This window comes from Tetrao urogallus, assembly GCF_951394365.1.
Source record: "Tetrao urogallus genome assembly, chromosome: 4".
Taxonomy (NCBI): Eukaryota; Metazoa; Chordata; class Aves; order Galliformes; family Phasianidae; genus Tetrao; species Tetrao urogallus.
The window spans coordinates 29,500,045-29,782,334 of NC_136817.1; the positions used below are offsets into that span (position 1 = coordinate 29,500,045).

Genomic DNA, 282,290 nt, shown 5'->3' on the forward strand with positions numbered 1-282,290 from the left:
GTTGCATTGTTTTACAAAAATCAACCTCTAATCCCTTTACACAGCTTAGAAGAACTTTGTCACAGGAGTGAGAAGTGCTCTCACTCAGCACAGAGCAAATGATAATCCTCCCCTGAGAGCAACTGTTTGGCCTCTGTGTTGCCTGAAGTCGGAGTCCTTGTTGAAGAGATGCATTCTGACTTACCTGAAACCAGTCAGCAAACCAGACATCTGTTCTCAATCAAGCCAGGGCTTCTCATTTTAACCAGCTGTGGTCATTTATATTGGTGACTGAGCCAAAGCAACACAGGTGGTAGCGATAACCCAGCTGTAACCAGTGAAGCCAGTTTAATTGAATTACTAGAGAAACTTCAAAGAAAACTTAAGTGGAAAGTAAAGCATTGGTTAAGTGAGTGTTTTCTATTTGTCTAAAGAATGCTAAATTAGCCATTTCTTCTTCTCCTGTCTTCATTGGCAGGTCAACGTAGCTTGTCACTTGAGTAAGCTTTCCAGCCTGGGTCTTACTCACATAATTCTGACTGCATTGTAGTGGTGCATAACTGCGAGGTGCTAAAGGTCACCTTCCAGCAAAGCTGCTCTGCTCCCAGAAATTGCTCCAGCCCAAGTCCTCTTTGAAACATCAAGTTGCAGTAGTTCCATAGATGCTTAGAAAATCTAGACCTGATCTTGCTAAATGTCTCACATCAGATGAGTAATGCCAAAAATTCAGTGTCTCAAAGAAGGACAACTGAGCTCCTGCTGTGGCTGACGCAGAGGAGAAGATATCTCCATCAGATGGGATGATGGTGATTCATCTGAACTGTCTTAGAAAGGAGGAATTGCTGTCTGGCAGTGATGACTTATTTCTGAGTACTGCCTTGAAGAGATCTCTGCCAGCGCTGAATTTTCCATCTTAGGATATAGAAAGATAGCATGTGCCCAGGTTTGAAGTGGAAGCAGGATAAAATGAGAGATAAAGTGATCCCCGCACTTCATGATTTGGAGTGGGTTCTCTGTCTTGCAGAAACTGCAAGAGCTTGAACATCTCTAGACAGTGCTGGCTGATTCTCCATCACATGCCAGTGACTCTTCTGGCCCTATTGAGAAAAGAAGGAGTCCCAAGTGCTTGGAGTGAAGGATATACTTCTCAAAGTCCTCGTTATTTGTCAGCAGTGGGTACTGTCTAGCAACAGTTAGTATTTCATACTGAGGCTGAGCCACTGCCTGCTTAGGAAGAAAGGAGTTGAGATCCTGTGAGGTTATAGTGGTCCTTTCAATTTTATTTTCTTTAATTAAGTGGGCGACACATTTCCAATGCTTTTTTCCCAGATGTCTGAATTAATTATCTGCATGTGTGTAAAAAGTGTCCTGCCTGAGTTTGATGAGTGGCTGGATGCAAGGGATTATTGGAAGAAGTTCTATCTCAGGATCACATAATTGTATGGGCTGGAAGGGCCCTCCAGATATGATCAAATCCACCCTCCCAGCTAGAGAAGATCCCTGCAGCAGGTTGCACAGGAAGACATACAGACAGGTCTCAAATATCTCCAGAGAAGGAGACTCTACAACCTTTCTGGGCAGCCTGGTATACTGTTCCAGTATTCTGTCATCCTCAAAGTAAAGTTCTTCAGCATGTTTTTTGGGAACTTCCTGTGTTTGTGCCCACTGTCCACTGTTCTGTTGCTGGTCACCACCAAAAAAAGGGCCTGGCCCCATCCACTTGACAGCTGCTATTTAGATATTTATAAGCATTAATGAGATTCCTTCTCAGTCTTCATTTCTGCCAGCTGAAAAGTTCCAGGTCTCTCAGCCTTTCCTCGTGCAGGAGAAGCTCCAGGCCCCATTATCTTTGTGGTCTTCTTCTGGACCTTCTTCTCTCTAGGAAATCCCTATCTTTCTTGAACTGGGGAGCCCAAAACAAGACACAGTGTTCCAGATCTGGCCTCACAGGAACAGAATAGAGAAGGATCACCTCCCTCCATCTGCTGGCCATGCTCTTTTTAATATACCCCAAGATATCACTGCCCTTCTTGACTACAAGGGCACACTGCTGGCTCACGGCCAACCTGTCATCCACCAGGACACCCAGGTCCTTCTCTGCAGATCTCAATTCCAGCAGGTCATCCCCTAGCCTGTACTGTGGTTATTCATACCCAGGTGTGGAACTCTACACTTGCCCTCTGTTGAACCTCATCAGGTTCCTCTCTACCCAACTCTCAGCCTGTCCAGGTCTTGCTGAATGGTAGCACAGCCTTCTGGTATGTCAGCCACTCCTCCCACCTTTGTATCATCACCAAACTTGCTGAGGGTGCACTCTTTCCATTCATTCAGGCCACCAATGAAGATCAACAAGACTGGACTCATTGCCAGTCCCTGGAGAACACCACTAGCTACAGGCTTCCAACTAGATTCTGCACCACTAATCACACCCCTCTGAGCACTGCCAGTCAGCTCTTCATTCATCCAGCTTTGAGGCAACACCGTGCCAGGCTGTGAGTGGCCCTAGTTTGAATCAGCTCGTTTTGTTTTTCTTCATCACTTCTTTCTTTTCTCCTCTTTCATCTTCCTAGCATCACAGCTCCTCTGTGAAGGGCCATTCATTGTGTGGCTCTGTGCTACATAAGGAGCTGGCAGATGCAATCCTGTTTAACTTGCCCTGTTATTTTATCATGGGATTCTTTTATGGTTTTTTGTCAGCTATTTTACAGAGAAGCAGTCCCATCATCTTGATTCCAACAACTGGCATATCAAATGTATCTGTCACTACCATTCAGTTATTTTCCATGGAGCAGGAAGAGATCTGGCAGCAAAGATCTCTGAAAGTTTTGTTTCCTCTCTGTGCACACATCTCTGTGCTTACAGGCAAAACAGAACCCAGTTTTCTGCATGTAGGTCTGGTGCTGGCATACTCAAGAGAGCTGTGAATACATCCCAGCAGGCATGTATGCTGCAGTATCTCAGGATGGCTGAAGTCTTTGGTGCTTGTTGAAAGCCATGAGGACTCCAAGCCAAAGCAAAATTAAGCTTTGATATCATATAGAGGATCAGCAGTATAAGGAGAAGGAACACATGGAAAAAGTGAGTGTCATGTTGCACTTTGGACTGCAGTCCAGACTGCTGCTAGAAGAGAAAACAAGCTACGTGCTATGGCACTCAGAAAGAAGTACTTATTTCACATCTTAAGTGATTTTTGAATAATAGTACCAGCAAATCAGTACAAAGAAAACTAGAAGCCACATCCAAGGACTGGCAATGTGTTTGTATAATCTCTTGACGGTAAGTGTAGAATAGAGTGCTTGCAACGTTTTGCAAACCCAGGTTCCCTTCAACTGTCTCTCAATTCACCTTTGACTTGAGGTGGATCCTTTGGAAAAATAATCTAATTTGCATTGTTTTTCTGCATGCAAAAGACATATCTATCTCCTTGGGTCAGAATGGATCCTTGCATATTGAGGGGTCAAGACACCTTGCGCATCAAGATTTGAAAAGAGCAGGATGGCTCTGCCTGACATCAAAGAGGGGTTTACCTTTAAAGATGTTATGTGGTACGGTTCCTTGGAAGAGTCCAGTGCACAAAGACACAGCATTATGCAGGAGTATGAGTGCCATTTAGGTCTTCTCAATTCTCCCCTCTTCCCTGAACCTTTAAGTTGTTTGCACATATCAGTTAAGTACGCCTCACACACCCTATGAGACAACTAAGTGCTATTTTACTTATTTTATTATGGATGGGGAAACAAACGTGTAGAAAGACCTAATGACACGTGGCTTCAAAGCCTCTTGCAGAACGCAGGGCTCATCGGTCTTTTATATGTTCCCTCAATCACATTCTGTCTCCAGGTGAAATAGGCTCACTGCAGGACCTGCCTGCTGCAGAACTGTCTATCTCTGGAGAATGCTCCAGGTATTTATTACATGGCTTTGGCTGAGCTAAGAAAGAGCCCTGCAGGGCCTCAGTCACCCCACACAGCCTGCTTTTCTCTCTCAAACTGCAAGTACTGGCTAAGCAGTCTGTTTGGAGTGCTGTACCTGACCACAGAGGGCTGGATGAACACCAGTGTTATAAGTAAGGGCAGAATCATCAGTTACACTGATTAATTTTGGGTCTAGTGGGGGTTACATATTAGCAATAAACAGAAAATGCCAATTAGGCTGTGTTCTAACTTGGTTGATGTGGCATGATTTAATTAACCCAGGCTTACATTTCTGCATTGCCCATTAGCATCTAGTATTAAAAATTCTCTGAACTGTATGAGCCCTAGCAGCCACCTTAAGGAAGTCATTCAGTGTCTATTCAGGAGATTTAATTGTGCCATTATGTGCCTATGTACGGCACTGAGCGCCACTTAACAATTGGCCTTACTAACTGATTAATTATGAGGTCCCAGCGAATAAATCTTGGAGCTCACTGCCTTGCTCTCCATGGCTGAAGCAGAGCCAATCCCACATCCAACACAAGGGCAAACCTCGTTATGGCATGCAGAGGATAAGTTGGGATCTGCAGGCAAAACCTGTTTGTTTTACCAGAGAGGTAGAAAGCATTAGGAATTGGCGTAAGACAGACAGGAGCAGCACATGAGGTAACCCAAGAAGCTTTCCAGCCCAAGGGCTTTTTGCAGAAAGAGGCTGGCACTTAAAATAACTAACACTAATTTCAACACCAACAGACTATCCGCAAAGAGGGGGAACATTTCAAGCAATGTGTTTGAGACATCCATGAACCTAGACTGCCAGAATATTCTTCTCCCTTTGCTCTCTAATGCTGGGCTCCTATCCGCCCAAAAGCTGGGTTTGTTCAGAGGGCAGTGCTCAGGCTGGAGATTCTCTCTGCAGGGGCACTGATGGACATCCGTTTGGGAAGTCAGGCAGACACTCAGTGTGCACAGGCTTGGCAGAGGGGTCACCTGGCCTGCCAGCTGAAGCTGTTATTCCTGCAGGCAGTCCTGCTCGCTGTATTTCACCATGAGGTCATGCATCTGTAGGAGTCTTTTGAGGCGGTGGCCTCAGCAGTCTCCCAGCACTGCCAACTCATACCGAGGCTAGGCCCATTGACACCCAGCTGAGCGGGAGCAGACCCAGACCCTGCCCCAGGCACTCAGGGCAGCTAAGGCTGTGGGTGATGGAGGAAGCCATGGGTGGCCATTAGTGCCTGGGGCTGCTGGAGGGGCTGGTGTGGTGACTGACAGCCTCCTTCTGGCAGCTTCAACCCAAGTTTTGTTCTGTCACTTTTCGGTCTCCTTTTGGCTTATCGCTCCATTCCTACTGCAGTCCAGAACATGCTGAGATGGGGGTTTCGGCCTGAGCTACTGATGTACAAAATGAGAAGTAGAGAAGCACGGAAATGGGCAAAGAGAAGAATTATGATCGTATTTTCAGATGAACCCTATTCTCTCCTGGCAGGTCCATATATCACTGAGTACCACTGACTTCCTCTCATTGCAGTTCCAGCAGTGATATTTAGCAGTGAAGCTAAAAGTCATCTGCAAAAGGAGATTTAAGGGCTTGATGGGCTTCCTAAATTGAATACCAGGGAAAACCATACTCCTTGCTCACTTAATTGACTGTCAGTAGAAATTTTTGTTCCTCACCAGCAAAAATGATCACCTTTCTTTGACACCCAGTACATCTATTACATCTTGACTTCTTCTTCTTCTTCTTCTTTTTTTTTTTTTTTTTTCAAATCAAAGCAAATTAATCAAACAGAAAAAAATTAATCAAAGAAAATTTTCTTCTCTTTTATTCTAGCGCAAATTCCAGCTCTATTACTGCTCTCAGACTTGGCTGGACAAAGCACCTTGTATCAGTGTATCAGTCACATCAGTGACTCTGGATGTGTCTAAACCCTCCTGCAAATACTTCGCTATGTACTTTCAGGGTCTGAAATGAGGAATGGGTTTTCTCTTTGCAAGTAGCCCAAAGAGCAGACTTGTTTTCCAGGTGTAAATATCAGCAAAGGGGCACAGTTGGCCTGCAGCTGGCAGAGAGACCAATAGGATGAATGTGGCCAGAGTGCCCCAGATTGCTCTCAGGTCAGAGAAAAGGACCTGAAAAGACCCATCACTCTCTGTTTTACGAGGTTACTAGCAGCTGCAGTTTGTTAGAAGTATTATGGCTACAGATTCATATGAGCAAATTAAGGTATATATGAGAAAAACCAAGTTAGAAGCTATAGTTCCTATTAAAACAAAAATCAAAAAGTGAAAAAAAAAAGCTTTGCTAATTTGTCAGAGAATATCATGGGAAGAGTTGAGTAAACAAGCCCTCAATTTCTAAATGATTGTGGTGTCCCGCTTTCTGTGGTGGAAATAATGATTTTCATACCCAAAATCTTGATCTGGAGCAGAAGGGACCTAGAGAATGCCAAATATTGCAAGCATTTGTGGAGGAGTGCACCTTGTCCAGGGGATCCACCTCTTTGAATGGGAGCCAGGGTGCGGCTGACTCTGGCACAGTGGCAGCTGGGAGTGTTCATCCACAGCATGTGTCCATCCCAGGTAAAGCCCCTGCACCCTAACACATCCCAAATCCAGGAGATGGGGGTGGGCGTGATCCTTGTGGGGTAGGACTGCTCCGGTGAATGTCACACGTGGGACATGGGCACCTTGACATCCAGCCAGACCCTGCCAGCACTGGGCAGAGCAGCTGTGCCCAGCCTCACCCCCCATCTTGCTTGCAGAGCATGGATTAGTGCACAGGCTCCGGTAATTAGGGACATGTGCACTGAGAACATAAACAAGCCATTTCATCAGCACCCAGGCTGAGCCCTGCCATGATCAGATGCCCTGGGAGACGTTTGTTAAGACATGTGTCCTCCTTCTGCCATGTTTTGCAGATCATGGGCAGGAACCACATTGCTCGTATGAGGGTGCAGACTGCTCTCAGTGTCTGCCTGAGTGCCTATAGAAAGCTGAAGGGCAGTGTGGCTGCCCTGCTGTGGGGGGCTGGGAGCACATTCGGGGCACATGGCCAGTTGTGTACATGACATTCTGCAGCTGCCAGCACCCAGCTAGGGAAGGTTTTTAAGGATAACATCAAATTGTTTCCATTCAGCAAAAGTGAAGCTGGAAGTTGGGCTTGGGATGACCAGAACATTGCCCTGTGTGGGACAGTCCTAAACTCTATTTTAGGGCTTGAACCTTTTGCAGCCAAATAAGCTGCACTTACTGTTCCCAGAGAAAAATGCCCTGGCAGATGGCTGCAGAGCAAAGATGGGGGCTGCCATAGCTGAGCCCAACCCAGAGTACAGCAGGTCCCTGGGCTTACCTTGTGCCACAGACAGCCTGGGAAGGAGCTGAAGAGCAGACAAGAAGTCCTGTGGGCCTGATGATAGCTGGAGACATAGGAACAGCCCCTATCTTATTGGCTAGCAAAGAGAGGTGATGGAAAGGTGAGATTTGGCGGCAAGACAAGTCCCTCGTGACATCTTCTGAGATGCAGTGGCTGGGAAAATAGGAAGTGCATGCCTTGAACGTGGAAAATTGAATTTGGATGGGCAGTTAACCGCTGGGAATTTTCCTTAGGCGATGGAAAAAAACTCATGCCACCACCACGCAGAAGCAGAAAAAGCATGAGTCTATTTATACTGCTGCCCAGGGCTGTTCCTGTGCCTAGGATGCCATTTATTCTTTCTGCCACTAATCTGTGCTCCCATTTTAAAACAGTTCAAAGCAGTGCTGCTCCTGGATTTGAAAAATGAGAGGCTCGCACCGGACATGGCATTGAGGAGGTGAACAGCCAGCTGGTGGGCACAGCCATCTGAGCATCTCTGAGCGATGTTTCTCCTCCAGGCTGCACGAATGCCCTGACTCGTGATGGTACCTTTCCAAAGACAGGAGCAGTGCAAATTAGGAGCAGCCTGCTGAAACCCATTAGCAGGAGTGCAGAATGAGTGGTCCCATCTGCTGTTTATTCCTTTCAATCTCCCCAGGGGGAAACCTAACTGTGGGGTAGCAGCTTTATAGCCCTGGACGCAGGGCTCATCTCGGGGCTGCCGACTGCAAACCTCATCTTCACAGCTGCACGGAGCTCAGGCAGCCCCTGGGACCTTCCCAGTGCAACCTGGGATGGTGTGGATGTGTCTTGGGGATGGATGGTCATTGCTTTCTGCCTTCAAGGGAAGCCCAGGGCTGAAAAGCTGCTCCCCTCTTTCTGGTTTATTTCACACAGGAGAAGCCCAAAGTGTTGTAGCTCCATGGCTGTGCGCTTGTGCATCCTAGAAACAAAAGCTCTGCAGCCAGCCCCGATGAACCAAAAGTGGGTCAGGTGGAAATGCAGGAGACCAGTGACTCATCGTTTGGTTGACTGGGCAATGTTGGGGGGAAGAATATTTTTCCGCCTATAGGAAATGTGTCCGCCTTTAGGAAATGGAGAACATTTCCAGCCCTTTCTTTCCTCTGACCCTTGTCCTAACATCTCATCCACCAACTAAATTATAATGCTAGAGACTCATCTTTAATGCTAAAGAGCTGCAGTAACCAGATGGAGCACTGAAGGTCCCAAATATACCAGCCAAGCTCAAAACATTGTTGGAGGATGGGTGGGTGGCTGCGCTCCAGCACATACACCTTTACATCGTCACTGTGCTGGGGATGCAACAGTGGTTTGGCCTGGAGGCTGTGGGACTGAGGAGAGGGCACTCCATCTGCCTTTGTGAATGGAAGGGGGGAGGGCACAGAGCCAGGAGATTGCAGCAGCTCGTTAATGATATTTTCTAATTGCACGGAGCAAGCAGCAGTATTCATGAAACTGGTCAGCCTTCCCTGCTGGGGCTTTGTTTCTTCCAGCCACAGCGACTGCCTCCTTTCCTCTGGCACCTGAGAACACAGCAGAAAGCTCCTGCTGAGCAATGGGTGATGCAAGCAAAAAAGGACAAGGAGAGGTTTGCCTGCCAGAGATATCAAACTGAGGCAGTGATGCTGTGGGAAGCAGCACTGCTGGACAGTGAGAAAGCAGGAGGATGGATGCCTGAGGTTGTGAGATGAGGCTGAGCTGCATGCAGCGCTGACCCTGGGCGTTGGGATGGCAGGTTAAGGGCCGAGCCTGACGCGCTTCAAACGGATGCTGTGGTGAAGTGGCCTCCTCCTCTTCCCCCGCGTTGGCCCCAGGGCCCCTTCACTTATGGGGCAGCTTTCAGAGAAGGGGATGTGGCCACCACCCACTTCTTCCTTTCCAAGCGGGTAGGAAACAGCACAAATGCAAGACAAATTTCTCCTGAGTCGGAGAAGAGGAAATGGGCTAATACAAAGGCAAGCCGTGTGCCTTTGCCCACCATGCAGCAGCCACCAGTGGCACTGAAACACGTGTGTGCCCAAAAATACCCTGAGCGTGAATCAGTGGGACTGTCTCAAAAATTGATGTATACCACAAGTTCATGTGTATAACTATCAGCCACAGTCCCTAATCCCACAAGACCCCGCCATGGGCACATGCACATCAGTGTTTGCTGTGTGTCCTGTTTGCAATTCCCTGGAGAGGAAGGATGCTCTGCCCTGGCTGTTTCAGTATTTCCAGACTCCTCACCGTCCCTTGTGATTTGTTTTATTCTAACAGGCTCACTCTAGGAAGTGCAGAAAAAAAGAGAGTGGTGCAAGTGGACTCTTCCCTTATTACACATTTATGATGGATGGGACAGAATAGGATGAAGTAGGACATCTCTGTTCCTAATGGGCAGGACGGGATAGGAAGAGGTAGGATATTTCTGTGGTGCAGAGTGGAGTTCCCTCAGCCAACCATCAGCAAAGCAGGCTGGGGAGCACTTATGACACAGGGGGGGAAAGGTGAGAAATGATCACAGCAGGTTTGACACGAATTGGAAAGCTCTGCTTCTTGCTGAGACCTTTGTGGATTTTTGCAAGTGCACAGAGGCAGGGAAGCCTGCACCCATGTAAGGAAGCAAAAGCCCATCCTTGTCAACTATTTGCTCTGCAAATATAGGAAGGGAAAGGCAGGCACATTTTCCCTTAGCCTCAGAAGTTCTTCAGGAATTAACAGCGTGACCCTCAAATTTTGCAAGGCCAAACAAACACAACAAACATCTCTGTTGGAAATATCCTTTCCCTCTTCAGTCTTTAATCCCAGGAAAAATTTTGAGTGGAATTGAAACCAGTGTACCATGCAGGGACTGCTGTGGGTTGTAGTTCTCTCTCTGGCTTTGACGTCTGTGGGGATTGCAGGCACTCGTCCCAATTAACGGGGCTCCCTTAGTGTGCTGGTAACTTAGCTGAGTCCCTTGCTGCTGGGTAAATCATCTCCAAGTTTCTCTTCTTTGAGAAAAAAACAAAACCCTGGGGACATCATGGTGCTGGTAGATGGACTTCTGTGACCCCTATTTCTGCTGGGATAGTCTCAAAGTCACCTCTGAGAAAGTGTTGGGCCATGGTTTTCAGGCACCATTCCAAAGCAGTGCGCTTGGGGGATGTGCACTTGCACACCTTGCCCAGAAGACCCCCAGCGGAGGGCTGGTTGTTCCTCATTTTTTCCTTCTACTTCCTCTTCCCTGCACTTTGTCACTGTTGCCCTGCCCTTTGGGGCCTCGCTGTCTGCATCCTTCCCCCTCCATTTTGCATTTTCCAATGTCATGGTGTTTCCTTGTACTCAGCATCACTGCTCACCACACCCTCCTTCAGCCACTGAGTAATGGTCACACCAAAGATGCTGAAAGAGGTAGAAGAAATCCTTCATTTTTCAAAGAGAAATGAGAACAAAATCCAACTGGGGAGAACAGCTCTAAGTAGTTTCTCCCTCCTTAGAGATGTGGGTGGAAGGGGATGTCTGGGGGTTTTTCCCGCCCTACACCTTGTTGCCTTGCATGGAAAGGTTTGGTGCAAGGCTGGGGGAGCCTGGTGCCGTGCAGCATCTGACTGAGGCTGCATGTGAATTTCATCTAGTATGGTTCAAATCACCATTCTGGGTGAGTCTGGCAGTACACTGGGTCCAAAGCAGGCAGAGTCTTCATGCTGGCCTCTATCTGCCAGCTGTCGTGGCAAAACAGATGGCTGGAGCTGTGCACTGGGGACATATGGCAGTGATGCTGAAAATAGGTGAGAACCCCCTCCTGGACTGATATTTGCAGCGCGTATGTGTCTGTGTGCGTACATAACTTGTCCCACACATATATATTGCCTTATATAGCTAGAAAGCTTGAAATTAGATGGAAATGTTGCTAGAGTCTGTCTGTTCCTTCCTCTTTCCATCTGGAGGTGATCATTTTCCCTCTTCTCTCTTTACTACCAGCCACTGGTGGGCAAACAGCAGCCTATGAATGCTGAATACAAACCTGCATCCTTTGTGGGATAAAACCAACAGGCTTCAAGAAAATGCAGTATTTCCCTAGATCAGTTGGACAGCATTAAACTTTGCTCTTGTTACTTAGTCTAGATCAATACCAAATAGAGCAGCAAGGTTTCTCTCCTCTCCTCTCCTCTCCTCTCCTCTCCTCTCCTCTCCTCTCCTCTCCTCTCCTCTCCTCTCCTCTCCTCTCCTCTCCTCTCCTCTCCTCTCCTCTCCTCTCCTCTCCTCTCCTCTCCTCTCCTCTCCTCTCCTCTCCTCTCCTCTCCTCTCCTCTCCTCTCCTCTCCTCTCCTCTCCTCTCCTCTCCTCTCCTCTCCTCTCCTCTCCTCTCCTCTCCTCTCCTCTCCTCTCCTCTCCTCTCCTCTCCTCTCCTCTCCAATTGCTGGAGGGACAGGAGTTTGAAGTGATTTGTCACTTCCAGGACAGAAACAAGGAGGAGCAGAAAGGCAAGGAAGTGGCAAGTTCAAAGTGAACCCAAGGAAGTGGCTCTTGCCCAACGAAGCATTGGAACTCCTTGCTGCAGGATGCTGGGGAAGCTGAACATTTGCATGAGTTTAAAAAGCAGCTGGGTCTATTCATGGAGGAAAAATCTCTTACAGGCTATTAGGGGTGAAGATCCTAGGATTGGCTCAGGAAGCCCTCAGGCACAAATGGCACAAGGCCGGAAGATTCACCCATGATGCCTGCTGCTGGCTGCATTCACAGGCAGGTAATAAGTTTGGGTGGGCTTTTTGCAGCCCTATAACATGGCTGGATTTCAAGTGCCCTTTAGGGCTCCCAGTGCTGTTCAACTGGCTAGGACACCTACTAAAGGCATAATTTAGCAGAACATCTTGCTGGAACAGTGAAGTGTGACAGACCAGAGCTGTGAATCCCCCCTGGATTTGCAGGAGCTGAGAGCACTCATGATGTGGGGAAGGAGTGAGGCACAGAGGACCACCAGAACCCCAGGGCTTCTCCTCTTGCATCTTATTTAATAATTCTGTTAGCCTTGTGCCTGCCATCTTGGCCAAAGAACCAGGGCGGGTTCACCCCATGTATCTGTGTGACACTGCCAGACACCAAACCCACTGCCCCTCTGGACAGTACAGAGGGCAGTCCCAGTTCTCAATGGCACGGAATGACATGCATGGTCACTGCTGTTCCACAGCTCAGATACAGACTGCTGTTATATTCATAGAAATTAGGGGAGGATTTGTCATTCATAGTCTGCCTGTGCGCCTGACACGATGTATAAATAGGTTATAGTCACACTTATATAACACTGTCTTATTCATAATCTTAAGCCCACGGGAAAAATGTCTCTCCCCTAACGCTTTCTTCTCAGCAAAAAGCATCATTCAAAGCCCAGCTTCAATCCTATCACAGAGGCACGATGCTTAACGAAACACTGAGAGGTTCCAGTAAGGCATTTCTCTTTCAGTTTACAAACAGCACTGTCCCCAAAGGAGGGATCTGCAGGGATCTGCATGCCTGTGATGAAACACTGCACTGGAGCCAGGGAGCTTTCTGCAGCAGCCCCTGGGTTCTCCACCACGTGGGTTGAATGTGTGTTAAAGGCAAAATACCACAGGTTGGGTTGAAGCACCACGTGCCTTCCTGACTTCCACCTGAATAACTCCCAAAGCTGATCCGCTGCACTGAGGAGGAGGGCATCAAACTGCTTCCAGGCATTCACTCCCCTAGCTCTGCTGTGCTGCCGAATTCAGCAGCCAAAAATACGAGTTTAATCCCCACAGCAAGCACTTGGAATTTTGGGATTAAGATCCCTTGTGCTTGTTCTCTCCACCTCGCTTATACATCTGTTTTATAACCCATGCTAACCTCTCAGCGCTGCAGTTGGATCCCCCAGTACCTCTTCACCAAAGAAAAAGCACAGGGGCTTGTGGAGGCAGACCCTCTCCCGCCCAGCTCTAATTAAGAGCCCGATCTAATCACCCAGAAGAAGCTATATCTTCTTCACACCCTGCTCACATTCACAGACCCTCCTGGCTTTCAGCTTGCATTTTCTCACTGCTTTGAGCTGCATGGACTTTGGCAGGAAGGGAGGAGGCAGCAGCAAAAGGCAGCAAGGGAGAGAGGAAACCAAACATGAAGCAGAAAATGGCCTGGGCCACTTTGCATCCAGCTCATTTGAGTGTGTCCTGCCCTGATCAGATTTGCATGGGCACAAACCAGCTGCAAACCCCACTGCTGAAGGGTTTCTTTGCTCTCAGCCATGAATGCTGCTTTGTCGATCTCCTCATCTATATCAGATCAGGAACACAGCAATTCATCTCCTCCCTGCTTGATTTACAGCTGATTTCTCTGTGAATATAAACCCTCTATCAGCTATCGCAGGGCAAACTTGAGGGTGCTTGTTCTTCCTGAGGTATTGTTTGTAGGGCGGTTTGCTGGAGTGGGGATTATAAACATCAGCATTGACAGAGAGCAGAGAAAGCAGACCTGATGTTTTCCAAGTGCTGTCAGAGGTTTTAGGGCTGTTACTTGGGGGCTGAGGCAACAAAGGTCATGGTACTTCAAGCAGCTCTTTGCAGCTCAGTGTGGAGGAGAAGGGATAGGAGGAGGGGGGATGATTTGTGACATCTGCAGATCTGCGTTTCAATAACAGCAGGGCCATGCAGCAGGCACAACCTGGGCTGGGCAGGTCCACCCAGTGCCAGCACAGAGGGGTGCAAGTGGGGCCACATGGTGACCTGTGCTCAGATGCTCCCTCAGACCCAGGTTATCCCGCTGGCAGCAAGGCTCAGGCAGCTTGGTTCTTTCGCAGCTGAGAGAGAGGAAAGCACTGGAACTGAGAATTATCCCCTCCTCCACCTCCTTGTCCAACCTTGCATCATTTTCCCTTTAGTCTCCCTAGACAGGTTCATTACAATTCCCCTCCATTAATATGCAAATATGCCCTAAAGAAAAAGAATGCATGGATTTATGAACATGACTCCATTAACCCTTCCACTGCTGCACTGCCCTTTGCTGATGGGAGGAAGATTTCCACACCTGGAAAAGTTGCAGGAAAGAGAGATGGCCTGAAATGAGCACAGCACAGTGCTGCATGAGGACCAAAGGGAGTTGAGACATGGGGCATGAAGTAGCAGGCTCCAGGACCCCACAGGCTCAGGAGCCTGGGGAGAACCATGGAGCCTGGGGCCACCTGGGGAATCACATCTCTGCATCTCTCTGAGCAGGAAAAGCACTGAGAAAGCCAAACAAATCGGTATCAATTGGCTGGCAAATTTACAGCCTGCCTCTAATTTGTTTTCTGCTGGCATGGTGAGACAAGGTGTAAATTCCTCATCCTTAATTCGAGGTACATATTGACATTTAATCATCCAAATATATGCCTCTTTGACAACTCATTTCCCTTGAGCCTCCTTCCACAATCCCTTCTGGCTGGGGCCCTGTAAAAGGTGATTCTTTGAATCTGCTGGGAAGGAAATGAAGGAATCCCTCCCCTTTTCCCTCTCTCCTCTCCCTTCTCTTTTCTCCCTCCTCCCTCCTCCTTTTCTCTCTCCCCTCTTTCCCCATCTCTCATTGTTTTCCAGCAGGGTATGTTTCAGTTTGCACCATATGGATGTCCTTCGCTAGGAATATGAGCTTTCACACTCCTCCAAGGTTGCAAAGTCAGGAAATGAAGCTGTGCGGACATTTCCCCTCCCTCCCTCCCTCCCCCTTTCCCCAAGCCCTCCCTTCCCCTTTCCTCAGGTAATTGCATTCCTTCTCTTTTACCGTGGTTTCTGCCTCGCAAGCTTTTCTGATGGTTCTTGCTCGTCTCACTGCAGTGCCTCCACAGACAAAATTAATTAACTAGATTTCCTCTCAAGCTAATTGCGCCAAGGGAGATCCCTGCGACGGTGGATCTCCATCAGACACCCACGCACATGCACACATATCATTGCTCTGTTCTGAAACAGTACCTTCCACTGATGCTCACCTGAACATCCAGAGATGGACAGTCCCAATTCCCCCCTCCTGTACCAACGCTCCCTTTCTCTCTCAGAGTTGGGCTCAGCTGCATGGGATGTCAGGCTCTGGCTCTGAGGACATCTGCTCTGTGCCCTTACTTAGGCAATGTTAGTATAAAGAAGAATGCCTGCTGAAGTGTTGGTAGGAAGAGGTTTCTTCTTTCCATGTGTCTGATGCAGGTTGGAACAGGAACAAACTGAGCTCCCATCCCTGCTCTATTAGATAGCAGGCTCCAATGGGTTGGGGCAGCTTACTGGAGAAGGGCTGACACAGCACCTGAGAGCCAGGGGAGGACACACACAGAGGGGGAAACCTGGCAGAGGACACACTGTAAGTAAGAGGCAGCACCAGGCCATGGGGTTGGTACCAGTTTGAAGCTTCCAACACGTGCAGTAGGCTAGGTTCACCCCAGGTAGGGATGCACAGCATGGTGTCATCTGCCCTGCCCTAATAAACAGTCACTGGCACGCTGAGGAGGAGCAGGCTGCCTCTGTCTGGGTGCTGCCCTCTATGGACCGGGGCAGATGGGCTTGGAGAAACTGCAGGCCCTTCATCTGGCTCACCCTATTTCTAAGGCTGTATATCAGCACATGGAGCAGACTCTGGAACAAACTGCCGTGGCCTGGTAGTGTGTCCTTTCAGGAAGTGCCCCAACTACGGCTTGAAATTGGGTTTTGCAGCATTGCTTTGTGGGGTGAGCAGCCTCAAAGGGGTACTGAGAGCAAAATGGCTGCGCGGTGCTTGGGAGATCCCCTTAGGGTCACCTCAGCGCTGGAAATCTGCTTCTTTTTCCCTACAATAGGGCTCCCCCATAAGGGAAATGGAACCTGAGAGTCCTCACAGCTGCGCTTCCTGGACGACTGCTCTTTCACCGGCACTTTCTGAAGGGGGTGGAGGGAAGCACGCTGGCGGCAGCGGTGCGCTCAGGGGGAGCCTTCAGCGGGAATCGTGCCTGAGAGCAACACGCGCCAACGGACAAAGGGAGAAGGCGCACGAGCGTGAGCGCGTGCCCTGAGGAGGTTGGTTGGTGCGTGTGTGTGCGCGCGCCACGTGAGAGTGACCCACCGAGGTGGGGGGACCCATGGGGTGACCCCCTTGCAAACCGGGGCCGCCTCCCGCTCCCAGCGCGGCTCCCCGCAACGCCCGCCCTCCCGCCGCCTTTCCCCATTCACAAAAACGCAGCGAAGATGGCGGGCCAGCGGCGAGCCCTTTTTTTGTGAATGGAGGCGGTGACGTCGGCCGCACCCGCGCGCCGCCTTCCCTCCATTCATACCCGCGGCGCGAGCCGGAGGGGCGGGGCGGCGCGGCGGGGTAGTAAAGGTTGGGCGGCGCGGGGCTGCGAGCGGCGGCCGGAGCGCGGAGCGGGGAAAGGCGGCCCCGCCATGGTGGCCCCGGAGGGGCTGCGGGAGATGGAGGGCAGCGCGCTGCGGCGTCTGGTAGGACGGGAGGAGGCGAGCGGTGGACGCTGCCTGCTGCTGGACTGCCGGCCCTTCCTGGCGCACAGCGCCGGCCACATCCGCGGGGCTCTCAACGTGCGCTGCAACACCATCGTGAGGCGGCGGGCCAAGGGGGCGGTCAGCCTGGAGCAGATCCTGCCGGCCGAGGGCGAGGTGCGGGCGCGGCTGCGCGCCGGGCTCTACACCGCCGTGGTGCTGTACGACGAGCGCAGCCCACGCGCGGAGGCCCTGCGGGACGACAGCACCGTGGCCCTCGTGCTGCGCGCGCTCCGGCGCGACATGGCGCGCGCCGACATCCGGCTGCTGGCAGGTAAACGGGGAGGGGAGCGAACGAGGGGATCGGCGCGGAGGGGGAGGCCGCCCCCACCTCGTGCGGCTCTGTCCCCGGGACCAAACGGACGCTTTGCCGCGTCCACTCGCCGTGGGGAAGGCCTCGGGGGGCCCGGTGCTTCTGCGGCGAGAGTCGGTGCTGAGGGTCAGGGTGGGTGTTAGGAGAAATTCCTTCTTCCGAGGAGTGGTGACGCGTTAGCACTGGCTGCCCAGGGAGGTGGTGCGGTCACCGTCCCCGGAGGTGTTCAAGAAACGTGGAGATGTGGCACTGAGGAACGCGGTCAATGAGCATGGTGGGAATGGGCTGGGGGTTGGACTGGACGATCTTAGATATCTTTCTAACCTTAATGATTCTATTCTTCCGTGCTCTTTGCGTGGGAGGCTGTGAGCAACCAGGGCTGCTGGGCTGGAGGATCCTTGTGAGGCTCTGTAGAAGAAAGGGTGCTCAGTGGTTTGATTCTGACTCCCTAAGAGTGAGTCTGTTTCATGGTTTACCCACAGCAGTGGTGAGAACGCATGTGCGCAGAGCAGCAAACCATTAGGAGGTTTTGATGGATGGAGCAGGAGCACAGTGAGGGCTCATTGAGAACCTGCTTTGGGTGTTCAGCCGTGAGTTATCGCTTTGCTGGGAGCTGAAAGCGCTTGGGAGGGTCCTGGGCAGCCTGACCCAGAGAGTGGCAACCAGCCCATGGCAGGGTGTTAGAACTGGATGGGCTCTGAGGTCCCTTGCAACCTAAGCCATTCTGTGGTTCTATGATGCCCCTGTGGTTCTCAAGCAGGGTTGTTTGGGGTTAGTAATTCCTTATTTCTAAGAGTGAGATCTCAGTTATTTTGAGGTATGGGCCCTTAGAGTTTCAGCCCTAACACTAGAAGCCTCCTGCTTGCTTACCACAGAAATGCTAAAAAGATCCTGCTTGCTCCAGTTTTCTAAGAGTTGCACAAATCTGGCACTGTGTGTGTCCAAAGGCAAATTTATTGGGTAGCACTTTGCTAAACGGCCCTTCAGTCTGATGAGGAGCACTGAAGAGAAATCTTCCCTGTTGGAAGGGTCCCTTTGCTTTTCCCAGGAGGAAGCTCATTTTTCTACACGACCCTGGGCAGCTTTTCCATCTTATAGAATCACAGAACAGCTTGGGTTGGAGGGGATCCTAGAGTTTCCAATCTGCTGCTGTAGGCTGGTTGCAGGACTGCAAAGGGCTTTCAGGTTCTGGAAATGCAGCCTCTGCAAACTGACCTTCTTATGTGAGAGAGGTGATGCACATTTACTGGTGTGTACATTTTCCTGCAGAAGGGGCTGGAATCTTTCCTTGTGGAAGGGAAGAAAACCATAAAGGACATTGCTGAGGGGCTCCTGAGGTGCTTTGTCAGATAAGCTTGCATCCACTTGAGAGCCAGAGTTCTCATTTCCATTGCTCTTGGGAACATCCAACCTTGTTCTGTGTCAACTTAGAGCTACAGCTGGTATAAGGAATGTGTCCTGCAGCGTGTGCTCTGCCAGGTTCAGGTTGGTGAGCAGCAGTCCTGCACTTGGGATGAATCTTCAGCAGCTCTCCTGGGAGACAGTGCTCCATCTGGCTAGATTCATGGCAACATTGAAATCCCTGACTTCTGTTGGCTGTAAGGTTCTACATCAGCCAACAAGGATTTCAGCCTTGTTGATTTGATTTGCGTGAGTACAGGAAATTTGCCCAGAGGTGTTTATCTGCTGTCCTGAGAAGTCAACAGGTGGCAGCTCTGTTGGATCTTCCTCGTGGGGAGGCACAAGGTCACCTCCAATATCTCCTTGGCAGCTGCTCAAAGCAGCAAGCAGCTCTTCCACAGGCACTCACCTCTCTGTTCAGCCCACCCTGAGTCCTTGGGAGGCAGGAAAGGCTCTCTGCAGACTGGCTTTACTGTGGGTTAACTTCTACGGCCTCCTGCCTTTTGGGCTGTAGGCGCTGGGATTGAGAGAACCTCTCTGCATTTTGTATCTGAGAAAGTAGAGAATTGAACAATATGTGGTGCAGGAGGGCATTGGAGTTGCAGGTCTCTGGCAACATACCCTCTCTCCATTGTCTTGGACTACAACCTTGGCATCAACCCTTAGGTTTTGGCTGGCTGTGTCCTAAAGCAGAGGCTTGGGGCAGTTAGAAGCATTGGAGAGCTGAGGCCCATGGGAATGGCCCAGCCCAGGGGCTCCCTACTTGCTGCCAGGAGCCTGGTTGCTCTCCTCAGGGCAGCAGGCTGCTCTCCATCCCTGTAGCATCATCTAGTGGCCAAGGGCACTCAGAATACATTGGCTCCTGCTGTCCCGCAGCACTGTGAGCATGGCTGTAACACTCCTCTGGGCCTCTCTTTTTACAGGAGGTTACGAGCGTTTTGCCTCAGAGTATCCTGAATTCTGTGCTAAAACCAAGACCCCGACCAGCGTTTCGCCCCCCAGCAGCGCCGAGTCCCTGGATTTGGGCTTCAGTTCATGTGGGACCCCCCTTCATGACCAGGTACGTCCACATTGCAACACGGCCTTCCTGCTGCCCCTTGGGCCTGTAAAGTTATCCAGTTCTGTGCTCATAATCTGTTTTTTCTCCATCACAGGGTGGCCCTGTGGAAATCCTTCCCTTCCTCTACCTTGGCAGCGCCTACCATGCGGCGCGACGGGACATGCTGGATGCACTGGGCATCACAGCCCTGCTGAACGTCTCATCTGACTGCCCCAACCACTTCGAGGGGCACTACCAGTATAAGTGCATCCCTGTGGAAGACAACCACAAAGCTGACATAAGCTCCTGGTTCATGGAGGCGATTGAGTACATCGGTAAGTGCCCATTTAGAGAAGCCAGGCTGTGGTTTGCACACAGCAAAAGGAGGCCATGAGGTAGGTCCCAAGGACTGGAGCTTTAGGCTCCATCCCTGGAGGTGCTCAAGGCCAGGTCAGATGAGCCCTGGGCTGCCTGATGTGGTGGGTGGCAACCAGCCCACGGCAGGGGGTTGGGCGCAGGCAGACTCTGAGGTCCCTTCCAAGCCACGTGTGGGTGTGATGTCAGCCATCATGTGGCGGGTTGGCCAGGGGCTGGGCCTCGTTGGAAGGGTGCAGGTCTCACGTGTCACTCTCTGTTGCCCTCCAGACTCGGTGAAAGAGTGCTGTGGCCGAGTCCTTGTCCACTGCCAGGCCGGCATCTCCCGCTCAGCCACCATCTGCCTGGCCTACCTGATGATGAAGAAGCGCGTCAAGCTGGAAGAGGCCTTTGAGTTTGTCAAGCAGCGCCGGAGCATCATCTCTCCTAACTTCAGTTTCATGGGGCAGCTGCTGCAGTTCGAATCGCAGGTCTTGGCCACCTCATGCGCAGTGGAAGCTGCCAGCCCCTCAGGGACACTGCGGGAGCGGGGCAAGACCACTTCTACCCCTACCTCCCAGTTTGTCTTCAGCTTCCCCGTCTCCGTTGGTGTCCATGCCACCCCCAGCAGCCTCCCATACCTGCACAGCCCCATTACCACGTCACCCAGCTGTTAGCTTGGGGCTAAGGCCAGCCAGGCAGGTAGCACAGAGGGGCACAGAGCCCCAGGATGTTAAGCAATAGTGCCGGACACTGCCATTGACCCTGGACTCAATGTCTTTTTCGTAGAGCAATTTCTTACCTCATCTCGTACTCTTTTTTTTTTTTTTTTTTTTTTGCTTTTTATGTTGTGAAAACCACAAACCTTGATGTTGTCCAGGCTCTGTTTTGGGGGAGGAAAAAATAGTGTACCGGGTTTCCTGAAGTGCCTGGTCTGCATCTCTTCCCATCTCTACTTTATTACCTTGTTTTTCAGGAAGACAAAAAAAAAACAACAAAAAAAACCCCTCCCTTTCCATCCTGTTTCTGCTCCCAGTTCATTTGGGTGTTGACTTGGGTTGAAAAGGGAGCATAAGCTATTTCTGTTGCACAGCACTTTCCCCCCCCTTTGCACAGAGGGACACTGGTGAGTGCAGTATGTGCTGCGTACCTGAGCCAGGCACAGTGACCAGCAGTGCTGCAATAGGGCCTCAGGGTGATTGCAGGGAGCTTCAGGTCACCTGCTGTGCTGGCTTCTGGGAGACAGCAGCCTCTGGCTGGGAGGCAGCATGGATGGAGAGATGCAATCCTAAGTGACGCTTGTGTGTGTGTGTGTGTGTGTGTATGTACCTGTCTTTAAGTCTCCCCAGTTCCCATAAAACTTGTGTCAAACCTGTAGTTTAAAGAAGAGAAAGAAGGGGTAAGGACAGCAATAGAGGCTGCTGATTACTCTTGGCCTGTTCCCTCCCTACCATCCTATGGCTGCTCTTCCCAAAGAAGGAGTGTAGGACAGGGCTGGACTGTGATGTGGAGAGAAGCAGAGGGGGAAGAAGAGGTGCAGAGGTGTCCTCCATCTCACTTTCTGCACTCCAGGACCAGCATCTGCCACAGCCTGAGCTCTGCCAAGCATTCAGCCACCTGCACTGGGCTGCAAGGTCCCACACACCCAGGTACCTGCACTGTAGCCTTAGGCTCAAGCCCAGAAAATGCTTCATCCCCAATCCCTGTGTAGCTTTACCACTCTCCATCTTCCCAGCCCACACCAATACAAAATGCCTGTGTGGCTGATGTACATATGTATGGTTTTGTTCCTTTTATTATTATTATTATTATTTTTTTTTTTAGAAATCAACTTTTTATTTATTGCCCAAGGGAGAAAAATTGTTTGGAGAAAATAATAATAAAACACTTTTCAACAGCTGTGGCTGAGATCAGGTTTGTCTGGGGGCCCAGAGAATCACAGGATGGCTTGGGTTGGAAGGAAACTGAAAGCCCACCTAATTTCAACCCTCTGCTGTGGGCTGGTTGTCCCCTTATCACATCAGGCTGCCCAGTGCTTCATCCAACCTAATCTTGAGCACCACCAGGGATGGGGGCATCCACAGCCTTTCCTCCCAGCAACAGGTGGAGCAAACATTCAGCTTTTACAGAGCAACTGTTAAAAATGTATTTATTGAGTTTTAAACTATTACAAGTATTGCAGATCAGACATTTAGCCAAGCACATTTATAGATCAAACTTGGTTGTTACAACAATGTTACCTAAAGTCCACCATGTAGACAGGCTGAGAACCTGCCCATCATCTTTTACAGAGAGGGTAAAGGAAGAAATAAATAAATGCTATCCCAGCTCCAGGTGGTCAGCCACCAAGAGAGGAACAAAGGGCTAGCTGTGAAGACAAAGTTATATAAAAGTCTAAAAACTCAACCCCAGATACATTGCTGTTTGGGGTGGCAGAGCAAGCGATCAGAAATGGAGGTGCACAAGCTCACGGGACCGTGGCACAGAAATCCCCACTTCGATTTCCAAAGCTGAAGCAAGTTCCACAGATGTTAAGAAGAAACAGTGCCAAAATTACCTTGTAATACAGTTACTCTAATCAAACTACATTAGTCATCAGCACAATGGAACCAACACTAAGAATTGCCACCAATAGGCTCGGTATGACAGAACTAGATAGATCAAAACCAGTCTGCTAATACAGCCTGATGGGCGCATGCGTTCATTTCACCGCAACGCATGGGCTCCTCTTGCTCCCTGCTGACTCACTCACTTTCCTTCAGCAGTGCTCACAAGCACTGCCCCAACCCCCACAGGTTGCAGGCAATGAGCTCTCCCCTGTTTCCAAAGCACCTCTGACCACCAGCAGGTTCCAGTCCATAGATTCCCACATCAGTTGGAACCCAGGGCTAAAATGAATCTGCACTCCCCCCTGTCCTACCCAGAAGTGTGTCAGCTTAGCCTGAAATGACTGAAACACACACCAGGCACACATCATTTTTGATATCAGTTAGATTTTCTAGGGTCAGGAAGTATGGGAATGGTGAAATTCTATTAAGAATAAATTCACACGCTCCCTGACTTTCTGCTTCTGAGAACAATCACAATATTCAAAACTCATCTGCCTACTTTGAGCTTGGGACCATTTCTTTTTCCCCATCTTCGGAAAAAAAAATTGGTAGAAGAGTTTGCAGGTAAGGAAATTCCTGCTACGCAACACAGTGGGATTTGATCATATCACTTGCAAACACTCAAAACAGAGGCTAGAAAAAACGATCCTGATTCCTTGACTACAGAACAGTAGTGGCTGGAAAACTACCAAACCAGTACAACAGTCTACAGCAGTTTTCACGGAGCTGGGATCAAAGATTGGTGGAGAGAAGTAAGGAAGAGAAAGAAAGATGTACCACGCTGAGACGCTGTACTCTGGTTTTAATTCTGACAAGTTTTGCTGACAGCGTTCAGACTGCTATGCCACCCTGTGTCATGGATACAACCTCAACCCTGGAGAGCCAGAACCTCCCGCTTCAGACTTGGTGAAGCGCCGCTCTGTCTGCTCACTGAGGCCCTATCACAGCTGTTTCAAAGCACTGGTCTAAGGGTAAAAGGCACCAGCTCAGGACAAGCACCATCCCCTCTGCAAGGCACCACATTAATCCCACAGGGAATGGCTCTGCCTGGAGCCACTGAGAGGTGCCAGGCTCCCAAACCTGGCTTAGCCCAGCACCTTCCTGCATCCTCGCTTCTATCATGCCTCTGTTGGTGATGCGGTGCTGCAAGCAAGCATCCCATCACCAGGGGACAGCCCTGCTCAGGACGAGGCACCCTGCCAAATCCTATTTCTGGAACTAGGAGCTCTTACATCAACTCCCTCAGCTAAAGCAGCAGCAACCCTACTGCAAGCCAAACAGTGTCAGCAGCAGCTCAACCACTGCCAGCTTTTCCATAGGTAACAGACACTGATGGGAAGATCCTCACCATGTTCTGAGCCACAAGAGGAGACACACACACACACACGCAGACGCACACACACAACTTTGGCCAGCAGAGGCACACGCTAGTCTGCACAGCCCACCAGACTGTAATGTCCCTCTGTGCTGGCTATGGATGGGCATGGGACTGTTATGAGACAAAAGCCACTGCAAAATCATTTCTTCACACAGCGCCTTTTACTCTGCACAGAACATCAGATACGTAACATGGGCAGTTTCAAGATACCAAACAGTGTATTTTTGTACTCCAGAACTTCACAGCTCTTGAAGAAACCCAGATTTTGTTCAATTAGCACACAGGAAACAACAAGCAAGAACAAAATCTGGTGTGGGCCTGGTGGGGTTTTGTTTTTAGGTTTGTTCTTGTTTTTCAAAGATGTAAAGCTTTCAACTTCCACACACACATTAACTATTTTGCTCATCTACGCAGCACAATTCATTTTTTTAATCACTATGTCTAATGGGGATGGCGAGCCACACTCACCCTCATCGCTATCTTGAAACCCTAGTGTAGATAGGCACATCTCCTACTCCATTCTTAACTAAATTAAAAACAAACCCCAAACTTAAATGATGAATACAAAGCTTCAAAGCCTAGTGGTGATCTCTGCAATTCTAACACTACTAAACAAGTAGCCAAAATACAACCATCCGACTGTGTCAATGATGTCTGATTAAAAGGACAACTAGGCCAGAGCCTGGCTTGGACTGCGAAGCTGATTACTTCATCAGGTCACAAAATGAAGTGAAAACCATAGATCCAGTGCCAGCTCGAGAGAAATAAAACCCAAAGCTCGAGATCTGCTGCAGTATTGCTATTTCTAAGGTTTTCTTTATAGATATTACAGAGTGGATGTGCAGGCAGCCAGACTGCATCAGATGACTGATTTTACAGTGGGTGCAATTCCTCCAGGAGGATAACTTGCTTCAACACTACAGTTTTAATGCTAAAAATGAAAATTCTGTGTCTTAAAGCTGAAAGTGAAAACTCTGTTTTGTCCAAACACCCCGAGCAAACCCCATTGGCAGGGAGTACACCTTTTTACAAACTGAAAGCATGGTATTCTGTCATTCCCTCACTTAAAGAGTGATGAAGCTGGAATGCATGAACTGGATCATCAGCTTTTCAGCAGTGCCGGTCGATAGGGAAATGGACAGCCTGTTCAAGGGAACATGTTACCTTCAGCCATGATGTGCTTGATGCTGGAAAACATCTCATATTGATGGTTTAAAAACAAAACCAAAACTACTAATAACAGCTTGACTTTCAACCTTCTCTGAAGTTGTAAAAACAACTCAAAAAAAAAACAAAAGAAATTGATTTATACTTTTGTTAAATCCGTATTGTTCATGAGGGAGACTTCCAAGTTGTCTGATGCTGTGCTATGCAACGCTGAAATATAACTTTCTCCTACCCAGCAAAATAAACCCAGGAACTTGCATGGAAGGGGGTTAGGGTGAGTACATCCCAGCTCTGTCCTCTGGTATACCTGCGAGCAAATTGACTTCCCAACTGATCTTTTTAAAAAAGTTTTCCAAATAAAGATGTAATACACGTATTTTAAAAAATTATTTTTGTAAACCACTTAAGCTGTTCAACAACCACAATGTCAAACAGGTGTAACACGAAACTGCTGTAACACATTCTCCCTTACCAGTCTGAGAATCATCTTCTGTGTCTCATATAGAGGGATGTGACCCAGATACATCCTTGCAGGTGTGGTCTTCTGACCTGTCAACTATATCCCAACAAAACCCTATGCCACTGTAAGGGGAGAGTGTTTCACAAACTGCACACACTTGATAGCAGCCTTATAAAATGTTCTTTTAGAGATATCAGCAGAGGACATTGACCTGCTGTATCAAGTCCTTTCAAGCACAAGAGTTGGTTTGACACTTCTGTTGGGTTTCCCCAGAAAATTCATGCAGACAACTCAGCAAACCAAAACGTGATTTGTCTCCACTCTAAAGTAACACTCACATATCAGTATCATTTGCTCAGAGGTGTGCAAAAAAACCCTTATCTTGAAGAACTGGACCTAGCCCCTTCTCAGATGAATTTGATATTGCATTGTTAATGGTTTTAGTCAACTTGACTTTGTGCAAAATACCTTTAAGTAGGTTCTGGCTCAACTCCAGAATACAAAAGGAAAATAAATAGCTGACTGAGACTTTCTGAAAACATAAAATGAATGCTGCATGCTGAAAGGAAAATTATGGACTTAATGCAGTTTATCTGCAAATAAAGTAAGTAGAACAGTAGTGTCTGAGATTTTAACATGTGAGATGGCCTTGATAAAGATTTCTGCTTGCACAATGTTCTCAAAGTCTAGATCAAAACAACATTATTTTGCACATGGTAATGGTAGAGACTAAGAGCCTGAGATGCATTATTAAAAGGCAGTCTCTTGTAAACCTTCCTCAAAAGGAACAATATAGCAGTTGAGTATGCAAGAGTTACTCTTATCATATTCATCAAGACAGCAATGCTTTATAAAAGACATACAGCTTATTTCCAGATTAAGAATTTTATATGATACTGATATCCTGAACACATATCCACCCAGTCCAAGATTGAAGTCGCATCCTTCTTCACTGTTCTGCAGCTACTAGGTCTTTTGCTCTGCTGCTGTTCCTGTCTGTGAAGGAGCTTCTGGTTTCACAATCTGGTATGTAATAAGATATTCTGGATATGCCTAAAAGTCAAGAAAAAAGACTGTTTTACAGAAGGGTACACTCAGTAACTTTGCATTTTGGATTTCAAATGATGACTAGGAAGGGCAATGCAAGAATCAGCTCTGTGTTAAAGAATGCAAAAGAAAATGCAGATTTCAGGCAGCTGAATGAAATTAACAAATCCAGGGAAGGTTCCTTAGGATACAAAGCACGTATTTTCTGCTCTGAGGATAATTAAGCAGAGGAACAAGCTACGCAGAGAAACTCTGAAGCATCATTCTCTTTCATGTCCTACCTGGTCAAAGCCTTCAGCAATCTGCTGTGCAAGAAAGGGTGAACAAGAGGTTGCTTTAGATGACTACCCAAGGTTTTTTCCAACTTGAATTTATTTTATAATCTTTGAATCATCCAAGGCAGTGAGCAAAACATTCTTCTAGGCTAAGAGCCTCTGCTGAGTTACTCAGAATAAAAATCAGCTCCTGAAGACTGCTGTGCTATTTCTGTTGCCATAAGGGGAGACAGGGATATTGCCACAGCTGGGAATCCACAGGTAAAAAGCTCAGAATACTCACTATCTATAAAACCACAGAAATGCAAATGTTCTTGTTACTGCAGTAATGTCACTTAAATGCAGTGGGAGAAACAGTATATACTCACGAAAACTACATCTCTTAATAGGCTCTGCTCAGTGCCACAGAGGAGGAATGAGGCCATTTTCCACAATGTGGATCAGAGAAGCTCAGTGGAAAGGAGCAGCACTTCCTGCCTCAATATAGTTTACTGTTTATTTTTACAATTAAGTGAAAAAATCCAAGAGAGCCCACCTGAAGTGGAAAATCATTTATATCCCTTCTGAAACTCCAAGCTCTGTTAGTCGTCACTAGCCACCTACCTGTTCTCCTCTATAGATAACGTATTCAGCGTATGCAAGTCCATTCACACTTGGCCTGCCAATAACTGAATGGTGTCCTGGAGGGGCGTGTGCCATCTTCATGGTACTGAACTGAAGAAAGGATTTTCCAAGGGTCACTCTGCAGAAAAGCATTTGTCTAAAACGAAAAGAGAAACACCGTGTTAACATTTCCGAGAGACGTAAGCTTCCAGAATGATTTCAGACTTCCATTTGCTATAATTTCTCAAAGGTTTTTGGAGAAGCAGTTTTAGAAACCAGTTCTAAAGCTGTGTCTAAAAATTCCCTCTTGACATTCAGAAGGGAAAACACATGCTTTGTATAGCTGTTGCATGGAGGCCTGCTCTAGTTCATTTTCTATAAAGCTGTTGTACAAAACTGAAACTCTTCTAGTTCCAACCAGCAGGGTGAGTGTCAAAGCATGAAAAGCACATCGATCTACTTCAGTACAAAACAAAGCTGTGATTAAGTCCTGCTCACTACCTCCAAAATTATCTGATCTGTAGGACCAAACCATACTGCTGATCACCACTTAGCAGTGCAGTTTTGTTCTAAGATTGCCTGCAGTTTAATTGTTTTTTTTGTCTGACTCTTCATTTTCAAACTTGCTATTTCAAGTCTCATTCCTGAGTCACCACTCACTTTGATTTATACCCACTCTGACCTTTCTGTGGGACTCACATTTATGTCTGCTTCTGTTCAGCCCCAACCAACGGAAAAAGTGCATTTTCCCCACCATGACAGAACTCAACTGGCTATTCTTTCCCCACAATTCATCCTATGCCAGGGTCATAAAAACCAGGACAGCTGGAGTTATACCTACAAGGAACTCTGCTGGAGACATACCTGTGGCAGATGTAACAGGACCTGTCTTTGTGTGTGGGACAGCCTGTTCCTCCTCCTATCCCATACACATATTGGTTGCTCTTTGAAGAGTTCTCTGCAAAATAAATTCCAGCTCCAAACATTCCTCCAATGTATGCATGCCTTTCATCAAATCCTTTGTGAATGATAGCATTAATAAAAGGAGACCCTAAAAAAAAAACACAAAAAGAAGTGTTATCACACAGCTGTTAAGACCTGTAGTAATTTTGGGCTTTATGTCAAGAGGAGCTTTTTCTGCCTCAGATAGATCATTAAATACCACAAAGTGTGCTCAGTCAGCTGTAAGGGGGCGATACCCAGCAGGATGCAGTGATGTGTGGGATTTATCATTCTATACCAACAAAATCCCACGTGTGAGTCACATCTTACTCAGTTACAGATCTCATTAAGTGGCCTTCCCACTCCCTCCTCACATTTCAACACAATTTATCTTGTCAGTGCACACTTTCTTCAGCAGTCAGTACTCTCTAATAAAGGGCATATTTATCAGGACAATCACACCCTAAACCAATTTCCTACACAGAATCATAGAAGGTGCTATGGCAGGAGTCATTTGCACTAGACAGTTGTCATTTGCAGGCACTTCTGGATGCTTCTGGAGAACATCCTGCTTAAGCTCATGGTTAGTTTTGATTCCTTTCCCTCATGGTTACCTGAAGTGCCAGGGAAAAATGCTTTTTAGTATGTGCTGCTCCCCTTTTTCAGAAGATAACTTGCATTTCTCACAGCAGTGTACAGTCCCCCCAGCAGTTACCATCAGTTTTAATGGCAATGGCTGAGATACAGCATTTTATAAATGTATTTTGTACCTAGTGGAGCGTTACGGATTGCATAGAATACCTTCACCACCCCCACACCTATGCATTTTTAGCATAGAAAAACAACTATTGTACAGGATGGCAAAAACAGCCACACTAACAATGTCTATGGGTTCCTGTGTGCTTCTGGTTTCCTTTTTTTTTTTAATACCAGTACATACAAACCGTTATCACTTCATTACCATGAAACAACATGCGCTCATTGTGATGATTATGATTCTCTTCTGAGACCTCCTTCTGCCTGTGACAGAATCTCTCCCGCAACTTTTTATTCACAACCTTTTGAATCTGCAGTGGAACAACAAGCATTAAGTATGCAACTCAAAATAAGTGAAATATGGTTTCAAAAAAGTTTGCAGAAATTCTACAGAGAAGCACAGCAAGATGCACAAATGGTACAAAAAAACCCCACAAACCAAAGAAAACATGCCCGTTCTGAACATGCCCTTACAACCAAGTCAGGAACATACGCTTCAAGACGTTCACATTTATTGTGAATTACAGCTTAAGTTCTCGGGTTTAAGGCAAGCTTTCAGGCTTCTCCCCTCAGACTAGGTAATACCATCATGAACTACAGACTGTCTGAAACTCGTTCCCTCCCTGCTTTGGCCTCTCTTGAACAGGCCTAGCTTTCTGAAGGCTTAGGTTTAATGTTCACTATCTGGTTGGTGGCAACCCTGCCCATGGCAGGGGATTGGAAGTGGATGGCCATTGAAGTCCCTCCCAACTCAAACCATTCCATGACTTCTTTAGACTTCTTTAAAAGCACAAGTGGACACTTCTTCCTCACTCCATATGCCAAGCACACAATCAGTATAAGTTTAGTACTCGGTGCTTGCTTTAACTCTGTAATTGGTTATCATACCAACAAAGAGCTCTACGCTTAAAAGGTTGATCTGTTAAATCAATTCTGTGTGCTTGCATAAGTACCAACTTATTTTGCTACATTGAACTACAAGGCTTTGAAACTTACCCTGATGACATTGTACCTGTTGAAAATCCCACCAGCATTTCCACCATCCCTGTGCTCCCGGATTGTACTTTGCATCTACATCAATGAACACAACAGAATGTTCAGCACATAGAACTTGTTATTAAGGAAAAGTAATCATGCAGCATCTGTCTTACTACATCACAGACAGCAACAGAATCTGGGTTGAAAATTAACTAAGAGGTGCCAAAAAAGACAATTTTAAACAGAGATATACTTTTCTTCAGGCACCCAACACACTATTCAAGCTTTATGGTACTGTTTGAGAAACTGAATGTTGCAATTATTCAATATTATAATAAAACCTACATAGGGAAGAGGATTGGCACTTGCTATCAACATTACACTACTGGAAGACTTCAGATTAAAAAAAAAACTCAAACCAAAAGATCATTTTGAAGTAATAACAAATGTATTTCTAACAACTATAGCTTGTATTTCTTAGTGACATGAACACTAAGTTTTCCTATGGCATTAGAAGGTTCTCAGAATTTCAACAATTTTACCATTTTTTTTCCCAGTGGTATTTATACCCACAGCACCAACGTTTAGTAACAACTCATCCCAATTTACTGTAGTAAACAAGTGACTCTTTCTGTCAGACATTATACAAAAAATCCGCACAAACTCCAGTTTGCAGAGTTACTGATAAAAAAAATATTCCAGGGTACTGGCAGCAATCCTTCTGTGCTACAAAGTAACATCATTACACAAGCAGCTGAAAGAACAATGAAGTGTTTATTTCAAACATAACTCTTAAGAAAGTCTCTTTCCTCTTAAGCTTTTCCTTTCAAAATGGTAACTGCTTGTAGTTGACTCAAATAAAACAGCCTGTGTGTGGGAGGAAAAATTACAGTCATCCCTGCTTATCCAAGAGCAGCTTATCTAGGTTACAGATTAACTAAACCACTGAGACAAGAGAAAACAAGCTGGTTCACACGCAGAAACGGCCTGAGCAAAAAGAATGCCTCCAGACTTGCACGGCCTTAATCTCCCAGTCTCCACACACAGCCTTTGCCTTTCACAGGTGTGCCTTTCTCTGATAAGCTATGTAAGCCCTAGCTCTGAGACGACATCCAGAACAATGCCAGCAAGGCAAAATTAGGTTAGCAGGAAATGAGAAACAAAATCACGTATTTAAAGAAAAAAACTGGCAGGAAACAGTAAAAGAAATCATCATCAGTATAAACTGAAACAAACTAAAGCTCTAAACTCCGCATCAGATCTGTGCAGTTCACCAAAGCACTTTTATCACTTTCAGCGTGTTGCAAGATTCAGCTCTAAGGATTAGGTGACGAAGGAAATGCACCACCACCAAAAAAGATAACTGCAATACCTCCTCTTCAACGGACTGATACTCCTTATCATCAGGTGCAAGGTCAAGGAGAATAGTCCCCTGACTCACGCAGTGGAAAGTTAAATACGGATTGGTACCTACAAAGGGAAGGAATTAGAGAAGTTAAAAAAAAAAAAAAAATCATTGGGGAAAATAAAGCCAGACTTATTTTTACAAAACATTGCAATTTTTCTGCTTATACAACCCCGGGAGGCAGGAAGCACAAAATAAACACAAGGACTAAAAATAACCTTAATAAATCACCTAAATAACCTTCAAAAGATGAAGTACTTTCATTGGCAGCAGGGTCTTCAGAGAGAGAAGGAAAATGCAGGTGTGACCACTACAGTTTGTGATTTGTGCTTTAAGAGAAGCACTCAAGTAGCATAGCATCAAGCCTAGGCATTAGGATACAGCTGGCCTATATGAAGGGCAAATCAACCCAAAAGCTCCCCCTCCTTGGTCAAACGGAACCCCTGCAAATGGGCACAGCTTCCACAGCTGTCTCAGGGTTGTCCATTCTCTGGAATGATGGGCAGCCACTCAGTCCTGTTTCAACCCAAATCAGTGAGCATGTTTTCCAAACAACCATGCTCTTTCAATTCCTGGTATCAATGTGTACATTTACAGCAGGGGACTTCTGGGAGCCTGTTCTGTGCTACTCAGACTAACCAGTAAAAACCATCATATTTACCTTGCTGGCCTCCTAGAAGCCTCTCCACACCTTTTATCAATTTGTGTCGGTGGCCATAGGCGTTAATCCCTATTTCTTTAAGCTCCTCATGTCCCATGTCTGCCAACACATCTAGGGTTATCTGGAAAGGTGGAAAATCACAAAAATCACCAGCCAAACCTGGCTCGACTCCCAAAGCCAAATATACATTAGTTCAGAAAATGGATTGTATTTGTGCTACAACCAAAAGAACACATTTTTACCATATCCTTAACTGCTGCCACCTTGTGGCACACCCCTCCCTCAAACAGGACCATGTCCAGCTGCTACAGCCCAAGCTGCTGTAGCTTCTCTTACAGCAATTGACAAGAGCTCATTCTCGCAGGAGGCTGTAAAAACCATTTCTTCTTATGTAGGAGGAGGATGCATGGAAAAGTTGGGACAAGTCAAAGCATGGAACATTTCTGAAGCATTCAAGGTCTCACCTTCTAGTTAATTCAGAATTTTCACTGTGCAACCAAAAAGGTATTTCACATTGGTATATTATGGTGTGTGCATATCCACACATGTGCCTGCACAGAGATGAAGCCAGTGAGTTGGCTAGGTTAAGTCAACTATCCCAACTATTTTTCACGCTCCATTTTGGGCAATAATTAGCATTGTGAGGACAGGCATAACTAGTTATGTTATTGTAATATACAAATACATCCACAATCACCTGACATGATTTTAGACATCAAGGTCAAAGAGATTATTGGTGGAAATAGACAAATAATAAAACAAGCTGTCAAACTATTTTTGAAATTGAAAAAGAGAAGGATATAGGTGCTAAAGGAAATACACATTTTTCATTGCTGTAAGGCAATTCTGTGCTAAGGTGGTTATGTGAAACAAAGATTTAATGTAATGGAGGTAACTGTATAAAGCCTACTTCCAATTTTACATTAAATCAGAATTGGAAGCACAGCAAATAATAGGAACCCATACAACTTGCTTAAAAACCAGGTAGATCAATAGCAAAACTGGACTTGCAGATATCAACACTGTCAACTACAGAGTACCACAAATCCAAGAGAAAGCAATTCCAGCAAGGAATTATAGAAAATTTGAACAACTGTGCAACTGAGCCCTAATGAGATTGCTGTGGAAAAGCCACTGAAGACATTCATCATGTGCACAGAAACGTTAAAAAAAAAACAGAGAAAAGACATAACAGACAGCACCAGCACCGACCCAATATCATTATGAGATTAGCCGAGTAGAAAAAATGAACATGAAGGTAGTAGGATGATGAGCTTATTTTTAGACAAACCTACAAGAGCAGCTTAGTGATTTCAGAAATGATGGACCTGATTTAAATTGTTAAATCTTATTAGCAGGGAAAGATCTTAAAAACAGGTTAGAAGTTAAGGAAGCAAAAACCGGACAAAAGCAGCACAGCGAGTGGAAGGTGGGAAAAATAATAAAATAAGAACAAAAACTGAGTAGAATACAAACTCATTTGGGGTCGGTTTGCTTCTTACTAGAAGCAGTTCCAAGTTAAAGACTAGAGCCTATGCTTATGTGTAAGAAGGGAAAAGATATTATATAGCATGGCAACTTTGGGGAGGGAGATACCTCTGTAACGTTTCGTGGAAGAATTTGGAGGCTTTTCTGTAAGTAACAAATTACATTTAAAATATTTATTTCCTGATCCATCACAAAAGATTAACAGCAAAAATGTGAGGAAAGAACACCATCAAATCCATCCTCCTTGTACTTTTTACATCCACCACTGTCCATCTTATTCACACAAATAATTTTTTTTAACTCGTAAAATGTTAAATCTAAGAAAACAGTACATAAAAATAGGCCATAAATACCTTACAGAAATGTAAGCTTCTGGAATTGTAATGAGTTGTATTCTTTTCATACACTGCAAATTGTTGATAACTTCGCAGCTTTCCCCATCTCTCAACTGTATTTAAAACTTTTTAGCTCTGCAAATTCAATTAATGCTGCAGTCCTAACCCACTAGGAAACCACACTTCTGCATTCTCTAGACTGATCACACTACTCAACTAGATTTCTAGTTCAGTTTAGGGGTCAAACTGGAGGAATTCCTACATCTAATTTAAGCGTCACATGTAGCAGTATAGATGGTGAAAAGTTTCTTCAGATATCAAGATTGCTACAGGATAAGTGAAGGTGATGTTCCAACCTAAATTTTCTAATTGCCCCTTATGTTCAAAAGTTAATTAAACGTTCATATGCAGTTCTCAGAATACAAACCAAATTAGCAATCACCATTTTTTAAGAAAGTGAAAACCACTGATAATTAAATCAAACAGGCAGATATTTTTGTCTCTACCTCACTGTAAAGCATTTGCCAATGCATTCATTACTGCACCTGTTTTTTTTTTTTTTCCTGCAGATGTAAAGTCATCTTTTTGCTCTCTTTTAAAATCAGGGAATTGAAGTCTCTCTTCAAAACACTCAGAAAACACTTGACACTTACCTGTTCTGTCTCAAAGATGTCCCGAAGGTGCTCAAGACCAAGGCTTTTCAGGAACTGAGTAATGTTCATGTCAAGACCAGAAACTGTAACAAGAAAAAAATCATTTAATCTCACACACTCAATTCAAATAAGTAAATAAACCAACAAATACCACTTATCTTAAAATCCCAGTCACTTATTTTTCATACAACCAATTTGCCTTATAAAAAACAATCCACTTCCACTGTGTGAAACATCAGTGCAAATATCATCACTATTCCCCTCCTCAGTATCAAATAATGAAAAGCACAATCAGTCTGTGCCAGAGGCTCATATTGCAAGGGGAAGGAAATGAAGACTGGGTGTATTTTTGGTATGTAATCACCCAGATGCTGATATACAGCATGTATTCCAAATAAGAATCAAAAGATCTAAAAAGTCTTCACTATCATAACATTGTCAAATTAATTCTCATTGGATCTTCTGGATAAAATCAACAACAAACATCTGGGCACATAATCAGATATGCTTTTGTAATCAGAACTAACTGTGAAAAGCAAAGATAAGTGAACAGCCAACAACATTCCTGCAGAGCACATCAGAACAGAGAAACATCAGACACTTCACAATGTGGACAACAGTTCAAACTGTGCAGTAATTTCTGCCTGGTCAGAAATGCTTTTCAGATAAAAACAAGAGCTGCTGTGAATCTAAACTACTGTACTTCTAGCAATGCAAACTTGTCCAGCAGCAAATGCACCTTCTCCCTCCTTCCTTTCAGTTCCCGCTGCTCCATCACCAGTATTTGATGCCCCTCCGACCGCTAGTTCTGCCAGCGGCCCGGTGAGGTTGTCTATACTGCTGGCAGCAGAGAGGCAGGATGGCGTAGATGCTGGCGAGATCAAGGAGGCACTAACAACAGTTGCTTGAGGCTTAAAGCATGTAGGTAAAGCTTCTGGAGGCATTGCATCTATCAGCAGAGCTCTGATATCATCAGCCTGAAAAACACAGAAACATTGAACTTGAGGCTCAGTTGTATCACAAGCCACTGATCTCTGTAAAGAGTTTTTTCTTGGAACCCTTTTTTTAATTAACCACCCTATTCTCCCAGTTAAAAGGAAAATCTCCTGTTTTTCTAACATGGGAATTTATGGCTGCTAGAGCATTCCAAGACATTGCACAGAGACGTCACAGGTGTTTAAGGCAGGTACAGCAATATAAAAACATTATCCTCAGCAACTTAGGCCGCACAACACCATCTCAATTTGTGTCAGTTAATTCTGGTCAAGCATTTTGCACTGGATCAAAGTTTCAATGGAAAACTCTACCCTTCCCTTTGCCATGATAATCTCTTAATATTTAAAACAAAAAACCAACAGGAACTTCAGGAAGACTATGAACTTGGCTAGCAACTGGACTGCAAAATGCCTTTATAGACTAAATTAAAAAGAATCCTCATCTTCAAGAATTTCCTCTTGACACGTCCTTCTGTGATTCTTGCACCAGAAATGGATATGGCATCCAATTTGAGTGTAGTTATCTACTTTAGCAAGAATGGTTAAGCTGACACATGCATGTTCACACAACCTTCTTAGGTTCCTTCACCATCTGCCACCATCACCACTAACAAGAAAGTGTACAGTGCCAGTTTCAAAATAGATTAGACAGTCACTCACAAATTCTAGGATGTTGTTTTGGAGCTCGTCAAAAAAGAGCTGAGGTAATACTCAGGCACCAACCATAATCAACTACTAAGTGATTCCCTTCCAATAAAACCTCATCTCATTTCTCTTCCAGGTTCAGTGAAATCATTACTGACAGCCCACACAGGCTGACTACCACTGGGGGCATTTTCAGATAGATTAGCTTCTGGCAATGAAAAGACTCATTCCAGGAGTGAATCCTTTAGCAGAAGGGATCGTTTTATCACAAACCACGTTAAGATCTCAGCCAGAGGATATCCATGGGTAAAAGAAATTGCAAATGCACCCTAGAGACATTCATTTCCCTCTACTTTGACACAGAGAAAGCTGAAGGTCCAGAAAGTCATTTATATGCAGAGCAAACCTTCCAGAGCACTCAGTGGCTGGCACTCCAGCAAAAACTTACTGTTGCCAGGTCTAGTGGTGTCTGACCCTCTTGATTCTTCATGGTTGGATCTGCTCCATGAGCTAAGAGCAAAGCACACAGCTGCGTCCTTCCTTTTTGTGCTGCTTCATGCAATGGTGTGAATGCCCACTTATCTGTTGCATTTACACACGTATTGTATTTGATCAGCAACGCTGCAATGTCCACATGCTAGAAAACAAAAACATTTTAATGAACACAACACTGATAATAAAACATATTTCCCACTTTATGGTGAGAATAATGATGCTTAGAGAACTTCATAATTTCTCTTTCCTTTTTTTTTTTAACCCACTTACTTCCTCTTTATGCAGTAGTGCACTCATCAGGTGTGGCTCTACCCTGCAGCTCCACAGTCACTAAATCTGGATCAACCTTACCAGTCCATTTTTGATTGAGCACAGAATTACATTTCTGTCAAATCACCTGAACTACATGGTAAGTAGTCTGTGCTAGCTACAGGATCAGGCCTGATATATCTTCCAGCATAAAACACATAGGCTTAGCTGTCAAAACATTTGCAGAACTGGAAACACAAATGTATGGTGCTGTGACATTTGTGAGACGCAACTAGGAGATGTGAACTCCAATGCTACACTACTTAGACGTCACTTAGACGTCTGCATACAGAGCTTTGTCATGGAACCCAAGCCAACACAAATTTATTCTTCCTCCAATCATATTTTGAGACATGTAATTGATAAATCTCATTAAGAGTGTCATAAGAAGGCTACAAAAGTACTTAAACCTCCATGCTTCCATCAACTATGGAACTTCTATCTTGGAAGTCTCCCAGATTAAAATAACAGAAAATTGGTGAATGAAAACTCACTCTCTTTGACCAATAAAATTACTTCTGGAATACAGCTTAGAAATAAAAAAAAAAGAAGTAGGCAAGAGAATGAAATACAGAAAATAGTAAGCAGAAGAACAAAGACTTCTGCTAATGGATTTCATTTTTTTCTTTCAACAGCAATTAAGTGACTCTTAACAGCTCTAGAAGCTTGCTCTGAATGGTTTGAAATTACTGCTGACCTTATTTTTCCTCTTCCAAACTTTTAAATCAATTGCATTTCCTGCAGCTTCTCTGCCATGACACAAAACCCTACTGAGAGGCACACATAATGAAGCACTAGCTGAGAGAACTGAAAACACTTCACGAGGAAAAGGTTGCATCTGTGGAACTTGCCAGCATCTGAACATCTGAAAGCAGTACTCATCTGCCTGCTCCCATTACAGAGATCTGACTGGGCTGATGACAGCTCAGAAGTACGGGCAATTACAGGAAAAGCACTGAAACACAGCCTCATTAACTTTTCCTAGAGAGAGCAAGATAACCAAATTAAACTGGCACTATGATTTTGAAGTGATTATCAGCTTGAACCAATCTCTTATGTTGCCATGTGACAATAAAGAATGCCTTATTGACATACAGAATGTGTGCTTTGGTTTGCTATGCTTTGAATGAGTGAGCACAATCTTTGTATCAGAATATATCTCTAGATCTAAGCAACGTGCCGAGCACTTAGTATTTATGATTGAAGCTGATGAATGGTATTGCTTGATATTAGGACCAGCAGTGAAAAACCAAAGTGTTGCACTTCAATATCTTGAGCAGTATTCAGAGCTTCTTGCTCTCTAGGACATCAAATACCCAGAATGACAGAGAACCAGTGCAAATGACGCAGGCTATATTTCAGTGATACACTCACTAGAAAGAAGGTGAACACTGCACTTTTCCCCACGCCTTTCTCATTCAGATCTCAATAGAAAGCAAAACATGTGGATTCATTAAGAATGCCTCCCCTAGATTTTGCTCTTCTCATGCTATGGCCCTGCAGTAACACAGCATTTAATTAGATTGTCAAATCCACCCGTTTTTGAGCTTATGTCCTCTGCCTAGCCTTAAGCATGCTGCTAGGATCTCCTCAAGCACCATCTCTGTACAATCACTTTTTCTCAACTCATCTGCAATTAGCAGCTGCTTTTGAGGCATCTGTGCAAGTAGTATGCACAGACACAGAGGAAAGAGGACCAGCCTCATCCAAAATAGCTTCAATCAACCATAGCAGCCCCACTGCAACAGACATGATCCCTTCTTACTTCCACACAAATCTTTCAGTACCAACCTGAGTTCCTTCCTCTTTCAGCAGTCACACACAATTTAAACATTCAATGCTTTGCATCTGCTTGCTTGCAGAAAGGCAAAGTGATCTTTCCAAACTGCTACACCCAAATATGCCTCACCAAGCTACATCTGTGGGACTAGAAACAGGATGCACATCAGCAACTTGCTCAACAAATATTTCATGCCATCAGAGGCTAAGGTTGTTCACTGCGAGACAACTGCAAAATAACCAGCTTTGGAGATGACTTCTAGGAGCTCCCTGTTGATGCGTCCACAAGCAAAAGAGCCTGTACCTACCCCATAAGATGCTGCATTATGTAGAGGTATTAATCCACCTTTGTCCTGGGCATTAACATCAGCACCATGCTCAAGAAGGTATTCAGCTACTTCCAAATTGTTGTAACCAGCTGTAGAAAATAAACAGGAAAAATAAATTGAGTATTAGGAGGGGTTCAGCAAACAGAAATTGTCAGGCAATGTAGCTAAAACATTTTTTTCAACTGCAAAAGCTCTTTTTTTTTCCTAGTAACCATATTAACTCCTGAAATACAGGTGCCAGTTAACAATACTCTGTATGGTAAAGTTGTCCTTGAAGCTCTGCAACCCCTTCTTATTATATTATGGGAAGCAGACAAAACATGCAGGCTCTTGACAGTGGTGTCCAGTGCCAATACAAGAAAGAATGGGCACAGACTGGGACACAAGGTTCCTGGTGAACATCAGGGAGCACTTTACTTAGCAAGTGATGAAGCAGTGGTACAGGTTGCCTAGAGAAGCTATGGAGTCTCCCTCCTTGGAGATATTCAAAACTCACTTGGATGTGGCTACAGACAACCAGGCCTAGGTTCCTTCTTGAGCTGAGGGGTTTAGCAGATCACTTCCAAAGGTCCCTTTCAACTTCAATCATTCTGTGAAACACATTAAGTCGCTCACCTGCAAGATGTAGTGGTGTTGAATTTCTTCCCTGGGTGTCTCTGCAATTGATATTTTCTTGAGTACACAGCTTCTGCACTCGAGCCAGGCACCCTTTCTTGGCAGCATCTAGCAAAGCAGCATCTCCGCGCAGTAAGTCCTGGATATCTGTGTCTCCTTCTTTCACCAAATCTAGAGGAGTGTTCCCATCTCGATTCTTCTTTGTTGGATCAGCCCCATGCTGCAAAGACCAAAGTGCAATGCTGATGTCAAAACCATAGAGAGTGCACACAAATGTCACTATTTTGAAGCACAGGTGAAGCAAGGGATTTTGCCAGTGCAGTTGTATACAGTAAATAAATCCAGAAGGACAGTACGCCAATCTTGGCTAATGAAGCCAAGATCTCAGGTTCACTGAATACAGCCCTGCTGTTGAAAGACATTTCTTGGAGATATGATCTATAAAAATATTCATTTCTACACTTTCTATTACATAACAGCACAATCTGAAGTTGTTTACAAGTCCTGCCAAGCAGTAAAGAAAACATTCGGTGAGACAGCAGAAAAGTGGATTTAAAATGTTGCTGGAATATACCTGTGCTCATAAAACATGCAAATCAATCACAGAAAAGAACAAACTGCTGGAGTATGGGATAAACAGGGGAACAAACATCTACAGCATAAAGCATGAGTTGTGTCCATAAACAATGCTGTGGGACGACAGCTCTTTCTCTGTACACTGCCAGCAGTCACGGAAAGATCAAACAGATAGGGCACAGGCAGCTGTAGGCATTTTAGTTCTTTGGTTGGCTCCTTCAGAACGATCAGCAATCGAATCCCTGCCAGCAAGTCTACCTTTGCATTTCTCACCAGTCATGCTGGCTACATGCTGTGCCAATGTGAGCCAGAGAGAATGAGATGGGGATGGGAAGAGCAGAAGGAATGAACCATCTTGTACTCAGGAGCATTACAGAAAACGTTCAAGGTGAAAAGAGTAAGCAGAAAGGGACAGAAAGAGACAGAGCACTAATTACACAGAACCAGATCAGCATTTGTAGTACTCTTGAGAAAAGAGTTTTTGGGGTTTTTTTGTTTGTTTGTTTTGGCAAAAAGCTTTTCAAAACCAGGAATGACTTTCCCAGATACAACCTTAGATTCCTTAAGTTTAAACTCACAAAAATCAAACTATTCAAGCATTGTCAAGAATAAATATCTAAGTGAAGAGGTAGCTACTTCTCAGACTCCTTCAAAATCACAGAAACAAACAAAGGAGCCATTTTAAAGAAAGGCTTTGAAAGTTACTCTAAAAGGTCTGCGTGTTTTTGTTTCATTCTTTACACAAAACAGGGTAGAAAGAGCACAAGTCAGAAGAAATGAATCTCAACATTTACAGCTCAGCAGAACTGACAGCACTGCCATTTGGCATGAGGCACACAGCAGGAGAAGCTCTGAGTAAACTGCAGTATGAGCATGTATCCATGGACACTCAAAATCTTTACAAAACCACGTCATCTTAAGGGTGCATTCAATTCTTGTGCAAGAGTGAGTTCTAAAAAAGATTTCACCATTTCTGTATTTCCTGTGGCAAGACCCTCTGAAGTTGAACATGAAAGATGGCTATATTCCCACTTAAATGGTCAGAAAATTCCAGAGATCTCCAGTGCCTGTAAAGTAATGCTTTGCTTGAGCAATTATGAGTGCTTTTAAAGCTTGAACTCCTGTATTCAGGTGGTACTAACATGGTCATCACTGTGTCTACTCCACAGCCATGTCTGCACACCTTGTAGTTTTTGCTGCTGCTGAGGTTTTAAAAGATGTGCTCTCTCTCTGAATCTGAATACTAATTTGGTAATCAAGTGAAATAGTTGATGAGATAGGTGAGAAATATCACAGAACCACAGAATTGCAGAGGTTATAACGGACCTCAAGATATCATCAAGACCAACCCTCTGCTAAAGCAGGTTCCCTACAATAGGTTGCACATGTAGGCATCCAGATGGGCCTTAAAATATCTCCATGGAAGGAGACTCCAGAATCTCTCTGGGCAACCTGTTCCTGTGCTCTGTCACCCTTATTGTAAAATTCTTCCACGTGCTTGTACGGAGCTTCCTATGTGCAAGTTTTAGGCCACTGATCCTTGTCCTGTCACTGTGCACCACTGAGAAGAGCCTAACCTCATCCATTTGCTTCCCAGCTCTCTTTAGATATGTATAAACATTAGTCAGATCCCTCCTCAGTCTTCTTTGTCACAGGTTGAACAGAGCCACATTACTCAGCCTCTCCTCATAAAGGATATGCTGCAGTACTTTTATCATCTTTGTGGCCCTCTGCCGGACACCTTCAAGGAGATCCCTGTGTTTTTTGAGCTGGGGAGCCCAGAAATGGACATAGTATTCTAAATGTGGCTTCATGTGGCAGAGAGCATGGCGTGCTGGCCATACTCCTTTTAATACACTCCAGGATACCAAAGATGATCTTGGCCACAAGGGCACACAGCTGGCTCATGGCCAACCTGTTGTCCATGAGAACACTCAGGTCCTTCTCTGCAGATTCTCTCCAGCAGTCATCCCCTAACCTGTAGCGATTCATGTGCTTATTTCTCCCCATAGGCAAGACTCTACACTTATTCTGTTATACTGGGGCTTTGCAGCTGCAAGAGGAAAAGAAGTGCGTGGGGAAGAACAATTTAATTTTAAGAAATCCACATTGTTACTTATTCATATTTTAAACACCGTGTTTCAAGAAATCACAAGGCTATAATACGAAATAGTATTGGTAAGAAATCCACTAGAACCCATTTCTAACATCCCAAGATGACCTTATGTTAAGAAGTCTCTCAAACTCATGGAAACATGTTGGCATTACCTCACATCTTTTACAGCTTCTTCTGATCAGGAATATTTATTCCACAGGATACTAATACACATTCCCTCCAGGATCTTGATAGATTATACATTGATCTAACAATTCATTACTTTTTTTTTTCACTTGTCAGACACAATAAGTCCCCACCTGCAATTATTGAACTGTAACACACTCTTGCATGTTTTTACAAAGATTTACTAAACCACATAAACTGTTCCAGAAGGGGATGAACAGGCAAGGACTTCTGGTGTTTTCTGTTCATTTGGTTGCTGTGGGCTTTCTTTTTTTCCCTCCTTTCCCAAACATATTCTTTCTCCCCCTCTTCCCCCCCCCAAGTATTGAGAGTTTTGTCCTACTTGGTTAATAGCATTAACTGGTCGTGCTGGACCAATCTAATAAACCTACTGGAAAAAGCAACCATTCTAACAATTCTCTGTAAGTGAACAGACTTTACACAATACACTGACAACTGTAAGATGAAAATAGACTGAACGGCACCATTAAGAATTCACAATGCAAATACGTTTGAACGCGATCTTACACAAAAACAAAGCATATATTCAAAAACACATTCAAAAATTCTAGATCACATACTTTTAATAGCAGTTTGCAGATTTCATATTTCCCTTTTGCTGCTGCTTCATGAAGAGGAGTGAATTTCCACAGGTCTGCTACATTGACAGAAGCACCATGCCTCACTAAGAGTTCAGCTACTTCGTAGTGTCCATAAGAACAGGCGTTGTGCAAGGGAACTAAGCCGCTAATCAAAGATAAAGTTTTAACAGCTACAGAAAATGCAATCCAATATGCAATCACACAAAATTCCAACAGATAAAGCATTCACTGGACAGTAGTCCACATTTTTCAGACTTCTATGGCTTTATTTCCTTCCTATTATTAAATGAAACAAACATCATCCTTGTCCTTCAGATCTCATAGAGGAGGCTTCTAAATGCTTAACAAACATCAATGTTGCTTTTGCTAGAAGTGGCTTTAATGCTGTTAGCAGCAGCAAAAAACAGTTGCAAGAATCGCTACAATCTGACTATGCATAGTTGAATGAAAATTTCAGAAAAGGTACAAAACTAAGCAATGAATTTGAAGTACAGTTCTTAACAACTGCACACCCACAGATAGATGTCCAAATATTTCTTTTGAGGAGAAAATTGGTAATTCAGAGCTGGAAACGAATTACCCCTCACCCTGAATCCAATATATTAGAATGAAAGATCAAAAAAATCATACTATTCCACTCAGTCACTTTGCAAGAAATCAGATAATAAGATTTGTAAAGGATTTATCTTATCTAACTGAATAAATAAGTTAATAATAAAATCTAACCAAACCAGAGCAATGGTTAGAGACAACCCTGGTATTTTACCTCATATAACTCCAAACTAATTTTAGATCACCTGAAATAACTGTGAGGCTGTTTTTAAACACTGTAAAATCTCTGAAATAGACAAAAGGGGAAAGAGAAGGATCATGGATTACATTGCCAGATGTGTGTCAGACTGTGGCTTTGCCAGAAAGTTATATTTAACTTAATCAATATTAAATATTAATAAACTTAATATTTAACACAACTTAATTATTGTCTCCACACAATTAATGACAAAAACAATGCGGAAGAATCATAAGATTATTTAAGATTGGAAAAGACCTCTAAGATCATCCAATCCAACCATTAACCATTACTGTCCACTGAACCATGTCCCTAAACACTAACCTCTACCTTCCTTCCAAGAAGAAACAAAAAATTTTAACAAGAAAAAAATATCACAATTGTGTTGAAATTCAAATCAAAACGAAGAGAGGAGGTTGAAATCTCACAGTAATAAAACCCAATACGAGTATATCACAGGATGAAAATATACCCTTTATCTTTGGCATGCACGTCTGCCCCATGGTGCAACAGATACTCCACCACTGACACGCGGTTATATCCTGCAGCAAAGTGCAGCGGTGTTGAATGGCGGCCTTCCAAATCTCTACAATTCACATTCTGAGGGCTGCAAAGTTGCTGTGAAAGGAAATCAAGACCTATTAAAAGACTGGAAAAAAACAAACCCACCCCAAGCAAGAAAATCAGCAAAGCAAACAAAAACCCTACCCCTCATCAATCATCACAATACAAAATTTGGTTAATTTATTATTATATACCAATTTTTTGAAGTTAGATTTTAGGAAATTTTCCACAGAAGCAAAATCAAAAATATAACTTATCTAAATTTATGTCTGAAAGCACTTTCTTAACAAATAGGACTTAAATGACAGAAGCAGTATGAAGATGATCCTAACACATCAAAAGGGCAAGCCTCTAAGTCATCGAGCACCAGGTTCAAGTTCATGTAAGTTTCTCCAGACAAGCTACCATTTCCAGCTCATGCTGTCTTCACAAATCTAGAAATATTGAGCTTAGCAGTCAAAGGAGTTGTTGGTACACAAAACTGCTGCTGAGTGTTAATATATATTAATGTTAATATATTGAAGCTCAAGCTGTGACCATGCAGGATGGTCTATCTGCAGCCTATTTTACCTCAAATGTCGTATGGTTGCACGAAAGCTAAGACCAAGCCTTCCTGCGATGCCAGCATTTCATGGCATAACTGTTCATTTCAGAAAAGGACAGCTTAAAATGCTACATCTCACCTTCTAACACTTATCTGCTTGCCTTCTGATTGAATCATGCCTTGTTAAAGAATATGGCTGTATATGAAACAACACATCTGATTCCAACAAAGATATGGCTGTGTGAAGGACTCAGAGAATGAACAACCACAAACTCAGAGAAACACCGCAGCACATCCCAATGTCCAGCTTTCTAGAAAAAATATTAAGAAATTGTCCTTCACATTTTTTATGACTTACCATGCACCGGACACTACTTCCACAAACCTTACGTGTAGTGGCTTCCATAAGGATTGCACAGCAATAAAGTGAAAAATTAATATGAAAAGCTCAAATTTACCTTCACAGTTTCCAAGTCTCCAGCTTTGGATGCTTCTAACAACCGGTAATCCACATCAGATGTACGCACAGGTGTACTTTCTACATACAGAAAAATATGCTTTAGGATTATTAATTACATTATCTCGTGCTCAACATTTTCCAAACTGGGAAAATACATCTGCTAGCATTTGTAAAAATGCCATGGAATTGTGATGTTCAAATACAAAGAGCCTAAACAGCTGAGTAAAGAATCAGTCAGACTGGGCTCTACAGCTGACATCACTCTGCCATTTCTGCCATTTCAAGGCTTCGCTAATTCCGCATATGGTAAGAATGACATTTCTATATTCAAGAAATCTGTGTGTTCTCTGAACTGGATTCTAACTCTCACTGAAGTTCCAAAGCAAACTGAATGAGGCCCCAGTGTACACTTAAGAGTTAAATATGCTCATTTCAACATGAGTTACAACCTAAGGCTGTGTGAGGTTTCAGCTCACCTTCAAGTTTTTTACTTTCCCCACAACAGTACTGCCACCTCAGCATCCTGAGGATGAGATGAGACTTAGTACTACACTGGATTCAAAGCTTCATTCCTTAGCTTTACTTTAATCTCCTTTCTGGACTCCTATCCTTGTCTTCACAAGACAGTCAAGATCAGAAACAATCTAATTACTAGAAGAAAGAGAAATATGAATTCCACAAGTATACCAAAGGACTGCGTGAAGCAAAGAAACAAATCTCATTCATTAAAAGAAGCAGAACTAGCAGAATTTTCTAATAATTTTTTTGAAAAATAAAAAGATCTCTTGATGAGCTTTCTTACAGCTCTAACTCAATCTTACAAGAATGAATACATTGTAATTTTGTAAATAATTTCAGCGTTTGCTTGTTAGCTTTGAATAACACAGAAAATGTCAACACTATGCTATTGACGCCAAAAACTTTTAATATGCTTTTTTAAGCTTTTGAATATTTCAGTCTTGAACAGCTTTACAGTTGTAAGAGAAAAGCTGCAGTCTTCCCAATGAAAAGATGTACAGTATAACACCTGAAGCGAGGTTTCATAGAGTAGACATTGTGAAAGTGAGTTTATAATTCAAACTGAAGTGAATATTTCCTGAATACTTCTAACTTTACAATTTAAAAATCATCACAGGATGTGTTTACTTTTTTAAATTTATCTCTATCATTCTTCCCCTTCCGTACATATACACAGTCACGTGCACAATTTAATCAGGTAACACTATCCAAACAGCAAACTACATCTCAAGAGTGGGTGGGTACACTTTAAAGTGCTGAAGGAAGTGAAGCTCCCAGGTACATCAATCTGCCTTCTTAAGACTAAATGCAAATCCCACTGAAAGGTAATTGCTCTTTAGTAGCTACTGTTACAATTATTCTTCCTACTCCAACACATTAAAAAATGACATGGATAAAATGATGCATATGCTCAAAACATTGTTATCTAAGCAGAATCCAAAGCACTTTTACAGTAAAATCCTTCCCTGTTGGACAAGCAATAGATTGAAATGGTTATTAACTATCAATATTTTTCCGTTTGTGCACTCCAATCTCAGGTGAGTAACAGCAGTGCTTTCTTCAATTCTTGTTTTGCATGCAATCTCTGAATTGAGCAGCTATGGGTTTCTGTTTCCTAAATACCATACAGAACATACTGCAGATGTGTGTGCAGATGGCAGAAGGGAGGAATGAGCAAACTACACTAAGTCTCTTGCACTGAAAAAGAAATAAGATCCACAATGGTAAAAGATAGGGAGAAGCCAAAGTTCAAATACACAAGTTTTTATTTTTACCTACCACTTAGAATCTGTTGCACTGCTTCATTTCCTATCTGTGCAGCTGTGAATCCTTGTAAAGAGATGATGGAGGGATCAGAGCCATAATTCAGCAGGAGTCGGCAGGTTTGCAAGTGCCCTGCTAACGCAGCCCTGTGTAATGCTGTTTGACCAAGTGTGTCCAGTGCGTTCATCTGAAAAATCAGCAGCAATGTAAAACAACATTTTTAGAATTAAAAGCCTGCACCTGTCCCTGCCCTTAACAGGAAGAGCAATATCAAGAAACTCCTGGCATACAAGTTTATCAATCCATCCTTCTATGAGGCAACTAAACAAAACCAAACGATAAAATATACATTCCAGTGTAAAAATCATTTACTACAGATGCTTTCTTGTCTTTAAAAAAAGGTAGATTACTTGCATGCATGGTTATCATAAAATACAGATCCCCAAAACCATACCTGAAATAACAATCAAGTTTTTGAAAATTTAACAAAGCGAATTTGCAAAAAGAAAAAACAACAACAAACAAAATTATCATATAGAAAGAGGTAAATAATTAACAAATCAACTAAACTACCATACTTCATCTTCTGAAGAAGAATTAACATGACTCACAGTCAATAATTACAGTAAAGATGTCATATTAAGAACACTATGGGAGAAGGAGGAAGGGAAGAAGCCAGATACAAAGATACAAAATCCTCATTTTTTGTAATTTTACAGAAATATTAACTTAAAGTAGATGTAAATCTATTCAACACAAGACTGCATAAGAAGGCAAAATCAAGCAAAATGATGAAAAGGTATTGCTTTCAAAGAGTGTGATATAATGGAAACCTATCTGTCTGTGAAGATCTAACAGAAAATCTGAACCACTGGAAGCATTGCCATGGGCTCACTATCAGAGAAAGGAAGAGAATAATAAAGAGCTCTAAAAAGAGGAGAAAAAAAACTATAGAAAATAAGCTTTCAAGAAGATACTTCGTACCTAGCAACCATTCATGACAAACTTTGAATGCAGATGTCCAACAGCTTTTTTTTTTTAAATCACTATGAAATATATAACTACTAAGTGTTCTCTACAACTAACTCAGAATCTGCTATCTATTTCAAAGCCTATGGACAGTAGGCTGTGAACTGCATGTTACTGTAAAAACCAGCCTTTTTACATTACTAAAATCTTTGTGGTGGCAGCAAAGGTTTTGCTAGGTTGTATCACCAAAAACACAGCCTTCAAGCCCTACCACTTTTCTTTCCATGAAAACCAGTGAAAAATATTTTGGTTAAGACTAAAATTTGATTCGGAGTGAAGTAACTACCCAGCAAGTATCTATTACTTGAGAGGGTTAAAAAATATACAAGTATCTGCAGTACAACAACATCAACACACCAGAAAGAACAGAAGATAGACAGTTTTGACATTGTTTAAAAGCCTTTTACATCTCTAACAATTCTACAGGCTGGTAAAGCAGGTATTTCTCACATCACAAACCTCTCTCCTAGGAAGATGTACAGAAGAACAGCTCTGCTTTCTTCTAACCATGCTCAGCTGATGACTCTCTCATGGGATTATCCTAAAAGTTTTGTTTTAAATAAAATCTTACTGCCTTCATAAATATTAACTAGATGCTGAATGTCCCAAATCCATAACTTTGTTCTGGTGATGACCCTCATCTGTTTCAGGACATCAGATACGTTTTACTACAGATAAGGACACAGACAGGAGCACAAGTCTCAAGATACGTACAGTTAGTAGCAAAGACAGAACTAAGAGGCTTGTGGATTCTAGAAGTAGATGGTAGTACTGTACTAGCCAGGAAAGACAATCATATTTAGCATTTTCTGTAACACTGGATTCCCATATTCAATACTCCTGTACGGAACAACCTGTGGAAGAACAGCAGCAAGGCATCCACACTGCACAAATTGATAGCAACTGTGACCTGGAAAAAATGCTAACATTCACTTGAAAGGAACACTGGCAAAGTCATCATATCCACCATATCACATGTCTTATGCAGGTCTCCTTTCACCTCCAAATAACTATCTTTGTCAACAATCAACTCTTGTGGTAGAACTGCAGCCTCCTGAAGACACGCATGCCCACTTCTGGGACAGAAAGGGCTGCAGCTGACCAAGAGGAATGCACGCACCAAATGAAACTATTCTTCCACGAATTGAGAATTATTTTACAGGGCAATTTTAAAGGGAATGTGTTCACTGTGAAACAGTTGCTCTCACCAATCACCCAGCATTTGTCTAAAACAAACCCAAAAGAAACTCAAGAATGTATTCCACTAAGGTTGAAGGCAACAGAATTTATTTCAAGATGAAGAATCTGACAATCAAGAGATGCCACTGTAAATTTGTAATTCCTGAAATAAATACAAATAGAGGTTAATCTCTCAAAAATCAAACCTAGTAAAATACATATCTGGGTTAGCCACTCTTCAATATCAGGTCTAAAAACCTAACATATTCTGTGAAATTCAAAGCTGAAATTTAAGCTCTATTCGACAAAATGTAAAATATTCAAGCTGTACTGTCTTATTTGTTTGCCAAGAAGATAAATAGTTCTAGTTGCCCTAAACAAATTAAAAGCATTCAACTGATCCTCCTTTTAAGTATTTCGGAATGAGTAGGTAGTAGTTCTTAATTACTATATCTCCTTGCAGATTTGTCAGTGAAAGTGACTGATTGGACAGCTTTTATTTCACATCATACTGTCTCTGAACCTGCCTTCTTCACCATTTAATATGCATACGGTCACTCCATCGCTCAAATTGCAACATGAAAGTGGAATGGTGTTATCAAATGAAAAGCAATTTCAAGTAAGACTTCTCATGGAAAGATATCATTGTGCACAGAATATCCCATATACAACTCCTTCTGTTATTTCATTTCTCTCATTCTACCTATATATTTGTTCAATAAATCAGTGTCTGATGATAGGAAACCATTTTCAAGAGACTTTTCCTCCCTGAACTATGGTGACTCAGAGCATCATCCAGAGAGCTACTCAATATTCCTTTTGCTGTCAAGCAGTTGTTGCAGCTCAGCAGCAGTTCAGGAGCCTTTTCTGCAAGACATCATAAGCGTATCAGCTTTCCTTTGCTATCAAATGCTCTAGAACCTTTCATACTCCTTGACACTACAAGCAGCACAAAACACAACAGCTTCCAAGCTGCAGTTTTCTATGAGGTCTTTCTAAAAGATACAAATTCTAAGAATCTGGGATGGAACCCATGCTCAGACAGCACAGCACCCTTCCCTGCAATGGAAGAGTTCTAACTGCTCTTCTTCTGCATTTAATTTGAAGACAATTTGTAATCTATTCCTTTTTATTTTTTCTCCCCTTTGTGTAGCATTATAAATTGGTGTGAATCTATGTCAAGGGGAGAAAAGGAAAAAGGTCCAGTTTCACACTGAAAGCTCGTGAACAACCTAGACATCTGTTATACAGATGTCCATTTTGCATAAAAGCTTAATATTAGTGTTATTATGCTAGGTTACCTAATGAGTAAGAAAAGATGAACTACACAAAAGACTACACAGTTAGTTTTTTGTGTTGTTAGCTATCATGATCCAAAACGTACTCCATTTCTGAAAGCAAATTTATTTTTCCAGTGCTTACTATTCCCCGTAATAAGCACGTGTCTACCTAAAATCTGGAAAGCTAATCATGGAATTGTTTATGTTGGAAAAGACCCTTAAGATCAAGTGCACTTGAAGTAACACTACCAAGTCCATCACTAAACCACATCCCTAAGCATCACGTCCACAAATGTATTCTGCATCCGAGTTACTCAAAAGCGTTTTGAGTTTGTCGCGTGCAACTTCTGCAAGCTCAACAAGCTAATGAAAGCATAGGCACTGAACTCAGAATGGACACTGTGTGGGGTATACCAGACTAATGTGCAAGTGATGTGAGAGACTTGTGTCCTCAGTAAGGGCCAGCAAGGCATCAACATGATTTTGTGGGTGTAAGTTGACTCCTGCAATAGTAGTGTTCTCAAATATTTCCACAAAATAAATCTAGATCAAGTGCATGTTATTCAAATGGTCCTTCACTTTTTATCGGTCTGACAAACTTCAAAAATCAAGTTAACACAATGAAAAAAAAAAAAAAAAAAATCAGGATAATTAAATTCAGTTCTAGTTCATCAACATTTTCTTGTTCATTCCAAACAAACTCCCTAAAACAGTCTTTATTATGTTCTGTCTCACTTCCCAGAACAAAAGAGCATATTCAAACACACATATTTCACATTACCTCACTTCTGCTGTCTGACACAGCAACTCTTCAGCAAAATATAACAGGATTTTCTCTACATTCCTGAAGCAACCTCAAATGATTCTCAAACCACAAAGCTTTACATGATTTTGCCTCCTAAGTCCACTGCTGGATGCTTTTCTGTGAATCAGTTCTATTTGCCTTTTGGTACCATATTTCAAGAGAAAAGTTCTGCTCTAATTATTCACCTTTTTCAAATTGTTAGTTTCTAAGTACTGTTTTCCAAAAGTATTTTTAAGGCAGCTCATCTAGTATCCTCCTTTGACAGTATAAATGATTTCAAATTAAAGCAAATATGATAAGCCTCAACCATCTACAGTTCAGTGAGCACTTGTTACAGGATCAAACAAGAAACTCCTATGAAAATATGAGAAAATAAACATTGGTTGAAGAACTGTAAGTACTGAAAGGGGAAAGCCTTTTCAGTGACTGGCTGCACAATAATTTTATTTAATATTTTCATTAATGATCTTGGCACAGAAGAACTGTGCTGCAGAGCATGAGTACAAACACATAATAAAAAAAAAAAAATCAAGATTCTCTGTGTATTTTAAGACCACAGGCAGGATCTGCGCACTGCTGTGTCAAATACATTAAAAAGGCAAACAATCCCAGTTTGTGCTGGGTATTTACACAGGAGATACGGAAGTGTCATCACACATGGTAGCAGGAAAGCAAATTCCATTTTTGCTGCCTGAGCTACAAGATTCACTCTGGTGCTAGTGATGAGAAGAGTTATAAGGATGATAATGACCATTCTCTTATGAAGGGAAGACCAAGAGTTGAGAGCATAACCCATCTGGGAACTTCACAGAGCTTCATAAACGTTAATGATCTATCTTCTGTTAAGAACCGTGACTGCATTTTACAGCTAAGCAACTTAGGACACAGAAAGAGAGACCTGATCCAGTGCAGTATGGAAGCATACATGTAACTTTAATTAGGAGTAGGCACCTGTCAAGTGTTTAAGTGCTTTGCTGATCACAAATGTGAATGGATTTACTGAGAATAACATAGGAAACACATCACACAATAGTAGGAAAGAATTAGTTTCAAGGCTAATAACTACACTTGTATTTGCATACTGTCAATTGAAAAAAACCAACACAGAAGAACAAAAAAAAACACAGGAAAATACCACTCAGAGCAATTCTTTAAATAACTGTAAATCCTTCATCAAGATCACTCAGTCCTCTACTGAATCAACTGAAACTCAAATAAAGATTAATTCTGAAATACTTCTGAAAGATGCAAGAAAACAAACTAAACAAAGAACTCTGTACTTTCCTCTGCCTTTATCTAATAACTTGCTGCACATACTCTTCAACATAGGCTCACAAATTACATTGTTAAGCATCAGTCAAGGCTAAATGGGATGCCAGAACAATCAAGAAAGGCAGAAGGAAGCAAGTGCTAAACAATGACTTGCATTAGACTACCACATCCAGCATTAGCAAACTCCTGTATTTGATATTTTCAAGTTGTCAAGAGAAGGCAACAAAAGTCAACTACATGAGCACATTTATTACAACTGAACAATAAGATTCATTAAAAATGAGTTAGATGAACTCCTAAATCCTGTATTAAGTTATTTGGAGAAAAGACTTAGTTTCCATATGGGATTCCTGAACATGCTGTACTGATTTAAGATAAACATCGTTCAAGACTGACATGAAAAGCATAAGACATACAGAATAAAAGGCAACAGCTATAATGAAAACTAACACTGTATTTAACTGATACAATCTCCCCTCTTGCCTTCTCCCATAAAATTTATTTGGACATATTTACCTTTGCTCCATGCTTATGCAGAACTTCCATGACATCATTATGAGCTTTCTCGGCCGCTACATGCAAAGGTGTCATGAAACTAGACCAAGAAAGAGATATTATTTTTACCCTCCTATGACAGAGTCCTTTGAAAAAGTAAAAATTTCAGAAACGTACTCTTTGTTTTTCTCATTAACGTTGGCTCCTTTCCTGAGCAACAGTTCTGTAACTTGCTTCCGCTTGGGATGCACAGCGGCCACAGCACAGTGCTGCAAAGAATTAAATATAAAGCACTATTTCAACAACACAGATGGCAGAAAACTTTGAGATCCATCATTTCATGTCCTAATTATTCTGCTAAACATCAGACTACACAATTTACGAACAAAATTTGTGGTATCTCTGCCTGAACAAGTAACATACTGAGCCTTTTCTCCTGCTATGAGAAAGACGCAGGTTTCATGTAGTACCTATCAAGTCCAGCAAAACAACTGACCAACAACAGAACATTTTTATGGAGAAAAATGCAGAAGAAAGTGAAAACAGGTGAGCCCTGGCCAGAAGGTTTCTATGATCAAATAGGAAAAAAGAAAAACGTGGTAAAAATCATATAGTATTATTTCTATAATTGAGATTTATTTTTAAAATACAAAGGATTTGATGGCAAATCCTCAATCTCAGATGATGAATAAATGTTCATAATGTAGAAATAATATCTCAACTAGCACCACCACCACATTTATCACAAAATAAATGGATTGTCCTTGTAATCTTACCAGAGCAGTCTCATGTGACTGTGGCTGCTTAAAATTGATGATCTCCAAAGCAAGCGTTTTTTTTACTTTGGCTAAATCCGCCTCTCTAGCTGCTTGCAGTAAAGAATGTCCTTTGAATTCATCTGTTGGAGAAAGTGATGCATTTAACATTCAGCACATCACCTTTACAGGTATTACTCAAAAAAGGCAGCCAGAACATATTAGGAAGCAGCAGGAGTATTTCTGCGCATCTTCGTATGGTGGCTGTCCTGGGATACAGAACGGAAAGAGAACGTGGCTTACTGAAACCACAGTGAATTCTAAAGAAGGACAGATTCCCTGAATAAAACGCTTATCATTTTTCTCCCTCTTTTTCTTCAACCATTAGATATTAAGGGCATATATAGATCAGTTCAGTTGTCACATGTGCAAATGAGCATACAGCTCCTACATGGCTCTGCAGAGAGAAAGCATTATAGCTGCTTTTTCAAAACTTCACTGTATTTATAGCTATAAATAATTCATCAGAAAGCCTTAAAGTATCAGTTAAATAAAACTGTTCAACTACTCGTCTTAAAGAAAGCTACACCAGCTAAGTATTTGAAGCCAATCTGCCCCAAAGATTTTGAGTGCAGTCATATCCTCGTAAGTGCACGTAGGTAACTACTTTTTTTTTTTTTTTTTTTTTTAACTTATTTTTTAGGTCACAACTTTTTCTGTTCAGCAACTAGCTTGTTTAAGTTGAAAATTATTTTTAAGAAGGATGAAAAGCATTTCTCTTCAAATATACAAATAAGAGGCAGGCTAACAACAATGAGGTCTGAACCTGGGAATGAGAAACAAAAAGCTTAGTCATCTCAGTGTAAATATTAGTTTTGCTTATATATTTCTTTTCATAAGCAGGCTTGAAATGCCTAACTTGCTAAGCAGGGCTTTCTTCTCCCAGTCGTCTTGACATCCAGTGCATGTGCAGTTATAGAAAAGTTTTCATTTCAAATAGAATTCAAATTTCTTTCTAGAGACAGCATTACACAAAGTACAGCTAAAAAGAAACCCTGAAATAATGAATGTATTATATATATTCTTTGGTATGAAACCAAAGAATTCCAGAATATACTAAACGTGTTATTTCGGGTATGCAAAATAGCTTGTTCCATCAGAAAGATAGAAAATTTGCCATAAAGTTCAGATTTTTGTACACATTTCAGTGGTTACTGACAGACACGAATCTTTCCCTAGCCCCCTCTAATATCTATAAATACAGAAGTACAGAGTTTAAGTAGATGTAAATTTCTGCTTGTTAGTTTAAGCGATTGGTAAATCAACCTGCTTCAAAGTCAGAAGCATCATCTCCCAAGCCAGTCCAGAACGGAGAGATCAGAAGTAGCTGAAGGACATTAACCCCAACATCTTTTCCCCTTTAGGAAAGCACATTATGTCATTTTTTGCATTAACAGGCAAAGAACAGTGACAGACAGCAACCTGACAAGCTGTGACTTTGAGTCATGCAGGATCACATTCTTAGCGTATCTGGGGTCTCCTGCTATACTCAAAAGGTGACAGAAAATCAAAAGCTTACAAGTGAAACAATATAAAACTGAGTTCATAATGTACTTCTCAAGGTCTTTTTTGTAACTCCATAATGTCTTGTTTCACTTGTCTCACTTTCACCGCATATAATGACGAGAAAACAAATTGCCAAAAGAGGGCAAATGAAGGTACACAAATTCAGATGAAAGGTGAAGCATATTATACAAACAGCATGAGGATTGCAAAGACTACAAAAGAAGCTGCTGGAATGTCTCCCTATTCAAGCCTGCATAGCAAAGCTATATACCTTCTGGAAGTTACTCTGAGTGTTCATAGATCCAACATAGAGGTTCCTATGTGGCTTGATGAGACTTTAAGTATAAAAATCACCAGTGGACACTTATTCAGCAGTATCTTCTGGCCTTAAACGTTAAGTGTGGAAAAAAACCCACCAGACATTAAAAAAGCATGGCATATTAGAGGTATCTACCTCAAAACAATAAACGCATCTACCATTTATTTGCTGCTTTGCATCTACCTGTGATTTATGAAGCAGTTGCTTTGAAAGAAAAGCACCCCTTTACACCCGCCAAGAACTGCTTCAAATCTGAACATACTTACAGGTCAGCCTCTCCCTGAGCTCAGGTGTCGGAGCCATATCCACCGCGCTCTTTCCGTGGCAGTTGACTAATGTGGGATCTGCACCGTGACTCAGCAAGAGGGAGCAGACTTCTACGCGGTTCTTGGAAGCAGCCTCGTGCAAGGGAGTAAATTGCCAGAGGTCCATTGCATTAACGCATGCGCCATGCTAGTGCAGGAAAGACAGCCTTTTGTTAGTAGGTAGTCATCTTCAACTACTAAAAGTGCACACGTTTTCATTATAGAAACTAGTTCCATGCTTTCACATATGAACACACAAAAATGAATTATAGAAATCTGTGCGTATAAAAGCATGATGAATCCTGAAAAAAAAGGAATTTTTGTATTTTTTTTTCTAGAATAGCAGATTTTTATTTTTTTTTTTAATTCATATTACTTAAACTCTACAATCTCTCTAAATAAATCAGGTAGAGAAAAACCACAGCTGTGAAGTCGCATGCTTTCAAAATTACAGGATGCTTGGAACCCAATAAGGAAGAGATCTTCCTTTTCAACTGTGGCATGAACAATTCAAACACATCTAAATTTGCAATAATCACTTTCTGTCCTCCTGCTTACCTTAAGTAGTAGCTCTGTAACTTCATAGTGTCCGTATGAACATGCATTATGAAGAGGCACAAGACCACTGTATGAAAGAAGGCAAATGACAAATTTATTCAAGTGGCATTTTTGAAGAAAGTACTATTTAATCCTTAGTGAGAGATCAACTGAAATCAAATTAAACCTAAACATTAAGATATTTAAAAATTAAGATTGACAAATAACTGAAAATACCTGAAGTTCTCAAAAAATACATTATTTACAAGTTGCATATTTTTTTTTAATTTTTTTTTAATTTGCAAGCCACGGATATTTAATCTACCAGGAAGATTAGTATAAATTGTCTTCAAAATTATCTTTCACGAAGCTAAGCGGAGGGGGGAAACCCATTCCACATTAAATTTGCTTAGGAGAAGTCAACATTCTGTTCTAGCCTAAACATGCATTCCTGCTTATACAAAATGCCGTATGAAAGGCAGAACTCATCAGATAATGCTAGTGTAACTCCTGGGAATACTCTGACAATGTACAGATATCCATACTCAGCAGACTGAAATGCTGCTCCCGACTGTGGAATTACTTCATTTTACTGCATTTTTCACAGTCTTACCTATTTATCCCTGCAAGAGACTTATAAGAAGGTCCATGTGTTTTCTGTACAGCTATACTATTGGAGCCATACTTAAAAATAACACCAGTGAAATAAATGAAAGTGATCTAGCTACAAGCACAAGATATGTAATAAAAAAAAAGCCATGCAGTGGAAGGGAGATGCAGAGAGGACAGTTATTACAGAAAAACAGAAGAGTTTAATTCAAGCCAAGCAAGCTAAGCTAGTTATGGCTCAACAAATCAGAATGCATAATACACTGAAAACAACAATTAAACCTTCACCATTTATGAAAAATAGCGAGCGTTTCCCAGAATTGCAGTTAGCAAAAAGAGCACTGGAAAAGCAAGCACTAGACTAGCTTGCTTACTTACAAATTATTTATTAATATGAAACAGTGGAAACCAACCTAACGACAAACAAAACCACCACCCCTCCCCAAACATTGCAATCACATGGTGTCACCAAAACAAAAAAAGAGAGGGAGCTCACAGGGCTGTTAAACATATCTTAGCATATTTGAATTGTTTAAAGGTATGTGCAACTGTTTTCTTTCCCTTTCTTATCCTCTTCTCAAGCTCAAGTTAATTACTTTTCACATGGCAATACTTTACAAGTAGATCATTCCAGCCTCATTAAATCATCTACGTGGCAACGCTGTACAAAGTTGCACTCAAATTTCTGAATGGTGGGAAATACCTAAACTTGCTTAAAAATGTCTGGATCTACCAATAGGTATTACATGCATCTTTAGTGTGTTTTTGTGGCATACATAATGTGTCATGACGCATTCCAAGACAATTTTAATCAAAGCCATTAAGGGTAAATGCATAGATAAAGTGCTACAATAATTAACCTTCAAGAGCTTAAGTATGCTTAGGACTACTTTGGGGAGTTAATTTAAAGTCTTCTTTAATAGTAGGCTGGCTCAAGCCTGCTGATAGCTGGAGAGAACACTCATTAACACAGCCCTACAAACCCCAAATATGAAACATACGCCTGAAGTCTGTTTTCTGCTGTTAGGACTAAGCTTTCTCAGTCCTATCTGACCATTGTGAAAATTCACCTCATATTTTAGAATCAAATAGCTAACAATGTACCAGATGTAGCTCCAGATTTCTGACTGCTGCATAATTTTTCTTGTAATTTACTTCATTAGAGTCCTCACTGCAAAAAGGGAAGTTTAGGTTCTAGTACATCTTGCTTTTTGCTTGCAGTGTTAATCAAGGTAGATCTCTAAGAACCTGTTGTTCTGAGTCCATGGGTATCACTGATGTGATTTGGAATTAGATCCACATGTATATATGCAACAAGACATAAAGAAGTCTAAATTATGGAGAAATTTTTCAATGCACTTTTTTTTTTTTTCCACTGATCTCATGCATCCTCTCCCTGCTACTGTTGCCAAAATTAGGATACCAGTCCATGACACCACAGCAAAGTCTTTGCAGGGATGCAAGGAAAAATGTCTTGAAAAAATTAAAGGTGTAATAGGAAACTTTAAAAGAAAGGCAGGCAAACCTATTCTATTATTTGAGAGTAAAAAAATATTATTTATCATGAAACACACACTTTTAAAGCAAACATCACATTCTCAGCCAAGTATCTGAGATTACGTTTCAACATTAAGCAGAGAAATAACTTGTCATCTTGGTTAACAGCAAACCACTGCTGCAAATGGATTATAAATTAAGTCACTTTACATACCCTTTGTCCTTTGCATGAACATCTGCACCATGCTGAAGCAGAAGTTGGACTATTCGTACTCTGTTATAGCCTGCTGCTAGATGTAAAGGAGTGGACTGTAAAATAAGACAGAACAAGGTGAAGAACGGGAGCCACAGAGTTCTGTGCCTCATTTCCTAATATTTAAGCACTCTGTTTCCCTTACATATTGGATCAGGCTAAGTTGCACTTTTCTTCTGTCATCGGCCAAGTCAACAAATACATAACACATACACGCCCTGCCTGTTGTCAGACCAAATCCATGTTCCTGGAGGTGGGAAGAATCTACATCTCTCTAATTTTAAATAATGGTCCAATGTCTTCTTTGTTGTACTTTTATTTTGTTATTAATGCTAGAATTCTGTTTTATTTTTAAATGCCATAATTAAGTTGGTGTTTTTTAAAGGTTCATGAGCAAATTTATTCAGTTCAAGCTGCAGATTGTGAAACTGCTTATATGTGGTCTTCCTGCAGTAAGTGCTCAAGAATCGGATTGCAGAACAAAATTATCCCATTGCAGGAGTGTTTATATTCAGCTCTGCACCAAACAAGTTGCAGCACCTTGCCACTGTACTATGCTAAGACAGAGAGCAAACTGTATGCAGTTCGCAGTTTTCTGCAGAATACACATCTTCAGTATTAATGCAACTTAGAGCATAATAACAGAGTAACAGTAACATCCTTCTCCACAGTTAATTACTAACAATTGATAATGAAAGCTTTTTAAGTCGACAATAATAATTTCCAATGTTCTATTATTTAAAGTTTTCATTATGAAACAAGTTTTGTGTGCAGACTTAGTCTTAAGGAACTAATCACTTGCATGACCGGGTGATGCTTTTGCTGTTTGCTCCTTCCCAAGGTAGAGAAGCAGACGAGTTTAAAGGGATTTTTCTTACTATTTATTTTGCAGTACATAATAAAACAATGCACTCCTATTTGATTAAAACCCTGTGCTTAAATCAGCCCGAACACACAAAGACATATCTCACATTATTAAGCCAAGTACAGATTTACTGTAGGCACTAAAACATCGTTATATAGTCTTACAGGTGAGATATCACATTCTCACTGTTATAGAGATGAAAACAAATCCAGACAAATGGTCTCATCTGTGGGAAGCAGCAGCAAGCACTATATATTCATAAATGAAAGGGATTTCCAGGAATTAACATGCATTTCACATGACCATGCTTTGGAGCAGTCTGAATGTTTTAACCTTGCTACTTTGCTTCAGAAAGAGCATCTAGTTGGACATATACCAAGTGTCCTGTATGCCAGAGTGATGATACAGCTTCTACTGTCAGCAATGACAGAACAGGGTGTCTCTAAGAAACACTCTGAGATAACTCAGTCTAGAAAGCAGTTATGCAAACTTCTATAATACTTAACTTCAGAATCATCTGTGCTGTTTTCTACACACACTCAAAATGACTATCTCTAACATTTCTGACCTGAAGATCCTGAAAGTGTCTCCACAGTACAAAAAGCCACCACCAAAACTAATCAAGTCTGTAGCTGTTTGGCTTTTCAAGTTGTTAGGATCGTTTACTCTAGAAAGGTTCTAGAAAGGTTTCTACTACTGAACTAACAGTCTGGAATGATCTAGAAGGTATTAAATTCTTTCACATCTGCTGCCATTATAAAATAGCTGGTTCCTGCATATCATAAACACTAATGAAAGTGTGAGTAAAACTTATGCCATTGTTAACGTTACAAAAATATCCCATGCACTGTTTAGTCTGACAATGGCTTTGGTTGTCACACGAAGCAAAGCAATGACATCCCACATCCCCGCCTTTCAGGAATGTGTGCTACTTCCTTTTCTTCCTTAGCAAGATCCTACAGACACCAGAGATCCATGAACAAACCACGCCTTCCCCAACACACCAGGAGTTACTGAGCTGCAGCCAACCACCTTGGCTTGCTTGCTATCTGGCAAGAGGCTTAATAATAAGAATCCCCAGAGGGCATTTACCTTTAAGACTCACATTCACAATTACCAAACCAATCACATTCTCTTACATTCTAGTGTAATTAAAAAGAGTACAACTCCACTTTTATTAAGTAAAGTAGACTCTCATGTAATACGCTCACATTATTTTAAAGTTTTATGGCGTCTGTAATTGAGTCAAAACAGGTACTATGCATTTCAAGTAAGATCCCTGTACACAAGATAGCAATCACTGTCAGCTTGCATTGCTGCAATTTATACTCAAGCCATTTCTTGCCTGCGGTCTTTTTGAAAATGTATTGCCTGGGAATATGAGAAAAGCAATTTTAGATTTAAACAATGTATGTGCAACAACCTGATATAATTCCCATTGAGCCTTAAATGCTTTTCACACTGCTTTCTTACCAACAGCTGGCTTGATGAGCTGCTCAAAGTCAGCTGCCTTTTGTCTTGCTGTCCCCTGCCCACCTGCATCAAATCAAAGGAGGCACCAAGGAATTGCCAAATCTGCAGGCTGCTGAGCAACTACCTTCACTAAAATCAGAAAATCAGTTTCAACAAATAAGCCACAGGCAACATGGTAATGCTGGCTCCAAGCACCACCAGCTTCCCTACCTATCTTGCAAAAGAGTTTTCAGTAGCTTTCAGATGGTAACATGTCCCCCAGCCTCAGAGCAAAGCTGCATTTTCAGGTTCAGAGTGATTTTGGATATCCCACTTCATGGGTAACTTTAAACTGAAGGACCTTAGGAAATGATGTTACACCACACATGATCAGTAACAGCTACAGAACTGTTTTAAGAACTAGTCATGTTTGTTCTTGCCTGCTCCATCTCTCTGCCAGCAGAATCTCCATATTACACTATCCAATAATAATCTTAACTAGTGTGATTCCCTCATTCACACGTTGTCATCCCAAACGCTACAAAAATCAACAATTTAGAATTCACTCTTTCTGAAATAACAGGAAACAACCTCTGAAAAAAAGTGTTCTACTGCATTGAGTTCACAAAAAAAAAAAGTATATCTCCATTGTAAAGAAATTCTCCCTGAAACTGAATACCTTCAGAAATGTATTCAGATGCTGTACCATCTGGGTCGTGGTACAAAACATGTATCATGAATGGCATACCTTCCCAAAGCATTCTGAAGTATTAGAATGTGTATGAGAAAAGAATTGATAAGTAAGAGGCAGAAGATTTATTAGCAGAGCTTTTTCAATTACACAGATTCCAGAGATAGTGGAAAGGAGAAAAGATGACAAGCATCGCCTTGCACAGGGGAAAACATAAGAAAGAATAACAATTCCTCTTCCTCTTAGAGGTTAACAGAAGGAGGAGTGAGAAATGGCTGCTTTCACTTTTCTGCTCAAAAACTCTACCTGCTAGCACAGAAACAGAGGCAGGTAAGGGGAAGATGTGCCCAGAAGCACAAGAGGGTAAAGGGCAAGGGCATCTTTCCTGAGAGGAGAGAAAGCATGTCAGCACTGCAGCACTACACAGCAGAAGAAATTTTCATCTGCAGAGAGCTTTACTAAATGTCACAAGTGAAGCACAGTCAACTTGCCCAGCAAGTTTCTCCATTGACATTTGACTTTCAAAATTATGGAGATTATTATCCTTGACAGCAGGATGACAAATCCTTACTCCAAGTAGCTTGGAAGCTACTCTCTTAACAGTAGCTATACAAAAGAGAAAACTCTTGTTTTTGATTACTTCAGAAAAAAGGAAAAAGTCAAACCTCAAGGATCATCACAACCTACAAGAAAGGTAGCAGGACCAAATGAGCCAATGTGAGGCAGAAGGCAGTAATCATGTTCCAAATGAACTTTAAAAGCTAAACTCAATCTGACCCATGAGAAAAAGCAGATAAGGCAAAGAGATAAAAGACAGCTTTCTGAAGGTTAATTAGGAACCTCAGTTCTCTAACACCTCCATACTAAGTTGCTGCCATTACTTTCAGAGTGCATATTCAAAGATCTGACCTGGAAGCAGAGACCAAAGGGGTAATGCTAAATATCTGGGAGAAATTCTGAATGGGAACCACCACTCTGACTTCTGATCCTAGTGCACCACAAAAGGTGCACTAGTGACCCTTGATGCCATTATTAATTAATTAAAAAGCAAAAGCCCTCAATTCTTGAAACTGTCCTGTATTGCACATATGTGAATCCACTAAACATTTGCTAGACCAGTTCAACAGAAAAGCTAAGCAACATTCTTCAGAAATACTTCAGCAATATTCTCAGAAAACTGGTTTCTTAGGAGAATCTGTTCCATTTTCATGTGCAAATGAAGGTTTAAATTGGGAACAAAAATGTATTACGAAAAACAAATTTGGAAGCTTTTACAGTGAATCAGCATTTGCAGTTTTTTCCAGATTCAGAAGCTCAGAATATATCTCTGCAGCAGTCAGGGACATAAACACAGCAAAACATGGAGAGAGGAAATGGATTAGCAGAGAAGCAGACACTTCTGCAGCAGACGCTGGCAGCTGAGGAAGCAGCAGCTTGCTGAGCTACAGAAGGATGAAACAACCACTCTCTTACTCTCTTCTGAAGGAAATGTTAATGTTATCACTGCTGACAACAATGAAAAGAATGTTATTTAACACTGAAATGACACATACTCTGAGATAAGGTAGAACTCTATATGGGAATTACTTGCAGCATCACTGCATCCAGGAGGGCCACTTTTGTTCCTTCATTATTTGGAATCTGTTAAAAAGTTAAATGAAAAATGGATAAGTCTGAGGTGACACATTGCCTCTTGTGAAGGCAGAGACTAAAAGAAACTGCCTCTGCAAGGTCATTTACCCAAGTCATCAGAGGGTATTCAAACATCTAGTACTTGAAGGAGCAGCTAGAGAACAAATATCTGGGCTTGTGGACCAGACACACAGACACCAGGCATGAAAGGTTCTCACCTCAACAGCTGGATCTGTTATTTATTATAAATAATCACACGGTGGAAGATGTGATTTAAGTTTAGTGCCCAAGGGAGAACAACTGCTACTTTTGCTGGTCTGAGCTACTGAGCGAAGACGGCCAAACTCCTGCAGTTTTTTAAAGCATCTTAGTGACAGCCAGTATAGCCCACAGCCTTAGCCTTCTGCCTGTAAAACTGCAAGAGCTTACCACTCCAAGAGAGTACAATAAGACAACTTTCTTCCTTCTTTCAGAACAAATGCATACATTTTTACCTGCCTTGTCAGCCAATCAGAAGCTATATAATCTTGTTCTTTAGCTACTTGCTCACACTGTTGTTCTCTCTTTTTCAAGGAACACCTTGATGGCAGCACAACTGTTAATGAGAGCATCCTCTTCAAAAAGCCATACCACATGACTGCGATAATCTTCATGCAGCATTGACAAAATGTGAAAGGGATGCACCCTGGAACATCCCAGAACTAACACTCTGCATTTTTTGCTGTTTCAATCTCTTCTATTTCCACTTGCTATCAAAATCTTCCTACTGCAGTCAATTATTTATTCCATTTTCTTTCTACCTCTCATTGTTTTTACCACTTCTCCCACTCCATCTTTATGTATTTACTTTGCTTCTCTCTACCTCCAACTATAAACATTTCAGCTTCAAGTTCAGAAATAAGAAAGAAGAAATACCTCTAAGAAAATGTTGCCTTGATGGGACATCCTGCTGACAGGACATTCAAGCCAACACTTTTTATTCATTTTATTGAATGTGGGGTGAGAATGAACTCTGTTAAGAACAATATTTGCAAGTTGATTGCATTCCAGCTCTACTTCTGAGAGTGAAAAAAAAATTATAATTCATATTTTGGAATCAAATTAAAACGAAGTCTAAAATAATTCACAAAATTAGATACAAAAAGAAGTTCTTTTCTCATTACTGTGATAATTAACAAGTTTTAGAGTTTAATGCATTTATAATCTAGTCAAGTAGACTTCATTGTTCCCTTTCAGAACTCATATAGCCTTGCAAAATAGAGAATCTGCCTTGTGCTTCATTTTAATATGCTTTGAAATTAAAAAGTTATGGTTATTAGAAAAAGAATATTCTAAAGAATTCCATCTGTAAGAATTTAGTATCTTTTATAAGTAGAAGTGTATTATACTACTCAGAAAAGACTAATCAAATTGCCTCAATTTTCTTGTCCATCAGTGACATTCATCATTAAGTACAATGCCATATTTTGGCACTTTCCTCACCTTTTGCTGCTCGTCTCCTCCCTGTTCCACCAACTTATTCCGCAGTTTTAGAAATGGTTATGTAAATACAATTCTCCTTGCACTTAAGTATTTGCAGTTCTTTTCATTTAGCATTGAACTGATGGCTAAACTCTCTACCTAAACTATGAAGTCAACGATGGGGTTATGCTAGCAACTGACAACTGATGAGCTGGGAGAAAACAGAGAGGCAAGGAAGACATAAAACAAAAGGGCTTTGGGAAAGATTGGTAAAATAATTGAGCGTGGCCACACAAATCTACAGAAAGGAGAGCTATGAAATAATTAGGAAGCTTGGAAAAAATAACTAAAAGAGGTAGCTAAGAATGTTTTTGGTTTTGTTTTTTTTAAACAGACAGCATGAAGACTAACAGAGATCATGACATAAACACAGTGCTAATGCACTTTTTACTAGGAAATACTTCAGAAAGAAGTCAGTGTGATTGAACAGCAAACTGAAAGAGATTACTACACTTAAGCAGGAATTATTCAAATAGCTGAATTTACAAGCTAAAGGGAAATCACAAGGATCACAAAATCTTGTGGACTAAAATACAATTAGGCAGGCAAAAATAGTTTGTGCATTGAGTAGCTGAAGGAATTTAAGCAAGCAGCAAATCCTTCTTCAAATCTATCAGAATCACAAAATCCAGCGGATAACCTGGTGGGACAAGGCAATGGTAGGCTGAAAATTCAGACAGCAGAGAGACCACAATGAATTCTAATATCACATTCAAAAGAGAAAAACAGCAAGAAAATGGAATGACTGGCTTCTCAGCAACTCTCATGTGCAAGAATTTTGAGAGGGAAGCGACACAGAAGATAGAAATGGCATCTACAGCACTCCCTGGAGTCAACCATATGCATAAATGAAATGAATAAAGTCCACAGACTGAGCCCCACATACAACATAAGTATAACCTCAGCAAGCACTTTGGAGGGAAGGAGTCAAAATTGTAATAGGAGAAACATCACTGCTCAAATCTCTGGATGCTCTGTGAACAGACAGCCAAATCCAGATCACAGCATTTAATTAATGTGCATAAAATATTAAATGGCTCTGCTCAAATCTACCAATCTGACTCGTTTTCTCAACAGAAGATGAACAGCATAAAGCAAGAAGCTGTCCCCTGTGGGAATCTAGTCATCAAGGGAATACAGATCAGGTATGGAAGGAAAAAAAGTTTATTTCCAATAAACTTGGAGGTATTCTGAAAAACACACTAAGACATAACAAATGAGACTTCCTGATTTTTAGAGATCAATACAGAGAGAATGACTACAGAGTCAATCTCCTCCCAATCTTCAAAAACACATTCTCTTCCTAGACACTTTGAATAGTATCTGAAAACAATATGAGAAGAGATTCTTACTGAAATATACAAAATATTTGAGAAAAAGAATTTAAGAGCTCATAACAGAATCTGAGCAGGTAGATCAGTTTTACATCTTATGCAGAATATACCACCTTGGGCTATATGCAGGCTATTAGGTGACACCAGAGATAGAAATGAAGCCAAGTCATTCATACATATACAAATTCAAGGGACAATCATACTGTCCACTTTGCCGTATTTGACTGATGAAATAAGATAGGATCACAAGGCATAAGAAAGAGTACATAAGGATCACAGATTAACTGAGGCTGGAACAGATCTCTGAATAACGACTTGTAGCCCAACCCCAAGCTGCCCCCTTTTTTTGACTTGCTTTACCAAGGTACTGCAAATGACTTTATATCTGAGAAGGAATAAAAGCATACAGAGTTGATTGGCTTGGGGCCCTTACTGAGTACAGCAATACAATTTAAGATAACCTATACCTCTTAAATCTCCAAAGTAAGAAAAAAAATGCTATAGGGAATTTTGACAATGACACATTTTTAAAACAATTAGCTTTCAGAATAGTATTTTTGTTTTCAACAGAAACAGATGTTCATTCTACCCTCTCTCATTCCCCAGAAAATTATCTTGGAAAAACAGATGTGCTCTGGCTCATATTTATCCCTAGGCAATAACATACTACCTAGCCATACCTCTGAGATACACACACACATTTAAATGCACACAACGTACACACAGCTAAGTATATAAAAAGGGGTATAAAGATATACAATTATATAATTTAAAAATATATATGGAGATAAATGTGTATGTATTTATATACACTATACGGCCCTCCCACATACCTTTCACATCCACAAACGTGTTTTGTGGTACTTCATCAAAATCAGACTGAAGTTTAACGTAGCAAATAAGCAGATGCAGCAAAGCCTGCAGAGTTATTCTGAAATACCTGTTTTAAATGCATTGTGTGAAACTGCCTTTTTCAAGAAATATTTTCTAGTTAGTGATTTTTTAAAACCTGTTATTATTAAACTAAGAGAGCATCTGTCTGAATCACGCAAATACATACACTGTCAGGATGCCTGCTTTCAACAAAAATCCTATTATTTTTGCTCTCTGATTTCTATGTATAGATTCCTTTGCTCCAATCCTCCAACACAAGTATTTGGTGTTGCAGAAAAGCCCTAGGACTGGAAACTTCCGATATATCTACAAACACAACATACAATTCATTTCAGCTGGAAAAAAATTCATAAAAGTTTAGGGAATAATATGCATGAATTGTGACTCCAAATATTTTATTATACATGATATATGTACGTGTAGAGTTCACATATATTCATAATTACTATTGTTTATGACAGAACTGCCTTGCGTCAGGTATCTGCTCCTAATTCTTTTGCTCAAATATACACCCTTTATCTTTATAAAAGTGTCATTTTCACAATATTTAAACAATACTCTTGGTATTACATGTGAAATTTCAATAAATTATTCCAGAAGATATTCAACATTCATACGAATAAAGCCCTATAGTACAAACAGACCAATGCATTTAAGTGGTATTAATTTTCATTTTTGCTGCCGTAGCAAAAGAAAAACACACTCAATTGTAAAGGCTTACAGTGTCACAACACAGTTTGACCACAAATCTTTCAATAGGTGGATTTTAATTCATCTCCCCAGATCCTAGAGACAAGTTGATTACCAGAGAACCTCAACCTCTGTCAAAGTTTCTAGGCTTAACAACTGCAAAGAAAAAGCTTGTGAAAACGTGGATTGATTGCTCCATACAGATTCAGAAACTGGAAAGCAAGCCAATTTTCTTTTGAACTGCAAAATTTTTCTTGAAAATAGTTGAGAACAGTCAGAATATGAAACAGGGCTTGGCAAATCCATTTACCAGCAAGAGACTGGAAGACTCCGTGGTTAAGGAAGAGGTAATTTGCCTGGTTCTGGTAGGATTAATTTTCTGTTTCTCAGCTCCTGTTTCACAGGCTGATTAAGCTGGCTATGCATACAGAGGAAGTAGTAGAGGAGAGGCAAGAGAAGAAATACAGTGAGAGCGTGATATCCAGCACTGCATTGCAGACCTTCTCAGAGATGGATTTCTTATATCTGCGACCCTGCATCCATGAACTCCACACACTGCACACAAAAATGAGTGACTGTATGGCAAGAAGGAAAGAGCTAAAGACATGGTCTCTTATAATATATGCAAAAGTCAAGTTTTTGATTTATCAAAAGGGTTCATGCAAAGGTCTGCTACTGGCATTCTGGAGTCAGGGCTGTCTAAGGACATAGGAAAAAACACTGGATAGGCACCATAATAAGTCATGAGAGCCTGGTGCTGGGAGCCAGAAGACTACAGTGAAATCAAATGAAGTAGGACACATGCACTCTCTAGCAATGACCTCCTATTAAATATATATATATATATATATTTTTTTTTTTTTTCTTTTTCTTTTTCTTTGTGGGATCATTGCCACATATACAGGATAGACCTTCACTGGCTAAGGATGGCAGTGTGTTGTTCACAGTCTCCTTACCACTAATAGCAGAAATTCCTAAGTTTCTGGTTTCAAAGAGGTGAGGCAAGAAGCAAAGCTATAGGAAGGTAAATGATGGAGCTGTGGAGGGATGGCTTTCTATACCACTTTTTGGTAAAAACCCCTGCCTTGTGCCAGACAATTTTATGTGAGACAAGCTGATGTTCACAGGTAAGACATTATGGCTGTCTCCTTTTTTCCCCACACATGGTTCATACAAAATATAAACACAAAGAGTAGAAAAAACACACTGCCAAATTGCAGACATGCTTGTAAAACAACCAAGGCTTATATACTTGAATACTTCAGCGCCAGCATGATTTGAACATGTGGAATAGAGATCAGGAGATGGATATCATATCCAGCAAAAATCCAACTGAAAAAAAAAGATCCTTCCACTGCTAATAGCTACCATGTCAGCTGGATGTAAGCTCACTTTGGAAAGCTGTCAAGAAACGATGTGGGAAGGAAGTCTGCCTTGTAAATAACATTTTTTATCTGAATTACTAAAACCAGAATGTCTTTACTAGTTCAGACAGTTCTGTATTTTAAGAAAATAACAGATGCAACATCAATTTCTTCCTCAGACACCTTTCAAGCTTCCACAACAGCTTCTCGAAGGAAATGAGCAGGCTGAGAGATTGCTGTAACTCAACCTGCAACCCTGATAGATTTTAAGCCTCTCTTTTGACACTAACTACCTGCTTAGGTAAGCTGTGACAGTTGTAACATCAGAAATATAGCTCTCACAGAAAAAAAAAAATATATATATATACACACACACACACACACACACACAGTTTTAGCTTCCAGCAGAACACAGGATCTTGCTGTTTTAGAATATTAGATAGTCAACATTCTTGGAAAATTCACCAAAGTTGGTCTTTAAAAGGTACTTCTGGACAAAAGAAAAAGAAAAATTTGACAAACAGTAACAAAGACTTTAAAGCAAATGTCCAAAGCCTACTTACCATACACAGTAGACACTTAAATACGTGGCTTGACTTTTTAACAGTGTGAAATTTCAGTACCACCCATTAACTTCAATTGTAGCCTATCTTGTAGAAACCATTATAACTATACATTATATAAAGAGTTTGGCAGAGCTCAGAATCTAGAGACAGTGAAATTTCAGACACACCAGGAGTACGCATGTACCCAGGAGAATCCTGTCTAAATAAGTTCCAATTTGATTCACCAAATACTTTGCAAAGCATACTAAGTAGAAGTGATGTAAAATGGCAGTCACATGTTAAATATTAACACCACATCATAGAATCATAGAATTGCTCAGGTTTAAAAAGACCTTACAGATCATCAAGTCCAACCACAACCTAACCATACTACCCTAACTCTAACAATCCTCTGCTAAGTCATGTCCCTGAGCACCACATCCAAATGGATTTTAAACACATTCAGGGATGGTGACTCAAGCACCTCCCTGGGGAACCTATTCCAGTAACATTCCTAACATCTGTTATTTTTCAAGTGTTCTCCTGAAAAAAGAAAATCAAACCAAAACTAAATGGCATTGAAATGACTATTTTAACTCAAGCCTAGCTTTTAGAAAACAAATTAGATTGTTTAGAAAAGAAAACACCAACAACAAAACAGCAGTTCTTTTGACACCTTTCCTTTGTATAATACTTTAATTTACATACATTGCATTGTATAGTTTGATACTTGTGCAGTACTGTTTGTGCTCTTGTTCAACAGACACACAGGCCAATACTTTATCAAGCTATGTAATGGGCGATTTTGACTAAATAGTTGTTTATCTAGGATATTACTGTTGATTTTTCTTGGTTGTCAACCATTATTGGTATGCAATAACACTTTAGTGTATTTTTCATACGCTAGTGTATGAAAACAGTTTTCTTCTTTACTTTTTTACTTTCCCCTCTAGAAAATAATGGCAAGACTAGCAACAGAGAGTGAATCTTCTCTTCAAACAGTTCAAGAGCTTCAGTAATGCAAACATCTCCACTGTGCCAAAGTAATCTCACCTTACTCTTGGCAGAGAAGAAATTTTAGTTTCCACTTCTCTTTCAATCTCGATCTCTATGCTAAGCAAACGGAGTGATGGTTATCAACACCATCTATACCTGTTCTAGCAGTACGTCCACTAACAATCAGACTTTAGCTATCAATCTATCAATGTATTTCCAAAAGGCTGCAAGAAGCACACAGCATGCAGGAAATCTTAGTTATTTCCAACACAAGTTGGTTTCAGACCAAGAAGCTACTGTCTTGATGTTCTATCCTTTTTATCTGGTTGTGATGCACACATTCTCAGCAGATTGGTGTGTAGGAAACTCAGGAACACCAGCTCTCAGCACACACGGGTAATTTAAAGACTCCACAGAAAAGATCTCCAGAAAAGAAAACAAACTGCACACACCAGTAAACAAAGCAGCACCAACCGTACAGTGACTGTTCTGCTATTTTGTCAGCAGTTCTAGTGCAATGGCTGTTAGATGACACCTTCTGGAAATTCACAGCCTTGAGTACGAAACATCAATACTGTGACTCACCTTAATTTCCTCACCCACAAAACCCTAATTGTTCCCTTTGCAAAATAGTGCTGGATATTTCCAAAGTGTGCAAAGCAGATTAACACACAAAGCAGAGAAATGTGCAGGAGTTTCTACAGGTGTCTATGTTGCCCTCACACCCTACCGAGTCTGGTGCCTTACACTGTGCTAAGTTTGAGACTTGAAAATCTTCAAGGATTGAAATCCACCAAGGAATGAAAAATGTATCTTCAGAAATGGAGAAATTTGCAGCTAGGGGAAATCACCATAGATCACCTGGAGGCAGCAACCCCATGAGAGACTTGGATTTACATGAAAGCTATGCTGTAGACTGACAAGCTCCCTTCACTTGCAGTAGAACTTTTGGAGATAAAATGCCCAGAACCTGAAAGTCATGTCTTAAAACATTTAACAGTTACATAGCACACTTGCTGTGGAGATTTACTTTACCTTAAAACAGTGTGCACATATATGATGAAAAGAATATCTGGTAGGCATCATTTTAAAAGCTTATTAATACAGATGGTAAGCCTTAATTCTCAAGGAGTTTTAATAACCAATACATTTGCTAACAACCAAACACACAAATCATTGAAGTGTCCAAATTGAATAATCTTAACTGCAGTAGGCTTGCTGAGTTTTGAGCATAAATTTCCAAACTAATTCAAAGGATGCAATAATACATAAATTTCTACTAAATTAATGAGAGCTTTTTCCCTTCATTTTAGAGTGAATTATTGCAGAAGACATATCTGCAGGGCCTGATACCTCTCCTCATCGAGAGAAATCACAACTCTACCTTTGGCCTTAAATCAATAGTTAAGGTAACTCAATTATTCAGTAATGCACTGCTGCATATCACAGCACTTTATTATAGTGCAGTCCACTATTCATATCCAAATGCAGCCTCATTTGAACAGAAAAGTCTTTAAAGAAATGAAAAAGAGAAGCTAAGAACAAAGGGCAGTATGTTTAATCTTAAAATATGTGGAGTATTCCACCCACTCCAATACAGATAAACTAAATAAAGCCCCTCTTTGACTGTTCCTAGGTCATAAAGTTAACTGATTTAAGCATCTAAAAGATTTGAAATTTTGATCAGTCCTAAATGTAAACAATCTGAAAACTGACTGGGTTTTCTTCCACATACTAGGCATTACAGGTGTCACAACTGAGAAAACAGTTTAAAATTGTATTAAAAATTGGAGTTATTTTCACAAACATATCCTTAAAATCAGCAATATCTTTTAATGAAAAGACACTGTAAACTGGTGCATCTCCACTGATTTCAGTGGGACCATGCAGTTTCATAAATGCTCTAAAAAGGGCAGAGGTCTACACTACACACCAACACACTACACAGGAAAAAACATTCCCATGCTTTCCTCTCCAAGGGTGAAATGCATGGTCGCATGAGAGACCTGATTAATAGATGCAGATTAGGAATGTTCTGGTACACTTAAAAATAAATAAATAAAAACCTCAATGTCTGAAAATCCAACAGTCTAGACAGACCAGTATCTCCATGTCTCAACCATCATAAACGGTACTATCTACTTCTCACTGTGTTCTTCCCTCCTCCAGTTTCAGTCTAATCCTTAATTTAACTTGTTCAAATATCTCTGACAGAGGAAGTCAAAACAATAAGGCAAATTTTAAGAAAATGTAGAAGGTGTTAATCACATCAATACACTGCCAGTCTATGTGGCAGCACATTAGAGGCTAAGCTGAATACAAATCGCCTCACTCAGACAATGTTCACACACAATAACAGCTTCCCTCCCTCAGTTATTCAAGCGCAACAGTAGATTTTGGTTTTGTCCTAGGGTCTCACTTTACACATATGCCAGGGTCTGGCATTTAAAAGAAAAAAGACAAAACCCACATCTACTGACTGCTGGTCTGTCACAACTGCCAGTGTCAGGTGCAACAGCATTTAATTTGATGGTTAAAAAAATGCATCATTTAGGTTTCACCCAAATACATGGTCTGGATTTATACATCTAAGCTTCTCACTATGGTTAAATTGGACTTTCTCAAAAAATGGAAGTATAAAACAGGTATTTAACTTACCTTGCGCCCATCGCTTGCATGGCAGTTCACATTTAAAGGAGTCAATAAAGCCATCAGTTTTTCTTCATTACCACTCCTGTAAGCCGAGAGGAGGGAATTAGGAAAAGGGGAAAAAAACACAGCTCTCTGCAAAAGATTTGTTAAGGAGCTGGACATCAAAGTATCATACATTGAAATCTGTACTCTGCCAGGGAGAATGTCAAATGGCCAAAGGATTTTTTGAACATTTCAAAACCAAGGGTAATTACAGGAAATAACATTATAATAGATGATGCAAAAACACACTTCATTTATTTCCTTAACCTCATCCTATATTTTCTTTTATCTAATTTTACAGATCCTCTGAAAGCCATTTGCTGAACTGCTTGTCCTGAATTAAATACCTTTATCTCGCATACGGACCACAACATTTGGAATAATTACATACCAATATCCTGACATTTTTCAGAAGGATAAACAGACTATAAATATGGTCTTGTGCTATGAAAAGGAAGGATGAAAGCATCCTTGGAATATAAGACTGAACTTTACACCTTTTCTATAGGCTTCCATATGTTCTCTCTGGTAAAGCCTATTTTCAAAATAAATCCCAAGATAGTAGTAAAAAAAAAAACACAACAAAAAACAACAACAAAAAAAAACCCTAAAGGATTATTTATAATATTTAATTTGTCCCTGAAAAGAACAGTTACAAAATGATAAAGAGGATTTTAGCAGCTTAAAGCAAAAATCTCAATATTAACCTTATAATCACCACGATGGGGGATTTCAATTACATAAACAGGCTTTCCTGTTTGTACCATACTGGAAAGTCCAAAGAGATTTATGCTAATTAAGTGGTTTGTTTGCATCATTTCATGGAAAAGCGATGATAAAACATCACTGTTCTGAAAATCTCTTTTCCTCTCCTCCTTCCACCCCCAAAATATGCTTTATATTCTAAACAGCACTCACCTAGCAGCTTCCAGGAGTTCGTCCTTCTTGTATTCACCTAAATGATTGCAAAATATCATGCTGTTAGCATTTGGCAGAAGACAGATTAAGAAATGCAGGAGGAAGCAAATACAGAATTAAAACAGAGGAGAGGAGAAAAAAGCCCACACCCCGCTGGGTGATGGAGCTGTGACGTTAGCCAGCTTGTGGAGGCAGCATCAGCAGTACCTTGGAGACGGGCAGCAAACTGACGCATCGTCTTGTCCAATCCTCAGATGGAAAGGCTTTCTTTGGACGACCAATGACTGTGAAATCTCACGGCCAGAAACACAGTCCCGCTGATAGCGGTGTATCAGCTGAAGACGATGTCCCCACCCCCTGCCCTATTCACTGTGTCACATTATACTTGGGAAGCATAATAAATTCTGAGACAAAAGCAAGGCAGTGCGGCTTTCTAAAAGGTACAAATTGCTGTGTTCCAAAGCCCTCGGTCTATCTCAATGGGAATATTCAACTTCACCTAGCTCTTGAGAAGAGCAACGATTAGAAAATCCCAAGCAGCCCATCATCTGCCAATTTCCAAGAAAATATGCATTTAAAATAGAAGGCACAGATGAAACTCTGTAGGAGATTTTGTTACATGACTTTGAGATAACGATATTAGAGGCAACCATTAGTAACGTTAAAACAGCATTCACATCTGAAATTCTGAATTAAAACAGACAGTCGGGAATGTTGTTGTAACACGCAGTAAAAATTATACAAATACTTTAAGGACAGCACAGTACCTGTGGAAGTGAGAGGATATTCTACTGAAACATGATGCGTAATAAAAGTTAAAAAGAACTGAAGTTCAGAATTTAGAAAAAGCAGCTTCATGAAGTCACAGAGCAAAGGGTATCGTTAGAGCCAAGAGACAGAGGGCTCAAAAAAAAATATACCATATAACACCCGTCAGAGAATTAAAGCTTTGGATCACAATGTCGTAAGGAAAGCAGGAAGGTGAGGCCATCCTGCAAAAAGACAGAAAACCTTTGTGCTGTCTGATACGTATATTTGCAACGTGACCCCATTGAAACACACATTGCAGAGAAGGGAGGCAGCCAGGCCAAGGGAAACCCCACGCCAGAGTCCAGCTACATTGCGAAGTATCCCAGGAGCAGGACTCCTCACAGTAAAAGCCCCTATGACAGCTTTGCTCGTCTGTCAACATACCATGAAAATCATATGTTAGCTTTCGGAAGATTTTTTTATGCATTTCATATTGAAAACAGGCACACAAAGAGGTGAAACGCCACCAAGATGCGTGTGAGGCCAGCTGCTCACTGCCGTTCCCCAGCACCCTCTGGGGATCCTGCAGCCCAACCCAGACATCAGCCCTATTTCTCCTTTTTATTTTTATGAAGATGCAATACTGGGCACAGTGAAGTGTTTCAAATCAGTGGTGAATGAAAAGCTCTGGCCAGCATGCGAATAGAAAAAAAAAAAGAAAAGACAGTATTACTTGTGCAACAATCTGAAGCAGCTGGATTTCCTGCAGGAGTTATTGGTCTGTATTGTATCAACACTTCAGAGACCTAATAGGATTAAAAGACCTGTTTACAGTGGTTTTGGCAGCGCATTTAGCAGCCCTAACCAGCCTTTGGAATACTACTACATTAGACATGTGTAATACCGTTCTTCCTTCCTTACCGCTCAGTAAGTTGTTACACAAAAGCCTGTTCTGCAAATACCATTATTATCGAAAGCATTACTGTCCAAAAGGAATCACAGAATCATAGAATGGCCTGGGTTGAAAAGGACCACAATGATCATCTTGTTTCAACCCCCCTGCTATGCGCACAGTTGCCAACCACCAAACCAGGCTGCCCAGAGCCTGGCCTTGAATGCCTCCAAGGCTGGAGCATCCACAGCCTCCTTGGGCAACCTGTTCCATTGCATCACCACCTTCTGAGTAAAAGACTTCTTCCTAATATCTAACCTAAACCTCCCCTGTCTTAGTTTAAAACCATTCCCCCTTGTTCTGTCACTATTAATTCATGTAAACAGTCATTCCACCTCCTGGCCATGGCTCTGGATTTCAAAATGTCCCACTGTACACTCAAGTAAATAAATCACTTTTACTAAGAAGTACTTCAAAAATAAAGTATCACAGGTAGTTGTTGAAGTTCATGGAAACTATTGTTGAAATTTGTCACAGCTCTCCCACATTGTGATATGCGTTAAAAAAACAATATATTTTAATTGGCTGTTACTCTCCAAGAGCTGTCCCATTCTGCAAAGTAATATGTAACACTGCACAGATACCACACTGGCACATTTAATAAAAAAAAAAAAGCCAAATGTATCACACAGGGTTCTCTGTTCTTCTGGAGCTCCTGGTACGTAACTGGATGTAGGAGCCCTTTGGCAACTTTCACAGACAGTAGGTGCAGAAGGAGATGATGGTGGCATCTGAGAGAAGCTAACAAATGCAATATTTATTTGCAAAGCATTTAGAAATAAACCATGTGTGCTCATGGCAAAGACAAATTTCAAATTCTGAGCTGAAGTACAAGAATGCTACCTACCAACCTCAAGCAATGCTTCTGTTCAAGAAACGCTTGACTTGAACCAAACTAATAACATCTCTTAAAGAGCTCTGTTGGGCAGGTCAGGATTTATAGATTTGCAGAAGGGCATCTTCAGAACAAAGCGTAGGTAGCAGCCTGAGCTACTTTTTCAAATCTCTTAGTAATTGCTAGCTTTGAGAGAAAAACATCCTTGCAATCACAATATCAATACAGAGGACTTTTAGCAGCAATATTTTGTACGGCACAAAGTCTCTCTGCCAAAGATGTGAAAGTTAACATTGGTTTGCCCTTGTCACTAAAAAGATGGCCAAAACCATGATCCAACAAATACAATGAGGCAAGCAATTTTCAACTGCTTGCTCTCTGACAACCCTGGGCTGGGGATGTATACACAGATAAGAGCACTGGATACAGCAGAATGGAAGACAAGCATGCACCAACAGAAAGCTTTATGAGCTCCCAAGGTATTCCTTTTGTTTGTGCTTTCTGGCTTCATGATAGCAACTGCAAGTAAAGGAGCACCTCTAGTCTTTTGCAGCTAGACTGCATGAGCTTTTCTCTGCCAGACTGCTCCTCTTGCTTCTTTAATCTTAAAGATACCATTATTCTATTTTTATGCCAATTGGTGATACATAATCATATGGTATTCCTACAGCTGGGTCCCACAGAAAATTTCAGTGCAGCAGAAACCAACTCCACTGTTAGTTACAAGTAATAATCTATTTCCAGTTTTAATTCACTAGAACCCTTTAAATTTACCATATGAGACTGAAATATCAGTCATATATGCATGCCTTGGAGACAGAAATTTTCTAGTTTCAGGAAAAACAGAATGAATCAGTCCTGAAGCATAATTTTGAAACAAGTAATCCTATTTCACTCTCTCTCCAAAGTGCTGAAATTTCATCTAACTACTGCAAGCTGAAAAAGCTGTCTGAATGGCACAGACAGTGCTTTTTACAAGGCAATTACACTAAGAAATAAGTTGAGGCTCTCTCTTTTTCTCCCTCTCCCACAACATTTCAGCTAACATAGAAACATGGTACAGAGCAGAAATGGGAGATTCCCTACTTGGGTTGCTACAAAGAACACAGAGACTGGAATGCAAACAGAGTTTAGTAAAGAAATAAATATCAGGGAAATGAACTAAAGCATACATTTCGTCTGATTCTCCAGGGCTTCTCAGATCCAGAACTGAAGAGTAAATGCACATCCACACAAGCTATGCTTTTCATTCTAAGTATTTAAACAAATAGTCAAGTCATAATTGGTATAAGAAGCTTTCAGTGCTTGTGATAGACCACTAGTTTTCTGTTTTGTTTGGTTTCTTCAACATGATTTTTCTAGGAAATTACAATGTTATTTTCAATGTCACTGCTTTTCGAAGGATCTGATCACTCCATTAAAATACTCATCAATACTGCCCTCTACAGTTAACTTTTCTTATATGTACAGTAACAATTGAGACTAAAATGTGAAGTTAAATCAGAGCAAGGCATTTTTGCCACCCCAAAAGCACAAGGTTGCGGGAGTAACCACCTAAGAGAGTAGGGGGGAAAAAAAAGAGCTATGTTGAAAGATAATCCCTTGGGAAAAGGTACTTACAATTAAGTAGTATAAGAAACACATAAGAAAGACGAACAAGATAATTTTGGATTTTAGTATTATATTCCCTTACATCTCACTTGTCAAGGGTTAGTATCTTTACATCTCTTACGTATCTGTACTCAGCTACTCCTCACAGGCAAGTCATTTGATTTTATAAGGTGACAGGCTAAAAGACAAAACAGCAACGATCTTAACTTTAAGCTTGTCAGAGAGGAAACACACCAAAGACACAAGGAGGATATTTCCAAGGAGGAAAGGTGGCGCCTTAACTTTGCCTGTGCTGGAGACCAGTGAGGAATTGTGGACATGATTACAAGTTAGCAACTTGTAAGAAAAACTTTAAAAACTGACAACCCTCACTTGACAGTGAACGCGTTTAGCAACACACCTCAAAGGGAAGTGGGAATTAGAACAAAAAATATCATTTGGCCTTGGCCACAACTCTACCAAATCACTTGGCTGGCAACATCTTACAGGGAATAGCTTTCAGACAGGTGAATGAAGCTGGACACCAAAGCATTCCTGACACAGACTTATAGAAACACAATGCCTTCTAAGGACAGGCTGGAAGCAGCATTTCAAGAACTCTGCAGCTCTGTACAGTGCAGGTTGGTAAAACCTCTACTTCTGTCTTAAGCAATGAAAAAGGTTCTTGGCAATTAAACCAAAGCATGAATATCACCTAAACATACAAGAGGAATTGCAGTTGTTAGATGCAGTCCTATCTAAGAATAAACAGCATGTTTATTCTTTGTGGGGTTTGGTCTCCAAGAAGAGTTAGATAGCATATCAAAAAGGTCTTAGGTACATCTGAAATCATAGCAGTACCATTAAGTTTATGTCTAGCACATAACAGACATCTGTTTCCCACAGAAACTCTTTCCAGAAGTGCTGTCCTATTTGTTAGAAATGTTATCTCTTCACACCTCAACAGCAGGAAGATGAAAATGTTCCTCTATCAAAGAGTTTCAAATTTTCTTGCTCTTAAATCACAGAATACAAAGATGAAGCTAAGGAAATAAAAGGAACTAAACAGAAGAATATTCCTGAATGGTAAAGGCACACTGCAGAGAAAGGACATAGCACATCATGCTGCAAGATCATAACTCACCTCTACTCCCAAAAAGCACACATGCAAAAACTCAACACCAGCCACCATGTGCTAAGCCACGTAAATATCTTAACCTATCAGCTACTAGGAAGAAAATTAAGTATGTCCCACCCAAAGCTAGGACAAATTTTAAAAACCTCTTAGCCCTCACTAAAAGAACATCCATTCAAATACCAAATGGAGAAAACATATTCCTTATTTATAGCCAGGTGCTATTTGCTACTCATTTTGGAATAACATATCACAAGATGGAAATATTAGAGTAATAATTAGTATACAAATATGCAGGAAGTCTAGTTTGAAGGACGGCATTCATTTTGTGTGCTTTTTTAAACCAACAGTGAAAGAATGAAATACTATATACAAATGAAATTTTGCAACATTTTCAGTACTTCATATCAATCTCATTGTTTAAAATATCTTGTAGGTAATATGATTACACATACGATTTCTTTAAAAAAAGCAAACAACTCATTACCATAAATGGCAATATAGCTCACTACAAAGTGCAGAAACAATAGCTCCACGGGAAAAGAAGGCGAGTAGGGAAAAGGAGATACTAACTCATTAATTAAAGACAAGAGCTTTAGTTCACCAGACTGCTGTCATTATGTTTCAGTTCTAAAGGAGAGCATTTGTTCTTCAACTGTTCATTTATGCATGAGAAGTTTCATCTCATGCAATCAATCCAAGGCTGCCTGTTCCACAGACACCTTACAGAAGATGAGCCAGCCACTGGTTACGTGCAGCTTGACGCTGCTGATAATCCATGCACACTGTATTTATATTGCACTGGAAAACTATGGACTTTGTAGTCACAAGAAGACTCATGCATCAAGCACCAAAGCAGATGTCTTCTCTTCACTGCAGGCTGGAAAGGCTGCTTGTACCTTCTGCACAATACCTCTGCAGGTTTCTGAGCAAACCTGCAGCGCGAGTTAGTTTAATTATGTTTTGCAAGAAGGAGGAATAAATGCTGCTTTCCACTCTCAGTTATTTCCAGTAATTCTCAAAAGATTTAAAGACTCTACTTACCTCAAAAAATTGAAAATTTAATTGGCAAAAGAAGTACTGCTACATTCCTCATCCATCAGAACCATTAATGATATTAAATAATATTCCCAAGGAAATACATTATGACTATCCTATTACCTAATAGATTACCACTAGCTCCTAATGCAGCCGGTTTGGACAGTGGCTTTATTTTCAAGTCACTCTGGGATACATTTCATTCAGCTTCCAAAGAAGTGATATTTTAAACGTCTTTCTGACCTAAAATGAAAGACAACCATGCAAGAGTTAATACAGGCCGTCTCTCCCATGCCCCAGGTGTGTATTTTTTCAGCATGAGCTAACTCAGCATTACTATTCCTTCTGCAGAGCATATGCCATCAGGAAGTAGTAATACTGTACCTTCCCCACCATGAGCTTAGGAATCCTGTTTATCTCTCCGTTAATTTCTAATTACCATCACACTCCTGATCTGCTCCTGGCCGCTTTGTGTAACAAGTGAATCAAACTGGGACGAAGTACTACAGATCCTAAGATCAGCAAAAGGAATTCTGAGAGGAGAAGAACACTCAGCAATCTGCATACAACTTTGGCTATGGCATTAATTGCTGAAGAAAATAGTATTTAACTACAGCAGTGATGACCCTTAATCCTCCAAGCAGAGTCTATCAGAGTAATAATTGTTATTACTATAATAGAGTAGCAGGAAGAATATGACCATCAAAATATGGCTTTTATACAAATATGAGTACAGGCTTGAATTTATTACAAAGTAATAGATTCAGGTAAAATCAGCTATTCAGTGGGGTGGTCCCAAGGCTTATTCACTGCTGGCCTGAACAGAGCTCCTAAAGCAAAGTGCACATTTGATCAAGTTCAGCTCCCTGCATAAATCCACTCAAAAATAAAAATAATAAAAATAAAGAAATACCAGCAGCGAATAGCCCTATTTTCCTGGATTTAATACCACTCCATCTTTGGTTTTTGTTATTTGTTCCACATTAAAGTACCATACTCAAAAGCAGATTTTACATGGAAATGGCAGAAAATCGGTCATTTGTCATGGGAAGCAGCTGTTTTATGGCTGACAGTGGCAGGTATGAGGATTCAAGAGGCATTCAGAAGTACTGATAAGCATCACAGTTTGTTTTTCTGCTCTCTTTACAACAGCTATATTGACAAGCCCTGTACCTACCATACTGTGCTTACTCCCAGGACAGCAGGCAGCCTCATCACCCGCTGATGTCATCTGGCTTGGCATACATAAAACACAGCCACAAAAAGAGGTAATTATTTTGGCTAATATTGCAATCAGACAAAAGGTACTGGTAATGCCATGACACCAAGTCTGCTGCTTGTGAAACTGCAGAGCTGCTTCCCTGCCCAAATTGAAAGAATTAACTGAATTCTAAATCTCTGCCAAAATATTCATAGCATTGCACAAAATAAAGTTCAAACAAACAGTAAGAACATCATTCTTAAAAGGAAAGCAAAAATGAATTGCAAAAACAAATTTGCAGAGCCCAGAAGGAGGTGGACGATTATGCTCTATGGCTAATAAATAAATGAGTTTATGTGCTGTAAGTGGCAGTGAAATAGCAGAAAATACAAGAGGTTTAATTTCAAAACAGAAAGGAATGCCTTGAAAGGAGTAAATGCTCACTTAACCAAAGAAATGAAAATATAGAACTACTGAAAGCAATTGTGTCATTCAAAAACCTACATCCTGAAGAATAGGTGACTATTTCATAATATGTTGGAATGACATTTCAAAATGTACGCTTGAAAATGCTGTAGCTTTAGTCCTCTTACCTCATTGCAGTGCAGTACTGAGTTTATGTAACTTCTATTCAAAGAACAGATATCTGGCAAAAAGGAACAGTCTCTATGAATAAGTCTCCTGGAGATTCTTTTGAGCATTCATTATTTGTAAACATTTTCAGATAGTCCTTACACATTTCATTAGGAGTCCCTCTCAGCATCCAAAAAGCTTCAACGCATTGCTTTTACTCCTGTACAGAGTAAAATTCCATGCCTGCCTTTCCTGGACACCAGAGGACAATGCCGTCCCCTCTGGAGGATGAATTTCTCCTTTTCCAGCTTCCCTTGGCTCACTCACTCACCCAAGATTGGAACCTCACAGTCTTAGCTCTGCTTTTGAAAGATGCTTCATCTGTGTACAACAGACATTTCATTGATAGAGACTACTAGCTGCAATTTATGATACTCTATCCACGTGGATACCTGGGGAAATATTAGTTCAGCTGGCAATTACTACAGGTTAGGAACATTAAAGAGCCTGAAGGGAAGATAAAACAAGTTATCCTAAAAAAAGGTAAACCACAAGGCTCAAAGGAGGCAGGCAACTCTCCCTGTGGCTTGAATGATTTATTCCTAATATCTTCAATTCATGCAGGGAGCTGTTACTACATTAGCCACAGCAATGCCAAGGATGCCATTAGTCTGAATTACAAACTGCAAAGGGAAAAATATTCATTATGAACCCGAACCACAGAACTGTGATATGATGGAGAAGACACAAGGCACCCAGAATGATTGACATTCATGTTGTCTGCCCTGTGGGAGGGACAACACCAGGGCAGAGAATTCTACTGTATAGGTCTCCACTCCATTATTCATTTTAATCCCAACAGGACAGCGTGTCAGGAACCCTTCTACATCACGTTTCTTTATTAGTCTTCACATACTTTGCAAACTTATATTGAAGAACTACCTTCTTTTTCCTTATTGAACTTTCATCATCAACAGCTCAGCTTACTGAAAGAACCCTATGCCATGAACTCTTGATTTAATAGAGAAGTGCAATATTCATAATATGCTTTAATGATTTCTGATGAATATTCAAGTTTAGATGACAAAGCAAAGTGTTTTGCGCATCCTGCTACTTTGATGCCAAGCTTTTTGTCTTTTCTTCACAGCACCATTTCAGTCTCCTTGTAAATCAGGGTAGAGTGACGAGGACAGGGAGATGTCTGTAAGCCAAATATCACTGCTGACACCGGGACTAATAGCTATAAAACGGCTATGATTATCTTTGGGTTAGAAATTATTAGGTTCATAGTCGCCACAGGACTGATTTCTGAGCTGAGTTCTCAGAAATTTTATCCTCAGTACCTGTATGCTACAGCACAATTAATTTATTAAATGGATTGTATGTTGTAAACTGCTAACTATACAGGTCTCAGACTTAATACTAAAAAAGATTCCTTGGAGTTCAGCTTCCTCTGCTTCAATTTCAGGAATCATCCTCTGTTTCCTTGGTTTTTATAGATCTAATGCTCAAATACACAAGAAACAGTTTACTCTGCTCTGGCAGTGCAAAAGGGATCTGAACATCAGATGTGATGAACATTTATGCTAACGATGTAGCAACAGAACATTAAAATGAGTGAATTAAAGGCTATTCACCACACTTCTCCTTGCTCACACCATTTATTTTCAGTCCTTCAAGTTTAACTTAGCTCTTTTCCTCTGTACTTTTCCCATTTACTTTGTATCTATTACTCAGAATCTGAATAGATTACAAAATACTTATTCTGAGTCGCAGAAACTGTATGGCTAGAGTACTGAAGTACACTTAAGTTTAGGCATGCATGCGAGCATCCCAACTGACCTTCATTTCTTATGTGTAATGGGCTTGGTTGAACTGGAGCTATGAAGAAGGATGATTACATTTCTCTACTGCAAAACAACATCCTTGTCTCTTTGGCTCAAGATTGCGCTAGAATGAATTCTGGCCTGCTGCCACACTTCGCTGCAGATACATACTTATTTCAATAAATGTCAGATAATCATTGCTTTCAAGGAAGAGGGTAGCATCTGCCTATAATATCTCTAGACCTCTCTTTGCATTACTACGTCACCTTTTCCTGAACGCAGGAATCAACACTGCACACTGCTCTGTGAATCTAACTCATGCTCTAGCTCAGCTCGTTGCCCATTTTGTCTCTTCAGCAACCACAAAGCAGCATGAAGCCCAAGCACAACACATGTCTGCAGCCACAAAACTGCTCTACCTGCTGCCATTATCACAGCCAATCTTCCTTCTTAGCATACTCAACATGTGCCTTGAATAACAGTGAAGTAGAACAATAATGAAGTTATCAGCCTATCTAATGCACTTAACCCTCTGTAGGAACAATAAGCAACAATGAGTACTAGGGAAGACACAGCCTAAGATGCTTGGTTATTTGAAAACAGAGCTGATGCTGTCTGCTCTGCCTCTTATTCCTGCTGTATCTTGCATCAAAGCGCAGATCCTACACCTTAACACTCACGGACTTCTACTCTAGATCTGCTTCATCCCACCTCTACAAAGGTTTGGAGCTATCCACAGGCTACGACAGACAAAACCACAGAACTGAGCATATGCTACCAGGACAACTTCAATTGTGGCACTGCTGACCATGTTTATGCCTAACTTTCAGTTTTCAGGTATTCCTGCAACTTTCTTGCTACTTATTCCCTTATGTGCTCTTCTAAGACTTTGACCTCGGTTTAACTAAATCAAAGCTACAGGCAAATTCTTAATTGTGTCCTTTCCCAGCAGCAGTATGCATTTGCCAGAGTTGAAGGAAGGAGTGGTATTGGACAAGCGCTACTAAATCCTGCCATTGACCAAGTGTCATTTGCAACAATTGATATTTTTCTTCATGACTGATGAAACCAATAAACAGCAAGAGTGTCTCACAGTCTATCAAGGGACAAGCTGATGTCAGCTAAGCTGATGTCAGGAGAGAAACGCAAAGTAAATGCATCTAAAACTCTGGCTGAGTCTACACAAAACAAGAAACAGTAACTTCAAGTCAATTGCTTCCTTCATTTCAGCTGAACATCTCTCATATAACAATTCATTACAAATCATCCATGTTAACTGTTTTATTGCTCAAAGCAGTTCACTACAGGTTATTTACAAAGAACGACTTATTTTGAATAGATATTTAACAAACTCATGACCAGATAAAGCATTCAAATTTAACTTGCTTTAAAAACTTGAGCAGTTATTATATATACTTAAAGCTTGTTGGTATATACTTTCATGGTTTCCTCAGTTTACCTCCATTTCCATGCATGGTATCATATTGTGCTGCTACGGACAACACTCTCAGACAAAGGGATTGGATTTTGGGTGGTGCTGTGTGGGGCCAGGAGCTGGACGCTGTGCATCCCCTTATAGCAAATGTAATCAGAGAATTTTAGAGGGAGCTAAAGCTAAAACCATTGAGGTTGTAGCAATCAGAAGTTTAGTTTTAGCTTCCTCAAAAAACATTAGTGGACCTCAACAATAGGTCCAGTTATCAGTATCATCAACTCACGACAACCCCAGCTCCCTAGGCATGAATGACCGGCTAAGTTCTCTAGGTTGTATGAAATAAGCATGTGAGAAACACAGAAGGAAATGAGGGTCTTCCCTTTGAAAGGCTAATGTTTAATGCAACTTTAATCACTTTATAGAAAGGCCTCTCATCTTCAAGAATGAGAAATACATGCCCTGGGTTAAGCCTTTTCATGTTTTTCAGAGTTTCTTACCTTGCAATTAGCAGAAGAAAACTGTACAAGCTTTCCCACTATTCCAAGCATTGATTTCATTTTACTGCTCCATTTAGGAACAGCATTAACCTGTGTAACTAGCCATTAAGATGGGACTATCCCGCAAGAGACAAAAGGTACAATTACAGTGTCCACCAACAAGAAACCACTGGGCAACACTTCGGAAGGGCACACAACAGAGTACTTACTACCCCACTGAATGCAAACTCTGCAGTGGTGCTTGAACTCTCAGCAGAGCAAACTCTGCAGATGAAAACACTGCACTGATCCCCAGATAAACAATTAGATTCCAAAGGTCATGGCAATCTGGAGATCTTGAGAATCAGATAAAACAATCAACTCCCTCTTCAAAAAGAAAGGAAAAAGATTCAATGAACTATAAATCAGTGAGCCCCACTTCCATTGTGTCAAAAGGTACAGAGCAAATAACTCTGGAAGTTATTTTAGACATGTGAAGGACAAGGCGGCGATCAGGAGTTGTCAGCATGGAATTATGAGCAGCAAATCATGCCTGACACAACTGATAACCTTTTACAATACAATGAATGGCTTCCAGGCTGACAGGGGAGTACTGGGCATTGTGAATTCTGACTTCAGTAAGGCTTCTGACACCTTCTCCAAGAACATCCTCACAAACTGATTAAGCGAAGGCTAGATAAGGAGATAGCGTGTAGGGCTGAAAATTGGATGAACTGCTCAGCTCAAAGAGCTGTGACCAGCAGCATGAAATCCAAGTGCATGCCAGTCATTATGGGATAACCCCAGGAGTCAATATTACAATCGATGTGATTTAATATCTTCATTTGTGACCTAAGCAACATGGCAAAGGGCAAATTAATAGGTGACAGAAGATTGGGAGGAGTCACTGATAAAACACACGGTAGCATTACCATTCAGATCCTGGGTCCAAAAAACAATTCTCTTTCAGCAGTTAGTAATCTTGATGGTACCTGAACTTCAGAGGAAAACTTGCTTCTCAGCTCAGGACAGTTTTTGGTACATTGCAAATATCTCTGTTTCCAGCAATGTGGTTCTCTTAATGCACCAGAAAATGCCACAGGCCATTCTCTGCATGCCTTCTGCATCATAGCATACACACACTATGAACTGCCTTATTATAGAGACATTTCAAGATTCTTCCCCTATTAACCTTAAAGACCAAGCCAGCCATGGAAAAGTCAAAATAAAAGATGGGAGACTATGCACTTCCTAGTGATCTCCCATAGAGAATGAGGCGGTAGAAGAACATTTTAAAAACATATCAATAAGAGTTTAAAGGATTATATTGACTTGATGCAAGGATCCAGAAATTACTAGCTAAATCACTAACTTTGCTCTGAAGTCTCTGAAAAACATTAAAGAGATCTATTGGGGTAGGAAGGGTGCCAGGAAATAAAATCTCTAGTAAGTAGTTTGACAGCACAACATTTTCCTTATCCATTATATGTGATGCTTAATGTCCTCAGTTTTATTTATACTTGTTCTATAAGAAAAAGTAGATGCTTTCCTTAAGGTAGAAAGCATTACATTAGAGGTATTTGTTTTGACAAATATTAGCTGTAACTATTGTTGCTATGGCAAGGGAAATCTAAGTGTATTTTAAAAACACTCACCTGACTCTGGTTGGCATTGTAAAGAAAAATGCAATAGAACTAAAACTCATGCCAGTCAACTTACTGAAAATGATAGCTGTTCTCAGTGCACAATAACACATTACTATTATGTTTTGAATTTATATAATCTTCAAGGAGCTGAAAGATCACTCTACTTATAACAGTGTTTTGGCTTTAACTATATGTAAAGCTCTCAGGAAAACATTATCAGTTACCAATAGTGGAAATATTGGAATTTCCTAGATTAGTATACATTCCTTTAAAGGAGAGGTACAACTTGAGAAAACAGTGCCATTACTCATGTTCAGCAGCAATTCTTTACAGGGCTCAAATAAATTATTTAGGCAATCTTTCAAGCCAAACTTCTGCACCGGCAAAATATTTTCCATGATAAATTACAATGTGAAATAGAAAATCCAATATCTTTATTTAAAAAATGCTTCCAAAAAAAACATATGGGATGGAAAACTGTGAAATGACTGTGCGGACACTAAGGTCAGGGAAGAAAAGACAAGTATAGTAGCTCTGGGTGCAGGACATTCCTTGCAGACTATGGAGAGGCCCATGGCAAACAGGCTGTTGCCATCCAGAAGCAGATGATCTGGCAGGAATTGCAGGCCAGGGGAATAGCAGAGAATAGATTGGATTAACCACCCCAAACTGAGTCTATTAAGTCTTTCTACCACCAAGCATTTTAATTTCATTTTCTCCCTCTGTCCCACTGAGGACAGGCAGCAAGCGTGGTTGCTGAGAGCCTGGCAGCCAACCCCACTGCACAGTCTCTCTTGAAAGAAGCGACTGAGACTTGCAAGTCCCCACACCTGACTCACAAGCCTTGGTCAATCTTTGAGATGTTCAAGAAACCCTGTCAATAAATATCACCATACCATGGCTTACATGTAAAGAATGCTGAGTGCACTGGAACAAGTACTCCACCTAAAAAGGAGCAAGTCCAATTCTTCAGCTTAAGTATCTCAAGAGTTAGCTATCTATTAAAACTCCACTAAACAAAGGCAAGATGGATGCTTGAAACAACTGGCCATACAAAAAAAATGCACACATCCACGGTTCTACAAAAAGGCTCAAGTGCAGGGTCTGTAAATTTCCACTGAAAAATACTGTTCTTCTTTGATGAAAAACACAGCTCCCTTTGTCTGGCAGGAATAGAAATAGCATCATAGAAAATTGGTTTCTGATACCTGTTAAGAAGGTATGAAAGATAATAGCATAATATACACGCATTCATTCTTTATGGTTTGCTGTTACATTTAATTCTGGTTCTCTCGAGAGTTGCAACATAATTGACTATGATTTATCAACACATTTCCAAAGCACCAAGTGTTTTGCTTAGATGTTACAGCTTGCCAGATACAAGTAAACTTTCCACTAATAATAGGGTAACAATTCAAAATTCTATTCCTTGGTGTAAGGCTGACAACAGACTAACTATTATGCTGAAATTAGCAACTGTTCAACACCACCAATGAAGTAAAACATTTAACTATATAGTTCTTTTAAGCCTAAGAACAGTCCCATTTCACTGCAGAAAAGAATTATAAAAGGTGATTAAATGTTACTAGATTAGGTACGAATCACAAAGAAAACCTTAATGTAAAAATAATAATCTGAAGCACATTAGAAACAAACAGGTCTGTGAAACATGCAAGGATGAATCTTTTTTGGCAGAACTTCTCTTTCATATATTAAAGTAGTAACAATAGAAGAAAAACCACAGCTGACACATTTTCAATATAATCATACCTTTCAAAATTGTTAGTAAAACAATTAGAGATTTAAGCCTTAGTAAAATTAATTTTGACTGTATGATAGATTAAGCTTCCTCATCAGTTTGGCACTGGATGAACAGTATGTGGGGAATAAAAGAAAGAGTCTACTACCTAGAAGAACAAACTATAGTCATAAAATCAGAACTGTCAAACTAAGAAAAAAAGATAACGTTCATTTCTACAAAAGGCAAAAGGATACTGATCTTCATCTCCCTTGATTTGTGTACAGTAAAAGAAAAAAAAAAATCAAAGTAGGACGATTTCTAAGGCTGGTTTTAATGTCCTTGAAATATCAGAGGTTGCTGTCAACGCCACCACAGAGAACAACACATCCAAAAGGACAGACGGCACATCAGTGACTGCAGAAGGCTGTGGGAGAAAGCCTGTGAGGAAAGACCTGGTGCTAGCGTCTGCACCGAAAGCTGCAGAACTGCAAGGCGCCATTTCTGCAGAGAGAACCAACACCGACATCTTGGAACAAGGAAGTAAATTGGACAGAGCAATCAAGGAGAGCTGACTCAGAGATTCAGGAGGCTTCAAGGGTAAGTTGAGTATTTACATATCTGAGCTCAACAGTTCCATAAATATCCATCAGGGATATAGTTTTCCCAAAGTTAGGAAAAGTGATTGCATTTAAGACATAATAGATACTGCTCAGAAGTATGACTTCAATTTTCAAACGGAAAATCCTACCTGCATTTCTTGGTCCACAGGGGCAATAAAAGTAGAAAATGCAAAGCAGATCTCTCTGCTCATTAACAAAGTGAGAAATACTGCTTTGACCTGTCTCCTTTTTTTCACCACCACATACTGCACTTCTCCTAAAGTAACTAGGAGAAAAAATACTTTAAACAAGTAACTTTTACTCTTTTTAAAAAAGGGTTTCTCTGCTCACAAGATGCAGACAACAGCCACTGCCCAAAGAAGTTACCTGCAGTACACAGAGCAGAAGAGCCCCAGTGAGGCCTTCATCTCAATGGTCCACGCTTTACCCCACGATGGTGAACACTGTAGCATCAGTTCAGTAATCAATCTTGAAATCTCTTAAAAACTTAAATATTCTACAAATTTCTTTTCTTACTCAAGGACACTGAACAGTAACAAAACACACCAAGCTTTCTGTACTCCTAGAAAATGTCAAATTATTCTACAGACTAATACACTGTACCAATTATAGAGCTTTTTAATATCTTTAATTAAGTTTGTAAAACGTTCTGAAAAAGTTCCAAGGTAAATGCAGTCTAATTATCATACCTCAATAAAGCATACATATTTACAAACTCCTTGGAGTTGGACATTTTCACAAGAGTTGTTGACCACATTAATTCAAATGTTAGCTAATTTTAGGTGACAAGACAAAAAAATCAAAGCTACAATGAAAAGGCAATAATAAGGAGGTCTCTTCACAGCAGAAGTTATCTAAGTAATGAAAAGCCTAATTCAGGACTCAAATAAAAGCTATAATCACTGCATGAAAATGATAGCAAGCTGACAAAATAAGTACTGGTGAATGGACACCTATCTCAAAAGAAAAAAAACACCGTTTTCATGAAAGCACTCAGAAACCCAACACAAACACAATGCAGTCATCGTCATCTGCAGTACTTACCATCATGAAAAAGGAGCTGTGCAATGACAGCTATATTTGCTGCATGGCTTACTATTCATAACTCTACTACTTATCTTTACTGAATTTTTAATCTTAATAAATAGAAAGGCTATAAACATTGGTTTACTAATCCAAACAAGATTACCACTGAAAACAGCAGCAATTTCATTTCATTTCTATGCTATACTTATGAATCACTATATAAAAGCCTTCAGATAGCTGATCATCAGAAGGGGAAAAATATAAACTGAAAAAAAATCAAGAACAGTCATCAAGTTAACTTTAAAGTCCTTAAATTAATGACTATCAAACCTGCTCTGGAATTTTTCTGATCAATAAAGGAATTTCAGTCATACAGAAGAATGCTATCACTAAGCTCTTAAAAACTTTACTGCAAAGTCTTGAGGCTCTCACTTAGTTCAGTCTTGAGTTCCTTAGTCTCTTAAACCAGAGACAATTATCCAGCTTGGGCATTTGCAATATCAGAGGTCAGAAAGTACTGTCATATGATTAAAACTGCATTAAGCTACCAAAGCTCAACAGAAAATGAGGAAAAACATTTTTTGTTGGTGAAGAGAAACACCCCACCTCCTGAACCTTCTTGAAAAAATGCATAGTGCAACAGTAGCATTCTTGCAATTTCAGCTGCATGCCTCTAGTTGCTTACACTACTAGATGATACACAGCAACACCTCACCCACACAAGCCTATTTTCAAACATTAACGTATGCATATAGAAGGCAAAAAAAGTATTATAATTGCGACTTTTTTTTGTTGTTGTTGTAGACCTGCAGCTCTACTCAACAGATTGTTGAGAACTAAGACCTTAAATTAACTATCCAAGAATGGCACAGAATATGAACAGAGAAAACAGGTGATTTGGAAGACCAGCCAGATTGCAAATCAAATGCAAGTAAGACTTTTCATAATGATTAACTAAAAGTGTATCAGAATCTCAGAAATAAATTTGTCCCCCTGGCATACAAATAAAAAACCAGGCTTGTCAAACTCATGCCTCAAAACCAACATAAAAAAATTTGCAAAAATTGCCTAAATTCTTTCATGTTTACTGTCCACCCACAGTAGCAAGAAGATACTCAGAATGGAGATACCCACTTTCATTGCCACACCTCTCTTGTGATGCACACACTTAAAATTAGGTATTGCTAGGGCCCCCAAGAGCACATCAACATTAAAGAAAACTTCACAGAGGTATGAAAGGAGGTTGAGAGGACAGAAAAGTTTTAGCAATTGTTTTTCTATCACCAGAGCAATCCAATGATTAATGGAAATCAGTGCCTCGTGAAAAACTGGATGCTGTCAGACCATGTTGAGAAATATCTTTCACTGAAAAACAACTTCTAGGCACAAAACCGAATCAAGACTGAAAGCACAAGCAGGTCTCCAGTCTCCACAGGCTAGCAAAAGCCTTGAGACAGACACCAATATTCAGACATGTTTGTTCCATCTTAAACTAAGTTTCCCATATTCTTCAGCCATAAATCAAATTACTGTAACAACAGAATAAATTAAACTGAAATGCTTGGCTACTAAACAAGTTTTTAGTTTTTTCCTAGAATTTTTCTAGTCCTACCCATTCATCATATTCTATGAAATTCAAGTTTGCACATCAGATATTCATCAGAGGATCTGCTTGCTTTCCAACAGTAAATTCTGAAATGAGGCAAACACTAGATGGGTAGTTTTCCTTCTTCCTTACCTCAGCCTCCTGGGAGGATATACAATTTGGTTTGTTTGCGTTCCAGCACATCCAAGTTACGTTAAGCTTTAAATGCCTGCATTTTCCCCTTGAAAAGATCAGAAAAGCATAAGCTTATGAAACTAAAACCTGGAAGTTCTGAATCTTAGTAGTCATTTGTTACAGTATTTGTGATAACTTAAGTGAATTTCTCCTACTGAATCTTTTAAATACTTTATTTCATGACGTAACATTCCAGAAATACACACTATTTGCAACATTTTTTTAGGTAGCCTCGTGCAATACATTGCTGAGAAATTTAATTATATTAGTCACCACTGAAGTGTCTACTTGATTAGTTTGTGTCAGATTGCCTTCCCTCAATCACTCCTCCTCAACAGATGGGTTGGACACCAGGTTGGGGTCACAATGTGGAAGATGTGCTCCTATCAGTGGTGTTAGATGGACCCACACATATTGGCCCTGGTCTGGCAGCCCAAGCCACTCAAAGTGATGCTTTAGGTTACATGATGTTAAATGTAAGCTTCTTACATCTTCTCAGTCATCTCTGGAACGTTCGGTAGAGCACAAAGAACATACCCATGGTCACATGAAATGTAAACAGCAACCGTGCCTCTCATTCACAGATCACCTCATTAAATAAATCCTATGAACTCAATTTCCATTATATATTCTTTCATTTATAAAAATTCCCTGCACCCTGAAATTGATCTCAAAAAGACCTATCAAGGTGGGTGGTCTAAAAGCTGGGAAGAATGTGAAAGCAAAACAAGCTGCATCCAAGAAATATGACTCTACAGAATCCTAATCGTACATTGAGCTTGTAGTAATTCTGGTAGCTGCTAGGAAACTCTACATTATTTAACACTTGCAATTTAAAATCTAACTTCCATTGTAATTCTGTTTGATTCCTTTAGGCTGAAATTCTAATTGCATATCTCAATCTAAGTTTTAAAATCACACAAGAAGAATAGCACCTTTCTCTTGTAGACAAAGAATGCCTGTGCTATCTACAAAACACACATACTGCTCTATGCTTTAAAAAAAATACAGAACTTCTTTGAGAAGAAACTAACATCTAGATATTTCTGATTAGAGACTCAAAGCATGACAGAACACCTGGATCCTGCAAAGTCAGAAGAAATGGCCAGCATAGTCAGCTTGAAAAATCCAGCCCTATCTGTCTAAAATGGAGGTTTCTGAAAACCGCTGTTTGGATTAGACTGGCCAGGGGAAGAAAAAAAAAAAAAAGGGATAAAAGAGCCATTCAAATTATAGTCAAGAATAAAGAAGAATGTTGAAGTCTGAAGTAAATGATCATACTGGCTAGGGTACATTTACATTAAAACTCATTACCCTCTATTCCCATGCACATTTTGTTTGCATATACATGCGTTCTGCTATGATCATACCACTTCTCTTCCCATAGGATCCCTGACTTGCTCTCTGCAGAGGATAGCCAGCGTTCAGCATATCAATGAGGACTGCACAACAAACTAAATCTTACTGCTGGACACCTGCTTTATTTACTGCACAAACATAAAGGCATCTAAGAACTGTTAGAAGCAGCAAATGCCACAGCAGAGTCCAGCACACATCCCATTCCATTTACAACCCAGCATCCTAGAGTGAAATGGCGTATCAGAGATGGATATATATGCTGTATTTCAATCCCTGCAAGGAGAACAACAGCATCAGCAAAAGGGCAGAATAAAACCTGGAGCGCTGAAGGTTCAAATTGCTGCAAATAAACCCACAGGAGACTGTCAGAGACTTAAGTATAAACTGTCTGATATAAGCTAGTTATATTAACTTTAGAATTTCTCTAACAGTTTTCAAAGAAAAAAGTCACAATGAGTAGGTGAAAACATTTTAAAGTAAGTTTGAAAAGAAATTATTTTAGACATTTAATGCCTCATAAGAAAAGGGAAGTAAAAGGCTCTTTCTCCTTTCGATACTTCGCCCTATAATCACTCGATCTTTTGTATTAACAAAAATATAACTCAGGAGCCCAAAGGCCTTTAAATTTAAGAGCTTTTTTTGTTAACTATTTCTCAAACTCATCCTTGAATTTGTTTCTACCATCTGTAGTAAAATGAAAAAAAATGATTCTGATCAAGCCAGGTGCCCTGCCCAAACATATCTCTGAGCACAGCCCGGTGCCTGGCCAACCACGCAGAGCAGGAGCATCTTATCACTGGGGTTTCTGAGCTTGACAAAGCCTCTTACCAGCGGACTGCCACTGACTATAGCATTATAGCAGGTATTATATCAAACCTATGCCTCTTACTCAGATTATTCCAATAGGACCTTTCAAGCCACAGCCACTAGCTAAGTAAGACATTTTAAAAGAAGCAAGTCCACTAAAACCAAATAATTCCTAAATTTGCATTGTTTTCCAAACTCAAACAGCTCTTGGGAAAGCAAAGAAGCTCATGGCATACAAGAAGGAGGCTGCTTAGTTGTGGCTCTCCAATCTCAGTTGTAGCTCTGCCGTCTTCTGTGCAGCATTATTTTAGTATCTGCACATTTATTAAAGATTCTTAAAGGTGTTATTTTGCCAGTTCAAGATCAGAAGAATGAAAATGACACTGGTAGATGAGGGGAGAGAAGAGAAAGGGAGGCAAGCTGGACAGAGAAGCTGAGGAGATCACAGACTCTGCATAAGGAATTTATATGACAACGGGATTAGAAGACAGGAGAAAGAAACAAAAATCATGTGGACCAGTCAGCAATGCTGACACAACAGCATGTAGGACCCTCCCTTACACTTCCAAAGTAAATATTTAGCTGCTTTAACCGTACGTGCAACCTTTTTCTTCCCATCTTGCACCATTCCCTGTTGCTTTCTACTTCTACAGCAAATGAAGCAGGAGTCGGATAACCTTCTGCTTTACTGTGCAAGTTTGATTCCTCCTCAGAGCAAAGCCTTCCTTACAATTTCTGCTGAATGAGGCAGTGGGGAATAGTCAGCAGTCTTATAAGCAAAGTCTATATCCTAATAAGTGAATGAAAAGGTAAAATCAGATGTCTTTCACAATTCCTAGTCAGAATATTTTCCTTACACAACATTAATATTCTTTCAGATTCATCCATCTAGCTTGGAACAAAAGTCTCAAATATTTTACACACACAGACTCGCAAGGTTTTGGTTATGAGTGTTCAGCTCTTTCAAAATTTTAGCACAGCCTCACTTGAGAAGAAAACAGCACAAACACCATACTGCTGTTGAAGTTACAGCATAAAAAATGAGAGCAACCGCAGCTTTTGTTTGTAGGAATAATCCAGCTAGCTAATGAAAAAAAAAAATAGGAAAGTTTCATGCTAGATTAAAGTAATCAAAGACAGCACAAAAAGAAAATGCATTGAAATAGCTGGAATTGCAGTACGGCTATCGTACTCAGAACAGAAGCAAACCAAAGTTCTATCACACCACTACCTTCTCCCACTCACTAGAGTAGTACTCCACCTTGGTTTACTGTCCCATGCAGAATGGTATGCAGTGTGAAAAGGCCACTTTGGTACAATCACCCATGTATTGTGGGAAAAATGTAGTTAAGGCCAAAACTGTACATGGCTGCCATAAGTTTTTGCCATAAGTTGCTGCAGAAATTCACAGCATTGACTACAGTAAAAAAAAAAAAAAAAAACTCAAAATGAACAAAATGTAACTTAAACTGAACAAATAAAATTATACAATCAACATTTACTCTTTTTTCTTCTTCAAAGGATAAGATTGGTCATTGCTCAAGGCAAAGAAACAAAGACGAGTGCTCTGATGCACTACAGAAATAGAAATGCTTCTTACACATTTCCGCAATCATTTTCCCTAGGGCACAGAAAATACATTTGAGGCTTTTATTTACAAGTTAGAGAAATCTTATTTGTTATTCTGTCCATTTGATACAGATTTTAGGAAAAAAAGTTTATTTTGAGTTTCATATTAAGTTTTACTGGGTATTACAGATTACGTAAATTAGTGTACATCAGATTTCTGAAAGCTTTCAGACCATCCAAAAGCCTATGCAAAGAGCAGGGTTGAGAACAGAGCACTGAAAGACTGTACTGAGGTGCTTTGTGAACACTTTAAAAGAATTAATTTTCCAAAGGAACAAGTTAGAGTTTGACTCCACTGGAAGACCACTTATTTAAATGGTGTTACATGAACATCATGGTTAAAAAGAAAGTTGAAACACTGAAAAACCTAGAAAAGGAGATGGTGTAAATCAAAGCTATGCTTTTCATCAAAGCACCGATCCTGAATCACACAATGCCTCAGATCTGATCACCTACAGGCTCTACAGACTTTCAACTTCTTACCTAAATCAAGAACGCAAAAAGAACAAGTTGCCTGGTCCAAGCAGATGGCCACATTCCAAAGAAGTCATTTCAAGACACACAACTTAACTGAAACACAAAATGAGGATGATAGTGCTTACTTCTAAAAAAGGGAACAAAGAGATAGAAAGGAGAGGCTGTCATTATTCAAAAACTAAATTCTCAAATATATCATCCAGAGATACAGTCACATTAGGAATAAATCCAAGCATATTAAGGCATGGAAACAGAAAATTTAGGCAGCAGAACGTATACAATGGCTCACATAAATCCTTGAACAAAGTCCTTCAACACAAAATTAGAGAAATTACACAGTCATGGAATGAGAAGAGAAGTACTTCCAAGGGCTAGATGCTTCAAAGCATGATTAAAAGCTAGAGTTACTTGTTTGCACTATGACAAAAAAAAAAAAAAAAAAAAAAAAAAAAAAAAAAAACACTTGAACTGCTGTTAAGTAATCTACAATGTGGAAGGAAACACTTAAATGAATGAATTACCAGATAAAACTAAAGAAATTAGAAAGACTTAAGACAAATTCGGGGAATGAGCCCGAATATATAGTATAGAACAAATGAGTATCAGGAAATAAAGCCAATAAACACTACATGCATAATATAATCAGGAATTATACTCATGGGGAATCTAAACCATAAACTAAGGAAAAATTTAGAATTCCAGAGGTTTCCTGGAAACCCTTTGTTTTTTATTATTTCTGATTTTGTTACTTCTACTGAATAAAGCCTGGAACAAAAAAACGCCCCTAACACTACTGTTTCATCACTACAGAATTAATTCAACTGGATGTCATACCAAACATAATGCTCAAATCTAGATATATTATCTTGAAAGATAAATTTAGTGCTGGAAAGTGGACAAATGATAGGAGATACTAACACATGTGAAACTTCATTTTCACATTTTTTCAAGTAAAACTTTACATACAGACAGTATGTAAAAAACAAGGACTGCTCTTCTTGCGGAGGAAACAAGTACACAGAGTACCACACAGCAGCTAAAAGGAAATGTTCACTCCTCTCTTCCTAAAGTGAAAAGAAACGTGAAATTAAACGGAAACCCGGTGGCATTAGAGAAAGGAAGATGTCTTCCTCCTAAACTCTGTAATTCCTTCAAAAGGGAAAGAGGGAACTGAAATCACACACAAAACAAGACTTTCTTAAACTTACGCTTTCTAATATGACAAGATAGTCACAATTATAATGTTACCTAAAAATAGGGGATTGTCCATTAATTCAAGGATATACACATCCACTTATCAGGAACTTACAGATGAGGGCTGTTTCTATGATAGACTTGACATTACATAGATGCTACAAGCATATTTTGCTCACATCATTCTAAAGACAGGATGAGCTATGCACCTGCATTCCTGAAGGCAGGTCAATGGTTCTAATAAATCTCCAGAAAGTAAACCAATTATAGCCAAGGACTCCAAATGAACAGGCATCATACCATACCTGTAGCAGTTATGCAAATGGCCTCTTTCTTTCCCAGTAAAAACAAAGACAGCAAACCTACTTGAATGCAAAACAAATAATTACCGAGGCCTTTTCCAGTACTGTTTAATACCACTTGCTTCAAGATATAAGCTGACAGCTCATCAGAAGGCAAGGATATTCCTCACCTGGCTGGATTTCTCACACCTGTCTTTAAGGCTGCAGACTCTGGTTACTTGTCAGAAGATAATTTCAGAAAAATGGAGAGCTCAAACCATTCAAGCAATATCTGTCCTCCTTCCCTTTGCAAATGTTTCTCTTTTTCTCAGGGCTGTTTATGATGCTGCTTTTTTAAAGGCAGAAGCTACATGTTGTCCAAATGATTTGATTCTGGAGGAGGCAACATGTAAGAATTAGATCAATAAAAGGAAAGGAGGAGGAGGTTTGCAGGTGAAAAGATTATTCTAATGAAATCAAAAAGAAATGCTAGTATCCATCTAGTACAGATGGATCATTAAGTGCACCTGAAAAGAAATATTATCAAATCAGAAGGAAAGATTAGGGGATTTAAGACTGTCAAATAATAAAAGCCACACAAACAAAAACTATAGCCCTCTTCTCATCCCAACAATTCTAAAATTAATGAGTTGTGCCTAGCATCCATCTTCTGTTCTGCAATGTTCCATGAACTTTTTAGAATGAAACATCAGATTTTCCCCTTCCTGGCAGGCAGCTCACTTCAAAAAAATTCTGCAAATATATTTCAATACATGGACTATGCTCCCCACTTCAGTTAAAAAGCTGACATGACAAGGAGACAGAAATATGAATCCTCATTAACACTTCTGATAACCTTAGCATGACTGTGCTTTCACTCAAGCTGTCCTTCACATCCAAAAAACCTGTGTGAGAAAAGCTTAATAGCACCTAACTACTTTCCTTATAAAAGACTTTTCCACAGCAAATAGGAAGATCAGAATCTTGTTCAACTTCAAAAATTGATTCTATTAACAAACAAGACATCATTTTCCCCCTTTCCAAAAAATCTTTCCTCAATCTGGAGAGGCGGCAGTTAAGCTTTCTTCGTTTGGACCTCTTTCAAGAATGTAATGCCTTAAGCCAATCAAAGCCAACCTTGCATAGCAGTGACGTGGAACAGTGAAGAATATATTACCCACCTAAGCATCCTCAGCCCCTGCTAACAGCTCAAGTGCAGAAACAACTGTTCGCATACAGAAGGCAGTTCTAGACAGCAGACAATATGGGGAGGTGGCAAAAAAAAGCATCAATATGTGAACATTCAAACTAAATCATTCTCATTAACAATATTGCTGGCTCTTCATATACTGCACAGGAAAGATATAAAAGGATATCAATGTTTAAAGAGGCAATAAGCAGTTGAAGAGAATAATGAAGACTAATAGGACTTGAACTGCAATAGCTCCCAAAGGCCCTCTTCTGGATGGGAGTCCCACAGTGCCAGGCACAGCCACCAAGATGAGTCCCCAGCTCAGAAACCACACGTTCCAAATGAACAAAAATTAACTAGGATATTAATCTGAAGTAACGGCTCTGTTTATCAGATGAGATATTTTTAGAGCCTGTACTAGCACTTTAGCCTAGAGAAAAAGATGCTTACAATCTCTTTCTGATAACCCAATTCAGGAACAGTAAGGGAAGCTAGGGAAGAAAAGAAAAATCTTTGCACTCTAAGTCACGAAGTGCTTGGCTCACACAAATGGTGCTTATTCCGCAGAAAGGGAAAAAAGACTGCTTTCCTGCTCAAGTACTAAAATGCAGGTTCACCATCTCTATAAATATTTTTTAAGAAGCTGAAACTAGATGGTTATTGCAAATTACAATGAATTTGATGGAAAATAATTTTTTTTTAAGTCCATTTCCATCCAAATGTTAGCCTACCCTTTGCGTTGCATAACCTTTTCAATACATTTTAAGAGAATAGTCTAAGAAAATGGCTGGAAGTCATCCCAGAAACCAGTGCATTATATATCCTTTCTGTAAATGGGGAGAAAAAGATACTATACATTCTTCTAGACTGAGAAGCAGAAAAGAATGCATCACTGTGGACTCAACACTTGCTGCCAGAACACCTAGAAACGTTCTTTATGCACAGGAAGCATCCTTTTTGAAACCCATGCAGAAGTCTTTGTCAAACTGAAAAAAAGATTTTATCAGTTACCAACACATTTTCACTTTATTTCTAAGCTGCAAGCCAAACACTGACTATTAACATACTTCATTCACAAAGTGATTAACATCAATGCATGAATTTGATCAAAAAAGTGATAAAAGGAACCCTGCTCTCCCACAATCAATAGAGCAGCAGTGCGGAAAAGTCTATTAAGGTCAGACAATTGATAGAAAAGGCACTAAAAATAACATCTTCAGAACAGCCCTGACACACATACTGTTTAAAGACATGCAGTAACAACTACAGATTGTGCTTTCAGAAGCATTCCACTTTTAAAAGCTCTAAAAATCCCACTGTTCAACACTAAATACTGGAAATTAAGTTAACATCCTCCTGATTCTTAATCCAGTAATACCTTTAAAGTCTTGATGCACCTAATTACAAAGCATTGCTGTAGCTAAAGATTATCCCAAGCCAGATACAGCCTAAGAAATCCCTTAAGCCTCCTTCTTCCAGAGCGATGAAGACAGACATAAAGATGATAACATAGGGAAAATGAATGAGAAAGTAGCAGCCTAACAGGGCTACTAGAAAGCAGGGCAGCATCCAGAAGAATTAAGCTCTTAGTAGAAAGTTTCCATTTAAATGGCATACAAAAATCAGTTTCTTCAATGTACTGGAAGCATACAGCAGGTAAAGCAGGAATCAAACTGTTTACAGACTGGAGCTAAGGTGCACAACACAGAGAGCGCCCAGCACAGTCAAGAGCCACCTTGAGGACAAAGCTGATAAAACCAAAAACTGATTTTCTCACCCAGAAAAATAAAAAATCCAAATTTACCTCACCTTATTAACATTAAATATCTAAAGAGCAGCAGAATTGGATTTGTGTGCATGTGTTGATATGCACAACCTGGCTGCAACCATTCATTTCAGAAGCTTGGTTAGTTGGGTGCCAATACACAAGTGTTAGGGTACAGATGCTGCATTCACAGAGGGCTGCTTCTAACCCATCTCACTGGGCTGCAATGACACCTTGCCCTCTGCTATGCCTAAAGCACAAGGCACTAATCCAGTGCCTAGAGAAGTCGACAGAGAAGTCATGTGAAGTCATCAGCAGAGACCCTGCATATTTTGCTATGCCCTCAAGCTCCCTCTGAGCAGTCTGAGGATAGACCAAAAGCAGTACCCCCCAAACAGTACACATACCAAGCTCCCACAACCAGGTGTTAAACAACCATTAAAACCATTTAGTTACTTTGACTCCCAGACGCCCTTTGCATTCTCAATACCTGTACAACTGCACTACTAAGAGCAAAAAAATCACATTAACCTGCTCAATACAGCTAACATAGAAATTAACGCTGTAGGAATGTGTTTAAATTTGACACTTAGTAATTAAACTAAACCATATGTATTTAAAGTGCATTGTTCCAGAAGCACCCTCGAATCGCTGCAGAGCTTTAGATAATTATGTATAGCAGTCAGTGCGTACTGGAAAGAAAAGATGAATAAATGTTCCTGACAAAGTGGAAGGAACATCATCTGAAGAAAGAATTTGGGTATTGGATAGCACATAACCTATAAATTATGCTGTCAAAAAAAAAAAAAAAAAGACAAAGAGATAGGGGAAATAAAGGTACAAAAACAGCTATTTCTTTAAGTGGAGCTTAGCTGCCGAATCCTTTTCTATAAATCTAATTGTACACATTTTTAAATCAAGGATTACTTTGTTTTAAACATTCTTCCCTACATGTCAAAATCTGCACACAGGAGCATGTATTTCTCAATATTTATTTGACAAGCAACTAAATTAAAATTGTAATGCTTACTAGTATGCTACAACAGTCAATTTATAAAAAAAAAAGCTGCATACAAAGTTGTATATTATTTACATGAAAAACACTATCTGGCAGCTAGTAGTCCCCAAAAAGAGAAGAAATCAATAGGTGACAGAATTCTATCAAAAACGACTAATGAAGAGGAAGAAGAATGAGGTACCATGTGGATCTGCAGCAAAATACGAGGTAACTGTTAGTCTCTGCAGTCAGTAGCAGGTTGTCTTTCAGATCACAGGTACTTTTATAGTTATACAATTGTCCTTGCTTGCTCAACACTGAAGGTCTTAAAACAACTGACCTGGTTATTATTATTTTTTGTAGGCTGGGGGCTCCTATTCAATCTCACATTGGATAGCAATTTCAGAAAGTAACACAGAAAGGCAGTGAATAATGAACAATGTTATGACAGACTATTGCAGTTTTAGCATAAGTAGAATAAGCAAACCTTTAGCAGCACAGCAGATTAATGACAGTTACAACAAAATGAAATCTGGTAAAAGGCACAGTTTCAAAATTACCAAACACAACAGATCATCCAAAAGGCAGAAGAAGGCTTTTAAGATACTGAACTTGCACACGCAAAATGAGCTACAGGGAACAATGCTGAGGATGGATGTAAGCATCTTACCCGTGAGTACAGCTTTTGCAGAGGGGTCTGCCAGATCCAGTGCAGATTTCCCATCGGTGTTCCGAATGTTTGGATCAGCTCCGTGCTGCAGCAGCACTGTGCAGGGAAAGCAGAAACAGTATCTTACCTCAGGGATACACAGATTATTTACAGTTAAGTGTCTCCTCGGCATGATGTAGGCACAAACACACATTGCACAATTTTATTTCCTCTTTTTTTTTTTTCTTTCCTCTTTCTCCCTTCTCCCCACCCCCCCCAAGCACTGCAGCAAAGAATCTCCTCCAGAGTAAGGCTAAGTTGGCAAGTTAAGATGTAGTAAGATCACATGACTCCTCCTGATAAACATGAACCCTGAATCTCTCACAGAGCTCAGGTCTGGGTCCCTCCTGTCAGCTGGGAAGCTGTGTGTTCCCTGACTCACACTGGTAGATCTCCTAACTGCAAAACCATCTCCTGCCTTCACCACCACTACTGCTGCTTGTTACCACTCCTGATCCTTTTTCTGCTCAATATCCAAAGGCAACCGTGCCTCTGTACAGCAGCAATGCTCCAGCCTTTTAGGGGCTCACCACTTAGGTGCAATATCTTAACCACAGCATAGCAGCTTGCCCTCAAGAAGCACAGTAAATAAGGTAAGGTGCGTCTTGGTACCTGCAGCCCGTATGTTTAGAAGCTATTATTCTCATTGTTTTCCCTGTGCATACACTAAACCTACAGCACACAAAAATCCCGTTACATTAAAAAACTCTGAGTGCAAAATGCAACTGTACGCCTAGGAAGGAATTAACAGTGAATAACCGCCTACAAAAGCTCATCCAGAAAAATGAAATTGACAAAGAAATCCAGAACAAAAGTAACAGAATTATATTGCAAGCACAATTTTAACTAGAAATAAACTTATTTGTAAATTAAAATCTAAACTGTCAGTACTGTCTTTATTCAAACCTCTCTTCTTACACAATTCCAGCTTTAAATGTTTATAGCACTGCCAAATGCCAGGTATTTCAGTTTAATGGGTGCTATGTTAGATAACTTGCCTTAGGCTGAATTTTTTGCAAAAGCGTGGTTCTTTAATGAAGTAAACTGACTTGTTTTATGCTTTGCCAAGAAGCTGTGATTCCTCCATGGTTGTGAAAGAAGATAAAAAGAGGGAGACTGAGCTTTTACTAGGAGGGTTGTGTTTTGTTGTTTTTTTTTTGTTGTAGTTGTTGTTCAAATTTGCCACATCAAGAGGAAGGCACAAAAATGAAAAAGTTCAGCAAGCACGTGCTGAAAGAGCCTCGTTAGCACCTGGCACCCATGTTTTCTGAAAATGCTATTTGTGTTTAGAAATATTAGAGGTAGAAATGACTCACAAGAGTCATTTCATGAGAAATATTACATCCAGAAATGACGTCACAAGTCAGTCAAGCACTCCAGCAGGAGGCGGTGAACAGGACCTTTTCCAGATTTTCTTAAACACAGACAATAGAGAATGTAAGTAAAATAAGTACAGGTAAGTATCTGTCTGGTGAAGAAAGTTATTTGCCCCAAAACACATCAGAGGAAGAGCAAGACCCAAAATGATGAAATAGCATGCCTGGATGAGAAGACAGGAGGATTCCTGTGAAAAAGAGTGTGAAACAAAGAGCCAAAGAAAAATAATTGAACAAGATGTTGCTGAGTTCCTCTCCATCACATGTGAGAAGTTGTGGCAGTACAGTGAAGTTCCTGCTGAAAAGGGAATCACAACTTTATAAACAGGAAAAAAAAACACCAACCCAGAGAACTACAAGCCAATCTTACTTCTGTGACCAGCAAGGTCATGGAGCAGATCCTCCTGGAAATCATGCACATGGAAAGCTGAGAGGTGATTGGTGACAGCCAAATGGTTTCAACTAAGGCTAAATAGAGCCTGACAGATTTGGTGCTCTTCCATGACAGGGTTACAGCTTTGGTAGATAAGGGAAAAGCAACTGCTGTCATCTACCTGGACTTGTGCATAGCATTTGACACTGTCCCATATGATGTCACTGTCTCTAAAATGGAAAGAGATGGATGTGACAGATGAATCACTCTGTGGATAAGGAATTGGTTGGATGGTTGCATTTAAAAGTTGCAGTAAATGGCTCAACACCTAGATGGAGACTACTGGCGTTCCTCAGGGGTCTGGACTGGGACCAGGCTTATTTAACATCTTTGTCAGTGACTGGGACAACAAGTTTGTGAATGACAGCGAGCTGGGTAGTACAGTCAACACACTGGAGGGAAAGGGATGCCATCCAGAGGGACCCTGGACAGGCTCAAGAGATACACCCATGGGAACCTCAAAGTTCACCATGGCCAAGGGCAAGGTCTTGAACCTTGTCCTGCCACTCCCAGACTCAAATACAGGGCTGGGTAACAAGTAGATTAAGAGCAGCTGTGGGGATAAATACTTTGAGACACTGGTGAACAAAAAGCTGGCCAGCTATGTATGCTTGCAGCCCAGAAAACCAACAGTAACCTGGGCTGCATCAAAGCAGAGGTAACAACAGGCCAAAGTAGGTGATTGATTCCCTCTACTCTGCCCTTGTGAGACCCATCTGGAGCACTGTGTCCAGATTTTAGGCGTCCAGTATGATAGGGATGTGGAGCTGTTTTGGTCCAAAGGATGGCCACAAAGATGATCAGTGCTAGAGTATCTCCCCTACAAAGGCAGGCTGAGGGAGGTGGGCTCATTAAACTGGAATAGACAAGGCTTCAGGGAGAACTCATTGCAGCTTTCCAGTACTTCAAGAGAGCTTATACACATGCGGGAGACTGACTTTTTACATGGGCAGATAATGACAGGACAAGGGGGAATAGTTGTGGATGACCCACCCCCAGAGGTGCTCGAGGCCAGGTTGGATGGGGACCCAAGCAATTCTGCCCATAGCAGTAAGATTGGAACATCAGGCTTTTCAGAGAGGAACACCTGAGATTTGATCAGAGTTTGGAGGTTTGGATTGGCATACAAAGCAAAGCTGAGGCAGATTAAGGTACAAGAATGACAACCTCAATATGAGAGGTAATAAGGTTTAAGGGGAGCCACAATTTCCTGAGCCAGATGCTAAAACAAGCAGAGTTGCAAGTCTACCAATTCCTCTGTCCTGTGCAAGCCAACAAAAAAACATCTTCCTGCTACTTCTCCTGGCACAAAAAGATGATAACTTGCTGCTCCTTTCAGCTATTCTCTTGGCCCAAACAGCCAAGAATTATGCAGTATACTTAAAGAGTCTAGTCATGCTAATGAACTCCAGAGAGCTTTGGTGTGGCTTAACAATATTCAATTTTCACAACAGTTTTTAATGTTGTTTTTGTTTTATTTAAATCTAAACACACACATTAAAAATTGACTAAAGGTGCATAAGCTGGATGCCTACAAAACCCCTGACTACCCATGGAACAAGCACTTGAAAGGGCCAAACCGAGTTCAGAAAAAGAACTTGTCGCAACTCCTTTGCAGTAACCATGAGACTTAGCCTTCTGTCCCTGCAATCAGTTTTCCTGTTGGTCATAGCCCTTCTAACCTCTCTACCAGCCAAGACTAGCCCTACTAACAGCTTCCTCATCCAATCCTACATACAGATCTACATAACAAATGAAATAGCATCTCAAAAAACTTAATTATATAAATAAGGACTGAATTAAAACACAGATTAATACAAAAAGCAAATGTGGATCAAAAGTAGTATTATTTCTATACTATTTGATTTGATCCTTTCCATACTTCCTCAGTACATAATCTCACAAGAAGATATCCAAGTGAGCAATATTGTCATCAACATGAATTAACAAAAGAAATGCAGCATTTGATGTTTAGCCTACTGGTGTAACAGCTGTACTTTTACAGTTGGCAAACCACAGGTGGCTTTTAATTGAATGTTCTGCTTGCAGAAAACCACTTTAGCCCAATGAAGTCTTTTCTAACCACAGCGTATTTGAGATCTAGACACAATGTGTTTCTAAATTTCCTTTTCAATGCACCGGCACTGTACAAAAAATGTCCAAGACAGATCTCCTGTTTGAGAAATATATTCCCTTTATAATGAAACACAACAGAACAAGCCATTCTAGCCAAGTGTAACTATTTTGGACTTCAAATACTGCACACTGCTTTTAGAGGATGTTTTCTGAGTAGCGTTAAAAGGAAAAGTGGCAATAGTTTGAATCAAGAGCTTGCTGTTAACAGGCAAGCATTTGGATCGCATGTACACAAATTCACTCCCGGAACTTTGTTAATGAACAGATTTTGATATGCTGCTTTTATTGGACAGAGGATACACTGGGGTTTGTTGTTTTTCTGCACTGCATGCAGTGCCTTTAGTAATCTAACAATAGAACCTGACTATCATTGCCTTTTCTACAAACCATATCATACAGTGTAAAGAAGCTGCTCAATTTATTGAATCTTCATGTTATATATTGATATCAAAGCTCTGTAAGTGTAACTGTACAACATGATTCTGTATAAAGGTGCTGCACAATCTATTTTTATCCTCATTATAACTGCTACAATACTTTTCCTGATTTCCAGTACCACCTGAAATGCTTTAATTACACTATTATTCCCAATCAGTACTACAGACAACAGACAGAGCCTTCCATCTAAAACAGAAAATTCTTCCAGTATTGCATAGATCATGAACTACAACCACAAATCATTTCAGATACTGCCAACTTGCTACAGCAGGATGAATCCTAAAATTACACACTTGGCCCCCAGCCTCCTGGCACAGCTATTTTGAACTGTGAAGCTAACTGACACTACCTCCCAAAAAAGTCCACCAAGAACAAACATTCCCATTTCTAGGCCATTTCAACTTCCACATTTTCACCAGGAAAGTACAGCAAAAGCTTCCATTGTTAACTATGCAGCAACAAGAGAGCCTCACAAGAGAGAGAAAAACAAAAAAGGGAGCTTGTCTAAACACAAGACATCACTTAGTCAAATACCCTTCCTACTTCATATTGCTCGAGCTAAAAGCGCACCAAAGGAAAATATTTCTTACTGAAGGCAGGGACACAAATAGAATGGGAACAGAATGGGAATAAAAAAATCCAATGGCAGGCATGATCAAAGATCAGAATATTTCTGTTAGAGTTGTCCAGGGCCAGCATCCACAAAATTCCTTGAGTGTACCCACTGGAATGCTGATGTAAAAGTTCACATTTTGTTTCCAATCGGATGCACATAAGTACAAAAAAGGCACATCCAAACTGTTTGGCTGCTGGGAATGAAAAAGACAAGAATAGGCAGACCTTCCAGAAGCATCTGCACTTAAAACAGCCTAGTGTTTTTAACGGCATTGCCAGAGTCTTCAGCTCCTCACATTTCTGACAAGGAAAACCTTAGTCCTGCCTCATACTGTCTCTTCCCTCCCATTGAACCACTTTATCCCACAGTGCTGTTCTCACAGTCCCTTCCTGATACCCTAGCTCTAACCTTCATCTTCTCCCTTTTCAACTTCACTTTCTGAAAAAGACCTCTAAAGGTCCTTTCTAAACTAAATTACAGTGGCTTTATGTACTTACTCCCAAAGTATCAAGGTACAGAGAAAACAAATGCCTTAAGAAAAAGCCCTCCTTTAGTCTCACAATATATTGCGCAGAAAAAAAAAAAAAAGGATACCCCCAAGTTACTCAGCTTTTTACTAATCTTAGTTCCCAGGAACATGAAGATGTCAGCACCAGCCCATACAGGTCACGTTTCCAAATTACACACAACAAGAAATGTAATGTCCCATCTATAACCAAGTTCTAAAAATATCTAGGCAACAACACTGGAATCCAATTTATTAACTTTTTACAACCAAGGCTAAATGCCTCATCTCCCCCAACTACTTCTATACGTAAATCAAAACTTTTCACATTACAAGAACGTGAATTTCTTGTTTAGAAATTACATTTCTGTGATTCAGACCTAATAATCCTATTTTGCTAAGTTAGCAGATACACGAGTGCTTTTGCAAAATTACCTAATACAAAACAAAAGCCCTAGCATCCCATCCTTAGCTTCATAAAGTTGGCTATAAAAGATAATCCTACTACAATATCCACCCCCACAGCTGTGTTACTGCTTAACTTCTACTTCTGTGAGCAATTCCAGCCTTGGCTGCATGATAAAAATGCAACTATTCACTAGTCATCAGAACTACAAGGTGAAAACATGACAGGCAATGTCACTACAGGCTACAGACAGCTCAAAAGGTAAGTGCTACAAGTGTCCACTTGATCTATCTATTCCCACAAGCCTGGAACACCACTGACAGCTTATCTACGAGGAATAAGAAGTAGTAAAGCAGTACCATGCTCTTGAACATCACTCTGTAATAAAAGCCATCAAGTGTGAATCAAGAGAGGATTACGGAGCAGAAAGCAATAAGAGTGATAAAGGATTTATTTAAATGTCAGGGTACAGCAAAGGAGACAACTGGGCATATCTGGAAGTACTGCTGGTGGCTTTTTGGTAAGAGAAGATGCAAAGCAGGTTCAGAAGACAGGAAAGGAATGCATTTGGTAGGGAAGAAAAGGGCAAAAAAAAAAAAAAAAGCACACAAGAAGCAAAAAGGAAGAACTAAAATATGGTAAACTATCAAACCTCCAAGGGAATTTGCAGAGAAATATAATAAAAGTCATCACAAGTGAAGGTAGGAGAATAAGAAAAAGCAGCATAAGAGCATAAGACTGGATCTCCAGCAACAAAGAAGTCTGTAAACAGTGAACTGCTGAAGACTTCAAAGATCTGCATTAGTGCAGCTGCTTTGCAGGGTTTTGCTGCTCAGATGGCAAACTGGAATGGACTTCTCTAGGCTGAGGGCTGCTCTCTGAGACACAGACTTGCTAACCTGAGAAATTACATCCAGCTACTCTCAGCACCCTGGGAAAAATAGGCTGTGCAGAGCAGTGCTTAATTTGAGAGGGAAAAAGGACGGTGCCCACACCAAGCTTCAGAGGATGAAGGTATATCTCTAGCAGGATAAGAACAGACAACATGCCAAGATGGGGGTAGGAAAGCCTTCAGCATCTCCTGTTGCACCTCTTTACAATGTAAAATTGTAAAGCAGTCTCATGCAAAACAGTACAATCACCACTTACAGTTTCATGTAGCCTGTGTTGCCAGCAATTATCCTTAGCCCTATGCTGCCCACACTCTCTGTTTGGGAGCTGCAAATGTTTGGCCTAGCAAAGAGGAATATTAGGAAAGTGATCAAGTGATCTCTTGCCCAGTCCGGTTCATTCTGCAATTACATGATGTAGTTTGGTTGGCAAAAGAAAGGACAGCAGAACACTAGTCAGTGACATGAGTTGAAAAGAATCATTTCTCTGTTAGCAACAATTCCTAGAGTATATCCAACATCAACAGACGAGGACCTGGTGGGACAATACTGGCTTCAATCACTTCAGCTGTCTGCTTTCCTTACTGCCCTTGGTCAGGGCATCCCACTTTCCCAGTACCCCAGACAACAGTTCTACAGTCAATGAATCACCTTGTTGACTTTGCTCTTTGTTGGAGTCAGAGAGAGCAAAATACAAATACGCAGGCTGTGGTAGTACAAAGCAGATGAGTAGAATCTTACAAAGGCGACACCAGACACTGCTACACTAAAACAAAAAACTGAAAACAGAAATAGAAAAGTACTTTCCAATAACGTGGACAAAAACAAGAGGTCTGACAGCATGAGAATGCAGGAATTAAACCTGCAAGCCAGTTCCTGAAGAAACGCAGCTTTAAAATACATAAAGACACATGGTCTTACATGATTGATTTTAAGTGACAATAAGCTTTCTAATGAAGGAAGTACAGTACCTCATATTGAGAGTGACCATGAAGGAACAGCAGAGGAAGCATTATAGATTAATCACAGTACCCACTCTCTCGTGCTGCTGGGGGGGAGGGGAGAACAGAAGAGAGTGAATAAGAGGGAAGGTGTTTCTGTTTTGCTTTTAGTTCTCACTGCTCTAGTCTGTTAGCAATAGGCAATAGATTACATTAAACTCCCTATGCTGAATCTGTTTTTCTCATTAGAGGACTTGTCAGGGGATCGCCCTGTCCTTATCGCAACCCTTAATTTTTATTTTCCCCCTCCATCATATTTTCTCCCTGTTCATTTATGGTAGAGGAGTAAGAGAGACAGATGTGGGAGAGCTTCACCAACTGACAGTGTGAAACCATACCTTGTCACTAGATTAGCAACAGGTGCAGCTGAGGACAGCATTAATATACACAAGGAGAATCAACAAGTAGACAGATTAAAACATAGCTCCTTGCAGAGATACTTCTTCCTTCACGACCAAAACAACCATCCAGTCCATGAGGAACAAGAGCTAATCACACCTCACCTCCCTTTCTTGACAAAAGCCTGCTCTTCAAAACACAGTCTTCACATGTATGCATATGATGCAAAAATTGAATCAGTTCCTAAAGTAACAGGATGCAATTAGCAAACCTGCAGCTACCGAATGGAGCAGAGGCTCAGAGAAACCAAAGATATAAACAATGTCTAGAGGTCAGACTTCAGCTTTGATAAATACACCACAGCAGTGGGCTCCAAGGTAGCAACAAGAACAGCATCAACAATTGGCAGGAACAAGGTCTCCAAATACTTTTTTCATTTAACTTTTCCGCTTGTTTTGGACTGGGTTTTTGGTTTTTGTTTTTTTTTTTGTTTTTTTTTTTTTTTTTTTTTTTTTTTGGAGGGGGAAGGGGGGGGAAAAGAGGATACCAAGGAAGAACCTATACAAAACTGAAAAATATTAAAAAAGCATCACTTGAAAAGGGCTTGATCATATTTTTATGTAAGCTCTAATTTTCCATAAAGAGTTTGCCCCAATCTTTTTGTGGGTTTTTTTGGTTTTTTTTTTTTTTGGTTTTTTTTTTTTTTTTTTGCCTCAGTATTACTTTTAGACTCCCTGGTGCCATTTCAGTTTCTTAACCAGATTGCCTGACTCCTGCCCTGTATGTATATCATAAACTTCACCTCCCAAGGCATGAGAAAATACGCCAGTGTGTTCTACAATTGCTTGCACTAAAGACAAGATGGTTGGTTGCTTTTTTTTTTTCCATAGCATACACTGATTGATTGATCTGATCTTAGCACTTCAAAGAAAGGTGGGAGAAAAGGGATGTGAGCCAGAACAAAAACATTTTCTAAAAGCCATAATTGCAAGTTCGAGTCCCCCCCAGCAGGAAAAGATGTCTTTAAAAGGTACCCTCTGTAAATGCTCACAACAGTCTCCCAGTAAGCGAGCATGTATTAACATAGATTAGTTTTCTGCACGTAGGAAGCACTACAAAATTGCTCACTGGAATGCAAGTTTTACCTACAAGTAATTAAATATGCATATAGAGAGAGAACAAGCAGAAAGTTCTAAGGGCTGTAGGCAGCACAGCAGGCTGATAATATCCTTCTGCCCTCAGAGAATGAGCCAGAGCTGGTAGATTGCTCAGCCCACGTGAACAGCAATTCAAAGCCTTGATCCTGCCTAGACTTAACGAAGTAAATATTCCCATTTCCTTTTTTGGGTTTAACACTTTGCAATTTAAAATTTTCCACCTCAGCTAACCAAATTAAGCAGAATACAGTCTTCTAAATAGCGACACCAATCTTAGCATCACTGCTGTTCTGGTTTCTGATATTTTACATCATGTAAGAGATGGAGCCAGAAATCTTCCCTGAAGCATTCAAGTTGGGTAGTGTAAAGGAAGCTTTGGGATTACTATGGTGAACCTGCCAGAGTTCCAGGAGATCCATGTTAAAGATAATAAGTCTTTGAGCTAATGAAGCAATGCAAGATCATACACTTATGGTCTTTCATTTATTTTTATTTATTTAGTCCAGCTTACTTGCACACACACAGCAATTGCTTTTCCACAGGATCAGAACGGTGAGATTGGTAAGGACCTCTGGGTCAATACGGTCCAACTCCCGCACCAGCACAGAGGGACACCGAGAGCAAAGTGCACAAGATCACGTCCAGACATCTTCTGAACATCCTCAAGGATGGAGATTCTATAACCTCTCTGGGCAACCTGTGCCAGACGCTGGTCACAGTTAGACTTAGAAGCTGTTTCCATATCTTCAGGAGAATCCTCCTACATTTGAATTTGTTCCACTGCACAGTGGGGTTTAGGAACCACATTCAGGTGTGAATTTGAAACATTTATGTTAATAAGCACATAAGATGGAATAGAAAACTCTTTAACCAAAAGAGCTTTTCAAAAATACATTTTTTTCTACATTAGTCTTTGAAAACATTTAGGATATTTATTTGATGGTAAAGGATGAACCCTCAGTATGTCACAAAAAAGTTCAAGCTCCTTTCCTTGCAAACAATTCTTCTGCAGCTATGTAGGTTCTAAGCATTTCTTTTAATATAATACTTAATGAAAAGCTAGAAACCGTAACAGCTGCCCTGATGGCTGAGTAACTGATATATTTATTTTTTAATCTATATCCCAAGCTTAAAGCCACTCTAAGGACAAACTTTCACTGGTTCGTCCCAATTTCACTTCCCTGAACAAATTCATCTTCCTGCTTCAAGTTTTATTCAAGTAAGTGTCAGCTGTAATCCCAATATCCTACTTGACAGATTGGGAACCCTGCTTTCACTGTCCTTGAAAAGCAAGAGCACCAGTGCAAATCAGGCCAACAAGTAGCATCACAGGAAGAAAAAGAACAAAGGAGAGGTAAGAGAAGACAAAGACTAATTTAAATCTCCTTCTGCATATACTAACCATTTCTCTCATATGAAGTTTTGAGGGGAAAAAAAGATCTTGGAAGTGATACACTGCATGTGGAGTTAGCTACGTGGCTATCAGAATTCATTATTTCCCAGTGTGGGAAATTGGAAAGCCACTTCATTCCTTCTTGGGTTTGAAAACCTATAGTAGTCCTATAGGACTACTATCATATGAAACATAAAGGGTACATGCACAAACAAAATCAAGTTCTTTTAAGCATTTAAGGGATTCAAATCCTAGCAGTAGCTCAGAACCCACCCTTAAGTGAGGTGAAGTCCACGAGGAAAAAATAAGCTACCTTATTTCAGAAGTATTTCCTTTTCCACAATCCCCATCAAGGGTGATGCCAATAAGACCTGAGCCTCAGAGTCTATCAAGCACAGAACTGAAAGATAAGCTTAATGCGTAAGAAACCTTCCAAAACAGCTTTATGAGTAACCACAATGCTCTCTCTCAGCCTTCAAAAGAGGAAGTTTTGTGCTAGAGGTATCTTGATCTAACAACTTGTACCAACCACACTGAACAAAGAACTTTATGTGAATTAACTGAGAATACTGTGCTGTGTGAACCAAATGCCAATTTAAGAGCAGGAGTACAGTCTCTTAACAACAGCCAGAAGAGGATATCTAGCAAAAATGTATGTTAAGAACAGGGTAAGAATATGCAATGTCTTTACAGATATCACCCAAGTTTTCAACAGTGTTGTACTTGGGGATGATACTTTAATCAGACACCAAACACAGTAACATTTTGATATTGGGAGCTGAAACTCTTCTCAAGAAGCTCCAACTTCTGCATATTTTTGCATAAAACCTGCACATTCTCTAATTTTGTTAAATTGGCATTAGTTTATAGTGCAGTTATCAAATATTTAAGAAATGGAAGTACAAGAAATCTTAGGGAAACTGAACAGGTCAGTCCATGAAATAGTGGCTAAAGTCACAAGCTGGCCAGAAGATTTAGCTAGTCATAAAAAACAAAAACAAAAAAAAAAAAAAAACACCCACAAACCTGTTTCTGAAGCAAACTTCAGGAAGTTAAGAATACACCAAGTTCAAACAGAAGCTGAACAAGCGACTAGCAAGCAGTACTACACACATCATTCCTAAAAACTTTTGCCTCCTACTCTCTTAGACCACTTTACTATGTAAAACAGTTGCATCACTTTCTATTCTTAAAGGATAGAGAGTCTATATCCATTTGTCTTCCAATCCCAGAGCTGCTTTCCACCATGTCTTGTTATACAGGGCAGTTCTAGGTTTTTTTTCTTTTTAGCAATATGTTCATGTTGAAGACTTATTCCACACTGCACAAATCCCTTGGCCTATCACCTAAACATCACAGCCTCTGTGGATATCACTGCAAGAATCATCCATTTAGATCAGTCTGAGTGGATTCTTCTTTTGGGTTGCACCATCCTCACATCACTCCAACCAAGAAAATAAAAACAAATTTTTGCAGCCAATTCCTCTTTGCTCCCTCTCTTATCATTTGAAATTCTACTTTTTAACTTTGCTATTTGCAGTAGCAAAAGCAATACACTAACTGTAGGGTCAGTGAATGTTCACTTTAAGGACGTCAAGAAGACAACTGACTAGCCTCATCTTAAATAATGAGTATGGAAGTTCAGTACCCAGTGATCACAGTGAAGCCAAGGGCACACTGACTAAGCAAGACCAAAGAATAGCTCTGCCTGCTTAGACACTGTATCATACCAAACCATTAAGAATACGCAGCAGCACAAACAGCAGGATTCAATTCAGACACCTCACCCTTTCCCAGAAAGGAACAGCATTATCGAAGAAACATGGTGTGTTTGTGTAAGCATGGAAAAATAAGGATTTACTGCAGTACAGGAATCTACAGTCATCATGAGTATTACCTGCATGCAAGACTAAAGCAAAACACAGAACAAGAGGTAAGCACTCAGTATTTTCAGTAGGCTTCAATCACAGAAAATGCATTTTCTGAACTTGCTTCAATGCTGGGGAAAAAGCACATCATTAAAGAGAGGCAGCTGCCATTGTTTATTATATGACAAGTATTTAACTGCCCACGCATTTTACAAGCAGAACCCTTTATGTTCTATAGTCATACTTTAATCCATGCTTTCCATTAGATCTGGAAGAGATCCAGGAGCTCTGTAGACCTGGCCACTTCTACACCATAACAACTGCATTTATCTAGAGATTGTTTTCAAACCACATATGAACTGCATTATGACTGCATGGTTCCTGAGAAGCTAAAAGCAGAGATTGCGACACTAATCTGAAGAATAATCCCACAAAATTACGTATTTCTGCACAACATTTAAAAATTTGTCGTAAACTATTAGCAGACACACGAAAGCAAGCAGTTAGAGCCTGCAACAGTGGCATCTGCTCCATTACCTGATTCTAATATGAAGCTGCTTCTTCCTTTCTTCTACCTTCCTTTCCTCCCTGTTTGCTAAAAGTTAATATTAGAAGACATACATTACTGTATGTATTACTACAAATGCATTACTGTAAGTTTCAGACATTATTGTACTGTAAATCCTTGATGCAAGTAATCAGACTCCAATTTAATCATCATTTGTAAAGAAATATCGCTAAATAAGTGCCTTATTGTTCCCCATAGATTGTTCTGTGCCCAGCAGACAAATAAGGAAGAGACTCATTTTCCTGATGCCTGAATTTTAGGAAAGAGGGGAAAAACAACTGGGGAAGTCTAAAACCCACAGTTAAGCTGCAACACATTGACAGTGCACTACCAACTTGATGCCCACAATCCATTGGTTTCAAGGATCCTCATAGTTCAAGATGGGCACAAAGCTATGGAAAAGGAGGTAAGGATTAAATATGAGGGAAAATGTTTTAATTATGAGTGATCAAATACTAGTACAGGCTCAGAACTCAAAAGGTATTTAGATAATGCCCTCAATAATAAGCTTCAGCTTTTGGTTAGCCCTGAAGAGCTCTCATGCAGTTGGACTGAATCTTTGTTGGTCCCTTCCAACTGAACAACTCTAGAAGTCATATTAAGATGTTTTTATAGCTCTGTAGCACTCTTGGTGTGACATTCCCCCCAATACCATCAACTCCACATTCTTAAAAAAAAATTAAAAAGATAAAAATACAAGACTTAAACAGGATAAAGGTTAAATTTTTCAGCTTGGAAAAAGAAACATCTGAGAAAAGAAAACAAAATCAAGAAAGATATGTGGAGGGCAAGTAGAAATGTGTGTTCTCACAGAAGTCTAAAAGGGTTTGTGATGAATGTCAATCAGACAGTGTTTTTTAAAAAGGCAGTTTTGGTTTTTTAGCTGTAACACAATGAAATTGTAACATTACATTGCCAGAGAACACCTTTGAAGCCTAAAGCTTGGCGGTACTAAGCAGTTATTAGATGAATCTTTCCAAAATTGCCAATCAATGGCTGTGCAACATCATCTGGATTCAGTCTCCACTTTCATAAGTTCCTAAAACACTGTTCACCATGAGAAATAAGTGTACACTCAAGCTACAGTCCCTGAGCATCTGCTACACATCACTGGAGAAAGTGAGCCACACGAATCTTTGTTAAGAGCCCAGTACAGACTTTTAGATGAAGTGCATCATCTTTTCTCCCCTACCTGCCCTACACAACAGTCATAACCTTACTCTGCAAAGAACATTTGGAAAAATGCTGCAGAGTTCTCCATTTGTCAATTACTCTGTGAGTAAATGTTTCACTGAGGAACAAAACCACTATCTTATGGCTGTGGATATAGCATGCAGGGACATGGTTTAGTAGTGGACTTGATAGTGTTGGGCTAACAGTTGGACTTTGTGATCTTAAGAGCCTTTTCTAAACTCAGTGACTCTATGAGTCTAATATTAAATCAGTAACAGAAGCACAAGAAACCACAGGTCACCGTCATTTGCTCTCTTCCAGTGTACAGAATTCTCTAGAATCTAAATACTCCAAATTTTAATCAGTTTATGACATTTCCCATTACCACACAAGCTTCCAAGTGGCAGCAGTCTAACCTCAGCTTGTAAAGCTGACCGTTAATAGTACTTTCAGCACAAACATATACATATTCTTTCAAGGCTAGTGCCAGTCAAAAGCATATTCTATAGTCCTACTGCAATCATCATCTAGTCTGCCAGCCTTCCCACTGCTTCAGTACCCTGAGTTTCCCTCTAAAGAATTGCCATTCGTGAACATACCACACCTCTGCACTCTGCTCAGTTTTCACTTTATCCCTTTTTGACCTGTAAAGTGGCCAAGAGAACAGTATTCTATGCTAGGGAACGATAAAGAACAGATGCAGACTGAGGTGGCACAGGAAAAGGTGAGAAATAAATGGCACAATTATCCCACTGCACCATTTGGAAGGTGCCAAAAGATTGACACAGATATGGCTAGATGATTAACTCCTATGGAGCCTACTGCTTTTCAGGCAGATACTTAAGTTCAGCAATAAATTGCACATTACACTGGGATTTCCAGAAAACATTCTTCAATTAAAGGCTTTTCAAAAAGCATACGACACTTCTTTAAAAAGGAACACTAAAAACGCGCTTTTAACAGGCCAATTTCTTCCTTCGTATCAATTGTAAGAGTCTACATTTCACTGTACTGTACATTTCACTACTACTGTACAATATTCCACAAAGCTATTCAAATATTCATTCCTAATATTCACGCCCTAAGCAATCATTGTTCATTATCCTTGCATATACTCTGTTCCTTCACAGGGCCTTTTGAGATTAAGGCTGAAGACCTTAATATAAAAGTTACATATAAAGCCATTAAGGAGAAACAGGATCACACCAACTAGTTGACCCACTAAATATAAATTATACGCAAACTCAATGTAAAAAAGAAATAGACTTGGAGGATGGTGAAGCACTAACTGTTCAAGAGATGCTGTGATAACCCATCCCTGGTGGCACTCAAGGCCAGGATGAATGGGGCCCTTGGAAGCCTGATCCACAGCAGGGGGTTGGAACTGGAAGGGAACTTAAGGCCCATGCAACTTAAGCCGTTCTATGAAAATAAAAATAGAGGTTTTGATTCATAAAAAAATGGAAGTAATACTAAACACATTGAGGGAAAAAACACCATAAAAGTTAACGATATCTTGACTGAAAAGCCCTTTATATGGTCTAGATACATTTAGAATGATTGAAGTGTTCAATTTTTTTTTGAAATTGCTTTTGCCTCAGGCTACAGCACACACTGAAGATATATAACCACCGTAAGCAGTGGTGTCCTGCAACTTGTATTTGAAAGCTCCAAAGGACAAACATTTCTCCATATTGTACAGAATAAAAGGTTAACCATCTTTCTAACCACTAAGACAACATACAGAGCAGCCTGACAAGCAAAGACATTTACCAAAACGCAGGGAGAATTTTACAATCAGATTTTGAAGACCCTAATTTAGCAGTAGACTTGACCAACCCTCTCAATATTCATTTTCCAGATGCAAGTTCAACAAAGGTCTAACTGTATAACATGAAAAAGTCCTAAATGACTACCACAATACCTACATTATGGTTTAAAAAAAAAAAAAAACAACCAAACCACAACTGTCTTCCATCTCCCATTCAGCATATTAACCGTTATAAGTGCACAAAACACGCATCTGGTGAAGTTTCAATAAGTGACACACTTACCAATACACACATCTATCTTCCCCTTGATAGCAGCCTCGTGCAAAGGAGTGTAGTTCCAATTGTCTCTAGCATTAGGGTCTGCACCTTGGCACAGCAACAGACTAACCACTTCAGCATGACCAAAAGAGCAGGCGTTGTGAAGGGGTATCAGCCCTCCATCGTCACGAGCATGAACATTGGCTCCTGTCTGCAGCAAGTGCTCTACAACATCCTTCCTTCCAAACCCTGTAAGAAAACATATTGCTGTTCAATTGCTTTGCAAAAAGAAAAATGACAATATTTAAAACTCTTCCAGAAGAGAAATTAATACATAACACTTAAAGGATGCAAGGAAGAAGCTGTCAGCTCTCCCACGTTGAACATACAACTCAGCTGCAGTATCATGCTGCTACAGTGGCAACAAATGATTTCCAGCACCCTCTGTGACAGGCAGCACTTCTTGTACGAGGACTTTCCAAATGTTTTCTTTACATCAGAGAAGTAGCCCCTGGACAGGAGTTCTATTTCAATGTGTTCAGCCCCTTTTTAGCCACAGCACGACACCAGATACAGTTGTGCAGACTTCCAATGTAGAATTAACATGCTTTACCCCTGCCACAGTCCATATGGCAAGATGTCTGACACAGCTGCTTGCATCCACACTGGCTTAATCACTTATGGCTAATGCTATGACACGACACTGGGCCTTCAGCCAAGCTGCAGACTGGCTACTCTGCAGGGATTCGTACTGTCTCCTCACTGCAGCCCTTTAATACATTCTCCTGGAGAAGTTTCCTAGGAGTTAACCAAGACTATGGTTAAGACAAACGGCCAAATTTAAAAGACAGTTAAGAAACATCACATGCAAGTTCTCGTGGCAGCTTAAATAGGTACAGCAGCAAACAAAGAGTGCCTGATCCCACAGCAAAACTAGCAAAACCTGAGAGCATAAATACCAAGAAACAATCCCTCAAGTTTGCCACATTTATATTGTTTATCTTCGCAGCAAACAAAAATTGGGCAAGGTGGGAATTAGAAAGGGATGCCTACCACTAAAAAGCCAAGTCAATTATTAGCCTTCAGTTTTTTTTATAGACTAAGCCTCTGTAAACAAGGCTGGAACTGCATGAACATTTGCTTAACATGTTCCTGCCTCTAGAGGAAAAACATCCTGACTACCTGAAAACTTTTCAAACCACTCACTATCACAATTTTCAGGACTCCATGTAAACTTCAACATGCTGCTTGACATGGATTTTGTGACAAAGCAGTCTCTGGAAATGGCAGTGATAAACATCTGGTGAATAAATTCTAATTCCATCTTCAAGAAAGCACACTAAAGGTTTCTGCAGTTTTTATGCCATCAGACCACAAGGCCACTTTCAAAAAAAGAGTAATCAATTGGAGAAACAGCTTCCCACCAGCTCCACCATGAGCAAACCGGCAAAAACTTCAGTCAACAAAGAATCATTTTTAAAGGTCTCTGTTTACAAGACAAATCTAAAAAATTACAACAGCAATTGTAATTAAAACAAAAAAGACAGACACATGTCATATCATTTAACAGATGACATCATTTTTGACACAATTCAGTTTATACTAGAGAAAACAATGTGGTTTCACTTTAAAAACCTTCTGTATGTTACCGGTGAAAGTTCTATGAACAAAGCAAAAGAGCTTACAAGAAAGTACCTTAAATCAGAGGACCTCAGAGAAATCCAATCAAATGTTCGTGCAGAAAACATTCAATAATAAAGGCTGACCATAGAGGAGAATCTCTTCAGGAGGCCCATGCATACAAGCTTGCTCTGGTGAAATTCACCTACCAGCTTCTAAAGTACTAAGAACTCACCTCCTGTTCATCATCAGAACTCACTTGCAAAACGCTTAGTGAGAAAGAAGCAACTAAATACATGCATTTCTCACTAGAAGTAGAACAGTGTCTTCCCTAGTGAGCACAACACATCTAACTGCTGACATCTAACATCTGAACTGCTAAGTGAAGTTCACTGTTTCACCTGCTGCCCAATTAATGTCACTTGATCACAGCACAGCATCAACTTCTCCAAATGTTAATTCTATCCCTTGCAACGCTGTTGTTATGTGCAGAGTTTAATTCATGACAAGGAAGATTTCTACTTTCACGTGGCATTTTTCTCTTCCTTTCCCCTGCTTGCTCTTAAGAATGTGGATTCCAAAAGGACTTCAAATCTAACTAAGCATATGACAACAGGTCAAGCACATCTGCAGGCCTCACTGTGACATTAAGCAAAGCAGCTCGCATTAAATGATTCCACTTTTTAGAGCACTAAACATAGCTCCTATTAGAACACAAGCCCTTGAAATAGAAAAGCACACATCTTAGAGATACACTGCCTTTCAAGAATTATTTTAAACTATAATCAAAGGGTTGAGAAAAGTTCCAGCTAAGCCACTACAATTTTGCTTCAGTACTGAACATTCTGGGGCCAGATTTTTCCCCAGGATACAGCTCTTCTGGAACCCAACAGCACTTCTGCCAGTTCGCAGTAGAGAACACATTTAAACAGATTTAACTAAGCAAGTTGAAGAGCCTTCGAGCTGTGGAAAAGGGTACCTGGTTCAGTATTGCTGGACATCTGAGGCTTTGTATTTGTATTCTCTTGTAAACCCCTTCAATGAATTTCCACTAGTGATCTTTAGGATGGCCTTACAACAAGTTACAAGTCAAAGAAAAACTTCCTAGAAAGCAATAAGCAAACATTTCACATAATACAAATACAACAAAAGCATAAAGTTCTAGTCACCTAGGAATTGATGAACACTTCCTTTTACAAGCAAGAGTCCTAGCTTCACAGGCCCTAAGCCCTAAGGCTGCCAGGAGATTTTTTAATCAACAACACAATCTATACTTATCAGCACCATCTGCATGAATCCAGCTGCTAATCGTCATTAGCCCTACTTTAAATTGCACAAGGCAGAATTAATCAGAAACTCAGCTTTACAGACACCTGTCTGAGTAAGGGCAGAGACATCTCTTCTGTGGCACGGATATCCCAGACAACTGCTACAAAATCAGTAAGAGTAGTTTATGAATATAATGTTCATTGCAAGGGAATTGGACCAGGCAACCTTTAAAGGTCCCTTCCCACTCTAAGGATTCTATAAAGATATCCAAAAGCAAGGCTTTCCATAGCAAATTAAGCTAGCCTCTTTTATCTTGTCCCACAGGTGATCAGTCCAGGTATCTCTGCATAGAGTGGAGATGTGTAACAGACCACAGACTGCTTCTTGCCATTTTCTGTCTCCCTCTCTTGCAAGCAACACCCAGCAGCTAGCTGTATTACATCTGCCTTCTCCATTCCTCAGCCGACTTCCACATTGAAGCAGATTGTGTTCTTAAAGTTAGCAGCTTGCTAGCTGACAAAAAATCCTTGAGCATTAGTAGTTTACTCCAGAAATCTTCCAAACAGTGACATCTGTTAGACTTCACAAAAAGACTGGACTTCCAACAGTGATAACTAGTAGTAGGCATGCTTATTGAAAACTTCCTTCTGCACACAAGCTTTTACTGCCATTACCACAGACCAAAACTGAAAGAAAACAAGGAATATCACTGATGACATTCCTTGTCAAGTGATCAAGGAGCGATCTGAACAAGCTTATGACTGGCTGTATGTAGAAACTAGCAAGGACTCAGCTTCTTTCCATCAGGTTCATCCACCCAGTCACTGTTGAGAGCACTACTATTCCTGATGACAAACCACCAAGAACTACATAAGCACATGAATCAAGATGTCAGCAACAAATACATGCATTTTCTTTTGTAAGGCTAACATTTTTTCCACGTGGGAAGAAGCAAGTCCATTACCAAGAAGGCTCCTGATTATTCTTGCCAGCCCTGGGATTTGCCATGAACTCTGTTATCTAAAAATCATTACTGAAGCTAGCATAATAATTTTACTGCTTCACAAGACAAGGCCTTTGTCATACCAAGAAACAGACCACTGATGGAGAAATAAACAGTAACAGCTGAGTTTTTCCTAGCAAGCCATTAAATACTGAGAAAGGAAGTCCCAAACAGCCAGGTAACAAATCACAGGAATCCTTGCCTTCTGATTCTACAACTAGGTAAGTGTAATGTCAGTTCCTATACAAGTGAACCCCATTTTTCCAGATGAGTGTCAGTATGCGCAATATATTTCACTTTTAAAGAGTGTGCACATCATCCTCATAAATACACAATCAGAATCACAGCACAAATAAAGGTTGCTAACTTATAAATTGAATAACATGCTGCTCTCATCATATCTCTTTCCCTTTCTTCCCCCTTTTCCACCCTCTCCTCCCTCCCTTGATGCACTGAATAATCAAAGACAGTCTCAAACTCTGCAACTTTGCAGCTGTGTGTAAATATGCACCCAATTATTTAGACAATAACACGTATTAACAGGGCAAACTAGGCATTTGCTTTTAGCCAACAGTACAGATAAAGCCTTAAGCCAAACAAACCTCTGTTATGGCCTAGTACAGTTGCTTATTTTAAGTTGTTTTTATGTAGTTTGCATTGGAAAAGAAATGAATAAAAGAAACATACAAAACACTTACACTTCACCTCTTTTTTTTTTATTTTTAAGTCAATTATATGCAAGTCTTTAGAATCTGTTTTTCATTCATTATCCAGTCTTCCTAAGCACACCTCCTCAAGGAGGCTCAGAATTTCAAGACAGGCTGTGCGCCAACCAGTCAGAGGATGGAAGAAAAAAAAAAAAAAAAAAAAAAAAAAAAAAAAAAAGGAAATTTTGGTCAAATCACCCTGATACAGCCTCAATATTAAGTCCAAAGCAGGGCAGTCTTAATCATCAGGCTAGACGTTTCACCACTAAGTTCCAGAACTAATTCCCCATCATTCAGATCAACTAACAACTCAAGACATTCCCAGATGAAGCTGTAGGATCATCCAGATTTTCTTTAACTTCATCTGACCATGCACATTCTATCCACACATAGATAACGGACTGATAACTCCAACTTCTCAAACCAGGTTTATGACCCTTTCTAGTTTTTTGGGGGGGTTTTTTTTTTGGTCTGTTTTTGTTGTTTGTTTAGTTTTTAAATTTCTGTAATCACTTTCAGTTCTCACTTTTTCCTAAGTTTATGCATATGCTAAGAACCCTGAATGTTCTCAAAGCCTCCCCTTTTACCTTCCTCCTGCCATAAGAAAGATGATATGTGTGATTCAGAAAATAGAACTCTTCAAAAGTTTAAGGAAACCTGGACTTAATCTTAAGCCAGCACTAAACTGGAACTAAAGCATCCTGTCCTCTAACAGTAAAAGCAACTTAGCTGCCTCAAATTGTTGCCAAAAAGGGTATCTGAGAAAACAAGATTTCCCTCAAGTTCAGTTAAGTTCCCAGGGAAAAAAATAATAATGAAGAATCCAGCTGCTCTGAAAAAAAAAAAAAAAAAAAAAAAAAAAAAGGAATAAAGGAAAAAAAAAGGAAAAAAAAAAAAGAAAATTTACTAGCTACTAAAATAATTATTCTGCCACAACTCACAGAAACAGAAGCGAAACTATTTTTGCCTGAAGAGTTTAGCTTCAAGAGCTCTGGAAGAAGCATATAGCACTGTTCAACTCCTTTTCCCTTATAAATGCCATGCAATTTCTATTTAGATACATCTCCTAAAACAGGAGCTACAATTCACAACATAGCTTAATATACACAGCAGACTCCTGTGCTCATAAGGCCATGGGAAATCAAATCAAAACTACATTATGAGCAAATATGCACTGCCCAAGACAAGCTGCACTCAACAACATGTGCGCAGACTTGTCCAAAACAGAAGACCTCAAGATATCTATACTAAGAAACCTACCTAATGCTTTCTACGTGCCAAATCCTTATGAATCAGATACACTTGTTTATTTGATGGGAAATATGTACTGCAGCTAAGGATGATCTCCAAATCTGGAGACAAAGACAACAGATGTCTGTCAGAGATAAGAACTTCACCTACTGTTTTCCTCATGTTGTATCTTTCATTACTGTTACAGTAACATCCTGTGGATACTGTCACTTTTCAAAACCTTACCTAAAGTTTTGTCTGCTTCTCATCTAATCAAAGTAGAAACTACTACTGCAACTTCAGCACTATAGTCTACCCTAGCCCTGAAGGTACAACCTGAGACCCTGAAGTTTAAGGGGACACACCAAGGTGAGTTCAAATCCAAAATAAGCAGTGCAGACTCAAGCTTAGTCTCGAAAACATCAAGCACTTCACGTGCACATGTGTGGTTGTGCCAGCATTACATCCCAGTGTCCACAGAAGTCTGTCTCCACACTTGAGACACTCTTCACAATTCAAGATTAGAGAATGAAAAGGAAAGAGCTCAGGGCCAAAAGTTTCCCTAGGGGGTATCAGGAAACACCACTAGGACTTCAGAAAGGACAATAAAACTACATAATCTCAAAGAGCAGAATCTGATTGACAGCTGAACATCAGCTCAAAGTTCTCAGCAACACTGCTAAGAAAACATTCATTTCTGTTAACAGCTTTGAAGCGCTGTTTTAAAGCCAAACACCACAACATAGATAGTGACCACTCACCAACCTTGTTAATTACTTTATTTGTGCATAATAGAGCACCACTTAAAACTCAGGCAAGGCAGCAACACTGTGGCACATGTCACAAAGCCCTGCTGACCACAGACCTAGCATCTCCCATTTTACTTTTATCATGAAAATAACTCACCCAGTGCCCCCTCCCATGAAGGCTAATCCCTGTAACATTTGTTCTCACTATAACCTACAACTCACCTGTGACAGTTCTGCTTGCTAAGAGGCAATCATAGAATCATTACAGAACAGCTTAGGTTGGAAGGGACCTTAAAGCCCACCCACTCCCAACCATCTGTCATAGACTGGTTCTGCCTGACCTGATGGAGGCTGCCCAGGGGCCCATACAGCCTAGCCTTCAGCACTTCTAGGGATAGAGCAATGGTTATTTCTTATTAAGGTCACCTGTTGAATCAGGTTGCTTCACAATATAATTTTTGATGTGCTATCACTTCCCTGCATTGATGCATAGCATCCCCTCAGCACATCTGTGACTTTCTAACCAAGTTCAATTGTTTCACTTCATCTTTTGGCACCTGTCCTGGTCTGAGTAAGGAGGGAAAGATCAACTGGAAAGAAAAAAGTTACAAGCTGTGAGGTTCTGGCTTTGATTCTTGGTGTTACAGGTGTCTTTAGCTTTCAGGAGCTATCAGAAATGAAATCCATCACTCCCAGAAAACTCCATCCTGAACTCCTTTCTCACTTCCAAAGCAAACGAGATAAAGTCTGAAGGCCACGTGAGGAACACAGAGAAATCTGTCGGTGCCTTTAGACTACCTCCACACACAGAAGCCTCGGCATGAGAAATACTGAGCTCAGATAGCTCCCCTCCCCCAGCACCTTCGAGCCCCGGCCCTCGAGCCCCATAGGGAGCCGCCCCGGCCCCTCCGGGCACTGACCGGCGGCGAAGTGGAGCGGCGTGGACTTGCGGCCGGCCATGTCCTTGGCGTTGACGTTGCCAGCGTCCACCAGGCGCTTGACGCGCGTCACGTCTCCATTACGGCAAGCCTCCAGCAGCTCGCGGAAGGCCCCGCTCGGGCCCGCCGCCTCGGGGCTCTCCGCCGCCGGGCTCGACGCCACCGACGACGACGTGGACGATGAGGAAGAGGAGGAAGAGGCCGAGCTGCCAGAGCTGCTGCCCGAGCCCTGCGGCGGGCCCGGCGCGGCGCTCTCGGAGCACTCCGCGGCCGGAGGCCGCTCGGCGTCGGGGGGAGCCTCGCCCTCGGGCCCGGCCAGGCTGTGGCGCTGCGCGGCGGGGCCGAGCTCGGCCGGCGCGAGGCTGGGGCTGCGCGGCGGAGAGGCGGCGGCGGGCGGCGAGGCCGGCCCGGGCGGCGGCGGCGGCCCGTGATGGTGGTGGTGGTGCTGGGAGCGGCGCGGCGGCGCCGCCATCTTCGCCCTCCTCCCTCCCCCGCCTCCCTCTCGGCTCCCGTCACTGCGGCAACGGCAGCGGCTTCCGCCCGCCGCCGGCCAGTAGCGAGCCGTTGCGACCGGACGTCACGCGGCGGAGGGGCGGGGCAAAGCGGAGGGGGCGTGGCCGCATCGCGTCCCGCCCTCCGTCGGGCAGCGGCTCGCACCTGCCCCCTGGCGGCCTCTCGTGCGATCCCTCCCTCTGAGAAGCACCGCCCCGCCCCGCCCCGCGCGGGACCGGAACGCCTCTGATCGGGAGCGGAGCCACAGGTACGGCTGTGCGAACTGGGCTCTATTGAGAAAAAGCTGCGATGCGGCGGCTGGCCGATGCCTGACGCGCTCTCCTAGCGCCAGAGCTGGGCTTTGTGCGTCGCTTCCCGCGGTGCTGGGGCTGGTGCCAGGCCCGCCTCCCGTCCCTGACGGAGAGGCGCTCAGTAGCGGGAAACCGGCCTCGTTTTTGCTGAGCTTCGTTTTGTGTGCTCTCAGCCCGGTCATCGCTCCGCCAGCAGGAGGAGCGCCTACTTCCCACAGCCTTCACCTTCCCCTGGCCTTTATTTATCAGCAGTGCACAAGAGTTGGGCTTTTCTCTTTCAATAAAATGCTTCAAAGCACTAATGCTAGCCACCTCACAGCCCCTCAGCCCCGGCTGCTGACAGGTCGTCTTGACTGAAACGTGTTATTTTGATAGCAGGAAACAAAGCCGTAGGCCTGGTATCACAAGAACAATTGGGCAAGGTAATGGAGAAGAGGATTGCTCTCTTCAGGAGGAACTGAATACGCTATTTCTGATGTAAGGAAGCAGCTCCTGGTGTGCACAGAAGGGCTGCTTCCTCAGCGGTCTTCAGGAAAAACAGAGAGAAAATCTTTGTTAGCCTAGATAAAAATACGCTGTCAGGATGTAAGGATGCTCTGAAAATCAACAAGGGCAAGCCTGGAAAACAGCTCTGACAGGGACAATGCAGTGGGAGGCCACAAAGTACCTGTGTCTCTCAGCAACAGGATCCGATACCAGCCCACCAGGAAGGATGGGAAGGGCCTCCTGGATCATAGTGTCCCTGCAGAGCTGTTCCTCCAAAGCCGAGTGGCAGTCCTAGGGCCAAAAGGCACTTCAGGATTGCCTCTGATGCTTTGGGCAGCTCCTGAAACCAGCCTGGTGCTAAGCCTTACCTGCCCGCATCCACACTTCCTCCCTGCCCCCAGGGACTTTCCTCCCCACCCTTTGCATCCTGTGTTTGGCTTTGCTAGCCAACATCACCAATTTTCCCTTCTCAGGGATGACTCCGTGCTCAGAACAGAGCTGAAATGAAACACGGCGATGGTTTGCTAGGGCTCAGAGCACCTGAAGAAAGGGCTTTACTCCAGCTTGTCACCGACGGGAAAGAAAGATGGCCACCGAGCCCGCAGCTTTGCGATGCGCAGATGTAGCAGCGGGTGAATACGGTGATTTAGCGCGGTGTTGAGGATCTGGCCAGATGTAGGCAGCGGAGGGAACAAAGCCCGGCAGGAAGGTGGTGGAGTCGCCGCGAGTAACCGCCACGCTGCCGGCTCTCCGCGGCACGTTGACGGGAGGGCAGGTTCACCCCGGCCGCTGGGCGGAACGGCCGCCTCCTGCTCACCGCGGGGGTGACGCACCGCTCAAGGTCGGGAGCTCAGCCCTACCGCCGCCCCCCGGGAGGAGGTGGCACACGAGGCCCTCCTCGGCGCCGTTCTCGGCGGGGGCTGCCCTACGGGCGGGCCGTGCCCGTGTCCCGCCCCCGGCGGGGCGGTGGCGGCTACGTGCGCGGGGCGGTGCGGCGCGGCTGGCGGTGCCGGCGCGGAGCCGCGGTTCGCCCCGAGCCCCGGCCGCGCCCATGGCGAGCAGCAGCGGCGGCGGCAGGTAGGGCGGGCGGGCGGCGCGGGGCCCGCTCCCCGGCCATGGCTCAGACGGAGCCCCCGAAGGCGGCGCGGCTGTGGCGCGATGCCGCCCTGCGCGTTCGGAAGCTGCGGGGCGGCCCCGACGAGCCCGATCCGGAGCCGGACGAGGGGCCTCCGGGGGGGCCGCCGTCGCCCGCGGCCCGCCGCCCGCCGTTGGGAGAGCTGGAGGCGCTGAACCTGAGCGGGCGGGGGCTGGAGGAGCTGCCCGAGGAGGTGGGCGCCGCCCTGAGCGGGCTGCGGGTGCTCAGCCTGCGGCGCAACCGGCTGTGCCGCCTGCCCGCCGCCGCCCTGCGGCACCTGGGCCGCCTGGCAGAGCTGGACCTCAGCCACAACCGGTTGCGGGGCCTGGGCGACGGCAGGGCGCTGGCGGGGCTGCGGGGCCTGCGCAAGCTGAGCCTCAGCCACAACGAGCTGGGTGCCGAGAGCCCCGGCCTGCCGCCCCGCCTGGCCGAGCTGGCCCGCCTCGAGGAGCTCGACCTCAGCTTCAACCGCCTGCGCCGCCTGCCCGAGGGCTTGGGCTGCCTGCGGCACCTCCGCGCCCTCGACATCGACCACAATCTGCTGCCCTGCTTCCCCACCCCGCTGCTGGAGCTTGCCGCCTTGGAGGAGCTCGACTGCTCTGGCAACCGGCACCTGGGAGCCCTGCCCGAGGGCATCGCCGCCCTGCGCCACCTCAAGATCCTCTGGCTGAGCGGCACGGGCCTGTCGTCCCTACCTGAGGGCCTCTGCCAGCTGGGCGCCCTGGAGAGCCTTATGCTGGATGGCAACCAGCTGCGGACTCTGCCCGCCGGCTTCAGTGGCTTGCAGCGGCTCAAGATGCTGAACCTCTCCTCCAATTTGCTGGGTGAGTTCCCTGCTGCCATCCTGGCACTGCCAGGGCTGGAGGAGCTCTACCTGAGCCGCAACCAGCTTGCTGTGCTGCCTCCTCACCTCTGCCAGCTCCGCCAGTTGCGCACCCTCTGGCTGGACAACAACCGCATCCGCTACCTGCCCGACTCCATCGTGCTCCTGCACAGCCTGGAGGAGTTGGTTCTGCAAGGCAACCAGATTGCCATCCTGCCCGAGGGCTTTGGGCAGCTCTCCCGTGTCACCCTGTGGAAGATCAAAGATAACCCCCTCATCCAGCCTCCCTACGAGGTCTGCATGAAAGGCATCCCCTACATTGCAGCCTACCAGCAGGAGCTGGCCCACTCCCAGCCTGCTCTCAAACCCCGCCTCAAGCTGGTCCTCATGGGTCTGAAGGACGCTGGCAAGACCCTGCTGAGACGATGCTTGATGGAGGAGGATGGGCAGAAGGAGGATGCAGGAAGCCTGGAAGCAGGGAGCACCCAGCCCCGAGGGTGCCCTGGGCAACAGCAGGATAGTGGGAGAGCAGTGGGATGCTGTGCTGTCCCTGAGGATGCTTCCGAGCGGCGGGGCATATGCTCTCACGTGCCATCCCACCAAGGGAAAGGAGAAAGACCATGCTCTGCGCCCTCACTGCCTCCAGATGCCTCCCAGGTTTCATCAGGACTGCGACTGTCGGGCAGCAAGGGCATTGAGGTGATGGACTGGACTGCAGACGCAGAGAGGGGTTTGACATTCATTGTGTATGAGCTGGCAGGGGACCCGACCTACGATGTGATCCAGTCCTTCTTCCTTTCTCCCGGAGCGCTCTATGTGCTGGTGGTAAATCTGAGTGCCTATGTCCCTCAGCACTTCTACCCCTCCGTGGGCTATTTCTTGCACTGGCTGGGTTCCAAGGTGCCCCACGCTGTGGTGTGCATGGTGGGAACCCATGCTGACCTCTGTGCTGAGCGGGAGTTGGAAGAGAAGTGCCTGGACATTCATCACCAGATTGCCCAGCAGGAAAAGAGGGATGCTGAGGGCCTCCAGAGCCTTGTCCAGCAGGTAGATGAGGCTCTGGGACAGGACTTTGACCTGCGCTGCTCCAGCCCTCACACTGCCTTTTATGGGGTCTCAGACAAGAACTTGAGGCGAAAAAAAGCCCAGTTTCAATATCTTCTCAACCACCGGCCTCAGATCCTCTCTCCTGTGCTGCCTTTCAGCTGTTGGGACCACTGCCAGGTGCGTCGCCTGCGGGACAAGCTCCTCTCAGTGGCTGAGCACCGTGATATCTTCCCGAACCTGCACCGGGTGTTGCCCAAGTCCTGGCAAGTGCTGGAAGAGCTGCACTTCCAGCCACAGGCTCAGCAGCTGTGGCTGAGCTGGTGGGACTCTGCCCGGCTGGGCTTGCAGGCAGGCCTGACGGAGGACCGGCTCCAGAGCGCCCTGTCCTACCTGCACGAGAGCGGGAAGCTGCTGTACTTTGAGGAGCACCTCACACTGCGGGAGTACGTGTTCCACAACCTGCCGCGACTCATCGACATCCTCAATGTTTTCTGCCAGCGGGATGCCACTGTGCTGCTCCAGAAACTGCTCAGTGACACCCACGTTGATGAGCTGAGGGCCACTCAGCTCCATCATTACGTGGAGGGCTTCTTGCTGCACGGCCTCCTCCCTGCCCATGTTATCCGCCTCCTCCTCAAACCCCATATCCAGAGCCGGGAGGACCTGCAGCTCATCCTGGAGCTGCTGGAGAAGATGGGGCTCTGTTACTGTGTCAACAAACCCAAATCTAAGCCTCTAAATGGGGCGACCGCTTGGTACAAGTTTCCCTGCTACGTGAAGAATGAGGTGCCCCATGCGGAGGCGTGGATCAATGGTGCCAATCTGAGTGGCCAGTCGTTTGTGGTGGAGCAGCTGCAGATTGAGTACAGCTTTCCCTTCATTTTCCCACCCGGCTTGTTTGCGCGCTACAGCGTCCAGATCAACAGCCACGTGGTTCAGCGCTCAGATGGCAAATACCAGATCTATGCCTACCGGGGGAAGGTGCCGGTGGGGGTGAGCTACCGGCCTGCCCGGGGAGCCCTGCAGCCAGATACACTGTCTATTGCTAGCCACGCGTCCCTACCAAATATCTGGACAGCTTGGCAAGCTATTACTCCCTTAGTGGAAGAACTGAATGTCCTGCTCCAGGAATGGCCGGGCCTGTACTACACTGTGCACGTCCTCTGTTCAAAGTGCCTTAAAAGAGGGTCACCCAACCCACACAGTTTTCCAGGTAAGGCACAACCAAGCTTGCCTGTCACCCCTTCTGGGGCTTTGTGCCTTCTTTGAGGGGATTCTACCACGTTTATGTGAGCTTGATCTTTACTTATCCCACGCTCCCCCCTCTCTGTCTCCCTTTCCTGATGACTTGAGTCATATAAGAAAATATTAGGGTAGCTCCAAGGAGATAGGCTTAAAATAACCCTATTCTGAGATAGGGGAATGTTATGCCCGCCTTTGCCCAGGCCTTTTTTCTCTGCTTTTTGGGTTCTTGTCCTAAGCAGTGGTCATCCATTGTTGGGAAGATCCTATCCTGTGCTGATACTGATTTCCTTGAATGGCTCAACATTTTTTCTTAAGTCCTTTATCCTGCAGCTTCACCTTCTTTGGAGCTGTTTGTAAACACAGAGATGGCTGACAGCACCTTGGTGTCCCCACTCCCACCCAAAAGCATTCCTCTGAGTGCAGGAAAGCTCCTGGTGGTACACAGTGGCCACGCTGATCTTTGTAGCCCCTTCTCATGCCCTCTTTTTTAGAAGAGCCTCTGACTCTAGGAAGAGGCATTTCTCCATGCAAAGAGAAAGATGCTCCATCTTCTTTCTTTAGGTCTCTCACCTGAAAGCATTTCCCAGACTTTGCCCTTGGGTGCTAATATTTCTTAATAAATATATATATTTTTTCCTTCCCCTTTCTCCCTTCTTCTAATGAAAAAATCATAATCTTTCTCCTCTGTCATGTGACTAGCCGTGGTGCTTTTTAAATCTTTTGCCTATAAACTCATTATTTTATGAGCATTGTTTTCCAGCAGCATCTGTTTTACTTTGTGCATATGCTTCCTGACCTGCATCCTCCTGATCCTCTGGGTTTGCTTTGGGGTTTGCTGATGTTTGTATCTGTTTGAAATGAACATCCACTCTGAGCTGTAAGCAATGCTCCAGAAGCATGCATTTTTATACACCTCCCCCCCCACCCCCCCTTCACCCCACTTTGGAAGTGTATTGAAGCATTCCTTATTTACAGGTAACCTGAAATTGTGAGGGAACTGGAGTATGTGCTAAGTTAAAGCAAGCAGTGATGCTGGATGGGTTTGTAGGCAATGTGAATCATAGAGTCACAGAATCATTTGAGTCAGAATGGGCCTTTAAAGGTCATCTAGTCTAACTTCCATATAATGAACAGGGACGTCTAGAGCTACATCACGATAGCAGGGTGTGTTTAGATATTTGTTTTATTAGCTGATTTCATCCCCTAAATATGTTTTTGTAAGGAGCATTGGACTCAGGGTGAGGGAAACCCTGACTATGTGAATAGGGAAGTGGCGCTTTCGTGGTCTTGCTGCTGACATGCTCAAGGCAATGTGATCTGCTTTCAGAAAAAAAGAAAAAACCCCTAAAAATAGCTAAGAGAGCAACCAGTATGTTTGGGTATTAGCGTGGATATTGAAGATTCAGCTTTTGATGAAATCAGACCCGCAGTCACGCATCATTTCCATGAGTGTGTGTTTCACAACTGATCTTTTATGACCCCATGGAGCTGCAGTTAAATGAGAAACCTGCTTGTCTGCTTGGGTGTTATTTAAATGGAGGCTGGCTATGACTTGTGTTGAGTGAAAAATGCAACCCCCCAACCATTTGGAAGGGTATAGCCTGCATGCCTGCATTTGATCCAAAACAATATCTTTGCTGTAGATATGCTCAGCGAATAAGAGAGCGCTTAGCATCTCTGTGAGAATCGTGAAACAGTGGGGCTTTTCCCCCCAACTTTGTTGAATGGGAGGTGTGAATATTTAAAGTCGTAGTGCTCTCATGTGAGCGTGTCGTGGTTGGTGTCACTTGTGACAGCATGTGGGAAGGAGATGGTTCCAGTGTTACGTGTAGCGATGGAGATGTCTGTGTTTCTTTCCAAGCTCTTGCAGCGGAAATCCTGGCAATTGCAGTGCTGCTAATTCTGAAGTAGGGCTGTGGTCTTTTTAGGACTTCACTGAAGAAATGCTTTGCAGGCTGTTGACCTTAATAAGGGAAATATTTCTGAGAAGACGCTGCCAAATTTGTGCTCAGAATTGGAAGTGTAGTCTGGCTGTGTCTGCTTTGTGCAGTCTGTGTCGTCATTCGTGAAATCGATGGTGCATTTTTGCCATCCAACATTTTTGTTGGAATCCCCTTCCACGAGGGGATTTGCCTGTTCAAGAGTTGAGGGTTAATCCTTGCTTCTACTCTGAACCTGCTTGTGCATGTTTTCATTGTTTAATACACAGAAATCCTTCAAGTACAACATAGCGTGTGCAGTAACGGTTAATAAGAATTGAAATTCTGGGTTTGGTCTTCTGAAGGTTTATTGCAAACAAACTATGAATAAAAATGATCTAAAAAGGACCTGACAGAATCCTTTTAAGGAAGCTTTCTTGTTTGAAACGGCTTTGTAGTTGGGTGAATCAGTAACCGAATTGGCATCCGAGTTGGAATCTGTGTGCTTGGAGGCTGCAGTCATCTGCTCAACCAGTAAGTGCTGTGTTGAATGTTCGAGTGTTTTTTTTTTCCTTTATGTTTGCACTATATATAAATAAAAGGATCTTTTCCAGGCTAAAGGAGACAAACCCTTGCACGTACTGACCAAAAAAAAATTGTTTGCCATGTCAAGAAGATGAGACCTTCATTGGATTGTCACAGACGCTGTGAAATGCTATGATTCTGTGTGTGATTTGATGTTCCTGGAACAAAGGTCTTGTGGATGGTGGTAGAGACAAAGGATGGACTGTGGACCTTACCTCAGGTTCTTCTGAGCTGTGCTACGCACAAGGCATTCGTAAGCCTTATGTGGCCCGTTGGGGAGGGATGCAGTTCTGTTTGTGGAATGACTTGCTTTTTTTTCCTGCCTGTATGAACATAGGTAAAAGAAAGCAGAGAGCTGTGTCTGCTTTAGAAAACTCACGAGATACTGTTTCAAACAGGACAGAATCATTTTCACAGATAGAAATGTGCCAGCAAGTAGAAAGCTATGGGTAGATAAACTGTGTGTGATTTCTTTCTCAGCCTGTCCTAATAGGAGAGATGCTGCAGTCCCTTTATCATGGTTTGGCCCTTTGTTGTACTCCCTCCTGTGTGCCCACATCTCTCATGTACTAAGGGCCTGGACTGGACCCAGTACTCAGGGTGCAGCCTCACTAGTGCTGAGCAGAGGGGAAGGATCCTGTCCTGCTGGTAATGCTTTGCCTCATGCAACCTAGAGCACCATCAACCTTCTGAGTGACAGGGCACATTACTGACTTGCATCCAGCGTAGTGTCCTCCAGAACCCCAGGTCTTTTCTGGGGAGCTACTTCCAGCTCGTGCCCCCAGCTTGTCCTGAGGCCTGGGAGATCACAAGTCTCTATTCCATCCTTGCTTCAGAGTCAAAGGGAAGCATGAATTCCCGTGGTGCCTGGGACGGAGTCATGAGATGGCAAGATTTCGCTTTGTCATGTTATAGAGTCCTGCGTAAAGTGGAAAAGGAACAGGTGGGACTGGTTTTCTCAACAAGGGTCAAAAGCTGCTCCCAAGTTTGAGCAAGCCTCTGAATGAAAGACTCATGTCAGGTGTCTAATTGTTCTTTTAATTAAATTATAAGCAGTTGGCTTTTTTTGCGAGGTGGAGCAATACCTCTTAGCTACAGAGCCTGATGTTAGCATGTGGCAGCGTTTTCTCATCCCTGTTTGAGGATGGAATTTATTTTTTTTCTCCTTATTTTCAAATTAGATGCTTCATCATTTTGAGGCTGTTACAACTCCTCTAAAAAGCACCCAGCACAGTGTGAATATTGGGCACCAGTTGTCTGGATGGCAGGAGAACGTTGAGCAGGACCCCACCAGTCAGGAGTAAAACAGGACTGTAATGAAGGAAACAAGCTTACAAGCTGCAGTTGGGTTGTTACAATAATGATGTGCATGTGTAGCCAGATTCTAATTTGTATCTCCTGCTCTCAAAGCCTGGGGAAATGGGTTGGTGGTTTTAATGAGCGTCTCACTTAGCAAAGCTTCTCCCCAAGCTGTTTGTTCCTTAACTGCACATCTGGACCTACTTCATTCCACGTGGAGAGTCACCTCTGGACTTGGACTTGGAGCTGCCATCAGTGACCCAGGGAAATGCTAGGTTTGGGTGTGTGCATCTTTGGTTTGGTTCGGTTAGTGAAGAAATGCTGATGTTTTGGCCTTCAATGCATTACTTTTTTTTCCCATTTTTTTTTTTCAATTGCTGCTATTTCACTTTGCAGGAAATGACCTGTAAGAGAGGTGCTTAGTACCAAATGGTTTTTTGTGCCATTGCGAGAGAGCTGTTCAAAAATGAGTGACTGTAAGTGTTAGTGATTGCTCAGATCAAATACTAGTGCAGGTTTTCTCCCTTCCAGAGTCATCTGCTTTGTGTTCCATGCACAGGTATCCTGAAACATGCTTTAGTTCCTGCTATCTGCATGCACTTTTGGTGAAAACTTAGTGAAAACTTGGTGAAAACTCCCACTTAGAAGTGGGAACTTTTCCCATGTGAGTTTGGTCATGTCCTGTCATGTGTGTTTCACATGTGTGTTTCACATGTATGATAAAAATGCTGCAGAACATAATACATTTAGGAAAGGCTGTACTTTTTCTTGTGACAGGAATCCTCATGCTGATGTCAGCTTTCCATATTTAAGGAGCTATAGGAAGTCTATGCACCTTGGAGAGGAAAGCTCGAATGTGCAAGTATTTTGCAAGGTCCTTTCGCCTATCAGGAGAAGATGGTGGGAGTCTCTGCCAATGTTGAATCCCTGTTGTTTGGTATTGTGCACCTTACTTGACACTGGGGTAGAGCTCTGGAAAAAAACAAGCATCACTTTAAATATGGAACATGGATAAATCTGTCTGGTAGTTAGTTCTGCACAGTGCCGTGTCTTGTCTTTGCAGTATTGAGCAGGTAGCTGTGGGCAGCCTTGCATGCTACTCACTAATTAGTGATCTGTTAATGGTAGCACAGGCCAGTTGTTTGGCTCCTAAAAGCAGTTTGCCAGGAGAGAAAATGTACTTAATGAAAAGCTCTGTGTCAGTTGTAGAATTACCAAAAGTAGAAACCCAGGCTGCCTGCTTGCAAAACCCAGCGGCAGCAATTGAATTTCATTTGGGATGTTCAGCTGCAGTGACTTTGAGGTTCTGCTGTAGCAAGTTGAGGTCATGCTGTACTTGTGGTATTTTCCTGGCCACAGCTCAGACCTGCATACTCTGGTCATGCCAAAGCTGTTGGTGGCATCGATGCACACTCACAAGCACATGGTCAGTGGCAACTTGCTGGTGGCCAGTGAATGGAGGCCAGGATTGCCCTGAGCTGTTTGCACTGGTTGTGGTTTAATACATAAGCCTAACTGCAGATTATTTTTTTCTCCAATTTATTCCCCAGTATTGCAGGGGCAAGTAACCTTCAGAGCAAGCAAACCTTCATCTCAAACCCTGTTCTGACCCATCTGTTTTTTCCACATGGTGGACTTGGAGATGATGCTTGCCTGGTCCAGGAAGGAGCTTTGTTATCACTGATCATCTAACTAGGAATAGTGATCCATTTGGTAACACAGGCATCTCATTTTGACCATGAAGGTGTTCATGTTTTTCTGCCCTCCATGCTGTCTTCATGTCTTTAAATGCTGTGTGAAGCTCACTAGTTTCTAAGCACATCCTCCTTCTCTAGTACATTATAGGGAAAAATAGCTTCACTGTCTGTGACTGCTAAACATTGCAGGATTGTGTCCTCAACAGTGAAATGCAGCTGTACTTACTGCAGACTATAGAAGAGAATGATTCAAGGTATTGATGTCAAATGCATTTGTTTTTCCTTAAAAAGGGCTGAGCAGCTGGGAGTCTGTCTGAATGGGACTTGGGCAGTGACAACAATGATATGTCTGCTTCCTTTTGTAATTCCTCATCCTCTTCTCTGTGAAGTGGAGAGTGGCAAATAGAATCCCTCCCTTAGCAGGGGTCTTTAGTCCTGACTGGGCCCAGAGGAACCAGAGCAGATGAGAAACTGAGGAGCCAATAGAGCTGCTGGCAGGTATGGATCTGTGGGGTGGGAGGTACCTTGCAGTTGGCAGACTCACCCAGGAGTTGCCCAGGGGAAAGGGGAATTGTGCATCCAGACCAACCTGGTTTCAGACTGAGCAGTGTGTTGTGGTGTGGTGCCGTTGCTCAACAGGGAACGCTTCCTAGACATAAACTGGTTTTAGAGAGCAATTTTGTGCTGGACAAGGCTGCTGGACATAGTCAGCCTTGCAGAGGATGCTTTGTGGCAGGTTTCCAGAGAAGGGAGCCTGAAGCCAGCACCAGCCCTATTTCACCACGTTACACAACAAGGCAAGTTTCAGCTCCCTCTGCATTTCTCTGGATCTTCCTTCTGAATACATTTTCTTTGAGATTTTGACACTCTTGTTTCAGATAATGATGCGCCTGCTGGATATTGAAAACTCTTGTGGCCAAATGACTCAAGATTATCAAAGTGGCTAAATTTAGGAAGTTGATCAAAAAGACCTTCCCTTTCTTGTGATCTGACGTTACATTTTTCAGTTACTGTTATTTTTACTGTGGAACTGCTTACATCTGCTTTGGTTGAGCGCTAAGGTGGTGACTTAAAAGAAATCCATCCCTGTAAAATAATGCAGGTGTGCTGCAGTGTCAAGTCTTTGCAGTTCTTTTAAGCTTCTAGTAGCCAGCTATGCAGAATATTCAGTGGAGTTGATACGAGCCTCCCTCTGGCACTTCAGGCATCCCAACTCCTTGACTGTGTGAGAGCATTGCTTGGGGAATGAAACTCATGTGCTTTGACCTCATAGACAGCTCCAGTTGGTTCTTTGCACCTGAATTTGTGAGCATTGGACAAGGGCTCTCACTTACATTGGTGAAGCCTGTAGTCTTGCATTAATGGCATTTTTTTTATACCAGAAAGTGAGAAGCTTGTCATTTCCCAGTGGAATGTGCATGCACTCTAAGGGAGTCCTTCAGGCTCTAAGGTGATCATTATTGGATTTTGGGAAGATTTTCTCTGATGGTTGTGGAGGTGAATGTCTGCTGTGGTCAGCTTGGAGTCTCCTAGGAAAAGATGCTGAAATAAATCATAGAATCAAAGAATCATTTGAGTTGGAAGGAACCCTAAAAGGCCATCTAGTCCAACTCTTCTGCAGGGAGCAGGGCCACCTACAGCTACATCAGCTTGCTCAGAGCCTCATCTAGCCTGAGCTTGAGTGTCTCCAGGGATGGGGCATCTACCACCTCTGTGGGCAACAAAAACTTTTCCCCTTGTCCTATTACAACGAACCTTGCTAAAGAGTCTGTCTCCTGCTTTCTTAGGCCCTTATGGAAGCTGAAAGGCCGTTATCAGATCTCCATGGAGCCTTATCCAGGCTGAACAAATGATCAGGAATTGAGTCTTATGTAGGTCTCTTCTCATTTGTCCTTCTAAAGCATAACCGAAGAGTTTTCTGGATGAAAGGAAACTTTGAGAGCCTTCCTTTGGGTCTTGAAAAAAGTAGTTCTCTCTCACTTCTTTTTGTAGCAGAAAGCTACTATGAAGCTTTTGAAGCTGCTTGTTATTTTTAACTTGTTCCTTTTACTCCTTTTAAATAAATCACGTCTTTCATCTACAGCAAGAAGAGAACCTAGCGCATAATGTTCGTGCACACATGCGCATTTTGGAGTGCCTGCAGTGAAGCTAAACATGACTTTAAGCAAAGGTTGCCAAACAAGGCAAGGCGATGCTGCAAATCTGTGTTTCACACAGGGAACTGATTTTTAAACAGTAAAAACCTTTGGACTGAACCAGGTGTGATGAGAGCAGGTGTTTGATGCTCTGCTTAGGTAACACGATGGGCTGGCAGTGGGAGCAGGGCTGGCATTTTTGGCACCGTGCCTCGCATATGCTGAGATGTGCTCCCCTTCAAAAGCTGCGATATTGCTCTGAAACAGCACCTCTAATAGAAAGCTATGTCACAAAACAGCCTCTTGTCTGCGAGCCTTGCATGTGGTTCTGCTCCTGTGGCCATCCAAGCAGTGCAGGTGAGTGCTGGGCTGGGAGCTGAGAGCTGCGGCACTTCTGCTTGCTTGTGTACTGCTTTATCCCCCATTGCATAACGCAGCGTGATGCAGTTAATCCGGTCATCATTACAAAAGGATTTAAAACTGATTTTTTTATTCAGCAGTCATCTTTAATAAAGCCTTGCCTTGCTTGAAGGGCTGTTCTCCTGGTTGTACATTTAAGAAAAATGCAGGAGGCTGAGAGATGGACAGGAACAACGAGTCCATGGAGAAGGAGCACGGGCACCTCTGGCTGCCAGGAATGTGCTGGGGAAGCCCAAAAACATGGGGCACGTTTCCTTTAGCACCAAGCCTGAAAAATCTTTAGGTACATAAACAGGAACATCCAGTGTGACTGTATTTTGTTTGCATTTTTTTACTTACAAGCACACTTTTTTCAGAGGAGAAAGAAAGGTTCTTTTGGATCTTGCCTGGCTTGCACTCTCTTGGCTTGAGCCAAGAGCGGTTGCTCCTTGTTTTTCTTAGAACAGTACATTGTGTGAGTTTGTATGTGGTAGATTTGCATTCTTAGCTGTGCTGCTGCTTTGTGGAAAGCGCTCTAAGGTAACTCATGGCTTCTGAGCAGCCCTGAAGCATGCTGAAGCCCTGTCCTGGAGCCGCACTGCAGAGCATGCAGTCCCTGGGGAGGTGCAGGATGATATAGTGAAATGTTTCCCTGGGAGACTGATGAGTTCCTTACAGCCCCCAAGGCTCCCTCCTGATTCAGTGGCAAATGTGGCTGCTATGGGAGAAGTGCTTTTTAAGCAGCAGAGAAGGATGCTGCACTTTATTTGGGAGCACTAAGAGCCTGAGGCCAGATGGCATTTAGCAGGTGATGAACTCTGCAGGAGTTAAGCAGCAAAACTATTGTTTCTGAACTCACATGACTTCTCATTTTGGAAGGCATTTCAGTGGAAGAATAAAAGGACCAAGAGTTGCATTCACCAGAGGTAGTAAAACAATCTATAATGTTGTCTGTAAATAAATGGTTTTCCATAGGGAAAATGTGTTTACAAGCAAAAGTGAGTTGCCACCTTGATTTATAATTGTTAGTTGTCACTCGTTTGGGTATTAGGGAACAAGAAGATTCAAAGAAAAGTGAGCAAATGATTGGAAATACTGGGGTTTCACTGAAAAGAAAAAAAAAGAGGAAAAATAAATGTAAAAGATTAATCCTCATCTCTTCTGGAAAAGAGGACAAGAAGAAAAGATTTTGTAAAGCTCTTACTAGAAAAAGGACAGACAGAGCTTTGTTCTTGACCACTGAGCAGTGCAAATCTAGCAGCTTACTCCAACTTCAAAACCAGCAACTTTGTTAATAATAGAAGTACTTTAAATCGAATGGTAACTACTCAGCTGAAGCCGTACCTGCCCTCTGTTTGCAGTGTGGTGTTATTTATTAACCAGGAGAAACTGGGTGGCTGTAGAAAAAGCAGCGAGAAGACACTGTGCTCAAGTTGAGCACACATCTAGAATAAATCCTGTGATGTACGTGCACAGATCAAATTCCAAGGTAAAGTGGCTTCTTAATAGATTGAAATGGGGCTTCCCTTTCATCTTTAAGGGATGAGTATGAGTTGGTTCAATTAACAGGTAAACCTGAATGGGAGTTAAGTTGATTAGACTGTGCTCCTTAAACCAGTTGAATGCTGGTGAAGGAATTCCCTCCTTTGCATAAGTGGGCTCCCTGTTTTTTTCTGAGGAATGGTATGCAGAGAGGGTTTAGAGTTTTGTGTGTGTATCTCACCTTAAATGATCTGGAGGTGAATACTTGCCATGCAGGTTTGAAAAAGCAGCTCCCTGCTCCAATTCATTTTACTGTTCACATTGTAGCCTTGGAATGGCCCTAAGGCAAGAAGAGCAACCATTGGAGCCAAGTTGCTTTTATCTGGGAGAAGTTTATTTAATCTCAGAAAAACTGTTGGGAAGAACAGGTACAGACACGTCTTGTGTGGGGGTTTTTTTTTCTTTTTTCTATTTCTCCCAGCCCTTGGCTAGCTTCTGCCCAAATTAAGTGTCTTAATGCTTGCCTCATTCCCCTCTGTGTCTAGCAGGTGGTCAGACTGAGACTTGCTCCTGTCTTATCACTAGCTAGCAGTCCATAGGACAGAATCTGGTAAGCCTCTCATCTCTTTCATCCCTTCCAGGAGCTGGCTTTTTATGTTGCCAGCTTTTAACATGTTGTGACCCAAATCCAGGGAGTTGGAGCTAGCAAGATGCTGACCAGTCCTGGTCACTCTGCAAACGTGGGAGAACATTGCCTGTTTGCTTTGTTCATCGAAGTAATGGCTTTGAAAGCTTTTTTAGACTCCATTTTTCCCTTTAGTGGGACCTGCCACATTCTGAACATCTGGATGGAGGAGAAAGCTCAGCATGTCTTCTGTGCTGAGAGTGTAATTGCATTGAGCTTACTTTTCTTGAAAGGTAGGCTGATAGCTGGTGGGAACTGTTCATTTGAACTGGCTGAAGCTGCAATGTCTGATATTCAGGTGGCTGCTCTTGTGTGCAGCTCTGCTATTACTGGATGAGAGCAGCCAGACTAGTGCTGTTGGCAGCTGTCTCTCCAGCTGGTCCCTGCCTTGGCAGGATGAGAAAGTGCCCAGATATGGTTGAAGGGGTGGAATTAAAAATAACCAAAAGGTAGATTCTGGGTTTGGTTACTCAGTAACAGACCTCTTTCTATTTTGGGATGAAGATAATTCGCACTGAGCTTGTTATACTGTGACTCGCCCTTAAAATGCCTTGACAGTCAATTTCGTTCCAGCTAATAAGGTCCTAAAATGTTAATGAAGCAAATCAATTTTTCATGGCTTTGTATTGCAGTCATCTGAAAGAACTGTGTTGCAGCCTGCTGACTCCAGGATGCATTTTAGGGCAGATATTAGAAGGGTGGCGAAATACTCAGCAATTTGGAGGATTTTTCATTTTCTGTTTCAGCTTTTTCCCAGCACCCACTCTTATTTTCCCGAGCCTTTTTTACTGTCCTATATATTTGTCCCCTGTGGCCCCCTCCTTTCTCCATTGTCTGCACTCATGAGCAGGGGCTGTTTGCTTCCACATGCCCCCTTGCACTGGGAAACACAAAGGTTGAGTGCCTGACAGGACAGGGGACAGTGAAGCTGGACAAGATGGGCTTCTTATGCTGAAATACTATCTGAAATAGATGGAGGACAAAGCAGAGAAAAGGCATCACATTCATGTCAAAAATCAGTCTCCTCTCCTTCTGGCCCATCTGTTACTGAGATGGCAGTGCGGCTCCATGAAGTCTCTCTGTGAGCTGCAGAAAGAGGAGAGGGGTGTTGCACATTGATAGCTACCTGCACTGGCTTAGGCATTAGGTATTTCTGAGCTGCTTGTTTCACATCGTCAGAACAAGATAGAAGAGCTCAAACCTTCACAACTTCTCCTGAGACCTCCATCTGGATGGAATTATTTTGATTATTTGCTTCTACTGTCTCTGTTCTGGTTTGTGAGTATGGAGATGGGAAGTGTGAAATTGTCTGGTTTTGGAAATGCTGCTTTTTTGTTTTAATTGAGTTTCAGTTTCAGCTGTAATTACGTGGCCCTGAGAAAAATGTTATAAAATGATGTTTTGAGATAAACATAATGTAGTCCAAATTTTATTAGCATTAGTAGGGGTGAGCTCAAATAACTCATATCAGAGAGACCACTGAGATGTAAATGAGATGCAAATTTGCATTTTGAATAGTTGCCCTCCTTTATCCACTGTGTTGAGCATCTGAAATGCCTCTTACCCAAGTTCTCCACCTGGAGGTACACTCAGTCCAGTGTCAGATGCTTCCCCAGAGCTTTTGCAACCATAGAGTTGTGACAGTGTCCTCTTCTGCTGTGACAGTGAGATGTTAAGTGCTAGCTGACTGTCATGAATTGGGAAAGGAGGAGAGTGCATGGTGTTCCTCTGACCAAGCTGGCATTTGTGTGATCAAGTTTATGGCTAAACTTGAAGATTGCAGTATCCAGGAAGGACATCTCTCCAGGATGTGTCTCACCAGGCTGGCTTTCAAGGAGGCCTTCAGAGCACCTGCCCCTTGGCACAGCTTCCCTCTGGGGTGATGGTTACAGGGCTTCTTGGGCATGAGGGGCAGCATGGGTGATATCAACAAGGGCAGTGCTGCGGCCTGAGCTGAGCAGGGCACGGCCTCTGCAGTGGACCTAGGGCTCTCTAGTCTGGTGTGCTGTGGTTCTGTGTCCCAGCAGTCCTGGCTGGAAAGCAAATGAAAAGATAATTAAGTCCTCACTTGGAGGTCTCTATGCAACCCCCTTGCTACGAGCAGGGCCGTCTCCACAGATAGATAAGGTTGCTCAGGGCCGTGGAAATAAATGAAGGATAGTGCAGAGTTGTAACTTTCTATTTTTGTGCTTCAGATATAGACAGTGCTTTAAGACACAATTAAAAATTCATGCCAACAGAGAGTAGTGCTTTTTGGAGTGCAAACCTTGAGAATAAGTTTATGCGTACTGCACAGCATCATTTGCAGGAAGCAGCTTATTCGTTTCATCCATGCCAAGAGTGGTAAAGATGAGATTTAAATGGCATGGAACAGAAGCAGGCTTGCTATGAGACACCATCTTCTTCTCCTTCCTGCTGCCAAGATGCCATGGAGATTTCTTATCCTCTGTGGAGCTGCAGAGTCCCAGCATGTGAGTGTAATGCTTGGGCTTACAGCAGAAGGGAAATTATGCCTGTGTGCCTATCCTGTGTTAGATTTAGTCAAAATGCGTATTTCAGATGTTGAACCCCAAGCAGTCAGCAGAGAAGCTACAGCTTTTCCAGCATAACCTCTTTGTGGCTATGTGGACGAAGGAGATAGAACTGCATGTGGGACCAGAGCACACCTTGGGGTACCCTGGTACCTGGGACTCTCTTGTGAACCCCACTGTCTGGCTGCAGTAGGATGGGCTTTGGCCTGCAGAAAATGTTGGAGTGTTTTATTCTGTAATTCTCTGAAGGGATTACCCAGAACCTCCTGCCACCCTTGTGGTTTAAAGACTTCAGCAGAGGAGAGGAATTTGGGATATGAAAGCAAAAGAGCAGTAGGGCTAGAGAAGCAAGCATATGACTGCAGCAGTTTGGGGGCATGGGATGGAGTGAGGGGCAGTGATGAGGCATGGCAGGATATAGGAATAAGTTCTGTGTTCCTGTCGTGAAACATAGCTGGTATATCAAGATCCCAAGAGAGAGAAGGATGTGCGCAGCAGCATGCAGCCATGGCTAGGATCCTGCCTGTCCACTGCTTGCTTGTTGTCCCAGACCCTTACTGACACCGTGGAAATGCCATTGGGCTGTACTGTGCAAATGTATTCTCCTGACAGCTCCAAGACAAAGGAGATGGCCTGGCAGAGTGCAGCAAAGTCCCTCAGCCCTGTGCCCTTGATGTAGTTCACTGACATGTGGACAGGGAGCCTTGTTCCACCTAGCATACCTGTGGCAGTGGGAGCTGTGTAGAAAATGCAGCAGAAGGCAAAAGGCCTGGGTGGGATTTTCCTTCCTTCGTGCAAAGCCCTTCTGTCTGTTATACAGCCAAGTAGGCTTACAGCTGGGCTTGTCTGTCTGCCAGCATGGAGCAAATGAACACTGCTGCAAGTGCTTTCCTTTCTTACTGTCAGCGTCTCTCTGAACTATCTGATCTGTCATGGGTATCTGGCATTTCACGGGTATTTCCTACAGGCCAGCAAAGTGTGCTTTGCAGCATGCGTTGTCTGATTGATGGCAAGAGCTCTGAAGAAGTCATCTCAACCCAAATCACAACTCAAAAACAGAAGGAATAATGTGCCTGACTCTGCATTTGACCAAAAGCTGTACACCAGGAATGCAGAAAGCAAATATGGCTGTAAAAGTATCTTCCTTGTGTGGCCATACACAACTGCTCTCTGGTGCAGGCAGTTATCATCGCCTGTCTGCAGACATTGGCCTGGCCCAGCACGAGTTTGTGTCCGTGCCGTTGCAGGACAACGTTTCAGAGCAGGGAGGCAGGACTGACGTTTGCAGCAAAATCTGTGATGCGCTTATAGAGGAGTGTGCAATCAAAATACAGACTGGCAGGTCTGTATGTAGGGGTAGAGCAAGTACTGCAGGCATACACTGCTCTAGGTACAGCTATACATAAGTTAAACCAAGTAAACACCACCACATGCCAAGGATTTAGCTTTTTCCTTTGTATCAGTGCAATACTTCATTTGGTCTCCTCAGGCTCACTGCTGAGGTTTGTGTGAGCATGAAGCCAAGCTTCACTCAGGTTCACGGTGGCCTCAGTGGCAATCTACAAGGGAAGGTAGCGCTGTGATGAAAGGAATACTTGATTGAAGAGCGTGGGGAGAGGGTTGCGTGCAAACCAGGCATCTATTTTACCCTGCAGCAATCTGTTCTGCATTTCTCCTCCTAAGGATTCTTGAAGTGGGGAGACAAAAATGGGAACAAAGGCCTAAGCAGGCAGTCTTACTTCACTCCTCTGGTTTAAGATCTAATGGATATTAGCCCTGCCTTTAAAGCACATAATGGTGTGCAAATGCCAATGTAATGATTCATGTCTCAGAACTGGTGTTTTCAGTACTGTTAGCAAAACTGCATCTGGGAAGTCTACCTGGGGCTGGAAACCTGGGAGGCACTGGGACATGGAGCCCTGTGGTGTGCATAGTTGGTGAGACACATCACTGCTTTCAACCTGCGACAGCTCACATAATTGAGGACGCTGCCTTGTAGGTTTAACTTAGAATTGCAAATACTGTCACGATTAATCTGTCTTGGTGGCTTAAAAGCTTCTCTGCCACCTCAGGTTTGAGTGTGGGTGTGAGAGGAAGGTAGGCAGTCAAACCAAATGTGATTTCAGCTTCCAGACTGGGGGTTAAACTGGATCTGCTGGTCCTGAAGGTGGGCTCTCCTTCTGGAGGAGCTGTGTTTGTTCCCTTCCAAACCCTTCTTGCTGCTTTGACGACACCAAGCAATGTCTTCTGAACCTGCTGAGCAAAACAAGGTTTTTCAGATCTGCTTTTTCACAAAAATAGGAAGAAAAGCATTCTGAGAAGGAAAGGAGAGTGGCATTTGGGGGGGGCTTCAGGAATGGTGGGGCTGATTGCTAGTGTGCTATCCTGCACAGGTTGGGCTGTTGTTCTTGGAAGCCTGACTTTTCTTCTGTTTTTCCTGGGACACCAGGCAATCAAGGCCAGATACTTGGAGCCATTTTTCTGCTGTTCTTTGTTTAACAGCAGAAGGGTTTATTGCAAGTGCATTTTACAGTGGGGAAGTCCAAGGACTTGTGTTCTGCCCTGCACTACATGCTGCAAGGGTGCCAGCTTGGCACTGGGATGGCAGAGCTGACGCAATTAATTCAGCAAAGGAATAACACATGCTGTGAGGAACCCCTGCTGTTCCTGACTCACAGGGCTGGTGTGGTCTCCATGAGGGAGCAGCTGACAGCTAGGAGCTGGGATTTGCATGCTCAGCAGGGTATAGGGTGGCCCAGAGCCCTGGCAGGAAGCAATAGCAGTCCCACAGCATCTGTGCCCAGGGAGAAGGGAATCCTATCGCCTATTTTGACTTTGCTTTTAAGTATTATTCTGGCAGCTGAAAGAGGCACACTGTGGCTGCTCAGCCATGGCAGGATAGTAGGATCACTCCAGCTCCTGGGTAGCTCCAAAAGGAACAGCTCAAAATTTTCAGAACTGGAGCCAACAATTGGATAGGCACAGTGACTAGGGTTGTTTGGGAATAAAGCAGGAGATACATAAGGGTCTAAAAAAGGTCAAGCATGTTGGTTTGAGGTCCCCCTTAGAATTTATTAGAGACAAAAAAAACCAAAGTGATGCAAAAAACAATGTCTGTGGGTGCTCCTAAGCCATCTGCTTTCTGGCTTGTACCAAAGACGGTGGTCTTGGCATGGTCCTTGTAGCAACCTTCTGCTTGAACTGAGGGACAGATGCATTTTTGTGGGTGTGGATGGCTGTAGTATGCAGAGATGAACAATAAGACTTGTATCTGTAGCTTCATCTGTCTACTAATTATCCTGCTGATGCTTCTTCACGTCAGCTTCTTCCCTTGCGTGCAGCTTGAAGGTAGACTTCTGGATCCCATCTGCCCCCAAAGCCTAATTAAAACACCTACTCCTAAAAACCTCCCTCTCATTAGGCTCCCCGTAGATGCTATGAATCCCTGAGGAGCTCTCAGATCTGTGTAGTGATTTAAAGCAGACACAGGAAAGATGGCAGATGTTACTTTTCTGAGGAGCAGTATGTCTGCAGGCTGTAATCATCAGGACGTTCACCATGGTTACGTGGATGAGACGTGCTGGGTTTGCAGGAGCAGGGAGCCCTCATATAGTGCTTACTTGCATTGATTGTGGATGTTTGTTTGGGGGGAAGGGCATGCTAAAAGGATGTCTAGCAAATACTTGCCTTATTCTTACTCTCTTCCTTTATTCACAGGAGAATTGCTGAGTCAGCCAAGACCAGAGGGACTGACGGAGATCATCTGTCCTAAGAATGGCAGCGAGCGAGTTAATGTTGCCTTGGTTTACCCCCCCACTCCTACTGTGATCAGCCCTTGTTCCAAGTAAGCCCTGAAAGCAGCCCCCACTCCTCTCAGTACACACCAGAAAGCCTATGTAGAATATGTCCTCACTAAGCATTTTCTGGAAGGTAGCGGTTCCGCAGCTCAGGGACAGTTCTAATTACTTGTGGTTGTAGGCAGCCTGCTCAAAGGAGGAGAGTCAAAGCAAAGTGGGTCGAAAGCAAAGTGGTCCCTGAGCCATGTTGTGACAGATCAGGACATAATACCATCATGCATAAGTTTAGATAGAAAGGAATCTCTGGACGTCTCTATTCACCTTGTACTCCAAGCAGAGCCACCCTCACACCTAGGTCAGATTGCTCATGATCTTGTATGGGTGAGAGGTGATGATGATTGCTAAGAATGAAGGTACCACCATTGTGTTGTGCTGTTCTCTTCGGGTAGAGTTTATTCCTTTTGTCACACCAGTTTCCTCTATTTCAACTTAGCGTTTCACCATGATGAAGATGCAGTGCTCGTTTGTGTTGGAATCTGGTGGAGAACCTGTTAAAGACAGGTGGCCCAAGCTTGTGGTGGTGCACAGGGCTGCCTGTTCTAGGTGCAGGGCTATGCACTGGTTGTTCTTTGTGGTACAAGGGAATTTAGCAGGTAGCATTGAGGAGTGAGCTAGATATCCTGCAGGTAATTGACACTGTGCTGCATGTGGATGTCGGTTGCTTTCACTTCAGCATCTGAAAGTAGCTTTGAGTGGTGTTTTCTCTCCTCAGTAGCTCAAAATAAGCTCATCTTGCTGGAGAGCAGCTTGGGTGGTAGATGACTGTTGAACTCTGTGTTAAGGAACCCTAAATACCTGGTTAGAGCAGGAAAGAAGGTAGCTGCTCTGATCCTGAGCCACAGGCCACAACAGCTCATGCTGCTGGTCCTCCTGTGTGTGTGCTTGGCACAGCATGTTTCTAATCCCAGGTTGCAGTGTTTGTTATACTGTGCTGTCATCTTCATGCCGGTGTGCTTGTCCCTCCGTCCTCCATTCTGACCTCCGTAGTGTCTTAGCAGCCATGGCCTAGTTTCAGTCAGTCTGCTGGCAGAAAACTTGTGTTCTCAAAAAGGCCTGCTTTATTTTTAAAGTGCTCTCCCTCCTTATTTAGCAGCAAGAGAAAATTGTGTCTTAAGTTATTAATCACAAGGATTATGAACCGTGCTGCTCTTGCTTCATCGCTGTTTCTCTCTCCTTTCCTTTTCCAGATAAATCATCAGTACTGGTGCCAAAGGTTTTCCACCGGAGAGGAATGTGGCTGATGCTCTACAGTGCTCCCATCTCCAGTTGTGGAGTTGCATGCTGACAGGGATTGGTGGTAATTTGGGACTCAGATGCCACAGGGCAGTTCGCAGGCGGAGGCTTCATGGCTGAAGTGGACACGGTCACCTGCAAGCTGGGGATGACAACGAGACATGAAGCAAAGCAATTGCTGCAGATGGCAGGGCTGCCGGCCAGAAGAAAAGCACTGGGGATAGGATTCTGTGGACCCATTGATTGCGTATTGAAACTCATTGGGATCTCATGATGAATGTAAAATTGTTCTTAGTACCATTTAATTCAGACCTGCTTGGAGGAAAATCTCTTGAAATGAGCTGTAGCAGAATTCCCTGGATTTGTTCCTGAACAAGTGAGTTTTGTGGCAGTTGGCCAAGGCTCTGTGGGAAAGGGGGGTTGATTTTGTGAAGCCTTTAAAATTATTTCAGTTCAAAACACTGGGCTGCAGTGCAGGGGGAGAAGCATCTTAGGAAATGTTTCCTGCCTTATGCAGTCGTCTATGCTCTGCTACATAGTGGTAAGGATGTGTTGGAGGAGCAGGCAAGATGGGACCTGCTGTGACATTCTCCTGAATTCTGGTCCTTTGAATATCAGCCTGGCTGTAAATAGCACCTTTGTCAGGAGCTTAACATTGCGAAATGCAGAGCAGAATCCGTTCTAGTGGGAAATTGTGGGGCTCAGGTGTAAAGAAGAAAGCCACTGTTCCTAACTTCAGCATGGAAAGCAGCCAGATAAAAGCTTGCAGCTCAGTCAACTTGCTATCTTTTTGGAGTATCATTCCAGCCAGGAGGGAGCCTAGGCTCAGCCTTCATGTGTCAACCTGCCACCTCCGGCAATGGGGTTTGAAACGTTTCTCGTACCAGTGAGAAGCATTAGTGATTGTGCTTCTATACACTTACTTCTATAAACTCACTAGGAATTGCCTGTGGTGGCAGGAGGGAGGTGAGATCTCTCCAAATGGTTCTCAGAATAGCTCTAGAAAACTTCCGTGTCCCAAATTTTGCTGTCCAGTATAGTTAGAAGCTATGTTAGACCATTGCCTACAGTCATCTCCTATGCTGGGAGGTTTTCTCTTCCTGTCTCTGCTGCTACTCACCTCTCTTTCCGTCCTCTGTAGGAAGAAAATAGTGATTTATTGCTGAGCTGTTGCGTGAAATCCACGTTGCAAAGATATCACCAACTGGAATCCTTCTCCAGACAGGAGATCAGCTTCCCAGTGCGCCCAGCTGGTGTGGGATTCAGGAGTGCTAAAGGAGCAAGAGGACAGAGCAGACACCTTACAGCCTGCTCTGTGGGACTGCAGCCCTGCTGCCACCTCATCAGGAGCTCAGCGTCACCTGGCCTTTGCAGGCAGCAGGCATCCAGCCTGTTCCATATACTGAAGCCATAAAGCTGGGAGTATGGCAGTCGAGTTATTTAATATGAAATTGGGATCACTCATCCGCCCACTGTTTAGTAACTGGTGTAACTGTTTTCATCTGTATTTTTTTATATGCTAAAGCCATTTAATTTTCTATGCAGCTCAGAAATGTCTCCCCTTTGCAACTGCCAAGTGAGGGATCTGTGCAGGAAAACCGCGCCAAGTGGCTGCTAGCCCTTTTGGTTTTGCTGCTTCTCTCTTTTAAGGATGTGTCCTGGAATCTTCTGCATACAGCATCCCTTTGCTGAGCTCCTGTCTCCTAGACTCTAAACAGCATCACTGAGCCCCAGGGATGAGTGCCCTGTATGTTTGAAGGAACTTTCATTTTTCTTGAGTCAAGCCTAAAGGAAAGAGGGCTTGAAGATGGTGCTCTAAGAACAGAGATATCCAGTTCAGAGCATGCATTCCTACTCTGCTCTTGTCCTTGCTCTGAGAGTTATTGAACTGTTAGAAAAGGGCCAAGGCTGCTGCAGAGCACCCTGCAGACTTTACAGCAAGCATACAATGAAGAAAGAGGGCAGATAGGACTGGGGCATCAGTTGTCCTCCCTGTGGAACTGATGGTGACTGTAACTCCTTTGGAAGAGGAGAGGAATCTCCTGATACTTGATCCTCACTTCACTCAAGAGGGCCTTGCACTGGTTTTGGTCATTGGTTTGCAGACCTCTTGCTTGCTAACCAGTTGATTTCATGATGCAACTGGTGCACATGGACTTGGAAGCAGAGCTGTAGGGCTTTCAGCGCTCATACTAGAGCTCATACTGGAGTATCTTGTGTTACACTTGGAAGCAAACACGGGATTCAAACATGCATCCGTCCAAATGAAACTCTCACTATAGCAACTTTGTCTTCTGCTGAGTCTGTGTAACACTGAAGAAGCTGCATGTCCCAAAGCAGCATCCAAATATGTTGAGGTAGAGCCCAAAGGTTAATGTTGTATATCTAGCTCATCTTGGGGCTTGCAGGAGTTCTTGGAGGCCTCTGACAACTGCAAAGGATCCTAGGGGGTGGGGTCACTCTGTTTTAACTCTGATGAAGGCAAAAAGGTCATAGAAATAAGATGGGTTCAGTCTGCTACACTGCCAAGACGGATTTGACTAGTCCCCTTTCTGCATTCTGTCTCTGCTCTGAGTTTGGTACACTCAGCTTTAAAGCAGAATGGAAAAAAACGTCAGACTGGGGGTTATCCTGCCTTGTGGCATCTGAAATCAAAGGGATGAGGCTGGGGGCTGTGGAAGTACACGTTCTCACCCTTGCAGCATCCTCAGCTCAGCTGTCCAGCAGCACTGGAGCTTAAATGTGGTCCCTGTCCTGTTCCCATTTCTCCTTTGTTCCTCTGACCTGGTTAAAGTTTGTCAGAGCAGCAGGGGTCTCTTGCTGTGAAAGGCAGATGTGGCTTTGTTAAAGGGAACTGCAGATGTTATTTAGGAGTTCACTAAGTGATGTGGAAACCCTCTAGCTCACTCCTACAGAGCCAGATGCTGGAGCTCAGCTTCACTCTTTGGTTGGGATCTTGGGCTGCCATCCTTGGAAGGGCAGTGGGGAGATGGAGATGCTGCACTGCAGTAAGCACAAGAAGAGTCAAGGCCTCAGTGTAGCACTTACCATGCACTTCACGGCTCAGTTAATGAACTGTAATTGCAGGTATTCACATCATCTACATACCTGGGCAGGACTCTGCACACACACACATGCATGCCCAGACATACACGCACTGCACCGACACATCCTCGCCAAAACAACAAAATAAAAGCGATCTAAATCTCAAGGAGAAGCTTAGCTGTTTGGTTTGTTTTCCAATTCCAGTGCTTGAGTCCTGCCTCTGGGGCGGTCTGGGACTAATTGCAGCCTTGCTTTTTTTGAACATGGAACGGAGCTACTCACAAGAGTGCTGGAATGGGCTTTTACAGGAAGGGGCACACAGGAACCGTTCCTGTGCTTTCCTGCAGGCTTCTGGCAGTAGATTTGTTGCTGTAAATGGTGTTTAGGAGCTATTGGCTTGCTGGGTGAATGTGCCCAGGCCTGCCTGAGGTGGAGCCTGGCTGCAGCTCGGAAGAAATGATGTGGCTAATGCAGAGAAACATCCTGGGTGGCATTTCTGCCCGGGTGGCTTTCTTTGGAGCTGGAGAAGTGGATTTTCCTCCCTGTTTCACATTCTTTTGTAGGTTTTAGTCAGAAGTGGGGGGACAAGATGCCACCCAGCATGCCCTCCTTATGACTCTGGGATTCCCCTTGAAAGGTGATAGAGTTTGAAAAGATGTTTGTGCCTGTCATGGTCCTTGGTTCCTGTAGGGTGGACCAGGCTGTACACAGTCTGGCCAACATCTGTCCCCATCAGCCTGATGCCTCACTTTTTCCATGCTTAGGTTTCCCTGGGAGTTACCGAGTGTGCTTTGAAGTGGGGCTAATAGGAAAGGGATGTAGGGATGGTGCCATCCTGCCTCCTGCTGCACAGGGACCTAGATGCCCTACCCGCTGTTCAGATTTGGAATTTATCCCAAGGATCTATACACACTTTTTCCCAAACTCTTCCTGTCTCCTCAAACAGTAACCGCATAAAATCTACTCGTGTTCTTCGCTGTTAAGTGTTGATTAAGGGAGGAGCGGCACGAGCAGAGAGCAGCAGTGAGTGCCAGCATGCTCAGTAACCTGAGGTTCTCCCCTATCGCTGGCATCTCAGCTTATCTCAGCTTCCAGGGACACCCGAGGTACTGCCGGTGTCCGTACCCGGCCCGGAGCAGCCGCACGGTCCGCACCACTTCCATTTCCGCAAGCGCAGGCGCACACGACCCGCCCCGCCCGGCACCAACGGCCCGACGGGAGGAGGCGGTTTGTTCTGCCCGGCCCCGAGGCGGGCCCGCCGCTCGCGCCGCGGCCATGGAGGAGCAGAAGGAGAACCGCCCGCAGGCCGCCCGCCCGCCGGTGAGTGCCGGGCATGCGCCGAGCGGCGCCCGCCCCGGGCCTGCCCCGTCCCTGCCGCGTCCCGGGCCTCCGGAGCCCTGCTCGCCCTGCCGGCCCCGTCCGGCTGCGGAGCGGATCTCCGGAGCGTCTCCGGCGCCGGGCCGAGGTGGGCGGGGCAGGCGCCGGGCCTTCGCGGGGCCTCGTGATGCTCTTCCCGTGCGTGCGCCCGGCTGCGCGGGGAAAGCAGCGTGGACGGGGCTTAATAAGATGATGAGCGAGCTCTCCCGCTTCCGTCGAGGTTTTGTAGCTCGTACCCGAGAAACGAGCTTTTCCCTTGAGCTCCGACCGTCTGTCTGGCTTCGTCCCTTAGATTTGACGTTACTTCGGGCACGTACTCTCAGCCCTTTGGACTTCTGCCCCTTGGTTTTCTGTGGAAATGTGCAGGCCGGAGATGCTCTAAGCAGGCTTGGATGCTGAGTTGACTTCCTGTCCCTAAGGGGGCTCGTGCAGTCCAACCATGAGTACAGTGGTGCGAGGTTTTAATGCGTTTGGGCATAAATGTTAGCGATCTAGCAAATGCCTTGACCTTCAGGCTTTTCTTCCTTGCAGGGTAAGCTGCAGTGCAGGGTCAGCGATCAAGAAACCAATGGGAAAAACACAGCTTCCAATCCGAATGACTTCAGCGATCCCGTTTACAAAGAAATTGCTATGACCAATGGCTGCATCAACAGAATGACCAGAGACGAGCTTAGAAGTAAACTTGCGGAGTTCAAACTTGACACCAGGTTAGGCTGAGCTGTGAACCTTCAGGTTTGTCTTTGAGCATGGTAGAGCCAGAAGGAAAGGTTATTTTAAGGCTTAAACACACAGCGCAAAGTGAAGAGGAGGCGTGCCGTGCCATCTCACACTGGTTTATGTGGTTTGGTTTATGTGCAATCTTGTTGGAGCTTTTGTTGCAGGATTAATGTGTATGGGTAATGCTTCGTGTGGTTTCAGAAATGCGTGCTGTCTCACCTGGTGATGCAAACAAGTGAAAGTTACCATTTTTTGATACAAACATAACCTGTTTAACCATAATTGCACAGCTATCCAGCAGTTATTCTGCCTTAAATTTAAGCAGAAATCAAATAGCAGATGCCGTATTTGTGACTTCCTCCAAGGTTATGAATCTTCTTTTTTTGTTTTATTCAGTTGTAGAAACTCTGAAACGTGTTTTTTATTTTTCTCTTAGACTGAGTAGTTTGGGTTTGTTTGTTTATATTTGTCGCTGTATTCAACTAATTAAGTTGATCAGAATAAATCTCACATGTAAGCAAATGGGACATCATCTCTGATGCAGGGGATTGAGCAGATAGCCATACACCATCCTTTCCTCTGAGATAATTTCAATCAAAAAAACATCTCGTCTCTCAACTTCTTTTATAAGTTGGTTAGGGACAAAAAGTAATTTTTCCCTCTGTCAGATTTCATACTATCACTGAATTAAACCAGAAGAATAAATCACAATGAAAAAGGCAGTTCAGTGTTTGTAGAAGAGGCTGATGTTTTCAAAATCAGGTTTAATAGTCCAGTTCCGTTTTTTCTTTGTAAATCAGTGGGCTGCTTTTCTAACAGTATCACTTGCTACAAGTCACAGTTTCATTTACTTTCATTTGAAATACGTGATTTCAAAAATATCTTGCAGAAATAATTTATCCTTGTCTGTTTAACTCTGGTTCAACATGTAGCAATTCTGGCACCTGTACTTCGGTACTGCAATATTGGTGCTAAAAAGAAACATTAACTACATTCACTTGTCAGACCTAAAACCAAAAGTTTTTCTGACAACTGAAAGAAATTGTAGGGTATTTCAATCAAGTTAATCAACTCAATTTAAAATCTAAACTGACACAAATTTATAATGTGGGCATTCCAACTGGATTCTGAATTAACTGTGCCACTGATACAGAAATACCTGAAGTTCAAGTCCTTCATGCAGGGGACGCAGGGAGAAGTAATGAAGCAGTACTGCTTCCTGGACCAAACGTTACTAATGAGCAATTTACAAAGACTTGGGCTGCACAATAGCAGAGACTGCTGAGGTTTGCTGAACTGGAGGTGACTCTGCAAAGATACTGGGCGTCTGCACCGTGCTTCTGAGCCTCTCTCAGAATAATGATATTATCTAGGTACATCAGTTGTCTGGGATATTGCAGCCTCTACATTATCACAGAAAATTGAGTGTTAACAGTATGATATTGAATTTAGTCTTCATAAGTGCTAATGCTCAAAATGAGGTTATAAATGATAAGCATTTGAATGCTGAGTATAGCTGTGGTTGTACAACAGTGCAATAATTGATTAAATGAGAGCGTAGTTACTTTCCTTATCTCTTTAGGGGAGTGAAGGATGTGCTGAAGAAGAGACTGAAGAACTATTATAAGAAACAGAAGCTGATGCAGAAAGAATCTGTTAATGGAGACAGCTACTATGACTACATCTGCATTGTTGACTTTGAAGCAACTTGTGAAGAAGGAAACCCACCTGAATTTATACACGAAATAATTGAGTTTCCTGTTGTCTTATTAAACACACATACCTTGGAGATAGTAAGTGACCTAATAATGAGTCAGTATGCTGTTCTTTGTTATAACTTCTTTGCTTCAGAAAGTCTAGATTATTTCCTAGATAGACGTTGAACTTCATTAAAAATTGCAGCTTTGCTTTTCCCCCCTCCAGGACCTGTCCTCTGTGCCTCTTACACACAAACAAAGCTAACTTCCTGGTCTGAAAGAAGCTGTCCCTGCTGTTGTCTCTCTCTACTGATAACAAGCAAACTTTCTCAGTCTCTCCCTCTTTTTTTTCCCCCTCTTCCTTCTCTCTGCTTTTAGATCCACAAAGCTATTTCTGGGGCTTTAGGGATTTATCATTTACAAGAATTAAGATGTTCGATGGTCTCCTCTGAAGCAGTGAGCAAGGAGAAATGCAGAGTTCTGGAAGGGGGTTCAGAGAAGCTCTGCTTCTCAGTGGATTAGGCCTTCTCTTCTTACAGACTGAGAGCTGTCTAGTCTAGTTTTAAAACTATCTCATAGAGATTTGCTGTCCTAAGTGCTGTGTGCCAGCACGTGTTGCTCGTAGGAGAAACTTACCTGCTATCTAACTGAAATTGTGAGACACTGAAATTGCAGATGCTTCTGACTAATGGTACAATTAAATACCTGGAAGTTTTAACTGGAGAATTTCCAGTAATCTGTGATGCTACATTAGATTGTAGCCACTAATTATTGTCTTTTGAGCAAGCAGAAAAGTTGCCTTTCAGGCTCCATAGCATGCTGCTGCTGACTGATTCTCTTACCACAGGAGGATACATTCCAGCAATATGTGAAGCCAGAGATCAATCCCAAGCTTTCCGAATTTTGTGTTGGTCTGACAGGGATCACTCAGGTAATTTGTGCTTGTTTTTATTTGGGGAAAAATTGAGGAAAATGTGATGTGGTGTTGATATTTTCAGACTTGTTTTGTAATTCTTCTGGAAGAATTTTTTTGTAGCCCTTGTTTTTTCCCCTCTTTCAGCTACTTCCCCAGAACTGATAGTCAGTTTACTAAGTTGGTCATCCAGGCATAATTAGGAGCTGTAGGGAAGAAAATTCCTTTTCTAATAATATGTAGAAATGTAAGCATCAGTGTGGGAATGCATCTTTTGAATTGCAGTGGTTCCTTTTCTGAGACTTTTCTTCTCAAGAGTTAAGGAGTCCAAGGATAACAATAACTTACAATCAAGTAACATGAGAGGGAGTCTGAGATATAAGCCCAAAGACTTTAATCCAAGTTCAGTGGGCGACCAGCCTGGTTACTTTTATAAGTACCATTTGGGGTCTGGATTTTTAGTGGTGTTTTTATGATGGTTTTTTTTTTCAGTTTAGAAAAATCTGCCTACTTTCCTGCTTATTTTAATGTATAGTCTGCTTCCAGTTATTGCGAAGGCACTGTACTGGCTTGGCAAGTGCCTGTATACCAGTACAGTTCTTACCTTCACACTGTGTTTTCCTGAAAATAAATGTTCCTCACCTCTCCTGTGCTTGTTCTCTTAGGACATTGTTGATAAAGCTGATACATTTCCTCAAGTTCTGCAGAATGTTGTAGACTGGATGAGGCAGCGAGAACTGGGAACAAAGTACAGCTATTGCATGTTGACAGATGGGTATGTCCTTATGTAACTTCCAACATGCTCTAAAGCTTCAAAATGATGTTTAATCTTTTTAACAATATTGTTAAAGATAGACTACCACACTTCTGTTTTGCTTTTATTCCAGTTTTAAACTTTTAAGTAAGTCAGAAAAGCTGAACAGTTTGAAATGAAGCTTCAAGTCCACTAGGTGGCACAGTTTCCTTTCCAAGTTTCTGCATGCAACTAGATGATGTTCAGTAGGCTTCTTGTCCTTTTGATTTGTAATTCTCTGTTTCCACCTGATTTTCATACTGCACTTAGTTCTAACCAGGTCCTGTTCTCTCCTGAATCTGAAGGTGGTGCTGTGATTGTGTTGCATTCTGTGTATCTTAGCACTTGACTAGGTTAGCAAAATACAGTGCTGTGCTGAACTAAAGAGCATGGGAAGGAGTCTTGCTATAGCTCCCTGAGACTATTCTCAGGTAAAACACAGAGAAATGTTCTAGTCCATCGCATGAGCTGTTTGAGAAGTATCATAGAATAATAACATGGCCTGGGTTGAAAAGGGCCTCAAAAATCATCTAGGTTTCAACCCCATGCTATGTGCAGGGTCGCCAGCCACCAGACCAGGATACTCAGAGCCACATCCAGCCTGGCCTCGAATGCCTCCAGGGATGGGGCACCCGCAGCCTCCTTGGGCAACCTGTTCCAGTGTGTAGTGTCACAGCAGTATCACAGTAGATGAATTAAAGCACAACAAAACGCTTAATTCATCCAGTTTACCGAGTGGGAAAATTATTTTGTCTGCTGGACTTTTTTTTCCTCAGAATTCCTGAGGGTTTGGATAATGTCTATAAATCACACACCTCTTCTGGTGAAGAGCCTTTACGGCTGAAATGTGGTTGTGCCTGGTGTGAACAGTAAGGCCATTTAAAAGCTGTCACATGAGACTTGATTTTTACAATGGAGTTCTGTGTACACCTTAAAACTAAGGAGTGAATTAAAGATTGAATTCCATTACTATTATTTGGATAATTGACAGCTAATTGTATTTGACCGACTTTCCCTGTGATTGGGTTAGTATCTTTGAAAGCAATAGAAGATTTTTAAAGAGACAGTATGGAGACAAAACTGGTATAAAACTAGTTATACTAGCTTAGTTGGGCTTAAAATATGTCTGGAATTCTTCAGGGAAATCCCCTCAGTGATGCTCCTCAAGGAAAATAGGTGCAATGATTGTGTAGACAGCTGCAGGAGAGGAAAAAATGGCTTTATAAGCTTCAAGCTATAGTAAACTTGTTGGAGTGGTTCCCTTTAGAAAGGAAGGATGAAAGTGTGTGGGGTCTGGCTCTCCTAAAACTAAGCACAGTCTTGATTGAACAACATTAGTTAAGGAGAGAGAGATGCATACTGAGTGATCAGGAACATTTAAGGTATCATTTGCTCTGCAGGGAACTGTTTATGCCTCTGGTGTACAAGCCTTTGGCTGTGTTAGAGTTGATGTGTAGGCTGGGAAGTTGGCAGGCTACTTCTGTGTTTCAACTATACCAGATCTGAAACCATCATAGTAAAAATGTTCCTTCTATTTATTTTCTCTATCATTAACAATGGAATACTAAAAAACTCTGCGTCCGTAGGCAGCTTTTCCTAATCTGAGCTGTTTTCCTCCTACTGACACCAAAGACAGGCATCTTTTTGTGCTTCAGCTTGGCAGTAGTTAAAATTGAGACTATATAAATCATTCATTATTGATGGTTTTTCTTTTCTCTATGATGTATTAAGGTCTTGGGATATGAGTAAATTTTTGAGTATCCAGTGCCGTGTCAGCCGTATCAAACACCCTTCATTTGCCAAGAGGTGGATCAATATTCGCAAATCGTATGGCAACTTCTATAAGGTGTGCATCCACTGTTGTTTCTCTTGCAGGAAAATGCAGTTTGTCTCACGTCTTCTTGTACCTGTGATTGTTGCCTGTGTCATAGGAAATTATAGTACTTAATCTAATTGCCTGATGCCTAATTTGCAGTGTTCTTCATGCTCACATCTCACTTAAAACAAAGCTTAGCTTAGCTGGAAAAAATCTGTATTGATTTTGCAGTTATTGTTTCCTGTTCTTAAGTAATACATCACTGCCCTTGGATATCTCCATGGTGATGGGAACAGGAAAAGATAAGGACGTATCTAGTTGCATCAAATTATCAAGAGGGAAATAATACCTGGTTCAGCGCTGGGGTTATCACTTATCACTGCTTTCTTGCACTGTCAAATAACCATAAAATAAGTTATTAGAGATTCTAGTGAATTGCAAGTCAATGCAGCAAAACCATTGGTTTGAATATGATTTGAACCTGGCTGACAGCCTCCTCTTTAGGGGATTGTGGTATCAAATGTAAACTCAAAAAAAAAAAAAAAAAAAAAAAAAGACATTTAAGAAGATCTTTACTTTTGTGCTGGGCAAATATGACATGGTTACTGAGTTCACTCCTCAAATATTGCACTATTTCTAGGTGACTTTTTCTACTGGAAGCACATTAGAACACAGAACTGTCCTGTTAATCCCATGGGATTCAAGCCAGACAAACCCTTTTCTTTATCTGTATAGTAGTGGGAGTGTTACACTGTCAAAGCCAATGAAGATTATAACTTGGAATTAATCAGTTTCTTTTAATTCTTGGCATTTTGTTTTGAATGCAAACACTTGCAGAACTTACAGTTGTTCACTGCTTGTGTTTAGCTGTTCTGCAATTGAGTCTCTCGCTAAATAATCCTGACAGACAAAATCAATGACAAAGACTCTTGTGGCTTTTCCTGTGGAGTACCCACAACTTGCAGGTGTGTCTCCCCTGTCCAGTTTGTGGGTGTTACAACAGGAGTTGTGTGTTGCTGGGTTTTGTTAACTGTGTTATCTCTGTTCTGCCTAGCTGTTAAATCTAGTAGTAGTATTGTGCAAGGTCTGAAAACTGTTTATGTCCCATGCTCATGTAATCATAATCCTAGGTTGGAAGGGACGTGTAAGGACTATCGAGCCCAACTCCTGACTCCACACAGCAGCCCTCTCCCCCACCCCAAATGCCACCACCAGGAAAGCAAACCAAAGTTTTTATATCTCTTTGTTTTTTCTTTGACCTTTGTGGAGGACAAATGCTTATTTAACAGTTAATGAGGAGAGAAGTTGGGCATTTCCTGGTGTAGCACTTTGCATGGGCAAGTCAGCTAAGCCTCCTTGTCTACACAGACATGGGCAGCTGTAGGCGTTGCCGCTGTTTCCTGTGGTATTTGGAGACGTTCATAAACTTGATGCCAGCAAAAATCAAGATCCTGATACTTCTAAATCCCTTAGCACTTAGAAGAAAAAAAGAAAAAAAGAAAACCTGATTCCCTCTGCTGTGCCATTTTGGTAATTCCTTTTTTATAAGGATTGTTAAGCATAGCTGGACCATGACCTCTGCCTTTGCCAGTGGTGGCACCTCTTGAGCTGATGATGGTGAGAGGTTCTTGAGATGGTCCTGAGTCTAGACAAGCTCAGAAAAATGAATGCCTGCCTCAGCGAGTTGCTTTGAAGTTGAAGCATTAATGGTCCAACAACAGGCAACATGAAAGCAGCATGTGGTATTTAAAATCTGCATCTGTTCATATTGCAGTGCATTATAGAACCTAATTCTTAAATATGGTTCATTTTTTCCATCAGGTTCCCAGGAACCAGACCAAGCTGATGATCATGCTTGAAAAGCTGGGCATGAGCTATGATGGGAGACCTCACAGTGGACTCGATGACTCTAAAAACATTGCAAGGATTGCTATAAGGATGCTGCAGGACGGCTGTCAGCTGCGGGTGAATGAGAAAATGCATGCAGGACAGCTTATGACAGTCTCCTCCTCTGCTCCCTTAGAGGGAGCCCCAGCTCCACAGATGCCCCGCTACAGAAACTAACAGCTCAGGGGTTCAGCTCCAGGAACCCCTTGCAGATACCCATACAAACTGTGAACAGCTTATCGAACAGCCAGCTCTGCAAACCTGTCTGCAGTGCAGAATCTGAAAGCACTTTAACCAACAGTCTTTGCTGAAATATAGAGGAGCGTGGAAGCTTTTTGCTCTTTAAACCTTGTTTTACGTCTTTCCTTTGAATATGTACTGATGGTCTTGTTGTTTGCACCTTTTCTTACTCCTTCTAGTAAGATTGACATAGGGAATCCAGGCAAAGTGGTAATTTTTTAAGGACAAGTAATTTATACATATGCATAAGTTGGCTGGGCCTGCGTGCTGCTGCTCCTCGCCAGCCTGTGGGTGGTATTTATTCTTTATGCCATACTATAATGATATCTAGCATCTGATTATTCATTACATACAAACTAGACGTTGTTGGAAGAACTGAAATGCAGATTGTCTGGGCTGGCCTCTCCTGGTAAGGCATTCTCATTGGGGTTCCTGCTGATAAATGTATTTCTTTTTTTAACAAGTCTAAGAGAAATAGAAGCATGCTCATCGGTCCTAGAGCAGTAAATCAAAACTGCAGTTGTTATTTTTATTTGAAATTTAAGGGATTTGCTTTTCTGTGTCCCCATCAAATTAAAAGATCTGTGTGTTGAATAAAAATTTCATTCCTACAGTATGACAGTAAGTTTTTTAACTTGTATTTAAAAAGAGGAGTTGCTTTGGGACTGAACTTTGAGGATCATCTCCTATGCCTGCTACACTCAAGTGGGACAGCCTATTTAGACATTTGTCAACTATTTTGACTTAAAAGTGAAACAAAAAATTCAAAACAAGTTCAAAATTCTGTGTTACGTGCTGTTAGGAAATAGAAGCTTGTTTTGTTTTAGATACTTCAGAGACTTGCTCGACTATTTTTGATACCTTTTCCTACCTCTGTTACCACGAAACTACACCTTTATCTGAAAACCTAGTATTGGAAGACTAATGTAGTTGTTACCAGTGAAGGCCACATCTAATAACAACTTCTGCTTTCCTCTTAGGTCAAATGTGACCAAAGTGTTCATTTACTTTTCTCAATGGATCCTTACTAAGTGATGTATTTTGATTGCTCTTAATAATAATAATAAAAAAACAGAGAGTTTAGTATCCCTGTATCATGACTTCATTCGTTATTTCTGCCACTTCACATTCAGGAAACAGAACTGGTAATTCAGAAGGAATTTTGCTTGTTAAGAATACTCACTGTGAGTCTAACCAAACTCCTCTTAGCACCACTTATGAATTGGTTCAGCAGCACCTGGAAACTTTATTTTAAACTCTTACAAGAGAGAGAATACTGAATGAGTCTCCACTGCTTCATTTGTAGGAAGAAAGCGGTTTTCTTTCCAATCAGAGACACAGGCACCATTGGAGACAGCTGCTTTAAAATGATGTTTGTTTTATTCTGACAGTAAATATTTGTTCTACTTATTGCCTGTTATCAAAATTTACATTTTTTTTTCCCTGCAGTAACACTAAATGTATTTTCATTAAGGTAGAACTCTGATATGCTTACTCTTACAGTACCACTTAATTGTCATCCTGTATTTTATACAAATTGTTAATTATCTGTTTGCTATTCACCATAGAGCTGGTTCTTCACATGATTCCAGAAGAGAGAACACCATGGTAACTTCTTTTGTCTCTGGATTGCCATGGTGAAGGTTTTTATGATAAAACAGAGTCCAGTTCATCAAATTTCCTTTCAGGATACTGACTGTCACAGACTTTGTCACTGATCTTATTTACAGGTCTGTAACCAGGCTCGCAGCCCAGAGAAAAGGTGATTTTTACAGATTATGGCTTAGGAATTAAAAGTGAAGAACTGTTGTAATTTTACGTCATTTAGGTACAGAGTCGTTCATTTTTGTAAAATAATTTCAAAATGATATTTTGAGATAGGGGTTAAATATCAATAGTGGTTTTCTGTTTACTGCTGGAGTAGCTTTTTATCAGAAAGTTGCAGAAATCAGTCATTCCTGGCACTTCATTGAACTAATCAGACTTCAAATGTAATTATTTCCACAGAATCATAGAACACTCGATTCTGTGACTTTAAGATGAAATGAAGTTTGTTTATTTACTTGAAATAGAAACAGTGTTATTTTAATAAGTTGGTGTCTTTTAAAACATACAGTACTGATTTCATTCTGAAAAACATGATTTCCTTTCTGTGGGGGCCTGAGTCTCAATCAGGCTTCTCTGGTGTAATACCACACATCTTGGTAAAGAATGCATTTTCCTGGATGCTTCCATGCTGATGGTGAAGGACAAGGCTCTCAGACATAGGGTTGATTTTTGGGTGGTACTGTGTGGTGCTGGAAGTTGGACTTGATGCTCTTTGTGGTCCCTTCCAGCTTGGGATGTTCTATGATCCTATAGCTTGAGTAAATAACAACAAATATACTAATAGAGAGAGGTACGGTGATTTTAATGGTGATGTTTATGTTGCAAACACTTTTACACATTTTTAGGTTTTATTTGCTTGTCCAGAGGAGAACTATGCTGGGTGCGTCTTTGCTGTAGCAAATGCTTCTGTCTGTTATAGGAGCTCTCCTACCCTGAAAAATTCATTGATAACTACGTAAGAAACAATCTTGATTTTATGCAGAGGGTGGGAAAAGATGCAGGCATTATCCTGCTGATGGTAGCATGGGGCCTTGTTGGTTTGTCAGTTTCTTCATTTCACGTTTCAGGAGCTGCTCTTGAGCAACAACTCTGCTGCTACTACAGAGCAGCAAACCTCCCTAAACACAGCAGCCACGGACATTTCGACATGAGCACACTTTCAATTAGATTTCTTAATGTGTGTTTATATGAATGTGAGCAGGATTTACAGAATTGTTGGGCTGTGTTAGAGGGCGAAGAAGATTTCTCAGAAAGGTTAAAGAGCAATAACCTCTGTCTGTCCAATCGATGCAGTCTGGGTAAATGTTGCTAGCTGCATGTAGAGGAAGAGACCACATGATCTGTAACCTCCCCTGAACCTTCCAACAAAGTGTGGCTACAGGGACGTGACAGAGCCAGCCACTTGTCCACAGCAACTGTGGTGCTTGTCTCATAGGGAGGTGCCAATGGTGTTTCCACATCTTGTTGCAAATGAACACAGCATAGAGCAGGGGGCTGTTCCCAGCTTGAGCTGCTGCTCTCACTCCCTCGGGGAGCTCCTGGTGCTTTGCTGCAGGCTTGTTCTGTCTTTTCCTTGAGCTCTTGTCTGCTGCATTGCCCTGTGAAAGCATCAGCATGGATTGCATCCCTTTCCAAACAGACTCTAGAAGAAGGAGGCATTTGAAGGAATCCCCTTGTCAAAATTAGTTACCTTGCACAGGATGTGATTGCGTATAGTGTATTAATTGCTACAAGTGAGGATTTTTTATGCAATATTTGTGACATGACTCATGCCAGCTTCCTAGTCAGAGTGTCTTCTAAACTATGCAGCTGTACTTGGAGGTGGGAATAAGATGAGCAAAGGGAATTTTGCTTCACTGGGCTCTGCTCTTTCATGTCAGCCTTTCACAAATGTCCCAAGTTCACTTAGTCTGAAGCATGGTCGTGACTGCACATATTATTTATAAATCTTGTCATGCTGTTTGCAAATGCATAGTGTGTTTTTGAAACTATCCTAAGTTCTTCCTAATTATTTTTGTGGCCAACTGAAGTGAATGGTAATAATGATTTTTCATTGGTGGGTAATTCTGACCTGTTTTGTGTTCCTCGTTTTAACAGTTGATTTTCAAGGAATGCAGATAAAGTCAGATGGACCTGTGAGAGCCAGGGGTATCCCGGTAAGCAGGAATTGCTTCATCGGTGCTTGTGTTCAGCCCAGGGATGGCCATGCAGTGTGATACATGTGATACACTTTTACAGCTCAGTGCTGAGCAAAACTTGACCCTGCTTGTTTTAATTCATGGCTGCATTCGGTACGATTTGGAGGTCTCCCTGCTGTGGAATGCCCCTTTATTTTATAATAATTAATTATTTAAGTTGGTAAGCAACTGAACTGTATGCAGGATATAAGGGCATTTTATATGTTATTTTCATGTAATTTTGAGACTCAGTGTGCATCCCTTTCTTACGCTTGGATGTCAGTGATTAATTTGGAAACGTACACTCATAGAACGTTCCATGTTGGACTGGACCTACAAGGACCATTGAGTCCAACCCCTGGCTTCATGCAGCACCACCCAAAACCCAAACCCTCTGAGAATGTTGTCCAAACACTCTTCAAGCTCTGGCAGCTCAGTGCTGTGCTCGCTGTCCTGGGCAGCCTGTTCCATGCCCACTGCCCTTTGGTGAAGAACTTCTTCCTTACACCCACCCTGGCCCTCCCCTGGCACAACTCCGTGCTGTTCCCTCAGGTCCTGTTTCTGCCACCAGAGAGCAGAGATCAGCACCTGCCGCTCCTCATACATCTTTCCCTGCAGACACTTCACCATCTTTGTAGCCCTTTATACTCCTGCGGATGTGGTGTGAGATGGCAGAGACCTTTTTAGAAGGGAGAAGTGATATGTCCCAGCTGACCCAGGCAGGGTGGGCCTGGTGTGTGCCCATACCTCTCTGTGCCACCTGCGTGTTTCATGTAGGTGGCAGACTTTGAGAACAGGCCTCATGCAATAAACAATGTTATAGCAGCTATAACTTAGTTAACAAACAATTTCCTATCTATTTTTGGCCACACAAAGCTGTCAGACCAGCTTTTCTCTTCAGAGAGCTTCATTTATCAATATTAATAGAGAGATGGGCCTAACTGGAGAGCCAGGCCGTGTCCTACTGAAACAATCCATGGATCAAGTCAGTGCACCCGTCAGCCCTGCAGGCAGGGGGCTGGGAAAGCTCAAGGAGAAACAGAGCAGCCTGGTGCTGTGTCCTGGGGCATCACTTTGGTGCCTGCAGAGCCTGAGGCCTTGGGGAGTGTTTTCTCTCAGCTGCACGTTGCTTTGTTTCCCCTTGTTAATCTGCAGGGCCACGCTGGCGTGTTACTCCTCCAGACCCTTCTTCAAATCTTCCACTGCGCTGTTTGGGGGAGGTTTGTCTGGAATTTACAGGCTCACAATTTACAGATTCCTATTTGTTTTGCTCACACGGAGAAGCCCTTCCCTGACCCTGCCTGGATGGATTTTCTAACAACCCATGTCTGGAAGCAGCTGTACTGTGTGCTGGACTCTCGTCCGTGCTGTTATGAGCAGGTCTTACAGAACCTTATCAGATTAGCGGTCGTTGCCTTCTCCAGCACAATGATAGGGTTTCCATAGGCTGCAGATGCACAAAGAGATGCCAGTAGTGGCAAAGACAGTATAAATAAATGGAGAATCCCTTATCTTCCTTCACAGTCATGGCAAAAAATTATAGCAGTTTGTGTGGTTTAATGGTGCTTTCATTCCTGATTGCCATCACGTGCACATCTCTGGGGTTGATGCCACTACTGGATATAAAGAAATATGGAAGGGATGAAGATGTTTTGATAGTGAAGTGAGGGGAAGAGGAATGCTTGAGTAGGTTCAGTGCCTTTTTTTTCTGACAGATTACATCAGCATATGGCAAACATGGGCTGAGCTGGGAGCAAGACGGTGTGAAATCTGCGTGCAGAGGAAAACAACCAGTTAGCATCTGAGTGCAGCTCAGCCTCTCCAGCTGCTTTTGTGGGATAATCCCAGCAGTGGTGCAGTTTTTAACATGGAGGTGGTGTTTTAGCAGGTAATCAAAATCGCAGCACATCTGTGTTTGCTCCTTAGAATACCTACGCAGAATGAACAAGATAGTCTTAAAGCAAGACATAAATTGAAGTCTCAAGGTATGGAAAGGTAGTGGTTTGAATCTAGGAATGGAATTGATGGGATTGGGAGTGAAGACATTAGTAGCTGAGATAAGAAGAATAAAGATGGTGAGTATATCTTAAAGAGAGGACAAGATGGAAAGACAAGAGATCCTAATGACTGCCAGCTCCTATGGTTACACAAAGTACGTCCAAACCACATGTGAGTTTAAATACCTGAGAGTCAAGGTTGGGAGTAAGCAATCCAGACAAGAGCATGGGCCCCTGGGACTTGTCCTCTGGCCTGACCATTGGAGGCATGTCATAGTATTGTGATAATAGGTATGCTAGTATAAATACGTGAGAGAGTTGTTCGTATGTTTTTAGAGAAAAACACTTTCTTTGTGTAGTCTCACCTTGTTCTTTGCTACAGTTGTTGCTGCAAAGGTGTATCAGTGCATAGACAGCTATGGAGTGCAAGGTGTTTCTTCTTTGTTCAATGTCTTAAGGGAAATGTAACCTTTTCAAGTCATCTTCTCCAGCTGTCTCTTCTCTTTTGGTTGTAGCTTCATTTTGCCACTTTAAAAGCAAGATCTGATGCTGTTCTTTACTCTGGTTTTCTGTGACAAGCAGTCTTTCTTTGAATGCCTCCTGGGAGCTGAGAGCTGTCAGTGGCTTCAGCAATTCACTAGAATATCTCACCAGAATTCTCTGCTCATAAATGCTGCTGGGTTTTGTTTTGGCCACTTAGCACACTGCTAAAGCACCAGCGACCTGCTGGCCTCTTGGGAGCTCAGCTAACGTGGAAGGCAATCTGGCTGTGCTAGAGCCATCCTTCCAGGTTCTACAAATACAAGGGCAAGCTCAAAGGAGTCTAGGCAGGGGTCTATGGTGTCTCACTACAGAACAGGCTTGGTGATCCAGTTTACAGGCTGCAACCTCAAATGGCAGGTCTTGGGATGGAAAAGAAGTCTGTGAATCTTTCCAGACATAGTCTACAGAATATCTCAAGGAAACATAATGAAGTGTGTATTCTAGGGCAGAGTTTAGTGAACAAATTAAGACAACTAGGAGGTAATCTTTCAAGGAAACAGAGATGCATCTTGATTAGAAATGGTTCCTGCTTGCTGGGTTTACCATAGATTGCTTGTTTTGGCTCCAGTCCTGTCTCCAATTCCACTTTATTTCTTCCTACCTCGAGAACTTGGCACAAACAACACAACTCACCCTATCTTCAGCATTAGACCTGTAGGGCTCGCTACAGGAAAGATTTAGTTATCTAAACATAGCTGTCTGGTGCCTGGTATCTTAGCTGTCTCCACAAAGCTTGCGCATCCCACATGGGGCCTGCAGGAGTCCTTCTGCCTTCTGAAGCAACAGCTGGAGGCCAGACTGGAGACCTGAGGTACCTCCAGTAGCACCAGTGCTCAGAGCTGTGTGTGGGCACTGGAACGATGTCCCTAGAGCAGCCCAAGTGTAAGACACAAGTGCTTGAGGAAGCACTTTTCCCATTGGCCTTTGCTGCCTCTTAATATAGCTTAGCTGTAAGGAAGAGGCTGCGCTGTTCACCAGTGCAGCATGCTGGTTCCAAAAGCTCTTTGCAAGAGAGATGAAGATTTTAAGTATCCAGGAGGGGGATTGGAATGGTGAAGCCTAGGCATTATCTCACAAAAGACTTTTGGCAATGAGGCCGTTATTCAGGTTTGCTCAGTCACTAGCCTTCCCAAAAAGCATGGGGAGAAGACAGCTAGATCTCCCTTTAGTTGCAAGTTTGTTTCTTTGGTGTTATTTTATTTCTTTTTCTGCCCTTAAGTGAAAAAGAAAGCTGCTATAGCATTGTTAAGGAGGAGATCACAATCTGCTATGTTTCCTGTTTGCATGGGAGTGGTAGAGGAGCTGATCTTTGTGACAAATCACTTACCAAGGCCTTCAGTGGCAGATTAGGGTACTTAGCCTTTGACCTTTATTCTTGAGCAGATTCACATCTGGCTACTGAACCCGGCCTTGCAGGGTACTGACATAGCTGAGTGTAGGTGAAGGGGGCTGTGAAAAACCTGTCTGCCCACTGCAAAAAGAAAGATGTCAATAAAAGATGGGGGAGGGCAGGGGGGGAAGTGAAAGGGGGGAGAATATGCAAGAATACACCTTTTTTCCAAGGGACTTGGAAATGGTTGTAAGATTGTTGAAGACAGAAAGGAATGGAGCACTGTGAATAGAAGAGCAATGGTAGGGGAATTCATCTAACAGTGGGCTCAGCACTGTCTCCAGTCTGCTGCCCCAGACAGGCAAAAATCCCACTGGGAAAGTGGATAACCTGCCAGTGGAAAACAAGGAAGAGTGGAAAATGGATTGAAGCAAAGACATGCATAAGCATCCACAATAAAAAGGGCAGTGGAATCTACCCACACAATTCACAGGCAGAATCTTCCTCCCCAGGCTGCACTGGTCTGTGGGTTCCATGCTGCCTTGGGACACAGCACAGCTCCAGAGTGGGGACTCGTGGAAGCAAAGAGCGGGCAGACAGCTCCTGGGCTGTGCTGTGCTTGGCGTGAACAGTTTCTGTAAACAGAAAGGCAGTTTGCCCATAGTCTGCTAACAGCTAGCATGGAGAAGGTTTGCCAGAGAGTTTGCTTGCAATGAATAATACAGTCAGACCTGCTACCCTTAAATTTAGGTAATAACACTGCAGTCAAAGGCTTTCTGGGTTTAGCAGCTAGTGCTATTGTGGCTTTGTCTCCGTGTTTGGCCTGAGGCCGACACTATTTCACAGGTGGCTCTGACCTTGTGTGACAGCATCATGGCACACCAACCCTCATTTCCCTGCCACACAGGGAACAAATCTGAGGACAATTGTAAAGTAGCCGATGTTATTCTAGAAGAGACTGCAAAAAGAGCTGGGGGGATGCAATCACTTGAGTCACTTTCCCAAATCCCAGCATTACAGCACACTTTTTCCCCCTACATGTTGGTGGTGGTTTTCATTCAGGGTGCAGAGAGCTTGGTTATCAGCCACTTCTTGGACCTTGAAACCTCCCAAGATTTCTGTGTGTCACAGATTTCCTCTCTGCCTTTTCTGATGGCTACAGGGCACCCTCTCTCCACAAAGCCATAGGTCTCATTCCAGTTTGTCTTTGTGGATCTTCAGAAAGATGTCAAAAAAAAAAAAAACAAAAAAAAAAACAGAGTGAGTCAAGCAGAAATTACACATAAATAAGCCCAGAAAATAATAAGTTGGCAAAAAAACCACACTCCTTAGCAGCACAACAGGAACAACCCTTGGACAGGTTGGTTTCTTTTAGACATGGTGTACGTGTGATGGACAGATACATGCCTTTCTCTTGAGCCATGACTGCAGGGGAGAGGCAGGGTGTGGGGAAATAGTGCTGCTCCCATTAGTTACTCAAGGTGCTCCTGAGATCTTTACACCAGCAAAACTGTCATGTCAGGCAAGGAGAGTCTGAACGTGCTCAGAGAGAAGAACTACTGATGGAAGGGTCAAGGCAAGGCATTGAACTTTGCAGATTTGCTTAGTGCCCGTAACCAGCCCTCTTTTAAGGGTTCAAAGTGATCCCAAGAGCCATTTCTAAGGTCATTCCAGCAGGCAAGGATGAAAGGGACAAACACCAAGTAATGGCCAATGCTGAAAGACATCTGCATTACTTGAGATGCTCAAGCAGTTCTAACTTTCAGCCATTACTGAAGCTCCTAAAAAAAAAAAAAAGTAGCAAGGTTAGGTTGGTTTGGTTTTTTTGTGTGTTGTTTTTGTGTTTGTTTTTTTCTCCCTAGCCCAAGGTTCTTTTCTGAACTTGTCAATATTTGGTATAATGGGCTCCTGATCTGTCTGGGGACTACCGAAACAGTGAATTCTTGATTTATTCATATATAGAAAATCTTTTGATGTCTAGCTATAAGGATATAAGAAGGTGTCAAAGTCACATTTACTCAACATGTTATTCCAATTTTCAGGTATTTGCAGTCCCTGAGATGTACTGGTCCTGCAGAGGCTTTGTGCTGTAGATTGTTTACTCTGTAAGAATCAGCTGAGGATAGATTTCCACATGCTCAAGAGCGCGTCCTCTGTTCACTACTGTTTGTATTTTGCAACGACCTTCCTCAAGACGAGACTCTCCATCTTGCAGAGAACGTTTTTAGATGTCGTTTTGCTACCTGTAACTAGATCAAAATGTTGGCCAGGTGAGTTTAGACAATTTTTTGTGGAGAAGCAAGTACAGCTAGCGGGGGGGGATATGGATAATGGAAATATGGATACCTCTGCATCTGCACGTTGTTACATCTGGAAAATAGCTTCCAATACTTAGACCATTACTGGCATTTTCACAGTGTCCATTGTTGAAGCCAGCTACAATAGTTTCTACTTCCCTGCTGGAAACACATCTAGTTTAAGGGTTGCTCTCAGCAAAAAATAGCATCCAAGAGGGAAATTTTGAGTTGTTGAGAAAACTCTTTGAGGTCCTCTGGTCTAACTCAAAGGGCTTTTAAGTTGTTGAGTTGTCTGTTGTTGAAGAGAAAGCTTAAACCAGACATAATTTCATTTATTTCTGTTGCCACATAATGCAAGGCTTTAGGGATGCGTATGTTTTTAAGGAGTGAGGAAAGTGTTTCTCATTTTGGTTAGGCCTCCCAGTTCCTGGTCAGTTGCTTTTGTTGTGCATTCTGTTTAACATGGCCTTCTCAGAACCGACTCGGTAGTCTGTGTTCTTCTCACTCTCCCTCTCAACATGATGAGAGATAATGGTCTCAACTGCAACAGGGGAGGTTCACGTTGGGTGTTAGGAAACATTTCTTCTCAGAAAAAGTGGTGATGCAGTGGCACAGGCTGCCCAGGGAGGTGGTGCAGTCACCATCCCTGGAGGTGTTCAGGAACAGTGTGGATGTGGCACTGAGGGACTTGGTCAGTGGGCATGGTGGGGATGAGTTGAGTTGGACTGGATGATCTTAGAGGTCTTTTCCAACCTTTATGATTCTATGATTCTATGAACATAGAAGAGGTCTTTGAGCAGGAAGGCAGCGAAGCTGCTCTGCTTGATTCATCAAGAGTTGAGAGTGAGAGCACCCATTCTGTCAAAGACTCTCACCACCAATGGCCTACACCAAATCAGGTGAAGTCCTGAAGAGAAGGGAAGAGAAGGTCTCCCTCCACTGGCATTCTTAGCCTATATTTTTTCATAGGAGAAGTTTGAAAGCCTACTACACCAAGTTCTTCCTTCCTGCAGACTTCTATCCTTCATGGGATCCACCATCAGGTGGATCTGTCTGACAGATAGATTTCAGATAACTTATCATCTGTCCTGATCTGCTCTTACAGCATCAGAGGCAGAGAAACTGTCCAGACCTGATGTCCCCATGTCTCCAGAGAACAGAAAGATGGTTATGCACGAGTGGCCATCCTGACTGCTTCTATCATCTGTTTGTTGGCCATGTAATTGCAAATGCATCTGAGCCACTGCTTTTTTAGACGCAGACACTGTCATTTTTCTCATGAATTTTGCAAGTGCTGGCTTTGTGCCCATGTTTGCATACTTCTCTTTCTCCTGAAGTGCACGTAAGCCAAATATACAGGGATACAATCAAACACTGCTGTCTTTTGCCCTTTTGCATGGTGATGATGTTTTCAGAATGAAATGCAGTATGCTCCTATAACAAAAAATAAAATTAAAAAAATCAAAGATGCCAGAACTTCAGTAACAAGCTCCCAGTATACTTAGTGACTCTGGGGGTTGATTAATTAAAAAGTGATTTTTTTTTCTTTGCCAGGCACCAGCTGAGGAAGTAAAACCTTTGAGTGGTGAAGGATTAATTCCGCAGCCATTTTTACCTCTCCTGAGGTCACTGAGTCTCTGCACTCCAGTTTTGCAGTCTTTCAGTGTACACAGCTGATGTCAACACTGTTTTGGATAGCAACGGTTCCTATGGTTTTCACTAGGGCAGGCTGAACTCAGAAACATCCTATTTTTAAACAGGATTTAGGAATGAAGGCGTAGAGAGGGAAAAGGAGTCACTCAAGGTTTGATTCCCTATATGGAAGATGGTGAGATTCTGGCTCCAGTGCGGGTCTATCAGATGACTTCACAAAACGTCCACTGTGGCCTTAACATCTTGTACATGCCTTTGCTTCCCAGCATTCTTCTGCATTAATGTTTGGGTCCATTGACATGGACTGGGTTGGATTCTAGTTTCCCTGGCCTGCATGCACATCTAACTGCAAGAGCAGATGCAGAGAAGAGGTGCTGGGTCTTAGAACTTTGTAGAACTGATCTTTCCCTTTCAGGCTACCCTCTGGTAGCCTTGAGCAGGCATGCAAACTTCCCTCTTCTCTGCTTCCTATTTCTTTATCATTCTGTTGGCATTCTGCCACCAAAGCCATTCCCACAAAAGACTGTGTTGCCTGTTTCCCTTTCCTTACGCCTTAATCTGCTTACATCTTTCATCCCAAAAACCTCTGATGTTCCCTGGGCTAGCTCAAAGGGCTTGCCTGCTATCCTCAGTGGGTAGCCAGTTTGCCACATCTTTTCACTGCTGTGTGTAGGAGCATTGGCCATCCCTTTGCTGTAAGATGTGTGCTGCCAGGAGTTAGGAGGGCTGCCACTGTCCCTGACTTCTCTTCAGGGCCTGCAGGTTCTGTTAGAGTTAACTCAGAGGAAGGACTTTGTGTTGCAAGCTCATGCAATGGAGAAAGAAGATGGGCTGTCTTCTCTCTAGTTTTCAGTGGGCAGTATTGGTGGTAGCTGGATGGTTGGACAAGATGATCTTAGAGGTCTTTTCCAACCTTTATGATTCTGATTCCTCCTGGGAGAAACCAAATAAAAGAGGGATTCACAAGCAGGAGGACAGATATCCTATGAATTCTCATCTGTGTCTAGTGTAAGGGTTAATAGCAGAGGAAAGGCTCTTGTGACAGATGGAGAAAATATGACTGCTCTAAACAGAGAAAATATTTAGAGCCACTAAGCAGTAATAACCCTGCCCTGCTTAGCAATGAGCAGGCTCACAGCCCAGCAGAGAGCCTTTCCAGACAAATCTCACTGAGACTTTAAGGTCTCCAGGGCCTGGGTCCAACTCTGAAATCTAGTTTGGGAGTCTCTGCCAGTGCTGTGAGTCAAGAAAGACTCTGACTTTGGTGCAGTTCCTATAGTCTTTTTTTTTCTTTTTTTTTTTTTTTTTCGGTACCAAGCCTTCTTTTCAGTTAAAAGCCTCCCTCAAGAGCAAACACAAGATCTCAGTCAAGTGTTTGGGTTTCACGTCTTGGGACCGGGCTACATTGTGGAGCTGAAGGAAGAAACTACCCAGTACCCCTTGATTGAGAGCTATATTGCAGCTCAAAGCCAGCTCCTTGGAGACAGAATATTAAGGCTGCCCTGAGAGCTGGGGTGCAGGTGTCTGTCTGCAGAGTCCAGACATTTGGGGAAATAGCTGCATTACAAAATGTCACAGCAGTGATTGTCCATTCATGGTCATCCAAGGAAGGTGTTCTTAACATACCATAGAAGCAATTTTGACAGAACATTATGCCTGTCTTTAGGGGTGTTTCCCATAGGCCTTCTGACTGGAGTTGCATGTGCTTTACTAAATTAATTTCGAAGGAGTGGGGCTCAGCCACAAGGTTATTTTGCAGTCTTATGACAGTAGATCTGACTGGGAGCTGTTGTCTGGCTTCTGATCAGGGCATAATACAGTTGTTTTTTTTTCCACCGTTCCTCCAGGGAATGTGCTGGCAGTGTTGTTTGCTCTATGGATGAGAAATGTGCATCCTGCCTCACATCCTCCTACATGGAGCAAATAATGCTGGGAACCCACCTGACAGATAGGCTTTCACTGGAGGTTACCTCCTGGAAAAGAAAGAGGATGGCTTCAAGAGCAATCCCCAGGGACATCAGCCTTCATGAGGCCCAGTAGGCTCAGCAGGCAGATGCATTTGGTCCTGAAGGCAGCCTGGCTTCATTTAACTGTGCCATGCTCTGCCCTTTAACTGTATGCCAAGCATTTCCACGAGGAGATGAAACTTGAGCGGCATCTTCCTCCCATTCCTGGTTGCACTGAAACCTGGGAAGGCTTTTTTGGCAAATACAATAACATAATTTCATTTCCTAGTAACATAGTGAAATTGAGAGCTGCTTTTGCTGCTGTAGGAGCCAGTTGTGGTTTACAGAAGAGAAAATACTGTTGGAAAGAAACAAGCTTGTCTCTGCATGGTGCAGGAAAGGGAGACATTCAGGCTCCAAGGGATGAACAGTTTGTGCTGGGTATGGTCTCACTGGGGGTCAGTGAGGTGTTGGAGTGCAGGCTGGATCTCTTACAAAGGGGGCTGTGGTCTGTGTGTGCAAATGAGTGCTGTACAAAGCGGGGAAGTTAGACCACACATCTCAGCAGCAAGTGAGCCCATGCAACAACATTCCACAAACCTGGCATGAAATAATAACCCAAGTTACCTTGCAAAAATTGGGAAGACAGCCAGAAAGAAAAAAAAAAAAAAAGAGAAAAAAAAAAAGCAAGGGAAAATGTTGAGGTACAGCAAAATATTCAGGGAACAAGGCATCTAAACTGGCAGTTCTGAGGATGGTGGGACTTCCATGGCACTGCAGATCATGGGCAGGCATCTTGCCATTGTAACACCTTGCGTTCCCCAGGGCCATGATTCACACAGAGATGAGCACAAGCTTGCAGCTTGCTTTTGCTGGCCCTGGAGCCTCCATGCACTCCTGTGCCACTCTCATCACTGCAAGGTGAGAGCTGCCATTGAGGTGTTTGAGGTAGCAATTGCCCAGAGAGAGCTAAAGGCTCCTCTAGTCTGTGTCTGGGTACGGCAGCTCAGCTGAGTGAGGATTAATGACAACGCCATCATGGCATCCTCTGCAGTGACAGGAGTGGGCACAGGGCAGAGAGAATATCATTGGTTAGAAATACTCCTGGAGGTCCAGAGATGTTTCCCAAGAGCAACACAAAGCACCACGATATTCAGTGTGAAGCTGTACTGCAGGTCTGCAGGAGGGAGGGTTTCACATGCCTCCCACTAAGGCCCATTCGATTGCACACACCACTGGCCTCACCAGGAGGCCCTGTGACACAGCCCTGGTGTGGTCCACAGATTATATCTCACCTGTTATTAATAGCCCCATCTTCTCATCTCTCCACAGTACTCACAAACAGTTTTTTTTTCCTTCTTCTTCAAGCCAGTGATCAGGCAAGAAGCCAGGCTATTGAGCAGCACGCTTGTCACGTGTCTCACGTCACAGCACAGCTCAGCCTGCAGGAACATCCACTTACCTGTGAGACCTCACAGGAATAACCAGAGGTATGGATCAGCCCCTGAGAGAAGTAGGGGGGGACATCATGGGCTCCTCTACTTGCAGTGGGCTTCCAGAGGGCAAGTAAGCAGGGAAGAGGAGGCTGGGAAGGCAATGGGGCACCTATCAAAGTGCAGTCACCTTTCAGAGGGATTGCCAGGGGAGAGTAGGGCAAGTGAGAGATGAGAGCCTTTGAGAGTGGCTGGGGAGTTGCAGAATTGTTTGAGTTGGAAGGGACCCTTAAAGGTCATCTGGTCCAAATCCCCTGCAATGAACAGAGATACCTACAGCTACATCAGGTTGACCAGAGTTTCCATCCGTCTGGGAGATGACTTGTCTTTCTCAACCTCACAGATACACCCCTGTCTTAGTCTACTTTCAGCATCTAGTTTCTTTTCTGGTACATGCTTTCTCAGTGCCAGACTGCACCAAAGGAGCAGAAAACACTTGCACATCCCCTTTCTGCCTCCCTCTGGTTTGCTCCCTTCCAAAAGACAGGTAGCAGTGATCATCATTTCCCTGCTCATCTTTTCACGGAAGAGCAAAAATCTCTGTGCTATGCATGTCGATTTAAATAAGGGTCAGAAGGGGGATGGGTGGAATCTAGGTCAGATGAAGGCCTTGAAAGCAGGTATATTTCCAACCTTCCAATGACAAGGCGTTGGGTGGAATGCTGTTAATAATTCACAGCATGTACATTAAATAGTGATATCAGGTTACATTACAAAGTCAGGTGCTGCTGGCTCTCCATTGCTGAACGAATGGACTTTGACTCCTGTGCAAACTGTTCAGTGCCTCATCAAATGCCAAGGGCCAGAAGTGGCTGTGGCTTCTTCCTTTCAGACACATTTGCTGAAAACTCACAGCTGTCTGGAGAGAGAGGCCTTGTCTATAACCCAGGCTGGCTGGAAATGTTCTTTTCGTGCTTGGGCACTTCAGTGCTTGAATTTTTTGCTAGCATTGCCAGGCATGGTTTATTACAGGCTCCTGTATATAGCTTGTAACACCCATAGAGGAGATAGGATTTGTGGATTAAATATCAACTACATATAAACGAATTTCAGTGGGAGACCAGATTTGTGCTGCATAGTTCAGAAAACTTCCTGCTCTACGTGCATATGAAGATCTCGTGCTCAAATTTTTGGTTGCTAATCAGTGTGAGTGGGGTCAGAACCTGTGCTAGGCTCTGAAGTTCAAGCTTGTCATTTCTTTTTCACCCCTTATAATCAAGTTTCTCAGCTCCAGTCAGGTCACCTTCTGCCAATGATAGCTTTTGGCTGCATCTTCAGATACTGTGGTTTGCACATGCACAGCTGATAGGTAATTAGAAAATCACCTCAAATAAAACACCTGCTCCTTCTGCTAGGTTTGTTTTTTTTGGTTTAGAGGAGCCACTGACTTCAGAAGATTTGGCTGGGATCTCATACAGGCAAGTCATATATCATGGAACCATAGAATGGCTTAGTTTGGGGGGGGACCTTAAATCCCATCCAATTCCAACCCTGTGCTGTGGGCTGGTTGTCCTCACCAGCTCAGGCTGCCCAGGGTCCCATCCAGCCTGGCCTTGAGTGCCTTCAGGGATGGGGCACCCACAGCTGCTTTGGGCAGCCTCTTGACAGGGCCTCACCACTGTGTAAGTGCAGGCACTTTCACAAAGTCATTTATCATTGCAAAGCTTTAACTTTACACTTCTTTAACTTAAAGCAGCAGAACTTTAAGCAAAGAAAAAGCAATCTAGCATTAGGGAAGGGAAAGGGAAGAGGATACTGTGGATTAAAGGTGAATTTGCCTCTCAAACTTCACATTACTTTGAAGTCCAAACAGCAAAGGTAGCATGCACATAAACATTGCAGAAAATAGTATGATGAAGTTGCACTGTGTGGGTTAGAGTTTGTATCACTGCCTGACATTGCTGGAAAGAGGAAGGTACTCAATATATCTAGTTCAGTTACACATCAGCATGGGATCAGCGAGTCTGATGAGAGTGCAGGGAGTTGAAAAACAGCTCATCACCAAAATCTGTTGTCTGGAGTGAAATTCTGACCTCAAAGAAAGTCCCGCTCAAAAATATGTGTTAACATCAGTGGGTTTGGTCTCATTTTCAAAACCAGAGGCACAAATGTCCTTCCTCAGATACCCTCCTGCAGCACATGGGCCAACCAGGCTTCAGTGGTTGTGTTTGCCTTTGGCTCAATTCCCAATGTGCTGGCATCTCGTCCCAGCTGTTATGTGAGCAGTAGAAGGGGCAGGAGGGCTCTGTGGGTGTAGCAAAGGAAGGTGAGTACATTGCAGCCTAGAAGGCCTGTGCCCACCACGTGCCTCCAACATGCTGGAGGCCAAATGCACGGAAGCCCCTGGGTGCTCCTTGCCACATGTGGTGCTTACAGGTGAACACTGGGCATTTGTGCTGTGGGTCTTTCTGCTGACTCTTCCACTCCTGTTTTCTTACTATTGATGCTGAGGTTGTTTTCCAGCACTGCAAGCAAGAAGTAATAATTTCCACATAGGATGCCATGACAGAAGTACATGCTTAACACTCGGGAAGTGCTCCAAGCTGGCTGATCAGAATAGGCTAAGAAAGAGATTCCAAGAAAATCAGTCATCAGCAGAGGAAGATGCCCACAAAAGTACTTCTTGGCATCTTAACTAAAGCAGAAAGGGCTGCCTGACAGGTTAGCAATGCAGCCCTAAGAGAACTACAGCCTGGCCAAGCCCACAGCCCAGGAGACCAAGGGCAGTCCAACAGCGGAGCTTTTTTCACTCTGCGATGTGGGCCACTCTGTATGTGCAGCACCAAGCTGGGGAGAGCTCTGCAAACTACAATGGGATACGTAACAGAAACTGCCCCAAAACTGCTGAATAGCGAAATGCCATCCCAACCATTCAGAAAAAAGAAAAAAAAAAGAAAAAAAGAATGCAAAGAGACATTAGAAGCACTTTCGAAGTAGCACAGTCCCTGAGTCAGCCAGTCCAGAAAGATCTTTGAGATCTAATTACAGTCTTCAATCAATGCTGCTCTTATCCATGCTGCTAATGAACATATACGAGGCAAGCAGTTCTGCAGCTCCAGGGTTTCTCGCAGTGGCAATAACAGCTTAGTAATAACTAGCAATCTTTCTTGATGAGGTCTCGCTTTGCCTTCTCTGAGTTTCCCAGCCTTGGTGCATGCCCTCAGGAGGTTTGCGAGCTGTAGCTGTTCATGATGGCACAACCAGGCCAAAACACTGGGGAGGCTCTGGAACAATCACATCATTCCGTTAATAGCACAGAGAGAAAGATAAAAAGGGCTGAAAAATGCCAGAGAGTTTGGAGCATCCCTAGGACCAGAGGGGAACTTCTGTGCTGGAGTCTGATCTGGGAACCAGCTTGGAGCTCACTCCTGCTTTGCAAGCACACACCTCTCAAAAGACATCCTGGAAGCATCTGGCCTCAATTTTTGCATGGCTGGTGACATTTCTTCTCTGCACTGCCTGGAGAAAGCTGCTTGGATGATTATTCATCCCCACAATCCAGTAACTGCACCAGTCTGGAGCGGTCTAATCCCCTGGGGCTGTAGTTACTGCCTGGTTTGCTCAGCAGCAGAACTGCCCTGCACTGAACAGCCAATTGCCTGTGAAGTGATCACTCCCTCCCATCAATGGAAAACTTTGAGTTCTGGGAATCTCCCCAGGCCTCAGACTTTCAAGTCTTTTTTGTTATTATTGTTTTCTTCGGGTCTGTATGGCATCTGGAAATTCTCCTTGCTCACAGTTCACCTATTCTCCTTGCTGGGTCATTTGCCACTTAAAAAATCTAGCTGCCAATTAAGGTTCTATTGGGTTCAAGGCTCCTCATTGCTCTCGTTGCCCAGTGTGTGCAAGATGCAGTGAGTTGCATTTACTTTGTTATCTGTAAGATCCATACCCAAACTTAGAATCATAGAATCCTCATAGAATCACTGAGGTTGGAAAAGAACTCTAAGATCATCTAGTCCAGTTATCCACTTACCACCAACACTGCCCTCTAAACCATGACCCTCAGTGCCCCACATTTCCTGAACACCTCCAGAGACAGTGACTCCACCACGTTCCTGGGCAGCCTGTGCCAATTCATCACCACTCCTGAAAACATTAATTTCACTAATAACTGACCTGAAACTCCCCTGGCACAACTTGAGACCATTACTTCTCATCTGATCCTATTGCTCTTCCCTCAAGTGCAAGATCAGGATAAACTCAAAATCAAAACTCATTTGGGTGGAAGATCAGTGATGCCTGTAAAGCTTAAATTCTTCTTCCTTCTTCATTTTATTAAGGAAACAGAGGCAACCCACTATTGGAATTTGCAAAGGGAGAAGCAGCCAAGCACGAACGCAAACTGGAGAGCTGAAAAGCAATTGCAGACAAGCTGGCTTATGACTTCCGGTGCATTTCAGAAGAAAAGAGCCTCTTCTTTCATTTGGCTGCAGTGAGAACTGGGTGGAATATTCCTTAGAATAAGCTAGACAGAACTGGCTTGCAAGTCTCTGCTTTCAGGTTATCCATCCAGACCGAGTGTCAGAAATGCAAATCCCCCGAGGGTGGAGCTGCAGGGTCCTGCCAGTGGCTTGCTTTTTCCAGACACTGGTAGAGACCTCATTTTGATAATTAGGAAGGATCAGGTAAAGTGCCTGCCATTGCTGATGCAAGAAAAGATGAGTAACTGCGTATGCTGTATCTTTGTGTCCCTATTTTGGCAAATGGACCACTGAGATAGGCAAGCCCAGGAGTCAGAGGATCAGCTGGGTTGAGCTGCAGTCCATTCCCAGCCCCACGAAAAGCATAGCTTGAGAGCTAGTTTAAGTTTGCTCAGAGGATCAGCATCTTTTGTAGTGTGACCATGCATTTGCAATGGTACAGCTTTAATGTTAAGCACGATCTTACAAGAGTATTTAGCTTCCCTTAGAGTGTGTCCAGGAGGGGCACTGAAGCTGTGAAAGGTCTGAAGCACAAGTCTGGTGGGGAGCAGCTGAGGGAATGGGGATAGTTCAGTCTGGAGAAGAGTTTCAGGGGAGATCTTATGACAACTGCCTGAAAGGAGGCTGTGGTGAGGTGGTGCCTCTTCTCCCTGATAACAGTGATAGGACAAGCAGGAAGGGCCTCAAGTTGCACTAGGGGAGTTTCATGTTGGGTATTAGGAAACATTTATTCTTGGAGGATAGAAGTGCACTGGGACAGGCTGCCCATGGATGTGGTGGAGTCCCTGGAATTGTTCAGGAAAAGAGTGGATGTGGCATTGAGGGACATGGTTAGTGGGCATGGTGGTGATGGGTTGATACTGGGCTGGATGATCTTAGAGGTCTTTTGCAACCTTAATGATTCTACAATTCTATTTTATCATTCCCTGAGATTACTTGGAGCTGTGGCTTCCCACATCCCTTTTTTTTTTTTTTTTTTTTTTTTGGCTTGGAAGAGAGATTATATGGTCATTTGGAGATAAGTTAAGGTAGTCAGAATTCGGCCACCTGCAGTCAGCACCCACAGGCCTGTCTGCCAAGCTATCTTTATGAGAAGACCTGTTTTGCAAATTTTGGCTCATATTTCTGCAAGAACAGGGGTACCCCACCTGATTCATTGTGCCTAATGAGACATGTCCAGCTGGAGAGCAGTACAGCAGCAGGACAAACAGATGCATCCTTCAGCATTACAGTGGCTCAGACAAGGCCCTCAGGGGTCTCCTCTCCTTGCTAACACACACTGCTCTGACTTCAGAGGGCCATAACACTGCTTTCCCTCCCAGCTTCTCTAATGTAACACTGAGTTGCCAGCTGGAGCCACCTCATAGTGTCCAGACCCAAAGTCAGCCTTGGGTTCTGGGGGTCCGAAGTGGTCTCAGAGGGGCTTTCAGGTCGTGTATCCATGTGAAGTGGGGTGAGTGGGTAAGCACTAAATCCAGTTTGGTGCATAAAATTAACAATAAAAGCTTTGTGTACCGACCAAGAAATAGTTTCTCAATGTTAGAATAGAACATGATACCTATTAGTAGAAATAACACTCATAAAACTGCTTGTCTGAACAAAAACTGTGTTTCCTTTCAGTAACACCAGAACTTAAAGAAGAAAAATGACTAAAACACTCAGTCATCCTGGTGCTAACCCCCACCAAGTGCATCCCTGCTGTCTTTGTGGCTCACTGTTTACCAGGCTGTTATTGCAGAGCTTTTAGAAGCGCTGAAAGATTTGTGTGTAGATTCATTGGTTGTCTAAGAAATCGTGTTAACTTAGAAGTTAGTACGGGTCTGCTGAAATTTCCTGCTTGGCTGTAAAACACTCAAGTGATCATTGTTTTGGGCTCTGATGTGAAGTTCTCGAGCAAAGGCTGCCTTGGGGGTGAGATAAGTTCAATAGATTTACTGATTTTAGTTTGTCTGCTATTTTGATTTGAACTGCTTGGAGATGGCTTCTCGGAGGAAGTAGTGCTGGGCTGTGATGGTCCTCAGCCCCAAAGGGAGACCTGTTTCGCTTTTGTCTAACACCTGCCTCAGTGACCAAGCGTGCTGCTAAGCAAGGGGTGAGGTGCCACACATCATCTTTGTCACCACATCACCTACAGATAAACAGAATCATAGAATCATGGCAGCTGGAAAAGACCACTAAGATCCTCTGGTCCAACCATCAGCCCATCACTGCCTGAACCCTGGCTCACCACACTATCAAGGTTGAATTCAGCTCAGTAGATGGATGGCTCTCCATAGATGAACCACACTGTGTTTCTGCTGGTCACCCAGAAGCCAGTTAATCACAACAAGCAGAAAAAATGCAGAAGCAGCACCTGCCAGGTGTCCAGGGGAGCATTGTGTGAAAGGTGGATAGCCATAAATCCTGAGTGGGGCTGAGGAGGGCTTTTATATTTCTTCCTATAAAACTGCTTGTCTCTGTAGTACTGGAGTATCACTGCACTGAGTGTCACTGAGGAATTACACTCCTGCTGGTAATGCAAAAGTTTTGTTCTGCCAGCGACCATAAAGATGGAAGACAAGCACAGCATTTCATGAGCTCCCTACTGCTGGATGTTAAGGGCTGGGAACAAAACGGGGGCCCAGGGGGATTGCTGTAAACATTGGCCTCTAGTTTGTTCAGATTGACCCCAACAAGTATCACTGGAAGATACCTTGTAGATCAGTTGTCTTCAGCTCAACAGCAGGGCTTTCTTGCAACCATATGGTAAATGAGGCTATACCCTTTGCTGCAGGATGTCTTGGGAAATGGCAAATACCTTACTGGATGTGAACAGCTGCTGCTGCCTTGGCCCAAACTGCACACGTGGTAGAACTTTCAGGCCTGAAATATTTTTGCCGTGTGGACATCTGTCTTGTCCCTTCACATCTGTATATCCTGAACCTGGTGAGGGCTGGAATAAACAGGTATTACGATAAGACTGCAATGTTGCTAAAAGCTCCTTTGATTTGTGAGAACCATGACTTTTCCCAGGAGAACAGTGCCGGCTAGGGACAAGGCACAGAGATTTGGTGGCATCTCCATCCCTGGGGTCATCAGCATCTTCATGGATGAGGTCTTGTGCAACTTGAACTGTCTGTAAGTAGGAGACACTGAAAGATCTCTTCGCATTGGAATATGCCCAGGATTGATCCATTAAATGTCATGGAAATGTCATATCATGTCATTAACTGCCATGAAAATGATTAATTACTATGGTTTTAAGAAGACCCCCACATTAGAATTAAGTTACAAAGGCATTTATAGATATATCCTGAAGATTTCACTTTCTTATGTGTTTTTGAGCAGATTTCTCATGGGCTGTGAAGTTGGACCCTTCCCTCCTCCATAACTTTCTTTAAAGATAAAAGACTACAGAGCAGGGAGATCTGTGACTCATGCATGGGCCAGAGGGACTTGCCTGCATCCATGTTCCAGGAGCCAAAGCACTTAACTGCTCCTTGGTGACCACCCAGACTTAACTGCACCAAAAGGATGTGCCAGCTGCAATTATTTTCCAACAAAGACAATCTTTTCCTTTTTGTAAATGTCAGTAATAAGTCCTTAAGAACAGCTAACAGCCTGGCACATCACTGCTCCAAAGGGGAGGACAAGGACAGGCTGGGAGCATCCCCAGCTGCAGCAGGGTAGAACTTTTGCTGGCCAGAGCAGTTGGTTTGAAGCTTTCCTCCATCAAAAAGCAACAGGAGTATAAATAAGTTTTATTGCAGTAGTTTAAAGCCAGCCAAGTTGGCCCAGCAAGAGCAGAAACAAGAGAATAATTTGGGCACTTCGAAACCCACCCCAATGCTGCTAACTTTATGGCAAAGCTGTGTGTGTTGCCGAGTGTTGGGTCTTCCACACAGCCTCCTCTTACTGCTCACAAATGTCCTTCCCAAGCTTAAGGTTACTAACCCCAAGCTCACCACTCAACTTGGTGTGGGATGGTTGTGCTGGAAGCAGCCTCACATTGAGAGAGAATGGAAAAGAGTAATACTCTGTTGCAGAGCATGAGGTAGGCAATACATAGCAATAGGAAGCCCTGTGGTACGTGTCTGAAAGAAAGCACCGTGCTTCCCTCCACTGCTCTGAGCATAGGACGTGCCACCAAGCAACTACCTCTTAAATGAAAGCTCGAGGAGGGGAAGTGATGGAAGAAATGCAACTGCTGCTGGGAAGCAATGTGCTCCGCCTGCCTGCCCCCTGAGGCATCCAACCAGTACTGATGTCTGGTGCTCAGTTATCAACAGAGCCTCACTTTCTGGTTAAGCAGACCGCAAACTAAGTATGCTGGAACCCAAACCCGAGGACCCTCTTCTGCACCTGAGCAGTCTCAAATAGAGCTCATTCAGCCTGTCACCAGGCTCGACACAGCTCTGGCATGGTGAACAGACTTAGGAAACCAGACCCTCCCAGGGCCACTCAAGTCAAACACCTCAGCCAAGAGCAACGTGACTGCCCTGCTTAACTATGTCTGTTATGAGGTGGCACAGGATACCCCTAAGGTTACAGTGGTGGGGAGCTTCAGAGCAAAGGCTGTTTAACACCTGCCACCAAGCGCTCTATAAATACAGTAAACCCAGTGCCTGCAACACCTGAGCAACCAGAGCAAAACCTAGAGCTCTTTTGGCCTTTCTCAGGTCTCCTCTCTTCTGAAATGTCTGCAGGCTCAGCTTGAACTTCCTTATCTCTCAAAATGAAACTGTCACATGGGATTTTCAGCCACAATACTGTTACAGGAAATGCCTGACTGTGGTCACTTCACTCATAAACTTGTGTTCAAATATGGAAGTAGTACCGGCCTGAACTGCTTGTAGACATGCTGAGGCAGACCAAAATACTTTTCAGAGCTGTGTTGTTTCCCTGAAACTAGAAAAGCAACCAGATGGCCTTTTTAAAAAAAAAAAAAAAAAAAAAAAGGTGAGTGTTCTGTGCTTGATTAACAGAACAGTAGTTTAAAAAAAAAAAAAAAATAATGAAGCACTTCCAATGGTGCTTAGCTATGGAGATGATGATTTGGGAAGGGAGTGGCAGATGTTTATTGAGAAAGCAAAGTCCTTTGCCATCACCCTGTTTCTTCTTGGTTTAATTGCTGCCAGGCATGTGATTGCTTTGTGCTTTCTGCCCTCCCTCAGCTTTCCCTCTTAACCATACAGGTAAATGGCTAAGACCACCCAGAGGCAGCAGCCATTGCTTAAAATTCAGCATGTCACTGAACCTAGTGAAAGATGGGTGAAACTTGGGCCTTGCTGGTATTTCCACAAGAATTGCTCCTCTCCTGCAGAAGGGAAGTTTCCTGTGGCGTGGATTTTTGACTCCCCAGCAGCAGGAAGCAGCTTTAAAGCCATCTCACCTCATCAAGATGCTTGTTTTTTTGTGATGCAGAGATCCCAGGCTAGGTAGGGGGGAGGACTGTGCTCTAACAGAGGCAAACCTGAAATAAATGCAGAAAAACCTGAAAAACCACTGCCCAGACAAGGGCCTCGCTTCTCTCCTTCTTCCCCTGCACTGCAGAGACTCTGGAAACATTTATCCTGGCAGAAGAACTGTGTGAATAGGCTACTCTTCCCTGCTTTCAGCAGCAGAATCCAATGCAGGTGCGTGCTCCTGCCAATGCTACTTGCAGGAAGCTCACCTCCTGAGTCCAAGCCACCTCCCCACCCTCATGGGTGTTTAAATAGGATAGGAAGGTACACAACCAGCATTGTTCCACCTTTATTTTAACAATCAGATAAAAACAGAGCCGTGGTATTAAAAGACTTATTACATTGCAATTATAAAGTGCATTTTCCACTAGAAGGCTGTGTACAAAAACCTTTTTAAAAACAAACATGCAAAAGAACCCACAAGGCACTTCCAGGCATAGAGTGAGGAGAGCAACCCCTTACTTCTATGTTCACATTGACAATGGAAAAAGGGAAAAGGCCACAAGTAGTATTTTTAAACTACTATTGGTCAAATAGTTCCCAGCCTAGCTTTAACTTATGGTATAGCTGTTCTAGTTTATCTTCCATGCTCTTCCCTTATGCACACCGCTTCCACAGCCTGAAAAAACAGGCCTCATAAGGAGATCCACCATCCACAGCACCCCAGACACATGCCTTGTTTCGGCCCACGAGCAGCCCTCTCCAGCATTGGAGCATGCCAGGAGAGCACAGCTTCTCTACAGTGTCTTACAGCACTAACACCATTCACTAAATCCAAACAAACAAACAAAAAAATCAGTGTCACTCAAACTTCAGTTTAAAAATGGGTTCAAGCCAAGCTGGGCAACAGTCCCTTCACAAGAGACCATAGCAGATAAGGGCTGACTCAGGAAGCTGTTTGAACCAAAGCTAATGAGCTCTGAGCTAGCAAGTAGATTTATCACCTGGAATTAGAAATCAGACAGAGTGACAACAAGCATCAATGTCAGGTTTAGAAAAAAGCAGCAGCTGAAGGTTATTCTTCTCACAAGCTCTTTCATCCTTTTCAGCATTCAAGAGTGATTATAGTATCGCTTCTAAATTCAGGTAAAACAGCTTCAGTACTTTATACAGCAGTCTCCAGATCTAAAAGCTAGATTTAAAAGCTTATCAAGTAGTCTAGCCCACTGCATCTCTCCAGCCAATCTAAATGCTACATAGGCACCCACAAATTTATAAAGCTTATGCACTAGGAAGACTCCCTTGACCTCTACTCCTACAGAATATTCAGAACCCTCCCTTTGACTGAGGGATTACATTTTCTGCTCAGCTACCATGCAAGCAGCTTTGCAAGGCTGTTTGGCACTGAACAAGCTGGCTACCTCATCTCAGCGCAGCTATCTCATTTCAAAAGAGATGGCTCACATTGGTGATTTGTTCCACATCTGGAGGTGGCAGAGTAATCCCAAGTATCACATTCCTCTGCATTGGTGGGGTGAGCCACTTCTTAAGGCAAGAGCAAAACAAAGCTTAGACATTCCCAGGTTGAAGTGGCAGCAACTGCTACAGCAGTGAGGGAAGCACAGCATATTGATGTTCTTCAGTACAGCCACAACATCCTTGCACATGAGCAGTGCCACTCCATCTGCTGCCAAGCAGTTCAAGGCATGGAGTAATAAACCACTACACTTTTTTTTTTTTTAATTAAAAAAGCAACATCAATTCCAAAGCCTGTTTATCTCAAACCACTGATGGTGCACGTGATCCCAGCACTTTATCAGCCAAGGCACTTCCATCACAGTAGGTGCATGACAGCCACCTTCTCTCAGCATGACACTGCCATGTGTTCAGCTCCCACAACACCTGAGAAAAGCTGCTTGCATGGGCATTGTGCCAAAGCCTAGCAAGTCCAGCAGCTGATTCAAGTGTCCATCAAGGGACAAAAGCATCACTGGTCACTTGCAATTAAAAGAGAGGAAGGTTTTAAAGAAGGCAGTCAAGGCTGTCAGCCTACAGATGCTTTACAAGCACCATGCAGCTACAGCTAACCTCTATTTTTGGTAACACCAACCAAGCATATGATGAAAGCTTTTCAAGATCAGCTGATAAAACAACTGGTGACTAAGCATATCAGATTTTCCCCCACAGGCACATATGTCCCCTAATACAGCAGGCTGTGGGGTTACATCTTATCACAGTTGTATTCTCACTTCCAAAATATCCTTCCTGCCTCAAGCAGAAAGGGCTTTACACAAGGAAGTGCACAAGAAGATGGCTGCTCCCCATAAGCCAATCACTTCAACATTTCCTGACAGGCACAGGCCAACCCTTCAGGAGAGTCCTGCTGCTGATGTTGAAGTACTGCACACTTAAAAATACTAGAACATATTTTGGAAGAAAAAAAAAAAAAAAAAAAAAAAAAAAACCAACACCAAAATCCTTTAACACTAGCAAGCAACACAAACCAGCCACCACTACATAGCTTCAGCAGACAACCCAAGCACTGTAGTGTTTCCCTGGAGACTAGCAGCTTTACAGAAGAGGAAGGACTAGCAGCACTGAACAGGCAGGCAAGCAACATCTCCTTTTCTTTTGATCATCGGGAGAGCCAGCTATCTGACTTGAGACAGGGAAGGCAGCCCTTTATGGAGATGCACCCCTGATTATAAGCCAACTGCCAGCAGAGTACTGCACTTCTTTTTTTGATGGGAGGCTTATGCAGAGCTACACGGAGCCTCACTTCTTCCACCTTTCCACACACCTCATGTTTAGGAGGGCTACCACACCTGCAGACACCACCAACAGTCAGTCAGAACATTAGGTCCTTAGGTCAGTAGTAGGGCCCCAGCTTTTCGTATCCTGAATAGCTTGGCCACTCAGCAAACAGGCCATAGGCACACCGAGGACTCCCAAACTGGTCAAAGGCACTGCTGAAGTCAGGGCTGCACGGGGGGCGGAGGGCTTCCTGGGCAGACTTCAGTTCTGAGCGTATGATTCTGTAATTTGTGCCCCTGTTGCTGTCCCAGTACACCTTGCCATTGCACTCAAAGGAGATGGCAAACTCAACTCTTTCATGGGATTGAATTCCATCTGGCAAGCTGATGTCAAAAGAAAACGTGTCCCGATCTGATCCTCCGTACGTATCCTTGACATATTGGCACGGGTAATCTACAAAGTTTTTCCAGGTGTCAAATGTCATCCTGATCTTTACAGACTTTTCAAAAGCCAGATTCCTCACTTTCACTGTGCCCACAACAGACCGCTCCTTTAACATACAGTTTTCAAGGCACACGCAGTCTGTCTGAAGACGGTTTCTGAAGTCCAGGTAGTCTGCAGAGGGCTGAACGAAGTCCAGGACAAAGCTGTCCCTCTCTACTGTCGTCAGACTCACAATGTTGTCAATCAGTTCAGTGATGTTGAAAGGAATATCTAGAGGATCATCAAACTCTGAGAACACCTTCACCATTGTCAGAGCAAAGCCTCTGCTATCCGCAAATGACACCTTCTTCTTCACCTTGTTGTGTGTGAAGGAGTTTTCTGCCTCTTCTGGTCCAGTCAGTACCGTCTTGCTGTTCAGCTGGATGCACGGCCGCAATGGCTTGTTTGGCTTTGGGGCAATTTTGCAGGCACACCTCTCTCTTCGCAAGGGTGAGGAGCACAGGTACAGCTGCATTGCTACATCCACAGCCATTGCTTGTTTGTGAGGAAAACAGTCTATTGCACTGAAAGATCAAAAGAAGGGGCAGTTTATGTCAGAGAAGCATTTCAATGACTTGTCAGATAGTTGCCACACTTCTCCCCATCCATCCTAAACAAGCTTAGCTTCCATCACTCCCCAAGTCCCTCAAGCTCTGTAAGAGGCCAGTACTTGCATGACTTACAGATGTGTTGGGAAGTACGCCACCACAGTGCTGTAGCTCAACTATAGCCTGCTGCATCTCTTGAAGGGCAAGTTGACTTCCCATTGTTTGCTACAGAGAGTCACCCTGTTAAGGTACATGCAGGCACTGCCCTTCTAAGCTTGCAATAGCAGGCTCTGGAACACTTCTGACCTAACCAAAAATCCATGGCTTGGTCCTGCTGATGTTCACCTTGCTCTGCACCTATAGAAGAACAACTTCCTTCCCTCTATGGTATTTTAAAAACAGATATCAGGCAGGCCAGAAGGTTTTTACCTCCATTGCAGAGTGCACATCTTAACCTACTTAGAGAAATATCAGCATAGCTAGCACAGGCAAGTTGTGTGATGTACTCAAGGCTGACAGAGGCTTTGGAAACAAGTCCTTCCTCCAGAGGAGCAGACTGTGTCTCTCCACCACAGCATCTCCTCCTCTAGCATCCAGCCCCCACTGATACAGCACCATCCCTCCACGTATCCACATCTTGAAGTCAGACTACTTCCTTAATTAAATTCTCTGTTTGGCTGCAGTCCATGTTCCAAAGCTGGTCTCACTGTGAGAGCCGCAGCAGCTGACCGCACAATGCACAAGAGCTCTTGCTGCCAAAGCCACACACAGCCAGCTATAGTACTTGATAGCTGTCCCCGTGCCAAGACAAAGCAACAGAGCTACTCTCTCCAAGTCCATACTTTACTTTCCCACCCTGCAACACCAACAGGGCAGCTCCGAGCAGCCCTCCATAGCATCCCTTCAGCAGTAACACTTGATTAATTCACCATGCATGGACAAAGGCTTGCTTCCCAACACACCCACCAGCTACCTCCTGTTTCTTTCCCGAGCCTTCTTTGAAGCTCAAGGGCACCTGCACAAGGACAGACAGCGGATCCACCTGTCTGCCAACACCAAGCTGTTTAGCTCTTCCTGGTTTCACCGACTTTCTCACATACTTTATACAGGTCATTTCCTCCTTTAAAACAACACAGCTTCCCACCAAGGCCAGCTTAACGCGCATCCCTTCCCAGCAGCAGCCATTCACCTGAACTCCCACTGAGCACTCAGGTACTTCTGTAAGCCTCGGTAACTCCCAGTGTTTGACATTAAGAGGCAAGAAGCATCCTGCCCGGTTTGCATGACTTGAAGCATCTTCCAACTTGAGGAAGAGCTTCACCTTCCTATAATAGGATTCAGCACTTGCATCCATAAGTTTCAGCTCATTTCACACCCAGATCTCTCCTTTCTGTTCTCAAAGCCTGCTGGCCCTCGAGTCACAACCACAGCAGCCTCCCCCATCAGGGCTGCTGCCTTGAGCTCCCCACTTCGGAGAAGGGAGCACAAAGGCAGCACCGAGAGCTGCAGCAGGAAAGGGAGCAAGCAGGGCAGACCGTTTCAGAAGGGGAAGGCTGGGTTCCACCCAGCACCCCCTGCACTCACTCTTCCTTCCCTTACTTTAGGAATGGAAAGCAGCTCAGAGCAGAGCAATCGCTCCTGGCAGCTGAGCCCAGCCCCGCATCAGGCAGCCCCCGCTCACCCCACGCCAAGCATCTGGCTGCCGGCCCCTCTGCCACCCCGACCCCACAAGCTGTCCCTGTGACACAGCCCAAAGCGCCCGCCACCCCTATGGGATACCTCCCGTGACATCTTCCCTGCGCGAAGCCCCTGGAACACCGTGCCGGCCCCCAGGCAGCCCATACCTGACGCAGCGCATCGGCCCGCTCACACCCCGCCTACCCCGAACCACCGCCACCGACGGGGCGGCCTCGCTCCAGACCCTTAAGGGCGCCGCCCGCCCCGCCTTCCCTTCCTGCCGGCCAATAAGCACGCTGGTAGAGCGGCGGGCAGCCAATGGGCAGCGCGGGGCTTTCCGCCTCAGCGGCGACGGGGCTGGATGGCAGTGTCGTGCGGGGCTGCGCTCGCTGGGCAGGGCTGAGGGGCTGCTGTGCGGGGCGATCGTCGAGGGGTTTCGAAAAGCCCGTTGGCTCCCAGGGATCTCCTGGGAGAGCTTACTGTGCCTGAGCAGGCGTTGTGATCCTCTCAGGTGTGAAACTGGTGCGATCCCGGGGGGCTTTGCCGCCAACAAGCAGACAGAGGTGACAGGAATGTCCTGAGTCCTTCTCAGGGGACTGAGCTCCTCAATAGGGTGTTCGGTGTGCACAGAGGGTTGGGGTGGGATGAGGGTTACTCACACGTTCCATCCCATGACTGCAGCTCTGGGGCAGAAATCCCAGGAGACGTTCCCAAATCCCATTTCCCGACAAGATTTAGAGCATGGAGTGGAAAAACTGAGCTTCTCACAGACACGAGAAAGTTGTCTGTTTGTAAGAGGCAATGACTGAGACAATGTTAGGAACAACCACCTGTGGGACCCAAGCGGCCCAGAAGGCCGTCCCAAGGCAGCGGGCAGACACAGGAAAGTGTTTCCAGCGCTGGAGTTGGGCAGCTCAACACTCCAGCAGCAACACCTCCTCCTCCCTCCTGTGAGTTGGGAATGGTGACAAGGCTGGGAGTAACAGCCTCTTGTTGGCCACATCTGGCTTCCGAGCGCACCAATGCGAGCAGTGCAGCTCTCCCACCTCCCTCACGGAGCATAAAGGCGGTACTGAAGTGCCGACATTTGTTTTTAATTACCCGGTGAAAGCACGCATGGCTATTGTTAAACCCAGAGACTTCCTGCTGTAAAGCTGCCGCTTAATCGACTAGCTGCTCTGCAATGCAAAGCAATGCAAAAGGCTTGTGTGGAGGGGAAAGACCATTGTTTTAGCCTCTTGGTTCCTGCTTTTAGATAAAGGCAATGATAAGATCTAAGGAAGCTGGGGAGAGAAATCTACTGCAGGACCCTTGGAGATGTAGATTAGTGTTTTACCTGCCAGTGGAACTGTGGAATTTCAGCAGAGCTGATTAGTGACAAGGTCTGCGGCAGGGATGCAGGGTAGCAAGGATTTGCCCAAGACCAATGGACAGAGACCCCAGAAGGCCCATGGGTCTGCACAGCCATCTCCAGGCAGGGCTACCGTGGCCTGGCTCAGCACAGTGGCTCTGGGTGCGTTTCTGCCGCGTGATAGAAGCTCTGTTTGCCTTGAGCAGGGCAAATTGCTTCACAGCTGCTGCCTGCTGTTTGCCTCTGAAGCAAAGGTAGGTGGAAGCCGGGGCAGGGCATTGTGGCAGGCTGTGGACACAAGCTCTTATCTTTTGGGAGCAGAGATAATAACTATATTTAGCTTTGCACTGAGCCCTTGCGCAGTGGTCTTACTGATTTCCCCATAGCTTTCCAGCCCTTCTGGCTTGTTGGGGGACAAGGAAGAGCAATCTTCCCCTTCCCTGCTTGCTGCATAATGTGGGGAAGAAGCTTCTCCCTGGGGAGAACATGCCCCATCCCTGATGGATGCCTCTGCGAGAAGGTTCCCTGTGTCCCCAAAGATCTCACTTGGTCTTTGTTCAAAGTGCAGGGCTCAGTAAGGACTCCTGGTCCTGCCACCCCTCGAGTTCCCACAGGGCTAGTTGGAGTGTTTCCTCCTTGCTGTCAGGAGCTCAGATCCCAACTGCCAGACAGGAGAAGGGAAGTGGGACTGGGGCATTGTGCAACGTGCCCACACTGCAGTGGGCTGTGGGGCCAAGGCTCAAGGGCAAGTATTGTAAACCTGTGGGGTGGCTGACGTAACACCATTCCCTGAGGACCCACTGCCACAGGACACCCCCTCCACAGCTTTCTGCCCCCTCTCAAATCATCAGCAGTGATGTACAATGTCCATGGTGGTGCCTGGTGCTGTTGCAATGCTGGCAGTTGTCAGAAATTTCACAATTCGCAGTGCTGCCTGTGAGCCAGGTCCCAGTGCTTGCACCAAACAGAAGAGAGTTTTGTTCACGACAAGGCCAAGAGGGTAACTCTGAAGTAATTTTAATCTGGTGTTGCCTCATGTCAAAATACTGAGGGAGAAGCTAATTTTGGAATAATTTTTGTCACAATCAGGAGGAAAGCCTGGCTGACACAGAAGAGGTTATTTTGGGCTGCCCCAGGGTGAGGGGTAGCAGGCAGCTTGACTTTCTACCATCCAGAAAGGATGCATCCATTTGTCTATATGGCCATCAGCCCTCCCTCATCCCTTCTGGACATACAGAGGGGTACCAACCTCTCTGGGGGATGGAAAGCTCACAGACCCCCCTCTAGATTTCAACAGTGATTCAACAGAAACAAGCATGGAAGCAGTGAACATCCTTTTTTTCCATAGGTCTCCAACTCCTGCAGCTACCCCAGGAAATGAGGCAAAGAGTGCATAATGTTTCGCAGTGTTTGAGGAAATCCCACTCTGGGTTCCAACTCCTGCTCCAAGGCAGAAGCCCTGCTGCCACTCCTGGCTCTGTCCCAGTGCAATGAGTTACTTCAGTACATTGGCTGCTGGCCCGCGATGGGATATTTACCTTGGCATGGCTCTTTCAGGATCTCATACGCACTCAGACAGTCAAACACCCCAAAGAACACGTACTCTACCCTGCAGAAGGCTGCAGCATGGGGCCAGGTACAAAACCTTCTTTGCAGGACAAAAAATACCAGGTAGCGTAAAACTGTTGGTTCCTAATAATAAAAATGTCCAACAGTGGGCAGTAAGAAAATCCATGCAAAAATGAAGGCTGTGGAGGAAGGAATGAATTGAAATAAGAAAGCTGCTACTCACAGGGAAAAAGGGGATGTGCTTGGACTTGGATCTGCCTTAAATGCACAAGTCATAGTAAAACAAAGTATATTTTAACTTCAGTGCCCTAGAAAGATTGCAAACCTGATTTGATCAGGGCAGATATTTTGGGCACTTATACGCACTCAGGACTGGAGTCTCTTTGGGCATATCTTGCATAAGAGGTTGTGATTTGCTTGAAAGTCACTTGTGTGCTCATGAAGGCTCAGATAGAAAAGATCAGGCTGAGGGCTCCTTGTAGTCACTGATGAAAAACACAAACTCAGTTTTCTTTCAAGAATCCATAGGCTCTCTTTGCTACAGCAGAAAATGATCCCACTGTGAAGCGTTCTGTCTCATCATAAGATCAGTGTCAGTGAAAGATGGGATCTGTTGCTTTTTGGACTTGCCTATCTCTATCCATTCACTGTAAAGGGAATCTAAAAACTAGGAGGAACTAAACGGCTGATGTGGTGTCTCAAGCAAGTATTGAAAGCAAAGTCAACAATCAGGCAAATGCTGTGTGGAGGATGTTGAGAAAGGTCAGGTGGAGCTGCTCCCATCGTCAGCCTTTGCATTCTTTGAAAATATTTTTGCCTAGTCTTTTTATTTTGAGGTGTTAATTTAATCCCAGGGGGAAAAACCTGATATTCAAGGGTTAACTCAATTAACGAAAAGTTTGAAATTTTCTTCTTGCAAAAACTGTTTGCAGCTAAGAAACTCAATGCAGCTGAGTAGGTCACTTGAGACCCCAAGTTTGGTGCATACAAATGCATTCCCTGTCTGCAGATGTCTTGGCCTTGTCTGCTGCCTGAATGAGTATCCTGTAGAGATGGCTCTCTCCCTGTCCCATCCCACAAAGTCTAGCTGATCTCATTTGTGCCTAACAGAAGCCAGTGGTTCACAGCATCTTTGTACCAGATAAGTGCTTCTAAACTTGGGTTGGAGGAGGCAACATTTAGGAAATGTGCCTGCAAACGAAGACACACCCATGTCAGGAATATCTCTGACAAAGTCTGGAGAATGCAGGCTGTTTATTCATGGGAAGCCAGGCAGGAGGAACTCAAGCTGTTGGGCAGTCTATTAAGCAGCATTTTGTTGCTGGCAGCTGGGAATATCGCATGTCCCAAGCCTGTGGAGCCTGCGAGCATTTTTGGCTCATCCATTCTTCGTCCCCTCCTCCTCTAGACTTTGCTCGTCCTCTACTCCCAGTCTGCTCAGATTCCAGCAGTACGGAATGGCATGCGGAAGAGGAGGGTGCTGGCAGGCTCAAGCAGCAGCCACAGCAATCCTGCAGTGACTGAAAATCAATCTATAGAAAACACACCCCCTCACCACAGGTACAACAAAGTGCTTGGTGTACATCGTGGCTCAATGGATGCCACTGCTCCTGAGCAAAAGTTGAAGAGTAGGACTAGTCAAGGGGGCGCGGATGCAGCAGACGGAGGAGAATGTCCTTGGCCTTCTAAGATGAGAGATCAACATATGATAATCTGAACCAAGTGGCACCAGCAAAGCTGGTAAGAAAGCAGCGATAGCGGAGTCTATGGGAAAATCAGTAAGTTGAAATAAATAAGATGGTTTTGAAAGTCATCACAATTAGGCTGAGAATTAGATTTGCTGACTTCTCGTCAAAGGAGAAGTGCAGTATGGCATAGTAGCTGAATATACTGGGTAACTGCTGGTTTTAGATGACTTTTTGAGGAAGGAAGTGAATGCAAAATTGCTTTTTCATTTCTTGTGCAAGACAACAGCAACATGGGCATCTCTGTGACTCACATATGTACACATCTGTACTCATATGGACACCTTCCTGCGCACAGATGTGCGTGACAGTGTTAAGGATCTGTCTCTGTGGAAAAGTGTTAGAATTCTGTGTTGTGCTCTCTGCTCATTTAAGCTCAGAGAACAAATCATCATCTACTGTTAAGCTTTTCAGCTGCAGAGCAGGAGAAAACTGGTCCCACAGATTTTGAGCTTTTGTAGGTTTTCATCTTTTTTACCCCCACGGCTGCAGTGATAACTCAAGCAGTTTATCTGAAAGCCAAATGCAGTCAGTCTCTGTTGATAGGCCATCTTTCCTGGTCTTTCAAAAATACTTTGATCCCCACCCCACTGTCTTAGTCCTATTTTGTGCAGTACCACAACATCAAAACTAGTAGTGCAATGCTGACATGCTGCAGGCAGCACCAAACTCTCTGTGCTAATTATTTTCATTGATGTAAGGGTCACTTCAGAACACAAGATTTCCTGTGATCTTCTAGCTCCCAGCGTGGAGACAGTCAGGAAAAGAATAAACACCATTTTCTAAAGCTGGTTGCAATAACCTTGTTGTCTGAGACTCAGACAGCACTTCAGATTTCCTCATTACCACACATCTGAGAGGGTGCTGTTGAAGGTTTGTATGCCTAAGTTGGCCACTCCACAGAGAACTGACCCACTGCAATTGCTGCCAACTTTCTTTGTTTAGTTGGTCTCAAAATAATGTGAAGGACCAGACTTCTGATTTCCTCTTCTTTAAGATCACTGTTGGTTTATCCATGAGAGCCCTTACAAGGCCTGATGCTGTTCAGCCTTGAGCTGGGTTTGAGCTGGTTGACAACTTTGAGACAACTTTTATAGCCCTTGGTCACATAGCTAATAAACTTTTGGTTGCAGCATGGTTTGCTCAGGGTCCTCCAAAAGGTGTGCAGAAGTAGCTTTTATCTCAATTAAATCACAGCAGCTTAACTTAAGCTGCTTGTGTCAGCTCCCTGTGATCTCCCTACCAACAGGGCCTGATCCAGCTTGTGCAAAGACACATCTTGGGCTTTGCACCATTCTTGTGCTGCCTATGCAGGACAGAGCTTCTCTGGCACTCCAGCTGCCTCTGAGTTTTTTAAAAGCCTCTGATAAAACTTGAGCTAATGCAGCTATGAATAGCAAACAATGGCTCTTGGTTAACCCAGGAGCTTTGGTCATGGAGCTGGCTCTGGGCTTCAGTGTTTGGCTTTTCTCAGCCTCAGGTCTCATACCAGCTCAGTTCCAAGTTCATTAGCACTACTGGCTCATTTCTGCCTTCTATTCTGGTCAAAAGGAGGCACATGTTTCCATAAATATGCACCCATGCATATGAAAATATGTTTATATATTACACAGCAGTAAATATTCTTGTACATATCTATAAAGGTGTACTTGACGTTTTGGTGGCAGTTTTCCTCCTTTCTTCAAAGACTTTAAACTCAGCTACTTCATGGTTGCTATGGCCCAGATGGCCTCCAGTCACCACACACGAGACTGTCTGTTTACAAGCAACATATCTAGGATGACACCTTTACAAGTCAGCTCCCTTAGTACTTCCCCCAAAAAGTTATCATCAGGGTGTTTTAGGAATCCCCTGAGTCTGTTTGCATTAGCTGTTCCCATTTAACGTCTGGCAAGTTGAAGTCACCCATAAAGACAAACTAGGTTGCAAAGTACATAACTTCCCCATCTGATATGGATGCTGCAGTGGACTGACCATCACAGGCCTATGTATCACTGTACTGCTGTTCCCCAGCATTTCTTATCTGCACAAGCATGCTTCCTGTTTATTGAGCAGGCTACTTTTGTTTTCCAGGTCAGTCTTCCTTCAGGCATATTATTGCTGTTATTATTGGCTGGCATGGTGTGTGACACATCAAAGATAATGTGCCATAGTGAAGGTTTAATGTCAGGGAACGGGAGAAAAAAAGGCATTACTTAAAATTGAGAGTGTGTTATTTAACAAGTGAATACAGAGCGATGAGAGGCAGATAAGACATGGAAAAGTCACATATCAGTAAAGTATGGATCCAATATTGTGTGACAGAGAGAAGAAAGAAAGAAAACAAAGATGAATCTTAAAATACTTCAATAAAGGTCTTAAAGAGTTTGCAAATAGGAAGTAGTACATGAGTGTGTGTTCAATATACTGTCTCAGTGCAAAGCCCTTCCTTTAATTAATTACTAATAAAAAATTTTTCCAGTCTGCATGAAGCAGTCAGATATGCTAAAGCTGTATTAACCCAATCTAAGGTAAACACATGGATCTATTACTAATACAAAGGTATTTTATTCATCACAAAGCAAATAAGCCTATCCATGGGTTCTCTGCAAGCAGTCTGGCTCATAGACCTTTGCCCATAGACTGTGATGTGACTCTTGCACCTCTGAAGATCTGCGCTCACTTTACATCCCATTGCAGACTAGCTGGGCTTGTGCTGACTTTGTTACCCTTGACGTGCTCAGCTGCAGTGTATGCTGTTGCCTTTAGTAATTTTGGCTGGTTTATTTCACTTCTCACCCTGCTTTAAGACTTACTGCTTGAAGATTGTATCAAAGATCCTGTCATTCCATCAGCTAGCATCACACTGCTCTTAATTTTTCCATTTGTAAAGGACGTGTACATAGACTCTCAAACTCCCTGTCACAGGACCTTGTAGATGCTAAAAACTGACTTGATTTCAAAAAGGAACCAGACACATTCACAGAAGGAAAAAAAATCCACTGCTGCACACAATGCAGGCCCTCCTTTTCAGGAAATCCTTGGTCTGCAAACTGAGCTGGCTGAGAAAGTAATCTGGAGTCGAATCACTACAGGCTCGTCCAGCTCTTCTCTTCCTCAGGCTTCTGCCACAGCTCTGTGCCAGACAAGATTCAGGGGAAGACGGACCACAGTGGAGCTAAAGGACTCACAAAAATGTTTGCTCGGTGGCACAGATAGATTAGAATTTCTCTCTGGAAAGCTTCACAGATGGCAAAATCCTATGGGCCTGTGGCAGAAGTGAAAGGACTGCTCCAGGGAAACAAGCAAAGCTGCCTAATTCCTTTTCACATCCCAAAGGCTCCCAGGTAGAAATGCTCCTGAGCTTTGCAAATAGCTTGAAATCTCCTGTGGGAACAGGCAGCAATGGCCAGTGATGTTTCCCACCCATATGCTCCAGTCAGAGAAGCAGTGCTAGAGCAGATTCTGGCATTGGTAATTCCAGCCACACTGTATAGGAGAACTGAGACACAGGGAGGGCATTGGTGAGCATTACTGGTGTAAAAATCAAAGGTGCCTGCTGTGGGGCAGGTGAAAAGAAGCTCTGCCTGATAATAAATAGGGCCATTAGATTTAGCAGCCTGAGAGTCTTGTTTCTGTGCTCCTCTGAGTAAAAAAACGGTAAGTTCTTCAGAAGCTATCGATGTTGGCCTCTGGCTTCTGTGCAGGGGGCTCAGAGCATAGACAGGGAAGGGCCCAGATGTGCCTGGTGACATTTGAGTTCAGGGGCTCAAGTATCTGGAAAAAGCCTGATAAGAGCCAGGAATTCAAGTGGTCCTGAAATAGTGGTAAGGGCAGCTGGGGAATGCCTCATATGGACACATAGGCCTAGGCAGTGGAGCTTGGTATGCAAGGAGGTGACACCTGCCCCAGACGCTCAGTGTCACATCTCCATCCCAAAGAGACTGGCATGGGGCAAGTGACAGACATTGCATCTCAAACGTGCTGGGGAGCTTGTCCTCTGCCTGCCCTACCTAGGGCTGCATAAGAAAGAAGGTCCCCAGTCCCCAAAGTGGCTTCCCCTTCATTCTGAGGAATGGCCCTGCCTGCCAAGCACACACACTGGACTGCTTTGGGTTAGGGTCCATCTGCTTTCCAGCTGTGCTTTGTGTTGCTTCTTAGTGTATCAGGTATTCCTTTGAACTCTGTGCCTCCATGGGGTAAGGTTTTGAAGACGCAAACAGCCATAGCATTCTCATCATGGGCTGCCACTGTGCTAGCTTGATTTAGGGAACATCACAGAGAGAAGGGAAGAAATGATTTCCAGAAGTTTTCATCTCTCACAGTTTCTGCATTGGTACTTATCTTCATCCTGCCTACAGGCAGTCACAAGGAGGCCAGGCTGAATTATCTGACCAAAAGCCAGTGCAGGTGTTGGTGTTAGAGCAAGGTGTAGGGGCAGTTCAAAATCAGTTTCAGCTTAAAAATCTGGACACTCTCTCAGTTTGCCTCTCTTATGCTGGATGAGTTTTGCTCTTATTAAGACCTATTTCCTTTTTGAGTCCCACAGTGAACCAAGGTAATCCAAAAGAGGATCATCATCCCAGGGTCACCTCAGATATCTTGATCTACTGTAGTATGAGGTAAAGTATACTTCTGTTTGGGATTAACTGGAGACTGCTAGAGACAGGCATAGGCTGGCATCTAGGGGGAGAGTGCTAGATAAGCCTAGCATCAAACAGTGACAGCCATGTGACTCTGGATTTTTTGAGTCTATTTTTTAACCAGTGATTGAATCAGTTTCTACCCTTCCCCCCTTTTCATCTTAGGACAAGGAAATTTAGCTCCCCAAAAATTTTTGCAGTTGTTTAATGCCTCTCAGTTTCCTCCTGGACTGAGTTTGATGGAAAAGGCAAGTAGGTGCTTGAACAGGCTGTGCTCATGCTGCGCTCATGTAGCCAACAGAGATGCATGCTGCATGAGCACTGTTGCAAAATTCCCTGCTCTGTCGAGCAGACAGGGCTGATGTCCAATGAGTTCAGTTTTAACTCCAATCTCCAGACAGACACGGTGAGCAAACAGCTTTCAGAAAAGGCCTCGAGCAAGCAGTACCACAGTTCCCTGTGTCTGGGCTGCCTGGGAGGCTGCTTCCAATCCACCTTGGGCACATGTTGCTGTGTCTTGTGCCTGTGCCTCTGTGCATCCCTTTCCTCTGGCTGTTCAGAGTCTCCCTCAGAGAAGGGTTTAGCGTGATGCTGGTTCTCCTCTAGGCAGGCCTAGAAGGTGGCAATCAGAACTCGTATATCCCTTCTTGCAAATTCAATAGGAGTGTGGGAGTCACAGCTCTTCAGAAATGATTGAAAAGAATCCATGGAGTTGGGGTGCCTGCTTCACATCCTGTGGAGATGGAATGTGAACACATTGAAAATCCATCCCTGAATCCACACAGACTTATGGGGAAACAGTTGCCCAGCCTTCTCCTCCTTTCTTCTATGTTTCCATTCTCTCTATCCTGTAGTGTTGTTCAGAGCGAGTCAAACAAGGGCTTGAACGGAGCAGTAGAAAGCTGTTCTACTCTCTAAAGTGCAGGAAACAGACTCCTAAGGAGCATAAAGGAATTTTAAACCAAATCACCTTAAATCTGCCTAACGCTGAGCCAATGGGAGTAGCCTGTCTGCTTTACCTTCTGCAGGATTGTGAGGGTGAAACAGTGGCTCTGAGGGAGGGTCTGGAAGCTCTCTTGAGGTAGATGGCATGTATTACAGAACTCAGCAGGGCCTGGCTTGAATCATCCCCTGTGCTCCTGGCCTGAAGGAGCAGGAGGGTAGCTGTGGTATCTGCACTGGGCACTGATCACATGCAGACTGTATGCTGTTGAGAGCTGCCAGCTTTGGGATTGAAGTCCCAGGTTTGTTCTGGGAACAGCTGCTGCGTGGGGCAGTGAGCTCTGTACACATGCCCAAGCAGCCCTGGAGCACAAAATCAACACAACCCTCATCCAGGCCTTGGGCTGCAGCTGGAGAGAGCAATCACCAGGCTGTCGTGTCTCCTGTGGGTAGCCAGGAAGATCAGACCCAGCCCCCATGGAGGCATCCACCCCCAGCATCCTACTGGATGCACCCAGGCTCTGTAAGGTTCACCACTTTTAGGCACTCTTGTGATGTAGCACAGCAAGTCTTATACAAAGTGCTCACTTTGTTGCCCTTAAACCCCACTTATTTGCCATACTCTCTGGTCCTCATGTGCAGCTTGTGTGCTGTGCTGCGCTCTGTCTTACTGTGCAGGCTGCCTGGGCTTGGGGCTCCACGCTGAGGCTCGGGAAGGCTGGTAGGCTCAGATTGAGCTCCTGATCCTATAATCCCAGGAGTACCTCTGAAAAGCAAATATTGGCAGGTTATATGCATGTGCATATGCTTTCCTCCATGTGCTGATTAAGGGAAGAGGTTTCACAGCCCTCAATCCTGTCCCAGTCACTTTTCATCCCCTGTAGCCTTTCTCATCACACCAACAGACTTGGGACAGCCTTAATTGAAAGGAATTAACCTTATCCCAGTTAACATCATATCCTTTGATGTGATTCCACAGCACATCTCTAAATTGGAGAGAGATGAATTTGAAGGCCGTTCACTGGATAATTAATTGGTGGGATGGTCACAGTCAGAGGGTTGTGGTCAGCAGCTCCGTGTCCAGGTGGATGCTGGTGATGAGCGATGTCCCCAAGGGGTCCATCTTGGGACTGGTGCTTTTGAACATTTTTGTCAATGACGTAAGACAGTGGGATCTAGTATACCCTCAGCAGGCTTGCTGAGGATACCAAGCTTAACACAATAGATGGATGAGACGCCGTCCACAGGGACCTGGACAGGCTTGAAAAGCGGGCCTTCAAGAACCCAATGAGATTGAACAAGGCCAAGAACAGAGCGCTGCACTGGGGTCAGGGCAATCCTGTGTATGTGTACAGACTGGGAGAAGGACATGGACAGACAGTGATAGCTCAAGGGAGGATGGCTTTAAATTAAAAGGGGGGAAATTTAGATTAGATATTAGGAGGAAACTCCACTCAGAGGGTGGTGAGGCCCTGGTACATACTGCCCGGAGAAGCTGTGGATGTCCCATCCCTAGAGGTGCACAAGGCTGGGTATTATGGGGCGCTGCACAGCTGAGCTGGTGTGTGGCAGTCCTGCACGACACAGGGAATTGGAACTGGGTGGGTTTAAGGTCCCTCCCAACCTAAGCTATTCCATGCTTCTGTGATTCTATGATGATCTCTATATCACTCAGCCAACTCAGGACAGCTTCTTCTCCCATCTGTGTGGGACAAGTTGTACCCAGTGTTTCCTGTGTGACAGCATTTACCACACCCTCTCCATCGCTACCTCCAAGGGATGGCAAAATGCTCAGCCCCTGACATTTCCACGTTGCTCTGTTGGGAAAATGAAGCTCCTTAAGAGGCAACTAAGCTCTGGAGTGTGGACACCAGCACTTCCCAATGCAGCAGGAACCTCCTAGGAGGCTTCTGTCTCTGATATCCCTACACAGCTTAAACATCAGGGCTTCAGTAGCCTCCAGGCGATCTGCTTGAAAAGAGAGAAAATGGCAGGAGGTTTAGAAATCTTCCCTTAGGTTTTCCAGGCAGAGATGGCAGGGCATCTCACCAGCAACCGCATAGATGAGATAAAGTTACAGTAAGCAGCAGTGAGCATGTAGACAAATCTTTTGCATTTATTCATTTGTTTAAAGTTCTTTCATTTTAAATTAAAGAAAGAATACACCTTGGTAATAGAAACCCTTCCTGAGAAGGAAAAGGAGCCTCCAAAGCAGTCTTAGCAGGCCCATTTGAATCCTTTTTACATTAAGATGAGGCAGTGCCAGAGCCACAGCCCCAGAGCCAAAGCTATGGGGCTTTCTCCTCCACTTGCTCCCAGTCTCATCCAGGTGAATTTGCCAGATTTTGTCCCAGATGCTGAGCTCCAGATGCAGATATGCTAAATGCAGAGCTTGCTGGAGGCTTGAGGCTATTTCAAATTATGGGAGTTGCTTGATTAACTGAACCAGCCTCTGTCTGCCAACACAATTGCTACACATGGCAAACACTTCATTTTTGGCTCCAAGCACACTTTCAGTGTCATCAGTGCAAAAAATTAAATGGGTGCAATATGTCATAAAGATAAGGGATACTACAATCCCTCTGCCCCCAAAAGCACACCCTAAAAAAATCACTAATTTGTTTAGCATTAAAGGAAAGAGACCATTTACTCTACTAGCTACAGCAATACTACTAATTTAGCTTGGTTGCTGTGAGCACTGGAAACCTGATACAGCAAGTTCCTCTGTGAGAAGGTGATTGTTTCTATTTTCGCGGGGATGGGAATTTGTGGGATTAAGCAAGATGCTCTGGATGCAGCCCCAGCTCTCCAGATGCCTGCCCTTGGGGCAACATGACAGCAGCAGTACTTTCAGTGGAAATAAAAGCCCACATAGTGCAAGGCAGTGTGCAGTGCAGTATGAGCTGGCAGAAAACAGAGCCGACATGAAGTGCAGCTAAAAAGGCTCATCCTGCACAGAACTTTTGCAATTAGCAGGATTTAAGCAGTGCTGTTTCAGAGAAGGATAACAACCTTGCCCTCTCTTGCTTCCATCAGATTCCCTCAGAGTGTTTCTTCCCTTCACTTGAGCACTGGAATTTCTTTGCCTATTCCAAACCCAAGGCAAATAGACACTCCATGGGGAAGTCTAAATACAACACATACCAAAGCCAATTGCAAAATATAGGCCCTACGACAGCATACAGCTGCAGCTGCACAGACTGATGCCCTAATTGCTCCAATTGCCCATCTCCCTGGTATCTGCTAGGTAAGAGGAAAGCTGCTGGTGGTTGATTTTGATGACAGGAACTGCACAGTGCAGTGGTGATACTAGACTGCAAGAAGTTGACCCCATCCTACTGCTTTTTATCTCTTAATCCTGTGGATTTTAGACCTAGCAGGATGGGGGAAGGTGACAAATATCCCTGAGCAAGGCCCATGCTGAGATATCAGATTTGTACCAAATCCAGCCAGTACGGTAACAGTTGTTGGGTCTTCCTAGCTAATATTTTCGAAGTGATCTGAGTACAGCCTCTGTGTATGCCATCCCTGGAACCCCGCATCAAAACAGTGTTTCCTGTGCTATGTTTTCTAGCAGTATGAGGAGCAGAGACATCTTAGATGCTCTTCACAACTCTGATCTCTCTGGGGCCAGAGGAGATCATCACAGGAACAAGCAGACAAGATACAGCTGTGAGGAAGCGTATTTCACCTGCTGAAGCTGTTGGGTGGCCTGGTGAAAGGAAGCATGAGGAGATAGCTTCTTCCCACAGTGCAGAGCTGAAAGGAGGAAGTTCTTTCCATCACTGAAATTTGTAGGAGTTCAAAAAGGGACAGCTCAAAAGAATAAGCCATTAAGGGCTTTTAAATGGAGACACCTTGTCTGGCTCAAAAAAAATGCTGATCAGCAGAGCCTGGGCAGAGTTTTGGGGAGATTGGCATGTTTCCACAGTTCCCTCTCTTCTGAAAGCATCATTTCTTCTTTGTGCCTTTTTTTTTTCCTCTTAATGTTATTGAGAGCTCCCTGGGGAACAAGAAAGGGAGGTGATGTGTGGAGCACAGGTTGTTCCAGGATTATAATGCTTTATTGCTCTGTAGCAGTAAATAAAATTGGCTGCGATAGCCTGAGAGGAGATTGGCCTGTTTTACAGCCTTCTTTGTCTCCCTGAGCTCTCAGCTTGGAGTCATTAAAGGGGTGACCCTGGAAATGTTGGCAGAGATTAGCTGTTGCTCAATGCATGGGTGCCCTCCTAGTGTGCCTCATGGTGTGATAGGCTATGCTGTTTCCCAGGAGCAATCAATGTCAGTGAGGTTTTAACATAGAGAACTGGGGCAGGCATCCAGGTTGATATCTTCAGTCAAAGAGAACGTCCTGGTCCACAGATCATCAATGGTTCCGCTGGCAGTGAGGGCTGAGCGTAGCCAGATCCTCACCTGATGTTTGTGGAGGGAACATGCATGAGCAGTTTGGATAAGCTGGTTCTGCTGTGGTTGAGTCTAGCAGCAGTGGCCCAGTGCAGATGCAGCCTTGAATATCCAGAGAATGAGGAAAAATCTGCATCTGCCAGAAATCAAAAAGCCAAATTCTTTTCTGAAAAAAAGAAATTTGTCTAAAGCTAGGTAAGGGAAGAACTGTTCTTAAAGCCAGGTTCATTTTCAAAGCAACGATGAGTCATTTCTCACGAAGTTACGTGCATCCAGAGAGATAATAAAGACACTTATTCTTCTTGGCTATTTCTTATTAAGCAGTGATATGATGCTAACAGGTGTCTGTGATGCTGGAGCAAAGTTGGGCTGATGGCTTCTGGAAGAGCAGTATTTTTCCTTTTTTACTTGGTCAAGTAGTGAACTGAGCCAAGGGACAAAGCCTGATTGGGGTGCTTGGGTTCCCAAATGCTTGAAATGTGTTCGCTCATGTGCTGCACATAGAACCAGAAACAGGGTGTTATCAAGGAGAAGCTTGGAGTAAATAGAAAAACAGAATAGAAAGATCTCTGCTTTTTTTTTTTTTTCTTTTTTCTTTTTCTTTCCTCTTTAATTTGTGTTAGAGGAAGAAGGAGGTGTGCTGACCTGAATATTCTGGAGTAAGGAGCTGTGGGACAGAGGTGGCTCTCAGGCAAAGCATGGGCTGTGGCATAGCAAAGTGGAGGCCCTGGTTTACCTCTCTCCCTAAGCCTTTCAAGTAACTCTTACAGAACCTGGATGGGAAGGCAGGTCCTTTTTGCAGCCCTCTGCTGCTCCCCAGTGGCTGTATGAAGAAGGCATCACGGAAGGATTCCCAAAGGGTGAAGCCCTGGGGATGCTGAAGGGGCCGTAGCGTCTGAAAGCAGAGCTCCCGATGACCACCTCTGCTTTCCCCAGGTCTCAAAGATAATTCTCACGGGGCCTGGGAGGAGCGGGACGACAAGGATTTGGGAGAGATCCCTTTGCTACCACTTGCCTTGCGGCTGGAAGGGTATGGATTTGCAGCTGCAAGTGTATGGATTGGGGGAATATTTAAGAGAGACAATGCCTGCTCAGAGACCAAGGCAGAAAAATGGCAAATGAGGAACAATGTCTCCAGTTGTTTCCTATCCCTGCAAATGTCAGTGAAGGGTTGTTTGTGGTCAGTGTGGCAGGTGCTTTGGCTAAGTCACAGAAGAAGAGAAATGGAGAAATGTAAGAGGAATTTACAGAGCCTGCCTTTGCCATCCCACAGTGTGTTGCTGTGTGCAGCTCCTGTCAGGAACGTTTCCCAGCACAGCACAGGCAGTGTCTGCACTAACCTCACTTGTAATGCACACAAAAGCAGGACAAGGTCAGATCAAGCATTTCTCCAACCTTCCTCCCATCTCTGATGATGACCTGTAGGAGTTACGCTTGGAAAAGCAGGTGGTTGTTACTGTGCTTATATATTGCCTTTCTCTTTTCCCTTCCGTGCTCTTCTGGACCAAATTGTTTTTCTTCTTAGTTCCTGTTGCATTCACAGGCATTTACCAGGTTGTTTTCCATTAGTAGCAGCTTTGTCAGAAAACCAAGTTTTGAGATATTGTACCTATTTTCAGCTTGTTTCAATTGGTCAAGTAATCTGATATGAAATATAAGGAGATCAATTGTTGAAATGCTTTGTTCAAGAATGATATGCAGTATGCACGTCACAGCTGACCCACATACACATATGGTTAACATGAAGGGAGATGGAGAACAGCACACCAAATGTGCGTGACCAAAAGATGAAGTTTCCTTGCTCAAGGACTAAATTTCATGCAATGCTCTCCATCTGTGAGTATTTAGAGGAGCAACATTAAAGAAAGATAATTATACCATGTGTCATTAGGCCACAGCTCAAAAGGGAAGGAAGGGCATCTTAGGATGGCAACCAGTTGCAATGCATCCAAGGCAAAAGGCGTTTTGAGTTATGGAAGCCAGTAGATGAAGAAGGTGTAAAAACTCCATTGCCAGTTCTCATATAATCATAGAATGGCCTGGGTTGAAAAGGACCACAATGATCATCTAGTTTCAACCCTGCTATGTGCAGGGTAACCAACGACAGACCAGGCTGGCCAGAACCACATCCAGCCTGGCCTTGAATGCCTCCAGGGATGGGGCATCCACAGCCTCCTTGGGCAACCTGTTCCAGTGCCTCACCACCCTCTATGTGAAAAACTTCCTCTTAATATCTAACCTACACCTCCCCTGTCTCAGTTTAAGACCGTTCCCCCTTGTCCTATCACTAATCTTTTATGTGACAAAAATGTCTTTGCCAGCTGAAGAATGGAGTGTTTGTTGCTCTTTCTGCATATTTCTGAGGTCTTTTGAGGGTTAGGGAAGAGAAAAATAACATCTGATAAATTGTAGTTTAGGAAGTAAGTCTGCATGTTTTTAGATAGGATGAAAAGGTAAAACTAAACTATAGAAAAAGAAGTTGAAAATGATGTCTTTTCAGTAACATTTTCAAAATCCTTCATCTTTTAGAGAATTCTCCATTCCTTTGATTTAGAGAAAATAACCATTGTAGCTTTTCCAACACGTGGGCTGTTTTTAAATGATCTAAAGTGAGAAGAAAGAGTTAAAAATTCGGAGAGTGGTTGAAAAAGTACAATGCTCCCATCCTTCCTCTCTCCCACCCAGCTGGTTTATGAAGTATTCTGTCTGTCTGTACAAGTTTGAAAAAGGGGAAATCTAAGACCAAAGCCCAATTATAGGGGATTTTTATTATCTGGAGAAATCTTCTGGTTTTGAAATTGGAATGAAAACTATCTTTATGAAAATAGTTTGGGATGCTCTGAAATTTTGTTTGAGTAGCATGTGTTCCCTGGAAGAAGTAGGTGTTTAATGAAATCCATTTTTTTCTGCCAGGAAAAAAGAGAGACAGATATCAGGCGACTTGGAGCTTGGGCACACAAACTGCAGCAGGACACACAGGACTGGAGACTGGCAAGCAGGTACATAAGGGCTGTGCTGTGACACTGTCAGATGGCACATCACGTCCTGGGACAAAAAGCCTCTCTGGTTGTGTCACAGGCCGGGGGGCATCTCCCTTGCGCCACGCGGGTGCTCTGTTTGAATGGTAGTGTCACATCTCGTTCTCAGGGTGCTGGTGGCTGTTCCCAGGCTGCCGCAGGTGCCTTATCCTTCCGCCAGGCTGTTTTCCTCCCGTTGCTGCCCTCCTTGTTGTGCTGGAAGCATATTCCCAAGCCTGATGGCCAGGAGCAGTCTGTGTTTTGGGACAGTGCCCCGGTGTTCAAGGTTCCTGTGGCCGTCCCACGCCTGGTGCAGCTGCACGCAGGGCAGGTTCACACGTTGAGGTCGCACAACAAGCCTACACTGATAAGGAGGGCCAGGGGTACCTGGTGGTACCAGAGACCCAATGCCCCTTACACACGGAGCCTTGTGCTCGGGGGCAGCGGGCCCCGCACGTGCCCTAGCAGAGGAGGCGCTTCCTCCTGCCCGGGGCCTGGATGCCCCCTGCCAGCTGCGCGTATGGCCAGCTAGGCTCCGGCCGGGCGCAGCCCCCGCGGCACAGCCCCACTCGGGGCGGGCAGGGCTCGGCCGGGGTCCTCCTATAAAGGCGGCGGTGTCGGCGTTGGCGGTGTCGCGCTGCCCCCGCCGGCCCGGCCCCCGGAGCCGCCCCTGCCGGCCGCCGCCATGGGCCGCCCCCCGCCGCTTCGCCTGATCCTCGCCATCCTCATCCTTCGCTCCGTCGCCGGGGCCGCGGCCCGCCGCGCCCGTGAGCCGGGATGGAGGGTGGTGGGGTGGGGGATGTCCGCCTGACAGCCCGGCGTGCTGGCCGCGGGGGGTCCCGGCGGCCCCTCCCGTGCCGAGGGGTCGGCGGTGCCCTTCCCTGGGGGTGCGGGAGGTGGCAACTGTGGCACGGCACCTGCTCCTCAAGGCCGTGCTGTGGGGGGATGTTCAAGGAGCATGGAGATCCCCCCTGGGCTGACCGTGGCTTTCTCTCGCAGCCCCCGCCAGCCCCACGTGTGCAGCATCGCGCCAGGCTGCCTGCGGAGATGGCTGCATCCCCATCCCATGGCTCTGCGATGGAGAGCAGCAGTGTCCAGATGGGACGGACGAGCTATGTGGTGAGTCAGAAGATGGGTCGTGGGGTAGGCTGAGGGGGCTGTGTTACCTAGCGGTGGTGCAAGGCAGAACAGAAGTGCTGATGGCGGCACCTGCCTTTGCAGAGGTACGTGTGTCCGGGAGCACCTGGGGGGGGGTCTGTGGCACGGGCACGTGTGTGGCATGGTAGTATCGTTGACCCCGTGCCGTCCCTGCAGGTGCTCCCTGCGGCGGAGACCCCCATGTCTGGCAGTGTGATGACGGCCGATGTGTTGCCAGCAGCTGGCGCTGTGACGGTGCTGCCGACTGTCCAGATGGCTCTGATGAGCAGGACTGCGGTACGTTGCCTTCAGCTCCCCGGGGGGCTGCAGCCACGCAGCGCAGAGTCTGAGTGTCGCTCTGTCCCTGCAGTGTGCGGAGCGAAGAAGCTGCAGTGTCCTGGCACCCACCACTGCATCCCGCACTGGGAGCTGTGTGACCGGCATCAGGACTGCGAGGATGGCTGGGATGAGGAGGGCTGTCCCCTGCAGCCTTGTCTGCCTGGGCAGTGGCAGTGCAGGAACCGTGTATGCATTGTGGCCGAGTGGAAGTGCAACGGGGTTGATGACTGTGGTGATTCCTCAGATGAAGACATCTGTGGTAAGTGATGGTCCTGTCCAAAGGATGTGCAAAGGCACTTTGTGGGGCACTTCATGAGGCTGGGAGCCACCTGGCATCACCCTGCCCTCCTGACATATGTGCACCATAGCCCCCTGCCCACCTGGCATGGTGCGGTGTGATGAGGGGAAATGCATCCTGGAGTCCCTGATGTGCAATGATGAGGATGACTGCCTGGATGGCACTGACGAGCCCAGCACCTGCGGTGAGTGGGCATTGGGCAGGGGGAGCTCCAGGGTGGTCCTGCATCACCTCATCTCCCTGCTTCATCCTTTCCTGCAGGACGAAGCTGCTTTGTGCGCAATGGGGGCTGCGCAGAATCATGCACTGACACACACTGGGGTGTACAGTGCTCCTGCGGGTCTGGCTGGGTGTTGCAGGCTGATGGGCAGAGTTGTGCTGGTAAGGAGAGGTTGGGGTGTGCATGCTGCAGCACCAAGAGTGGGAATGCCCTGAGACATCCCTGCTCTCGTCCATATGCTGTGTCTGGTCCTGAGAAGGCTGCTTGTGAGGCATCAGTGGGAGTGGGTGGGTCTGGGAAGCAGGAGTCTGGGTGGGCGGTGGTGAGGTCTGGAGGGTACTGGCTGTGGGCTACCAAAAGTGCCTGTCCCTGCAGATGTGGATGAGTGCTCCTTGGAGTACGGCCCCTGTAGCCAACTGTGCAGAAACACGCCAGGAACTTTCAGCTGTGCCTGCCTCGAGGGCTACCTGCTGCGGCACGGCACCTTCTGTGAAGTAGCAGGTAGAGGGGGGGACCCTGAGGGGCCAGGCTGTGCCCACAGCATGCCCTGCTCGCCTTGTGACATCCCTCTTGTCCTGGCAGACAACGCAACACAGCTCCTGGTGGCCGTTGGGGAAGACCTGGCTCTTCTGGATGTGCGGACCCAGGCATACCGCCCTGTGCTCTCCACTGAGGCCGAGCTCCGTGCCCTGGTGTATGATCTGCTTCGTGAAACCTACTTCTGGCTGACAGAGGAGGGCGAGCTCTGTGCACGCCTACCGGGGAAGGATGCACAGCTCCTCTATGCAGGTGCGGAGAAGCAAGGGTGCTAGGTTTTGCAGTGGGGCTGAGAAGGGGGCTCAGAGCTGGCTTGCCCCTGTCCTATATCCAGGGGCAACCTGGAGTTTGTCTTGTGTTCTGGAGCAGAGGCTGTGCCTCTTATCCTCCCTGTCTGTAGATGCTGGAGAGGTGAACAGCATCTCTGTGGACTGGTTCACGGGGCAGTTGTACTGGGCCAGCAGCCATCCTGCAGCCATCTATGCAGGGCTGGGTGACGGACGTGGCTATGTGACAGTGCTGGGGAAGGATGTGGCACCGGAGCAGCTGACAGTGTACCCATCTGCCAGGTGAGGATTAAGAGTGATGTCTTTGCTGACTGTGGCTTTGGGGGGCGTGCTGAGGCCTGGGTGCTTGGTACCTGCTTCCAGGTCCCTCTATTGGGTCAACCGTGGGCTGAGAGGTCGGACAGTCATTGCTGCAGCTGGCATGGATGGCTCAAACCGTCAGGAGCTCACAGTGGTGTCCATGGAGGAGCCTATAGGGCTCAGCCTGGACCACGTGGCTGGGAGACTGTACTGGATCAGCGAATACAAGGAGGTAGGGACGGGGGGTAGCAGCACTCAGACCCACCAGGACGCTATAGCCAAGGCTCACTGTTCTGGGGCATTGGGATGCCATATGGTCACCATGCTTTTGACCTATCTTCCAGTCCATTGAGACGCTGCGGGTAGATGGCAGCGGACGCCATTCCTTCCCTGCTGTCCTGCGGAGCCACACAGAGCCGCTAGGCCTGGCTGTGTTTGAGAGCCGCTTCTTCTGGGCTGATGGCACCGAGCTGGTGTCAGCCAGCCAGGCCTCTCCACAGGAACATGCCGTACTGCTCCGGGCCCCCGTTTCGGCCTTCACTGTGCTGCATGCACTGCAGCAGCCACCACGTGAGTACCATGCCTCACCCTTGGTCCTATACAATGACTCTCCTGGTCCCTTGGCAAGGGCTGCTTTGTGGGGATGGTGCTGCCTGAGCTCTTAACGTCCCCTTTGCCCCTAGGAGACACTGCTGCATGTGCTCCAGGCTTGTGTAGCCACCTCTGCCTTCTGTCCCCTGTGCACCCTCGAGGCTACAAGTGTGCATGTCCAGAGGGACTCTACCTCCAGCCCTCAGGGAAATGCACAGGTAAGTACAGTCTGCTCGGCTGTGTGGGGCCAGGGACATCCCTGATTATGCAGCCTGGTACCTGGGCAGCCTTTCAGAGGGTCAGCCCTGCTTGTCCTGTGCCTCAGCCATGCTTACATGCTGCTCTTGCACCCCTCAGAGCTGTCTATCATATACTCATCGAGGACAGCCATCTCCCTGCTGCAAGTGGGCCCTGGAACACACAGCCAACAGGTGCAGGAGTGGCAGGAGGCCTTCCACCTGCAGGATGTAGACTGGCAGAGGTCGGTGCTCTATGGGACAGATGACAGTGGGGCACTGCTGCGTGTTGTGGGACACCCTGGGAAGCGAGAGACCATCGTGACCAGGCTGCCGGGTGAGACCTTATGTGGGGATGGACAGGGTGCTGGGGCATGCTTGCCTTCTCGGGGCAGGTACGAGGCTCTGCTGGGTGCTATACAGTGGTCCCTCGGTGCCCATGCTGGGGCTGTGTTCAGGTGTGGGTTGGCTGTGTCCTGGCTTTAGGGAAAGGGGGAACAAGCAGAGGAGCAGGGACATGGGACAGCCCCGTAACTGCTTGCTTGCCTGCTGTCCCCAAGTCTGCTCTGCCCGTGTGGACGTCCGCTCAGGGAACCTGTACTGGCTCGCATGTAACCGGAGGGACATCGGAGTGACCAAGGTGTCTGACCTGACCCCGCGCATCCTGCACCGTGCTCGCAGCAGCATCCAGCACCTCTTCTTGGACTGGCAACAAGGAGCTCTCTACTGGCTGGCCCGTGGACAGCCCCTGCAGCAGCTGAGTCTGTCTGGGGGCAGCCCACGGGATGCTTGGAACGAGACGTGGCCTGGAGACCTGCCTGCGGCCATGGATAGCAAGGCCTTCAGCCTGCTCTGGAGCTCAGCCCTAGGTGAGCCCCACAGGGATCTGGAGCAGGGAGCAGAGGAGGTTGCTCTGCAGACAATAGGTCCCTTCCTGCTCAGTGGGGTGCTTTGGAACACTTTGTCCTGTGGGTGGGCTCCTGTCTTCTGCCATGGGATTCCTGCTATAATGGTGTGTTATGGTAGCACAAGGGCTGTCTTGTGAGCTCCAAATCCTCAGCAGGAAAAATTTCTTCTGAGAATGAGCGATGAGGTATTGGAACAGGTTGCCCAGAAGGCGTTCAAGAAATGTAGAGATGTGGCACCGAGGGACATGGTTTAGTGGGCACAATGGAGATGGGTTGATAGTTGTACTGAATGACCTTAGTGGTCTCTTCCAACCTTTATGATTCTGTTATTTCTTCCTCACAGGCCTGAAGGCACTGAGTCTGACCAAACAGAAAGCAGTCACCCTGGCACCTGGCTGGTCCCATGGCCTTGTGGCCGCCTTTGAGCCCTACTTGGTTTCAGTTAATGAGACGGCTCTGCTGCTGTGGGACCGGAGGACTCTGTCTCTTGTGCTATCAGTGCCAGCAACAGGCGTGCAGGGTGTGGTGGCATTCGTGGGCTCAGAGCTACAGGAAGGTAAGAGCAGCTCTGTGCTTGATGGGGCTGGGTGGCCTGTCCTGCTCCAAGCTAGGGTGCCACCTGGGTGCTGGGGGCCACATATGTTGTTTCTGGTGGTGTCTGAAGCGTGGGCAGGGCACGACCCCAAATCCAGGCTCATGTTCTAGTGCCTGTGCCTCTGCCAGTGCCAGCAAGCAAAGGACCCGCGCTGCCACTTCCTCCACCTGTGACCACCACTACAAGGACAACCACAGCTACCACATCTGCTCAGCCCACCACCTCCACCACACGGCTTTCACTGAGAAAGACCACTGCTGCACCTACCATGCCTGCAACAACCACCAAGGCTACTACAACACTGACCACCACCAGCCTGTCCACCCCAACTAAAACCACCACCACCAGGCCATCCACCACAACCACCTCTGTACCAACCACCACATGGACCACTCCAAACAAAACCATCCCTGTGTGGTTAGCCACCACCAGTACCACCACCACTCGATCCTTGCCAACCAATCCTTCTGTCCCACAGCTAAGCACTAGCACCCAGCACCCAACCACTCCTGCACTGGCAGTTCCCCCCACTCCACTCCTCGGGCCCAGCTCTCCACGCCCCCCAACTGTGTTCTCCCATCTCTCCTGTCCTCGCACACACATGCCCTGTCGTGACGGCACTGAGTGCGTGGCCCAGGACTACGTGTGCGATGGAGAGAAGGACTGCGCAGACGGCTCTGACGAGGATGGGTGTGCCCAGCTCTGTGACACCCCAGGTAGGAAACAGCCTTTAGTGGGTGATCATGCGCCAGGGTTTCTGGCTGCTTCCCAGTGGGGCTGATGGGATGAAGCCCTGGCAAGTTCCATGGCTGCAGAAGACTGAGAATGATCCATTTTCTGCCCAGAGGCCTTCCACTGTGCTAACAGCACCACGTGTGTTGGGGCTCACGAGCGCTGTGATGGGGTGCCACAGTGTCCTGATGCTTCGGACGAGATGGGCTGCTGGAGCCCCACACAGGACTGTGCCCTGCGCTGCGATGCTGCCACCCGCTGTGTCCCCGAGAGCTGGCTGTGCGATGGCCATGCCGACTGCCTGGATCACACCGACGAGCAGGGATGCGGTGAGACCCGAGGGTTGGCTAGGATGATGTGGTTTCCTGGGGGACCGTGTGCCCTGCATGTGGGTGTACCAGCAGGATGGTTACCAATGGGAGACGGGGACACTGTGCCCCCTGTCATCCCTGCCTCTGCCCACAGTGCCGAAGAAGTGCAGCCCATCTGAATTCCCCTGCCACAGTGGGCAGTGCGTGGCCCTGGCTCTGCGCTGTGATGGCGACCCTGACTGCCGCGATGGCTCGGATGAGGAGGGCTGTGCCGTGCCCCGGCCTCTGCTGTGCCGCCCAGGGGAGGTGGTCTGTCCCCACAGTGGGGAATGCGTGCCTGAGGCCTGGCGCTGCGACGGTGTGGCTGACTGCAGAGACAGCACAGATGAGCAGGTGGGTGAGTGTTGGGAATGCCTCCTTGTGTCCCCAGAGGGCTGCTGGCATCACTCATCCCCTGCTCCTGCAGGACTGTCCCTTGGAGGAACAGCAGTGCGGTGAGCAGCAGTGGGGCTGCTCACACGGCCATGAGTGCATCCCTGACGCCTGGCGGTGTGACAGAGAGAGCGACTGCAGTGACGGCAGCGACGAGGCTGGCTGTGAGCAGCACCTGCATGTCCCCTCTGTGTCCCACCTATGGGTCCTCAGCATAGTGAGGAGTGGGAGCACATCCTGCTGCAGAATGCCCCTTCCCAACATCAGCGGTGGCTTTCGACCCAGGGTGGATGGATGTTGTCTCCATTGGGCTGGTGGCTATGATATTAGGGTAGCTTGGAAGCAGGCTGCAGGCATTGTGCTGGGCATTATTGCTGTGTGTTCTGCGCGCCCCCCAGCAGCTCCTGCTGAGCACAAGGAGTTAGTGGCTGAGGCTGAGGGCAGCTTCTCCCCTGCAGGCCAACCCACTCCCTGCCTGAGCCATGAGTACCCCTGCGGGCTGGGGATCTGCCTGAATGCATCACTGGTGTGCAGCGGTCAGCAGGACTGCGCGGATGGCTCAGATGAGGGAGGAAAATGCTCCCTGCCCTGCCAGAGACCCTGCTCACAGCTCTGCTACCCATCACCCCAGGGACCTGTGAGTGCTGGGAGCCGTGGCCTGGGAGTCTCACCCCACTGTGCTTCCGTGGACTGCACAGGCTGCAGCAGGGAGCCCCACATACTTGCTGTCCCCACAGCGTTGCTGGTGCGCTCCAGGCTATCAGCTGGCTGAGGACGGCATGTCCTGTGTGGATGTGGATGAGTGCACAGAGCAGGGCAAGGAAACCTGCAGCCAGATCTGCCTCAATGCTCCAGGGACCTACAGCTGTGGCTGCCTCTCTGGCTACCTGCTGGAGCCTGATGGCCGCATCTGCAAACTCAGCGGTAAGTCCTAAGGAGGGCAGGCAGCATTGGGCACCTCCTGGTATGCCAGGAGTCAGTGGGTATGTGCTTGTGTGTGCCTCTTGCCTGTGGGAAGTCATGTGGTCCCCTCCCTGTCCCACTGGCCATCACTGATACTTGTTTGCCCATGGCCATGGCAGTAGGACTGCATCCCAGCAGGCTCTGATGCCTAGGATGGCTATGTTCCTTGGCGTCACAAGTGCCGAGAGTCTCTGTGTCCACCCAGGACCAGAACCCACACTGTTGGTGGCTGTGCAATCGGAAGTGCTGTCCTATGGCCTTCGGAGTGGGCGCGAGGAGGTGCTGCTGACCACTGACAAGGAACGGACCGTCTTCTCACTCGACTATGACTTGGTCGAAAGGAAAATCTTCTGGATGGACCTGGCCACAGAAAGCATTTCCTGGCAGAGTCTAGATTCAAGCAAAAAAGGCACGCTGGTGAAAGGTAAACTGCGATAGCTTGGGGCTAGTGAGGCTGCCCTCTCTGTGGCTTGGATGCAGTTGGGGTACCAGGCTGTGTCCCCTTGTATGGGAAAATTATAGAACCATAGAATGGCTTAGGTTGGAAAGAAACTTAAAACCCACCCAGTTCCAACTTTCTGCCATGTGCAGGGTTGCCACCCACCAGCTCAGGCTGCCTAAGGCCCATCCAGTCTGGCCTTGAATGCCTCCAGGGACAGGGCATCCACAGCTTCTCTGAGCAGCCTGTGCCAGTGTCTCACCAGCTGCTGGTGGAGATGGCTAGGAGAACTCTGAGCTCGTGAGGTGATGGGGATCCAGGCTGTGAGCATGGTGTCTCTTGCAGCTGTCACCCTATGGGTGCTGACTCTTGGTCCTCTTGCAGGTGTAAGATCAGACTGTATTGCTGTGGACTGGCTTGGGAGGAACCTGTACTGGACGGATGGGGTGGCAGGGCAGGTGCTGGCCACATCTCTGGGAACTGCCTGGCGAGGGAAACCAGAGTACACCGTGGTGCTGGATGGAGACTTGGACCAGCCACACTCCCTGGTGCTCCAGCCTCTGGCCGGGTAAGGCTGGGGCCAGAGGACTTGGGGACCTTCTTGCCTGGCCCATTGTCCCCCATAGATACAGACAACAGGCTGGGGGAGAGTTGGGTTGGCCTCATCTGAGTGCTGTTGCTGCTGTATGATTGGGGGAGAAGAACCCAAGCATCTGCTCCTGCCCTGCACAGAGCTCTCAGTGCATCCCTGATGGGATGGGAAATCCTGTGCTGCCCCTCCGTGCTGCCCCTCGTGCTGCCCTGGTACTGGGCAGTGCCAGGTCTGTGGGCCAGCACTCTTCTTCCTGCCAGGATGCTATACTGGTCAGAGGTGGGGAACCAGCCACGTCTGATGGAGGCCACCATGGATGGAAGGCGGCAGCGTGTGCTGCTGGCGCTAGGCCTGGGCTGGCCCACGGCACTAGCCCTTGACCTCCCCACCTCGAGGCTCTTCTGGCTGGATGAAAAGCTGGGCAGTGTTGGTTCCACACATCTGGATGGCACCGATGTAAAGGTGTGCAGCTGGGGGTTCTGGTTATGGGGCTGGCTTGGGTGCTGGCATTGATACTCACAGCCTCTCCTCCAGGTGCTGCAGCTGAGATGGGTCCAGAGTCCTTTTGCAGCGGTTGTGTGTGAGGACCAGCTCTACTGGTCAGAGAGGAAAGCTTGGTCGGTGCAGCAGGTGGACAAAGCCACAGGCAAGAATAGGACAGTGCTGCTCAAGCGACATGGGCAGCCCCATGGCCTTCAGGTACCTATGTGGGGAGCCCAGACTCCTGCTGCACTCACTGCTGGGGCTCCCAACCTGCCACACCGTGGGTGGCATTGAGAGCTGCACCTACTCCACAAATGATCCTCTGGTCTCTGTGGTCCCTGCGGTTGAGAATCACCCATTCTCTTAAGGAGCATCTTCATGCTGGTCTGGTAGCCTGACATGGTACTGGCTGTGCTCAGCTCTGCTGCTAGACACTGGGCTGAGCCTGTCCTTCCCCACAGGTGATGCACCCAGCCCTGCGCCTGGCAGCTCCCAACCCATGCACAGCCCGCGGCTGCTCCCACCTGTGCCTGCTGAGCAGCCGGCATGCTGGGCAGTGCCGATGCCCCATTGGGCTAACGCTGGCTGCCGATGAGACCACCTGCCTGCCCTTCCACACTTCAGCCTTTGCCCTCCTGGTGTCACCAGCAGCCGTGATGCAGGTATCCCCGCAGAGCCAGGTCTCCTAGCTCCCTCCTGGGGAGCAGGCTCTTGGTACCAGAGCTGACTCCTTCCTCCAGGTCTACCTGAAGGACATGCCACGAACAGCTGGAGCCCAAGGCCTCCCCCCACACCGGGCCCTGCCTCTGGCGAAGGTAGTGCGCTTGACAGCTGTCGACTACATGGTGAAGGACAAAAGCCTGTACTTTGCTGAGGTGGGGGGCAACTCCATTGGGATGCTGCGCCTGAAGGACTCGGGCCGACTCTCCTGGAAGAAGGTTGTTGCTGTGGAGGGCACAGTGGTGTCCCTGGCCCTGGACTGGCTGAGCGGAAACCTGTACTGGATCGAAGGGCAGCCCACCAGCATCCGTGTAGCCACAGCTGGGGGGCGGTGGGCCCTGATGCTGCTCAGTGAGGGGCTGCAGGATGCTGCCTGGCTGGCCCTCTGCCCTCGCGCCTCCACCATGTGCTTCATCACAGCAGCAGGCAGCCGCAGGCCTGGTGCTGTAGTGGAGTGTGCAGCCATGGACGGCAGTGGCCGCAGAGTGGTTTGGAGCAGAGCCCACTTTCCTGCCGGCCTCACTTTTGGGGGTTCCGGCACCCGGCTCTACTGGGCAGATCAGGGTGAGTGTGGGGCAGCATGGAGGACAGTGGGGCTCAATGCAGCATGTCCACAAGGGGTGGCATTCTGTGTGCCACACCTAATGCCCCCTGTGTCTGTGTTTGCAGAGCGTGGTGCGATTGGCAGTGTAGAGCTGGATGGTTCCCACTTCAGGCTGGTGCGGGAGGGACTACATGGCCTCAGGCTCTTTGCCATTGGAGATGGCTTTCTGCTCTGGTCAACATCCGCAACCAATGGTAAGGCCATCGAGGGACTGCTGGGCTCCCTCCAGCTTCTGTTGTCCCAGGCCCCATGGGGCACAGGGTAGTGGCAGGCCAGAGGAGCTCCATGCCAGGCAGTGCTGATCCTCTGTGTCCCCAGGCTCCAGCAAGGTCTGGCACAGCCGACTGGAGCAGGCCAAGAGCTGGTGGTTCCTGATGGAGCAAGAGTTGGTGGCCTTGAGAATTTACAGCCAGTTCTCACAGGAAGGTAGGTCTGCGGGTGCCTCAGCCCCTGGCACCTGGAGCATCAAGCTCCACAGAGGCCCTGCTAACAGATTCTGTCTCACCAGGCACCAATGGCTGCACAAAGAGCAATGGAGGCTGTGCCCAGCTGTGCTTGCCCAACCCTGCAGGGCGGCAGTGCCGCTGCTCCCATGGATACCACCTGGTACGTGGGGTGACCTGTGCTCCAGTTCCACCATGCCCAGCACTGCTGCAAGCCTGCGCTAATCTCCAGAGCTGCATCTCTGCAAAGCAGGTCTGCGACGGGCACCCCGACTGCACCGATGGCTCCGATGAGTTGGGCTGTGAGTGCCTGCATGCTGCTAGGAAATGCCAGAGATCCCTCATCGTGGGGTCTCATCCTGGTGCTCTGATCTGTGCTCTTTCCCTCCAGGCACCTCTGAGGAGGCAAAGACACAGGTCCCCATGTTATCATCATCAAGGACAGCCCATGCAGAAGAGGAGAAATCAACTGTGCCCTCAGCTGCACCTCAGCAGCCCAGCCCCAGCCTGCCTGCAGCCCCTGGGCCCCGGCAGCACGGAGAGGCCTTCCTGGCAACCCCAAACACAGAGGAGGTGCTGGGGGCCATGCCGTGCAGCAGCGAGACATGCAATCTGCGCGGGGAGTGTGCCATTGAGGCTGGGCGGGTGATGTGCCACTGCGCCCTGGGCTACCGTGGGGACTACTGTGAGGAGGCAGAGGTGCAGCCGTTGGCAGGCCCCATCACCCTAGGGGTGGCTGTGCTTCTGTTGCTGGCTGCGGCAGCCGTGGGGGCCCTGGCCTACATGCGGAAGCGGGATAGGAGGAGGAGGTGAGCTGTAGGGCTGGGCTGGGGATGGCTATATGGAGAGCTGCAACAGCCCAGCAGGGAGATGCTGTGGGTTGTGACAGGACCTAGGGATCTGCTCTGTCTCTGAGAAATGGTTCTGCTATCCTGTGCGTACCTTGCTTTTTCCCTCAGGACCTCAAGCACTGCCTCCACCCGAGTGCTGACCCTGTACCACCGTGAAAGTGACCCTGAGGAAGAAGATGAGGAGGAGGAAGAGCTTCCACCCAAGAGTGATACCTTTGTGAATGAAGCTTATGACGGGAAAGAGGTGAGCTGGCCCTGCTCAGGACGCTCGTTGTAAAATCACAGAATGGCTTGTGTTGTAAAGGACCTTAAGGCCCACCTAGCTCCAACCCCCTGCCGTGGGCTGGTTGTCTCCCCCAGATTAGGCTACCCACAGCCCCATCCAGCCTGGCCATTCTGTCCATGACCCCTGTGCCAGGGTGCCCTCTGGACCCAGGGAGGCTGGTTCAAACCTGCCCCTAATGCACTTCTCTGTGGTCTGTGCAGGAGCTGCCAACCCGGCTTGGGAAGGGACCATCTCGCCCCAACACTGTACTTCCATAAAGGAACATCGTGCAGCATCTCTGTGCTGTGGTGGTTTGTGTGGGAGACAGGGAAGAGGGAGTACTCTGGGCTCATAAAGGGTGGAAATGTGGCCTAACAGTCCTGTAGGCAATCCCAGCCAGGCTTGGCTCCTGCCCTCTTTTGCAGGGATTTTATAGCACAGCTGTCTCTCACAAACCAGTGGGACCAGTTCTACTGCCTCCCACTAAGCTAACTATGGAAAGAGAAATATGTGCTATTTTTCTTCTCTGTGACTTTCCTCCCCTCTCCCCCCCAAAGTGGCTGTGCTCAAGGAAAGAGAAACCTTCTCCTGAGCTGCTTTTAATCCTGGGGGGAAAGTCCTTGGGGAAGGCACCTATAAAAGCCACCTGTCCTCCTCCAGACCTTTCCTCCCTTCTCCCGGTGAAGCACGGTGGGGCAGGGTTGGCGTGCTTTGCTGGCTCTCAGCCAGTGTGCCTGGCAGAGAGCCCGTAATTACCTTGCAGGGCAGAGCTGTTCCTCCTCATTTATTTTGATGTTTGCTCAGCCCTAAAGAGACATTTGGGACATTTGGTCCCCCACCCTGCAGGCTGCACAGCACTAACTGGTGGCCTGCTTGCATGAGAACACTGCAGCTGCCTTAGCCCTGCATGGCACAGGGGACTGAGCTAAGAGCTGCACAGAGGGGCTGGAGTCAGGGCAGGAGCCAGCACAGCTTTGGCACGGTTGCAGAGCGGGGAGCATGGCTGCCTGCAGAGCTTCAAGATGTGTCACTGTGCTGGAGCTACAGGTCCGAGTCACAAGGCAGGGTGCTCCTCCCACGCCGCCCATCTCGCTCATTCTCCAGCACATCCCAGGGGTTGCTGTAGGCCCCAGTGATGGAGCGTGTCCCAGGCTCCAGAACAGGGCTAGGGGGAGTTTTGGATGCCCTGCGCTCCTTGCAGCAGTGGTGGAAGCTGAGGGTGAGGGCCACTCCCCCCAGGATCTCCAGGCAGCTACCCAAGTAGCTCAGCACCAAGCTGTAACCCACAGCCAGCGTGGCACCAGAGGGTGCAGGTAGTACCTCCAGCTCATGGGTGTACCAGGAGGCAGGCACCAGGCTCAGCAGCCCCGAGAGCAGCAGCACGAGCCCCGAAGCACCAGCCAATGCGTGACGGGGTTCCTTCTGCCAGCACCGCACCCCCAGGGCAGCCACCACCAAGCCCAGCACTGTGAGCACCAGCGAGCTGGGCATCAGGCCTCGTGCCACCTGCACGGGCACCTCCTTGAAGTAGCCCAGCTCATCCTCCTGCCCGCAGAGGCGATCATGTCTGCTCTGCCGCTCCCTGCACAGGTCCCAGATGCCCTGCTCCAAGATGAGGTCGGAGGGCTGATTGGGGATGAGGCTCACCTGCCTCCAGTTGGGTGTCAACGTGCCTGTCAGTGTCAGCAGGAGCCCGCAGGGGCAGAACACCAGTCCCACGATCATCACGGCCGGCGTCCGCATGCTGGGAGAGTGGGCTCCAGGGTGGCTCTCTGAATCCTGCCACTTCTGATTGCTGAAAGCTGGGATTCTTGTGCAGCAGTGCCTGGTGAGCTGGGCAGGCTGTGGGAGCTGTGAGCTGCAGGAGGAAGTGCAGGCAGGGAGGAGCCGGCAGGCAGCGGGCAGGGCTGGCTGGCACCCAGCCGGCAGCATGGGCACGTGGGAGCCCCTGGTGCTCCACTCCCCTTTGCAGGTATACTGGGGAAAGTGAATTTATTGGTGAAAGCATTAATTCATCAACTTGCAGAATTGGTAAGGATCCTGCAGTCCTTCACCAGCTCAAGAGACCTTCCTGGCCTTCATCTCCTTGCTCTTCCTCCCCATGAGCATCACTCCTAGTTCCTTCTGTGAGCCTTTCCTCCATAAAACGCCCAAGTCTTGGGCATTTCACAATTTCCCTGAATTTGTGCCAGTCACGCTGGGTCCAAGAGAGGGCAGCATTCTCTGTGGATTAATTTGGGATGATTCATCCCAGCCAGGCTGACTGCACGTCTTCACCACAGCATGTTTGTGCTGGTGGCCTCGGGCACCTTAGAATCACAGAATTATTAGGGTTGGAAAAGACCTCTAAGAATATCTAAGTCCGACCTCAGCCCATCCCCACCATTCCCATTGACCATGTCCCTCAGAGCCACATCCACACTGTTCCTGAACACCTCCAGGGACAGTGACTGCACCACCTCCCTGGGCAGCCTGTGCCACTGCATCACCACTCTTTCTGAGAAGAAATTCTTCCTAATATTCAACTTGAACCTTGAGGTTCCCTGAGGGTTCTCTTTGGCTCTGCGAGTGCCACACCACTGGGGAATTCATGGTGGAACTGTGAGCCATGGAGCTCAGCTCCTGGTGCTGGGAGGTTTGCAATTAAGCAGTGAGTTCAGGTGTAAGAGCCTGGGCCCTTCCAGTTGGTTAACCCAGTAGCATGGGATGTATGCCCTTGGGCTGGTGCCCAGTCTCCTGACTGTAGGCTAACAATAAGCAAATTGGGTGATGTGGCCCTGATGCTTGGTGTCCTGCCCTGAGTAATCTCAGGGAAGGAAATAGAATTAGCAGAGCTGTTTCCCAGTACTGCATTTATAGATTGTTCATTTCTTCCCTTTTACTTTTTAATGAGGGGGTGTGAAAAGCCATTCGAAGCAGAGGCTGGCCCTCTCTTGCTCTGGGGAAGCATTCAAAGCCATCTGGTTGCAGAGATAGCGTGGGCTGGCTGACACAGCCTTCCTTCCCCCACTTCCCCAGCTGCTGGGTGGGAAAGCTGCCTTACTTGGTGCTTCCTCCTTCTGCAGGGCTGTGACTGAGTTTTTCCTACCTACCTAAAGCCACATCTTTAAGATCCTGATGAAAACTTCATCTGGGCCTATTTGAGTGGGCTTGTGATTATTTAATCCCTGCCTCCATTAGTGTCTGCCTCGGGCCATGGTGATGACAGGATACAGCTCAGTATAGGATCGGTGGCTTTGGGGTTACATCCATATGGAACTGAGCTTGGTGTGAGAGCTGGGCCATGCCTGATGGAATGGGCTGCCCAGGGAGATGGTGGAGTCACTGTTCCTGGAGGTGTTCAGAAATGTGGAGATGTGGAACTGAGGGACATGGTTAGTGGGCATGATGGGGTGGGAGAGCTGGGGGTTGAACTGGATGAACTTAGAGGTCTTTTCCAACCTAAATGGTTCTACAATTTCACAAATGGGGAAAGCATGCCCACAGCAGTCTCCCTCTGCCACCCTTGCTCTGATCCAGTTCAAGCTGTGTTCCCTTTTAGAGGGAAGAGGCAGTCCTACTCCATGCTGAGCATGGGACGCTGAGACCAGCAGGACACATTTTCCCCTCTCTCCTCTGTGCCGCAGGTCTGCAGCAGCAGTGGGATCTCAGCATCCTGTTTGCTGTGCTGGGAACAGCCAGGCTTGTTTAGCAGCAGCCTGCAGCTGGCAATTCCTGTTTACATCCTGCTGACCCTGAGGCTTCACCGGCCTCATGCACAGTGAGATAGTGGGGCTGTGAGGCTGGAAGGGGCACCAGGTTGGCTCAGTGCCCTGCAGCTTGAATCCCCACCAGCCTTTGTGTGATGCCAGCTGGGTTATGCCTGAGCCCTGACCATTTGTTCTCTCATTGTAGGAACTTGCAATGGCTCTGGCAGCCCCCTGCATTTGAGGTTGTTTAGATTTGGCTGTCTGAGCCTCCATCCCACAGGGAAATCTTCTTAGACAGGTGTCCAGGTGGATGGACCCAGTTCTGGCTGCTCTATTTAGCTGGTTTTTCTTCTAGAATGAGGAGTGGGGGTGTTTCTAGGAGTTTCAGGGTTTCCTGCCAGCTTGCCTTTAAGCAATATCCTGGCTCTGCACTGTGTACCCAGCTGCAGCTGCAGTGGGCTTCTCTCAGACAAGCTCCTGCCTGGGCACACTGCTCTCTTTGTGCCTGCCTGCAGGACACCAAGGACAAGCTCCTCGGCAGGACAGAGTCTGCAACCCATAAGTGACTAAGGAATGGGCGCTCCATGCCCTTCCCACAGTTTGGGCTCTGGTGTGCACCCAGCACAGATCCAGCTCTCAGGCCATGGCTTCTGCCAGTAGACTTATTGGCTTTCCATTTACCCACTGACCTGCCGCCTGCGTGCTGGAGATGGCAGCCCCAAGGCTGCACTTTAGGGGGGTCATCAGTGCTCAGGGGCCGTGCTGGGCGTACAAGGGCTGTGAGGTTTCCCCTCTGTGACCCAGGACCATGACTCAACACTAGTTTACCATACATAGGCCATGGTCTGTAGGAGTCCTGGCTGCTCCCCCCCAACTCAAAACTCAGCATGAGGAGCTGCATACACCCATGCAACCTGGGGAGCGCATCCCATGACTCCTGCAGGGAGCATCAGACCTCAGCTCTGCCTCTGCAGCCCAGCTGTGACAGAACCAAGCAGACTACATCCTGGGAACGAGTTGCTGAAAGCACAATTAGACACCCCCCAGGTGTTCACTCATCTGTTAAACTCCCTTGCTTCCAAACCGCTGCATTTGGGCTTGTCAGATTGCCTAGCGTTTCTTCAGAACCTCAGCTTCCTGTTCAGACAGTGATGGAAAAAGCACTTTTGCAGCTATTTCTATTTTAGCCTGCCTCACTTCTGAAATGGCTGAAAGTAGTTTGGACGTGAGGTTACTGCTCTGGGGTTTTGGGGTGTAGACAGAGAGAAGAGAGCTGTGTCTGGCTGCTGCACTGCTAATGTGGGAAGCTAAGGGCAGTGCTGGTGCCCACGGGTGCTGAGCGTGTGGCAACAGGCAGGGTTGTGACGGGGTTCACTGAGCTGCTGTACCTGTGACTCACCCGCACGTACTTTGCTCTCTCTTTGGGCTGAAAGGCCTGAACCCAAAGCACAGCTGGTTTATGGCTGTGGCTGCCTGGGCTGCTGTCTATGGGTCAAAACTCTTGGCATATGACCATGCTGCAGGAGGAAAGAGCTGCTTAAACCATTCCTACTGAGAATGGGTGGATGAATCTCTTGATTTAGGCCAATGGAGTATTCCCAGGGCTGTTTTTTTTTCTTCTAAATTAGCTGTTTCTTTTAGTTTTGCCTACTTGGATCGTACAGAACCGGGAGATGGCTTCCTTCCATCACCTGCATGCCTTGAGCATAGCTGTGGTACCTTTGCTGGGATTGTTGAAGCTGCAGCATGAGTCACAGAATCACAGAATCAGTAAGGTTGGAAAAGATCTTTCAGATCATCACGTCCAGACACCAGCTCATCCCCACCATGCCCACTGACCACATCCCTCAGTGCCACATCTTCAGAGTTCTTGAACACCTCCAGGGACAGTGACTGCACCACCTCCCTGGGCAGCCTTTGCCATTGTATCACCACTCTGTCTGAGAAGAAATTCTTCCTAATATCCAACCTGAACATGCAATGAACATGCAATATGAATTAGCAGGGAAACAAGGGAAGAAATTAGATATTCTGGAGCAGCAGCAACTTCAGAGGAGCATCAAGCACAAGCAGCAAGACAAAGCACTTTACAGCTGTGTGTCACACCCAGCGTGCATTGTTAGACAATAGCCATAAATTATTATCAGAGCTTCATCATGAAGGAAGGCATGGAAAACTGCCAACCTATGAGCTGGGGGGGGGAATGTCTTCATTCGCCATGGTTCCAGTCCTCTCATTATAGATTCACTGTATTGAGGGCACCACAGGCAGCCCTGTCTGGAGGACATTTTGCTGCTGAATTTCAAAGGCTGCTGCAAAATCATCAGGGCGTGAAAGCTCTTTATAAAGAGTCACAGGAATCATCTATTTTCCTTCAAATGAAGAAATTGAGATGGCACAAAATGGTTCTTAAGAAGAAGCATGTCTGCTTCTTAGCCTACATATCCGCCCGGAGGTACGTCTGAATGAATTCTTGCATGTTGATTTTCCAGGCACTGAGTTATGGATCTCTAATTTGCCTTTAACCCTCTCAAACAGGGCACTGTGCTCATTCTTTGCCTTGGTCCTGCTCCAGGCTTCCCACAGTTCTTGGAGAGTATGGCTTGGGAACTGGAGATGGCTCCTCCTCTGATAATGGGTGTTGCTATAGCTCACACACATTTCACCCAGCTAAAAGTTCGTGAACCTCATCTTTCGCAATCCTGGCCCATTTCCCGACCCCTTTTCTGTTCATCGTCAAGGCTAAGTGCTGGGGCAAGGCTTTGGCTTAGTAACTGAAGGTGCCTAAGAGAGAGACTGCAAAGTTTCGGATAATTTTCTTTCTATCTTGGTGCTTTGTGGAGGGTAATTGATCCTTTCAGTGAGTTATTCACCTTTAGATCCAACTTGTATGTGAAAGACAAATGCAAGAAAGGCAGTAGTGTCATTATCTTCTTCCATTTACTTTGCTCACGTGACCAGTAGTGATAGTCTCACCCACCCTTCAGTCCTTCCTCTTCATCCTCCAGTTGTTGCTTCTCATGCCCATCACTGGCTTTGCAGCATCTGACCTGTTTTTCTGCTGGTAAATGATCATTGGCATGCCAAACACTGGGCACAGAGCTAGCTGATTCAATCTAAAGTCTCCTGGAAACATTTGAACTCTGCTAATTCTCAGATCTTTGCTCTGCTCTGTTCTTTTTCTCTGCCCTCTCCCTCTGTAAAAAGCCACGTGCAAGGAATTGCTTCTGCAGCACTGAGACCTTTAGCCTGGACATTAAGACACTGAGTCTATAAAAGAATATTCAACACGTGCCAAAGCTGGGTTATTTGCCTGCAATAGGAGCACATCTGTAAGTGCCCTTGGCCACAGCACTCCTTTGCTCTTTGCATTCTCTGGGCAGGTGTTGGTGCTCAGCTGAGCAGCCACATACTGTGGAACGTGCCATGGAAACACAACACATGCAGAAGAGCTGGCCCTGCATTCTTTCCTCAGGCCTGCTGCTGCATTGAAATAGCCTCACTAAAACGTCTGGGCTTGCAAGCTTGTTGCTGATCTTCCCAAGCAGTAGAATTTGAGATTTTCCAGCTGCGGCTGGGAATGCTTGCATTCTTTCCCATGTGTAACCTGGGTGCTGGTGTCTGTTCCTTTGTTTTGCTAACTTTACTACCACAGCAGCAATTAGGATAAGGTGTAATTATAAAGTTTGCCCTGGGACATACGAAAGACCATTGGGCTGTATTCCAAAGTCCCATGTTTTAAGCTCTTTTCTGTCCATGACAAATGCTTGATTGCTGGGTTAAAGTGAGAAGCTAGAGGTTACGAAACTATGAGTTGGCACTGAGGTTCGTGCTCCCTCCTTTATCCCTCAACATCCCTCTAACTACCTCAAAGCAACTTGCAGGTTCTCCATCATGTCCAAATTGTAGCTTAAGTCCTGTCAGAGCAACTGAGGCCTGAGAACATGGAGATGTGTCCTAGGGGTGAGTGGGAGAAGGGCGAAAGGGTGTTCCTGACTTTCAGAGATGACCAGGATCATCCAGGCAGCATGAGTGAGACATTGGATTCCTCTTGCTGGTACAGAGAATCATAGATTCATAACATCTTTAAGGCTGGAAAAGACTTCTAAGATCATCCAGTCCAACCACCAACTCACCCCCATCATGCCCACTGACCATGTCCCTCAGCACCACATTGTCACAGTTCTTGAAGACCTCCGGGGACTCCCTGGGCAGCCTGTTCCAAAGGATGGGAACTGTTCCCACTGGACACATTTCTAGAGGTGGCAGAAGGGACTACAAGCAGAAGGCTCAGCCTGGCCTTTGGGGGATGGAGTAAGAGGCTTGTTTCCAAGGCATACCCTAAACCTAGCAGCAAAAGACCCTTTTCTTCTCCAGGAAGCTCACTGCAGACTTGGGAAATGGTGTTAGTTTACAGCTTGGCCTCTAAATAAACACTTGGGTGCCTTTGCTAACTGCCACCGATCCTCTTCCCCCAGTGCTGATTCACATGGGCCTGCCTTGTTTTCGCATGCCAGTGACGTCTGTGGAGCTGGGCAGTTATCAGGAGGCAGTGAATCACCTGAAAAATCCGCTAACCTCATTCTGCCGGAACTCGCCTTACTCACAGGACAAATTCCAGCTCTCAGGTTCCTTTGACAATGTTCTACCCAGAAAATATGCATTCCTGGCCACATTTGGGCCTGTTTCAATGTGAGACAAAGGCTCTCAAAGCCAGGAGATGAGACCAGCAGCTGTGCACCTTTTGCAGGGCCCTGGGCTTTCCCTTCTGTCCAGAAGGAGGCTGCTTTCTGTTCTTGATACTTATTTGAGAAGACTTATTTATTTTAATGACAGAAGTTCCTTTTTGTTTCTGAGCTTGCCTGTCCTGACAGTCCCAGTGCTGACAAGACTCTCACTCAGCTTGTACCAGTCTTCTCTCTCCGTAGGTGACATATGCTGAAGAGGGTATGCGTGTGTCCTGTAGTTGCAGCTTGGGAAGGATGATCTGGAATAAAGCTACTAGGTGGCAGGTCCAAAATGAGCCATGAAATGATTCTTCTCTACACGCAGTATGAGGCTGCAGATCTTGAACTGGACATTAGGAAGAAGTTTTTTTTACAATAAGAGTAGTGAGGCACTGGCACAGGTTGCCCGTAGAGGCAGTGGAAGTCCCATCCCTGGAGACACTCAAGGTCAGGCTGCACAGGGCTCTGTGTGACCTGATGTAGCTGTAGGTGTCCCTGTTCACTGCAGGGGAGTTAGACCGGATGACATTTTAGATGACAGTTGGAGTCCCTTCCAACTCAAACAGTTCTATAATCTGCATGCTGTAGGATGCTGTGGAAAGGCTATTGCATTTGCCAGTTCACTACAGAAAACTGAAGACATTCATGGGAGAAGGGTCTGGGAATAGTACATCCGAATATGTCAGCTACGATCCAAGGAGTCCTATGAGTTTGCTGGGGGCCAGGAGGCTTCCATACACCCATACATTTGGTCCGTTGCTGGAGTTTTGCTTGGATGCTCTTGGGTGGGAATGTCACTGCGGGCCCCGGAAGAAGCACAACAGTAGCAGCAAAGGATGATGCTCCACGGTATAGGAAGATGCAGACATTTCTGGTTTGTGGTGTTGACCCTTAAGAGTCCTGGTTGAGAGTCAGAGGCAATGGCCCTGGTTATCATCTGTGCACAGCTGGACCTGTTCCCATGTGCCTGCTGGGTTAGGGCTTCAGAAAATGCCTCTGAAATACAAAGGGTGTGAGCACGTGGAAACTCTGATGTTTCCTCACAGACATGCCTGGCTTACACGTGAGCCAGCTGATCTCAAGGTGTGGCCGTTAGCTACCTGAGTTTTGCTGTTCACTCTAGCTGCGCTCAAGGCATAATTTGCATTCAGTTGTCTCCAGCCTCCTGCATGGCACTGCTGACTTCTATCCTGCAGGAGCAGCAGGCCCCAGAAAAGCAGATTGTTTCCATTTGTACCCTGCTGCAACCGGGACAGAGAAGACTAGATGCAAGGGGATTTGTCTGATTTACCTACTGTCTCCCACTGACTCCATTCTGGTGAGGGGAGAGGGTGGTGTAGTGCTGTGCATTTACATTTAGAAGAAGAGCATTCTTGCCTTGAGTCCTCTTTTCTGTGGCCCAGGAATGCATAGCATAATTTACAAAGAAAAGCCGAGCAGTTGCAGTACCCGCAGGGGTCCTACCTACCCTACCCACCTCCCAAAGAGCTTCACTTCCCTTCCTCGATGGCAAAGGAGACGGAAGGCTGCAGCTTTCACCTTCCCCAAATCCTTCCAGCAGCCCCAGGCTGAAGTGTTCCCTGGGGCCAAATTGGCAAGAAAATGGGCACAGATGCTCTGGCAAGGAGTTATGAGAGCTGCTCAGAATCTAAGTGGAGCCATGCTGCATGGTGCTTTAGGCTAACATCCTGCCCATGGTGCGGGAGCCCCAGGACCAGCCAGCTATCCTGCATGGGATGCCTAGAGATGGGGGACTCAGCTCCATGCTTTGGCTTTGACATTCCCAAGATGGGTTTGAAGGACCCATGTTACAGGCTGCCCAGAGAAGTGTGTCGTCACCATGTTTGGAGGTGTTCAAGAACAGTGGCACTGAGGGGTGTGGTTAGTGGGCATGGTGGGGATGGGCTGGATTTTGGACTGGATGATGTTATAGATCTTTTTTTAATGATTCTACAATTCTATGACCTTGAGGCATTTCCCTGTGTGAGGGCAATGCTGTGTTGTTATGGGTCCATACAGCCCTAGGGAGCCAGTGAACCACACGTGATGATGAAAAGCAGCTCTGATTGGTTGGGGGACTTTTGTTAGCGGAGCTAATAGGGAGAGCAGAGTGCCTCTTCGGATCCTTCAGCTTCATCCTGTTCATTCATCTCCTAGCCCCACTTTTGGGGATGTTGTTTTTCATCCCTCTTTTGTTTACCCATCCTGGCCATAGAGGAATCAGTCCTTGCGTGCTATCAGCGTCTCTTTCTGTTTGGGCTAACCCCCAGTGTTCTGCCGTATTTTCATACTTCTCCTATCAGTGCAGGCACCCTGGGCACCAGGAACTCTCCCCTGCTTTCCAGCCCATGGCTGGGGGCACATCACTGGCATGCAGTGTAACCAGGGCTCTGACCCCGGGTCAGCACTCTGTGGGAATCCGATAGGTGCCAACCCCCATAGCTCAGGCCATACATAGCGCATGCCATGGATCACCTTAGGCTGCTGCTCATCTTTTGGGGGAAGTGTGTTTGTAGGCTTGCTGCCATCCCCTAGTCATGTCAAAATCAGTCCCAAATATTCTCTTTGAAGCTTTTTGAGTGGTGCTGAAGTGATCTTGCCTTCAAAGCAGTTGCTGGAGACAGACAGGCTGCTTAAAAGGCATTTGAGCTCTCTCACATCTCATGTTCAGGCTGCATTAAAATTTTACCGTGCCGTTTCACACCTCAGATGAATCACAGTTGCTCCTGAAAAGGGTGAGAGAGGGGGGAATGCATGCAGGGAAGGGGCTTTTGAAAGGGATTATTAATGCACGGAGATGCTTTGGTGTCTGAGAGAAGCCCTGAATGGCAGCTCTGCGCTGTTTTTCTCTGCGCTCATTAACACAGAGCGCAGTGAAGGGAGGGCGAGATGCCGCTCAGTGGGGAGGGGACGTGAGAACAGAGGGAGGTGGGTGCTGCTGCCTCCCCGAGAGGCAGTTTCGGGTTAGGAGTTGAACATCAGCCTCCCTTTAGGAGGCTGCAATACGGCAAGTCACTTCTTGACGTGCAAACAATTAAGAGGGCGTGGGGGGGAAGGCAGAGAAAGCAAACACCTCCACCAGCTCCATCTGGCCGTCTCTGCAGCTGCTCACCTAAGGCACCTCTCATGGAAGGAGGTTCACACAGGAAAAACTGTGCTGGGAGCCTCTGGTAGCTTCTTTACCTGCATGAGCACCAATGGCTCTGTGCATCCCCTGATTTCTTCCCACTGAAGCTGAATTGTGCCATTTCCTTCATTTCAAAGGAGAGGAAGGTGCACACAGCCTGCGTCGACGCCTGTCACCCTGCTGACAGCATGAGAGACAAACAGTGGTTTGCCTTGGCCAGAAAACTTGCCTTGCAAAGAAAAAAGCCAGCTCAGGGCTTTTCACTTGGAGAGAAAGGGAGTGAGAAGAATAGACTTGAAAGCAAATTCCCGTGTTTTTTTGCTTTGGGTGAGAGCTTTTCCCACGCTCCATTGGAAGGCGTGCAAGAAGTGAATGTTTCCCAGTGCCTGTGAACACCAAACACCACCGGGGAGCAAGAGAAAAAACAAGTCGTATTGGAGAGAGACAGGAAACTGCTCTCCTGCAGCACCCCGTGTCTGTTCCTTCCATGGCAATGGCTCTCCAGACCTAGTAATGCTCTTTGAGTATCGCTGGGATCATCACAGAATCATAGAATATCTCAAGTTGTAAGGGAGCCACAAGGACCATCAAGTCCAACTGCCGGCTCCACACAGCACCACCCAAAATTCAGAGCATGGGGGATGAGGCAGCTCTGTGATGGGGCTGGGAAGAGCCTGGTGGGTTGGCTGCCCAATAAACTGCTCGGGAGGTGCCCAGCATATGGCCTGAGGACGATCGAGGGCAATTCACCAGCTTTGCTGGACCCATTATTCCCCAACTGTGGGATCCTGGGGTTAAACAAAGCAGCTGTGCCTCATCGCTGGTGCTTCTTCTTCCCATCAAGTACAATTTGGCTCCTTTACCCCCTATATATTCGCCTTTGCTCTTGCTCCCAGACAGCCGTGCTGCTGAGCACCTCAGCCTGCACGCACCCGTATCTGCCCCCAGGATCTCCCTTTGTTTGGCTGCCAGCTTTCAGCACCTGCATGCACGCCTGCTCTTGCTCCCCAGTGTGGTTCATCCTTCCCTCTCCTGTGGAAGTGGGGTTTAGCTAGGTTCGGGGGACCGGTGCTCCCATTGTCACCCACTTTAATAGCAGCTGTGAGTGGAGGACACAGCCGGTTGGCGGCTTGGCTGTTTGCAGATGAAGTGCTCTTCTTCTACCTCGGGTGGGAGAGGAGGCCAGGGCAGCTGCGGGTGCCCTGAGCACAACACACAAAGCCCACTTGTTATCAGCACTGTCATACGCCTCTGCACTGCCTCCCCCTTCCCAGCCCCTCCACGACTGCTGCATCCCAAAAGCACAAGCTGAGCATCCGTCAAAAGGGCCATTATCTGTGATTTCTTAGCAGCCACTGTTGCTCTTCGGCAGGGAGAAAACAGCCCCCCTTTGCTGCAGCCCCCCAAGCAAAGGCATCACTGTGCCAGTCATGAATGGGCACGGGGCTGTCGGTTCTGCATGGGATTTTGTTAGTGGTTGAGATTCTATAAGGTAGATAGTCCCTGTCTACACTGTGAACCTCCAGATGTGGTCAGTGATTAATTCCCATGGTGGGTGGTTCTGAGACTACATTAGGGTTTGGCTAATAAGGCTGATTGTTTTTATAGGGGTTTGGATTTTAGGACTTTTTTGGATCCTGGTACCTACGTACCCTGGTCCCAGGGTACATTCTTCCTACGAGATGGAACATCCATAGGGCCAAGGAGAAACCTTGGGAATGGGTCAGCCCACACACCTCTGCAAGAAAGGGAGAGGAGAAATGCTGCGTGGGAGCTTGCAAAAAGGGGCATGGCAAACAGAAAAAATGGAGTGGGAGAAGGTACAGGGTGCACAGAAAGGCCAGTTCCAAGTACACGTGCCTCAATATTGCAATTCTTGGCCATTGATAAAATGCCATCATGAACAACACTGAATGCTGTATTGAAAAAAATCATGGGAGATTACAGCCACCCAAAAAGCTGTCATCGTTGATTTCAGTCCTTGAACAACAATAGTTTTCTGAAAATGTGAGGGTGCACTCTTTTCCTTGTCTATGGACATAAGAAGAACATGACTTTAGAATGAGAAAGAATGGCCTCAAGTTGCCCTCAGGGAAATTCAGATTGGATATTAGGGAACACTTCTTCTCGAAAAGAGGTGATGCAGTGGCACAGGCTGCCCAGGGAGGTGGTGGTGTTACCATTCCTGGAGGTGATGAGGAACCATGGAGATGTGGCACTGAGGGATGTGGTCAGTGGGCATGGTGGGGACTTGGTGAACCTAGAGGTCTTTTCCAACCTTAATGAATCTATGACTTCACTGGAACAAATGAATTTTCACTAATCTATAACCCCAAAGCCTCTGGCATGGGAAAGGATTTTCCACCTGGGGTGGACATCTCAGGACAGTCTACCCCAGAGATAGGTACTCTGTCATTTTCTATGGCAATCTCCAGCTGTGGATGGATGGGCCAGCCAGACCCGGGGAGCTGCCATGGAAACTGGCAGTGAGCACACAGGCTCCTGGCAGCTCTGGAATGCTCCAGCTCCATTGACTTGCGACAAGGGTCCAGTTGAAAACCTTTGTGATTGAGGCACCTGTGTCCTCAGGTGTGTAACCCAGGTGGTGCTGATGACTTTCCAGGGTAACTTTCCCTTTGCACAGATGAAACGTGGCTGGAAAGAAGGTTTCAGTCATGATTAGAGTGAATGCACTCATTTGAGTGAGTGCACTGGCACTGCAAAGAGATGCAGTGAATGGGTGGTGAGCAAATGAGTGCTTTGCTTGAAAGGCGAAGTGGGAGGTGTGTTGGGCAGACTTCTTTATAGCAATGTGGCAAGCGAAGCGGAGGAATCCCGTGTTTTCCTGCGATTCTCTTAATGTGGCGTTTCTAGGCTGTTTTAGTAACCGATCACATGCGGATCTGGAAGAAGCAGAGCATGGAGAGCCCCGAGCTGTGCGGGGAGGCTTTTCCTTTCCCTGCAGCCCCACTCCTCAGATCCCGAGTTGCTGAAACGCTCACAACCGCACAGCACGGAGGCGGCGGTGGGCTGCGGAGCTCCGCTCCCGCTGCCTCCCGGCGGGGTGGGGTAGGGTGAGGTGGGGCGGATCGGGGCGGGGCGGCCGCTACCCCCGGCCCACGCGGAGCAGCGCTCGCAGTCGCCCGGCGGCGGCAGTGCGGAGCGGAGCGCGGTGAGCGCGGCGGGGCCGGGGGCGGGCAGCGCCGGGACAAAGCCGGGCTCGGGGAGACCTCAATGGTGTCTGGGGGGTGGGGGCGAAGCGTCCTCTCGGGAAACTTCGGGCAGGTCGGCGCCTGGGGGGGCCTCGTGGCCGGAGCATCCTCGCTCCGATGAAACCCTGCGGGGCGCATCCGAGCCGCGCCGGACTCCTGCTGCCCGCCGACTGGGAACGTTGCTTCGGCTGCGGGAAGGGGATCCCGGGCTGAGCGGCGCAGCACCGGCTGTGGGCCGGGAATGAGGGGTTTTCCCCGACTCCGCTCCCTGCCTTCCCTTTGTGTGGTGCTTTTTTTTTTTTTTTTTGCTTTTTTTTTTTTTTTCCCTCCCCCATTGCTAGCTCCCATCAGGACACTTGCTAACTACCTTCGGGTGATGCAGGAGCCATTAGAGCTGCGAACTTCCCGGCTTCCTTCCCGGCGTTCAGCATCCCTGCATCGTAGCACGTTAATTTTTCTTTTCTCGGTCGGGTGGATAAAATGAATAATGGGGCGCTTGGATCACTGCCCCCTGACTTGGTGAGCAGCCCACATCTGAAGGCAATCCCCGGCTTGATGGAGGGCTGGTTGCTGCTTGCTGCATCTGAAAGGAAACGAAGTGAGAGTGCGGTCATGTTTAAAAAGATGTGGGGTTTTGTTGTCATTGTTCTTCCCTGGCAAATAATGTAAATTTTGTAGAAGCATGAGGTGTTGGGTGTGTGTCTAAAAGTGATTGGAGTCTGTGAAATCTACGGAAAAACCTGTCTAAAACAGTCTCTTCTCTGTAAAGAGTGAGACATCCTCCTATCTGATTTGTGAATCTCATTGATTTCCTTTTTGTCAATTTATCAGCCTGCCTGACAGCACCAGCCTGCAGGTACCTTAAGCAGTAGGAGCCCCCTTAACAAGGGGGCCAACTGGATTCAGCTGATGCTTTTGGGCCAGCATCTCTCCCATTTGCTTTGTCCCCCCTGAGCTCTTACTGGCTCTCCCCCCTTTCCATCTGGGAGCCAAGTGCCCGTGCTGTATCCAGAGAGGATCAAAGTGTGACAGAAGTGCATCTGGTTCTGAAGGTGTACAGGTGCAAAGTTGTCTGTAGCCATAGTGTTGTGTCTGCATGGTGAGAGCCTGGCAGGATCAGGTGGTAAGATTTACTTTGGTGCTGTTGGTTTAGGGATGGAAAGTGCACGTGCCCTTGGAGACCCTTGGAGGAATCTTGGTTTGGTTGATTTGCAAGCACCAGCTTGCTGGCTAGGAGCTGGTGCCCTGAGGTTGGTGATGCAGGGAAGAACCCCAGAGCAACACGGGGTGCTTCTGTGGCAGGGCACTCACAGCAGCCAGCTGCAGTTTTCCTGGTCCAGTTGCATTTTCTGATCTTTTCTTCTCTAATCCACTGAGCTCTGTGGGAGTCATCTCTGAAGTATCTCCAAAGTTGTTAGCTGTAGATAGCTACTGACTGAGCGCAATCAGATCTGGCCGTGCAGGGAGGGGGCACAGGAATGCAGGAATGTCTTCCTCCTGGGGCATTTCCTCCTGGGGAAGGAAGATGGGAAGGCATCCTTGTCTGTAAGTAATCCAAGAGCAAAGCGCTTCTCCCTTTGCAGACAATGAATCGTTTCAGCAAGCTGACACTGTTATTTGTGGCTCCTGGCAGAGCGGATGCGAGCTTTCTGCCAGGCACTTGCTGCAATCAGTGCCAGCCCCAGCCCTGCTGCTCGTCTGGCTGGGAGAGAAGCCTTTGTGTGCAGCTGCAGGAACCACAGTGGTGCTTCTGGATGAAGGACAGTTGTTGTCAGTCCCCTTGGTTACAGTCACCGACTCTGGTCCCTGTACCACTGAGGAGCAGTTAGTGGGCATGGTGGGGGTGCGTTGGCGGTTGTGCTTGATGGTCTTAGAAGCCTTTTCCAACCTTCATGATTCTATGATTTTATCTCCATGCCTTTTTCCAGAGAGAGAATGTCACTTTGGGAAGGAAACCTTTCCCACCTGGCTCTGCTCTGCAAGGCTGCGAGCAGCTCTTCCAAGACCTCTTCCCCTTCCCCTTGATCTAAGCCTTACGTGAGGCTGGTTCTGCATGCTCATTAAACAGGGAATTAAATCATGTAGGAATGCTGCTTGTTTGATGTCTTCTCTCTTGCAGAGTTATGCTTAGAAGTTGAGGCTTTTTAAGTGATTGTGTGGGCTTTAGCTAAGCTGTGAAGAAAGCCTTGTAAACAATGAGCCTTTGTGACGAAGGCAGAATGAGTGTAATTATCACCTGTCCTATTAAAGATCATTCCATTTCTTTTTTTCTTTCTGTTTTGTGGATACTGAAACTAACCAGGCAGTGCTGTGCCTTTCCAGATAACTTGGTGACCTTAAAAGCAACTGCAAAATGAACAGCGGAGGACAGTGTAGAAGACGCGTTGGGCTCTTGCTCTGAGCCTCCAGGATTTGAAGATGTCTGCGTGCAGTGACTTTGTGGAACACGTGTGGAAGCCTGGCTCCTGTAAAAACTGCTTCAACCCAAAGAGTTCCCATCGGCTGCAAACACCCCCAGACGTGGGAGCGTGCGGTGTGCTCCCGAATGGAGGTAGGAGCAAGACCGAGAGCCCAGCGTTGGAAGACGAAGGCGTAAATACCTCTGTGTTCTCCAAGCCAACCATTGCTGTGAAGCCAACTATGATCAACTCAGATGTTTCTGACACGTGGGCGGATGTGAATATGAATTCAGATCTGTCACAGGTAATGATTAATCCAGTCAAAGCATGACTTCCCATTACTCTACCTCCGCTCAGGAACACTAGGAGGATCTGATAAAACCGTTTCATTCTCACTGCTTTTCCTTTTGCTCTTGACTCAGGTTTATAGAGCTGTGTTGGTTTCCCAAATTATCTTTGGCTAAAGCGGAATTAAACATTGCTTGTGAGTGCAAAGGAGCTTAAAAACATGCATAGGAACTTAAATGAGCACATGGGTTAGTTACTTTCCTAGAAAAAACTACTGGAAAGAAGTCCTTGGGCCACAGCTGAGTATCACTGCAGGAGGCACGTGTGAGGTGTGGGAATGGTCCCCTCCTGCCTCAGAATCTTCTGCTCTCAGGCCGTGTGCAGAGCCTGGTGTCCCAGAAACCATAACCTGACTGCCTCGTGGATAGCTAGTGATATGGAGGAACAGGGCTGCTGCAGCCTGGCCACGGGTTGGCAGGTACTACACATCCAGTATGATCTTCTTGTTTTTTCCTTGGCTTTCCATCTTAAGAACTGAGCTGAGTTAAGTCTGACAGTCTTGAGGCAGAGGAACTTTAGTGAATTTTTTCCCTCACTTCTGGGAAGCAATGCTGTGAGACCCAATTGGTGTAAATCTCTCTCAGGTGAAGAGATTTCAGGTATGTTCCTCCTTCTACTCTCCAGTCCCTCCTGCTGGGTGTCACCAAGCTGCTGTCACAGGAAAATCTATGACAGTGTATAGTGTCTGTGCTCTGGAGAATTTGGCTCTGGAGCAGTGGTGTGAAATGAAGCGAAAATAGCAGAGGAAAGCGCAAATACTCCTTCCCTCTCTGAATCTTTAATTGCATGGTGACTCACAGACAGGATGACAGGTTGGACATGTTTCTGGCAGTGAACCCGTACAAAGAGAAAGGAGGATGCCTTTTTCCAGTGCATTGCCATTGTTGGTAATGCAAGTGGTGCGGGAAGCAGGACAAGTAGGAAAGCCTCACAGGAGACATCAGTGGGTGAGCACAGCACAGAACAGGCTGCGAATGCTGGTAAACTTTCCTTTGGTTCTTTTTCTTGTGTTGCTTTCTCTTTCATTTTGCTGTGCTGATAGCACGCTTGTCTCTTTGGCCTGTGCAGGTCGGCTGGGGAATGGTTTCCGGTAAACATCTCCTTCTGAAGTCAGGCGACTCACAGCGGATCTGCCTCGATGGGTTTGGAGCCAGCGGTGTGAGAAAACCCTTCCTGCATAGCCCACCACGCGACTGCCTGTCCTGCTGCACGCCCAGCTATTCCATGGTGGGCCTGCGTGGCCTGGAGAGCCACGTGGAAAGGAACGTCTCCATACACAGCTTGGTGCTGGTGGGCGAGGTGGGCAAACAAGAGGAAAGAGCCAAGGAGAAGTCTGCCCTGTCACATCGGCCCCTCTGCCCTAATCTGGGGGACAGAGGTGTTGTGAGCTCTGGCAGAAACCTTTCACCCCCAGAGGGTGACTGTGGCCGCCTCTGCTCTGGTGTCGAAGGGGAAGGGGGAGAGTACTGTTCGATCGCAGAGTCCCACAGAGAGAGCCTGGCTCCCCGCAGCTGGAGGCAGAGGGATACTGTGGAGCTCTCCAGGCTGAGTGGCAGGGCGGCGAAGTTCAGTGAGGAGGAGCGCAGGGCTGTGAACGTGGCCTTCTGCATAGCGAAGGAGCGAAGCGATCTGCTCCCCTACACCTTGTGTGCAGAGAGTAAAAAGCCGGCCCGTCAGTCTGACACTGCTGCCCTCCCTGAGAGCAGCAGCAAGATGGCTGCCTCTGCGCCGTGCCAGGAGAAGGATGACTTGCTTCTCCCCAGAGACCTGGATGGAGGCTCCAGGCCTGAGGGACTGAACGCTCCCCAGCAGGCCTTGGTGGAGCCGCAGCGTGCCCGCCTCACTGAGCCGGCCCGTGGGGATCCCATTTATGCCGAGAGCACCAAGAGGAAGAAAGCCCAGCTGAAGGGGGTTGGTGGATGTGTGGATGCAGAGAAGCTGGCCGGTGGAAAGGAGCAGGCCGATGGCACGTGGAGGGATGGGAGCTGGCTGCTGGGTGCTGAAAAGGAGCACCAGGATTCCACAGCCCAAGTGGCAGCAAAGATAACGATTATGGCCGCGCACACGGAGGATGACCACAAGACAATATTTCTCAGCAGCCCTGACTCTGCTGTGGGCGTTCAATGGCCATGTGTCAGCCCTGCTTCCCACCCTGATTTTGGGACTTCATCACCCACTGTCGAGCCTGGAGAGATTTTTCAAGCATCTGGAAGTGAAAATGGCCCAAGGTTTCACTTGGCAGCTCCTACCAAAAACACAGTTATGGAGAGCCCAGCCATCCCCCCAAAGATGTCCAAAAACAGCCAGCAGGGCAGTGAGGAGAGCCATGTATCCCCAGTCAGTTCCTCTGTGACAAAGCTTGGTGACACCAGTAGTCAGGATGGAGCTGGGGCTCAGCTGCCAAGGAGCTGTGCGGATACAGGTACCTTCAGGACATCTTCTTCTCCATGCACTCACGTTAATGGGATTTCTGTGGAAGAGTCCAGCAGAAGCCTGGCAGGCTCACCCTATGACAGGAGGCAGAAATACTACACCCCTACATGGGCCAAGCAGTGCCGGATAGAGGAAGAGGAAGAGGAGGAAGAAGAGGAAGAGCAGGAGCTCTCAACCCACCCATGGGCAGTGGGAGCTGAGAATGGAAGGGCTGGCGCTGACCTTGTGGAAGACTGCCCAGTGCTGGAGGGTCAGGCTGGGATCAGCAAGTCACTATCTTTCTCCTTTGACTTCCCTAAGGACAAGAGCAATGGGGTGGAGTTTGCACCACCACCACCGCCGCCACCAAAAAAGCAGTCCAGGTACAGCCCCGTGAGCGTGTGTGTGACTGCTAAGCTTTTGCAATCGCAATGATTTCTGTAGGGCTTGGTTGACTGGCAGGCGATTATTGTTCTTTTTTCTTCTCTTTCTGAGGTGGATTTTCAGGAGTATAGGAGATGACAGCATAGCTGAAAAACTGTCAGATATTTGCAAACCCTGGTTTTTCTTGGCTGTAAATGGCTGCTCTGGGTCACAATACTCAAGTGAGATCAAGGTCCATGCGTTGGACCCCTCTACTGCTTCCCACATCAGTTTTGTTCTATCTCAGCAGAAATCCTTAGTATTGAGTGCAACCTAAAACCTGAGGTTACAAGCTCATCTTGTAGGTGGCAATGGGCAGCTTCCTTGGTGCTCATAGCAAGGGCCTCTGAAATCCTAGTTTTCAATTTGGCTCTAACATCTTTTTTGCTTTAAAGGTTAACACTTGAAGCTGTACTTTCCTAGGGAGGGCTCCCTGCCTGCAAGCAAGTAATTGGAGTTGTCTACCATGTGCTTATGATGTGTGGAGCCACCTGGCTTCAGGGAGCCTTCCCTTTGCTGGAGCTCTCCTGGGATTCAGGCCTGTGGGCAAGGTGACATCAGGCACCACAAAATGTGTGCAGGAAAGCTGTCCGTCTGGGAAGGAAGTCACTCTGCTAAGTAATTAATATAGCAGACTTCTGATACTTGTGTGTATTCAGCTTCCACAGTTGTATTAAAAAAACAAAACAAAACAACGACAACAAAAAAAAAGCACCCAGGGAATAATAAAAAAAAAATTCCTTTCTGTACAATTAATGAATTAGGCTGTCTGATCACAGGGGACTGGGATATTCCACATTCCGCAGGTGTTCTGCATTTGCTTTATTGCGTAATTCAGTTTTGTTTCCTGAAACTGTGCACTGCACAGTGGATTTGACTCCAGCTCCTTGGTTTAAAAGTTGAGCATTTGGAGAACTTGCTGATGGGGCCTGCAGTCAGGGTTGTTGGTGAGGGGTCTGGAGCACAAACCTTATGAGGAGCGGCTGAGGGAGCTGGGATTGTTCAGTCTGGAGAAGAGGAGGCTCAGGGGTGACCTCATTGCACTGTACAACCTCCTGAAGGGAGGTTGTGGTGAAGAGGGATTTGGCCTCTTCTCCCAGGCAACGAGCAGCACACGGGGCAATGGCCACAAGTTGTATCAGAGGAGGTTCAGGTTGGACATAAGGAAGAACTTCTTCTCTCAGAGAGTGGTCAGGCACTGGAATGGCCTGCCCAGGGAGGTGGTGGAGTCACCGTCCCTGGCAGTGTTCAAGATGCGTCTGGATGACGTGCTGTGTGATATGGTTTAGTGCTAGTGGTGGCAATGGTGATGAGGAGACGGTTGGACTGGATGATCTTATAGGTCATTTCCAACCTAGTGATTCTTGTGATTCTTGTGTGATTCTTGTTTGTGGTCAGCAGCATCCTTTAGGCTGTGACAATGTTAGGGTTGGTGCATCCATTGCCTTGCTCTCGTACCAGATTTTCAAGGTCTGGCTAACAGAGAGAACTTTAAATTGGTTTGAATTTCCTTTTAACAAAGCCTTTTCAAATGGTTTAAAATGACTAAGTAGTGAACAGATTGGGTTTCTCAAGGGAAAGGGACAAGACGAAAAATAGGCTTTAGTTCTTAGTGCTGGTTTTTCTGCTGTAATGCTACATGGTGCTTGATGAAGCTTGAGGGGAAAGAAAAGGTCCACAAACGTGTGCACGCAGATGAGCTTTATTGCCTTTAGAATTAGCAATGGCGCTGAGATCTTCTTTAGCTCTGATCCTATGAACCTTATTTCACAGTTGCTGCCACTGGGTGCCTTCTATCAGCCTGTGCTTCAGGTTGTGTTTGCCTTGTGAGATTCTCAGGTCCAGTAGAGCTGGGATGATGTGGTGCTGTTGAGTGATCACCTAGGAAATGCCAACTCACCTGCTGACAGTCCTTTAACACCTGATTTTTCCCTGCAGAGCAAAGGTCACCAGGCAGGCCAGAAGGATGATGGCCCTGACAGTCAGTGGTTCACACCCCAGCAGTGCCATCCACTTGATGTGCTAGGAATTGTGATCTGTCCTGCTGGGTGTGGAGCATTTTCTTCTTCTTGGAAGGGCTGTTTCAGTCCCAGGCCACATCAACTCTAACAGTAGATTCTGAGTCATCTTGAAAGCATCTGTGTGCTAGAAAGAGGACAGGGAAAGCGAGGACAGGGTATGTGTGGAATGTATGGCCAGCATCTTTTGTGGAGCTATGGAACATGCCATCTGGTTGAGCAAGGTGCTGGCATTGCTCTTATCCCCATTGCTGTAGGCAATGTGTTGTGCTACATGCAGCTGCCTCCCAAAACCTTGATGCCTGCAGCTGAGCCTTGGGATGCCTTACTCAAAGAGCACCACTCCCTGGTTACCAAGGCCCTGCGTGGCCCTGTGGCCTAAGGAGTGATACGATCGCAATGGTGGGTTTCACAAGCCATGCAAACACAGCCAGCTGTTTTGTTTGTTTGCTTTGAGCATGCTCTTGTTTTCATCTCCAGCTTGCCTTCTCTGAGCGTGTTGATGCAGGATCCAGGGAGTTGTTACCTGTGTGTGTCAGCGGGAGGGATGCCTACGTGCACAGCTAGTTAAAACCACCATAGCAGGATTGTGTTACCTGTGCAGCCATTACTGGCAGCTTTAACTCGTGGTAGGACTTGCCTGGTGCTGGTGGAACATCTCTGGCATTCTTGGGCGACGTGCCTGAGGAGGAAGGAGATCTTGCATATATGGTGACTGTGAGACACGTTTCTACTCTCCTAGGCCTGGGCAGCATGTGGGCATGTGCTTTTCCATAATGGAAGAGCCACCACTGTTATGGTTGTGATATAGTCCCTCACAGACACAGGATGTGCCAGCCCAAGACATCCTCTGGTGGGACAGCTGTGAAGGTCCCTTCACCAGATGAGTGTAGATGAGGCCAGGGTAGGCTGAGTGCAGTTTCAGGAAAGGTGTGTAACCATCTTTTTTCCTCCTACGTCTTAAGCTGTAACAGTTCAATATTATTGACTTTCTTGACTAAACTGAATTGATTAAAGAAAATGTGCATGTATTTCAAATTTGAGAAAGAAGAGAATACGCAGCATGTTAAAATTGTCTTTTTTTTGGTTCCTCTTTGCTCTAACAATGAAAAGGAGGAAAAAACAGTGCAAGGCACTGATGAGACTCCAGGTTTGCTGTAAGCTCACCTGTACCTATTTCATCCTTCTGTTTCTTCTTACAGTTCTTGTTTGAAAGATTACAGATATTTAAAGCTTGAAACTGAATAGAAAATGAGTCAAACTACAAAAGGAAAGAGATTGGAAAAGGAAAATGGCAGCTGGCCTTCTTCCAAGAGCTGGAAGGGTAGTTGGCTATGGAAAGGGCTCACCAGAAGAACTAGGATCCTCAGGACTTCAATGTGCAGTGATGGTTTAAATGTCCTTTGGTGATAAAAATTGTGGCATTCACTTATTCTGCACAAGGGATGAGTCCTTGTTGAAATTTATGCCTATGTAATGCAGAGGCTTATGCAAAATGATCCTAATGGTTCCTTCCAGCATATAAACCTTGACTGTTAATCTATTTTATGTGTCTCTAAAACAAAGGAAACGGCACTGTTGTTTTCATAGTAATTAGTGCCACCTTCAAAGGTGCTTTAGGTACCTTCTGGACTTTGAAGAACATGCTCACCTCAGGCAGTAAATGTGTGCAGCCTGGCATGTCATGAAATCCACCATCAATGAAAGAACAAATGAGCTTGAGATGTACTGAGATTGCATGTTATAGTGCTGCTGTCCAGGATGCAAAAACTGGGGAATAGGGAATCGGAGGGGTTGCCTGAGTATGCCAGGATGTCGTGTGGAGGATGTTGAATAATTCTAGTGTGTTTAAAGCTGCCAGAGTAATTAGGAAAGCTGGAAATCCTGTCTTATTAGATTATTAGATTGAGAGCTGACTCTTTTGTGACCTGCTCTTTATGCACTCTGGCTTGAGGGTGCTGCTCTTGAAGCTACCACTTAAGGTGCTGAGCACAGATTTGGGAAATGGAGGTAAATTAGGCACGGGCTGTAGTGTTTAAAATTAGATCCTGCTCTTTATTTTCAATATCTTTAGATGGAAAAGGCAAGAGAGAGAGCACTAACCTATGCCCTTGATATGAATGAACACTACAAAGGAGAGGAAGTTGGGGTTAGCTGTAAATTGGGATCCTATAGGCTGTTACAGTGAGCAATAGCTCAGCTAATTTTATTGAAATGGGACAGTTTGGCCACAGCAAGCACTGTCAGTAGTTCTTTGGTACAGTGATCAGTATTTAACCTGGGCGTGCTGCAGGCTGCGTGTTGAGCAGCTCCTAGGAAAGGAGGGAGATGTGAAACTAGAATATTTCCAGGCAGTATAAGCTGGCCTGCTGTAGCATCTGAAACAAGAGCAGGATGTCGCTTAAGCGGCGAGCAATTTCTATTTCGGTGTGCCTATTCAGGAACTGCATTTTACATAAGTCACAGCCGTACAGAAAGGAAATGGGGCTCTCTGTACGTATGACTTCAGCGCTGGGCTCGGCAAACACGCAGCCAGGAGGGTGCTGGAGGCGGCCGTGTTGTGCCCAGGTTGCTGGGAGGAATAGGTGCGGCTGCGCGCGGCGGACCTTGCACCGCTGAGCAAAGTCTCATCACTGCCTGAGTGCGGGAATGGTAAGGCAGCGCCGTGGATCTGTGCTTAAGTGATGGGACAGAAACTGAAATGCATCAACTTTTCTTTTGTGTGCGTGTGTGCTGTGTGTGGATGGGGGGAGGAACGTGTTAGAAAGCGTCTCATCTGTGCAAATCAAGGCCAGCTCTCTCCTAAAATCTTTCTTTTTTTATGGATTCAAATGCTTCCTTGATTCTCAACTGCGTGGGTGGGTACCCCTCCATCTATTTCCCCATGTTACTAAAAACTGAGCTTCTGAGCAATGCAGTTATGGGATGATTTTGAATAGTTTACGTATCCATATGTATGTGTATCTATATGTGTGCGTGTGCGTATATATGTATACGTATAGTTTTATTTAAAAAAAAAAAAAAAAAAAAAATGGAGACCAGCTGGTTGCCAGCAACAGAGCTAAAAATCTCAGTGCATCTCTTGCTTGCTCTTTTTACTTTTTCCTTTTAACCTGCCTTGTGTGATGCGTGTGAAGTTTTGCAAACCATCCCGCAGAGGCTGGCTCCAGTGACCGAGTGTGTGTGGTAAACTCATCACCGGCGCAAGATCAAGAGCAGTGGCTCCACCAAGCTGTACCTGGGGTGGTTTTCACAGCCTCATTTTGATCAGTCCCTGAGTATTTTTAGAATGAGGCTGCTCGGGCAAGTGAGGAAGTCTGGCAGAAGTTTCTTCCGGGCTTCTCCTACGTGCTGCTCTCCATGTGGTTGTGTGGACATGAGAGTAAGTGCTTTGTCTGGACACAGGGCAAAATGTTTCTTAACCGTAAAACACTTGTGGCATCGGCTTGGCTTGAGGAAGAGGAGGGACTGTGTGTGTGTGTGTGTGTGTGTGTGTGTGTGTGTGTGTGTGTGTGAACAATGTGTCACAAGAACAGCCATGTATGCCTTTTGTTTGTCTTTCTCAGCAGCCATTCAGCTCTGATTAGGAAATGCCAGATACCTTCCAGCAAGATAGCTGGTGGAAGCTGTTTTTCTTTTTTGCAAGTTTTCCAGCAGCCTTTATATGTTCTCATTCAACAATCTGTTGAGTTTTATCAGTAGATTAGCAGTTTTATTTAAAAAAAAAAAAAAAAAAAAAAAAAAAAAGGGGGGGGGGAGGGGGCAAATAGCCTTTGTTTACTGGCCGTAGAGTCTGAACTGTACCAAAGATGGGGTGTTTGATTTCAACACCTCCTGTTGTTTTCCAGAGAAGAAAAAATGAAGAAAATGCAGGGGAAACTTTATCACGTTCTGTATCCTGCTTGCCTACAATTGATCGTTTGAACTGTGACTCTGGCAGGACATAAGGACAGCTTATGGTTTATGTATTTATTTCTTTTAGATGGAAGTTGTATGACCTTTAGATGGAAGTGGGCCTTACATTAAAAATTGCATGGTAGGTCCTGGGTTTGGCATGCTCTTGTTTTCTGCAGAGGTCATTCTTTTTTTGGAAGATGTCAATCGTTACAATGATGCACCAAGGAGATGATGATTGCCAGTGATGGAACTTCCTTATCCTCTTGCCTCTGCCAAGTAGGAGCTGGATTCTGATGCCCAGTCCTTCTGTAAAATGGGAGAAGTGATGCTTTGCCTTTCCACTGAGTTTTACCAAGGGCAAATAATGGTGGGTCCCCACTTCCCAGTGGCAATGGCCAAAATGGGATATGATTCAGGACCACACTAGGAAAAAGAAGATGCAGACCAGGGTTGGGTGCTGTCACCCCAATGGGTCTCTCTCTGCTCAAACGCAGCGGGTTTCTCATGGGGACTGGTGCTTTGCAGGGCTATAGCTTGCTCAGTGTCAGTGGGATACGATCCACAAGTTCTAGAGCAAGAAGAGGAAAAGTGCACAAGGTAATAGCGTGTCAGTATGGATGTGCAGAGATCAAGCTGAGGCTGCTCTCAGCTTGATTCTCCATGCAAAAGTGTATGCATCATGTCTTTTGCTGTCTCCTGACCTCTCTGTTTACTCTCCCTAGGCATGCTCTGAAGATGAACCCAAATAACGCTGAGTTGGAGAGGGCCAGCAACAGCTCTGCTGAGAGCCTGAGCCCACCTTTCAGGAGCGTCCACGTCAGCTTCACAGCTGGCTCCTCCGACAGCCTCAACTCTGACACTCAGGCCGGCAGCGATGGCAGTAAGTGGCTGCAGGGTAGAGGAGAAGTAGCATTAGCACTGAGGAGGGATTGCCCTATACTGACTACCACTGCTGGAGCAGCATTTGCAAAGCAGCGATCACAGGGATCCCATAACCTAATTCTCCCAGCAAACCACTGTATTGAATCATAGAATCATTAAGTTTGGAAGAGACCTCTAAGTCCAACCATCACCCCGTCCCCACTATGCCCACTAACCATGTCCCTCAATGCCTCATCTCCACATTTCTTGAACACCTCCAGGGGTGGTGACTCCACCATCACCCTGGGCAGCCTGTGCGAATGCCTCACTACTCTTTCTGAGAATAAATTTTTCTTAATATCCAATCTGAAACTCCCCTGACAAAACTAGAAGTCATTATTTCACCCTCCTGCTTCTTGATACACTTAAGATGAATGTGGCAGCGCCAGATCAACATCATGGTTTTTTCCTCTTTCATTTGGTCAGAGCCAAATCTGTTTGTCCCTTGATTCTCCTCTTGTCTGGATGAAGCCCCTGTCTGAAAGCAGTTCTGTTTGTCTTGGCTGTGCTCCATACATTGCCCAAAGTTGCATTCATGGACAGTCCTTAAAGGATTTGAAAAGTACCAGACTCTTGTGCTAGTAGTTGATCTCTCCCTCTCATTGTGTTCCCAGTTGTTTCTTGAAGGGGGAAAATCTGCCTGCACTTGTTTAACTGAAATTAAAAAATACTAATATGAAGTCACTTTCTTCATAAGTGTGTAACTTAGACATGTGCTAACATGTTTGGCAGCTCAGAAAGTATTTCCTTTTTGCAAAAGCAACCTTCATGTAGTGGAAGTTCTGTCTTTCCAAGAGCAACAGCGTGTAGCTATAAAATTAAGAGTCAGAGCTCTGGAAAGTCGATTTTTCCACTTCTATCTTGGACTCTGAGAGTGAGACTGCCAGGAAATTGTACATGGGGAAGGTGAACTTGCATGCGTTAGATCTTTACTTGCAGGGCACAGGAGCAATTTGCAGTCAAAACTTACACAAGACAAGAGGATTTCTCTGCCTCCACTAGCAGAGGCGACTTCAAACTCAACTCAGGAAGGCTGTGCTTTAAACTGAGTAACCTGTATGTAATTTTTTCCTCTTGCTGATGTAAGCAAGCAGTTGTTATGCAGTCAGCCATTGTGTGAGGTGAGCCCGCATTAATTGGCTATGCTGTCAGATGTTAAAATATGGGGCGGTGTTCAAGCCCTTTGCTGCAGAAGGAAGGACTCTACCCTGAAGGTGCAGAGCGCAGTACGGAAAGTTATGGAAGGCTTTCATTTGTTAACCTATGCTTAGGGCAGAGCCCAGCAGCACATAAAAAAGAGGCGAGAGCAATTTGGCGTTTGTGGGTGTGCATGTGAACTGGTTGCCAGAGGTTCCAGTAATGCTGCTTGTTCCGTAAGTTTCTATCAAATGAATCCTACCTCTTGAAGTGGGAATCTGACTGCATATCCTGGTGATTGTGTTACTCTTGGACTGCATGCTGAAGAATTCCTCTTAGCTGCATCTTCTGTTAAAGCCCCTTGGAGTGGAAGTGGCAAGACATGCTCTGCTGAATGCCTCGTCTGCAGTTCTGCCAGTTTTTTGATAGAGGGGATCTTTCCTGCGGACCAGGCAGGGACTCTGTATTTTTTTCTGTCTCCCTGACCTGAAAGTCTTGGTCTTTATTTCAGTGTCAATCATCCTTTTTCCACTTTTTTCCTCTTCTGCATCCATATTACTTGTCTCCAGCCAGGTAGAAAGGCAACAGCTACAGCTGCCTGAATGAGCGTTCCTGTACTTGTGTAAATGCTGTAGGGAGCTGAAAGGGTTTTGTGGTATGCAGTGGGGCTGGTTGCCCTCTGAGCAGGGAGGTCTGATGTAAGCTGGGGACAGACAGTGGGGAGGCCAGATTTCTTCAGAAGAGTGGAGCTTGCCAAACCCCATACAATGACCCTTACCCAGTGTAAGGCAGGGAGACGTGTTCAATATCCTTGTTGGGCTGCTCTGCTCATGTTTAAACCAGAGCTGTGTGTTGCATGAGTCACTCTTATCATGCCATGCTGCTGAGGCACTGGGTGGCAGCTCCCAGGTGAAACAGGCTTTGCTTGAGAGATTGCTGTCCAACAAGAATCCCTGAGATCTTCATTCTTACCTCCTTCTGTATGATGTCACAGCTTAAATATTTATCCTCTACCAGCTTTTTGCTATCGTGCATGCAGTTCATAGGAAAGCAATTTCTGATCTGCAGACCATTTCTTTAGCTAGCTGGTTGCATCCTGCTTTTCAGAGCTGCTGTATTAAACCAGATTAAAGACCCAACCCCTATGGTGTAGCTTTGCAGGTGATGAGAATTGCCTGTTGGGTACTGGTGGAGGTAGCTTGTAGGGATGGCAGGTACATGGAGAGGGGTCCGTGCTCTCCACCGTGGATGAAACCCTGTACTTTGCTGTCTCCTAGGGCACTCGTCTGAGCCAAACCACTCACCCCCTCCAGCTGAAATCCTGGCCTTTCCCCCTGTCCCCTTCCCTCCTGCCTCCGGTGATGACAGTCTCTCTTCTGTCTCAAGCCGCCCGCCTCCTCTGCCTCAGAAAAAGACAGTGAGCAGGACAGTGTCCTCCCCAGATGGCTTTTTTGGGGGACAGGGGTCTTCAGGCAGAGCAGCTGGTACTGCTTGCCCCAGGCTGAACGTCAGCCATTCTGAGAGCAACGTCTGCCTCCATGAGGACTCTCCTTTCCTCCACCCGGCCAGTCTCAGAGGTCACCCCAGCATCTTCTCCTCCTCAGAGTCCCTGGAGAAAGGCTCCAAAGGAAATGGCTACTGGGGCTCAGCCACCAGCAAGAACACAGGGACCTGCGTCCCCAGTAGAAACCTCCAGTCCCGTTCTTCCTCGCAGCTCAGCATGTCCAGCCAGGTATCATCAGGCTCCAGCCTCCAGCTCCACAACCTTCTGAGCAATATTGACAGCAAGGAGGGGGTATACGCCAAGCTGGGGGCCCTCTATGCTGAGTCCTTGCGCCGCCTGGTCGCAAAGTGTGAGGATTGCTTCATGCGGGAGCAAAAGAATGAGCTGCACTTCAATGAGAACAACTGGTCGCTTTTCAAGCTGACGTGCAACAAGCCCTGCTGTGACTCAGGGGATGCAATCTACTACTGTGCCACCTGCTCCAAGGACCCTTCCACCACCTATGCTGTGAAGGTAAGGCCGTGACAAAGGTAAGCCTGGGCAAAGAGCTGCAGGCTCTGCATCCCACAGAATCGTAGAATGGCTTGGGTTGGAAGGGACCTCAAGGACTCATCAAACACCAACCCCCACGCTGTATGCAGCACTGCCATCCTCCACGTTTAATACTAGACCAGGGCCCCATCCAACCCAGTCAATAGCAGAGCTGGGACTGAATTTCTGGGTTCCTTTCCATTTGGGCACCAAATGAAAGAGCAGAATTAGCAATACAGATTTAAGAAGCATCACCAGAATTTGCTGGCCTGTTTTCTTCAGGTTCATCATTCTCACAGCTGAAGTTTGGCAAATGAAAACCCCTCCCAAGATTGCTAGTCTTCCTTCACACCTTGAAAGAGTTGATTTGGAGATGTAGGTTTTTGTTGTAACAAATGTCAGCTGGGTGCCTACTTCTGCAGACTGTTGGGGTTTACAACACAACCTGTTTCTCTCTAAAAAAACCTTTGTGCAAATGCTGTGTTGTAAAGTTAGCATTGTTCACCTTTGACAACAGAAGCTGCTTAAAAGCTATCAAATACATCTATTTTCTCTCTGCCTGCCTTTTAAGTGAATGGTTTGATCCAGAAACTGTGTGAGTGCTTGCATGATCTTGAAACTACAGGCTTTAAGATTTTTCAGGTCTCAATTAAACAAGGCAAGGCTGACCTAGACATGCTGTGTAAGGTCAGGCTTGCCTGAAATACATACATTCCTGTCACTGTGTAGAATCTACATTTGAAATGGAAACTTGAGGTGCCATGGTCAAGCTCTCTGAAACCTAGATCAATAAACTTCATGTACATTTCATGGATTCAGTGTTCTTGACCCAAGTTACTGCTGGAATACTGAACCTTTAATTTCTATTTGGACTTAAGCCTAGGGGAAGTTCATTGCTGCTTCCTCTTCGTATTGCTTTTAAAGACCTAAAATAATTCCCCAAAAAAGCAATGCTAGAGATGCATTAAGCAAGAAGAAAAAATTCTTCTGAACTGTTTTCGCTAGTACAGCCCCCAAGGGGGTGTTTTAGCTAAGTGATAGCTTTAAAGCCAGTTGATTTTTTTCAAAGAAAGTAGGGTCAACCCAACAGGAGGGCTCCAAATAACCAGAGTAGAGTTGGATGGGGGCTTGCTGCTAGTCCAACGCTCAGAGCAGCAGCTTCTCTTACACGTTATTCCTAATCCATGGAAAATTTCCTGCAGAAACCTGAGAACTGCATGGTGAAGTGGCATGTTCCTTTTCAATGCGTGATCCCCTGTAGTACACACAGACCTTCCATCTTGCCTGCTGTGCCTGGGGGGGTTCAGAAGCTAAGCTCTACTGCTGTAGTGGATGAATTACTGCCAAGGCAGAAACACCACATTTTAGTCTCTTAATGGGTCTGTGCTTGTCTCCCTGTGCTCTTGCTATGCTGCAGAGCACTGTAATAAAGCCAAAACCGGTCCAACAGGGCAGTGCTCTGAGCCAGCATTAAGTGAAGTTACATATGTGCTTATGCGTGTGCACTCGCACATCTGCAGTGTTCCAGTGGGCCACCTTCTTTTTGGTAGATGAAATAGAGAATACTTGTAAAGCTTTACCGTTGGCTGATTTCTAACTGCTCCTCCTGGCTTGTGGTACAGATTTTTGGACATGTAAGAAATCACAGACCTGTAGTTAAAATTAGATTTGGATAACTCATGACGGGTAGAGGACCTGACTTGTGCAGCCAGAGCCAGAGTTTGGTCTGTGCAAAGGCAGGCATGGATACATCTAAATTAGCTGGAAGGACCCAAGGTTACATGAAATGTCTTCAGAGGAATTAAGTCAAGATACACTCTACTCCTTGGCTTCTTTCTCTGCTTAAAGATGAATGACTAATCCAGCCTCAGGCTCTTACTTGGTCTTGCTGCATGGAGGATGCCTCTGGTGCAAGTGAAAGTCATGAAGATCAGCTGACTGGGGAGGATCTCCCTGACCCTATCTGGTTGCATTTATTCTCCTGAGGATTCCTCTTTCCCTTGTCCTAAGCCTTATGAGTCTTACCCATGTGCAGGAGGAACAAGCAAATTTGAGCAGCAAGGATATGGAAAGCTTCCTCTGCCATTGGAAACATTTGGGCTTGCTGTGACCCAATCTGCAGTCTGTCTAGCTTTCCAGAGATTATCTTTCCACAAAATAAGCATGTAGCAGAGTATTTTTGTTTAGAAGAGAAAGGACAATAGGAGCTTGAAATGCTCTATCTCCACACTATCATCTCATCTGAGTGAATTACCTGCAAACGCCTGGATTCGAGCTGCTGCTAGTGGAATACAAAAGCAGCCTGCTTCCCTAGCTCCTCTCTATTATTGAATTTATTTTAACTCAGAGGCAAAATTGATTTCTTGTCTGATTTTGCACGCATGCCGTGACTGGCAGTGGCACGCTCCAGGGTTTGAAACCTTTTATGCTGTGTTTCAGCCTGTTGTTGATTCCTGTGGGTAAGATATAAATATATCCCTAAATAAAAGGGGGAAAAAAAAGTATAATAGAAATGCCAGAAGGCCCCATAAGTTAATGGATACTCCCATAATAAAACTGGTTTGGAGTTTGCTTAGTCTTTAATGCTCAAATACAAAATGAAATGAAGACAGAGTCACATTAGTTTAAGGAAATCTAGACTAGAAAATGTTTTGTGGTTTTTTTTTTGTTTGTTTGTTTGTTTTTCCCCTTGAGTTTGGAGCTTTATCAGTTATTTCTAAATCTGTTGTTTGCTCCTACTTTCTCCCACTTTCCTCTGGAGCTTTTTTTTTTTCCCTGTCCTGGTGAGTATAGTTTGTTACTGGTTTTCTTCAGCCATTGATCAGGGTAATTACTGAAGCAAGGAAGTGAAGTGTTTGAGGAGGATGTGAAAGGAACTCCAGGATGCAGAACCAGAGAAGGGTGCGGTGGGAAGAAAGTACTGACAGATAAGACATCTCTTTTGGTCTCTCCTCACAGATATGTAAAACCCAAGAGTCCAAGGTGGCTGCTTCGTACTGCAGCCCCCCAGTGCCGGTCCACTTCAACATTCAGCAGGACTGTGGGCATTTTGTGGCCTCTGTCCCCTCCAGCATGTTGCTGGCCTCCAATGTGGGGAAGAGCATGTCTGGGGATGGCCTCCGTCCCTCCCGCACCACCAGTGAGCATGACTGTGTGGTGGTCATCACCCGCGAGGTGCCAAGCCAGACCACCGCCGACTTCGTGAGGGACTCGGTGGCACTGCACCAAGCCAAACCTGAGATGTACGAACGTCGGGTTTGCTTCTTGCTCCTCCAGCTCTGCAATGGCCTGGAGCATCTAAAAGAGCATGGCATCATCCATCGGGACCTGTGTCTGGAGAACCTTCTTCTTGTCCCCTGCAAGCCCCCAATGAGCTGTGCGAAGGCCAGAGATGACAGAAATTTGCCCCGCCTCATCATCAGCAATTTTTTGAAAGCTAAACAGAAGCCAGGATCTGGAGACTCCAAACTGAAGAAGAGCCAGGCCCGGCTGGCCCCGGAGATTGTGTCAGCTTCTCAGTACAAGAAGTTTGATGAGTTTCAGACTGGAATTCTCATCTATGAGCTCCTGCACCAGCCCAACCCCTTTGAGGAGAAGGTGCACCTCAAGGAGCAAGAGTACAGCCCTGAGGACCTCCCTTCTCTGCCCAGCCTGTCCATTTACTCCCGGGGGCTCCAGCAGCTGGCCCACCTGCTTCTGGAGGCAGATCCCATCAAGCGCGTGCGGATCACTGAGGCCAAGCGGATGCTGCAGTGCTTGCTGTGGGGGCCACGGAAGGACCTGACTGAACAGCCCCTCAGCCACGAGGAAGCCCTCCACCAGGTGCTTCAGAACTGGGTGGACATGAAGCGTGCCCTGCTGATGATGAAGTTTGCGGAGAGGGCTGTGGACACGGAGCGGAGCGTGGAACTGGAGGACTGGCTGTGCTGCCAGTACTTGGCCTCTGCTGAGCCTGTCTCCCTCTCACACACATTAAAACTGCTGCAGCTGCTCTGACCTTGGACATGTCTCAGAGGAGGCTGAGGGCTCCCGATTGCCTTGCAGTGAAAGGTACACAGCCCCATTAAAATGTGAGAGGCTTGAATCTTGGCTGTGAACATGTGTTCATTTCCTATCCTGTGCTCTGATCAATGTAAGACATGGTTAGTACCCCGAGCACTAATTTGTGAGCAGGCAAAGCTGGGAGCCTGCTCCTCTAAAGGAGGACTTTTTTTGTATGGTAAGTCTGTGGACTAATAAACTCCTGCCTTTGTGTGCATGTTTCTCATGAACAAAATGTACTTGAGTTGGTTTCTGCACATGTGGGATGATCCTTTGTCCCTACTCTGATCACCAGAGTGGGCAGGCTGGCTTATTCTTCCTGGGAGCCAGAGCAGTACATATAACTCTCCTTTGTGAGGAAGAACCACAAGGGGCTTTCAAATTCATGTGTGTTTTGACATCCATTTTACAACAAAAATCATGGCTGTATAAGCTGTATTTTCTGCTGTGAGAAACACATTGTCACCGGCCTATTACCTTCTCTAGGTGCTAATACAGCATTGCCTTCCTGTCTTGAACTGCAGCCTTGTAGCTGCTCATTTGTGCAAGGATGAGAGAGCCAGGATGGGGCTGTTCACAGAGATGATGCTGAATGCTGGAATTACCCCTTGTAAAGTTAATGAAATGGAAAATCCCCAATTCACCTCCAAGGCCTCGGGGAAGAAAGTCAGGCCCAGGCCACTTTGCTTTCCCCATCCATCCAACACCTTCCCATCACCGGGTAACTTACCTGTCCCTTGTGTGTAGCGTTTATTTAACCCCTTAACTGTGAGATTAGCTGGCCTGGCCACAGTAGCCTTTGGTATGAGAGGCCCTTATTGCTGCTGTGTTTGTGTAACAAATGTGTAGGGCAGGATGCACTGTGAATGTTCTTCCAACAGATGTGGCACCATGGAATAGAGCAAAGCTGCTCAACCCCTTCCAGCTCCTTTCCCTCTATCGAGATATACGGCAGCCACCTAGCTTTGTGGAGATGCCTTGCTGCTGCTAATTTTTCAAGAAGATTTGGGGGCTCTCTTCCACTCCAGAATGAAGCAGAGATGAGCTGCCCTGCTACACTTCTGCAGTCATTGGCTGAGGAGTAGGTTTGGGACTTATAAAGAGAGCCCAGTATCAGCTTTGCTGAGGGAGGACATGACTAGCTGAGCTACCCCCAGCTCAGCTGAAAACGAGGACATATTCATCCAAGCTGAAAATGAGGAGAAAACTTTCCTTCAGTCTCACTTCACTTCCAGCTCTAGCCTGCTCTCTTGTGGGAATTTTAATTCCCCAGGATTTTTGACACATTGTACACTTTCTGTGAATCTTCTCCAGGCTTCTCACCTGGATTTTTTAATCTATTTGGCTGTGGTTGCTGCTGATGGGAGGGGATGGTTCCTTGGCTGGGCACCCATTTGCAATGAATTTCCCCCAACCCCCTTAGGGAGGAAGCCTTGCACGTCCCTGCCTGCTGAAAGAATGTGAGATGACTCCAACTGTGACTGTCGGGGATTTTTTTATGCATTGGTTTTCTTGCGCCTGACTTCCATACACTTCCCTCCAATACAGGCAGTGTGAACCTTCTTGCTTGGGAACCACTGTCCTGTGGACCATCCTGCATGCTTTACCCTGGAAACTCTGGCCCCAGTCTGCAGCATGTGATCTTATAACAGTTGTGCTAGCAAAGAGAGATAGATAATATATGTGGCAAGTGGCTTGCAAGGCTCAGCTCAGGACCCAAACATCCAGCTAGCCCACATAAAGCAAGGTCGGATCCATTTTGCATGCTGACTTTAGTAACAAACATCCACCCTGAGTATTGCTGTGAAGTCTGCGTGATGTAGGATTTGAACCTGATTGTAATGCTTTCACTTAAGTTGGGGTGTTTGAGACTGCTTCTGGTATTGATCCTGGTTCCCTGCAGCAGCATCTCCCGTATATTAGAGGCCAACAACAGTCTTGTAACATTTTCAGCTATATTCTGGTGACATTGAATGATTGGTTTCATGCTTTCATATAAACAAAATCTCTTATTCCTAATATCTTTTTCCTAATATCTTTCCCTCTGATATCTCATGCTTTTCTCCAGCCTAAAATATATCAGGGAAAGTGTGAAGGGACACCTGCTGGGGAAGCACAGCAAGCCCATGCCTTCCAGTTGTGCTGTTGGGGGGTAGGGAAAGGAATGTTGTTTGTCCTGTGCTGACCCCACATAGACTGCCAGCTTCTTTTCCTGTGTCCGGGTTCCCACTAGTTCTTGTGTACAATAAAGCTGGTAAGGTGTGGCTACCTCCACATACCTGTGATCCCAGTGGAGGACAAGCTCCCAGGAGGTAGACACTGTTGCTGACAAATGCACATTTGCAGTACAGATGAGTTTGGTGGCAAGGCTACATGCTTTCCACATGAAATGAAGCTGAGACCTAAAGCCCCAAGACAAACACTGGGCAGTCAGTGCTGCTGAGAGCCCTTCTGCCCAGTTTGGTGACATCCATGCCTTGCTTCAGTGCATCCCTTGAAATTGGGGGATATCCCATGAGTAAAAGACAAGCTGAGCCTCTGGAGATTTCTTCACAAAAGCTCTTATCTCTGTGTGCTCACATGAAAAATTTCTTCTCAGAGAGGGTGGTGAGGTATTGGCACATGCTGCGCAGGGAGGTGCTGGAGTCACCATCCCTAGAGGTTTTCAAGAAGAGTGAAAGCACTGAGAGACATGGTTAGTGGGCATGGTGGGGATGGGTTGATAATTGGACTGAGTGATGTTAGCGGTCTTTCCCACACTTACAATTCTATGTGCAGGGACATCCTCTAGCCAGTCAGTCGAGTTAGCCCAGGACAGGCTCAGTTCTGCTTTGGTTTCTGAGCAAACAGCAGCAGCAGCAGCACGAGGCAATAAGTGAAGGGAAGGATACTGTTGTAGGAAGTCCAGAGTAGACAGAGCATGGAGAAGTTCTCTGTCTCCACAGCCATCTGGATGTAGGCAATGATGAGCTGTGTGAAGACCCAGGTTGTGCCACGGTAGAGGAGCTTTGCAACACAGGAGGTGGCCCGGGAGCTGAGGAAGGGATGGATTCGATAGTCAGCTTCTACCATGATGGCCCAGCATAGGAAACCAAAGATTTGGCCAGGGCGAAGGCCGTGCCACCATGCAGAGAAGGCAAAAGTGGCAAGGAGTGGCTGAGCTGGGCAGCGCTGGTAGACCAGCCTCCTCAGCCAGAGGGATGTACTCTTGTTCCATGTTCTGGAGAAGACAGCCAGGCGATGTGTGGTCTCTAGTGTCCAAAGGTCATGGCCAGAAAGGTCTCCCTGCTCCACCGCTGCCCCAAAGCCTGCTGCCTCCAGGAGGGCCTCATCCAGCACCCACTGCGAGTAATATGCCAGTCTGAAGAGCAAAGCCTGTGCCCACATGTGGCCCATGCTGGCCCAGCCCTGCATGCAGGGCAGCCAGGCTTCCAGCCATGCACGCAGCATCTGCAGCACCAGCACCCCGAGGTACCTCCAGCCCACAGCCCGCAGCGGGCAGGGGACGGCCCCCAGAGACGTGACCTGGGCCTGAAACTTGCTGAAGGAGCACAGTGGGCCTCCAAGGAGGGCTGGGAAGAAGAGCAGGTAGCTACACAGGGGCAAGGCTCTCTGCAACAGCCCCTGGCCAGGCTGGGGCAGCACGGTCCCTTCATGGATGTCCAGGGCCAGAGATGTCACCTTCTGAGTGAGCAGCATGATTGCAGAGAGGGTGACAGCTGGTCTGGAAGGAGAGGGCACCTGAGCGCTGCTGAGAGACTCTCAAAGGGTGGGCATGAGCATGCATATCCCACCTTCTCCTGTCATGCCCAGAGTGCTGCAGGTTGAGGGAGGCCCAGGGCTACCGACTGCTATGAAGCAGCATTTCATGCAGTTCCTCCCAAAGCAATTGGGAGGGTGGGAGAGGGAGGGAAGCAATGCTGGAGGGTTACCTGGTGTCCTGTGGCTCCAGCACCAGGGCCAGGTGGCAGAGTGTCTGCCAGCACAACTGGAGGCAGAAGACCCAGGTATGGACATAAGCTGGACTGACCAAGAGGAGCATGAGCATGGAGCCGACAGCAGGGATGAGAAGCAGCGTGGCGTAACTGCCCATGGCTGTGCCTGCAAGGAGACATCCTCCAGCAAGGAGGAAGATGTACCTAGAAGAGACCAGATGCCCTTTGGACAGCTTTTGGGGTAAACGTGGCTTGGAATTCCTGCTCTGGTGTTAGTAGTATAGTGTAGTATGAGACGTGCAGCCTCCACAGGGCCACACTGGGAAAGGACAAAGCAGGTCCTGCCTGGCCCCTATCTGCGTCACACTGGAGACAGTCCCCATTCCCTGCCCTGCTCTTCTTGCCTATGTGCTCATTCTGGTAAATCCACCTCTTGCAATGCAGGAGAGCCTAGCCTGGCTATTGTAGCTTTAACCACCCTGAACTGGCCCTACTGCACAAAGAGGGGACTGCGGAAAGCCAGGAGAGACCCAGAAAGTACCCATGGACACAAACTGCCCCTGGTATGGAGACCACGTACCGGGAAATCAGAGAGAGGTGCCCCAAAGCACAGAGGTAATGGAAGAGAGCAGCGAAGAGGAAAGCTGCTAGCTGGTACCAGGCTGCAGGGAGAAGGATGAGCAGGTCTGCCCAGCGCATCGAGAACCTTGCTTCTTCCAGCCCCTGGAGAAAGGACTGAGCCAAGGGTGCTGGTTTATATGCGTCAGGACCATGGCGCAAAAAGAAGAGAGCCATGGAGACAAAGGTATCTACAGGAAGAGGAATGTGTTTTCCCATTCACTAGCGTTGGCTTCTTGAAGCACCTCTGTCCCAAGGTTTGTGTGTAGGTGGAAAAGTTGGTTATTTACTTTGCCAGACGCCTGGGCCATTATCACATGCTTTGAAGGCAGCAGGAGCCAGGACAGAGATAAGAGCCTCTTTGAGCTGCCAAATGTGTCATGCTGGGATGCACTTCAGAGCAAAATCCCCAGGTACATCCTGGCTTAGTCCTTTCTCTTGGCTACTTCTCAGCTCAGCCCTTTTTGGAAAGCTGCGGTTCTTTCCAGCTGGCTGGGAAACTGAATGGATTTCTGCTTTATTTTAGGCACGTGAAGAGTGTTATTGCAAAGAGAAATACCTTGGAATTTCCCCCTGGAAGACAAAATGAGAGAGGAAGAAAAAATAAGGTTTTACTCTTCCTTGAATGAATGATTTAAAATACTTAGATTTGTCTATTTTACAATAAATAGAGCAAAACTAGTGCCTAATATTACAGAAAAACCTGTGCTCATAAAAAAATAATTTTTTTTATTTTGAAACTTCTATGAATTATTCCACTCTTCACTGAGCTTTTCAAGCCACCATGATGTTGTAAAGCTAACCTCATTGTTTAGATGGCTTTTTTGGTTATAAGAAGGCAGGGACCAAAACCCCATGGAAAAAAAATGGCTCAGAGTGAATACTGCAGAGGAACTGCCTTCTCATTTTGCACTATTTGTAAGAGCAAGTCAGTAAGTGTTTGCAGTTCATATGTGATAGAGAGAAGCTTTTTCCATGCCACATTTGGCATGCATGACGTGCAGCAACAGCCTGGTTTCATGGGACTCGTCCTGCCAAGTCCACGCAGCCCAAAACTGAGTTTGCAGGGTAAATATTTTTCAAGGCCTTTGTAGTGTCTATTTAAGCAATTAACTGCTATGGTTCTGAAAAAATGTTACTGCTTTTCGAGAAGCCATGGTAGCATTGGAAACGTGATACTTGGCTAGTGCCTCTTATTTTTTAATGCTAGCTGCTGGACTGTGGAAGGGTAATTTTATAGTGAGCATGTGAGCCATAGGGAAACCTATGAGACAGCTCATTTGCTTTATTTCTATGTGCTAAACAAGCAACAACATGGTTCTTGTCTGAAGATACAATGATTTGACAGTAAATGAGAAGAAGTGGGCTGAGTACTGTCAGAGCAAGCTGTGGGCATGAAATCAGAGCAGATACAACTTGGATACTACTCTTGGGCTAGTATCCAGAAATTTCATGGCTGCTTTCTTAGTGAAATATACTGCTTTGGGAACAGTTTTGGTTGTCTATTGTAATGTAATGTATACTGATCTTATATGTATGTAGGGTATAGATGTGATCCTCACACATACAAACTTGCAGGGTGCACTGCAAAGTGAAAGGTTCAGATCAAAAATAAAACCACCTTTATTTTAATGAAGACTTTATTCTAGAGAGAAGCACATAAATTGAAAGGGAAGCTATTGAAATGAGGTTTAGAAAGGCTGAACTGAGCTCCTGCCTCAGACCTTCTCTGTGACCTTGGGCAACCTGGATTTTCCCATCCACAAAACAAGAAGATAGCTTCTGCCTTCCCGTAGCATTATAAAGCAGAATCAATTGGAAACCTTGAGACTTTACATTTGCAGCTGATAAGTGGAAAATGAAAGTGCCTAAATGAGAATGGAATTAATAAATAAATGCATTAGTTGACTAAAACACAAGCATGCAAAAATTCTTTCTCTGTTTGCAGGCAGCAGTCGCACACAGTTATTTTGCTACCTGTTGCTACTGCAGATTTGCTGACCACTACCTGCAAATGGCTCATGGCTGCTTATGGCAAAGACCTTTTTGTCTCCCTGGACAAAAGACTGCATCCCAGTAGCTTAAGGATAGTGCAGAAGTTGATTGTTAGGCTGGATATTGGGAAAAAATTAATCTCAGGAAGAGTAGTGATGCAGTGGCACAGGCTGCTCAGGGAGCTGGTGGTGTCACTGTCCCTGGAGATGTTCAGAAAACAGGATGTGGCACTGAGGGCTGTGATCACCGGGCACATGAGCTGGGGTTGGACTGGATGATCTTAGAGGCCTTTTCCTACCTTCATGATTCTACGATTCTGCCGCAGCCCCACTCGCAGAGGTCTGAAAAGCTCCATCTGCCTGGTAGTGATGTAGCTTTGATCTCAGTCTCTCTGGCTGGTGACTCCTGTTCCCTGGTACAGTAGGATGCCAATATGGATATAGTTGGAAGTTAGGGAAACTAGGCAAGTGGAAGGTCTCTCATAGAGAACACTACAAGATGTCTCTACTGGGGCAATCACTTAACAAAATACACCAATGGGCACTCTCATTACTCCAGTACTCATTTTTACTGACATCTGCAGAGTATGTTGCCAGAAACCCAACCTTTTATACTCTATTTTTCAGATAGATTAGGTCACTGAAACAGTGCAGACATGATCTGTCTGGTATAACCAAAAAGGTAAGCACAGAAACCTTAGCAAGACTAACTATATTCATTTGCAGACTAACCACAACCACATCCTTCAAAGTCACTGTCTGGAGCTCTAAGTTAGTCTGATAGCTTGTATAAGATGTCTTTGCTCCTGTTCACTAGAGAGATTGCTCCAGTGTTAGTGTTTTCTGGGTTACTTCTAGGTTGACAATCTTTTCCTAGAGAGAGGGAAGAAAGAAGGTAGTCAGGTAACTATGCAGTCATATATTCTTTGTCTTTTAGCTGGAAGAGTTTGCATGTTCCTCTGGGCTGGGTTAGACAGAATGTTGCACCAATCTGTTTTCTCAGTGTGTTCAGGTCTTCTGGGTTTGATGGCTAAGTCCTGCAATACTCCAGCACTTTAATCTACAACACATTCCATGTAGTTTTCATTTCCAAATCTCACCTTGGTGTGTGTGCTCTGTTCAGCAGTACTTTTGTAAGTCTTTTTGTGCACATGCAGGTAGTAAGTGATTCCTGGGTACCAAATACAGCTTAGAGAGTTTGAGGGCTGCACTGCTAAGTCCCTACCACGTGCAACACATTTTGTCTCAAGATTTAAAATCTCGCAGTGTCTCTGTCCTCAAAAACAATGGATCCTTGAAAGTTTTACTTCAAACTAGAGGGTCTATTCTGAGTCATTTAAGATCATTCAATTTACCACGGAAATTGGAGCTGGTAAAATTGCAAGAGATGCCACAAAAATGTGCACATGCATGTTTTCTGTATTAGCAGCATAAGGCTGCTCATAAAATTTCTGGTCTGCTTTAAACAGTACAGCTATAAACCTTACAAATCCAGGTTGCTGGCTTCATCTGGGTATGGAAAGAAGGCGGCAAAGATAAATAAATCAGAAGCCTGACAAAACTAGAAATATTTGCAGAAATTCAGACCCATTTCTGACAGCAAGTAGCAATTGGCATGCTCTGGATGGACAGAAAGGTGTATGTGCTTCGTATAAATGCAAGAGGACATGTCCGGAGACATGCTTGCTAAAGAAGGAAATCTTGAAGATTTGAGAAGCTCTGCCTGTTTTGCTGGAGCTGTGCTGCCCTCAAGTGGCTTTTTTTTTTTTTTTTTTTTTTTTTTTTTTAACTTTTTTCTTTTTTTTTTCAATGGCAGAGGAGGTGGTTTATTTTCAAGACAGAATCTTATTGGGAATTCCTTTCTTTCCTTCAGTTTTGAGTCCAAGGCCAGATAGAGACAGATCCTTTTGATCCTCCTAAGGCTTTGGTATATTTCGAACAGAGACTGACCTCACTGAAGACTGTACTCTGTGTTGGTTCCATTCAAGCTGACCACAGAGTTCTTCAGACAAAAGGTATACAAGTCCAGGGACCATGCCAGTGGTGGGAAATAATGGTCCAGGGCTGCATACTTTCCTCCTGCTCCCTTTCAGGCAGAGATCTCCTCCTGCCATCCCACCCGGCTCCTCCAGTGGCCAGGAGAGAGCAGGCTAGAGCAGGGGAACTGCTGGAAGCTGCCGGGCCAGGAATGCCTCTAATGCCCCAGGAGTCCATCCTGGGACCTGTGCATTTCAGTACCTTCATCAGTGACACAGGCAGTGGAATTGTACACACCCTCAGCATGTCTTCTGATGACACTGAGTGTGCAGTTCACACAGCAGAAGGCAGGGATAGACAGGCTTGAGGAGTGGACCCATGGGAACTTAATGAAATTCAGCAAGGCCAAGTGAAGGTGCTGCACTTGGGTTGGGGCAATCCCAGGTATGTGTTGTACTGCAAAAGCACCAGTATTTCTGTGTAAGGTTTACCAATCCCGAAGAAAGTACAGAGGAAGTTAACATTTATAAGTTTAATAGAAAGGTACTCACATACCCAGAGACAACCAGCTGGTAGAGTGTCTGCCCTTGGGTTTCCTCCAGCAGATACCAGTGGTGGCCAACCAGCAAGATGTCCACACAAACCCTTAGCCCTGTGGCCATATATGTAACAGCAGGAGACAATAAAGCACTGTGTATCAGGAGGTCATTCACAGAAAGCAAAGATACAGCGATAGAGCAGTTTCTCACAAGCAGGTTTCTTCTAGTTACATGCAGAAGCTAGAGGTAGTTTACTTGTGCTTCTGATTGAGCATGAGCCCTTACTCATGAGCTAGTCACCTGCTCAGGCTGTGATCTGTACTTTTTCCACACACAGACTGGAAGAAGAATGCACTGGGAACAGCCCTGAGGAGAAGGGCTTAGGGGTCCTGCAGCACAAAAAGGTGGACACGATCCAGCAATGTGTGCTTGCAACTGCACCAACAGAGGGGTGGCAGCAGGGTGAGGGAGGTGATTGTCCCCTTCTACCCTCATGAGGCCCCACCTGCAGTGCTGCGTCCAGGTTGGGGACCAGCATGAGAAGGATCTGAAGCTGCAGAAGCAGGTCCAGAGGACAGCCATGAAGAGCTTCAGACTTCTAGATCACCTTTCCTATAAAGAAAGGTTGAAAGAGCTGGACTTGTTTAGCGTGGAGAAGAAAAGACTCCAGGGAAACCTCAGTGCAGCCTTGCAGTACTTGAACAGAGCTTGTAAGCAGGACAGGGACTGATAGTGGTATGACAAGTGGGAATGGCCTTACACTGAAAGACTGGAGATTAAGGTTAGATGTTAGGAAGAAATTCTTACTCAGAAGGTGATGAGGTACTGGCACAGGCTGCCCAGAGAGACTGTGGATGCAAATCCATGGACCATGCCAGTGGTGGGAAATAATGGTCCAGGACTGCATACTTTCCTCCTGCTCCCTTTTAGGCAGAGATCCCCTCCTGCCAGCCAGAGAGACTGTGGATGTGGAGGTCCTCAAGGCCAGTTGGATGGTGCCCCAGGCAGCCTGATCCAGTGGGTGGCAGCCAGCCCACAACAGAGGGTTGGAACTAAATGCACTTTAAGGTCCCTTCCACCCTAAGCAGTTCTATGATTCAGTGATGATGAAATATCTCAATTCCTCTCCAGTGTAAAGAGAGTAGAGCTCTCCTCAAGAGGGCACAGCCGAGAGTTTGAGCTTACCAGTTCACGGAGGTCTACAGGACCTCTGCCTTTCTGCTAAATTCCAGACAAGGAGAACCTGAGTCACTCATGGTACATTTTGGACATGGTCCAACTGGAACGGATCAAAAAGACCATTCTTGGCCTTCTCAGTGGCCTTTTTGCAGTGGCATGACACCTGAATGTTGGCACTTCTATCTGAGTCTTCTGGGCTCCCTGGGCAATAGGACCAGGGCAAGGAGGACTACTGGTTTCCTGGGTTGCATGAAGAGGAGTGTTGCTGATGGGTTGGGAGAGGTAATTCTACTCCTCTGCTCAGCATCGCTGAGGCATAACTGGAGTGTTGCAACCAGTGCTGAGCACCCTAGAACATGTGAGATGTGGTCATGAAGATAATGAAGGGTCTGGAGCATCTCTGTTATGAAGAAAAGCTGAGAGCTGGAACTCTTCAGCTTGGAGGAGGGTCATGCATTGGGAGTTTATCAGTGCGTACAAGTACTTGTGGGGAGAAATGATGACAGACTTTTCCAGTGGTGCCCAGTGACAGGACAAACTGTATGGGGGGGGGTGGAGGACTTTGGGGTCTGTGTATGGCTTTAGCCACGGGGGTTTTGGAGGGCCCCAGCACTGCCTCAACCCCACAAAGGCCCCAGGTAGGGTCAGAGGCATCTGGTGGAGGGGACTGTGGAGCATGCTGGGGCTTATGGGGCAGCCATAGGGGAAGCTGGGTCTTCTGTTACAAGACTCAAGGGAAGTTAGGAAACACTATGGGGACTATGGGTACTCAGGAACACAGTGTGATATCTGCAGGGTTGGGATAACTGGGGAAGCTGTTGAATACAGGGATTAAGGTAACCCTTGAGGAGCTATTGGGAACTGGGGGGAATTGTGAAGTGCTCGCTAGGGCAAAAAAACAAGGTGGGGAGTCTACAAGGTATAGTACAGGTCAGAGGCACCCAAGGGACTAAAGGGTACCTGGGAGGTTGGGAGAAGGTAAGGGTTTATAGGTGAACCTGGGTTGGCCATGACCATCCTGAATGGGGTCAGAGGCACCCACGGGGGCTGAAGGACACCCAGAGGGGAGCAGGGTCCCACGGTCCCCCCAGAAGCTGATGCCAGAGCCCAGGCCTGTGGCACCTCTTTTATTGCAGGTCCTAATGCAGCCCCTTCCCGAAGGGAGGGAATCCATCTCTCCACGCATTGTCCCCCATTTCAAGACTCGCTAACAGACACATAGGTGTTAGCGAGGTGCACAGGCAGCCCGTTAAGGCAGGAGATACGCACATAGCGATGGAGCTGCCGGGCCTGGTAATTGCAAGGGGGCCGGCTGTCTCCACCCCGCAGGTTGCAGGCTGTGATGTCCATGGGTGTTGAGGTGCTGTGGAACCCCTTTGAGTCGGCTGGGAGGGTACAGGTGGCCACCATGTCCTCAGCTGGTGCATGTACAAAGGTGTTGGATTGCTTGCAAAGCCTCCCTGGGGCCGTCACTTGCCGTCGTGCCAGCATGATCCTGCAGTAGAGGTGTCCCGTAAGCCCGAGCGTCCGGGGGTGGTCCACATGCTGCCGCAAGAACTTCTCATAGCGGGTCTCTCTCGCAGCCCCTGCCACTGCTGCCAGTATGAGGACTAGGCATAGCATCCAGCTTGCCATGAGTACCTGTGGAAAGTGGGGTCAGAGCCTGGACTGCTGGAGCCCTGTCTGGAAACCCCATCTTGGGCACCTGAGTCCCCTGTAGAGTGCCCCAAATATGAGGGTCCATTACAGATCTCCTCCAAATGCATGGAGAAGTGCCCTCTCAGACACCTGGATTCACTACAGAAGTCCTCTGGAGACCTAGGTCATCTGTGGATTCCACCCAGATGCCCGGATTCTGTACAGAACATCCCAAGAATAATAGGTCTCCTACAGTTCTGCATCCCACAGTCACCTGTATCTCTTACTGTACATCTCCTCTGGACATCTGGATCCCCTATAGCTCCCCCACACCCTCAGACACCTGTATCTCTTCCATACCACTAGATGCTCAGGTTCCTTACAATTTCCTCCTGCAAATATTTTAGTCCCCTGCATGTCCCTCACCTGAATTTCTGTGTGCCTCCGTTTCTCTTCTGGCCTCAGGGTCTCCTGGTCCCTCCCACTCCTCTGCACTGCTCTTATACTTGTCCCAGCTGAGCCCAAAAGACAAAGGTCCAGGAGAAGGGGCAGGGCAAAGAGCAAGGTCCAGTGTGCGTTGGGGGGAATCCGGCATTCAGGAGGCCCCACTCCCCTCACACCACCCCCCTCTCTGCCAAGGTCACTAGATAATCATTAATTAACCACATGACTGTCTGCACACATCCCCTCAGGTGCCCCCTGCCCATCTCACCATACAATAAGGCTCTGGCCTGATGACGCTTGGACCTATGCACAGGATGCTGAGCACAGTGAACAGCACAGAGCTTATGGCCTGGGGCTGTACACAGGTGCCCCCTCCTCAAGCATTCTGCTCCCACAGACTCTACCTCAAGCACTCCTGCCCCAATGAATGTTATAATGAGGCCCTTGGGACACAGAAAAGAGCACTCGGAAGACCTTGAGTCACAGAAAGATGCTGTGAAATTCTTGGGTTTAACAGGAAGGGCTTTGCAGGACTTTGGAGCACCAAAATGAACATGGGAGCAGATGAACTGAAAAATGAACTGAGCAGAAAAAGATTTTGGAAATGCTAGGAGTGCACAGAAATGCCCAGGGAGAACTCTGGACAAAACAACAAAAGAGATCACGAGTCACTGGTGTGCACAGGAAAACACTCTGAGAATACTGAGGCCAAAAAGAAAGGCACTTGGAGGTCCCCGAGTACATTCAGAGCTGTGTTGGGCAAGCAAAATGAATTTGGAGGAACTTGTGTTGAACTGCAAGGATTCAAGAGACAACTGCTAAGCACAGAAAGGCAACTGGAGGACTCTTCGGTGCACCAAACTTCACGATAAAACCCTGTGACATGCAGAATGTCATTTTCAAGGCCCAGGCTCATCAAACACCTACTGTGAGTTCCCCAAGTGGAGACAAACCTGTGGGTTTCACCTGCCAACAGAGCCATTGCTCTGAGAGAGCTTCTGGGAGGTGGTGAGTGAGGGCTCCCCTCTTCTGATTCCATCTCTTGTTCTTTTTCCTTTTTTTCTGCCCCTCCCATGTGCCAGGCACACCAGGTCTGGATAAATACAATGCAGTAATCCTTATTGCTCAAAAGGTAATGGGCGACCTCACCTCTGACTGACCACCATGCAAGGTCCCTCCTGCTCCAGGTGATTCACTCCTCAGCCTGCAGGGTTTCCTTAGCAAGGAGTATCAGTCCCCTGGTAGCTGACTAGTTTACTGTACTACTTTCAGCTCAGCTGGGTGCTGCTCCAACAGTCCCTTCCTGCTGTTACTGGGAACAAAGGACTGTAATTGCATCCAGCTGAGGGCACACTCGGCACAAGAACAAAAGGCACTTTTGCACCAAGTTAGCACTTGACGTTCCCACCAAACCATCATTTCCAAAGGCTGCTGATCTGAGGGTATGCCGCTCACTGACATGTGAAAAGTTCTGGGAAGGGCCTTGTTAGAAACCCCAAGAGCAAAGAGTCCAATACAGTAGAATTGCATAGCTGTGGGAGTGGAATGATGTCACGAGTGGAATGATCTCAGGACGGTGCCAGATAGCCCTCCAGCAGAATTTTCCCAGCTGTGAGCATCAGTTTGGTTACTTTCGCTGGATCACTGCCAGAAACTACTGATTTTGGAAAACCCAAACAGCTTTACAGGTTCCCGAAACACAGCTCCTTAAACAGCAGGGCCCTGAAGAAAGCTAGATAAATGATTCTATGGCTGTATGATGATCAAATAGGCTGAGGGAGCTGCGTTTGTTCAGTCTGGAAAAGGCTTTGGGCGACCGCAGTATTTAAAGGGAGATTATAAACTGCAGGGAAATCAACTTTTTACATGGCCAGATCATGATAGGACAAAGGGGAACGGTTTTAAACTAAAGATGGGAGGTTTGCATTAGAAGTCAGGGGGAAGATTTTCACTAAGAGGGCAGTGAGGCACTACACAGCTGCCCAGAGGCTGTGGTGCCCCATTTCTGGAGTGCTCAAGGCCGGGCTGGATGGGGCCCTGAGCAGCCTGAGCTGGGGGGGGATGGAACTGGATGATCGTTGAGATCCCTTCCAACCCCAGCCATTCTGTGTTTGATTTCTGCCACTCTGCTTACTCCTTTGTGTGCTATCTTAACTGCTAGCAGTTAGATGCAGAAGGGAGTTTAAAGGAAACATTCTGCTTTTGCTCTGAGCTTTGTGCTCTCTTAATTTCAGTTCTGGTGTTGCATCGAGCTGCTGCCGTGCGTCCTCATGGTGCCAGGACATCATGCCAAGTATTTAGTCCAGATGAAGTCCCAGGACTTTATATATCACACCCTCCCCAGCCAGATTTATGCTACGGGAAATCTGAACACTTCCATGTTTTGTCTGCTTGACAGAACAACGGGTCGACTAAAGATGGAAAAAAAAAGAAAAAAAGAAAAAAAAACAACAGAGAAAAAACACAAGCTGCGAGTAAGCCTTATTTATTGTTTGGCGGCCGCTTTAAGCTCACATTTCACAGCCAGCTACGACAGCTCACGATAACCCGCTCCCAGCGAGGGGCGGGCGGCCCAAGTGCGCAGGCGCCGCGGAGGGGCGGCGGGGGCGTTTCACTGCGCGCGATCCCTCCGCCGGGCGGCCTGAAGAGAGAGTCCCCCAACCAGCGGTCGCGACGGCACCGGCTTGCGGCGCTGCGCTCCTCCACCGCACGGCGGCGCTGCGGTGCGGGCTCCGGCGGCCGCCCCGCCTGCGCGGGAGGCGGGGAGAGGCTGAGGGGAGGCGGCGGCGGAGCCGGCCCTTCTTTCCCTCCCCTGCTCCCCCCGGGAAGCGGCTGGCTGCGGGCTGCCTCTCGCTCCCCCTCCCTCCCCCCCTTTTAATTTTAATTTTATTTTATTTTACCCCCTCCCCCCCTCCCTCCCCGTCCCTCCGCGCGGCGGCGGCGGCGGCCCGCCTCTCCCTTCCCTCCCCGTCGCCGCGGCCCCGCCATGGCGACATGAGCCTGCCGCCGGCCGCCGCCGCCGCCGCCGCCCCGGCCATGGGGCCCGCACGGAGCTGAAGCGCCGCGGAGGAGCCCCGCTGCCGCCGCCCCGCCATGGGGTGCTGATGGCCGGGCGCCCCGCCGCCGCAGGGGAGGTGAGCGGGCGCGCAGCGGGTGTGCGAGGGATGCGCGGCACCTGCGTGTGCGCGGGGTGCGAGCAGCCGTGCTGGGGGGCGAGCTGTTGTCGCCCAGTTGGGTGGCCCTTGGTGCTGGGCAGCGTCCGTTCGGGTTCTTCCGTGCCTTTGCTCGTGGCTGTTAGCAGAGCTGGGCCGTGCCCATCCCGCTTTGCTGTCCCGTCAGCGATGGAAGAAGTTTTCTTGAAGGAGGAGCTGTGTTTGCTCTCAACAAAGGTCTGAGATTGCCGTCCCTGTGGTAGAAAGTAAGCTTGCAAAAAACCCTCCTGCGGACTTGTCCTTAGTGCAGTAATAAAGCTGTTCCTTTGCCTTCCCATTCCTACCCTGCAAAGGAGGAAAGGGGAACAAGCCCTAAGGCTTCCCACCCTTAGAAAGGAGGCTGTTTAAATCTGCTTACAGCAGTGTTCCTTAATATCAGGTTCTATGAGCATCCTTCTCATAGCATGTGGCAGCAGCCCGGTGCATGGCACAGCCCCTCGTATCAGACAGAAGTGTGAGTCTCCCTGCAACTCAGTATTTAAATTGGGCAAAGCACACCTGGTGGGTGATTGCCCAGCTGCTGTTTGGAGCATGCCTCACCTTTCCCTTGCAGGGCTCATGTGTGTGATTGACTGTGGCCCTTTCTCCCCTTGTGCCCAGATTCTGGAGGTGGGGCAGGGCTAGAGCTTATCTCTCTAAAAGCAAATCGCTGTGTCTAAAAGTAAATTTCTGTGTCTCGAGGGTTTGCTTTTGGATTCCTGCTAGTGATTCAGGCTTGCTTTTGAAGGATTTTGTCTGTCTTGTGATGCTGTGGGGCAACTTGCTCTCATCTCATGTCTTATGCCTGTGCAGACCGTGGCGTAGGATGAAGGAAGCTGATCTTCTTTCTGGCTTTTCCCCAGCTGGAGCTGAATTTTAACATGGTTTATCTGCACTTCACCTCTACTTGGACCTTGTTATGTGGTTTATGGTAAATGGTGGAACCGATCTTAGATGCTGCACTTAATATGTCCGTATTTTTACTGTTTTGTATTTTACTTGCCAAGTCTTGTGCTTTGTTTGCTCTGGGGTCCTCCTTTAAAAATATCCTGGGTCTGCTGCTCTCCTAATATTACTGCATGGTTGGCAGAGCATGTATTGCTGTATCTTTGTGCAAAAGGTGCTGCTGGGGCTGGCTGGAGATGTCATGGGCTGCTGCCAGCATCCAGTGGGTGCTCCCAGAGCTCTGCATCGGGAAACTGCTGCTATTCTTGCACTGTGGAGTTATTGGAGTGGCTTTGCGTGGGGACTCAAGTAAGTCAGGAGTTGGGACTTATGGTTTTGAGGGCAGCGCAGCATCCAGAACCGTGTGTTTAACATCTTGTATTAATACTGGGATGCAATCAATATTTACCTTCTAAAATGTGTTATTTTCCTATTTTCAGAATAGGTTGTTGTTGTTACTATAATCTTTACAGACTTTGTGGCTGAAATACACTTCATTCTGAATGTGAGGCCATTCAGCATTACTGTCTTTGCTTGTTGTTTCCCTGAGATAAACTTTCCAAGTCTGCAGCTGGACCCAAGCATTTGCAGCTTCAGCATCTCGCCTAGAGTTTGGCTTTTGTGTTCCCTTCTCAGCTCTCCCAGGCTCAGCTGCTCAGGAAAGTACCCTGGCAGGCAGCAGAGGCAGAGCATACCTTTCCTCAGGCTCACATGAAGGATGCTTTCCTTTACACACCCCCAGCAGCACGCTGGCAATAGCAGTAGCAAAGCTTCGCCTCAGGCCGGGCTACATTGTCAGGACTGTGTATATTTGTGGGTTCAATATTCAAGCTTTTACATGGGACTTTTAGGAATAAGGTTTGGCACAACTGTCATGGTGGCATTTATGCTGGCATAAATGATACCTTTAACCTGCGTGACAGAATAGATGTGCGGTCTGCTGTTTATTTCACACTGCTCTAATCTGCTGGAAGTAAGCTTAATGAAGGCTGAGCAGCACTGGTAGATGTAGGGTTCTCACAGCCCAGTGATAGCCCTTGGGACTCTTGCTCAGGGAGCAGAATATGAGTGGGAAAGTCATATGTCTCTGCGTGGAGTGAAACACATGTGAGAGGACTTTCAGGTCCCACAGCCAAGGTACAAAATGGGTGCACAGAGCTAAGTTGACTAGGAACAAACTGGCAGCTTTCCTTAACTCCCATGATTTCTCATGGGGCAAGAGATTCTGCAAATGCAGCTGCTGTCAGCAGGACCCTGCTGTGTAGCAGCAGGAAGTTCAGGCTGGCCACTGGGGAGGTGGATTTGAAGGAGAATTCTGGTTTACTGACAGTGGAGGAGGGAGTTTCTTTCAGAATTCAATACAATAATAGCTGTTTTCAAATACTAGAAAAGCAAGCTGAAGTCATTTAGATGTGTGGAAAATATCAGGTGTCTCCCTTGTAAGTAGGAGGCAGATATGGTCTGAAATTCTCCCTTCCCACGTTTGCTGACTGTAAATATTATCAACACTGTTTTATTAACCACAATGTGTATTTGCACTAGGCATGCAATAAACTCATCTAAAAGCTCCCTCTTTAATAACGTGTTACTGCAGATACTCTGCTTTGCTCATCAACCCAGACATCAAACATTTTCTGTACCAGGGTGAGGGGAGGTGCTGGATGAACCCATTTGCAGAGGCATTTGTGCCTTTTGGGTGGTGCTAACACTGCATAGGGTGAGATCACGGAGTCACAGAATATTCGTTGTCTGAGGTAGCTTCACTTCAGTGCTGTTTGATGACAGTTTGGCCCCCCCAGATCGTCAATGTTTACTTTCTCAATAGAACTTTGACTGCAAATCTGGTGATTTTCAGCTGCCGTGCCATGCAGCTGAAAAGCCTGCTTCTTTTAGAGATGAAACTGCTGTAGTAACGTTACCGTCAGATGTGGCTTAGTCTCCATTTACAAGAGAGCCACAAATGTGCCTGTACTTGTGTTGATAGGAGCCAAGGGGGACTTTACTCAACACGCTTTGCAGAAGTGGAGCTCTAACTGCTGTTAAAATAACAGGCCTTGGACATGTCAGTGCACACGCTGCCTCCTGGCTTTATTTTAGGCTGAAGACTCTTGTGTTTAGGTCTGGAACCTCAGAAATGGGGTCTGTTAAATTTGTACCGATTGGGCAGGAGAGATGAGCACTTAGGGAAGAGCCAGGGCTGTGCCATCCTATTTTTGTGGACGACTGGAATTAGATCCTTTTATGTATTGTCTCAACAAGAGGCTAATTAGACAGCAAGCTCATGCTCCTTGAGGATAATTAAGCTTTATAGCTGTGGGTTCTCTTTGGTTAATGAGAATGAGGAGATGGTACCCTCAGAGCCTAAGAATGCTGTTCTGCAGCTACTGTGCCATACCTCATAATTGATCTATTGTTTCTACAGCAGATAATTTCTCATTTCCTCATAATTGCCTCTTTTTAGTGCCTCGCACTGTATCCTGATATTAGCAGTAATCACTGATAATTTACCCTGAAGCCAATCAGAGCCTGCAAAGCAAAATATTGGCTGTGGTGAACATTTATGCTTTCAGATAAAATTTTTTGTTGTTGTCAAGAGGAATCAAGCCATTGTAGATGCATGTTTTTTGGATGTGAGTGTTGAACTGGGTGAAAACTTGTTTGGTTATGTTGCTGTTCATTTACGTTAATGACTGCTGCCTGAAGACAAAGAGAACTGTTGCTGCGTCTGGCTCCTTTCTCTTTGCCATAGAAGCACTGTATTTATTTGGTTTCAGGCAATTGTATTGCTCAGAAGGTGCTGCATGATGCCTTATGCCCTGAATACTTGTTGACCCTTTCCTGTGGAGTTAGCTTTTATGGACATGAAAGCCTCTGGCCCTGCTTTATGAAATTACAGCTCAGTCTCATTCTTCGTGAGCTTGATTTTCCTCAGTGACTTCCTTCAACTTGCTGTTGATTTACGTTATGTTGGTGATGGAAGAAGTGAATCATGCTCTGCATGTGTTGCCTTTGCTTTGAGGAGACTAGCAGTGAGACATTACATAATGCCAGGTTTAGTTTGCCTTTTTTTAAAAATTTTATTTTTTAGAAGCTTCCTGCTCTGCTTTCAGCATTTAGAGAGGCTGTATGTGCCCCTCTGGGCATACAGCTGTGCTCTCACCACCACACTGCTCTGAACCTGAAGCCTATAAAATCACAGAAGGTCTGAGGTGGGTCCAGCTGGCCCAAGCACTGCTCCAGAAGAGACACTCAGAGCACGGTGCCCTGGGCCATGTCCAGGTGGATTTTGGAGATCTCCAAGGATGAAACCCACAGGGCTTAGCCATGATACCAGGTTTCAATCCAGCCTGTTGCTCATCCAGTCCCATGTCTTAGCAGCATGTCTGTGAAGATCTTAATGGGGACAGTGTCAGAAGTCTTGCTCAAGTCCAATTAGACAATACTCGCTGTTCTTTCCTCGTCTACTGAGCTAGTCATTCCTCCATAGAAGGTGATTAAATTGTTAAACATGACTTCCCCTCGATGAATCCGTGCTGACTTCTCCTGATGATTTATTTTTTGTTGTTATCCTTCCTATACCTACAGAGGATTTCCAAGCTTAGCTAATCAGTTACCTTCCTGGGGATCAGGGTGAGGCTTACCAGCCTACAGTTTCCAGAGTCTTCCTTCTTGTTCTTGGGCAGTGTCTTTTTACTCACCCTTACTTCAACCATGTCTGTATTTTGTTTTTTAATTTTCTGGAAACTGCTTGTTTATCCACGTAGGCCCCATGGCATTTTTGCCAGGCTTGTATCTCATTGAGTTTGACTTTTCTTGAGATTGAAAGATGTGATCCTTGAATACTAATCAGCTTTCTCCTGCTCTTCTTCACTCTGTTGTCTCATCTCATAAGACTACCAAGCAGATCTTTGAAGAGGCCAAAGTCTGATCTCTTGAAGTCCACTGTTGTGAAACTTGCTTTTTCCATTTCTCCCGGGATCCTGTACTCTGCCATCTCCTGGTCACTGCAGCCAAGGCTTCCTTTGAACTTGACATCCCCAGTCAAGCAAGGAGCCCCTTCTTGCTTCTGGCATGTGTGAAACCCAGCAGAGCAACTCTTCTTGTTGGCTCTTCTATAGCTTGGTCAGGAAGATGCTGTCAATGCACTCCTGGTGATCTTGCCTGGCCCAGATCCTTCATTTAAATGCACATCTGATTCCTCTTCAACTTTAGGGGTAGCAGGCCTTTTTTGTACTTGTAAACCCTTTGGGTGCTGTATCTCAGAAAAAGCCTTACATATCTCCCTTTCACCTTTGCTGCTGCCTGCTCACTTCTGTCACTCCTGCAGGATGAGGCTGGCTCTCCCAGCACGGCAGAGAGACCTCTGGAGCTTGGAGGGCCGCATTCCAAATGCTGTCAAGCTATCTGCTGTCACTCTCCATCTGCTATCAAGTCTCAACCCTGAGAGGGCCTGCTCTGGAAACCTTGCACTGTGTCACAGCCATAGCTGAGGCCACTTACACTGGGGCACATGGAGAGTCCCCTTCTTCATGTCCGTCTGCACAAGCTGCTCTTTCCACTGTGATCTGCAAGCTGCACTCTTATATGGGCTTCTGTCAAGCACTGGCTGATGTGTGCCTGAGTCTCCCTAATCAAGTGCAGCTTCAGCAAAGGCACCAAGCCCGCTGAATCAAGTACATCTTGCTTGTGAGAGCTTCTGTGGTCCCACAGCCTTACCTTTATCTAGCAAGAGCAGGCATCATCACATTTCTTAGAGGGATCCTGGATGTTCCCCAATGATCCTGCACCTCATCTCCGAGGTTATTGCTTTTTTTTTTTTATAGCTCTCTTGCACTTCAGTTCTGGGCACCATCTCTTCAGGGAATTGTTGCACCTGAGGCTGCCTGCCCTCAATGCATCACCTGTTTGCAGAGTAAAGGCTCACACTCCTCACCTGGCAGCATGTCCGTTCTCAGCACAGAAATGTGTGTTCCAAGCAACAACTGATCTCTGCCTACACTGTAGCCTGAATTCTTTGGCATATCGGCAGCCAGAGAATGAGCCTGCAGTGTTGAAAGAGTATAAAATGTGAGCACTTTTTTGCAAGCATCATAAAATGGCATAGAGAGGTTTTTGTTTGCAAGTGTTTTGGTTTTGCTTACTTTAATCCATGCAAGCAAAGAGCCTCCATCAGTTAATAACTTTTCCCTTTGATTTTTAGGTTCAAATGAAACAAAATCTTAAAGCAGAACTCATTAAAATATATTGAGTTCCATCTCCTGTTTGCATCAAACATGTGCTTTCTGCAGCTGAAGCGGGTCTCCTAGGGCTGGATTCTGCCCTCACCTTTTATCACACTGTACTTGGTGTGTTGCCACACGGTGCCTTAAGAAGGAGAGGGGCTGTGCCTGAAGCAGCTTGTTTGCATCACTCACACAGTGGTGGAGTGGAAGAAGTTGAGGCCAGTGCTGACCAAAGGCCTTCTTGGGCAAATTCTGCTTGGACATCGTGGCCATCAGAGAGACCAGAAAGAAACATTGCTCTCGTCCGGAAAAGGATTAGGGCAGGAGGGACCTGGAAGCGTGCCTGCCTCTCTAGGAGAGAAGAATGGGGGTGTTGTTTCGAAGTTCAGCTGGGAGTTCATCTTCTGCCTTGGTTTTCTGTCATTTGAGCACCCCTTAGATAGTGAAACTCTTGTATCAGTCATGAGTCCTGGGCAGAGAGACACAGCAGAATTTCTTAGAATTAACCTGGTTTGAGAGACACTGGGTTTGGCAGCAGCTATGGGCTGTACAAAATGGCTCAGGGCTGTATCTGTGGGAGAGCAGAAAGGGCTCCTCTCCTCTGTACTTGCTGGATAGGTCATGGGAGTTCTGTGCTTCAAAACAGGCTTTAGAGTGGCTCCCCATCAAAACGTTGCCCTGCATTCTTTCTTTGCGCTTGCAGACTTGTGTTTTTTAACTGGCAGCTTTCTTTAAAATGTTTGGAGAGCTCCTTGAATTTGGAAAACCAGCTCTAAAATGAGGTCACATTTATTTACACTCCCAGGAAAAATGTGGTTGGAGGAAAGGAAGTGGCAAGTGTGTGATGTACATGAGCTTGCCTGAAAGATGCTGCCAAAATATCTCACAGGCTTCCCTTTGTAGCAGATGGTGGGAGTTGGCGCTGGGTGAGTCATGCAGACAAATGGCAAAGGGCCCTCTTTGCTTCCCAGCCTGAATTAAAGTACCTCTTTCCGAATTTTGGGTTGTTGGCTGCTTATACACAAATGGAATACACTGCTTGCTGAAGGTGTGCTGTTGTGTGCTCAGCCTGTGGTGGTCATATGTTTGGTGTTGATACGTTTCTCTCTTGCTAACACGTTTTTAATGTCCGTCCCTACTCATTCCATAGAAATCAGTTCATTGCTTTGCATCCACTTGCTTATTTAGATGGTGAAATATCAAACTGTAATCCCAAACATTTTTCCCCGATCATTTAATTTGGAAAAGCTCACATACGCTGTCTCACAGCTCTGTCGTGCTGTTCTCACTAACCAAGCTACAGCATGATTTACTTTGCACAAGGCAAACGGTTGGACGTCAGTCTTAACCCATGCAAGTCCTCTGCGCTGCCACATCAGGTTGGGCTTTAACAAAGAGAAAGGATGGAAGGCTGGGCATTGGTTTGCAGTAGTGAAGCATTTGTGGGAGCACTGTCCTAGGATTGTTGTCTGACACAAAAATAATGTAGGAATCATAAAGGGAGCTGATGCCTGCTGATTTTGCTTCTCAGACCCCAGCAGAGCTGCAGCTACCTCCTGCCCAGTGCATTTGCGGGCTGCTCTGCTGGCACTCGGTGAGGAAGGAGTTAAGGAAGAGAAAGCCCCAGATACTAAAATTAACATCTGTCCCACCCCCTGCCCACAGCTCTGAAATTTCTAATCGCATCTCACAGTGAGCTGATTCCTCCTAGCAGCACAAACTGCGTTTTGATGCTTGGAAATCACAGATGGCTGGCTGGGGCTCGCAGGGATTCAGCCTCCATCCTCCTTCTGCATCGCCTTCCTCCCCCACACAGTGAAGTCTGTTTTCAGGTCATCTGTAGGACTGTTACTGCACACCACAGCTGAAGCAGATTTGGCTGCTGCCTGCTGAAAACACATACAAGGGCTGCAGAAATGCATGTGGTGCCTGAGCTCTGTTGGAATGGCCCCTCTTAGCTCCAGAATACCCACCCGGATTTATGTGAAAAATAAAAACAGCAGTTTTCTAATCCCAGAAATCTTTTTTTTTCTTTCCTGAAATTATCTATTTGGAAAAAAAAAAAACAACCAAAAAACGAAAAACAACAATCTGTGAAACGAAAGAGGTTTTTCATAATTGCCCTGAAGGATTTCAGTGATGCTGTTTACAGTGCATTCCTGTGTGCTGTTGTATTGGCGTGGCTGGATTGCAAGAGGAGGCGGGGCGAATTCAGGAGCTGAGTTCCAGGCTGGTTCTGCTGCTGGATAACGCCTTCCTGCAACGCAGACACTGATTCCTGGTGTCAGTGCAAAGGCATCACAGAACCTAAGTGTATCCTACACAGCCACGCTCCCCCTGCCCCAATCCAAACATGTTCCTGATGCAGTGACTGACTGCCCTAGTGCCTGCCAACATGGA

General features: G+C 45.2%; 9 protein-coding genes across 10 annotated transcripts; 4 read left to right on the forward strand and 5 right to left on the reverse strand.

The window, feature by feature from the left end:
• Positions 1–16,612: 16,612 nt before the first annotated feature.
• Positions 16,613–20,507, forward strand: DUSP4 (dual specificity phosphatase 4; the record flags this gene model as incomplete). Its single annotated transcript, XM_079534652.1, has 4 exons — positions 16,613–16,997; positions 19,361–19,497; positions 19,592–19,811; positions 20,122–20,507. The coding sequence occupies 4 exons, from the start codon at positions 16,613–16,615 to the stop codon at positions 20,505–20,507; spliced, it is 1,128 nt and encodes a 375-aa protein (XP_079390778.1).
• A 5,903-nt stretch (positions 20,508–26,410) lies between these two features.
• TNKS (tankyrase) lies at positions 26,411–128,201 on the reverse strand (the record flags this gene model as incomplete). Of its 2 annotated transcripts, none has more annotated exons than XM_079534994.1 (27): positions 26,411–26,497; positions 27,370–27,526; positions 28,234–28,420; positions 29,273–29,378; positions 30,064–30,138; positions 31,418–31,515; positions 32,112–32,232; positions 34,588–34,670; positions 35,327–35,564; positions 36,676–36,864; positions 39,119–39,228; positions 39,755–39,974; positions 43,193–43,358; positions 44,476–44,621; positions 45,570–45,649; positions 47,369–47,540; positions 53,435–53,513; positions 53,591–53,682; positions 54,190–54,311; positions 56,320–56,506; positions 56,917–56,983; positions 59,216–59,310; positions 73,897–73,972; positions 74,851–74,887; positions 103,846–103,941; positions 120,238–120,462; positions 127,712–128,201. In XM_079534994.1, 27 exons carry the CDS (start codon positions 128,199–128,201, stop codon positions 26,411–26,413), a joined length of 3,801 nt encoding a protein of 1,266 aa, XP_079391120.1. The 2 variants fall into 2 exon arrangements, with proteins under 2 accessions (XP_079391120.1, XP_079391119.1); XM_079534993.1 differs by having other exon boundaries at positions 35,291–35,564.
• A 1,932-nt stretch (positions 128,202–130,133) lies between these two features.
• Positions 130,134–149,848, forward strand: MFHAS1 (multifunctional ROCO family signaling regulator 1; the record flags this gene model as incomplete). Its single annotated transcript, XM_079535051.1, has 2 exons — positions 130,134–133,236; positions 149,718–149,848. The coding sequence occupies 2 exons, from the start codon at positions 130,134–130,136 to the stop codon at positions 149,846–149,848; spliced, it is 3,234 nt and encodes a 1,077-aa protein (XP_079391177.1).
• Positions 149,849–155,410: 5,562 nt separating this feature from the next.
• Positions 155,411–163,512, forward strand: ERI1 (exoribonuclease 1; the record flags this gene model as incomplete). The annotated part of the gene is made up of 7 exons (XM_079534227.1): positions 155,411–155,455; positions 156,044–156,219; positions 157,812–158,022; positions 158,774–158,857; positions 159,505–159,614; positions 161,364–161,478; positions 163,270–163,512. The coding sequence occupies 7 exons, from the start codon at positions 155,411–155,413 to the stop codon at positions 163,510–163,512; spliced, it is 984 nt and encodes a 327-aa protein (XP_079390353.1).
• A 27,784-nt stretch (positions 163,513–191,296) lies between these two features.
• On the reverse strand, positions 191,297–192,178 carry PPP1R3B (protein phosphatase 1 regulatory subunit 3B; the record flags this gene model as incomplete). Its single annotated transcript, XM_079534943.1, has 1 exon — positions 191,297–192,178. The coding sequence occupies exon 1, from the start codon at positions 192,155–192,157 to the stop codon at positions 191,297–191,299; it is 861 nt and encodes a 286-aa protein (XP_079391069.1). The 5' UTR covers positions 192,158–192,178.
• A 32,685-nt stretch (positions 192,179–224,863) lies between these two features.
• Positions 224,864–225,565, reverse strand: CLDN23 (claudin 23; the record flags this gene model as incomplete). Its single annotated transcript, XM_079534051.1, has 1 exon — positions 224,864–225,565. The coding sequence occupies one exon, from the start codon at positions 225,563–225,565 to the stop codon at positions 224,864–224,866; it is 702 nt and encodes a 233-aa protein (XP_079390177.1).
• Positions 225,566–240,932: 15,367 nt separating this feature from the next.
• On the forward strand, positions 240,933–258,163 carry PRAG1 (PEAK1 related, kinase-activating pseudokinase 1; the record flags this gene model as incomplete). Its single annotated transcript, XM_079534416.1, has 5 exons — positions 240,933–241,280; positions 242,393–244,119; positions 250,797–250,954; positions 253,410–254,149; positions 257,126–258,163. The coding sequence occupies exons 1-5, from the start codon at positions 240,996–240,998 to the stop codon at positions 258,161–258,163; spliced, it is 3,948 nt and encodes a 1,315-aa protein (XP_079390542.1). The 5' UTR covers positions 240,933–240,995.
• Positions 258,164–261,028: 2,865 nt separating this feature from the next.
• MBOAT4 (membrane bound ghrelin O-acyltransferase MBOAT4) lies at positions 261,029–262,842 on the reverse strand (the record flags this gene model as incomplete). The annotated part of the gene is made up of 3 exons (XM_079534435.1): positions 261,029–261,932; positions 262,141–262,347; positions 262,724–262,842. The coding sequence occupies 3 exons, from the start codon at positions 262,840–262,842 to the stop codon at positions 261,029–261,031; spliced, it is 1,230 nt and encodes a 409-aa protein (XP_079390561.1).
• Positions 262,843–269,647: 6,805 nt separating this feature from the next.
• Positions 269,648–270,085, reverse strand: LOC306945992 (ribonuclease CL2-like; the record flags this gene model as incomplete). The annotated part of the gene is made up of 1 exon (XM_079534900.1): positions 269,648–270,085. The coding sequence occupies one exon, from the start codon at positions 270,083–270,085 to the stop codon at positions 269,648–269,650; it is 438 nt and encodes a 145-aa protein (XP_079391026.1).
• Positions 270,086–282,290: the final 12,205 nt, after the last annotated feature.